This window comes from Saccopteryx bilineata, chromosome 6 (assembly GCF_036850765.1).
Source record: "Saccopteryx bilineata isolate mSacBil1 chromosome 6, mSacBil1_pri_phased_curated, whole genome shotgun sequence".
NCBI lineage: Eukaryota > Metazoa > Chordata > Mammalia > Chiroptera > Emballonuridae > Saccopteryx > Saccopteryx bilineata.
Window position 1 is genome coordinate 167,277,977 of NC_089495.1, and position 288,358 is coordinate 167,566,334.

The 288,358-nt window shown below is 41.5% G+C and overlaps 1 protein-coding gene, 1 long non-coding RNA gene and 3 pseudogenes across 3 annotated transcripts; 2 read left to right on the forward strand and 3 right to left on the reverse strand.

Annotated features, from left to right (window-relative positions):
• Positions 1-28,785: 28,785 nt before the first annotated feature.
• Positions 28,786-153,744, reverse strand: KIZ (kizuna centrosomal protein). 2 transcript variants are annotated; one of them, XM_066237974.1, is made up of 14 exons: positions 153,596-153,744; positions 146,372-146,434; positions 140,722-140,884; positions 127,553-127,645; positions 116,410-117,055; positions 114,191-114,506; positions 82,636-82,749; positions 74,911-75,058; positions 65,387-65,552; positions 64,458-64,523; positions 45,170-45,271; positions 42,189-42,285; positions 31,322-31,365; positions 28,786-28,928 (listed from the first exon to the last, which is right to left on the reverse strand). In XM_066237974.1, the coding sequence occupies exons 1-14, from the start codon at positions 153,682-153,684 to the stop codon at positions 28,825-28,827; spliced, it is 2,211 nt and encodes a 736-aa protein (XP_066094071.1). In that variant the 5' UTR covers positions 153,685-153,744; the 3' UTR covers positions 28,786-28,824. The 2 variants fall into 2 exon arrangements, with proteins under 2 accessions (XP_066094071.1, XP_066094072.1); XM_066237975.1 differs by lacking the exon at positions 146,372-146,434 and having other exon boundaries at positions 153,596-153,726.
• Positions 86,464-86,934, forward strand: LOC136309587 (large ribosomal subunit protein uL23 pseudogene; annotated as a pseudogene).
• On the reverse strand, positions 122,062-125,374 carry LOC136308386 (L-lactate dehydrogenase A chain pseudogene; annotated as a pseudogene).
• Positions 153,745-172,799: 19,055 nt separating the features above from the next.
• LOC136308736 (uncharacterized) lies at positions 172,800-186,241 on the forward strand. The gene is made up of 2 exons (XR_010726167.1): positions 172,800-172,851; positions 185,242-186,241. It is a non-coding gene; the product is annotated as an uncharacterized lncRNA (long non-coding RNA).
• Positions 186,242-274,322: 88,081 nt separating this feature from the next.
• Positions 274,323-274,883, reverse strand: LOC136309420 (translationally-controlled tumor protein-like; annotated as a pseudogene).
• Positions 274,884-288,358: the final 13,475 nt, after the last annotated feature.

Sequence of the window (288,358 nt, forward strand, 5' to 3'; positions counted from 1 at the left end):
ATATAGTTAATTTTATAAAAGCATGTTAACATGTTATGGGTTTCTTGTTATTTTTAAGTGAATTAATAAATTAGTATTTTAAATTTTTCTCAGGTTTGATTTCTAATGGTAAAATATTGATAATACAATATACTTGAACAAAAGCTCAATAAATTTTAAGAATATAATGGAGTCCTCGTGCGGAGGACCCGGGTTCGATTCCCGGCCAGGGCACACAGGAGAAGCGCCCATTTGCTTCTCCACCCCTCCGCTGCGCTTTCCTCTCTGTCTCTCTCTTCCCCTCCCGCAGCCGAGGCTCCATTGGAGCAAAGATGGCCCGGGCGCTGGGGATGGCTCTGTGGCCTCTGCCTCAGGCGCTAGAGTGGCTCTGGTCGCAACATGGCGATGCCCAGGATGGGCAGAGCACCGCCCCCTGGTGGGCAGAGCATCGCCCCTGGTGGGCGTGCCGGGTGGATCCCGGTCGGGCGCATGCGGGAGTCTGTCTGACTGTCTCTCCCTGTTTCCAGCTTCAGAAAAAATGAAAAAAAAAAAAAAAAAAAAAAAAGAATATAATGGAGTCCTGAGACCAAAAATTTTGAGATCTCTGTCTTAGACCATAAAAATAGAAGTGGAATCCGTAAGTTCCTGCTCTAAGAACCCATCCAAAGATACTTTTTCAAATTTCTAGGATTGTGTCTCAAGTGTTCCTTGCCAACTACAACAATCTGCAATCACCAAGCACAATTCCCAGTTAATAATAGACATGACTTTGGACAGCAAATATACAAGACACTTGTTTCTATTCAGTTCTGGATTCAGGAACTTAAGAACACAGTTTAGAAATGTAGGTAGAGAAAAGTAATACAGAAATATAGGTAACTGAAAAAGGTGTTTTTAAGGCTTCAATATGTACACACAGCTAAATGTGTTCAGAAAGATTATTTAGCTGCAAACTTTCTCATTCTATGCTCACACCTTAAATTAAGTGAAGAATTAGCAATGAGTAGTATACCCCAAAGTGTGTGAGAAAGGAAATCTGTGATCAGATAATCTGGGTGCTCTGGGTCCAATTGAGCTAAGCAGAGTGCATTTCTGTGTCCATCTTCAAGCCCTTTTGTATGCTTCATTTTTATATTTCTCTAGCCCTGAAAACCAGGTATTTTTGGTTTGTTTGTTTTTACAAAGTATTACATGAGCCTTGTATTCCTCAGATACTTTTGAAAATGTTGCTGGCTATATGTAAGTATGGATAGGCTGCTACTGATGTTTTAGCAAGCATTGACTGTAATGTACTTAGGTTTCAAAGAACAGGATTTGACCAAAACCACAAATCTAAATCCATACTTGTTATTACGTGAATTTAGATGACAAATCCCATGCTCTAAAACATAACCCCAGACAGTCATGTCAAGTCCACTAGAACATGATTTGCTTGTAAAGCAGGTAAAAAAGTCCTAGATTCAGTGCCATGAAAGGCTACTGCATTTCATTTCCCAATATGACATATGAGAAAATTCTGCAGATTTCTGTTTAAGGCCATGGGTTGTATTGTCTTCTGTCTGTTGACAGAAGGTACGTGTTTCAGAGTTGAAGGGTAGTAATACCATCTGGGGATGTAAATGGAGGAAGCTGGATGGAAAAGACCTTATTTAAAGGATAATAAAAGAAATGTTGAAGGTAAGACCTCAACCCTACAAGCTGATAAGCATGTCCAGACATTTATTTATAGTGACATGAGTGACATTTATCTGCTTTTCATTAGAACATCTAATCCACTTGTCAAGGTGTGTCTTATGCAGAGAACCTGGTTTATGGTCAGAGTTGGCAGGCTTCAAATTCAAACATGACTGCCCTGGCTGAAATTCCTGATTGAAAAAAAAACAATGAGATGTGGAATCATTGGGTAAAATTTCAGTTTGCCTCATTAAGGGCATTCTCTAAAGAAGGTCCTAGCTTTGTGATAGAAATTACAGTTTGTCTGTAATTTAGTGGAGTAGTAGAGAAGATGAATTATCGAAGGGTTCACAAAGTTCAATATCTACCTACTCGGTCTCTAAGTACAATCATAATAGAATTATAGGTGTCTCTTTTTGTACCCCAAATTATCAACACAACCAAGTTTTAGGAACTAAAGATTAGGATAAATCAGGAACATCTACAAAAACTGCATGGCAGCTGTAGTTAAGGAACCGTGGGGGATCAGAGTACAGTTCTCTCTCAAGGAACTTGTAGAGATGAGATAAGGCATAACCACATTTAAAATAGAGATAACAATTTGAAAAGCAGTTCAAGAAAAAAAGGCCATGGTTATTTCCAAACATATTGGAAAGAACTTACACTAAGAATTCAGAGGTGGTGAAGAGGGAAGGGTTGTGGTGGGTAGAGAGCCAAGCAAGAATTTGTTGAAGAAGTGAAATTGGAAACAGATCTTGATCAATGAGTGACATACATAACATCTTCACCCAAATGATGGATTGCTAATTAACTACAGGCCACAGTGACCCCTTCTCCCCACCCCAGGCATGGGTGTGCATGTGCACATACTCCTATTCCTTGTCCATATGCTTCTCTGCCCTCTTAACTCACAATGCCACACATTGTTCTTTAGTGTACGATCGTTATGCCACATGGTTGCCCCCATCATTAGACTATATGATAAGCACTTTAGGAAAGGCTCTCTTGTTTCTAGTTTTGTGCCCAAAATAGTTCAGAGGAACTGTTACAAGTTTACTACAAGTCAACTGTATTGAAGTATAAATTTACATACATTAAATGCACATAATGAACTGTTTTAGGTGTACAGTTCAATGAATTTCAACAAGTGTATACATTTGGGTAACCATCAAGATATAGAACAACCAATAATGATATAGAACAACTATAAATGTATACACTTGGGTAACCCCCAAAGAAATGGAACAATTTCCCTGCTTCAAAATGCTCCCTGTGCTCCTGCGCGCTACTAGCTCCCTCCTGACCCCTTGCCATAGGCAGCCCCAATCTGCTTTATGTCCCTATAGATTGGGTTAGTTTTTGTAAAGTTTTCTATACATACAATAACACCATTTATAGTCTTTTGTCTATCTTCTTTACTAAGTGTAATGCTTTGAAATTCATCCGTGTGTGAGTCAGACACCTGATCCCTCTGTGGTATCGTGTAGCTGTACCGCTGTTTGTTTACACAGGCACTTGCTGATGCACATTTAGGTTGTCAGTCTTTTAGAATAAAGCTTCTGTGAACATTCATGAAAAGCATTTTTGTGGAAATACACTTTCCTTTCTTTGGAGCAAGTACCAGGAATAAAGTTTGCACAGTAGGTAGGTATATGTTTACTTTGTTTTCAAAGTAGTTGTACCATTTTACCTAAATATATACTTGATGATATAGGAATAGCCTCCATTAGCATTGTTGTCATTGTCAAAAACCTTGGAAGGTCTCTCTGATTTCTGTGAAATGAAATTCACACTCCTTAGTCTAACAGCCTTGGCCCCTACCATTGGCCCTTATTCCCTTTTTCAGACTTCGCCTTCCACTGCCCTAGGATGTGCTCACTTCACTCATTCGCATACCTTTGAACAACTTGCTCATGCATAACTGGGCCGCACATCAGCAGTGGTGCTTCTAGCACTGTCCAGGTCCTCTTTTGCCTCGTAGTCCATGTGACCAATGGCACACACTGACCAGCCAAATCGTCAGGGTTAGGCACTAACTTTGAGATATGATTCACCACACTTGTCAAGCAAATTTTAAGACTTTATTAAAATTAAACTTGAAATTTTGTCTTTAAACTTGCCAAACATGATTCCAGGATTTCAGGAATCCTATTTTTGAAGGGAGGGGAATACAGAGGGCATTCTCTCTTCGTGGGGGACACAGATCTGAACGAGAGTCACTGCAGCCTTCTAAGAAAGGGGGACTAGCAGGTGGTTCTTAGAGAATCAGAAGTGACTACATGGGCTGATGCGATTTTAACTGAACCACAAACTGGAAAATTGGAATGTATGGTTCGTAACAATTACAAAGAGGAAGAAAAAAATGTGGCCCACCTTGCCTCATTATTCATTCAGTGCTAAAGCAAGTAAACTTAAAAGATCTATTTGGTGATGCTGAATTTGAATGTAGTCTGTTTTTATTAGAAGTGTCACAGGCAAGATTTGGTCCCATAATGTCTCCTGGGCTCCACCTCTGGTTTCTTCAAGGTAATGCTAATCATGAAGAAGAAAACAAGTATGGAAGGGAGAATTGTGCCTTGAAAAAATCGCCAATGTCCCATTTTGCTTGTAAGACAATGGTGTCAATTTGCCAGAGAAATATATTGATTTAGTGTAGAAAATGTGCAAGCACCATTTTTCATTTCTTCTGTTTTCTAAACCTGATTCAGCCTGTTCTGTGTATCCTCAGATCCTTTTCTGAAATGAATCGTCCACCTGGATTACCATGGTTCTTTGTTCTAACACATGTTATCTAAATAGAATCACTCAAGAAGCTTGAATAAGAATTAAAACATAGAATTGGACACTTATGTTATGCAAAAATTCGTCATTATTTGGTTTATGGCTGCACAATGTGGAAGCTGCTCTTACTCCAGAATTTAGCACAGCACAATAGGAGAAAGCCTTTAATTAGTGCTCTCAGAACTGTAACAAAGGGAAGGATACAACAGCTTTTCTACTAGTGAATGGCAGTAACATGTTTCTATCTTTCAATCATGGAATCACTTGCTGAACTTGGAGAACCAGCTGAGAAATCTCTACCTTTTACAGAGGGCACTTTAACCAATGGTTGGGGGGGAAAAAAGAGAATTTTATGACACCAGAGACCAGGAATATCTTTCATGCAGCTGATCCAATTACCAAGATAAATAAAATGACCTAAAGCTCCAAAGAAATTGCATTTCCCTTCCATCTAGTACACACAGATCCCACAACATGTGAACTTCACTTTTATTGTCCGGCTCATAGTGAGTCAGTTCATAAAATCACATTCATTTTTGCCCAGCCAGGAGCAGGCTTGAAATGCTCCCTTCCTAAAAGATACTGTACTGTCTCTGGAGGAATAAGACAGCTGGAGCTTTAACTTTACCTATTGATTCAAGTTAAAAGGCCTTGCTCCTAAGCCTCCTGCTACATGACCTTGAAGGAGGAGCCTCTTGCTTCCATTGGATCCTACCCCTCTCACCTTGTAAAACGAGTTGCTAAACTAAGTCACCTTTGGGGATTCTTCTGGCTTTAATGGTTTGAACAGCCCAGTACTAGACACTCCCTCCTGTGTCTGGATCCCTGAGACATTTGCGATCTGCTTTGAATACATTCGTATAGATGGCCTTACTACAACTTGTGTTCAGCTGTGTGAGTCTTCCCTTCCAGGAGTCACTGAATGCATTCAGTAACACTTGACAAGTCTTGACTGGGAAGCTGCTGTATGCCAGACTCTTGTAGGTGCTGGGTGGTCAGGATAAAAGTGCCTGTTTTCCTAGATTCACAGTCTTGTTTGGGTTGGGGAGTAGGGTGGGAGAGAGACACCAAATACGTGAAAAAAAAAGAAATGAATACTGCGTTGAGTTGTGATAAGGGCTATTAAAAAAAAAAACAGGGCAAAGGGATAGGAAGTGACAGTGGGGTGGGGCCTCTATTTTAGGGTCAAGGAAGGTTATTTCTTCATTTTTTAAAATTTGGGTATAATTGATATATATGATTTTGATACCAGTTCCGACATGTGAGCTTTCCCCCCACACCACCAAACAATTCTCCACATCAGCTAGGAGTCCTACAACTCAGCACAATTCTAACACTATCTACTGGGAGGTAGGTAAGGGCTCAGCCCTACAAAACCCCCTACTACAGAGACCATTGCAAGCTCAGGTCGTCTCCATGTGCTTCTGACCCACAGGGTAGAGATTGGAGGTTTCCACTACCTGCTCTTCGGGTTTAGTTGATTTGCTAGGGTGGCTCACAGAACTCAAGAGACAATTTTACTTACTAGATCACCAGTTTCTTTATTATAAAAGGACACAATTCAGGAACAGCCAGATGGGATGTTCAGGGCACAGCATGGGCAGAGGATGAGGAGCTTCTGTTTCCTGAGCCACCCCTTGCCTCAAATCTCCACATGGTCACTACTAATCCAGAAGCTCTCTGAACCCTGTACTTTTGGTTTTTAAGGAGACTTCATCTAGTAGAAATGATCAATCTTTAACTCCATTTCCAGCCCCTTCTCTTCTCCCTGGAAATTAAAGCTAGGCCTCAAAGTTCTGACCCTCTAATCCAGGGGTAGTCAACCTTTTTATACGTACTGCCCACTTTTGTATCTCTGTTAGTAGTAAAATTTTCTAACTGCCCACTGGTTCCACAGTAATGGTGATTTATAAAGTAGAGAGGTAACTTTACTTTATAAAATTTATAAAGCAGAGTTACAGCAAGTTAAAGCATATAATAATAATTACTTGCCAAGTACTTTATGTTGGATTTTTGCTAAGTTCAGCAGAATAAATCTTTATAAAACAACTTACTACAGTTAAGTCTATCTTTTTATTTATACTTTGGTTGCTCCTTTACCGCCCACCATGAAAGCTGGAATGCCCACTAGTGGGTGGTAGGGACCAGGTTGACTACCACTGCTCTAATCAGTTGGTTCCCCATCCTTATTGGCATAACAAAAGACACCTGCATTGCTCTAATCACATAAGAAATTGCAAAGTTTTTAGGAGTTGTGTGCAGGAAACAGATAAAGATCAAATATATCTTTATCATAAATTATATCACAATATACCATAAGATGAAGAGTTCTTAAATGTTCATTTGGGTTTGGCAATTGTACAGACCTGTAGTAGTGTTAAAACATTTCTGAAAATTTTGTCCCTTCCTTTGAATTAGGACTGGCCTTTGTAACTTGATTCCAATGCACAGAATATGGCAGAGGGACATGATATGACATCTGAGGCTAGGATAGAAAAGGCAATACAGCTTCTATCTCTCTCTCCCTTCAGCATGCTGTGAGTAAGCCCAGGACACTGAGAGGCCATGTGTAGGTGTTCTGGGCTACAGCCCCAGGTGAGGTCCCAGTCAACATCAATATGAACCACCATGAGTGATGAGTCTTTGGATAATTTCAGCCCCTAGCCTTCAACCATTCTAGCTGAGGTCCCAATCATCACAGAAAATACTGTTCCCACTGTGTCCTGTCCAACTACCTGTTCCACAGAAACTCTGAGAGATAATAAATAGTTGTTTACTCAACTAAGTTTGGGAGCAGTTTGTTAGGCTGCAATACATAACAGAGACAATACCCATAAACCTGCAATCACCATCCAAAACAAAATATAGAGTATTTTCTTTTGTTGTTGTTGTGTTTGTTTTCATTGAAGGATTTTGCTTCTAATCAGTCGGAGAACAATGCAAGATGGAGTGGGGATAACAAGTCACACACATTGGAGAATGTGAAGGTTCCTGGATCACGGCTCTCTGAGGGCTTCCCTTTCATTTCTAAGGCAGGACCTCAGACCTCTTTTCCAGGCCAAGGAGGCCCCTTCCATTGGGAAGACTGTTCCTCCCAGCCCAGTTGGGGTGCAGCAAATGGAAACAAGCTGGGAACTGCAGTGTGCCCTAAGCAGTCCATACACAATTTGGGGGATCTTCAGACAGTGATGCCAATCTCACAGGCACTTCCTCAAAGGCGAGGGAGAGTCACCCTGATGAAATCAACCTGTACTAAACCTATCCTATTTCTCTTTCACCCCAAGAAGATAAAGCCAAGACCAGATCATCTGACTTTCCAAGCCAAGAAATAGTCTTGGAAAGGGGCAAGTATTTTTATTCAGAGTTCCTTCTCAGGACTTCTGGAGATCCTGGCTTCAGAGGCAACAGGAAACCATTCTGCAAAGTGGGGTGAAGGGCCTGAGGTCAAGGAGGCAGCAAAAGAGCCTAAAGATCTTCCTACATTACATTGGGGTCTTTCACTTTCTCCCTTGCTCTCCTTCAGCTGAATCTCTCCCACCCCATGTGTGTTTTTTGGTGGTGGACGAGATTTGAGCTCCGGGAGAAGTGTTTCCCACGCAGAGTGCACCAGCAGGGCTTCTGCCCTCTGTGAGCCCTCTGGTGTGCTCCAAAGCTGGAGATACAGATACAGTGCTGCACCCTGATGCTGGAGCTGTTGCTGAAGCTCTTCCTACTTTCCTAGCAGATGTAGAGCAGGCTGGGGTGGGTCCGGTGATGCATGCTGACCAAATGATTTGAGTACAACTTACAGACATCATGCTCTTCTATCCCTTTATACCTGAGTGCACTTTCTAAGAACAAAGAAATTTATTTACACAGTGATCAAAACCAAGAAAACTATTAATGCATTATTACTCTTTAACATTCCCTGTTCAAATTTTGCACTGTCCTAATTATGTCCTTCATGACAGATTTTCCCACATGATCATGAGTCACATGTTTGCACTTGGTTATCATGACACTTTATCCTCCTTCAATCCTTACTTCTTCTTTGTCTTTCTTGACCTTAACATTTTTTAAAAGTATAGGGCAGTTCTGTGTGATGTCCCTGAATGTAGGCTTGTCTGATAGGTCCTCATGAGTCAGTTTATGCCTTTGGGGAGGGATAGCACAGAAGTGACACTGCTTTCTTCTCAGTGACTCCTAGGTCAGTACGTCCAATTGTTGAATATTAACATTGATGTCAGGCTTCTCCCCCATAAAGTTAGTTTTTATTTTTGGTAATTCATGAGTAATTTGAGAGTGAATATTTTGAAAATACAGCTATCTTGTTTCTAATCAAATGTTCAAGAATTAGTTTGAGCATCCGGTGATGATTCTTGCCAGACAGTTAATATTATAGTGGTTGCAAAGAGGTAGTATTGCTAGCTGCATCCTTTCTTCTATGTTTATGAGTTTGTATTCTACAGAGATATAAGGAAGGAAAAGCTCTTTTTTATAGTAGACTGTCTACTAATAATGTATACTACTATATATATGCACACACATACATACATATATAGAGTATACTAATAATGTATATGTATGTATAATATACAGAAAAAATTTACATTAATTGACATTCTGATATTTAAATTATATGTCTGTATGTATAGGTATATACATATATATATGTATACACAGTGTATGTGTAATAACTGTGAACTGATAGATCCTTGTCTTATTTATGGGTCATAATCTATTACTGTCATTATGTATTTTTTGTGTGTGTGACAGAGACAGAAGAGAGACAGAGAGGGACAGATAGGGACAGACAGACTGGAAGAGAGAGATGAGAAGCATCAATTCTTCATTGTGGCACCTTAGTTGTTCATTGATTGCTTTCTCATATGTGCCTTGACTGGGGGGCTACAGCAGACCGAGTGACCCCTTGCTCAAGCCAGTGACCTTGGGCTCAAGCCAGTGACCTTGGGCTTCAAGCCAGCAACCATGGGGTCATGTCAATGATACCACACTCAAGCCAGCAACCCCGCGTACAAGCCGGAGAGCCTGCGCTCAAGCCAGCAACCTTGGGGTTTTGAACCTGAGTCCTCTGTGTCCCAGTCTAATGATCTATTCACTGTGCCACCACCTGATCAGACTATCATTAACATATTTTGATGCTCAAACTGTCTCAAATCTGGCCAGTGGAAGCCCCTTCAGATTAGCTTCCACATCTTTTTGATATATTTCCATCATTTTAAGGTATGTCCTTTCTTTCTGGTACAGTAAGATGTTTCCGGATTGTCTTAAACTTTCCATGCCCTAGCACTGAAATTAGCCATTTTGTCTAGGTCCCCTAGAAGCCTATATGTTCATAAATAAAATTTGGTCTAATAAAAAAATTTGTCAAAAGCTCTTGAAATTTCCCCAAATGCTCCATTGGGATGTTACAATAAAATCTTTCCTTCAGCACTAGCATTACATATAAAGTTAAATTTTATCTTATTTATTTTTATTTTGTGTCTTAATCATTTGTATTAGTATAACACATTGTAATTATTAAAAAGAGAGACTTTTGATGTATTCTATATGTTTAAATGTCTTATGAAATTTAGAATAGCATATAACATTTTTTTAAGAGAAACAGACAGCCAGGAAGGGAGAAAGGTGGGGAAGGAGATGAGAAGCATCAACTCATAGTTGCTTCACTTCAGTTGCTCATTGATTGTTTCTCATATGTGCCTTTACTGGGGGGGCCCAAGCTGAGCCAGAGACCCCTTGCTCAAGCCAGCAACCTTGGGATCATGTTGATGATCCCATGCTTGAGCCAGTGACCCCATGCTCAAGCTGGCAAGCTCACACTTAAGCCAGCAATCTTGGGGTTTCAAACCAGGGACCTCAGTGTCCCAGGTTGTAGTTCTGTCCACTGTGCCACCACTGATCAGGCTAACATATAACATGGTTCTATACTTTTTGCTTTTGTGTAAAACGAGAACTTTCAGCCACATAATGACTAAACTTTTATAGGTTCATCTGGACACCATCTAGCCATTATGCACAATAATATTTATATGGGGAAATGCTTTCTAATGGTAAAACAAGCAATTTAAATGGACTTTGGGACAGAAAGACACTTTGCTTGGGATGGAGGGTGCATGATGCAGTATGCAGGTAGTGTTCTATTGAGTTGTATGCTTGAAACCTGTGTGGTTTTGCGAACCAATGTCATCCCAATAAATCTAATTTTAAAATATAACAAAAATAAATTGACTTTGAAAGATAGGTTTTCACAGGATGAGTTGAAAAGGCAGTTAACTGGTCAATGAAGTTTAAATTGTTACTCCTGAAGTAATTTTGCTTCTATTCTTCTGTAATTACCTTTAATTAGAAACCTGCTCAAAGTTCTAGTCTTGTGGTTGGTGGAAAGTGTCATTTTAAGCATACAACTCAACCCTTGTATTCCTTACCATGTTCCAATTGAGGTTAGTTCAGAAAATGCTTGTCAAATGAACTTCAGGGAGAAAAAGGGATTTGCTACACGTTTTGGAGACATGGGTTGGCCAAATATGGGGATGTGCAGAGAAAACAAGGAGAGAGTAATCAGTTTATGCTACAGAGATGTAAGGCAGCGATTCTCAAGGTATGGTCTTTGGACCAGCAGTAACAGAAAACTCCCTGGAACTTCTAAGAAAGGTGTGTTCTCAGAACCCACCCCAGACTTCTGGATCTTTGGCGGTGGGGCCCAGGATTCTTGGTTTTACATGTCCTCCAAGGGATTCTGATGCCCAAGTTTGGGAACCACTCACTGTCCTAAGAGGGTTGGGAGATCAGATCTGCATTGCCTAACAAGCCTGGCTACTCCGGGGACAGGGCTCCAAGCTCAGGTCTGGCTCACACGGCTGCAGGTTTGTCCGCAGCCAGGTGTCCAGGTGAACCAGAACCTACAGGAGAGCTCCCAGTTGGAGCCCTCTGTGTTCACAGAAAATCCACAGTGAGGCACATAAAAATTTAAGTTTACTTAGCAAAAGTTGATTTGAATGAGGCTGCTCTAAATGGAACGTCAGGCCTGACCTGTGGTGGCGCAGTGGATAAAGCCTTGACCTGAAATGCTGAGGTCGCAGGTTCAAAACCCTGCACTTGTTCGGTCAAGGCACATTTGGGAGGTGATGCTTCCTTCTCCTCCCTCCTCCCCCCCCCCCATTCCTCTCTAAAATGAATAAATAAAATACAGTTTAAAAAATAACTCTTAAAAACATAACTCTTTAAAAAATAAAATAAAATAAATGGAGCGTCAGAAGCACTGCCGCAACGGGAGCTGGGGAGAGACTTACTCAGAGAAGAGGCGGGAGCAGAGCAATGAGGTGACTTGATTGGCTGGCTCTGGAGCGCGGCTCCAGCGGAAAAGCCTGGATGGCTGTTGGTGATTGGTTGTCCCTAGGTTTTTGATTTCTTAAACTTGAAGGACTTACTTGTTAGGTTTAAGTTTGCTCACAGAGGCTACCAAGGCATTAAAGCCACTTCAATCAGATGGCCTCCTTGTTTTATTAATGTAACTCCATTGAGAGCGTAGAGATGTTTGTTTGCTGTCTCCAGGATTCCCCAGTTTACACCTGATTGTTTTCAGAGCGTCTTCTTGGGGTGTGGTGAGAATATGGGAAAACCAAGGCAAATAGGTATGGAAGTCCTGGCAGAACAGTCTTATGGGAAAAAGGTCGGAGGCCAGGGGCTGAGCACTGGTGGGTGGGAACAAAGGTGGAGGAGCTTCTCCCTGACTTCGTGGTCCACCTGTCACAGGCCAGGGAGCAGCTCCCTGCTCACCCTCCACAATGGGAATGGGACCACCTCAGAGTCTCTGTTTATGACACAAACGATGGGGGAAGATGACTGTGATCCCAGATGGCAGTTATAATAGTTGACATCTGGCCCTGGCCGGTTGGCTCAGTGGTAGAGCGTCGGCCTGGTGTGCAGGAGTCCTGAGTTTGATTCCCGGCCAGGGCACACAGGAGAAGTGCCCATCTGCTTCTCCACCCCTCCCCTTCTCCTTCCTCTCTGTCTCTCTCCTCCCCTCCCACAGCCAAGGCTCCATTGGAGCAAAGTTGGCCCTGGCGCTGAGGATGGCTCCATGGCCTCTGCCTCAGGCGCTAGAATGGCTCTGGTTGCAACAGAGCAACACCCCAGATGGGCAGAGCATCGCCCCCTGGTGGGCATGCCAGGTGGATCCCGGCCGAGTGCATGCGGGAGTGTGTCTGTCTCCCTGTTTCCAGCTTCAGAAAAATACAAAAATAAATAAATAAATAAAATAAAATAATAAAAAATATAATAGTTGACATCTATCTAAAATCTCAGAATGAAGCTGGTTGTGTTCAGCAAATGAATGCAGTAGGTCATGAATGGCCAAGGACAAGCCTTGTGAGCTATGAAATGAGGACTCCCTGTGATCTTCTGGACTCATGTGGGCCAGTGTCACCTCCCAATTTCTTAGCAGAGAGGCTAAAGTAACTTTATACTTAGGCTTCTTCTGGAAATTATAAGGCTAGGGGCTGTGGTGAATGTCTTCGAGACCAGGCAGCATGGGCTGCAGAGAGACCCAAACACTCTGTATTTAAGGATCAGCTCAGGACAAATCTCTCCCTGCTCATTCCAGAGCAGGCCGTGAGAGTCGTACTGGACTGAAGGGCTCTTCAAAAGTCTCAAGTTTGCCTAGCAGGACAGTATTGACCTTCTGATTTTATTTATTTATTTTTATTTTTTTGTATTTTTCTGAAGTTGGAAACGGGGAGGCAGTCAGACAGACTCCCACATGCGCCCGACCAGGATCCACCCAGCACGCCTACCAGGGGGCGATGCTCTCCCCATCTGGGGCATTGCTCTGCTGCAATCAGAGCCAGTCCAGCACCTGAGGCAGAGGCCACAGAGCCATCCTCAGCGCCCGGGCCAACTTTGCTCCAATGGAGTCTCGGCTGCGGGAGGGGAAGAGAGAGATAGAGAGGAAGGAGAGGAAGAGGGGTGGAGAAGCAGATGGGCACTTCTCCTGTGTGCCCTGGCCAGGAATCGAACCTGGGACTCCTGCACGCCAGGCTGACGCTTTACCACTGAGCCAACTGGCCAGGGCCTGACCTTTTGATTTTAATCAGTGGTTCTTCCCCTAAGAGCACACAGAAGATTGAGACTACAATCTGTCCTTTCTTCTTCTCTTCTCTGTCTAAATCCTGTCCCAGTTCTCCCAGAGCATTTTCTTTGGGAAGAAATAGGTAAACATTTACCTGTGATTTCCAAGGTCCTGGTGACAGCTGGTGAGCTTCCTGCACCACTTTGTTTCTGAATTCATAAATAACCTTTGAAAATTCTTGTAAACATTTTTGCGTTTATGTACTAGAATAGTGACTTTCCACATGATGCTTGCCAGGAACCTTTAAGAACCTATGCAGTATCCTTAAGAAGCTTGTGGATGTATTTGGCTTTGGGCCAGATAATGTGAAAAGCAAGAATTATAACTGTGTCAGTATGCCTGGTTCTTCATGCAAAAAAAAGTTAACTCCCTAACTGGGTTTGAGAGACTCCTGTATCCTGGACTTCTATTTCTGGAGATGTGTTACCACCCCTTCTACTAACAGGAGGGAAGGCCCTGAGCTATCTTACCTTCACTTTCTTGATGCCTCACTGCAAAACTGTGTTCCATACTCCTCTCGCCCCACCCCTCCAGATCTCACTCTTTCTAAACAGCCCCTTCCACAGTGACTCATCTCTACTCAAAGAAGGTGCACTGAGGTGAACATTAAAGAGCTAGAAGTTTCCCAAGGGAAATACAGAGAGAAATAAATAATTCAAGAAATAGAACAAGAACATAGATAAGGCCTATGAAGAAGTCAATATACCAGATAACAAGGACAATAGGTGTTTATGTATAAGCATATAAAAATATATATGTGAAAGTGCGTTAGACCTGAGAAAGGACTAGTTTAGAACACTGCTCACTACAAATAAATGATGGTTATTGTTGAAACTTACAGTCTGTAAAGTAGGCAGAACATCTGTTCTTCTCCATTCTGAGAGCAGCAAAGAGATGCTCAGGTAATAACCACACTGTGACGTCTAGTTCTGATCTGTTTTTCAGTGGGATGCCTTTTAAGAATTCCTCAAGTGTATAAAAACCAAATGCAATAAAGAAGCTTTAAGTGGCTCCTAGAGTTAAAAAAAATGCTATGGAGAAAAATTTTGTTGGTAGAAATAGTGAAATTTGAATATGAACTATATATTGGCTGACATTATTAAATGAAAATTAATTGTCTTAAATACGATAACAGATTAGGTAAAAGATGGTTTATTCTTCAGAGATGCAGGTTGGAGGATTTAGGCCATCGGAAAGGAAGAGGAGACCATAGAGGAAAGGAGAGTGAAGGTATCAGAAGATCTAATAGATGGTCTGCTCAAGATCTCACTCAGCTAGATGGAAAAGCATACTTTTGATGATTTGAACATCTACTGCTGAATAATAAACTAGCCCCAGGCTCTGGCCGGTTGGCTCAGTGGTAGAGCATCGGCCTGGCGTGCAGGAGTCCCGGGTTCAATTCCCGGCCAGGGCACACAGGAGAAGTGCCCATCTGCTTCTCCCCCCCTCCCCTCCCTCTTTCCTCTCTGTCTCTCTCTTCCCCTCCTCCAGCCAAGGCTCCATTGGAGCAAAGTTGGCCCGGGCGCTGAGAATGGCTCTGTGGCCTCTGCCTCAGGCGCTAGAATGGCTCTGGATGCAACAGAGCAACGCCCCCGATGGGCAGAGCATCGCCCCCTGGTGGGTGTGCGGGGTGGATCCCAGTCGGGCGCATGCGGGAGTCTGTCTGACTGCCTCCCCGTTTCCAACTTCAGAAAAATACAAAATAAATAAATAAATAAATGAACTAGCCCCAAACATAAAGACTTAAAACAACAATTGCCTATTCGCTCCCAATCTGCAGGTTAGGTTGCTGCTCAAAAGGTTGAGGGCTGAAAGGTAGGACTTGCTGTTGTCTGGGTTCCTTGGTTCTCCTCCACATGTCCTCTCATGTGGTTAGCTTGGGCTTCCTCACAGCATGGTAGTCTCAGAGCAGTCAGATATCTCACACAGCAGCTGGCTTCCCTCACAGTGTAAACATGGGAGGTACCAAACCTTTATAAAGCTTAGGCCTAGAACTAGCTCCGTGTCAATTCTGCTGCAGGTGACAGGGCCAGGCCAGAATTAAAAGACAGAATACCAGAAGGACAGGCTTATTGGAGAGCCACTAAATGAACAGCTTGCCACAGGTGGGGATCAGGAGCTGTGGCCAGTGGAAATTTCCTGTAGGCCAGAAGCCATAAGACAAAGAAAATGAGAAGTGACTGTTTTAAAAATCTTTGGCTCATTGATCACAGTTACATGAAAAAAAAAAAAAGTGGATAAATAGGTTTCCTTACTGCAGCACCTCCTTGAAAATGTCAGGAGCCCATATGTACTAGGAGTATAATATATTGCAGTGGTTTTCAACCTTTTTACACTTGGAGACTGGTGAAAATAGGAGAATTATTTTAGGGACTGCTAAGGCAGAACTCATCTCAAGCACAAACAAATTAGACTAAGATCATTGGGTCTATAATCTTCATACAACATCAGGGTGGTTAACTCTTTCGAGAAACCGCATGAAATTTCTGATGGACCAGTTCACGAACTGGCAGTTGAAGGACACTGATGATATAAAGTGTTTTTAAACTTATCTGATCATGGTACATATATTTTAAAAGACTGTTATTTGGGACATTAGGACTGTAAAGACTTCAATTTGGATGAAATATTTTTAATTTAACACTTTTTAAAAAAATTGTGGTACACAGATAACATCAAATTTATTATCTTAACTATTTTTTTGAAAGTTTATCTTATTGATTTTAGAGAGAGGAAGGAAGAGAGCAGGAGAGAGATCAGGACATCTGTTTTTGTAGGTGCCCTGACCGGGGATCAAACCAGCAACCTCTGTGCTACAGGACGATGCTCCAACCAACCGAGCTATCTGGCCAGGGCTATCTTAACTATTTTAAGTGAACAATTTTGTGGTATTAAGTGCATTCACACTGTTGTACGACCATCACCTCTGTTGATCTCCAGAACGTTTTCGTATTGCAGAACTAAAACTTTATATTCACTAACAATAATTCCCCTTTCCTCCCACTTCTCAACCCCCTCAGCAACCACCCTTCTACTTTCTGTCTCTGTAAATTTGACCACTTTACTCTATTACCTCATATAAGCAGAATCAAATAGTACATATTTGTCTTGTGACTGGCTTATTTTGGGCTACCCCTGCTCTCTTTTGGTCTCTATTTACATGGAATATCTGCTTTAATCATTTCACTTTCAGTCTATTTCTGTCTCTAGATCTAAAGTGAGTCTCCTGTACACAGCTTATAGTTGGGGCATGTTTTTAATCTATTCTGTTAATATCTGTCTATTAATTGGAGAATTTAGTCCACGTACATTTAATTACTGATAAAAAGGAACTCTTGTGTCATTTTGATATCTTTTTCTACATGCCTTAAAGTTTTTTGTACCTCATTTCCTGCATTGCTGTCTTCTTTTGTGTTTAGTTGATTTTTTTGCAGTGAAATGTTTTAATTTTCTTCTCATCTCTTTTTGTGTATATTCTATAGCAATTTTCTTTGTGGTTACCATGGGCATTACATTTAACATCCTAACTTATAACACTGTAATTGGAAATTATAATAGTTTAATGTCAGTAACCTGCAAAAACTCTTCTTCAATACAATTCCGTCCCTATCCCTTTCAGTTACTTAATGGCACAAAATTACATCTTTATATAGGTATCTAAAACAAACAAATAATTATTTTTATGCATAATATCTTAAATTATGTAGAAAACAAAATGTGGAATTACAAACCTGAGTTATAATAATACTAATTTTTAAGCTAATTTTTTAATGTTTATTTTATTGATTTTTAGAGAGAGAGAGATAGGAACATTGATTTGTTCCCGTATGTGCCCTAACCAGGGATGAAACTGACAACCTCTGTTCTTCTGGATGATGCTCTAACCAACCAAGCTATCCAGCCAAGGAACTAATCATTTTTTTTAGTGAGAGGAGGGGATATAGAGAGATAGACTCCAGCATGTGCCTTGACAAGGATTCAACTGGCGACCTCATCTGGGGCCAATGATCAAGTCAACTGAGCTATTTTTAGTGCCTGAAGCTGATGCGCTCGGACCAACCACACTATCCTCAGTGCTCAGGGCTGATGCTGGAACCAACTAAGCCACTGGCTGCAAGCAAGGAAGAGGGAGAAATGGGGAGAGGGAGGAGGAAAGAAGCAGATGGTCACTTTTCTTGTGTGCCCTGACTGGGAATTAAACCCAGAATGTCCATATGCCAGGCCCATGTTCAATCCACTGAGCCAACCAGCCAGGGCACTAATTGTTTTTCTAAATGTATTAATCTCTTAAATAGTCTTATAGAATAAAAATATTGGACTTATAAATCAAAATTTAAATGATAATGTTTTTTGTTCACATATTTATTTTTACTGAGATTTTTATTTTTTTATATATCAATAGTTTCAATTTACTGTCTAGTGTCCTTTCATTTCAACTTTCAGGATTTTCTGTGTTCTTTCAAGGCAGATCTAGTGGTAAACAGCTTCTTCAGCTTTTGTTTTTCTGGGAATATCTTAATTTCTTCTTTACTTTTGAGAGACAGTTATGCCAGGTATAGGATTCTTGATTGACAGTTTTTTTTTTCTTTCAGCACTTTTAATATAACAGCTCACTGCTTTCTGGCCTCCAAAATTTCTGATGCAAAATCTGCTTATAATTTTATTAATGCTTCCTGGTCTGTGATATATTAATTCTCTTGCTGCTTTTAAGATTCTCTCTTTGTCTCTGTTTCAACAGCTTGATTATAATGTGTCTTAGAATGAGTTTTTTTTAGTTCATCTTTCTTGGCATTTGTTTAGCTCTGTTCACTTTTCCTTTTCTTTCTTTCATTTTTTTCTTTTTGTATTTTTCCAAAGTGAGAAGTGGGGAGGCAGTCAGACAAGACTCCTGTATGTGCCTGACTGAGATCCACCCAACATGCCCACCAGGGAGCAATGCTTTGCCCATCTGGGGCATTGTTCCATTATAACCAGAGCCATTTTAGCACCTGAGGCAGAGGCCACGGAGCCATCCTCAGCACCCGGGCCAACTTTGCTCTAATGGAGCCTTGGCTGCTGGAGAGGAAGAGAGAGACAGAGAGAAAGGAGAGGGGGAAGGGTGGAGTAGCAGATGGGCACTTCTTCTGTATGCCCTGGTCAGAAATCAAACCTGGGACTTCCATATGCTGGGTCAATGCTCTACCAGTGAGCCAACCGGTCAGGGCCTAGTTCTTTTCACTTTTCTTCAATCTTTCTTCTTCCTGTTCCTGAGACTCAATAATTTCAATTGTCCTATCTTCAAGTTCACTGGCTTTTTTTCTTCTGGCTGCTCAAATATGCCTTTAAATCCCTCTAGTAAATTTTTCATTTCAGTTATTTTACTTTTCAGGTCCAGAATTTATTATTAATTTCTTTTTAGGTTTTCTGTATCTTTATTGATATTTTCATTTTGCTCATACATTGCTTTTGTAAAATTCCTCCATGTCTTTTTTTAGCTCTTTCTTTCTTTATTTATTTATATATTTTTTTGAAGCTGGAAACAGGGATAGACAGTCAGACAGACTCCCGCATGCACCTGACCGGGATCCACCCAGCACGCCCACCAGGGGGCGACACTCTGCCCACCAGGGGGTGATGCTCTGTCCCTCCGGGGCGTCATTCTGTCGCGACCAGAGCCACTCTAGTGCCTGGGGCAGAGGCCAAGGAGCCATCCCCAGCACCCAGGCCATCTTTGCTTCAATGGAGCCTCGGCTGCGGGAGGGGAAGAGAAAGACAGAGAGGAAGGAGAGGGGGAGGGGTGGAGAAGCAGATGGGCGCTTCTCCTGTGTGCCCTGGCCAGGAATTGAACCCAGGACTTCTGCACGCCAGGCCAACGCTCTACCACTGAGCCAAACGGCCAGGGCCTTTTTTAGTTCTTTAATACAGTATTTCAAAGTCTTCATCTAGCAAGTCTGCTATCCAGTCTTTCTCAGCAAAAGTTTCTGATGGCTTCTGTTTTTCCTTTAAATGGACTATACTTTCTTGTATGCCTTGTGAATTTTTGTTGAAAACTGGATATTTGAACTTAATAATGTAGTAACTCTAGAAATCAGATTTTCCCCATTGATCAGGATTTGCTGATTTTGTTTTTGCTTTTGATTGTTGTAGGCTGTATCTGTTATGGAGATCAGCCAAAGATATAAACTCGAGGCCTTTTTAGGTTTTTTTAAAGCCTGTGCCTTTTCCCTGAGCACGTACCTTTTCCTGGGCAGGCATGGTAACTTTTAAGCACCCTTATATATGTAGTTCTTTTTGACAGTCCTAGACTTTAAATGTCTGACTCACAAATGGGGGAAGAAAAGAAAAATGAAAAAAGAGGAAAAGAGAGAGAAAAGGATGCTTGCTTTTTAATTCCTTGGAGGTTCCAATTTAGGTGGTGGGTAAAGGGCTTGCAACACTGAGAGGAGGGTTGAAACAATGGATGCTTGCCTATGATTTTGCATCTCTAAGACCAGAAGCAGCAATCAGCAATTAGAACACAGATCTCCAATTTTTGGAGAACAGGGTCCTTATTGCCCACCCTGGCTCCATAAAGTTGTCTGAAGCTGCCTGCCATGCAGCTGAGAAATGGAGGAATAGAGATATGGTACCATCCTGGAAGCTGAAATTGACTGAAATCAATCAGTTTACTGTCCATGCCTTCCCTTGGAAGTTGCAAGTGTTAGAACAGATTATGGAGTTACAAAACAGATACATCAACCATATTCTGCCAGTGCAGTTGTTGTCTAGGTAAGGAGATAGATTTCTGGTGCTTCCCACTCTTTCATCTTCCCAGAATCTTCTCTCTGCCAGTTTGGATGCTCGTCTTCCAGACATAGAGAATGAGTTTCTCATTGGACCATAGTCCTGGCTTTTCTGCTGCCTGTCCTTAGTGCCAACATGGCACCTGTCCCGATTCTTGATACATATTGATAGTCTCTGTTCTCCCACATCTTCCCAAGGGGGTTTGCTGAGTGTCAATGTCATCATAGAGTCAGGTTGTAAGACTCAGGAACCTAATATGATCTCCATTGGTATGTGAAAATTTTAATTGCTCACAGGTAAAAAATGATCACCTGTTCATGTACTTTCCTTGGTACATGCATGCTCAGAATGACTGAACCCCAGTTGCCCACTTGCTGATCTTCTATTGGTCATTTGAGATTCAGACCAAAGGTTTTTTCCTTATCTAATCCTGATGGGATCCACTCACAGGCAGTCTATCTAATCCTTTTCCATGAAAAGGCATTTCCATGAGATGGCAAATAGTAATACTGTTAGTTAATATTTACTGGGTACTTACTATTTGTATGATATTGTGCTGAGTCCTGGCTTGTCTAACTCCTGAGCCTGAGTGCTTAGCCATTGTATGGTTTGGTCTGTACAATGTGCAATATTTAGCACATTGCATTGTGTAGCAATAACTGTCAGTTTTCTACCAAAATATATGTTTCTTTTTTTTCCTGGAAACATGGTTGCCTAGTTGGAGACTGTTTCCCAACATACTCTAAGGCTAGGTATGGCCACATAACTAAGTATTCACCAATGATGTGAGAAATTCCCACGTCACTTCTTAAAAGGAAATCCCTTTCCTACGACTTGTGCTCTCTCCCTCCTCCAGTGCCTACCACCTAGCTTGGCCATGCAGCACTGGGGATGAAGGAGGAATGAATGAGAGGGACATGGATGTGTTAAGAGCAAAGCCACCTGCCAAACCTGGGGCTGTTAGTGAGAGAGAAATAAACTTTCATATATTAAAAGCCACTGTATTGGGGAGCATATTTATCACAGCAGCTAAAACATTACCTAAACAATTTACATTTAGATTATCTGTTTCCTCCCTATTACTCTGAGAGCAGGGATATACACCAAATGCATCTCTTCATATAGTTGGCCCAGCATAGTATCTGGGGCATACCAAGTACTCCAGAATAAATGCTTTTGTTAAATGAGTGACTGAATAAATAATACTTCTGATACACTGCTCACAAAAATTAGGGGATCAGGGAAGGTGCAGATACTCCAGTACTTTCAGCCTTTAGCATAGTGCATTTTCACCAATGAAATAGATGTTCGTTTTGCATCTCATTTGCATAATCAAACACCTTTCTTTGACCTATTGTTTGCCCTTCTGATGTTCTTGTTTAATAAAAAACAAATCAAATATTTCTTTTTTTGTCGCTTCATATTCATTTTGAACTTTCCCCTAATTTTTGTGAGCAGTGTGTTATGCAAAAATGCCTGTGAGAAATGTTTGAGCATTGAGACCAACCAATGAAGGCATACCTAGAAAAGGAGAAAGATCTAGTCCTTGCCAAGAACTGGAACCAGGATACAGGACTGATAGCATCTTTATGGCACTTGAGGGTAGGATACGGTTTGATTTTGGTTGACTCATACAGTTGCCACAAGTGTGCTTCCAAGTGCCGGGAAGGCCTGGCCAAGGGGACCTGACAAATTCCGTTAGTAAACTCCTGTGGTGATTAAACCATAGGATGCTGCAAAGTGCCATCTAGCTCTTTTTACTAGCACATCCCCTTGGTCAAGAAGCATCTGGCATTAAATTTGGGAATGTGGAGATGGCAGTTGTATTGCTCATCAGTGTCATCTGTCGCCATCTTTGTGCTGCCAGCATGACAGCTGGGGAACAGCAGGATCAAGTTGACTGGCAGAACGTTTTACAGCTAATGAGTTTGTGCACAATACTAGTATGATAATAAGACTCTAGAGGAATTGGTTATCGCTTGCATTCCTAAAGTGAGGTGTGGCCTTACCAGAAGCACACAGAGCCATCTGTCATCAATTATTAGTCTTTGTCTCCACAGTTCAACAGGCCTGAGGAAATGAAAAACAGCAGAGGGAGGTAAGGGACTACCATGTTGTTCAAAAAGATTTTAAAGGAGCTTCCTTAAGAAGCCAGAGATTTCCAGATGATTTTGAGATAAATATATTTTATCTCACTACCAAAAGCAGTTAGGCTTGAAAATTTGGCTGCTGAATGCTAATCAGTCTTTTCATTGCATGAGTTCAGGTTCTGCCACTGGGGTAAGTTCTTGAGTAATATAATTCTTACCTGCTTGGATCTGGGGCTAGAATTTTTGCCATCTTCTTTAATGTGTGTTTGTCAGTTTGAGACATCAAAATCTGGTTGTCACCACAGCATTCTGCTGATGACACACTGCTAGTGACAGGAATACCAAAAGTGGGTGAACATTTGAGAAGTGGATGGAAGCTGTTGGACTTGTAGTTGTTTGGTTCTCTCCTTTGTTGAGGAAAAAGAGGAGGAAACTCACAGGCTGTCACAAATAGAGAACTGAACCTAAGAAATACTTTATCTGTCAATAACACAACTAACTGCTGAGAGTATCAAACCATATGGTAATGGGGAAATCTGGGAAGACACAGTGTCATGAAGACCATTGAAGTGCAATTAGAAAAGCAATTCAACAAGATGAAAAGTTCAAGGATAGCCTAGTGCCAGTGGCAACAAATGCAGGAATTTTATGGGTCTTATCTGTGTAAGGTTTTCAGCCGAGACTAGTCCTGATGGTGTTTACACCTGGCAATGTCATTTCCCACTGGTGATGGAAGACCCTGCGTAGGCCTTTTTGGTAGTTACAGGGATTATTAAGTGAGGTCAGCTTTGGTGTTTCAAATTCAAAATTCATCTCTAGATACGGTTTCCTGTTTAGAATAATCTTTCCCTGATGTATTCCAGGACCAGTACTGGTAGATGTTTACAATGAATGTGGTAGAACGGTACTCAACGCGTGCTCCAGCTGCTTGTAGTGTGCCTTGCTATGGTCTTGCCAGAAGCTCATGGAGCCATCTGTCATCAGAGCCTGAAAAGCTAAAAACTCCATTTCCTAGACTCCCTTGAAGTTTTGTTGGGACTTCGGACGCTCCTACAAGTCAGATGTACTTGTGTGAGATTTGGAGAGTGGTTTTAGTAGAGTGGCTGGAAATGGGGAGTCACTGTTTATTGTGGACAGACTTTTGGTTGTACAAGATGAAAAGAGATCTGAAGATGGATGGTGGTGAGAGTTACATAACAGTGTGAATGTATTTAGTGCCACTGAACTGTACACTTAAAATGGTTAAGGTAGCATATTTTATGTGTATTTTACCATAATTTTAGAAACTTTAAAGAAAAATCATTCCACTCCTGTGCACATATAAAAAGGAAAATATATGCCAACTAAATAAGTTAATGCTTTTTAAAAAACTCCTTCATACATAGAATCTACGTCTTCTAAATCACTTTTGGATTCAGTCACTGATAGCATTTTCCCATTATGATTCTCTGCACTATGCAGAGTGCTGGTGCTGTGGCATTTAAGAGAGCTCCACTCCTGTTCCCAGGATGTTCATACCAGCGCTGACGCCCATTTGGCACTGTGTGATGTATCAACACAGGCAACAACACCTATGTGCTGTTGACTGTCTAACAGGATGCATCCCAGTTCCAGGGTTTTTAAATGTAGGGGAAATTGTGTGCAAGAAGGCAGTGAAATATTTTTCTTGACTTTTATTAGTTGGTGGGCTGAATGAGCCTAAAATGAGATAGCCATATGCTCTCTCTAAATGGAAATCGCTTCCCCTCTGTAACGCCCTTCAGTGGTTTCCAGACACTGACCTAGGGAAGAAAGGCCAAATCCCTTAGCGCGGGGAACAAAACTCTTCATGACATGTTTCTTTTAAAATTATGAACTACAAGTATTTTAAACATACAAAAATGCAGAGAACAACATAACACAAGTAATATGAAGTCACCAGATTTGACAAATAGTTGAAAAAATGTGGACATATTGCCATGTTTGCCTGGAGAATTTGTTTTTTAACAGAAGAAACAAGCTCTTACTGATTCATTGAAGTCTCTGTACACATGGGCTGCCATGTTCTCTTTTCTTCCCCAGAGCCAATCTCTTCTGTGAAGATCTCACAAATCTCTTCTCTCCAGGGCTCACACTTTCATGATATATGAACTCTTTTCTCTTTCTCTCTAAACAACACAATGTATTATGTTATGGTTTACTTTTACATATATTTAGTTAACTGTATTAATCCTCCGGCAATGTTTTTTATTGTTTTCCTGCTGGTGGGTGCTAATGTTTCCAAATTTTTACTAATTTAAGCAATACTGCAATTAAAATTTTGAGCATGTTTCATTGTGTACATTTCTCTATAGCAGCTTTGTCCAATAGAAATATGACAAAACCACAAATAAAAGCCATATACGTACTTTAAATTTTTTAGTAGCCACATTAAAAATGTAAAAAGAAACAAAATTGCCCTGGCCGGTTGGCTCAGCGGTAGAGTGTCGGCCTGGCGTGCGGGGGACCCGGGTTCGATTCCCGGACAGGGCACATAGGAGAAGCGCCCATTTGCTTCTCCACCCCACCCCTTCCTTCCTCTCTGTCTCTCTCTTCCCCTCCCGCAGCCAAGGCTCCATTGGAGCAGAAATGGCCCGGGCGTTGGGGATGGCTCCTTGGCCTCTGCCCCAGGCGCTAGAGTGGCTCTGGTCGCAGCAGAGCGACGGCCCGGAGGGGCAGAGCATCGCCCCCTGGTGGGCAGAGCCTCGCCCCTGGTGGGCGTGCCGGGTGGATCCCGGTCGGGCGCATGCGGGAGTCTGTCTGACTGTCTCTCCCCGTTTCCAGCTTCAGAAAAATACAAAAAAAAAAAAAAAAAAAAAAAAAAAGAAACAAAATTAATAATAAGACACTTCAACCCAACATATCCATTTCATCACATAACTAATATAAAAATTAATGAAACATCTTATACTCTTTCTTTCATACAAAGTCTTTAAGTGTAATATGAATTTCTCAGTTTGGACTAGCCACATTTCAAGTGCTCAAGAGTCACATGTGGCTTCTGGCTACTGGATAATGTGGCTCTAGAGAACAGATTTGGAGATGGAATAATAGGGTCATAGGGTATGCCGGCTGCAACCTTACTTGATATTGTAAATGTGCTCCTTCAAAGTGTATGAATGTCTCTCTTTTCTGATGTCACTGGATCATATGGTAGTTCTACTTATAGTTTTCTGAGGAACCTTCATATTGTTTTCCATAGTGGTATACCAGTTTACATTCCTACCGATACTGTACAAGGATTCCCTTTTCTCTCTATTCTTGCTAACACTTATGTCTTACCTTTTAATAATAGCAATTCTGACAGCTGTGAGATAATATCTCATTATAGTTTTTTTTTTTGTATTTTTCTGAAGCTGGAAACGGGGAGAGACAGTCAGACAGATTCCCGCATGCGCCCAACCGGGATCCACCCGGCACACCCACCAGGGGCGTAGCTCTGCCGCGACCAGAGCCACTCTAGCGCCTGGGCCAGAGGCCAAGGAGCCATCCCCAGCACCCGGGCCATTTTTGCTCCAATGGAGCCTTGCTGCAGGAAGGGAAGAGAGAGACAGAGAGGAAGGGGGAGGGTGGAGAAGCAAATGGGCGCTTCTCCAATGTGCCCTGGCCGGTAATTGAACCCGGGTCCCCCCCCTGCACGCCAGGCTGACGCTCTACCAGGGCCTCATTATAGTTTTGTTGTGCATTTCCCTGTTTAGTGATGTTGAGCATCTTTTCATGTACCTGTTGTTTTCAGGTGTACAATTCTATAATATATCACCTGTATATTGTATTGTGTGTCCACCATCCAAATTGAAATTTTCCATCACCATTTAAACCTTTTTATCCTTTTCTAAATCTCCCCACTCCTTTACCTCTGGTAATCACCATATAGTTGTTTGTGTTTATGGGTTTGTTTTTTGCTTAACACATCATTGACCAGCAATTTTACGCACAAGTTATCTCATGTCACCGGCTATTTTTTCATAATTATGAAAATGAAACAATATAAACTTCATTATACTTTATTTATACATAATGAATTTAAATAAAACTTTGTACATATCTGCTACATATTATATTTTGTACATTTTATATATTTTAGTTCTTTTTGGTGTGGTATATACTGTATAGCAATCACCTACGTGTAATAGTATGCAACATGTTTTGCAAATATATCTGGTTTCGCTGTGCTTTCCTTTTGAAACACACACTTCACATGTTCTAGTTGGATTGAACACGACGAAGAAAGATTTTACAATATCCTTGATATACATGTTCAAAGTGTGAGCGGTTAGAAGCTAGTCCAAGTTTAGATGGCTGGACACTGTGATTGTTTTTGTTTACCATACCTTCGATTTTGCAGCCTCACACCTGGAGGAGTGGGAAGAAAAGGAGTCCGCATGAGAATATAAAATGGTGTTTTTTTCGAACTTCAACCCTCAAGGCAAAAAGTCACAAATACAATAATCCTGTATTACTCTGAGTTTCAAAAATTGAAATAGCTAATGTAAGCACCAACACAAGTTAACTTGTGATGGTCAACAATGTTATTCTCTTCACCTTTTCACCCAGTCCCCAAACCCTCTCCCTCTGATAGCTGTCAGTCTGTTCTCTTTATCTATGAGTCTGTTTCTATTTTCTTCATTAATTTATTGTTCATTAGATTCCATATATAAGTGAAATCATATGGTACTTGTCTTTCTCTGACTGACGTATGTCACTTAGTGTAATATTCTCCAGGTCCATCCATGCTGCCACAAAAGGTAAGATTTTGTTCTTTTTTATGGCCAAGTAGTATTCCATTGTGTAAATGTACCACTTTTTTTTTTAATCAACTCATCTATTGATGGGCACTTGGGCTGCTTCCAAATCTTGGCTATTGTACATAATGCTGCAGTGAAAATGGGGGTGCATACTGGTATATTCTTTTCAATGTGTTTCAGGTTTCTTTGAATAAATTCCCAGAAGTGAAATCACTGGGTCATAAGGCAGTTCCATTTTTAATTTTTGAGAAACCTCCATACTGTTTTCTACAGTAGCTGTGCCAATCTGCATTCTCACCAACAGTGTACAGGGGTTCCCTTCTCCACATCCTTGCTCACACTTGTTTGTTGATGTATTGATGATAGCCATTCTGACAAGTGTGTAGTTTTAATTTTCATTTCTCTGATGGTTATTGATGTTGAACATCTTTTCATATGTCTATTGGCTATCTGTATATCCTCTTTGGAGAAGTGTCTATTCAGGTATTTTGACCTTTTATAATGGGATTATTTTTTGGTTTTGAGTTCTTTATAATTTTGGATATTAATTCCTTATCAGATGTACTGGCAAATATATTCTCCCATTCAGTGGGTTGTCTTTTCATTTTATTGATAGTTTTCTTCACTGTGCAAAAGCTCTTTACAGTAGTTTGATGTAGTCCCATTTGTTTATTTTATTTCCCTTGCCAGAGGAGATATCCATATTAATTTTTGTTTACAGTATGAGGTAGGGATCCAACTTCATTCTCTTGCATAAAACTATCCATTTGTCCCAGCACCATCTGTTAAAGACACCAAACTTTCCCCATTGAATGGTCTTGACACACGTGCTGAAAATTAATTGACCATAAATGTGAGGGTTTATCTTTGGCTGATCAATTCTAGATTATATATAAATCAATATTTCATTGATCTATCTGTCTGTGTCAGCACCACACTGCAGGTTTTTAGAAAGTTTAAAAATTGGGAAATATGAGTACTTTAACTTTTCTTTTTCAAAATTGTTTTGGCCTGACCAGGCAGTGGTGCAGTGGATAGAGCATTGGACTGGGATGCAGAGGACCCAGGTTTGAGACCCCAAGTCGCCAGCTTGAGCATGGGCTCATCTGATTTGAGCAGAAGCTCACCAGCTTGGACTCAAGGTCACTGGCTTGAGCAAGGGGTTGCTCAGTCTGCTGTAGCCCCACAATCAAGGCACATATGAGAAAACAATCAATGAATAACTAAAGTGTCACAACAAAAAATAATGATGGATGCTTCTCATCTCTCTCCATTCTTGTCTGTCTGTCCCTATCTATCCCTCTCTCTGACCCTCTCTCTGTCTCTGTTAAAAAAAACTGTTTTGATAATTCTGGGTTCCTTGAATTTCCGTATAAATTTTAGGATCAGCTTGTCAATTTCTAACGAGAAAACAATTTGAATAATGGTGGGCATGGCATTCATTACTTTGCTTTTTGATAATACTGAAAAATGAAGATGCTAGTTCATAATTATGTCATAAAATTTCACTGGAATAGCAATGTGGTCCCAAGATTTCGTATTAAACAATTAGAAAACTTAAAAAGACATGTCTATTTTGGAAATCACATGTGAAGACAGTGCTTGATTTGTTTAAAGACTTTATTTCAACAGCTGTTACAGCTTATTAGTCATAAAAATCATCAAAATCACCAGCAGATGTGTTATGGTTTCTAGGACGTAAAGCAGCTTCAATTTCTGAGTCACTGTCATCAGACTCACCCCAGAAGGCTGGAAGAGAAATCAGACAGTTGTTTAGCATCTCTGCACTCTGATCAGTCCAGTTTAATCAGCTGGACTGGGTAACTGAAATATTGGTCTGCAAAAGGCCTATGCAAATACCATGTGACGGTCTGACCAGACACACCCAGAATGCATGTCAATACTGCACAAATTTACCTATTTCACAGTATGCTCTATGTATTGTTGTGGAAAACACTTTGAAGAATATTTTCTTTTCCCTTCTGTTGTGTCCAACTCTACTGTAGGATTAGGCAGTAGAATTGGGTTAACACAGAATCAGGGTTACCTGGGTGTCTTATCAGGTCTGATATACCTCCTCACTCAGTTGCCTCTCTCCCTGCTTCTCCCTCTGTTCTTCACAAAAACAGAGAGGAGAAGGGGAGACATGGGGGAGGAATAGTAGTGAGGTTTACACTGACACAGAGGTTTGGATACACATGGTTTCTTTGGAGGTAATCCTGGGAATGATGGGCTTGGGAGACTAGGAGACTGGGAGACTGGGAGAGTGACATGGACGAGAGGAAGACATGCAGGGCATTCATGAGCAGGCCTGGCAGGGTGACAGCAGGGGCTCAGTCCTGCACGGGCTCTCCGAAAGACTGCAGAACTTTTCTCAAATGGTCCCAAAGAAACATAAGGAAGTGAGACTTTTTATCCACCTGTAGGAATATGCTGTGAAGAATTAGAGATAGAGAGGCACCCTAGGGCTAAAGTCCTGAGTGGAGGAGAGTCCAGGGTCCTCTCTGATCCATCCTGGAAACAGTGCATGCTGGAAACAGCAAAACAGCAGGATAAGATTCAATAACAGAAACTGTTCAGGCTCTCAGAACAGATTAGAAGTCAGCATGCTCCTTGTCCTTTACTTCACCCCCTGAAAACTTCTGCTGTCTGCTTCCTTGAGTTACCTGTACTGGCTAATAAATATCTGAGTAAGGCTAGGGATGAGGCTTCAGTCCTTTGGTTGTTGCCTCTCCTCAGCCCCTTGGAGCATGTCATCTGGTCTCCAAGTAGCTCACTGTTGTCACCACGCGACATCCACCAACTCCCATGTCTCATTGGTTGAGGGTTGTTCTTAACCAGGGCATCAACTCCCTGGCATTTGGGCTTTCTCACAGGAGCTTTCTCTACTCGGGGGCCAGACACAACCCTCAGGTGGAGACACACAGCTGCCTGATACAGAAGGCCAAGGGCATGTCAGTGAACTGTTGTGGTGACCTCCAAAGAGACTAGACAGGATATGGTGGTGCATACTGTCTGCTACACTGACAATTGCCATAACTACCAATATCTACCTGGCACGACCCGTCAGCTCTGTGATGACTTCAAATATATAACCCCATTTAATCCTTCCACCAACCCAGTAAGTATTAATGTTTTTGTTTTACTGATCACATTGAGGCTGTAGGAGGTTGTCACTGGCCAAATCAGTGTTAGTGGGTGGTCAAGCCAGGAGTCCCACCCAGGCGGTCTGACTCAAACCCATGCTGTCAATTACAGCCCACTGGAATGGGTTTAAGGAGACAGGAGTAGGGAGAGCCCAGAACCAGCAGGAAATATGCCAGTGTTAGAGTGAAGGCAGGGTTAGATTCCCCTTGTAAGCTGGGTGTTGAAGGATGAATAGGAGCCCACTAGGCTGAGAGAGAGAAAAAAAGGAACATTTTACAGAAGGAATAACTTGAGCAAAGGCACAGAGGTACAAGTGTGGCGTATCTGAAAAAAAGCTGGTTCTGATTGGACCCAGAGAGGACAAGACTTTGGGAAGAACGGGGCTGAAAAGTAGGGATGGGGCCAGACTACCAAGGGAGAAAGTTACAGACTTCGTCCAGGGGGTAGAGAAGGCATTGGCAGTTCTTCATCTGGAAGGTAGGAAGGTTAAATGAGGTTTTAGATGCTGGTGGGCAGGTGGAGGACAGTCAGGAGTTGGGGAAGAGTTGGATATGAAAAAGCCAGTGTGAGTCTTCTGCAAGAGGCCTGTCATGTCTTGAGCAGTGGGTATTGTCAGGCATTAATAGTGAGGATGGGGACAGAGGCTAGAAACACTTCACAGCTAGAATATACCGGCATTGGTAATCACTTCCATGTGGAGGTCAGGACGCCCTGCATGTTCATACTTGCAAATTAAAATACTATGTGGCTGTGACTTGTGGCACCCGTGTGTTCTCAGGTCATGCCTGTCACCGAAGTCCTCCAATCTCCTCAGCGACATCACCCCAGGAGAGCTGCAAGGCTGCCCTGTGAGCACAGGTGTGCTACACAGCCCTTACACACACACACACACACACACACACACACACGTCACAAACAATTCTTTTTTTTTTTTTTACAAACAATTCTTTTGGTCAAAACAAAATGAAAGTCTGGTGTCCTGTTACTTCTCTTACCTTTAGATGTTAAGTTGGTAGGTAGTTTCTTTTTGTCTTCATTCCTGTTAAAGAAATAACCCAAGTTTCTAAAAAGAAGATAACCAGACTAATATTTTTATAATGAGCACTTGAGGGAAGAAGCACAAGTGATTCACTGAACGGCCAGAAATTTTACCTTTACCCTCCAACTTTTATTTTATTTTTATCCCTCTCCAACTTTTAAAAGCAAAAGGAAAATGTCAGGACCACTGTGGCCAGAGGTGCTGCTGATGCTTTGGTGGAGGGTCCTAATGCCACAGCATCGCTGTGTCCGCCCCCTCCCCCTCCGGTCCCGGTGAGGGTGCGGCTCCGCAGGCAGGGCTGAGGCGCGCCCCACACTGCGGACTGCTGCTGGAGGGGGAGGGGAACGGGCCGGGAGGAGAGGCGACGCGCGGCAGTCTCCAGGAGACGGGGACTGCAGAGCTTCAGCACCTGCAGACAAACTGAAGAGAAGCACCTCGAGTAGGGAGTTCAAGGTGTCAGGGTGCTAGGAGAAGTGGGCAGAAGTTAAAATACTTATCTTCTCAAGCCAGTGAAATCAGCACTTAACAGTTTAACAGAGGAGTTCAAAATGAACTGTTTCCTGCCCTGGCCGGTTGGCTCAGCGGTAGAGCGTCGGCCTAGCGTGCGGAGGACCCGGGTTCGATTCCCGGCCAGGGCACACAGGAGAAGCGCCCATTTGCTTCTCCACCCCTCCGCCGCGCTTTCCTCTCTGTCTCTCTCTTCCCCTCCCGCAGCCAAGGCTCCATTGGAGCAAAGATGGCCCGGGCGCTGGGGATGGCTCTGTGGCCTCTGCCTCAGGCGTTAGAGTGGCTCTGGTCGCAATATGGCGACGCCCAGGATGGGCAGAGCATCGCCTCCTGGTGGGCAGAGCGTCGCCCCTGGTGGGCGTGCCGGGTGGATCCCGGTCGGGCGCATGCGGGAGTCTGTCTGACTGTCTCTCCCTGTTTCCAGCTTCAGAAAAATGGAAAAAAAAAAAAAAAAGAACTGTTTCCTGAAACACATTAACATGTGGTTGAGAAAAATGCACGTCTCCTGGAAACCGAGTTTAGGTCTCTGTGCACACAGGTGTAAAAATGCCAGCGTCTGGCATTGAGTACCTAGCAGTGTGCTTCCCAAAAGCCAACAAAACTGGAAACTGGCTCGGGGGACGTGCCATCCTCAGTGCTCCTTTTCAAGAGCTTTTGCAACTTTAATGAATTTAAAAGTCCCCTTTGGGAGCATCATTCAATTTTTAAATTATACTTAAATTCTTCAAGGCTAATACTGTTAAAAAGAACAAAACTTCAACCGAGTACATCTGAAGCTCTAATTGGCTTTCCTGAACAAGGAAGGGATTGAGCAGCATCCCCTCAAGCAAGCAGAGGGGAACCCAGAAAGCCGCGCCGGGTGGAAGGCTATTACATACAGGCAGAACCTGGCTGGACGAGAAAGTTACCAGCAAAAGAAAAGAAAGGATTGCTTCAGGCAGTGTCATCTCCCTTCGGGGCAGGCAGGGTCTGCTCAGGCAAACTGCTTCCGATTCCTTTGGTTCATGGAGAGGACCCTGTGACAGACTACCTCACTGATACTAACCAGAAAATTCCAGACTGACTCATTAATATTACACTTCTGGAGAAGACTGAAACCGCAAGGAGTCAAGGTTTGATATAATGGGCTTTAGCACAAGCAATTCTATTAGGGACCTGTTTTCTCTTTAAAAATACTGAATGGTCAAAGGAGATATTAAACAAGAAACTGTTCTCATTTATAGCTTGCCATTTTGATTTATTTTCTCGTGTTTTTGCCAAAGTCCTCGCACACACTTGGACAGACAGGCTCTTTCACTGAGACCCAGCCCATCCTCTTGGATGGGAAGAGCACTAAGACAGACTCTTGCGTGCACTGCCACCGCTCTGCCCGCAGCCAGGACCCAGGCTCCTGAGCACAACACCTGTGAACTCATCTTCTTCCCTTTGGGTCAAGTTCTGGTTAACCGAAGGCTTGAAAATCCACCTTTTGCCATAGCTGTCATGATTTAGATTTTTGTTTCTTCAGCAAAACAAGTTCCACTAAGGTATCGTCTTCTAGGCTCAGTATATGCTACTGCTCCTTTTATACTTGGTGCCTGTTTATTTGCTATGACCAATGAATGGCCTGTGGCCTTTCCTCCATGAGGAGTGGATGGCTCCATGACCCTCTGAAAGGGTCCTGTGCTTACAACCACGGAGACTGCCAGTAAGGAGGGCACTGATATGGCACACTAAAAAACCCACCTTACATAAAGTGTGCGTGTGTGCGCACGCACACACACACATCAAATACAACTGCGAGTCGTATCTACTATTTCCCTACCTCCCATTTCGTGAAGTCACTGGACTAGGAGCTGGAGAGTTGATGGCTCATAAAGCACAAGTAGGGTGGAAAGAAGGGCTAGCTTGTCTGCGGTGGCCCAGTAGTGAGAGCCGTGTGGGAGAGAGCAAGAGTGCTGCGGGCTGCGAGAACTGAGTCACAGGCTGGTGACGGGCAGCTGCCAATCCTCAAGGAACCTAGGAGCCTCTGGACTCTGCCATGAAAGATGGACAGGGCTTCACAGGCTGGGACCGAGAAGCAGAAGGCCGTGGGACGTGGCAGCCAGGATCTGTTGACATATGTGCTGGACATATGTCCGATGCTTAGTTGCTAGCTCAAAGGCCCTCACAGTGAACACACCCATCCATGGCCAAATTCACGAACCTCCGAGAGAGTCCCTGCACCAACTCCTTCTCCTGTCTCAGCCAATGGCACCCCAGCCCCTGGTCCGGTCTGAGCTGGCCCCGCTCCTCTGTGCTCCCACGCCCACTCAGCCCTTGGTCCTGCCAACCCACCCCTACTCTCCCCAAAGTCCACACTCTCCCTGTGTGTGCCACCCACTGGTCAACGAAATCAGTGTCTCTTGCCTGGACCTTATTTTTTAACCTTTGTGTCCCCTGCCTGGTGACACCATATCTCCCTTTTCCATTTAGTAGCAGGAGTGAGCTTTTTGAAACACAAATCTGTTCACTCCTCATCCTTGCTTAAACTCTTCAATGGCTCCCCACTGCTTTTAGCAGAACTAACTGAACAGCGCCTCTGAGGCTGATGCCCCAAACTCACTGGGCCCTGTGCCTGCCCCATCCCATCACCAACCCCACCCTCTAACCTGCGAGCTCATCAAAGTTGCCGTCTCACTCCCAGTTGTTAACTCACCAACAGGTGATATCGGGCCTGTCAGCTCCACGCTGGCAGCCACATGCCTGTGTCAGCTCAGCTGGGTAGCCGGCTGTTGTGCCCTCAGTAGGGGCTCAGTGAGTATGTGTGGGATGATACAGGAACCTCACTAAGGATGGGGCCCTGCTTAAAGGCACTCAGTCATTATTTAATGATACATTACTCATTTGCATATTTCTACTTATTGTGTGAGTTCAGAATCATTATTCCCTACAAGAAACATGCTTCAGAATGAAGTACATGTAGTCTGCCTACTGAGAAAGGTGGAGGGTGCTGTCAGAAGTGTCCTGTGCCATCCTCACAACGATGGGGGAATGCTGTCTCCCTCTGAGAAGCCATTTCTGCTAGGCAGTGTGACACTGCCATTCACAGCTAATGTGTATTGTACACAATTCTTAGAGGCAACATTTCTTTCTCTAGGTCACAGCTAATGTGTAAAGCTAAGACAAGTCCAAAGGGGATGGTGTGAGAGCTCTCTGTGGAGTGCTGTTCAGAGACAATTATTTAGCTCCTATCATAAATGAGAGAAGAACAAAAACAAAATCACTTCTGAAAGCATAAGCAATGCGAGTTAGGGTGCAGGCCATGGGACTTGGTCCGCACACTCCTCAGCTGTGCCGACACTCCTCTGTCCTGTGCTTTGCGGCAGGGCTTGGCAAGGGTTGCTGTGAAGAGCCGAGGGTAAATGGTTCAGGTGGTGTGTGCCATTGGGTCTTGGTGACAATATTCAGCTCTGTGGCTGCAGCATGAAATGGCCGTGGACAGGGTGTGAATGAATGGACATGGTTATTTTCAATGAAACTCATTTACAGACATTGAAACTTGAATTTCCTATCATTGTCAAGTGTCTGCAGCATTTTTCTTTAGACTTTCCCCAATCATTTAAAATGTAAAAACTACTGTAAGCCTGCAGGTGCACAGAACCAGGCAGTGGCCGGGACCTGGCCCAGACTGCAGTCTGCCCAGCCTGCCAGCGGGCCAACATGCTGGCCAGAGGCAAACCAGGTGGCCACTTTCCTGGTACTGTCTCTCATGGGTAACTCCTGGAGTCAAAGGTAGCAGACTCGGCATTTCCCCCTAGAAGGTGACAGTTAGACCGGAGGTCCCAATGAAAAATAAATCATTTTCCGGTAAGACACCGCAGACAGTCACATCTTTTCTCATCCTTGCTAAACTTAACTAAGGTTGGCCAGGGTCTTATAGAACAGGTTTTATTCTAAGCTCAGCACCTGGTGCAGAATGAATTCCTGTGTATGTAATCAGGACAGAGGATAGTAATGAAAACAGTGAAAATTATGAGTGTCAACTGCCCATTTCATTTGAACAAACGGCTAATATTACTAGAAATAGTTGACATAAATACAAAATTAGATGGCAGGACATCTGCAAGTATTGTTTTGTTTGGTGGAGCCAGCAAGTAGAGGCAAAAATGAGATTGGTAAAATCTACAGGTCTCTAAGAAGGCCACTATTACATTAGAGCAGAATATTTCTGGATTAGGAACCCAGTGCCTTCATTGTATGAGCAGGGAGCCCAGAGAGGTAGACGGATATGTTCTAAGACACACAGACGGCTTGGTGGTGAGCAGAAGTAGATCAAAATATTTTCCCCAGCACACAAAATGCACAGGTTGCAAACATCTGTCTCCACGGGGATTTGCGAGAAGGGGTAAAACAGTAGTGTTAGGGAAACTTGGGTAGATGGAAACAAATGGTCCCTGTCCCAGTGTGTGACTTGTGGGAGTTGCTTTCAGAAGCTGGACCAGGGTCAGCTCTAGGGCCAGACAGTCTCTACTCCCATTGCCCAGCTCTGCCCACCACATGGCTCTGGGCAAGTTTCCTACCTTTCTAAGCATCCATGTTCTTGTTTGTAAAACGAGGGGTAGCGTCTCGTTGCAGCGTTCTAATGCGCACAGACCGGAGCCTGGCCAGAGTCTGTGCACAGCAAGCTTCGGAAAGCAGCACTGTGGCACTGTTAAGACCTTTGGCTGAACAAAGGCATGCATTTGCTGTAGCTTCGTGGGTTCCAAGTAGACGTGACAAACACTCAGGCACAGGGGGCCAAGCCAGTGTAAGGTTTGGGGACAGACTGAGAGGAGGAAACAGACCCACGATGTACGTGTCCTCCTGGAAGAGTCCGGCGGAGGAGCAGTGAGGGTGGGGCGGACAGAGAAATGCTTCCAGCAGGTGGTCCAGAAGCAGTGGTTTGTCTCTTCCTTACTCATGCGAGGATCACTGATGACACTGTGCATCGGGCTCCGGGCGGGGGCCGCAGCAGTGAGGACCACCGATGACACTGTGCATCGGGCTCCGGGCTGGGGCAGCAGCAGTGAGGACCACCGATGACACTGTGCATTGGGCTCCGGGCTGGGGCCGCAGCAGTGAGGACCACCGATGACACTGAGCATCGGGCTCCGGGCTGGGGCCGCAGCAGCGAGGACCACCGATGACACTGTGTATCGGGCTGGGGCCGCAGCAGTGAGGACCACCGATGACACTGTGCATCGGGCTGGGGCCGCAGCAGCGAGGACCACGGATGACACTGTGCATCGGGCTCCGGGCTAGGGCCGCAGCAGTGAGGACCACAGATGACACTGTGTATCGGGCTCCGGGCTGGGGCTGCAGCAGTGAGGACCACCAATGAATGATACTGTGCATCGGGCTCTGGGTTGGGGCCGCAGCAGTGAGGACCACCAATGACACTGTGCATTGAGGCCCGGGCGAGGCCACTGCAGCAGCAGCCAGGGCACACTTGACCTCTGCCGCGGGGCTCTCGTGCCTCCGCAGAGAAGGACACCAAGATAACTGTGACACAGGCCAGAAAGGACAGTTGTGGGTAGGCTGAGACTTGGGGCAGTGGGGTTGGGGGGTAACATTCCAGATCGCAACATGTACCAAGAGCCCACAAGCTCTCATTGAGTTCAGGGCCAGGAGCCAGACACCCTGCAACTGGCACCAGGAGGCAGTCAGGTAAGAAACCCAGTACGGCAGACGCTCTGTGCGCTCACCCAGGCCCTGCTTCCTGCAGACTGTGCATGCAGAGTGCATGTGCAGAGATGGAGGCATCAAAGATGACTGCAAGAGTCTCTTTTGAAAGCGTGTATATAAACCTCCCCCTCTCCCACACACGCATGCAGATAAGTCTATGAAGTGCGTGATTCTGCAGCTGTGGTATGTAAGGCAGGACAGAGGTGAGGGCAGTTGTGCAACTGGTTTTATAAAGAAGTGACCTCTGAGTGAATGGTGGAGCTACATACTGATGATCACTCACTCAGGAACTCCAATGGTTATTGAGCACTGGTGATGGAGAAAAGCCCCCAAACCTCAGTGAGGAGTTCAGGGAATAAAAGAAAGAGCCACCGGGCCAGAACCTCTGCTTAGGAAACTCTGTGAAGGTTGAAAGTGAAGCCTGGATAATCTAGCAGGCGCCTGTCAGGTGAGAGCAGGCAGCAGCATCCCAGCGAGGGGGTAGGCATACGGGTCAGCACACAGGACATACATGCTGTGTGAGGAAGTGACTCACGTCCCACCTGTGAGCACAGGGACCTGGGGGAGGCTGGGAGGGCGCTGCAGAGTGTCTGCCACTTGGTGCTTGAGGGGGTGTAGGCCACGGAACTCCTGACTGGCAGCAGCATAGGTACCCCTGGCTGGGGTGTCGGACACTCATTCTTGGCTTATAGGGAGGAGGAATTTGGAAGGAGGAGGAATTTGGAACACAGCAGACCTGGGGGATGTCCTAATGTTAGTAACACGCTGACTCTTAACCTCATGGTATATATATACATATATATCTATTTTTTAAAAGAAAAATATATTCATAGCCCATTAACAAACTACCCAAGTTATTGTAACTTTGAGGCCACGTCAGTTGAGTTTGGCAATATGACTCTGAATGCCCTGCCAAGAACGTGCTCTATGGTATTGGGGACAAGGAGGAAAGGCTCCAGCGGGACATGTCCTTTCGGTTCTAGGGTCTTGCTGCAAGCCCGAGAATAACTAATTTATGAGAATTTGTGATATCTAGACTCTGAATTCTATAATTTTCAGTGATTTTGAATGCTAGTTAAAAATCAGTAATGAAATGTCTCACACAGCATCTTCAGCTACAATTTTCCTCAAACTGGACATGTTTCTGAAAAATGGAAGGCAGAAATATTCCAAAAAGAAAAATCCTAGTGAGTATGCCAACAAACTCTGTAAATACTAATTTTAAGTTTTAGAGTCAGACCAAAGTCCGAGAGTCAAATTCAACAAAGTCTGAGCGCCCCCTGATGGTTAACCAGGGGCCCTGCAGAAGATGCAATTTTTTAGCTGCCTGGGGCCAACTTGAGTAACTAACTCCTTCCCTTCAGCTAATCAAGCCATTGTTCTTTCGTGGTCTGTGTAGAAAAAAGTAAAGTACATTAATTTATGATGAAAAGCACGGGGATTGTTTTAGAAGCTACTAATTCAGTAGAATTTAAGGAGAATGCAGATTTATTAAGCCAAAGATAGAGATGGGGGCTTTTACATGAGAACCTAAAGGACGTCAGGAAAACCTCATTTTTATTTCTTTGTGATCCTCCTACCACCCCAGGAGGAAATGGCACAGTGGCCAGGCAAGGAGATACCACAGCCCCACCAGAACATCAGCTGCAGTGTGGCGCCCTCCACTGGCCGCTCCCGTGGCTGCAGGGCTGGCACAGAATGCCACCCACGGAGGCCCTGCCAGGGTGCCTGCTGATGGTTGGGTGACCTCTGTTACCTTTCCCCCAGGCAATTATGTTGTAAGCACACATTTTTTTTTCTTTTGGTAAAATGTTATCTTGATCCAACCAGTACACTGAAGTTACACGACAGGCTGTTAAAATATCCTCTCCATTGAATGAATTGGACCGGGAGAGTGAAAACCGCTTCCTGGGGAAGGTAAAGCAAGACAATGTCTGCAGAGAGGAAGCTCTGGCATGCACCCCTGAACAAAAGGGAACAAGTGGTCTTTACTTGGAGAACGGCTTCCTATTAGGACTCACTCCTTCGTACATTATGCCTTTCATCCCCACTCAACCACAAAATGATTTTGCTGAAGCAAATACAATGGTAGAAAAAGATTTACCCTGAAAGAATCTTTAATAATAAACTGTTGCCGATCTGCCTGCTTGCCTGTGATTTATAATACAATAAACATCGGATTCTATTACGGCTCGTGCACTGAAGCTGCTGCTCTGGAAAACGGAATATGAAAGCCCCGGACCCCACCACCATCACAAGGAAATGAGCATGTATAAATGTGCTAAGAGTATCTCTTTGCATCTTTTATAGCTTGTGTGTATTAATCTGTAACGCTTATTAAGAAAGCCATTGCTATGCAAAGCAGCACCCAATCCCTTTCTCTGGCTTTTCAACAGAGTGCACTGTTTAGCCAATAGGACGGACCCTCTGGCCCTCATTCTGCATTCATAGCAGGCAACATTTGCACAATGTATCTCTCAAAGGCGGCTGAAAAGAAGGCCTTAATACTCATGTAAACAACTGCAAACCAATTACTTAATGAATCAGACTCACACATAATGAGGTGCAGACAAAGAGCTATAAATGTATTTTTGCGCCCAAGCTGCTGCTTTAAAGTAAAATCCCTCAGCTGTGGTTTGGGCTTAACTGGCACATCATAATTATTGTCTCTAGGACATCAGAGGAAGCCTTTTTTTTTTTTTTAGGTCCAGCAGGATTTTTTTTTTTTTTTTTTTGAGGTTGCTCATCAGCTCACTGACAAAATAGAGCAAAGAAGAATTTTTAAAAGTGCTACAGCAGCACTGCACTGTTATGTTTATTCTCAAGTACTGGTTTCGAGACCACTTGTAAAAGCAATAAAGCACGAGGAGTGACTGCAGTAAGTGGGATCTTTAAATGTAAGCCTCTAAGAAATTTCAGTGAGTCCAGGCACAAACAGCAAAATGGGGCTCTCCAAGGCCCGGTGGCACAGGAACAACACCCAAGCCAGCACAAGAACAAAACCAGAAAGATCCAACCCAGTACTCGGCACCCAGACCTTTCCCTCACTGGGTCACAACCACGGCTTCCTTGAAGACTTTGTTTTTAATTAAAGGGGTGATATGATTAACTGTAATTTATTTAGAAAATTAATTTCACGCAGAAACAACAGGAATAACAAAAGGCCCCTGCCTCAAACTGAAGAAAAAAAATGTTTGGTTTTATAATGAAATAAAGGTATACGACATGAAATGATCAGGCTGAGAAAATGTCCTCCAATTGCTTTCTGAATGTATTTAAAAATTGCCTGAATACAGATAAAGTTTAAAAAGAGTCAAATTTTTAATGCTTCTAAAATATAAATAAAAATATACCTGAAACCTGTATAATTATGTAAACTAGTGATACCCAAATAAATTCAACTCAAAATAAATAAAATATAATAAAAACAAACAGTTCTAACCATCTTTAAAAACTAAATGCATGTATTATTATGCCACATGGTAACATTAAGCCCTAAAAACTACCTGTAAAATTTGCCTTTTAGAATTGAATTTATAGTATAATCATAAAAATATAATACTTTAATACTCTTCCTCTCTCACTGCCTTCAGAAACATGGATGAAAACCCAGATATTAAAGATAATAATTTCTGATAATTAAATAATTCCCTAAAATTGAACTCTTTAGGTTTCTAAAAGCAAGACTTCAATTTCAGAAAATCAATCTTATTTTAGTATATTCTAGGTGTTAAAAATATTGTAATATTTTTCAAAATATAAATAAAAAAAGGATTTTTTTTTCATTTAAAAATACTGTTTTTGGATCTAATTATTTTATCTTATGGGACACTAGAAATGTAAAGTTTCTGTTTTAAAATTTCACTGAGGTAAACAGTTTATTCAAATGTAATACAATCATCGGAAGAACTTTTTAAAAGACATGTTACTACAAAAGGAAACTTCTGTTTTAAATATTTATCCCCAAGCCAAAAAGGATGGTATTTCATCAGATGATTGTTTCTGTTCGCACCTATAAATTGCTCCTAAGTGACTCAGTGCCACTGCGTGACCAGTATTTCACGTTGCTGACAAATCCAGCACAGTTCACTTTTCATTGCTAGAAAACCATACAAGTGCTACAGTTCAACACGTGAAAAAATAACTTTTGTTTTTTTATGGAAAATAAGAAAGTATTAGAAAAGGAAAGTATAATGTAGCCCCATAGTGAGTTAAAAAAGAAAAGTACAAAAACAAATACCCAGCAACTGCTAGTCTCTATATCAGCTGTCTCAGAAAGAAGAAACAGGCCACTTATTCCTTTAAGGCCCCTGTTTCTCTCTGCCCTTTCCCATTGTGTGGTCTCTAAGCAGCCCTACTTCGAGCAGCTGTAGATGCTAATTTGTGGTTCACTGAGGTGTCAATTGAACCTTAAACCAAGGAAACAACAGCTGCAAAACAATACTTGGCTCTGGTGCAAATATTTTCAAAGGTAGACTAAACTTTCACTGTTATTTTATATAAACAAAAACCCAAACTATAACCTTCCATCAAGTCACATGACAAAATAATATGAAGCTTAGGTTTGATTCATTGCATAGTGACATTTCTCATCTTGTTGCCACTATTCAGAAAGGCTTTCATGACTTTACCTTGACAAAGGACTTCCTTTGCAAGATGAAAAACTACCTTCCAAAGTGATTTTGTTCATTGTCTTTGTCTTCAGTGCACCACTGCCAATGTTCAAACCTGTGACAGGCACAAACAGGAGAGGAGCGTCAGCCTCCATGCTGCAGCGGACTGCTGAAGAAAGAGGGACCTAACAATCACTTTGGGAAAACAAACAGCAACAGAGGAAGATGCTGTCCAAGCTGCGGAAAACAAGGGTGCCTCCGAGACAAGGGATAACATGTTGGTAGAATACTGAAAGGAAGTGGGGAGGGAGTGCCAGTGATACACAAGAACCCACAAAAAGTAAAAAATAAAATTCAAAGAACAACATCTTAAATTACCAAGATGCACATGTAAGCACATGGGTCTCAGCTATGGCATCAAGCTCTCGATGATTCCCATTGTTATAACACAGGCACCAAGATAATGGGTGCTAGGAACCAAGTCTCAGAAATAAATGACACTCCTTGATGGCAGGTGGCCACACCACCCACCTTTAAGTCCCTCTGCCAATTCCTCTATTGATCCATCTTGTAGAGGTGAGACTGACTCTCCACTAAGCACCAGCTCTAACCAGCCTAGAAAAGTTGATGGGGAAGATGAGCAATCCACCTCTTTCCCTGGAGCTGGGAAAAACCCTGAGGCCCCAGCTTGCAGGGCCATTCCTCACCTGTGCCTCTCAGCCTTGGATGTGTCTGTTACAAGTCTGATTTTTGTTTCTATTTTGAGAGGGGGTGAGGGAGAGAGAGGGAGAAGCATCAACTCGTTGCTCCACTTCGTTGTGCACTGACTGCTCTTTGCATGTGCCTTGACTGGGGATGGGACAGGCAACCCCGGGCTTAAGCCGGAGACCTCAGGTGTCAAACTGGCAACTTCAGTGTTCCGGGTTGACAGTTTATCCACTGCGCCACCACTGGTCAGGCGTAAGTCTGAGTCTTACCTGGCAGTTGCCCAAGATCACACATAGAGTGCACAGGCACCTCAGAGGGAATTTGCTGTTCCTAAACTGTAATCTGCTTGCCTGCATATAGCCTCTGCAGCAGAATGATTCTCTTGATAAAACGTGTCCATGTTCAGCTTTAACAGGGTCTGTACGTGCTTAACAGGACCAGGTCATTTCAGGTGTGAAAACAAAGGCACAAGGTTTATATGGTTTTCTTTAGAGACAGGTCCAGAGACGAAGACCTAAGATATCTGATGCAGAGAGTAACTGAAACATGCACTGCTTCAATAGTTAGATCTGGGGGTGGCCGTGAGTTCTGAGCGCACATCCCAACATGGCCTGAAGCAGCTCTGTGAAGTTTAACGGGCACTTGGCTCCCATTTCCCTCTGCCTTCCCAGCCTACTTCCTGCTTCTTTCTGGGGCTCAGAGAAGTCCCTAGGGTCAGAGTGAGAATTAGAATGAAAAATAAATGCATGATCAAATGTAAAATAAATACCAGAGGCAGTATGTAGCTGCAATGACAGCCAACACTATTAGAACCACTTCTAAGATCCCAATGGTGAAAATTTTGGAGTCTTGCAAAGTGCATGGTTTAAGTTTGAGTGAGGAGTGAGAAGACTAAATCTAGGGGTGCTTGACTACAAAACCTGTAAAGTATCGCTTCATTTATAAATTAAGAAAAATATGTTAATTACTAATATATTAATAGTACTATAATTTTGGTTCATATCCAATGGGCTATAATTTATATCAGATTTACTCATCCTTTGAACCTGTCCAATTCTCCATCTAAAGCATACTTACCAAAAACAAATTTGTGGAGTCATCTTCCAAACTATGTTATATCTACTAACCAGCCATAATGATCAGGAAGGGATATCACCCTCCTGGGGCCTCATTTGTAAAATGAGGGGGCTGGATAAATACTTTCTAAGATCCCCCTGGGTTCGAATTCAGTGACACAAATGTGAAGGTGATTAAAAGCAAACATTTAAGGGCTCATAAGTGTTATATCTCTCCAAAGTGATGAAGACCTCCATTAGGAGCAGAGGCCTTGCTTTATATCTCGACAAACTACAATGTCTCATGCTTGCAGAATTCAAATACCCAGCACCATCCACACCACCAGCCCTCCGTGGTGTTATTTAACAGGCACAGTGCTGGGTGCAGAACCTGCAGTGGCTCCCTGACTCCTCAAAACAACCAAAATAACTTTGTAGCAACTGATTCTAACATTAATATCTAGGAAATAGCTCTTCAAAGACAAGTCCGATGAACCATAACTGTGTCCCTCAAAACTCTGTCTGTCTGGTGAACACATCTTTGAGACAATTGGGAAATCAGAATACGGACAGGGAGTTATGTGATGCTAAGATATTGTTCATTCTGAAAGGTGAAATTATAGCACAGTGCTTTATGTCAAAGTGCACTGGCTTCTGGATTAGTCTATTTACTTTCACAAAGGGAACTGAGGTGACTTATCCTAAAAAAGGGTGTAATAAAATAAAAACACCAAAAAATAATAAAAATACAATAATAAAATAGTATAAGAAAACAGAAAAAATTACACTTAAAAGAAATATCCTCGATTGAAGAAACTACATTTAAGCTTAAAACTAGTTTTTTACTGGGGTTTAGTCTTTTCAAATAAGAAACCTCAAATATCCCAAAATTCTGGTGAGGGAGGGTGCCCTAGGATGATGCTCCTGCCATTGATGATTAAGAAGTTGGAAGATGTGGAAAGAAGAAAAATGTAGAGTGTCTCCTGAGGTACTTAGTAATGAGTTACTATTAGAACACACACAAGTAGGATCCAAGGGTCTGCAAAGCACTACCACCTTGATGAGGGGCCAGCACATATCCAGGAAGGGAGACTTTTCCAAACTCTAATTCATTAATGATTGAAAAAGTACTGGCTCATTCTGACCAGGTGACAGTTTGTTACAAACTCCACAAACCATCAAAAGAATGATCACCCTTTCCTGAACATTTCAAGTGCTGAATCTGCCCTTCCTTACCTGACAGGTGTGACACAGAAGCATCCTTCTGGAATCTGTCTTCAGTTTGATTTGCATTATCCTGAAGGGTGGACTGCTTCAGCAACTGGTAGACTTTTGTTTCTATAAAGATTACAAAAAAGGTACAGATAACTGTATATCTACATGAGAAAGAAAGAAGTTAGACCCTTACTTTACACCATTCAGAAACATCAACTCAAAAATGATTACAGAATTAAATGTAAGATGTAAAACTATTACATTCTTAGAAGAAAACAGGATAAAAGCTTCAGGACAGTGGATTTGGCAATGATTTCTTAGGTACCAAAAGCACAGTCAACAAATTAAAAAAACAAAAAAATAAGACTAAATCAAACTTAAATTGCTTGTCAAAGGAAACAATAAACAGAGTGAAAGATAACCTACACAGTGGGGGAAAATAATTGAAATAATATATTAGATAAGGGTTAATAATCAGAACATATAAGGAACTTATATAGCTTGATAATAACAAAAGATAAATAACCTTGATTAAAAGATAGGCAAAGGACTCGAATAGACATTTCTCTAAAGATATATAAATGGCGAATAAGCACATGAAGATATTCAAAATCATTAACATTAGGGAAATGTAAATGAAAACCACAATGAGTTATCACCTAATACCCATCAGGATGGCCACTATGTATATATTTAAAAACCCAGAAAGTAACAAGTGTGGTTGAGAATGTGAATAAGTTGGAACCCTTGTGTACTGTTAGTTGGAACGATAAATGGTACAGACACTATGGAAAATAGAACAGAGCTTTCTCAACAAATTAAAAACAGAATTTCCGGCCCTGGCTGGTTGTCTCAGCGGATCAAGTGTTGGCCTGGCGTATGGGCTTCCCAGGTCTGATTCCCGGTCAGGGCACACAAGAAAAGTGACCATCTTCTTCTCCCCCCCCTCTCCCTTTTCCCCTCCCACAGCCAGTGGCTCAATTGGTTTGAGTGTGGTCCCGGGCACTGAGGATAGCTCGGTTGGTCCGAGTGTGTCAGCTTCAGGAGCTAAAAATAGCTCAGATGATTCGAGCATCGGCCCCAGATGGGCACTGCCAGGTGTATCCTGGTCAGGGCGCATGTGGGAGTCTGTCTCACTATCTCCCTTCCTCTCACTTAAAAAAAAATAGAATTACCATATGATCCAGCAATCCCAATTCTGGTTACATATCCACAAAAATGAAAACAGGATCTCAAAGAGTAACTGGCACACCTGTGTTCATCACAGTATTATTCACAATAGCAAAGAGGTAGAAGCAACCCACATGTCCATCAATGGTTGAATGGATAAAGAAAATTTGGCGCGCGCGTACACACACACACACACACACACACACACACACTAGAATATTATGCCTCAGGAATAAACCCTGAGGACATTATGCTAAGTGAAATAAGCCAAATATTGTATGATTTCACTCATATAAAGTACCAAAAGTGGCCAAAATCATAGAGACAGAAAGTGGAAAGTGATTGCCAATGGCTAGGTGAAAAGGAGGTATTAGTGTTTAGTGGGTCAAGTACTTCATTATTGCAAGACGAAAATTTCTAGAGATCTACTGCACAAAAATATGAATATACTTAACACTACTGACTATATATTTAAAAATAGTTAAGACAGTGAATTTAGTGTTAGGTATTTTTTACATAATTAAAAAAAAAGCAGTGACCAGATATCTCAATTCATCTATGACAATTCAGGTGTAGGTTTGTTGTCTCAGTAAAATTATTAATAGGATTCCTTTTTGTTATCAAAGTTTCCTAGTCTAGATAATAAATTATATGGTCACTGTACTTAAGAGACATATAAACCAAATACAAAGCAAAGGCATAATTGGGCAACTGATTAAAAAAAACAAACAGACAAACAAAACAATGGTTAAAAAAATATTTGATCACTGATTGTTTATTTGATGATACTGGTAAATTATTGTTTTACATGTGAAAAAAATACACAGAGATACTAAATTTTCTACTATGTAGAAATAAGTTTCTTAAATTCTTCCTATGATGTTACTACTTTTCAAATGCATGCAAAGTATTTTTTGAACTGCCCCTTTTTAGGTACTGTAAAAACAAGAAACAATTTAGTTGAACCTAGTTTTTAAGAATCAAAGACAAATTGTATGAGTTTGTCTGAGGCAGCCAAATTCTATTCATTATTCTGAATGGGCTAGGATAGGTTCAACTCTTGGTAAAATGGCTTCTCTCTGCCCCGGGGCCTTGCAGAAGCCACTGCAGAATGAACCAGAAAAAATGGCACTGGATTTGATGTCTCCGGAGCAGTCCCTGCCCTGCTTCTCAGGCTCTCCCACTTGAGTGCGGGTTTCTAGGCTGCGTGAATGGCAGGAGCATTGGGAAGAACAGTAGCAGCAGCAGGATGAGCTCAGAGACCCAGAGCTGAGAAAAATCTAACCGATGCTTGTCACAGGGACAGACAGAGCACATGCAGGGAGCAAAGACAGGTGTGCCAAAGGATCAGTAAATTCCGGACCAGGACATATGAAGCAATAAAATATCCCCTAATTTTTGTGAGCAGTATAGTATCTACTGCAAGTTAACACTGGGAAGACTGTTGGGAAGAACGATGCATAAAGATCACATATGGAAAGGACCCAAGTGGCACAACCTTGCCCATTCCCTCAAGTCTCAGGGCTACTTGGATGAAATGGAGGGTAGAGAATTAGAGTTTTAGCACAGATGTAAAAACAGCATCCATGTTCACATCTTCGATGTGGCCGTGGATAAAAGGATTCCGGCTCTATGTTAGCAACCTGAGGCTGGCAATGAGACACCTTCCTACTTTTGCTGACCCAATTCAAGAACTTAACTACAAGCCCTTATTACTGGATTAAAACTATCACCACACTAAAGAATAAAAATATAACTTTTCTTGCCTTACTGAGAATCAGTCAGGATAGAAATAAGTATTTAAAATGAGCATATGTTGGTATATTAAATGCTATATAATTAAAATATGTACAAACAGGGACTCTTAATTCTGAAAATAATAAATTCTAAGGTAATACTTTTTACATTGCTAGATTGTGAAGTCAGTTTGGCACATTGGAACTAGTGTTTAGAAAAATGTGATAAACAAACTACCAGATGCAGTGCATGCAGAGGGGCGTCGCTCTGCCGCGACCAGAGCCACTCTAGTGCCTGGGGCAGAGGTCAAGGAGCCATCCCCAGCGCCCGGGCCATCTTTGCTCCAATGGAGCCTTGGCTGTGGGAGGGGAAGAGAGAGACAGAGAGGAAGGAGGGCGGGGGGGGGGGGGGTGGAGAAGCAAATGGGCGCTTCTCCTATGTGCCCTGGCCGGGAATCGAACCCAGGTCCCCCGCATGCCAGGCTGACGCTCTACCACTGAGCCAATCGGCCAGGGCCTTGGGGGGTTATTAAAATCAAAGACAGAGTGTCTGATTTCTAAAAGACACTGAATCACTGTAAAAGAGGTAAAAGTGCTCTGCTTTGCTTTTATTTTTATAAAGGTCAACTAAGAAGTTTTTCAGCTTTTAGAATGTAAGTCCTGAGCTTACTGACCATATACTATTTCTGCATTCAATTAAATTTATTTACGCAAGGAAAAGTAGCAAAGAGGATTTTTTGTATGTGTGTGTGACAGAGACAGAGAGAGAGACAGAGAAAGGTACAGACAGGGACAGACAGACAGGGAGAGAGATGAGAAGCATCAATTATATGTTGTGGCACCTTAGTTGTTCATTGATTGCTTTCTCATATGTGCCTTGACCGGGGGGCTACAGCAGACCGAGCAACCCCTTACTCAAGCCAGAAACCTTGGGCTCAAGGTGGTGAGCCTTGCTCAAACCCGATGAGCCCGCGCTCAAGCTGGAGACCTTGGGGTTTTGAACCCAGGTCCTCTGTGTCCCAGTCTGATGCTCCATCCACTGCACCACTGCTTGGTTAGGCAGAAATTTTTTTGAAAAGAAAAAAAAAAGAGTTGTTTATTGATAAAGGTTTCTGATGGCTGGAGTTAGGGTACCTCTGTCTCCTGTGTGAAGGTAAGTCATTTGACACTATTGAGCTGGTTCTCATGCTTCTCACAACCAGGAAAATGTGCTAGTTGTTTTCAGGAGAGGATTTTTGTGAGAAATATCAAGCTAGTGGTTGTGACAATTTTAGATTTGGGAGGATTAGATATTTTGTCCACATACAAGACAGACTGATATTACTGGTCTGAGTCTAGCAAGGAAGGAATGTGAAGTCATTCTTAGCAGCAAGGGGCCACTTCACTCCTCTGGAAAAGACAGGCCATTTTCATGCTCCACAGATGCTCCATCCTGGTTTCTCCTCCGGGACTGAAGGACAGGGCCATCTCCCTGGGCTGTGCGCTTTCCCGGCAGGGCTGCCTGAGTGTGCTTCCCACTGTGCTACAGTTTTGGAGGGAGACAGCTCATCTCTTCTACCTCATTTGAACAGAGCCTCACACCTTTCCAACCATGGTTTCTCACTGGTGTTTGATCCTTAAACCTGTGGCCCTACTCCAATTAGTTACTGAGCCTGACCTGTGGTGGTGCAGTAGGTAGAGTTTGACCAGGAATGCTGAGGTTGCCGGTTTGAAACCCTCGGCTTGCCTGGACAAGGCACATATGGGAGTTGATGCTTCCTATTCCTCCCCCCTCCTCTCTCTCTAAAAATGAATAAAATCTAGAGAGAGAGAGAGAGAGAGTCACTGAAACCCACCTGGATATTTTTATTTGGATGTGGCTGCCCTGACCCAAGTAATAAAGGTTTGGCAAAATTAAAGCTGGGGACTGCTGGGCATATTGCCTGCTCTCACCCCCAAGGGCAAAGTGAAGTTTAAAAGGTAAAAAGATTAAGTGCGTTCACTTGGAGGAATAAACAGTAATTGAGGCAGAAAAAGTTGGGGCAGATACTCAGAAATGAGAGTCGTTCTCCATGGCGTGTATCATACCCTTAGTCACCCTTAGTCAGTAGAACTGCACAAAACAACATACAAAGGTCTGGAAGACAAGCCAAAAAGAAAAAACAAAATTAAAGATTGGTTGAAAAAATGATCAGCAGAGGTTACAGCGACAAAGTCTGTGTAGAAGAAAGGGAAGAAGGGTTCAAGAACACAGATATTGCAAATAGACTGGACAGGGCAGGATTGTTAATGCAGACACTTTTGGGGACCAAGCAGGAACCACACATAGAAGAAAACATAGGTACTAAACTCATAGACCTTAGCCGTAAAGAATAATTTATGAATTTGACCCCAAAAGCAAGGGAAGCAAAGGCAAAAATAAATGAATGGGACTATAACAAACTAAGGAGCTTCTGCAAAACAAAAGAAACTGACTACAAAACAAATAGGCAGCCTACTAAATGGGAGATGATATTTACAAACAACAGCTCTGATAAGGGTTAATATCCAAAATATATAAAGAACTCACAAAATGCAGTAACAAACAAGCAAACGATCCAATTAAAAATTGGGGAGAGGACATGAACAGATACTTCTCCCAGGAAGAAATACAAATGGCCAACAGATATATGAAAAAATGCTCATCTTCACTAGGTATTCAAGAAATGCAAACCAAAACTACAATGAGATACCACCTCATACCTGTTAGATTGGTTATTATCAACAAGACAGGTAATAACAGGTTTTGGAGAGGCTGTGGAGAAAAAGGAACCCTCATTCACTGTTGGTGGGAATGTAAAGTAGTACAACCATTATGGAAGAAAGTATGGTGGTTCCTCAAAAAATTAAGAATAGAACTACCATATGACCCAGCAATCCCTCTACTGGGTATATACCCCCAATACTAAAAAATATTGGTATGTGAAGACACATGCACCCCGTGTTCATCACAGCATTATTTGCAGTGGCCAAGACATGGAAACAACCGAAGTGCCCTTCAATAGAGGATTGGATAAAGAAGATGTGGTACATATTATACTATGAAATACTACTCAGCCATAAGAAATGATGACATAATATCAATTACGACAACATGGATGGACCTTGGTAACATTATACTGAGTGAAATAAGTAAATCAGAAAAAGCTAAGAACTGTATGATTCCACACATATGTGGGACGCAAAATTGAGACTCATGGACATAGATAAGAGGGCAGTGGTTACCAGGGGGAGGGGAATGTAGGGGATGGGGAGGGAGGAGTGGGTTGGGGGGAGGGTATAAAGAGGGACAAATATAAGGTGACAGAGGATGATTAGACTTTGGGTGATAGGTATATAACATAATCAACTGTCCAAATGATGTGGAGATGTTTACCCAAAATCTATGTACTCTTGTTGATCAATGTCACCCTGTTAAATTTAATTTAAAGAAAAAAATCACAGACTCTGGTTGGGTGGGGGCCGTGGAGGCGGAGTCTGGTAGCAGGCTGGAGAGCACTGTCTTTTGGGGTGAGCTATTATCTGGCTACAGCCAACTGCTGCCAGGTGGGAAAAGTGGACCTAGTCTTGCCAGATTTCTGCCTTTTTAAATAAAAAAATAAAAACTGCACAGGCCAAAGAGAGCGTACTCACACACTGAAACTAGATAGTGGTGAGCAATTTTTTTCTGTGTTGCAAGAAAACTTCGTGGAAAACTTCAGCCACAAGATACAAGCTTGCTGTTAGAAAAGCTCACTCAGTTGAGTGTCCAGAGACTCCAAAACATATTATCAAGGGATGCTGCAACAGTTGTATAGAGATTTTTAAGTGACCAGAATTTCAGATTTTTTGGAACCAATGTATACTTTTTGCTAGGAGTGTTCAAACAATTCAGACTTCTCCAGGAGCAGTCTAGAAGACTTGGCTTGGAGGCCAACTTCATGAAACAAAAAGGTAAAGCTAATAAGGTTTGTGGCAACACAGACCGGGATTTTTCATAGTGAAGAATCGGGTTGCAAAGCTGCACTGAGTTGCCCTGCAAATACATAGTTATGGAATGAATAAACAAACATGGGAGAAAAAGTAACAAATCTAGAGGTTCAAGTAAACCTGCTATAAACGAGGTAGGGAAAAAGTTCATACACCACGGAGAAAAGACTTTTTATCTTCTCAACAAGCAAGTAAACTCTAAGTCTGCAAATTTGAGAATTGGGTGGCTCCTTAGAATTCCAGTGAAATACTTCCTCTCATTAGTAATGTCAACTCTCAGAAAACTACTGAGTAGTGAAAATTACTAGATAAAACAATTATTTCTAACGCCTCCAGTTAGAACGCTCAGGTACACAGAGCAAACAGGCACTGTGCACAAGTCGGCGTTCTGAACTCTCAGTCAAGTGTCTATTACATATTCAAATCTGTGTCAAGATTTAGTTTAAAAAGTAAAAAAGGTTGCAGTTTAAAACAAAAAATAAGGCAAGGGTTCAGGGGGCTAAAATCTATCCTTAGTTATTAATTCAAGACTAATAACACAATGAGATAAATATATTTTCCTACTTCCTTACGTAAACTGGCAGAACCCAATCAGCGATCTTCCTACAAAGTGGTGATAGATCCCTGAAATTGTTTTTTTCTTCCTTTTGACATCATTTTGTGTCCAGAAAATGGAAACAGCTAGAGAAACAAAGTGAAATATGCTGAATAAAGGGAGGTAGGGGAGAGATGATGTTGAGCAGAAAGAAAAAACCTCAACTTCTTATCGTTTATTCTCTTTTATATGCAAATGTACACCTGCTAAAATACTTCTAAATTTATAAAGAAAAAGAAAAAGAAAATATCTGATGAACAAGTGCTTTTAACAGCCTATTCCAAGAGCAAGATAAATATGTGGTTCACCAGCGTCTATGAGTGTCTCCCAGGCAGAGAATCTGTCCTGGCTTTCAAAGAAATCCCAAATGCAAAGAGGAGTTGGGTCTGGAAAAGAAATAATAAAGGGAAATGCAAACGATACTATCACTACAGCAAGAAAAAATGACCTTGAACTGACAAAAAACTGAGTATCTCAGAGTAAGAAAGGATAATTGCATTTACTATATAAAGTGTGTGGAATTTTTCAAAATGAACTAACAAGCAAAATAGAGGCAGACTCACACAGAGAGAAGGCTGACAGCTGTAGGGGGTGGGGGTGGGTGAGGGGGTGAAGGGATTCAATAAAAAAGGACAAAAAAGAAAAACTGATGGACATGGATAACAGTGGGTGATTGAGGGGCAGTGGAGGAGGGTATAAGGGGGACGCATGGTGATGGATGAAGACGTGAATGGTGGGGGGAACACACAATATGGTGTACAGAGATGTGTTGTAGAGCTGGGTGCCTGGAACCTGTGAAATTATGTTAACCAGTGTCACGCCAATAAATTTAATAAAAAATAATTCAATTAAAAGAATATTTTTTTATCCACTGAATTTCCCAATGCTGTTACATTTCATGTATGTCTACATTCATGCAGTTTTTTTCACAATACACTAGGTGCTGCTGATGCAGCAAACCCAGTTGTTTTTCCAAAATAAAACAAAAATTGTAGGATATATTTCTAAAATTAATTCTAAAGATATTACTTAAAGTCTAGAAACTACTTGTCTAGTAATCTGCTCAAATGAAAATGAGAAAATACTGGGTACTTTCACAATTCTGAAAATGCTGAAAACTCATCTATATTTAGGAACTTATTTTTAAAGGCCAGAAGTCTATGTAAATGTGAGAAACACAGGTTGGGTCCACTTTTCATGTGCAGTCTATCCACTCCACTCCACCAGTGGTCCTGGGCCTGTAAACCCACTGCCCAGGTCTCTCTGTCCTCTTACAGAGATGGCTGATGCACAGAGAAACTCCTAAACCACCTGGCTGAGAGGCCTGCAGCTGCTTCAGAAAATCGGTATTTGCATCACACTCTTAATCTCTATGGAGCAATTCAACAGTTACACCCGAGAATAAATGCCAGGTTTACAACGGAACTTTACGCTGAGCTGAAACAGTTTGGCTGCCATTGCTTCATTTGTAAATTTATAACCACAGTGCTTGCCACTTAACACTGCTCAATCATGGGAGGTGAATTTTCAACTCTAAAGTCATGGAATCTCTGATTGAGTAATCTTGATCATGAAGTTATATTTCATTGGTGTAATTAAATAGTTTTTAAAGACAATATTTTTAGCAATTTGCACTCAATAATTTACATAGTAAGAAACAGAAATAAGGACATTAATATTATCAATGTCATCACTGATAGCAGGGACAGGAATAATTACTAAGATGAACCAAATGTTAGGAATGTAAAACATGAAGAAATCCCTCCTTAACCCCTGTTGTGAATTGAGTATTATTTCTCCCAAAATTCATGTCAACCCAAAGATACATGCCAAAAAATGAAACTAGACTACCTTCTTACACCATATACAAGAATAAACTCACAATGGATTAAAGACTTAAATGTAAGACCTGAAACCATAAAACTCTAGAAGAAAACAGGTAGTGAATTCTCTGACAGTGGTCTTAGTAATTTTTTTTCCTGTTCTATCTCCTCAGGCAAGGAAAACAAACAAACAAAAAAACCCACAAATGAGACTATATCAAACTAAAAAGTTTTTGCAGAGCAGAAGAAACCATCAACAAAATGAAAAGACAGCCCACTGAGTGGAAGAAGATATTGACCAATGACGCAGCCCCTAAAAGGTTAATATCCAAAATATATAAAGAACTTATAAAGCTTAACACCAAAAAAACCCCCAAACCAATTAAAAAATGGGCAGAATACTTGAATAGACATTTCTCCAAGAGGACATATAGATAACCAATAGATACATGAAAAGATGCTCAACATCACTAATCATCAGAGAAATGCAAATTAAAATGACAATGTGATTCTTATCTGTTAGAACAGAATGACTATCATAAATCAATCAACAAACAATAACTGTTATAGAGAAAAGAGAACTCTCATTCAGAGTTGGTGGGATTAACTGGTGTAGCCACCATGGAAAACAGTATGGAGTACCTAAAAAAATTAAAACTAGGACTGCCTTATGACCCAACAATACAACTTTTGGGTATTTATTCAAAGAAATCCAAGATACTAATTCTGTGTGTGTGTGTGTGTGTGTGTGTGTGTATGTGTGACAGAGACAGAGACAGAGAGAGGGACAGATAGGGACAGACAGGCAGGGAGGGAGAGAGATGAGAAACATCAATTCTTTGTTGAGGCACCTTAGTTGTTCATTGATTGCTTTTTCATATGTGCCTTGACCAGGGGGCTATAGCAGACTGAGAGACTCCTTGCTCAAGCCAGAAACCTTGGGCTCAAGTGGTGAGCCTTGCTCAAACCAGATGTGTCCATGATCAAGCTGGCGACCTTGGGATTTTGAACCCGGGTCCTCCGCATCCCGTCTGATGCTCCATCCACTGTGCCACCACCTGGTCAGGCCAAAATACTAATTCTAAAAGATATATATGCATCCCTATGTTCATTGCAGTATTGTTTACAATAGCTAAGATATGGAAGCAACCTAAGTACCCATCAGTTGACAACTGGATAAATGTGGTACAATGTGGTACATATACACAATGGAATATTTATTACTCAGCTATAAAAGAGAATGAAACCTTACCATTTGCGACAACACAGATGGACTTGGGGGGTATTACACTAAGTAAAATAAGTCAGATGGAAGAAGACAAATACCATATGATTTCACTCATATATGGAATCTAAATAAAATAAACATTAAAACAGAAACAGACTCATAGATACGAGAACAAAATGAGAGTTGCCAGATGGGAAGGGGGTTGGGAGCTGGGTGAAAAAGGTGAAGAGATTAAGAAGTACAAATTGGTTGTCACAAAATAGTGATGAGTATGTATGTAAAATACAGCATAGGGAATGTAGTCAGTAATATTGTAACAACTATGTATGGCGCCACATGATACTAGACTTATTGCGGGATCACTCTGTAAGTTACCTAAATGTTTAACCACTATGGTGTACACCTGAAACTAATATGAAATGTCAACTATAATTGGAAAAAAAAATTCATGTCCACCCAGAACCTCAGAATGTAATCTTTGCAGATATAACTAATTAGGAATCTCAAGATGAATAGTCCTGGATTTACGGTGGCCTAACCCCAGGAGCTGGTGTCCCGAGAGAGGAAGGAGAGTGGACACGGCAGACACGGAAAGAAGGTCATGTAAAGATGGAATTGGAGATTGAGGTTATGTGGCCACAATCCAGGTCCCACCAGGAGCTAAAACAGGTAAGGAAAAAGCCTCCCCTGGAGCCTTCAGAGGGAGCACAGCCCTGCTGACACCTGGACTTTAGACGTCTAGCACCCAGAACTGTGAGAATTCATTTCTGTTTTCAGTTTGTGGTACTGTGTTATAGCAGCCCTAGGAAAATACATTAAACCCTCTATGTTGGTGGATTTTGCACCTGTGGAGTAAATCATCGGCAGATGAAAAAGATTTCTTAAAAATCCTAGAAACTTCCAAAAAGCAAAACTTGAATTTGCTATTACACTAAATCTGAGTACTGTACTACACTTACTCCATGTGAATGAAGTGACATGGAGGCACACCTTGCTGTCACCAATATGAAAACTTAATGCATTTTTATATAAGGGACTTGAATATCTGTGGATTTTGGTATCCACAGTGGGGAGAGGGGTTGTGGTATTAATGGAATGAGTCCTGGAACTAGTCTCCCAAAAAGACACCAAGGGGTGACTGACACTCCCTGGTTTTATTAAAATATCTAAAGCAAACTTGAGTCTCTTGTGTCAAGTGAGGGTATTTCACAACATGACCTCCAAGGGCTCTTTCAACTTGAGATCCCCTGCTTCATGGTTCTCAAACCTGGGGAGTCACCTGGCTTCTGCCCCTAGAGGTTCTGATATAACCGGTCAAGGAGGAGCTGCGGCATGGCTATGGTCTAACACTCCACACAGGCTCCTGCTGTGCAACCACTGTGAGGAATCTCAAGCACTAGTCAGAAAACTGCCTTTCATAAAACACCACCACCTTGCAACATCCCGAGTGAGGAATGCTTCACCATGGCAAGCAGCAGGCAGTAGACCGGGTAGGTCAGCAGTTCTCAACCTGTGGGTCGCGACCCCGGCGGGGGTCGAACGACCAAAACACAGGGGTCGCCTAAAGCCGTCGGAAAATACATATACAATACATTTTTAAATAAAATATATATTTCCGACGGCTTTAGGCGACCCCTGTGTTTTGGACGTTCGACCCCCGCCGGGGTCGCGACCCACAGGTTGAGAACCGCTGGGGTAGGTGAAGTCCCAGCAGCCTGCCCCCTGCGTAGAGACAGGCCCAGGTGACCTACAATGGATAATCCAGAAACATATGGTGGTTCCTTGGTTTTGCACGACTTGGGGGTCCCTGGCCCGGGCGCAGCAGGTAATACATCTTTACTGATTCTTACACATTCTGGGAAGGCACAAATGAACATTCTTAGTAAAGTCTTAGCAGTGGAGATAACATGCCAATGTACTTTGGTGATGTGGTTATCACCACGGTCTTTTCTCCCAGGATAAATATAGTCACTGATGACAACTTGGCCATTGTATGTTTCCAGCTCTTTTCCAATTTGGTGTGAAACTCAAGCAATAATGTTTCGGCAAGCACTGCCCAGAAACCCGTGAGGCATCCTTCAAATTTAAGCTTCTAAGTGAACGTACCTTAGTCTGACCTTGAATATTTCAGCTTGCCTAAGAATATCAGTGAGAAATGGCACAGTCAGGCAACCACTTTCAACACAGCTTGACCAAGAGAATTGGTGTCAAAAGAATGAGAGGCTGAATGGACATTCTTAGAGGCTTAATCCTCTTGAGATAAAAGCTGAGAGCCCCTTTCACATGGAGCTTAAGGAGAGGAGTTTTGCCAGGATGGGCACGTGGGGTGGGAAAAGTACTGGCGGAAGGAGCGACTGAAAGAGATAGTATTTTGGCCTGGATCAACAAGTATTTAAGGAAACTCCTTTAATACTCTCATTTTTATTCATTGTTTGTAAAAATGAATGCCCACTGTGTGCCAGACACTGTGTGAGGTCATGGGTTTTTATGACATTTAGTATAAGCTGCAACACTTGCTAAGACTAAAATTTATATGTATGTAACTCTCAAAGGTAAACTTAATTGAATAAAAATAAAGTGATCAGTGTGGGAAATTTTACTTGGGGGTGTAAATATCAATAGTTCAGAGGGAGACTTTCCTTCATAATCCAGATAAGCAAAGCTTTACTCCTGACCCGTGTTTCCGGAAAACCCTGACTGAATATCCTACTACCAGCATGTGGCCTCAGGCCCACAGGCACTCAGATTCGTCTCTCTTTATAAAGGGCATACCTCCTGGTACAATCCATATGCAGAAACCCTTGCATGCTTCCCACCTCTGCAGTCCTAACACAAGAGAAAAAAAAAGGTATGGCTGTGTTCATCACTGCTTTCAAATATATCGTTGCGGAGTTCATCTTTATTATGATACATGTTGGCATTTCATTGATCCAGACATCCCGATGTTGATCTTCCATAAAACGAAAGAGGCAGGGTGGTAGGGCAGAAGCCCAGCGCTTAATTCTGAAGTTTGAGTTCTGTTCAAGATCTAACACACCAGCTATCTGGCCTTGAGCAGGACTCAACTTTCCAAAATGTCCTTTGGACTGTCTGCAGAATGCTACTAATACATATTTACCCCTTAGGGCTGATGTGAGGATTAGAGATGTGAGGGCAAGGACACAGTCATTTGCTGTCCCTAAAATTTCCAACGAAAGGTGTAATAATAGTACATGCAAGTGATATATTATTTATTATATCTAGAAAACTACACATTCACAGATATCAACATTAATTTTTTATTTCTACCTGAATTCTTTAGTGTGAATAACTAGACTAATAAAAGGGGTAGATTGTGTTAACAATAGGTCAGAGGCTGTGAAAATACTGTGGTTGTGGGTATGGGTATTGATTGGTATGAGAGGGTTTCTATGTACACTTTAGCACAGATTACAGGAGCCAGAGTTATAAAACTCATACTATTCACAATGATGGCTAACAAAGCAGATGATTTCAGAGCAATAGATACTCTAAAGATAATTCTTTCTTCCCAAAAGACCCATGTTTGGGGTGATAAGAAAATATGGAAGGGAAACAGAAATGAGAATGTTGGCACATTTGATTTCTTTAATGTGGACAGAGAATCATAGTCTCTTAGCATTAGAAAGCAGGTCAGGTTCCCAGAAGTGAAAATTCTTTCCAAGGTGCCCCTCTAGAACAGGCTTCTGCCATGGTTCAAGTGCCTGCATGCAATCTCACACCCAAAAGGCATTCAACTTGGTGCTGCTGATAGGAAGAACCAGAAAGTTTTTCTGTTATCCAGCTGTGAATTCCTTCCCTGCAACACTCACAAACAGGGCCCCTGAGTTACACTCCATAATTATGTCCCATTAATAGTCTACCTCGTACATAACAGTTCTGCAAACACTTAAAAGACAACTTTTGTGCCCTTCTCAGGTTCAAATCCCCCAGGATCTACCTTGTTATAAAAATGGTGTCACTTCAGAGCTTCCAGCCATTCTGCTTAGCGTCCAGGTGGCCTGCTCTGGGTTTTACTTTGGCCTCCTCCTTTACTACACTCCTGAGATGGCTGCAGAGCATATGAAGTCACATAGAAGGCCCCACACTGAGGGAGAGTGCTCTGGCTCATTGAAAGTAACTGCTGAAACCTGCTGGTCAATTCCAAGAGCAGTTTTAAAAAGTAACTTTTGATCATAGCATCATCTGGGTCTAGTTACACTAAAGTAGCCCAAAGAATCATTATTAAGTAATCTTGTCCACAAAGGAGGCTCCCTCAAAAAGGAGCCACAGGAAAAATGATGGTAATTTTAGTGTATTGAGAACACTGGTGCCCTCATTAGACTTAAGGATTTAAAAAATGTTCCACATGTAGGTGTGTATATTTTCCAAAATGCATTCCATAGAACATTAATTCTGTGGCTGTTTATAGGAAGGATTACATTTTCTTTTTCTTTTCTTTTAAAATTTTATCTATTTATTTTAGAGAGAGAGAGAAATAGGGAGGAGGGAGAAGCAGGAAGCATCAACTCATAGTAATTGCTTCTCCTTTGTGCCTTGACTGGGCAAGGCTAGGGTTTTGAACCAGTGACCTCCGCGTTCCAGGTTGACTGTGCCACAACAGGTCAGGTCGAATTCCATTTTCAAAGGGCAACAGATGCTTTATTTGGTTCTAGGTTCATACTTTTAAGTGATTCATTTACTGAAAGTCTTCACCAGGGTCCTGCGTGTTGTGCACGCTGCAGAGGGAGAGCCCAGACAGGGTGTCTGTAGCTGGAGACTCACGCTCCTTGCAGCATCTCCTGGCAGGAGCCCCACACAGAGCACACTGGAGGAATGCGCGTCCAACCATCTACCTGGTAAGGCGGCACACCAGGAGGACTGTCACCTGGTGACCAGGAAGCTGTGGCTCCCTCGCCTGTGTGCACAGAGGGTAGAAACAGCTGGGCCTTGACCAGAGAGACCCCAGGCGCCACTTCATCCACTTGCTGTGATTCTCCTCTAAGGGTTTCTTCATGGGACTACTTAGAAGCTCTAAAAGTAGCATGAAACTCTCTTCAAGCTTCTTTTTTTTTGATAAGTAAACATACTTCTGAATTCAACTCATCAGTTGAGTTCTCAAGTGGGAATTTCTTGCAGAAACTAATTTCGTGGTACCACCAGGAAGCATGGGCGGTGAGGACGAGGACCCTCAGCAGTGCGCCTGAGGAAAGAGGGCGCTGTCAGGACAGGAAGCGAGCAGGTGCCCAGGGGGGTGGTCCTCCCCACCACCACCTGGCTGCTTCCCATTCTGAGTCTGCTTTGTGAGGCTCTTTCAAACTAGATGTTGCTGGTTTTAAATGCTCAACCCAGTGCATAAGACCAATACTACTATGCACATTCCCACCAATATTATTAGAAGTCCCAGCTAACATGTCTGAGTGTCTAGAACATACCTGGCACGTTCACACATATGAGCTCATTTTAACGTTAAGCCACACCTGCCAGGGACTATGTATGTCTGCTTCCCAATGCCAAGGCTCAGAGCAGGGAAGAAACAAGCACAGACTAAACAGCAGACACCGATGGCTCCACTGCCACGTCTCCTCAACAGTCAGAGGATGCCTCTGGAATAGTCCCTTTCTCTGAAATATTCTAGAAGGAATGCAGCCTATATAAATAGGAAAGCCTCAATAGATATGTTACAAGTGGGGAGGCAGAATCTATCATAAATCAAACTACATACTTGACTTACTTTACCAAAGGCCAAATCTCCAAATAATATGACAAAAGACACAAAAGTTTAATAAAGAGATGATGGTCAAGAACTCAGAGATCAAAGTAGTTTCAATGACAGACACAAAAATGGTATTAAGCAGAGCCAAGATGCACAAGGTCCTAAACATTAACTCCAGGAACTTCAGGGGTGGGCCAGTGTGTGGAGAGCGAAAAATGAAGAGAGTGCGGTGGCCAGGGCAGAACCGCAGTGCTCCAACAAAGTCAATGGTTTTGAGAAGTTTTTCTTTTCATATATACCAGGTCATACAATAGGCATATAGTAGGCACAAAGCAGTTTTCTTTTTTTAAATGTCAACTATTGATAGAGTGACAGAAGGTTGCTGGAATTACAATTTCTTTAAAACTCTTAACGGCAAGTAGCCCTCATTACTTCTGGGCCCATCACACCTTTTTTTGCATGAAGAGAAGGAAGATTTGAAACCCTCACACTTAACTGTCTCTTCTCTTTAGAGTAACTCTATGAGACAGATACAGAGAACAGACTGGTGGTTGCTAGAAGTGGGGGATGGGAGCTGGGTGAAAGGGGGAAAAGGGTCAAAAGGTACCGATTTTCTGCAAATAAAACCATGGTGAGATATCACCACAGACCTGTCAGAATGGCTACCACCAATAAGTTAACAGATATCAAGTGTTGTCGAGAGTGTGGAAAAAGGGAACCCCTGTGCACTGCTCATGGGAATACAGATTGGTGCAGCCACAGTGGGAAACAGCACAGAGATTCTTTAAAAAATTAAAAACAGAACTACCATATGACCCAACAATTCTTCTTCTGGGTATTTATCTGAAGAAATCCAAAACACCAATTTGAAAAGACATATGCACACCTATTTCATTGCAGCATTATTTACAACAGCCAAGATATAGAAGCAACCTAACTGTACATTGGTAGATGAATGGATAAAGACGTGATACATATTTACAACAGAATACTACTCAGCCATAAAAAAGAATGAAATCTTACCATTTGGGACAATATGCATGGACCTAGAGGGTATAATGCTAAGTAAAATAACTCAGACAGAGGAAGAAAAATATATGATTTTACTTTATAAGGAAATCTAAAAACAAAATAAATGAACAAACAAAACAAATTCATGGACACAGAGAACAAACTGATGATTGCCAGCTTGGGGGTAAGGTGGGGAAACGAGTGAAAGGTGAAAGGGATGAAAGTCACATTGACAGTTATAAAAATAGTCACAGGGATGTAAAGTACAACATAGAGAATACAGTCAATAATATTATAATAACTATGTCTGTGTCAGACAGGTATCAGACTTATCAGGGTGATCACTTTGCAAGTTATATAAATGTCTGACCCCTATGTTGTCACCTAAAATTAATATAGTATTATATGTCAACTGTAATTAAAAAAAATGAATTTTAAAAAGGCCTCAAAAGATATAAATTTCTAGTTATAAAATAAATTAAGTCATGGGGAGGTAACAAACAGCATGGTTACTCAGGTTAATAATATTGTATTGCATATTTGATCATTGGTAGGAGAGTAAATGTTAAAAGTTCTCATAACAAGAAAAAGAATTTGTAACTGTGTGTGGTGATAGATGTTAGCTAGACCTATTGTAGTGATCATTTTGCAATGAGTCATTACACTATATACCTGAAACTAACATAGTACTATACATATGTCAATTATACCTCAATAAAAAATTTTATGAGAAAATAACATTTGCAATAATTTGGGGGAGAGTCACCTTCTAGTATCAAGAGATGATTGGAAGGAATACTTAAAAGACAAATAAGAATGGGCAACAAGGCCACTTCCTGGTTTCTCCCCAATAAGCCTTTATACTTTTAACCGAAATAAATGCCGAGATTATTAGATACACATTCAAAGGTAAATGCAAAAGAAAAGCATCCAAGTGACTTCTTGGTTATCTGCAGTTTGGGACCATCTACACTGCCATTAAAAAAAATAGGGAACTCTACCAGAGTTTCTCAAAATGGAGACTAAAAATGCAATAAACATATCACTGGGAAATGTTTAAAAGAAAAGAAAACATCTGTATTTTTTTGTTGTTGAAAACCTCTGCATTTTGAAGTGAAATATTGTCTGATGCAAAATATATACAATAATTGTTCTACTATAAACTCCTTTTTCAAAACAGAGTTCATCACAAAAACATGAGTTTACAAAATTAATCATCAGGCCATGAATTGTATTGCCATAAAAGAAAGCCATTCTTTTCTGCATATAAACAACAAAATACCACATATGCAGATGCATGCCCCAGCACCTCAGTGCAATGGCGTATTTACTTGTATAAATATTTAAAGTCAGACCTTTGAATTTATAATGAAGTAGCACACCACTTTACAAAATAAGGTACTACTAAATTTAGATGTACAACAAATAGAACTCTGTTCAGAATACTAATTGCTGTTGTTGATATTCTAAAACCAAAAAATGATATTCAGATTTCATCTTAATAAGCCTAATACATGTGCATAAATCTTAACAGGTCTTGATGAAACCTTATTGCTAAAATTTTTAAATAACCAGACAGGCTTTGTAACTGAGGCACAAACAAGCTCATGCCTAACACCCTCGTCCCCCCCCCCCCCCCCCCCGCTCTTATTTTAATGATACACATTCAATTATCACAGGAAAGAAAAGAGTAAAATCAGAAACATCCGTAGTTTACCAAGTAAGGACTGGGAGCTCCCAGGGCAACTGACCTTTTCACACAGACGCAGGTGCGGAAAGACTATGCGATGGAGGATGCTTGCATGTGTAAATGTATAACATGATTATGAAGAATTCAATAGACATGGTTCTTTTCCACTTAGTTTGTGTTAATGTTATGCTTGCAAGTTATGATTATGTGTTCTTATAATTACTCTCCTGCTCCAGCCTGTAGTAGTTGAACATACCTGCTCTTAACGGAGCCCACAAACCACTAAACTAGAATGTTCTAATTATATAACAAGGTTGAATTCTGTGTTTGAAACTCTTAGGCAACCATAACTTTACCTGTGATTAGATTCTTTGCCACCATGCTTTCTTCTTTGCTCTCGTCTCTACAGCCACTTGAAACTTCTAAAAACCAAACACATGATAATAAAAGTGTATGTCAGGGCTTATATTTATGGACTAGGATTGGCTTGTTTTTTAAACTAGCAGTCCTCTTATTTTTAGTCTCCCCCTCCCCCACTTTTTTTGGTTTATTTCTTGCCTGAAACAGCACTGTTCCTAAAAGGAAACCTATACTAAAACTAAGGTGTCTAAGTTGTTTTCATGCAAAATAATTTAGCCTGACATCAAATTTGCATAGGGCTTAAAACACGTGAGCCTTAAATCCTGTGCATGTAGATCAAATACATTCTGATAGCTGCCTTGAAAATACCACTACAGCAGTTTACTGACACATGTTAATTGTAATGCTAAGATAAGCACAATTTCTGGGTACTAAAATTGGTTTTAAATTTTGGGGTGCCTAAATTCCTTGACTTTTATTCATCTGTTTTGACTTTTATAATGTTGTGTAACAAAGACAATCTTAAAAATGTTTATAAATTACTAGTAAATTCTATTTAGTGATTATTGAAAACTTCACAGTACTTTATGGAATCATTTTAATGTAATCATCTTCATCTTTGTAGGATGATCAAAATTATCTACTGCCCAGGGATGAGTTTTGATAAGATTTCACAAGTTATAAAACCTTAATTTATTGGAAATTCAGCATAACTGCAGACCTACAATTAGATTTCCTATTCCTGTTAGACTAAACAAAACCATACATTTATTGAAAGGTGTTATAGAACAAATAACCTATTATGCATATTAAAACAGAGGTATTCTCCAGTCCCCTTTATTTTATAGGCACACCTTAAGAAAGAGGGTGTCGTGTTGACTCTGAATGCATTTTTGCTGTGGACCCACCCTTTAACAATCGTTACCTTGTTCCCTTGTAAGAACTCTGTTGACCCATGGAGCGGGTTTTGCTTTCTTCATTTCGCTATTGTCATTCAGAATAGATGGCAGGCTGCAAGATGATTCATTACTGTGAATAGCCAAGCCGTCTTCACACTCTTCTGTAGGGGCGCTTTTCAATAATGCCTTGGCCTACAGTGTTTAAAAGAAAGCACAAGGAAATCAAAACAACTGTAGATACATTCCCCTTCGTCTCAAAGACTCAGCTTTCAAATACAATTTAGGTTAAGCTTTACTTAGGATTTAATTTGCTTTCTGACATTTAACTGAAATTAAAATGTCTTCAAGATAAAATATCATCTGATTATTAACCAACAGAATTTAATTCTTTATAACAACTTACACTGAAAATAATACATTTTTTTGAGAACTGAATCTTATACAGAAGTGTTCCTCTGCTTGTGAAGTATGTATATGAGATATGACCATTTGGTTAATCTGGGCTTAGTTTATCCAAAATTTTCTCTTTCACTGCATAAATCCTTTGGTTTGGATTGAGAAAAAGCTACGGAAATATGTGGTATCTCTATCCTTCTACAAATGGTCCCGAACTTCCTCCAAACGGGAAGATTGCAGAAAGACTTGGTGGCCGCAGAGGAGACACTAGGCAAAAAGAGAACTGTGTTAAATGGCAAGCATCAATCAAGAATGAAGCTGCTCTGCTGCTAAGTCTGCTGGGAGCTGGGGAAGCGCAACCACCAAGCTGCCGCCACCTGGGTTTCACCTCCTGTGTCCTGGGCAGGGAGGTGGGCACAGATTCTACCACAGCCAACATGAGAGGCAGCCAAAGAGTGGCGATTAACAGGAGAGGGTAATACACAGCTTTCTCTCTAGCTCTTTATTTTAATTTTTAAAATTTATTGATTGATTTTAGAGAGAGAGGAAGAAAGGGAGAAAGAGAAGGAGAGGGGCTGAGGGAGAGGGGGAGAGGGGGAGAGGGAGAATGAGAGGTGGGGGGGCAGAGGGAGAGAGAGAGAGATCATCACCTTGTTCTACTTACTTGTGCATTCATTGGTTTATTCCTGTATGTGCCCTGATTGGGGATTGACCCTGAAACCTTGGTGTATCAATATGATGCTCTAACCAACTAAGCTACCTGGCCAGGGTTCTTAATTTCCAGGTCAGCACTCTTAAAAATATGCTGGTAAAGAGTAAAAGGACCAACGATGACATCGTCCTGCTGCCAGAGTATGTGTTTCTTTCTCATTTCCTACTCAAAAGTAATTTGCCCAGGCAGCTGGGCGAGGAAACCTTGGTGTGGTTTCATTGGTATCTGACAACAGTAGTAAATATGTACAGGGCAGTGTCCAAGACAATCTATGGGGAACAAAGAGGAGACTCCGCACATTAATATGATGGAGCTGGACAAAGCCTCACAGGCCATTGTTAGTCCAAGAGCCAAGCAGTAAAAATATAATCATATAGTGAACAAGAGGGAAGATAATCTTTTCTTGTAATTAACATGAGAGAAGGCAAGGATGCCCTAACAGGAAGAATCACTGAGGCAGGACATGGAAGATCTGGACTTGTAAGTTTGGTTTTGAAAATAGAAGGCCTTGAAAGCTCTGCAAGGTGCCTGCCCTCTGCCCTCTGCCTTTCTCAGACTAGCTGGCTTCCTGAGCCCACAGCCTATCCTAGAGGCTGGAACAGATGATCTCAGGGGATTTAAGGAGCTCTAGTCTCTTTGGCCAAAGGACTTACTGCCGAGTGAGCACAGGGAGCTTTTCCTCTGTTTGTATACAGTAGTCCTGCATTCATTCCGCTGTGATGCCTCTCTGTTGGGATGATCTGCACAGGGCCCCCGTGTCTGCAGACTGGGATCAGGTGGGAGTATTGCCCTTGAAGCTTAGGCCAGGGCTGGCTCCCATCACTGACTGCCATAGAGCCCCAATCTCAGCTGCTTACATAGACCACTGCTCTGAATCTGCTTCCAGAATCTTCCAAGAGAGGGGTGAAGAGTAGCATCAGCTCCCTGACTGTCACCTCTCCACCCTCCGTGGCTTTCTGTCCCACCCTGGTGTACCTCGTTTTTAGGGCTCTGCCCATCCTAATCTAGGCTCTCCACACAGGAGCTGAGCTCTATGCTGTGTCTCCAGTAATCCTGGATATGAAAAGCAGTTTAAAATATGAACAAAAAGAACTGGCCCAAACTTTCTGAGAGCACTCCAAATATGGGTTTCTTCTCCATTTTACCTTATACAACAATAATAATTTCTTGGCAAGAATTCATAATAGCCATTTAACACACATTTTAAAAGTAAAATTGTTAAAGGACTAATGAAGCCTTCCACATTTTTACTATAGAGTTTGTAGACAATGAAAACTGTTTTGGATTGTCAATGACTCAGATAACTTCTCACTAGTCTCTCCATAATGATACACAATTTCTCTCACTGTTTTGTATAACCTTTTCATATGAGATTCCCCTCTGCTGTAGCTGGGTTCCAATTGGGCTTCAAAAGTACACAGAATAAAATGCTATAATAATACTGCAAACATCCTTCTGATGAGTCCTTGCATGCTTGGTAGGAATACCACCACATCCAACAGTTCTCTACTGAGCCCTCTTTTTTAACCGTGGTGAGATAAATCAAGTGGTGAGCATACTGCAGATTTTCATTTATCTTGTATATTTTATCCTGTTTATCTTCATTACTCATTACACATATATATTTCTAGGATTGCTTTTTTTTTATAGATTAAGTTTATAAAAAGGCTCACCTTATAAGATAATTGTATGGATAATTTCTCAAAGATGGGTGTTTTATATCTATAATAATTTTGATGAACTATCAAATTACAACATGAGACAGTAGGCTTGAGTCTACTGGACCATGGTGCCAACAAAGAGCAGCATCTCTGCCCAGTGGGCCATCACCCATCACAAAGGAACCCGCAGTATCAGTCCCGAACAAGGAGGGAGTGACAACAAGCAAGGCCAGAAACAAAAATCAACACAAATGCTCAGAAGGTTTCTAGTCCAAAACAACTTCTGCAGAGTCAGGGAAAACCTTTGTATTTTTTGTAGCTCTTTTAGAAAGGTGTATTTCTAAGGAAGCCCCCAGTCTGAATGAGCTTACAATCTGAGACTGAAACACTAACCCACAACAGTGACAGAGCAAAAGCCCAGAGCAGAGTGGGCAAGCTGCCCTACACATCCCACAGGGGTTTGCAGCACTCTGCAACCTGAAAAATGCCACCACACAACAGTTTTACCATGGGCCTTCTGATAATGCTTATGAATGGACCATGCATTGGTTTTAACTTATCTGTTAACTCATGAAGGCTCTTTGAGTTTATACATTTGGAGGCCAGAAGCAAAGGCTGGAGACTGTCTCACTGTTCATAGCAGTATGAAGCCCAAGTCAATAACAACAAACTGGTCCTTTACTTTCCTGCTTTCCCAGGAGCCAGCACAAAAAGCTCAGAAACTCAGTGCTAAGGCACATATTTGCAAAATCACTGATGGTGATAACTCCATATTTCAGATTTTACAAAAGGTAAGTGCCTTATTAATTACACTTAGCAGGATACCTTGGATTATTGGCTCAGTTTTACTAGAATTTTTCTTTTTTTTTTTCTTTTCCATTTTTCTGAAGCTGGAAACAGGGAGAGACAGTCAGACAGACTCCCGCATGCGCCCGACCGGGATCCACCCAGCACGCCCACCATGGGGCGATGCTCTGCCCACCAGGGGGCGATGCTCTGCCCATCCTGGGCGTCGCCATGTTGCGACCAGAGCCACTCTAGCGCCTGGGGCAGAGGCCAAGGAGCCATCCCCAGCGCCCGGGCCATCTTTGCTCCAATGGAGCCTTGGCTGCGGGAGGGGAAGAGAGAGACAGAGAGGAAGGTGCGGTGGAGGGGTGGAGAAGCAAATGGGCGCTTCTCCTGTGTGCCCTGGCCGGGAATCGAACCCGGGTCCTCCGCACGCTAGGCCGAAGAATTTTTCTTAAAAGTTCAGTTTAAATATGGATCCCACTAGGTCTAGAACCCCAAGAGTTATCTAGGACAGTGTTTTTCAACTGCTGCTCTGCAGACTGGTTCGCCAGAAATTCCGTGCTGGTCCATGAAAGAGTTAACCACTCTAATGCTGTATGAAGATTATAGACCCAGTGATCTTAGGTGTATTTGCTTATGCTCTCGGTGATTTCTGCCTTAGCAGTCCCTAAAATGATTCTATTTTCACCAGTCTCCAAGTGTAAAAAGGTTGAAAACCATTGATCTAGGCTGACTCTTAATTTATACCCAGAAACTTATCAATTGTGATACTCAAATACATAAATAGATGAATGAAGATATTAATGAGAAATACTTTGTGTCCAAAATACCACTAAAAAAAATGAAAGGGAAAAATCAAACTGCTGAAAATATTGCAACAAATTGTAAAAATTTATATAAAAAGAATTCTTACAAGTTAATAAAAAATATTACTAACATAATAGAAAAATGAGCAAAGAACATAAATTGACAAATTATAAAAGAATACAAATGGCTAACAAATAGGCAGGGGAAAAATTTGACCTCAATTGTAAAGATCAAATGAACAAAAGAATTGGATGTCATTTGCACTTTTCAATGTGATGCTCAAAAAAAAAAAAAAAAAAAAAGGTGACAGTACCCAGTTTCATAAAGAGCTTGGAGAAACATTTTCATACATCCCAGGTGACTCTGATGCCCTTACAGAGTGAGCAGTGCATAGCAACTCCTGAGGGATTCGTAAAACCTTTGACCTAAAAACTTTACATGGAGGAATGCATTCTAAGTAGCATGGCTATTTGTAAAAAATTGAATCACTCAAATGTTCTCTGAAACCATTTTTGTAGAGGAAAATTAAAAATAACTAAGTCTCATTATCAGGAGCCTGGTTAAAGAGACTGGGATAGCTGTACAGGGGTCTCTGCACAGCCATGTGAAATTATGTGGAACACGTGAGAGTATGAAAGGAAGTTCAAACTGTGACAAATAGGACAAAAAGCAGCTCTGTATACAAACAGGGTAACACATGTCAATACATTAAATAGCAAAACTATACACAACAATATCAAAAGCTTAAACATGGAGAGCCATAGAACAGGCAATTTTCTTCTTTTTAGTTACTTTAACATTCCAAGTTTGTGTGTTTTTTCCTTGCTAGTTTTTTAAAGAAAACATATGGCAGATAGAAAAAAATCTGTTTTTTTGTGGCAGGTGGTACAAATACTGTGGACGGAATGGGGGGGGGGGCAATACTAAACCAGACAAGCTCAGGGGAGACCTGCGCAGCAGCCTTACAAACTCAGTACCACATAGGATCGTCTGAAATTAAACTTTCTAACTAAAAGCAGTTCATGGCAAGTAGTCATGGCCTACGTATTTTGCCTCAGTTTCCCCTGGCAAAGTCAGTCTTTACCTTAACTGAGCCTGCCTGTTGTCTCTTTGCATCTATGACAACACACCTCTGGAATGTCAAAGTAATTTCTTTCTCCCTCCCCACCCCTAAGAGTAGGACCACGCACTAAAGCAGAGACCACAAAACCCCTCACTGTTATTTTTATCATGTAATTTCTAACTGCTAACTAGCCTACATCCACAAATGTGAAAGAAGTACATTTGTTTTACTTTTTCTGCAATTCTACAGCTTTGCTTTCTCCCATCCCCTTAATCTATCACCAGTGAATTTTATATAATTCCCTAAGTCTTCCTCTTTGATGCTGATGCATACAATAAGTGGTAAAACTGCCATTTTTGATGCATTTTCTCAAACTGTTGAGATTTTGCTTCCCGGAAATTGTCATCAGTTTGACTCAAATAAACTTATAAAAATTATCTACAGGTTTGGATGTTTCTTTTTTTTAACGTTTATTTACTGATTTCAGCGGAGGAAGAAGGAATATATAGAGAGAGACAGAAACATCCATCTGCTCCTGCATGTGCCCTAACCGGGGATCAAACTGGAAACGTTGCACTTCAGGATGATGCTCCAACCAACTGAGCCATCCGGACAGGGTGGTCTGAATGTTTCTTACCTTGACAATACAAACAGGAAGTATGTGAAAGCATTTGATAAAACTGAATCCTTTCTATATGTAAAGCAGCGCTATTAAGGCAGATACAGAAAGGCAAGAGAATTAAAAACCACAGATGTAGAGTGCCGATGACATTTCCCCTTATTACAGATTTAACTGACCCTTTCTCAAACCCTCCTCTTGCACACTGGAGGTCAATTTTTCAGTATTTATAGAGAAATGCAAGCATCATCACTTAAGTTATTTTAAGTTCTAGAAAAGGAAGGGGAGTTTATGTAGTGATTAAAAGAGAGGGAAAGTAGTCTCCTGAGTCAGGACACAAAGATTCCGAGAGATGAACAAGAAACCAGTCCATCATTAGGGAGAAGTGAAGGGGTTTCTGTGACCAGTCCTATCTGTGTGATGTGTGCATGTGATAGGACAGGATGTGTGGGGACAGGACTGACCTCCTCTACCAGTGACACCAGCAGACCACTCTGCTTTGCCTGGATTTCTCCCAGGTAGAAACAAGCAAGCATCACTTAAAAGAGAAGGAGTATCAAGGTGCTTTGTATTCTAATGAAGCATGAACTCCCTTTTTGTTCAGATAAAGTAATCACAAATGTTTCTAATTTAAAGCATGCAGCTCGATGATGTAATTGTCTAGCAGGTTGTGCGGGTGCTGTGGATCTCATCTAGTCTCAAGGGGACATAATCCGAGATTCAGGGCTTTAATGATGTATTTACTCAAGAGATGGATTGACTCTCGCTGACAGCAAGGGGACCCACAGGTAAACATCATTTACATGTGGCTGTTTAATTAGCCATTTACTCAAGAGATCAAAGTAAATATTTCTGAGCTTCATTAGACTTTCACTTAACCAAGGAATTGCTAGTAGAGCTTTCTTAAATTTTGAAAATCTCGCTTTTAAGGATTTTATCTGTAGAGAAATATTTAACCCATATTATTTACTAAATGTATACATTGTTTCAACACAGGAAAACAACTCAAAGATACTTGATTTTGCTAATCATAAAAGGATGATGTATAAACCAAAACAGTTCTAGAACCAATAAAAGAATTTTGCCCTAAAAAGCCCCCAAGGCTTTCCTTGCCCATATTATTTCGGTAACATGGTTCTTTGGGGCTCTGCATTTCTTCAGATAGGACATAATTGTGAAACTGCTTGCTTACTTCCATCTTTAAAGATAGAGGCTGTCATTAATTTATTGGTATTTTTTATGATTCCAAGATGAGATCAAGTTGAGTTAAAGGAACAACACAGAATATCCTTTAATTTCTAAGTTATTAATGGGCAGTTCCTCTAATTAATAATTGAGTTATTATTTAAAAATTATAAGTGGATTGATTGTTTGGAACTTGGAATATGTTTTCTAATATAAACAACATCCTTTAAAAAAAGATAAGATCGCAAAGGGCATTCAACCAGTATTTACTTCAACTTTGACACAGCTGAGAGGTGACGTGCTTGCTGTAAACAGTGTTATTACAAATTAGTACTAAATAAAATGGACAATAAAATAGGAAGAAGAAATCCTTCTTGAGATCTACATTTATTAACAAATGTGAAATGGTTCTACAAGACACAGGTTCTGTTATTCCTAAGGAACACTGTTTTTTCTTAGAGAATATTCATACAAAGAGTTTCATACCTCAACCAAAAGAAAACTGTGTTAATTACTGAGTCACACATGTGCAGTAAAATGAAAATGTGTGCAAGTAGGATATACACAAAGTAATATTTGAAAAGGAACATGAGATCCTAAAGAGGCACATGGGGACTGTAACTATAGCTAAAATAATTTATTACAGAAGAAAGAAAGGGGAGAGGAAGGAGGCTAGAGGATGAAGAGATGGAGAAGGAAGGGAGAGAGGAGAGAAAGTACAGGAAAAGGGAGAGAAAGGAGTGGAAAGGGGAGAGAGCGAAGATAAGAGAAGAGGGGGAAAGGAAAAGGAGAGAAAGGAAGATAGAAGAGAGAAGGCAGATGAGGAGGAGGAGGGTTGAAACGATACAGTATGATGGAAATAATGTCTGTGAATTTGGGCTGGTGGGCATGGGATTGGTGGGTACACTGCATCACTTTATGTATATATGTTTGATATACTTTTAAAAAATCCTACTCTCTTTGAGTTTAAGAGGCAAGGAAAGGGCAGGGACTTGAGAACTGGAAAGGCTCTGAAAGGCGTGAGGGGAGTGGCAGACTCTGGACCACACAGCAACACAGGTGTATGACTTTGCGACAGAGTTGGCAAGGCAAGGAAGGCTCCAGGAGGGGCACATGTAGAATCTTTGAACTATGTGCATGATAAAAATAAAAAGTTAAAAAGAAAACCCTATATTATGTATATGGGTGAAAAAAATCATACTGAAATAAGAAAAATTCATGACATCAAACTTTGGAGAAGAAAGACCATCTCCCCGACCACGGCTTTTCTAGGGAATGGCAGACTACGATGGGAATGCTCCAAATCTGGGCTCTGGTTCTGCCCCCTATACTCCCCTCGGGAATCTGCTCCCCAGCTTCCAGTTCCTGTTCAGGGGTGTAACACTCTCCATCTGCATCAGCTCCTAAATTCAACCCCTGCACGGCCCCTCCTCTGTGGTCTCAGTCCTAACCCAAGCAGGTGAAGTTCCCTAAGGCAGTGCAGTATTTATAACAGCCCTGCTCAAAAACGCTCCCGTTGCTTACTAAAACCTTGCAAACTGAAACATAAGCTCCCTAGCCTGGGCTGGACCCTGCACAGCTGGGACCGCACTACCTCGGACTGTCTCGCTCACCATCCCCAGCCCAGAGCCCACATTTCAGCCATAGTGGATGACTGGCTCCATTTCCTGAATATTGGTTGGCTTTCCTGGTCTGTTCTTTGGCTCATAACAGCCCTTCCTCTCGCCCTGCCCCACCCTGCACTCATAGCCTGTCTTTTAACGATCATCTCCCATGTCCTCCATTTTCTCCACTGTAAAGTCTGCCCTCACTGCTGCTCTAGACGGTTTAGCTCCCTTTTCTGAAGGCTCATACCTTATACTCTCTGCCATTTTCTCATTACATGTGTCCCACTATGCCATTCCCTGGAGTGAGGCCACATTTTATATTTTCCCCTCCAATGGATCTGGACTGGGGCCTGTGTACAGAAATGGATTGATACATATTTGCTGAATTGACATAAATGACCACCATATAGTGTTTCTAAAGTACAGGGTGGAGAAATAAAACCAGAATGCTACAAGATGCTTCTAATAAGCTCCTTGGAAAATGTTGTGGTAGATGTGTTTAATTAGATGATCTCTAGGATCTGTATTAACTTTATGTAAAGGGGTAAAATTTCTACACCAAACAAGATGCAAAAGATCTGAGATCAGAAAGTTAAAAAAACCCACAGAACCTCACTTATTATTTTTTTCAAATACTATGTTAAGAACATAACTGTTGCCTTAAAACATTACCTTGTACATCTTGAAACTGTTTTTTAAAAAATGACTAACCTTTGTGCTCTGGTCCATATTTTTGACTGGGAAGACTTCAGACAGCTCAGCTCCCTCTCCTTTGATAAAATCATCATCTTGTTTCAAGATGGCAACACCCTGACCCAGGTGTGCCCTTAAGATGCTTGAGGCTGGTGCTTGTTCACATCTATAAAACAGAAATTGGAGAAACAGCAGAGATTTCTAAGATTGAGTTTTCTGAGATTTCCACATTTTTAAAGACCCCGTAATATAGTAGAAGATAGGTTATACAGAAAAGTCCTACATACTCTGGATGAAGGAAATTTTTGGAGTCTAGGTATACATTCGTTTTATTTTGGTTCTGATTTCACTGGTAGACGAGCATTCTCCACTTTGGCTGCATCTCAGAGCCACGTGGGAAGCTCTATAAAATCTAGGGGTCTGGTGCCACCCCTACAGAGTCCTGGAGAATTGGTCTAGGGTGAGGCCCAGAAATAACTATTTCTTTTTTTTTTAAATTATTTTTATTTATTCATTTTAGAGGAGAGAGGAGGGGGGGGGGAGAGAAAGGGGAGGAGCAGGAAGCATCAACTCCCATATGTGCCTTGACCAGGCAATCCCAGGGTTTTGAACTGGCGACCTCAGCATTCCAGGTCGACGCTTTATCCCCTGCGCCACCACAGGTCAGGCTAGAAATAACAATTTAAGGCTTAAAGAGTGTTCTAATGCGTAGCCATGGTTTCAAATCACTGCATATATGGTCAGGCTCCTCTTAAATGTAGTTAAGAGAAATAGATCACATTTCCATCCTTACAATAGTTTATCCTTGTTATACTCTTCCTGTGGTCTACTTATAATTAAAAAAAAAATTAAGATAGTATTAGGAAAGACTCACAAAGTAAGTCTATCTTGCAGTCTAGACTATGATATTTAGATGCTAAGAGGAACCAGGGCACTTTAGAAAAATTCCCTATTCCAGGTCTGAGGCAAGAAATGTACAAGACAGCCTGGTGCACCTTATCATACCAGAAAGTAAGTCATGTCAGGAGCTATCTTGGAGGGGCTCCCGCTGGCCAAAAACAGGACAATGGACTGACACAGCTAGTATATAAAAAGCCATGACTTCTTTTAAAAAGTAAATAAAAATAAGGCCTGACCTGTGGTGGCGCAGGGGATAAAGTGTCAACCTGGAACGCTGATGTCGCCAGTTCAAAACCCTGGGCTTGCCCATCAAGGCACATATGGGATGTGATGCTTCCTGCTCCTCTCCCTTCTCCTCCCCTCACCCCCCACTCTAAAATAAATAAATAAAGTCTTTTAAAAATAGTAAATAAAAATAAATTTAAAAAGTAAAAACTGGCCCTGGCCTATTGGCTCAGCAGCTCAGTTGTAGAGCGTTGGCCCAGCATGTGCATGTCCTGAGTTCGATTCCTGGTAAGGGTACAGAGAAGAAGAGCCCATCTGCTTCTCCACCCCTCCTCTTGCTTCTCTCTCTCTCTCTCTCTCTCTCTCTTTCTCTCTCTCTCCCCTCCTGCAGCCATGGCTGAACTGGAGTGAGTTGGCCCTGGGTGCTGAGGATGGCTCCGTGATCTCTGCCTCAGGAGCTAAGAAGAGCTTGGTTGCAACCAATGCCTCTGATGGGCAGAGTATCGCCGCCCCTAGTGGCTTTCTGGGTATATTCTGATTAGGGCACATGTAGGATCTTGAAACTGTTATTTAAAAATGATTAACCTTTGTGCTCTGGAGGCAGTCTGTCTCTGCCTCCACTCCTCTCACTGAATAAAAAATAAAAATAAAAAAATAAATAAAATAAAAAACTTGGATTTAGCATTAAAAAGGAAATAAATCTTGTCACATGCTAAACATAGATAAATCTTAGGGACATTATGCTAAGTGAAATAAGCTGGCCACAAGAAGCCAAATACTGTGTGATTCCTCTCACATAAGGTAGTCAAAGTCATAGCAAGAGAAAAGAGAACGGTGCTTGCCAGGGGCTGGAGGAAAAAGAAATGGAGAATTGTTTAACAGTATGGAATGGTTGTTGTTTCTTTTTAATTAATTTTTAGAGAAAGAGGGGAAGGAGGAGGGAGAGAGACAAATAGGGAGAAAGAGAGAGAAGCATCAATTTGTCATTCCACTTATTTATGCACTCATTGGTTGATTCTTGTATGTGCTCTGACTTGGGATCAAACCCACAACCTTGGTGTATGGGGACAATGCTCTAACCAACTGAGCTACCTGGCCAGGAAAGAGTTTCAGTTTGTAAGATGAAAATGTTCTGGAGATTTATTGCACAATAATGTGAATGTACTTAACACTATTTATTGAACTGTACACTTAAAAACAGTTAAGATAGTAAATTTTATGTTATGTGTATTTTACCACATTTAAAAATATAAACAAAAAAAAACCCTTTGGAGGCTGCTGGGGCAACAATCCATTATTCTGAAAATTGGTAAGTAAAGGGATAGAATCACACACATATTCATCCTGTCTTTGTGGTCATAAAATGCATTTCAGGATTACCAAGTAGTTAATGAGAGAAGTTCTTCCAACTAATAAATGCAGAAGAAATGAATGAATTAGAAGTCACCGTTTTGAAAGTGAAAATTCATGCATGTAGGAAATTATACTAATTTTCTGATTGCCTAACAGTAGACTCTATATTAGAGACATCAGTCTGCCAATGCTCGAACCCAGGGATTTGTCTTAGCACCACTAACGAGAGATGACCAGATGTCACGTGCTGCCTGAGGAAGTATAATAAAAAGTATAAGCACCATCGATGATGTCAGCTAACCAAAAATAGCTGGTATGGACTATCACCATGTATCTGGATCAAACCACCAATTTACAGATAATATCTTTTGGTTTCTGATTCAAACAAAATTTAAAAAGAGTTTTTTGAGGTAATCAAAAACAACGACAAGTACTAGGTATTAAATAAAGAAAAAGAATTTTGTTAAATAGTAATATATTAAATCCTTATATGTTAGAGATGTATTTGTGAGTATTTGTAAGTGAAATGTGTTTGTTTTAAACCACTGAAGAAAAAAACTGGGAGAGGGAAAGATATAGAACAAGATTAGCAAAATGTTGATAATTGGGTATTTGGGTCATGGGTACATGGATACTTCATTATACTGTTAAATCTACTTTTGTGACTATTTTAAAATCCTCAAAGTAAAATTTTTAAAAATAGTGTACTAATATCTGCAATTTACTTGGAAATACATAAAAATGAGATATGGAGATGGACAGATGGATGAATGAAAAGACTAAATAAACAGATAAATAAAATGTCAAAGATAGAAACTGGATGGCGGGTACCTGGATGTTCACTGAAATACATTCCCTTTTACTTTTCTGTATGTTTAAAAATTTTCATAAGTGGGAAAAAAAGTAAATCTAGGTACAATTCAGAACCTTCATTAATAAATCTTACCGTATTTTTCACTCCATAAGATGCACCTGACCATAAGACACACCAAGGGTTTTAAGGAGGAAAATAAGAAAAAAAAATTCTGAACCAAATGGTGTGTTAAAATATTTTTTAATATTTTAACCTGGAACTCTGCGACTGTGGCATGGTAAAGAGAACCTTGGGATACACTAAGCTGGGTGGCAAAGGTAGATTCATAATAGAAGTTGGCAAAAAGGGGAAAGAGAGCTCTAAATTAGGAGTAGGTCCCAGCCTGAAATATGAGTGGGGCATTGAGGTAGGAGGGATATAAAGGAAACACTATATATTAAGCAGAAAATAGGACTATCAACACCCACAACAGAGATCTTTGAGGGAAGAATAAAAAACCTGACTATTCAGGCAAAACATAGTTAAGTGGCCCTTGTGCAAATGAGATCAGTTTACCTGCTTCTTGGAAGAAATACCCTAGGCTCGTCCACAGTGTCGTAGATGGGGCGACGGCCCTGGGCACCTTCAGCCTTCAGTGGCAAACCCCAGCTTTCTGGGCAAGGTTAGGTCATAGGTGGCTGGAGCAGGGCTAGAAGAGACTGAACCCTCCCTTAGAGGAGCGAGGGGGAAGCCTACCTTCCAGTGTCCCTGTTTCCTCACAGCAGAGGCATGTAAGCCTGGCAGGCTTTTTAGCTCAATGACCTTCCTTTCCACTACTGAAGCAGGACCCAGATGGCATCCTATGAGACCCCTTTGGGGCGCTGGAACCTTTAAGGGTGTATCCTAAAAGCTGGTAGTTCCCCTGATCTCTATTGGGCTTTTTCTGCCTCTAGGTATCTTAAAAGCCATGCTCAGAAGATCTCGCTGAGGGGTTTGAGGATCCCCATCTGCCTATATAAATCTTTTCCATATATCTGGAGCTATTTGGAAAAAGACAAAACAGTGTTATTAGCTGGATCTAATAAAGAAGGTAGTAGTTTGCAGGCGAAAAAGATTTGGTGTCTCCTGTTCATCAGCATTCAAAAGAAATGTAATTTTTTTTTTTTTTTAAAGTAAGAAGCATGATATGGTAGACCCGTAGGAGTTCCAGGATAAGACTACCCCCTTTAAATTTTTTTTTAATTGACCTTAAAATGTTTGCTGAGTACACTTTAATAATACCTTAACTTTAAAGATTGTAAGCATGACAAAATACAGTAAATGCTTTTGCTCCATATGCAGGAGCATTTTCAGTTTAGCCAGTTTAGGAAATCCAATAATAGAACAATGCATACAGACAATGAGCATCACCAGAACGCTGTAGCCCAGTGTAAACAGTTTCAACTTTCTCAGGAAGCAGCACGGCAGATTGGGAAATCCTGTCCAAGGGGTCCTATACTGCCCCTTCATTTGGAGTTAACCCTCAAGGACCCCTACCAGGACAACTTTGGCAAATGGATGTTACTCATATACCTTCATTTGGCAAACAGTCATATGTCCACATTACAGTGGATACATATTCTGGATCTATAGTAACCTCTGTCAGAACAGGAGAGGCTGCTAAGCAGCCTCATTGTCTGTATGCATTCCTGACTTTTTTACCTGGCTTTAAAAAATGACTGTGGTATAGAAACCATCCTGAAGTCTCCAGATATTAATTTTAAAATTTGTTTTGGTCATAAACAAAGATCATTTCTTATAGAAAGCTGATTTACAAACTGACTGTAGATCAATAGTCATATATAGTGCAACCTTTCATAATGGAAATCAATGCTCAAATATATATGTTGAGGAACTATAACAAACGTCAGTCTAGTAGATGTAGGTATCATATCTTATCACCCACAATCAGTTTGGCAGCCTCGGTTAAGAGAGTCACACAACGAATCGTTTACTCTAACAAGTCAGTTTGCACACAGAATTATAAAGGCAAAGACACTTTCTATGCCACATATCGCAACTGTGGTTTTTGCAAAATAGTACATCAACAGATATAAAAAGCAGTGAGAAAGAAACAGGGGCCTGGTTAGAGAGCCTTACAACACACAATCACTAACTAAACATCCTCAGCAGACTGCAGAGACGCCTTCCCAGCCAGCTTATTCCAGCACCTTGTAAGGAGTACTTTTAGTTTGCATGATAAAAAACATGCAAGGATTTTCTTGCATTGCCCTTTGCCGCTTTAGGTTGGAAAGCTACTGAACAGGAAGATAATTTCCGATATTTTCATAGTTTGCAGATTGCTAGTGCAGATGCAGAAGGTACTGTAAACACATTCCGGGCTTGCAAACCCCGTCTTGTGGTCTGTGAAATGGAGCCATATGATTGGCCAAGATTTTCGTGGCAGGGTCCTTTCCGAGACTGTTATCTGACTTCCCCATATACTCTTTGCTGGCGTCCAACACACACTAGATTTCTGTTGAATTCTTCTCTAAATGAAATCATGTCGTCCTCCCTATTTATATTGTTAACAAGAAGCAGCCTCCGTGGCACATGAAAGGGACAGAAAATGACATTGGATGTGAGATGACTAGACCTAACGTCCCTCTCTCTTGCTCAGCCAAGAGGTCCTTTCAGGTGGGCTTTTCCAGATACTCATATGCCAACCACACTTGAATAACAATTTGTTCTTTACTAGTAAATGGTAAGAATATATATATTTTAATAAGAAGAAATGCAGTCTCCAAAATAAAAATCAGAGTCAAGACACTGGTAACATTTGTGCACTATGAATTCGGCACTTGCCAGGTGCCAGCACTGAACAAACCAATACACGTATTGCACATGTATGTGAACTAAACAGTCCAGATGCCACAAAGATTCTGAGGCCATGGGAGGAAACCCAGACAGTCTAACAGGGGGGTAGCGGGTTTGGAATAGATTCCTGATTGACTTAGGAAGGATGTACAAGAAGCATGACTCACATGTGTCAACTACCCTGTAAACAAACTTCTCTCTCATCCCAGCTTTATGGCCATTTACAACACATCCTCTGAGTGGTAGCTCTCAAACTTGAGTGGTTTGAGTTCCCTTAAAGACTCATTAAAACCCATATGGCTGGGCCCACCCCCAGATTCCTCATTCAGTGGCCCTGGGTAGAGCCTGAGAAGGTGAGTTTCTGTTCCCAGGTTTTACTGATGCTGCTGATGTAGGTACCATACTTGTAGACTGTAGACCTGTATCTTCTAGACTGGGAGCCTGTATCACTAGCATGACCTTGGAAATTCAGGAATCCAGCTGGGGTTTGGACCTGCCAAGGACATCCCTCTAGGCCAGGCATGGCCAACATACAGCCTGCGTAATGAGTTTATGTGGCCCGCGATTAAATTCTTAATATTCTCCGCCACTTTAAAATTTCAGCTACTCATAAGTGGAAGCGTCTTTGATTATTGGAAATAGAGATATTTAAGAAGATAGTGATACGTGGAAAAGAATTCCGCATGTGACTAATCTAGGGTTAACTTCTAATAATTGGTCGAATGGATTAAAGATACTTATTTTTTAAGAAAATTCCATTATAAAGATTTACAACTTTTGTACTCGTCTGTACTCGATATGAACTGTTTGACATTTAGCGGCAATGTGAAACCCAAGTTCTTTTAGGCAGAGTTTGCCAGTGCGCACCCAAGGTCAAACAGTTCGTTATTTTTGTGGTCAAGTGTGCTAAATCGAGTGGCATTGTAGCATAGACAATAGCTGCAGTTGATAACTGAAAACGTGTCCAGGCTGTTTGTAAAACGAAATAATTGTTTTATTTGTGATATAACCCCTTGAAGCTCATTCTATTAATTAAAAATGTTGTTTTGATTGATTGTGATACAGTTTGGATATTTATATGTATGTAATTAATTTTTATTAAAATAATATTGTATATTAAATTTTTTTAAACTCACATTTATTCATAAACAAATTACATAATAAAATTTTGTTTACTTAAAAGAATCGCTTTTGTATTTAACATTTTTTAATTTTAATATTTCATCCGGCCTGTGAAAAAAGTTTTCTTTCTAATCTGGCCCAGGGGCAAAAACTGTTGGCCATGCCTGCTCTAGGCCGTGGCTATAGCGGTTATATGTTGGGTTACTCTCCCAGGTATGCTAATGTGACATATCCAAAGGCTGTCCGACCATGTGAGCCCTTAAAACGTTGAGATAAGCACACACTGAATGAATATATCCAGTTAACAATTAGAATTACCTTTACAAAGAAGTAGATGGTGAAGCTGGTAAAAAATTTACACCGATGACTACACGTGTCCACCCCAGTGCTGACCATATGGACTAGTGTTTTGCAACTCTGTGACCCTTTTCTTAAAAGCACCTGGGAGCGTGACAGGCTGCCCCATCACAGCAGGGGTTTCAGGACAGTAGTACCTGACTTGCTGGGCACTGCTGCCTCTCCCAGGGGAGAGACTCCGAGGCTGGTAAAGGACAGCTGCTCCACGGCCTTCAAGGTCTTCTTTCAGAACGTCACTGTGATCCCAGAGTCTATAAAATAACACAGGTACTGCCCTGGCCGGTTGGCTCAGCGGTAGAGCGTCGGCCTAGCGTGCGGAGGACCCGGGTTCGATTCCCGGCCAGGGCACACAGGAGAAGCGCCCATTTGCTTCTCCACCCCTCCGCCGCGCTTTCCTCTCTGTCTCTCTCTTCCCCTCCCGCAGCCAAGGCTCCATTGGAGCAAAGATGGCCCGGGCGCTGGGGATGGCTCTGTGGCCTCTGCCTCAGGAGCTAGAGTGGCTCTGGTCGCAACATGGCGACGCCCAGGATGGGCAGAGCATCGCCCCCTGGTGGGCAGAGCGTCGCCCCTGGTGGGCGTGCCGGGTGGATCCCGGTCGGGCGCATGCGGGAGTCTGTCTGACTGTCTCTCCCTGTTTCCAGCTTCATAAAAATGAAAAAAAAAAAAAATAAATAACACAGGTACTGCATGAGATGTTTATCTAAGCACAGCCAGCCAGCTTCTAGAATAGATGGTGGTTCTTTGTGGTTTATTGAAATATATCTGTAACATAATTTAGACATAAAAATGCAGCAACTAGACCGTCTAGTGACAAAGATGTAAAACAAGCAGTTTGTGTGTATGTGCAGTTTTACAGCCATCAGAGGAAGTAACTTTTAACCCTCTGAAGACTTTAATGATGACCAAACCCATAGCTGTGCAATCTCATTCCTCATTCCACATTCCACTTGACTGATAGCAAGGCTAGATAATCTTAACAGCAGAAAAGGCTAATTTTATATTGTCAATCATAGCAAAGTTAGATCTCCACAACTCACGAAATTTACTTAAATTGTCGCTGCTAAGAAATTGAAAACTGCTGGCTGAAGTATAGGTTACGTCCTCTATTTCTGAATGCAGAAAAATGACTATTATTTCTCCATTTAGGTTCCTCTGCAATAAAATTTTCTTTATTCTTAGTGAGCACAGGAAGTCATGGAAAGAGAGACTTAGCCGTCATTACTGACTTCCAGTCTACTGAGGGACTTGTAGAGTCTAATAATTTGGACGCTCTTTTAGGTTAGGTTTGTCATGGTATAATTATGGTAGCCTCCAAACAGACTGGTTACAACTTCCTTTTTTTTAAAAAAAAAAAGTCTATTTTGGGAAAAGAATGATTCTAAAAAGCTAGGATCCCTGGCTGGTTGGCTCAGTGGTAGAGCGTCGGCCCAGCCTGTGGAAGTCCCGGGTTCGATTCCCGGCCAGGGCACACAGGAGAAGCGCCCATTTGCTTCCACCCCTCCCCCTCTCCTACCTCTCTGTCTCTCTCTTCCCCTCCCAGCCGAGGCTCCATTGGAGCAAAGTTGGCCTGGGCGCTGAGGATGGCTCTGTGGCCTCTGCCTCAGGTGCTAGAATGGCTCTGGTTGCAACAGAGCGACGTCCCGGATGGGCAGAGCATCGCCCCCTGGTGGGCATGCCGGGTGGATCCCGGTCGGGCGCATGCGGGAGTCTGTCTGACTGCCTCCCCGTTTCCAGTTTCAGAAAAATACAGAGAAAAAAATTAAATAAATAAATAAAATAAAAAGCTAAAAATGAAGATATTAAAGGCAAAAACAGTATTTTGTTGTTTTAAGAAGCCAGTCACTTATGTAGTTTAGTTGGGAATATTCAACACATACCTTCTAAAGAAAAGGAAACAACTTATAAACAATATGACCACATGACACCACAAGGATGAAAAGAGACGTGCTCTGCCCGTCTACTGGAGGGTGAGTGATAAGTGCAGGCCCCGGCCCACTCCTGCTCGGAAGCAGGCTTCTTCCCGGGGCAGGAAATACAAATGACAGGAGTACAGGCCCTGCTCTGGACTCTGGTCCCCATCAGTGCTCCAGCTCCTTGCTAAGTCTGAAGCTTTTATTTAAACTTTAAGTCTGGGTTGTCGGTCCCTGTAGGCCAGACCTTGTGTTGGGTCCTTTGTCCACTCTGAGCTCTGCTGCCCCAAACCTTCCAGACTCCTGGCCTATGTGACTTATAGTACCTCTGAATACCCTCTCCCTTTTTTTGTGATAGAGACAAAGAGAGAGAGGCAGAGAGAGGGCCAGACTGGGACAGAGAGACAGGAAGGGAGAGAAATGAAGAGCATCAATTCTTCATTGTGCTACTTAGTCTCCTTAGTTGTTCATTGATTGTTTTCTCATATGTGCCTTGACCAGGGGGCTATGGCAGAGTGAGTGACCCCTGGCTCACGCCAGTGACCTTGGGCTCAAGCCAGCAACTCTTGGGCTCAAGCCAGAGACCATGGGGTCATGTCTATGATCCCATGCTCAAGCCAGCACCCCGAGCTCAAGCCAGCGACCCTGTGCTCAAGCTGGGTGAGCCTGCGCTCAAGCCAGCAATCTTGGGGTTTCGAACCTGGGTCCTCTGCATCCCAGTCTGATGCTCTATCCACTACGCCACTGTCTTGTAAAGCTGAATACCTTTTTTATTAGGCAAATCTGGAGTCTAATTCTTTCTGGAAGGCTTTATCTTGTCTCCCCACAATTCACAGAATAACAGCTTGCCCTTAAGAAGAGAAAGATAAGCCCACTAGAGGTGAGCCAATTTCAGAGCAGTAAAGGAGAGTCTGTAATCTATGGAAAGACAACAAGAAACTTGGAGGGGGTAGAGAGAGCTCCCTGAAGTCACTGGGCTAGATTAAGGATGAAGAATTTGGGCAGGCAGGATTTAGATAGAACAGAAGATAGTAATTCAAGCTAAGGAGCAATACAGGTAAAGGTGACAGGAAGTGCCAGGGGAGGAATGGTGTGGGGACCAGCAAGGAAAGAAGTCTGGCCAGATGGGGGATGCTCTTGTTGGTGGTAAGACAGTAATGGGAAATACAATATAAAATTCTGACAGGAAAACAGGGATAAACCTTGTGGATCTGAGCCATGGCTGGTTTCCAGGAAGCCATGGTTTTGAGAGGGCCAGCCCGAAGCGGGGCGTGGAGGGCATGGTGAGAGGAAAGACCGAGGCTCCGGCCCATACCAACCAGGAAACTAACCTGGTGCTCTACAGGGTGGGGAAGGACACGCAAGTGTGAGAGCAGTGGTGGGTGGCAGGGGAGGAGAAACAGGTGGTCCAGGGAGGACTCAGGTGCCTACAGCTGGTGGGGTAGAGTGGCAGTAAGCAGAGTGCAGGCCCCTGCTGCATGCATCTCGTGAGGCTAGATCTTCCTAGTTTTCAAGAGAAGCTGGAAATTCATAATGACAAGTTTTATTTTGATATCACATCATCCAAATTTTAAAATGTGACAATCTTGGGGTTCGAAACCCCAAGATTGCTGGCTTGAGCACAGGCTTTTCCAGCTTGAGCGCAGACTCACCCAGCTTGAGCACAGGGTCGCTGGCTTGAGTTCGGGGTGCTGGCTTGAGCATAGGATCATAAAAAAGGTTCGATGCCGTGCTTGACAAGCACTGCCCATTTGTGGACTTGGGCCTCCAGCTTACACTGTTTTTAGTCTCACTTCCTGACTAGGTGGTATCCCCTGAGCAAGGCTACGGCTTGATGATTCTGTACCTCCTCTACGATGCTAGGACAGCAGTGGAACTTAAGAGACGCTCACTAATGCTGGGGTACTGAGGGAGTGGGGAGGCGTGCCGCCCAGGAGCAGCCTCCCCGCAGGGAGGCCAGTTTCTCTCTGCCATTCTTAGGAATGACGGTAAGAGAAAACAGACTGAGTTTTAGTGGTTTGCTTTCGTTTATAAATCTCTACACTTTTTCTTTCCATGAAGATGGCTCCAAAAGCAAAGAAAGAAGCCCCTGACTCTTCCAAAGCCAAAGCCAAAGCCACAGCAAAGGCCTTGAAGGCAAAGAAAGCAGTGCTGAAAGGCGTCCATAGCCACACACACAAAGAGAGCTGAACGTTACCTATGTTCCAATGGCCCAAGACAGTGTGGCTTGGCCGGCAGCCTGTATGACCTCGGAAGCGCACCCCAAGGAGAGACAAACTCGACCACTATGCTATTATCAAGTTCCCCCAAACACCGAGGCAGCCATGAAGAAGACAGAAGACAATAATATGCCTCTGTTTATTGTGGGTGTCAAGGCCAAAAAGCACCAGATCACACAGTCTGTGAAGAAGCTCCACGATATTGATGTGACCAAGGTCAACACCCTGATCAGGGCAGGAGGCATATATTCGACTGGCTCCCAACTATGACGCTTTGAATGTTGCCAACAAAATTGGGACCCTCTAAACTGAGTTCAGCTGGCTAATTCTAAACAAAGCAATTTTACACACTAAAAAAAAAACTACAATATACCCCTTGTTGCTTGCACCCACATCCTCCCACCCCCAATACCACCCCACCCCCCAATATAGCCTCCCCAGCCCCCAATATGCCAGTGCTAACACCTGATAGACCAGTCAGGAGAAATGCCAGATGACTGTTCTTTTCCAACCTGGTTAGTCCAAACGTGAGGCTTACTTAGACTAGCTCATCTCACAGTTGTCTAGGAGCTTCTCCAACTACCTCATTAACAGGCTCTTTCCTCTCCCGGAATACCTTTAGCACAGACAATGTCCTACACTGTGCTGCTCTCTAATTGTCAGGTCTTCCTAGTCTTCTCAGCAAAACTAAAAGCTAGTTTAGAACAGCAACTGGACTTCAGAATTCTTAGTGTACTTTAAGTTTCACATAGCACTTGGCACAATACTGAAGACACACTTAATAACACTATATGTTGAATGACAGGTCAATTTTCATGACATATCTATTTTTACAATCTGTTTTTACATGTTGGTATTATTTATTAATACCAAACTCATTAGTCAACAGAGCCAAATATCAACAGTACGATTGAAATTTCTTTGGAGAGCTAAAATTTTTTAACTTAAACTATATAGGTAGGTACATTCCTTATCGAGGTAGCACCTGCACATGGTATTTTGTGGAAGAGCCACACTCAAGGGGCCAAAGAGCTGCATGTGGCTCATGAGCCAGTCTGCCGACCAGGGTCTAGGGTGAGGCTTCCAGGGGTGGCAACAAGAGATCAATAAGGTAGCCACAGCATTGTCTGCACCAAGCTATGGTCTACTCTAGATCCACTTGGAACCTTGTCTGGCTAAAAGACGAGTTGGTCTGACTCTATGCTGAGGATCTCTAATAGTTATCTCCCCGTGTGACAGTGGGCAGTTAGTTATTAAAAGGAGGGTAGCACACAAACCCAGCCTCATTTAAAGGAAGAGGCAGTTTTATATAGTCAACCTGGGGAATCCATGCAATTAATGGGGAGTGGGGGGAAGATTACGGTGCAGGGAGAAGTCCCTTACTAGCCATGTGCAATAAAAAGCCAAGTGACAAAGGAGAACTGTGAGGCATGCACAGCAGGAGTCAAAATGGCGACCATAAAGTGGGAGGAAACTACCCTGGGACAATCTGGGGAAAAGACCAGACAGGGTGAGGGCATGAAATCCCAGAAAATTCATAAAGGGATTAGATGGAGAGAGGGTGCTAGCACAGGCCCAGTAAAAGCCAAGAAAGAGGTAGGATGGTTTGAAAGAAAGCCTGCCCCTTCCAGAACCCAAGGAAATATAAAGCGTAACGAAAGCCCATCTCTGTGGGGCAGCCGTGGCCCGGGCATCACTGAGCCTTGGCAGCAGATGTGCAGGTAAGGAAATAAGGCACAGAAAAGTTAAGTAACTTGCCCAAGGTTGCACAGCTAAGAATTTTTTTTTTTTTTTTTTTTTTTTTTTACAGAGACAGAGAGAGAGTCAGAGAGAGGGATAGACAGGGACAGACAGACAGGAACAGTGAGATGAGAAAAATCCATCCATCATTAGTCTTTTGTTGTGCATTGCAACACCTTAGTTGTTCACTGACTGCCCTCTCATATGTGCCTTGACCACGGGCCTTCAGCAGACCGAGTAACCCCCTGCTCGAGCCAGCGACCTTGGGTCCAAGCTGGTGAGCATTTGCTCAAACCAGATGAGCCCACGCTCAAGCTGGGGACCTCAGAGTCTCGAACCTGGGTCCTCGGCATCCCAGTCCAACGCTCTATCCACTGCACAACCGCCTGGTCAGGCCACAGCTAAGAATTTTAATGCTAGCTGGGAGCAGAGGCTGAGGTAGACTGCTGGAGACTTGGGTGCCAGAGGTGATGGCACTGTAGCTCTGAGTTCTGACTCTCCTGGCCTGGTGGGCACAAATGCAGGCCTGTGGTCTCAGAAGCTGAACTTCTTTCTCAGTGATGAGGCATCGAGCATGATGTACCTGCAGCTTCTGCTGCTGGATCTGCAAGGGAAGCGCCTCGTCCAGTGTGGCAGCCTTCGCAAGGGCACTGTGCCCAGCAGCCCTTCCTTCTTTCAGGCTGTACTTTTGCTTTCTTTTCTCCAAACTCTAAGGGTCTCCATGACAATTGCAACCAGGGGAGCAGCGGGCTTTCAGGACTCTCCTTTTGCCTCTGTGACTTCCTTTCCTGAGTGCAGGCAGCCCATTGTAGGCTCACTCCCGTTGCTGTGATCCGGCTGCTTCTATCCTAAGCCCTTCCTTTGTTTTCACTCTAGTAAATCTTAACCTCGATCACAGGAATCTTCCTCTGCGAGTGTCCCTGAAATTCCTTTCTGGGACACCGTAGGAAACTATTTCTTCTAGTAACAAGACCAAGCTTTCATTTGCAAACTACCCATCAATCCTTGGCTGAAAATAACTCCCTTAAAGAATTCACACACTGGATAGGGCTAAAGATGAAAGACTACGTATTATGAAAACACGATTTTAGAATTCAAGCCCCCAGTGCTCTCCAGTCTTCCTTTGGATTCCTATGGTCTTGGAACCAACAGGCTGAGCCCCACCTCAGTTCCTTCTCTGAGAAGTCCAGCAAGCCAGAAACCCTGCTAGTGACAAGTAATCACTAGAAATACAAATGACCCTTTAAAGAGGTATATTTTATTTTACCAGGAACAGTTAAAGTGTACAATAAATACATTTTTAGGGGCTAAATTTAACTTAAAGAACTTCTCCCTATTGCAGGCTAATGTGAGCACTCAAAAGGTACATTTTTAAAATGAGTTATTAAAAAAAGTTGCTCTGCTTTTTTCTCACTATCACAAGCTTAGAATTATTTCTTGGCAAAAATAACCTGGTATGAGGGCTACAGAAACTAAACTTTTTCTTAACTCCACCAGATAACGTTCACACATTCCCATGGGTATGATTTTTGGGAGACTTAGAATTTATGTATTTTGAAATGTAGGAACACCATACCCCAACTATAGAACAAATTTTGCAAGATTTGCAGATGAGTAAATGAAAATAGTTGTATAAAGCCATAATGTTAGTCTGTAAAGGTCATAAATGTTCCCTGATGTCTCGGGATCCTGGACAAGCCCTCAGGATGCTGCCTTAACAACCTCTGAAAAAGGCCAAGAGAATCGAGCACATTCTTTTGCTTTCTGTAAAATGCTTTACTGAGCACTTTCTCCCTAGATTGTTCTAACAATAACCAAAAGCCTGTTTCACTTCTGTAAACCTGCTTTGGCTAGGGGCTTGCCCACTCCCCTTGCTTCTTTTTGCTTTTAAAAGCAAACCCCTGAGTTCGTTTGGGGCCTTGAGTTCTTTAGGATGCAAATCCACTCGTGGTTGTCGGCCTTAGAATAAAGACTCCTTAATTTGACTACTTGATTGTGTGGCAAAATGTTTGTTTCCTCGTTGTCCAGATATAAGTTTCTTCTTTTGTTATTTTTCTGAAGCCAGAAATGGGGAGGCAGTCAGACAGACTCCCGCATGTGCCCGACCGGGATCCACCCGGCATGCCCACCAGGGGGCGATGCTCTGCCCATCCAGGGCGTCGCTCTGTCGCAACCAGAGCCATTCTAACGCCTGAGGCAGGGGCCACAGAGCCATCCTCAGCGCCCGGGTCAACTTTGCTCCAATGGAGCCTTGGCTGCAGGAGGGGAAGAGAGAGACAGAGAGGAAGGAGAAGGGGAGGGGGGAGAAGCAGATGGGCGCCTCTCCTGTGTGCCCTGGCCAGAAATCGAACCCGGGACTCCTGCACGCCAGGCCGACGTTCTACCACTGAGCCAACCGGTCAGGGCCATAACAGTTTCAATTGTAGCACTCCAGGCTGGACTTTCAGGTTTTATTTTCTCTAGGGGACGGCAGTCTCAAAATGGTGTGGTAATTACTGACTATAAATAGTAATGTGTTTGCTTATATAATTTACATAATATGATGTTACTTTAAACAGTTTTATAAAATGTTTACTATATTTTTAATGAGCTGATGAATCATAAACACTATAGTTGGTCATATCAGAACAATGTTTTAGGAAAATAATTGTATTTTAAATGAACAACAACAAAGAGGTCTCATTTGTAGAGGTGGTCCATAAACTATGAGCGTTTTACTTAGTTTGAATCCACACCCAAAAAGGTGGGAAAGAGGTAAAGCAACCTTTGTTTCCAATTTCAACTTAAAACACCAGCCCGAAACTCCTCTTCTTCTTCCTCCTGGTTTGACCCTACCTTCTTTCCAAAGCACAAGAAGGCTTTGATCTTTAAACTAACAACACGTGGTCTGGATAGAAAAGTTTACTTTTAAAACTATCACTTTATCAAGTGCTAGTTCTGGTGTTTATACATTTAACAAGGTTTAAAATCCTCCTAAGACTGTACTTCTTAAGCTTAAGTAGAAGTAACAGAATGCATTCATGCACAAAATACCCAAAAGACCACAACTGCTACAAAATATAACTAAGAAACTAGAGGGTACTGTTGTCCATCAAAACTGAGCCTAGCCTGACCTGTGGTGGCGCAGTGGATAAAGCGTCGACCTGGAAATGCTGAGGTCGCCTGTTCGAAACCCTGGGCTTGCCTGGTCAAGGCACATATGGGAGTTGATGCTTCCAGCTCCTCCCCCTTCTCTCTCACTGTCTCTCTCTCCTCTCTCTCTCTCTTTCTCCTCTCTAAAAATGAATAAATAAATAAAAAAAAAATTTAAAAAAAAACAAAAAAAACCCCAAACAAACAAACAAAAAAATTGAGCCTAATTCAATCTGTGTAGCTTACTGGTCATCCTGAAGCAATTTAGCACCTTCACCAATACGAGAAAACCTTCAGTGACCTCCCACCCACAGGTACACAAATACAACTAAGAAGCTCTACCTCTATAAAGATGCAAATTAAGGTTTAAACAGTATAACAATTGGATGGAGCTAATCCTTTTATCGAGGTGTAAATGGCTATTGAGAACTGAATTCCAGGCTGCTAGCTTTTGTTAAGGAGCCTTACAGACGAATTTCACCCAAGAGCAATGCCATGCCACCAACTACAGGACTGTTAATAGTTTCATAAAGCCAGTGCAATTTGTTTGCTTTGATATCAAATTTCTTGACCATAAATCCAAACGTGTAAATACAAACTGCATCAGGAATTAGTGCCCTGGGAAAATAAACTGGAAGCGACCATCTCCAACCTGACCCCCTGGCTGGTGTGGCTGTATGTGCGGCCACAGTGCAGTCTGCGTGTGGGGTTTTGTTTGCCACACAAAACAGCTGTAGAAAGGACAAACACATACATAGTTAAACAGTATTTTTCTTTTAATGGGCAGCCTCACAAAACCTATGTTTTAGTGGCTACCTCTGTTCCCATTGTGCAGCCCCTTGGGTGGTCCCTTACGGTGGGGGGGCACTCGAGGAGAGCACAATGTCAAAAAGGGAAGAAGAGGACCTCGACACAAAGGCCAACAAAGCAGGGCGGTCTGCAGCAGGCTGCAGACCAGGGGTCAGCAAAAACGCTCCTTCTCTGTACCCAGGAAACCAGGGCTCCTTCCCTTCACCTGGAAACAGTGTGGCTAAGCTGATAGCTTGAATTATGAGCTACCCTCTATAGGCACTGTCCATCTGTGTTAAGGTCCTTTTCATTGTAGCAAAGGCTGCACAAGCAAAACCCTTGCCTTTTCCTCACTTTGGCCTCAAAACAGACCTCATCACTCTGTTTCATTTTAATTCTCAGAACTCCTCCCTCACCCATACCACTGTTTCCCCCCTTAAGGAGGCACTGCAAGGCCTGAGAGAATTTACAAGAGGTGTTTCCCTCCACCCTCACGCAGAGATAACCAGTCTGAACCCATAATGAGTTTTAGTAGCCAAGAATGATTTGTGATAGCTGCAGACGAGCTTTATGAAATGGGTGTATGGGTGTGTTCCCAGTCCATTTTCTCTTTGATAACTGTGGATCCCAAACCTAACATCTGGGTTGATAAAAACCCTCCTTGGTGGGAAAGTGAAGACTAGAAAGATTTACTCTGGCTCCCTGGGTGTCCTTTAACTCTGCACTCACACGCCACCAGAGGGGTGTCGTCATTAGGGTGCTGGCTGTGCTCTCTAATCTGAGGTGCACACAACAGATTTATGGAGCCAGTCACCTCAAGTGACCTGGCTTTAAATACCTGCTGCAAAAAAGAATGAGGAGGCTAAATGTCTTATTGTCATACAACCTTTATACCTTTGAAAGATTCAATCAGGCCCTATATTTTGGAAAAGTTTAAAAAACACTAGGAAAATAATGTCTTTTTATTCGATATTATTATAATAAATTCTAAAATTAAGCTCTAAGAAGGTACTTCTGGCAAAGGGACATCTGATAGAGTTAGGACAGATTATCTTTGCTAGGACTTAATGACAATGGAGGATCATAAAACATCGGACTTTTGCTGTGCTGTCACATGTCTGTGTGTCTGCGTATGTATGTGTGCATGTGTCGGGGCTCAGACGGGGCTGTACAGGGTTACATAGGTGAGGGGTTCAGGGATAGAAGAGACCAGTGGGTGCAATGAGATGGTGGGTGGGCTTATTGGGGGCTCAAGCAATGTTCAGACCCCAAAATAAATGAGTATGTCACTTCTCCAGGAAAAGTGAGTCTCCTTAAAGCCAGTTAACTCTAATGAATGGGAATGGGGTCCAGTGCAGTCATCCTCCCCTGAAGGGGAACTCAGACCAAGAGGCAGATGTCTTTCTACGTATTCTGACTCCATGTGGGGCAGCTGTGTTAGGCTTGCTCGCTGGTTTATAGGCTATAAGTACTTTGCCTGATTAATATGTGAGTGTGTGGCTGCCACGTGTGTACGGCCTATGTAAGGCAATGCGTGCTTGTGCTCAAGAGAGATGGGGGATTGCGGATTGCCTGCCCGCCACTGTGGGGGCCATTTTGCTGTTCATATGCCTGAGAGGCGGTTTTCCCTGCCTGTCTGCTCATCTGCTATTGTGACACTCTATTAAATGGGACTGGCCCAATGCTTTCCAGCTCTGTAGTTTCTCTACCATCTGTCCGAATCCAATGTGGACCTGCCTGGCCTTGGCCACTGGCATCACAGTCCATCTCCATGATGACAATGAAATGGGAGTGACAGCACCCAGGAAGGGCACCCCCAGGAAAGGGACTGACCACGTAGCATCAGTGCTGGCCCTCCCGTAGCAGTGGTCGGCAAACTCATTAGTCAACAGAGCCAAATATCAACAGTACAACGATTGAAATTTCTTTTGAGAGACAATTTTTTTAAACTTAAACTATATAGGTAGGTACATTCCTTATCGAGGTAGCGCCCACATGTGGTATTTTGTGGAAGAGCCACACTCAAGGGGCCAAAGAGCCGCGTAGGCTCACGAGCCGCAGTTTGCCGACCAGGGCTATGAGCATGGTATGAACCGATGGTGCGGGTTTGCTGCTGGGCCTCTCAGAGGATCAATACTGTGTTAGCCAATACACTATCACTGGTTAATTATTTAATCAAATACTCATTCACCTAACCAAGTGCTAAAAGAATGCCAAAGACAAAAAGAAGAAATAAGAAGGTACATGACAAATCATCATTATGAACAAATAGATTATCTGTAGAGGAAAGGCAGAGAGAGAGTCAGAGCAAACTGGCCTCCTGGGTAGACCCAGGGACCAAATGAAAAGGCTTCTCTTGTTAGTGTCAGAGTTCAAGGGATGTCAGAAAAGATACTCCTAACCCTGGGCGAGTACCCTGTTCCTGCAGCAGCACAAGGCGGCTGCTCACGTGCTGGGATGAGGAGATGAGGGAAAGGCCTTTGCAATCTCTAGATGTGTCCCTTGGCCTTCAAGGGTGCTATGCTCTGTTGCCACGTGAGCCACTCCTTTGGTTGGAAGAACCAACAGTTCCCTAGACACAAACTATGGTGGCTTGTCTCCAAGGCCTCTGCTCATACTGCAGCCCTCCCCTGAAATCTGCAATGGTTATCCTGGTAATAATCTACTGCTGTGTAACAAGCTAACCCAAATTTAGTGGTGCAAAACAGCCAATACTTCTTGTTATGTTCATGGCTTCTGTGAGCAGGAATGTGGACAGGGCACAATGCAGGTGGTTATCTCTGCTCCACGATGTCTGGGCCTCAGACTGAGCAACCAGGGCTGAGCTGGAATGCAGGGAACTGGAATTGTTTGAAAGCTTCCACACTCACATCTCCCAGGGGTAAGGCTGGGATGACTTCCGGCTCAGCTGGAATTACTGACTGCAACACCAACACATGGCTTCTGCCTAAGGTCTCTCCCATAACAACCTTGTTTTCTTGAAAACCTGACCATATTCTAGCTTTTCCTATTTTATTTTTATCTTAAATAACCAGATCCTGACTCCTAGACTCCTCTCCAACCTGTGAATCCAAGGGTAAACTTGTTTCACACAGAAAAAGCTACTTTTCAATCTCAGATGCATTAAAAGGAGGCCTAGTTTGTCGACATTCTAGCAGCATCTGGCCTGCTGGCGCCCTCCCGGCATTCTCTCTCTAGCCTCCCCAATTTTTCCTCCCTTTCCCTCCTTCCCTTTTTCCTTCTCTCCTCCTCCCTTGGCTCCCCTACATCTCTTGCTGGGCTCCCAAGGTGCTGCAGCAGGGCACCTTAGCACTCCATTGGACATGTTAGAATCTACTTAAATATCAAATGTTAAAAATTCTAGGTAAACAGTGATAACATTGTCTTTCATTTTCGTTTCTTAATCTTCCAAATTCCCTTATTCAGAGTAAGAGAGCAGGAAGAGCAAACCAACAACTCATGTTTAATATGTTACAAAATTAAGGGACAAAATACAATTGGGTCAAATTATTGACAGCAACAGAACCCCTGTCATAACTGCAATTGTGCAGAGGAAGTGGGAGGGACAGCAAATGGACCTGAGATGTTCCTGAGAAGGCAAGAATCCCCACCTCAGCTAGTGAGCAGCAGTAGTCCATTGGAAGGGGGGCTGCAGGTCCATTGCAGGGGTGAGGGCAAAGGAACCGTGGTAGAGCAGAGGAGCAATCTGGCCCTACAGCTCTACCACCTCACCAGGGCCTTTCAGCAGAACAGTCCACACTGAGGAGAGACTTCTGGGAGTGAACTCAACTGAACTGAGATAACAAAGGGAGGAGTAAGATTTCTTCTGTTTAAAGTGTAGAATAGGACAAGAGCCAAGAGATCCAAGACAATAACAGACCACTTACAAACATTCTGGAAGAACCACAGAAGAGGGAGCTCCAGAGACACAAAACTAGGAAAGCAGCCCGGCCCACCTGCCCCCCTAAGCATAGGAAAGTGCCCGTCAGTGAGCACAGCCTGAGCAGAGAGATTCCAGGCCCCTTCTCAGTGAGCGCAGGTAACGACCCCTCCTCTGCACAGGGTAGCTGTAGCAAATGACACAATGTGTATAAAGCAGCTGGCACAGCTTCTGGTACATAGTAAGCACTTAAAGATGATAGAAATTATTACCATTATTATAAACATTAGCATAACATGTTTATATAATAACCTTAAGTCTAACTGTAGGGCAGCTGTAGGCTTGCTGGTTTACCGGTTTGCCGGCTGCAAGCACTTTCCCTGACTAGTACATGAGCACGTGGCAGCACTATGTGTGTATGGCCTATGTAAGGCTATGGGTGCTTGGCTCAGGGGACTGCAGATGGCAGATTACCTGCCCACCACTATGAGGGGCCATTCTTGCTGTTTCTTTGCTGAGAAGTGGTTTTCTCTTGCCTGTGTGCTCATCTGCCATTGGGAGACTTGATTAAGCTGAATGGCCTAACTGGCTCTGCAGTTTCCCTGTCATCTGCCCGAACCCAGTGTGGACCTGCCTGGCCTTGGCCACTGGCATTACACTAACCCTAACAAAATATTAAAGATTTCGAGTAGGTTAAGGTGAGATGTGGTAAAACACTATTGTCCCATTCCAGAGAACATCTTCCAAGTTGTCCATTCCTAAAAATAGTGCCTTCTCCCCTGAAAAGTACTGGATATATAACTATCCAACTCTACCTCTGGCTTTCCCTTTCCTGGGCTGCAGGCTGACCTTCTTCCAGATGCTACATCCACAGCTGATTAGCCTATGATTTTCCATTATGATAAATTTTGAGCCCTGATTATCTGGAAGGTATCCCATTTTTTAGGAAAACTTCTGATCGCACCTATTGGGATGGAGATTTCCTGGTTACCTGTCAGAGTTCTAGGGCCTTACTGATGACCTCACACACTAGTGCTAACTGTGCATAGGCTAGACTTACAACATGTCATGCCTAACACCTCTCAACGAAAGGGGCTAGTAAAACAAAAATGGCCATTTTGTCATGATTCTGATTCTCTGATGGTAGAAATTAAATTTATTAAATTTCTAAGAGCCAAAAGTAGGAAAGAGAGAAACCAAGTTCATTTCTAAATTAAAAAAAAAATAGACAATAGTTGGCTATTCCTGGTTTACCTCATATGCATCTTTTTATTTTTAATTTTATTTTAGAGACAGAGGAAGGGAGACACAGAGAGAGAAACATCACTTTTTTCTTTCACTTTATTTATGCATTCAGTTGATTCTTGTATGTGCCCCAACATACAAGAACCTATAACCATGGCATATCAGGGCAACGCTCTAACCAGCTGAGCTACCCAGCCAGGCTATTCCTGAATATTAACTTCCATAACCATTACATCCAATTATCATTAAGTAATTAATTACCAGATGTCAATATGCCAACCACCTGAGCTGGAAAACGAAATCTGATGAAGAAGGTAAATAAAAACTGAGAAGTCAAGTTCAATTAATCAATTGTAAGATTGGTCAAAAGGAGATTCAAGATCACAGTTGCTTTGCCATTCTTCCTTTGGTTTCATGACATATCCAGAACAGGGAGAAAGCAAAAGAACATTCCAAACCAAAACAGAAAGTTCCTGATTTCTCATGACCACCTCTAGTTAAAGAAAGGGATTAGGGGCATGGCTAGCCTGACATGAGAAATAAAAGAAAATAGGTTAATATTCTGTTAATTTTTCATAAATGTGTATAAACAACATTCTGAAATAGCATATTCTACATGTCAGCAGGTGGTCATGAGTTTGGAAAGCTTTCTAAAAAGCACACATAGGAAAACAAGAGAGTCTTGTAACAAGAGAGTCTTGTAACCTATCTAAAGAAACAAATTGTTAAAAGACTTGAGAGGGCTTAAGAGGGCTCATCATGGGGACGAAAGATAAAACAGAATGGGAGAAAACCATCCTAGTAATAGATTTGAAAGGTAAAGGGCAAACCAAATTAGAAATTACTTGGTCAAAGCTATGAATTTCATAATTAAAACTGAAAGGAGCCAAATGATAGCTAGTTTCCTAGGTCTTCAGAAAGGAAGAAGCCAAGTGGAAGTGATTATGAGGGAGGAGGTCGGGAGCCACTGGGCACAATTCAGGACGTTGATAATTCTTGACTGGGGAGGGATTATAAAGTGTGCTCACTGTGCTAATTAACTGAGTAGTATACACTCAAGATTTGTTCCCTTTTCTATATGTATGCTATATTTCAATAACATTTATTTTATTATTATATAAGGATAAGGACCTCAGCTGCTTGTAATGGCATCCTAGCTAATGCAGCCCAATCCTTAATATCTCTTTGATAGCATATAAAGATAAGGTAACAAAGAATTTCAGAATCAAAATCTAAAAAAAAAAAGAGAGAAAATTCTGAGCAATGAGCCCAACATTTGGGGCAACTTTTCTTTGAAGAGTATATGCCAATTCCAGAAAAGGCAGTTGAGACTCTGAGAAACTCAGTGAAACTTTCAACCACCTCAGAGCTGAAAAATAGAAACTGAAGTCCAGCTCCACCAAAAGAGGGAAAATCAATAAATACCCACACTTTAAACTGGAAACTCAAAGGGCTACTTCCTCTAGATAAGAGTGAAACATAAGTATTCTGGTTATTAAAGGGACTAAATCCTGACTTCAAACCACCTCTGTCCTCAGACTTGGATAAAAATGACCCAAAGTGGTAGAGCGTCGGCCTGGCGTGCAGGAGTCCTGGATTCGATTCCCGGCCAGGGCACACAGGAGAAGCGCCCCATCTGCTTCTCCACCCCTCCCCCCCCCCTTCCTCTCTGTCTCTCTCTTCCCCTCCCGCAGCCAAGGCTCCATGGGAGCAAAGCTGGCCCGGGCACTGAGGATGGCTCTATGGCCTCTGCCATAATTAAACAAAAATTAGTAAATATACAGATAAGTAGAACTATGTAATTAATAAACTCCAGCTAATGAAAACATATAGAACTCTGCACCCAACAAACAGTCAATAATACATTCATTTAAAGCATTCATGGGCATTTATATAAATTGGTCATTACTATGGATAATCAACAAAAACTAAAGAACAGATGTTATTCAGAGCACATTGTCAAAAACACAATAAAATCAGAAATCTATAATGAATAGTCCTCTTCCCCTCCAATATTTAAAAAAATGAATCACTTCTAAATAATGCCTGTCAAAGAAATAAGTGTAATAATTGTAAAAATTTAGATAATTAAATTAAAATACTTAAAACTGAATGGCTGTGAAGCAGTAGGTACAGGTGAAAGCAGTGCTAAATGGAAGTTCACAGCTTCAAGGCACATGCTCAAAAATGAGAGAGACTGAAAATCAGGCATTCAATTACACCTGGAAAAAGACCCACATGGCAAAACCAAGAAAAGGAAAATAGAATAAAGATAGTAACAGAAAAAAAAAATGAGATTTTAAAAAAGCAATAGATGGCATCAAATCTGATTATTTGAAGAAATTGATAAAATAAGAAAATCTCATGCAGGATTGATAAAAGTAGAGCAGACATAAAATTATGAGTGAAAAAAGGAATATAATTATTGACACAGTAGACATTCTAAAATATAAAATATGCTCACAAAGTTGAAAACTTAGTAGATGAATCTCTAGTACATTATCCATTTTCAAAGCTGGCTCAAGATAAATGAAAATCTGAATATACACATGAGCATTTAAGGACTAATCAAACAAAAATTGAGGGCATTTGCACCAGTAGATGTCTTGCAAGAAAAGTTAAAGAAAATTCTTCATGCTGTCACCTTTACAAGTGCAGTATCCCCAGGCTGCCTTTGCTTCAAGTCACCCACCTCCTCTGGCTGAGGCCAGCAGTCTATGGTGAGATGGTTGCAAAGGCTGGGAACCAAGTTCCAGCTGATCAATGGAGTCTTCTTTTAACAGCTGTACAGAAACCTAGTGATAATGACTGTGATTACTGCCTACTTTGCCAAGGATCAAGTCTCAGGACTACTGCCCTCTTCGAAGCTTTTGGACTTTTGAAATTTAAATCAAAATAAAGATCAGGATAGTCTCAGATTTTTTTTTTTCAGATCAAAATAGTTAACAGGAGAGAAACAGGCAAGACTGGGGAGTGAAGTGCCAGGTACATGAAGGGACTCACTGATGGCCCCACCTGCTGGCACAGGGCTTTTTTCCGAAGGTGTAATGCAGAACCTTACTTTGGGAACAAAAACCAGAATGGGGTGGCAAAAAAAGTTCAGGCGGCTACCTGTGTTGGGGGCAGAGAACATGTCCAGGAAAAAGAAGTGATAGTAGTGAAGAGTAAAGGCAACTGAGAACAGATATCTGAAGGCACAGTCACTTCTGAAGGGTCATGGAATCTAAAATATGCCTCCAGTTGCACTTAAAGTGAATTTAGGGTAAATTCTAAAAGAACAAAGTTGTAAACTATTATTCCAGGCAATATAATTTTCAGCAGCAAATCTTTCTCGGATGCAACTGCTTCCTATATTTATTGAATAACTTTGAAGAGGGGCTAAATTAAAATTAAAAATCACTGGATGAGATCAGACTTTTATGACCTTGAGAAAACAAGGCTTTCATTTGACTTAGCTTAAAAGGCAGCTCTCTGTTTTGCTTTCAGGAAAGAAAGCATTCCAAGGGTAGAAAGAACAAAGCAACTTTGCAAGTACTTTGCTCAAACTTGAGAAAAGGCACACAGCACTTCATCAGCTTACTAGCGGCTGGAAGGCACAAAACTCAATATGAACACAGCAAAGGGTCAAATTGCCACTGCTTAATTTTATTTTCCAATTCTAATTAAATAATCTAACTTGCTTCTTGAGCTTCCTTATTCAACCTTCTAAAATTTATCCTTGATGATACTCTAGTTACTTAGGCAGTAGAGTAATTGGGATATAGCTCAGGGTACCAGTTCAGAATACAGATTTTGAACCCAGATGGCCGAGTTCAAAGTACACTAAGCCACTTTGTGACGGAACATAACCACTCTGTGTCTCAGTCTCATTCTCTATAAAATGGCGATAATAGGAATAAATGGATTATTATAAATAAAGCTCTTACAACAGTACGTGGCACAGAGTTAGTGCTATTGAAGGGTCTATCACCATTATGATTGTGATATATGTGGTAAAGCACAGAGATTTAGAGCAAGAATTCTGGCATCTGTCAGTTTGGGCGCTAGCTGCTCCTCCAACCAGCCCTGTTACTCAATCTTTCTAAACCCCACTTGAAACGCTCTACTTGGCATCAGCAGCACAGGTCCTCAGTTCTCCTTATTCTTTCTCAGACTCCTTTTCTGGCTCCTTCTGATCTTCCTGATCTTGAATGTGGAGTCAGATCTTGGTCTACTTTCCTATTTATGCTCACACCCTAATGTTTTTCTCAGGGAAATAACGTTAAAATGTACTTTTATGATTAAGTAAAATTACAAGATACAGTCAACACACACAAATCAGTTGTGTGTTCTATATGATAAAAAATCCAAAAAGAAAACTAAGAAAATAATCTTATTTACAGTAGCATCGAAAAGAATAAAATGCTTAGAAATAAACTCAACCAAGGAGGCATAAGACTTAAATACTGAAAAGTACAAAACACTATTGAAAGAATTTAAAGAAGACACAAATAAATGAAAATATATCTTATGTCCATGGGCAAAGTCCTAGTGGCATTTTTTAAAGAAATAGGAAAAAAAATCATGTGGAACCACAAACAACTCTTAATAGCCAAAATAATATTGAGAATAATTGAACAAAGCAGGGGGATTCACACTAACTGATTTCAAAACGTACTGCAAAGCTACAGTAATCAAAACAGTATGGTGCCGGCAGAAGCACAGATATACAGAACAAAATAATCCATGCACACAGTCAACTAGTCTTCGACAACAGTCTCAAAAGTACACAGTGAGGAAAAGAGTCTCCCTCTTCAACAAATGATGTTAAAAAACAGGATAGCCACATGCAAAGAAATAAAGGTGGCCTCTTATACCATACAAACAAAAAACTCAAAACAGATTAGACTTAAATGTAAGACATGAAACTATAAAACTCTTAGAAGAAAATACCTGGCATTGATCTTAGCAACAATTAGTTGCATATATCACTGATAGCACAGGCCACAAAACCAAAAATAAACAAGTAGGATTATATCACACTAAAAACTTCTGTACAGTAAAGGACACTATTAACAAAATAAAAAGGCAACCTACAGAAGAGAAAATATTTACAAGTCATACATCCAATAAGAAACTAATATTCAAAATATATATAAAGAACTCGTACAAGTCAGTAGGAAAAAAAAATCCAATTAAAAAATGTGCAGAGCCTGACCAGGCAGTGGCGCAGTGGATAGAGTGTCGTACTGTGACACAGAAGATTAGGTTCAAAACCCCAAGATTTCCACCTTGAGCGCGGGCTCATCTGGTTTGAACAAGGCTCACCAGCTTGAGCCTAAGGTCGCTGGCTTGAACAAGGGGTCACTTGGTCTGCTGTAGCCCCCAGTCAAGGCACATATGAGAAAGAAATCAATGAAGAACTAAGGTGCCGCAACGAAGAATTGATACTTCTCATCTCTCTCCCTTCCTGTCTGTCTGTCCCTCTCCCTGTCTCTGTCTTTACCACCAAAAAAAAAAAAAAAAAAAAGTGCAGAGGATCTGAACAAACATTTTTTCAAAGAAGACATACAGATAGCCAGTAAGTACATGAAAAGGTGCTCAACGTTATTAATCATCATGGAAATGCAAACCAAAGCCACACCTGTCAGAACTGCTATTATCAAAAAGACAACAAATAGTGTCAGCAAAAATGTGGAAAAGAGGGTATCCTCATGCACTGTTTGTGAGAATGTAAATTGGTACAGCAGCTGTGAAAAACATTATTATGGTTCCTCAAAAAATTAAAAATAGAACCATATTAATAACCATATTATCCAGCAATTCCACTTTTGGGTATTTATTCAAAAGGAATAAAACACTAACTTGAAAAGATATATTCATCCCCATATTAACTGCAGCATTATTTACAATAGCCAAGACATGGAAGTAACCTGTGTCCATTGATGGACGAATTAATAAAGAATACATATACACAATGAGATATTTATTATTTATGGTGGACTCTGAAACATGGGGGGACTCTGAGGGCATTATGTTAAGTGAAGTGAGTCAAACAGAGAAAGCCAGATACCATATGATCTCATCGACATGTGAAATCTAAAACAAAACGAAACTAAAACCCCAATGAGTAAGTACTTAGAACAGACTGGCGGTTGTCAAAAGTGGGTGAGGGTAGGGGGGCCAGATGGCTGAAGGCAGTCAACAGGTACAAACTCAGTTATAAAATAAATAAGTCCTGAGGATAGAATGTAGAGCATAGCAACGATAGTTAATAATACTGTATTGTATATCTAAAAGCTGCTAAGTGTATAGATCTTAAAAATTCTCATAAGAAAAAAATTTGTAACAATTTGTGGTGAGGCATGTTAACTAGCCATATTGTAATAATCATCTCACAATATATACAAATATCAAATCATTATGTTGTACATCTGAAACTAAAGTAAGATTACATGTCAGCTATAGCTCAATTAAAAAAGTACTTTCAAATAAAGGATAACCAGCCAAAAAACTATGTTACATATTCACCTACGTGCTGGAACAACTGGACATCTAGATGCAAAAAAAAGAATCTAAACACAGACCTTACATCTTCACAAATCTTCACTCAAAATGGATCACAGACCTAAATGTAAAACACAAAACAATAAAATTTTTAGAAGATAAGGGAGAAAACCTAGATGGCCTTGGGTACAGTTATGACTTTTTAGACACAACACTGAAGTCATGATCCATGAAAAACATAATTGATAAGCTGGACTTTGTTAAAATTAAACACGTACTCTACAGAGATGTCAAGAGAATGAGTAAACAAGCAACAGATTGCAAAAAAATATTTGCAAAAGACACATCTGATAACGGGCTCATCCAAAATACACACAGAACTCATAAAACTCAGTAATAAAAAATGAACTACCCTATTAAAAAATAAGCCAAAGATTTAAACAGACACCTCACTAAAGAAGATACATAGATGGTAATATAGATAAGCATATGAAAAGATGCTCCTCATGTGTCATGAGGGAAATGCAATTAAAACAACGAGATACCACTATACACCTATGAGAATGGCCAAAATCTAGAACACTAACACCAAATGCTGGTGAGGATGCAGAACAACAAGAACTCTCATTCAAGGCTGGTGGGAATGGAAAATATAGCGCCACTTTGAAGGAGAGTTTGGACATTTCTTACAAAACTTACAAAAGGAATACTAGTGGAACAAAAAGAGAAAGGAGCAAAAGGAACATTTGAATAATGGCTAAGAACTTCCAAAGTTAATGGCAGATACAAAATCATAGTTACAGGATTCTCAGAGAATAGCAAGAAGGATAAATATCAGAAAAATTACACCTAGGAATGTCACAGAAATCCTTACTGTGTATGCATCTAACAACAGAGCATCGGAATACGTAGGCAAAAACTGACGGAACTGCAAGGAGCAACAGATAAATCCACTACTATAGTTGAACATTTCATCACCTCTATCAGTAATTGACAAGCAGGAAGAATATAGTTTAAATGAATAGCACCATATATCAACTGGATCTAATTGACATTAATAGGACAGTTCATTCAACAGCAAAAATATACATTCTTCTCAAGCTCACATGGAACATTTTCCACATTCTGGGCCATACAACAAACCTCAATAAAATTAAAAGAACAGAATTGATAGAAAGTATGCTCTTAGACCACAATGAAATTAAACTAAAAGATCAATAACAAAAGATTAGTTAGAAAATCTCAAAATATTTGGAGACTGAACAGCACACTACTAAATAACATGGGTCAAAGAAGAATTCTAAATATAAATGTAAAACTATTTTGAGCTGAATGAAAATAAAAATACAATTTCTCAAAAACTGTGAGATACAGTGAAAAGCAATGCTTACAGGGAAATTTAAAGCATTGAATGCATATATGAGAAAAGAAGAAAGATCCAGAATCAAGAATCTTAAGTTTTCATCTTAGGAAACTAGGAAAAAGGAGAACAAATTAAATATAAAGAGAGCGAAAGGAAAAAATAGTAAAATTTAGAGCAAAAAGCCAATAAAATTGAAAACAAAAATCAACAAAACAATAAGCTAGTTCTTTGAAAAATAAAAAAAAGCCCAACAAAATGGATAATTCGCTAGCCAGGTATTTTAGTCTGCTTGGAATAACAAAATGCCACAAACTGGATGACTTAAACAACAGAAATTTATTTTTCACAATTTTGGAGGCAGGGAAATCTAAGATCAAGGTGCTAGCTGATTTAGTTCTTATTAAGACACTTCTTACTATGTTCTCACATGGCAAAGAAAGAGAGCTCTGGCATCTCTTCCTCTACTTATAAGTACACTAGCCCTATAGGATTAGGGCCACACACTTAATGACTTATTTAACCTATACCACCTCCTCACAGACTCTATTTACAACACATTCAGTGTTGGTATTTCAATATAGGAACTTTAGAGGACCACAAACATTCAGTCCATAACAACAGGCTAACCAGAAAAAGAGAGAGAGAGAGAGAAGAGACAAATACCAGAAATGAATGAGAGACCATCAGTATTGATGCCATGAACATTAAAAGGATAAGAGAATAATATAAAACAACACTATGCTCACAAGTTTGTTAACTTAGATGAAACTGGCCAATTTCTTTTTTTTTTTTCTTTTTTTTTTTTTCTTTTCATTTTTCTGAAGCTGGAAACAGGGAGAGACAGTCAGACAGACTCCCGCATGCACCCGACCGGGATCCACCCGGCACGCCCACCAGGGGCGATGCTCTGCACATCCTGGGCGTTGCCATGTTGCGACCAGAGCCACTCTAGCGCCTGAGGCAGAGGCCACAGAGCCGTCCCCAGCGCCCGGGCCATCTTTGCTCCAATGGAGCCTTGGCTGCAGGAGGGGAAGAGAGAGACAGAGAGGAAAGTGCGGCAGAGGGGTGGAGAAGCAAATGGGCGCTTCTCCTGTGTGCCCTGGCCGGGAATCGAACCCGGGTCCTCCGCACGCTAGGCCGACGCTCTACCGCTGAGCCAACCGCTGGCCAATTTCTTGAAGGACACAATCTATCAAATCTGACCCAGAGAAATAGATAATATTAATTAAACCATATATGTTAAAAATTGAAAAAATAATTAATTTTCCAAAACAGAAAGCACCAGGACCAAATGAATTTACCAGTGAATTTTACTAAATATTTAAAGAAGAAATTATACCTATTCTCTACAATCTCTTTCAGAGGATAGAGGCAGAGGAATTACTCCCTAACTCATTCTAAAGGCTAGCACTAGCCTTACCCCAAAACCAAATAAAGACATTACAAGAAAGGAAAACTACAGACCAGTACCTCTCATGAATACAGATGAAAATATCCTTAACAAAATATTAGCAAACTGCATCTAACAATGTATAAAAAAATTACACACCAAGTAGATTTTATCCCAGGTATAGAAAGAAGACCAAGTCAACATTTGAAAATCAATGAATGTAATCTGTCAATCCACTAGCTAAAGAAGAAAAGACAGTTGATCATGTCATTAGGTGCAGAAAAAACATGAGACAACAGTCAACACCCATTCATGATAAAAACCCTTAGTAAATTAGGAATAGAGGGGAACTTCCTCAACTTGATAAAGAACATTTAGAAAAACCCTACAGCTAGCCTTATATTAAAAGGGGAAGAACTAGATGCTATCTTTGTAAGATCAGGAACGCGGAAAAGATGTTTCCTCTCACCATTACTTTAACACTGTACTAGAAGCTAATGCATCAAGACAAGAAAAGAAAATTAAGGCATGCAGATTAAAAACAAATAAAACTGTCTTTATTCACAGATAACATGCTTGTCTGTGTTGAAAATCCCAAAGAATTGACCCCCCAAAAAAAAACCACCCAAAAAACTCCTGGAGCTAATAAGTAACAATAGCAATGTCGCAGGACATAAGGTTAATATATTACAAAAGTCAACCACTTTCTTATAGAGTAGCAATGAACAATTGGAAGTTGAATTAAAAATCCAATATCAACTATATTTAGCATCAAGAAGTACTTAAAATTAAGTCTAACAATATATATACAAAAACTACATAAAGAAAACCATAAAACTGATGCAAGAAATTAAAAATCTAAATAAATGAAGAGCTATTCCAAGTTCATGCATAGGAAGACTCCACAGTTCTAAGATGTCAGTTCTCCCCACCTTAACTATGGATTGAATACAATCTCAATCAAAATCCCAGAAAGTTATTTTTTTGGATATTAAAAAACTGATTCTAAAGTTTATATGAAAAGGCAAAAGACCAAGAGGAGTCAACACAGTATTATAGAAAAACGAAGTCTGAAGACTAACACTACCTAACTTCAAGATTTACTATAGAGCTACCATAACCCAGACGAAGTGATATTGCTGAAAAACAAATAAACAAACAAATAAATAAATGGATTAGAATACAGAATCCAAAAATAGACTCACACAAATACAGTCAACTGTTCTTTTATGAAGGAACACAGACAATTCAATGAAAATAGTTTTTTTTAATAGATGGTACCAGAAGAAATAGACATCTACCTTTAAAAAAAAAAAGAAAAAAGAATCCAGACACTGACTTTATTCGTTTCACAAAAATTAACTCAAAACGGATCATAGATCTAAATGTAAATATCCAACTATATTACTTCTAGAAGATAACAGGAGGAAATCTAGGTGACCTTCGATTGGTTGATAAGTATTTATATACAACTAGAAAGCCCGGCGGTCATACGAAATGACCGTTGTTCTAGATATTATAAATTGTAATTAAAATGATTTGTGCAAAGGTGTCTGCTAATTCAAACTGAATTACCCAGGGCAGGCAGCGAGGACGCCCCTTTGCTTAGTGCCCCACGGGGTTTCCCCCTTCTACTTGCTTAATTGCTTAAAGTAGAGTGCAATGAAGGAAACCACTGGCGGTACATTTCTTTAAGAGCCACCGCTAGCTCAATAAATAAAGGTGATTTAAATAATAAAATGTTAATTCACATGTCAAAGATCTCTTTGTACACAACATTTCTTGTGTAGATCTTTCCATCATTTTTAAGCTCGCTTTACAGAGGACCATCAATTATTTTTCATTTTACGTCCGTTCTGAGGCAAGCCTTGTTTCTCTATGATCATCAGTCTCATTTTGCCGAGAAAGACACATTTGCTCTGCGACTGAAGCAAGCCTTGTCTTTCTCTGCTCAGTGGTTTCTTTCTGTCGAGAAAGCCATTTTTGTGCAGTTTTAGCTCCTTTTCTCTCCTCTTCAGTGCTGTATTTTCTAGGAGGCATTCTTAAAAGAAATTACGTTAAGACGTAGTTTTTATGTAAAACAGATGATTGCCAATGCAAACAAATGTTCACCTTCCCCCTGACACGCTCAATTTGCATTCAGCCGTGGCAACTTCACCCCATTGGCTAGTACAGTTACGCAAGCAACCAATAAGCTATCAGCAACAAACAGACACTTAAGCCTCATATAATAAAGATACCAAAAGTACAATGAAAAAAACAAAATGATAAGTTGGACATTATTAAAATAAAAATACTTCTAGGACCCTCAAAGTGGTGGTGGGCACACCAAGTGGCTCACCCTGGCAATAATTGTTTGTTTGTTTTTTTTTTTCTTTCATTTTTCTGAAGCTGGAAACAGGGAGAGACAGTCAGACAGACTCCCGCATGCGCCCGACTGGGATCCACCCGGCACGCCCACCAGGGCCGATGCTCTGCCCATCCTGGGCGTCGCCATGTTGCGACCAGAGCCACTCTAGCGCCTGAGGCAGAGGCCACAGAGCCATCCCCAGCGCCCGGGCCATCTTTGCTCCAATGGAGCCTTGGCTGCGGGAGGGGAAGAGAGAGACAGAGAGGAAAGCGCGGCGGAGGGGTGGAGAAGCAAATGGGCACTTCTCCTGTGTGCCCTGGCCGGGAATCGAACCCAGGTCCTCCGCACGCTAGGCCGACGCTCTACCGCTGAGCCAACCGGCCAGGGCCCCTGGCAATAATTGTAAGCACTTGCTGCAGGTGTTGGCCACCACAGGATTGTCTAAAAAACAAACGAATAAAAAATAAAAATAAAACTGTCTTCTCTGCAATACTCTGTTAAGAGAATAAAAAGACAAGACCCAGAATTGAGGGGATGATAGGATGGGATCAGAGAAGGGAAAGAGATTGGTGAAATTATATATACATAACACAGCATAATAGAGAGCAGGAAAGCAAATCCTGGAGAGAAGGGGAAAGGGCATGGGGGGGAGGGAGGCAAGGGGGATGTTGAAGGGAATATGGGGTGGGGGGAATGTATTTGGTGGGACACTTGAATTTATGTAAACACAATAAATTAAAATCAATTAAAAAAAGACACAGAATCGGAGAAAATATTAGCAAAACACATTACCCCCCTGACAAAAGACTTGTATCTACAATATACAAAAAGCTTTTAAAACTCAACTATAAGAAAATGAACAACCCATTAAAAAACAGGCAACAGATCTAAACAGGTACAACCAAAGAAGATATACAAATGGTAAATAAGTATTTCAAGAGATGTTCAACATCATATTATTAGGAAATTGCAAATTAAAACATCGCCTACTTTCCCTCTTTCCTCCTCCTTCCTATCTAAAGCCTCTACAGCTCTCAAGATGCTGCATCCACACCTGTACAAAACCTTTCCTGACTCACATGGAGTTTATCTTTACAGTATTTAAATTTGTCCTCAAGTACTATGAATTGCAAAAAACATGACCATAAAATTTTCATCCCTGTGTACGCCTTTCTGCAATATGATATCGCCACTCACTTCATCAAAAGAGGCTGTATTTCTCTACCTCTTGACTCTGGGCTGGGTCTTGTGACTTTTTTAGCCAATGGGACATGAATAGACGATGCAAGCAGACACACAGAAGGTATCTGTGCACTGGGGCGTGCCCTCTTGCTGTCTTTGGAACCCTGCTACCACCACCTGGTGACTGAGCCTGGATTACTTTTCTGGATGATGAGGGACAAGTGGCAAGTTACATCTGTGGCCCCAAATGACACTGGGCTAACCACCTGCCACATGAAAAATAATAAAGGCCTAGTGTTTTAAGTCATGGGGCTCTGTACCAAACTACTTACAGTAAATAGCAGCAAACTATTTTCTCTTTAAGAATAAAAAGATTCGCCTGACCAGGCAATGGCGCAGTGTAAAGAGTGTTGGACTGGGATGCGGAGAACCCAGGTTTGAGACCCCGAGGTTGCCAGCTTGACTGCAGGCTCATCTGGTTTGAGCAAAAGCTCACCAGCTTGGACTCAAGGTCGCTGGCTCAAGCAAGGGGTTACTCGGTCTGCTGAAGGCCCATGGTCAAGGCACATATGAGAAAGCAATCAATGAACAGCTAAGGTGTCGCAACACGCAACGAAAAACTAATGATTGATGCTTCTCAGCTTTCCGGTACATGTCTGTTGTCCCTGTCTATCCCTCTCTCTGACTCTCTCTCTGTCTCTGTTAAAAAAAAAAAAAAAAAAAAAAAGAATAAAAAGATTCAAGGTCCTCCTTTTTTAACATTTCTTTTTACTCACTTTCATTCTAGTATGCTTTCTTGTGATAAGAGTTAATATCGCTTATAATTATAGTTTATAACAAAGGATTAATTGATGTGTATAAAAACAGTCTGATTTTCAATATCTGGAAGTATGCAAGGGAGTGGATCATGGAGCTTCTCAAAAACACTTGATTTTTAAAGGGGGATGCAATCCAAGTGTACATCGACAGAGGAGTGGATAAACAAAATGTGGTATATTCATATACAGGAGTATGATCACAGGGAATAAAGTTCTGACATATGTTACAATGGATGAATCTGGAAAATGTTATGGTAATTGAATCAAGCCAGACACAAAAGGACCAATATTGTATATTGCCACTAGAATAGACAATTCATAGAGTCAGGAAGATTAGTCAAGTTACCAGGGATTGAGGGGAGGGCAGAGTGGAGAGTTATCACTTAATGGTTATGGAGTATAGTATACTGGGATGATGAAAAACTCTGAGAAATAATGGTGATAGTTGCACAATATTGTGAATGTAATCAATGTCACTAAATTGTACACAAAATGGCAAATTTTATGTTAATATATTTTAGCACAATTTTTAAAAGTTAATAATGTATTATACCAAAATCCTTCGAATTACACATTTTAAATGGGTGGACTGTATGGTATCAGAATTATTTCTTAATAAAGCTGTTAAAAAATTTTTAAAACAAAAACTTACAGCAAACATAACCCCTGGCTTTACTCTTCTCGCCACATGGAAACTATCAAGTATACTGCACTGCTCTTTTGACCTTCACTGCCAGGAAGCTTAAGTTTTATGTTCAGATGGGACACAGATGTGCTAAAACAAAATACCCATCGTCGTCATTCTCATCAAATTGGAGGTTCCAGTTTTCTGTTCATATGAGTCTTCCTTTGTCCCACCTCTTTACCATTGTTAACTAAAATTCAGTCTAGTAACTTTCCTTTGAGGCCCAAACAGATCCCAAAGTAAACTGAGATAGTGGTCATTTGAGGTCATAGTGTTACTCTCTAAATATGATGCTATTAGCATTGGATTAATAATTAACCTTCTGAGCAAAGAAGAAGCTCATGCTAAAGAGAAAATAAAACCTCAAAAAAAAAAACCCCAAAACAAAAAAAAAAACCAACCCAGCAACAATATGAGCAGGTTAACCAGCAGCATTTAAAACCACCTTCAACCTATTCTTGGTGGGAGGTCTTTCACCACAGAAAATCAAAGACTCAAATTTGATAACAGACACAGAAAACAATCATTACTGACTGACCTTTCATTCTGGATGCATTCTATTAAGATAAATACTCAAAAATTCTTGATATGTCATATTTGGGAAAACTGTATCTCATAATTCCAAGAAGCTTGGTTTAAGGTCATAGGAAAAAGTCATTCATATAGGAGAATGGAAGGTAAAACATTCTTAATTTCACACAAGACACAACTTTTTTCATCTCAGAAAAAGACTGAGTCCTGGGTAAATACTCTAATACCCCAGTTAATCTACTAAAATATTAACTTGTCCAATGCATTGCTATAAAAAAATCCTACAAATACAAAACCCAAAATATATATAGTCTACCCTAGCAATAAAGATTCTAATGATGTTATTATGTTGATGTACCTCTTTGATGAGAGAGAAGTATTATTAGTAGGAAATTCCATTTGGCTTGCCTCTGCAATAAACCAAATTTCCCAAGAACAGGCACCATGTTGGTTTCTCCTTCCACAGGACAATGTGGATGTGCTTTTAATAAATATTTCTTGAACATCAGTTTGGAGACAACCAGACTAGAAATTAAACTTTCATCAAAAGTAGATAATGAGTGGTAAGAAGGAATATATTAAAAGATACAATGGTGCTTTAAAAGAGAACTTATACTCTCATATACAAGGATGCCCATTTTGCTTTACTCTCGCCAGGCTATTGGAAAGAAAGAATGATAGCATCTGAGTGTAACAAAGTTCTGGTGGGTAATGTGGGGGTCAGGGAGGCTGTATAAGAGAGTGGGCTCTAAAACCTATGTGTCACTTCTATGTCCCTGGCCTTGGTTTCTTTGTTTTTAAAAGGTGATACCTTAGTTTGTTAACTTGGGCTCCTTTTCCTAAAACAGATTTGATACTATCAGTGTTTTGTTTTGTTTTCTTTTTAAAGGGGAGTTGCTTTCCTCCCTCCCTCCCTTTCTTCCTTCCTTCCCTCCTTCCTTCCTCTCTCTCTCTCTTTTTTTAAGATCTTACTTATTGATATTACAGAGAAAGGAGAGGGAAGGGAGCAAGAAGTTTCAACTCATAGTTGGTTCACTTTAGGTATTCATTAATTATTTGTTGTATGTGCCTTGACTGGACAAGCCCAGGGATTCAAACTGGCAACCTCAGTGTTCCAGCACGACACTTTATCCATTGCACCTCCACAGGCCAAGTGCAGAATTGCCTCTCAACAGTTTCCATGTTGCCTACACATTTTCACCCAGTTATTGCCAATCAATAGTAAAAAATCATATATGAGCTTTTATGAGTTGAATATTATAAGTGCTAAAGTATGTAACACTGCTGTTATTCCAGTTTAAGAACAAAGATTCCAATGTCCTCTCTTCTGGCCACATGGCTCAGTTGGTAGAGCGTTGTTCTAATATGCTAAAGTTGTGGGTTCGATCCCTGGCCAGGACACATACAAAAATCAACTGGTGATTGCATAGATGGGTGGAACAGCAGGTTGATGGTTCTCTCTCTCTCTCTCTCCCACTTCCTCTTTCACTATCTATGATCAATAAATTTAAAAAAATTTTAATCTTTAAAGATTCCAGTGTCCCCATATTTATATTCAGAAAAGGAAAGATGGCTTAGAAATACCTTTAGAAGAATTTGTTAACTCATATCTAATCAAATGAGAAAAATGATACATCAAGGGATGTAAGAATTAAGCAAATTAATTATATACAAGTTCTTAGTCTCTAAAGCTGAATTCCTAGTAATTTTAACTGTCACCTTGTGTGTCACCAGAACTTTAAAATAACTTATTTTCTAAAAGGATGGAGGGTATGAGGTAGGGGGATAATTTATGAGTTAACCAGGGATTGTCTGGATATTCCAGTCACCAATTTCAATGATATTCAGATTTTTAAAGCTATTTCATAAAAAAGGGGGAGAAAAAAGAAAATTAAACCTTATCTAAAAGACTAGAATGGCCTCTAAAAATGTCTATAATTAAAAGCAGAATAAAAAAAATTAAATGGCTTACTCTCTTGTTGGTGAGTTAGTAGAGGATTCCTTTCTTGAATCTGGAGAGCTTAGGGTGTGCAAAATATAATTAGGTTTCTCAGTGGATGGGGCATCTCTTTCTTGCGCAGAGTGGATTAATTTTAAAGCCTCCATTCCATCTTCTCCTTCCATCTTTGCACTGGGATTTGGTCGTAGTTCTGGACTCCTTAAAATCAGATCATCTTCACTTACAGAAACAGTGAGGTCGCTGCTGCTGCTCAGGCTCTCCTCCTCTTGCTCTTCCTGTCTTATTCTGAAGGGCGTCTGTGACTCTAGGTCCCCATGAGGAAGATAAACTGTAGGAGGGGATATAACTGAATTACTAAAACATTCTACCTCACAGATGGAATTATTTCATCAGTTAAAAACATATAGTAACAAACCAAAACTCATTATAGTATTTAAAAATTCACTAAAAAAAAAATTTTTTTTTTTGTATTTTTCTGAAGCTGGAAACGAGGAGAGACAGTCAGACAGACTCTTGCATGCGCCCAACCGGGATCCACCTGGCATGCCCACCAGGGGGCGACGCTCTGCCCACCAGGGGGCGATGCTCTGCCCCTCTGGGGCGTCGCTCTGTTGCAACCAGAGCCACTCTGGCGCCTGGGGCAGAGGCCAAGGAGCCATCCCCAGCGCCCGGGCCATCTTTGCTCCAATGGAGCCTTGGCTGCGGGAGGGGAAGAGAGAGACAGAGAGGAAGGAGGGGGGGGTGGAGAAGCAGATGGGCGCTTCTCCTGTGTGTCCTGGACGGGATTCGAACCCAGGACCTCTGCACGCCAGGCCGACGCTCTACCACTAAGCCAACCAGCCAGGGCCTCACTGAAATATTTTTTAAAATATCAAAGTCGGCCCTGGCCAGCTGGCTCAATGTTAGAGCATTAGCACAATATGTGGGTGTTCCAGGTTCAATTCCTGGTCAGGGCACACAGGAGAAGTGACCATCTGCTTCTCAACCCCTCCCCATCTCCCTTCTCTCTGTCTTTCTCCTCCTCTCCCACTGTTTGTCACCTTGTGTGTCACCAGAAGTTTAAAATAATTTATTTTCTAAAAGGATGGAGGGTATGAGGTAGGGGGATAATTTATGAGTTAACCAGAGATTGTCTAGGGCTTGGATAGAGCAAGTTGGCCCCAGGCACTGAGAATGGCTCCAAGGCCATGCCTCAGGAGCAAAAAATAGCTCAGTTGCCAAACAACACAGCAACAGCCCCAAATGGGCAGGGCTTCACCCAATAGGGGGCTTGCTGTGTGGATCCTGGTCGAGGCGCATGTGGGAGTCTGTCTATGCCTCCCTGCTTCTCACTTAAGAAAAATAATATATATAAAAGGTCTACCGGAAAGTTGTGTCCGTTTTTGGAATAAAACAAAATGCAAATTCTTCTGACCTAATTCATGTGGCACCCATCTTGAATATTTCCACACCAATCCTATCTTCCGAATATGGTCCGAAATGGTTTGCTGAGCTGAATAAAGCCTTTCTGTGATCTCCGATGTTGTCAGAAAAGGATCTTGCTCCAACATGGTCTTAACAACATTGTCATCGATCAAAGATGGTTGCCCAGAACGTGGCTTATCAGAAAGGTCGAAATCACCTGTTCCGAATTTTTCAAACCATCTCCTGCATGTCCTATCAGAAACTGTACCTTCACCAAACACTTTCAATAAATTTCTACATGTTTCTGTGGCATTTCTTCCTTGTTGAAATTCGTAAAAATACAGTGGCGTAAATGAACTTTATCAGTAGCCACGGGTACACTATGGCTTCACACATAAGACTAACGTGAATCAACTTTGTTTCAGTTAATTTGCTACATCAGTAGGTTTACATTAAGTGATTAAAAATAGAGAGTCACACATGCGCCAAATAAACATGTGCTTATGTGTCGAAACTTGTTGTGATAGAAACAGACAGAACTTTCCGGTAGACCTTATATATATCAAAGTGGATTTAAAAGTAAGAGAATTTGCAAAAATCTTTCCATATATATATATACATATATATATATATGTATATATATACACATACATATATATATATATATATTTAAGAACTCATTAGAATGAAATGTGTTGCCAAAGACCCTTTGTTTTTTGATAAGGAGATTAAAATTCAGGTATATTTTTTCTTACATAAGACCACTATCAACCAGAAAAACTAAATACCAATATAAATCAGCAAAGAATTTCAGCCTATCACCCCACCTGAGACATCTTGCCCAGTAGAACGCTTCTCTTGAGAATCTTTATTTTCAGATGTACAGTATTCTGAGGCTGCTATCGGAGAGATGGGCTGTCTGGCTCTTTCTTCCTTGACTTCAATATGTTCTAGTGTCAGTATTTCTCCCTCTGATCCCTCTGATCTACTGGAACTGTCACACTTTAAATCAGTGGTTCTGTTCTCTGGACCTAATCTCTCCCATAACAGGGAGTGGAGTTCAGCAGACTTTTTGCCTTCAGATAAATTACTCTTGCTGTGACGTGTGGTGCCTGCTATCTCCAAGCAATGAGTTTGTTCCTCTTCAGACAATGGACTGGCTGTGACTAGCGTTTTCTCAGCAATCTGAAGAGATGTCTTTCCATCTATTTTGTCAGACTTCTTTAAGCACTGTGTGTCACTATTAGTCTGTACTACACAGCTGTCTGTCACATTACTGCTCTGGGCTATCTGTTGGTGTGACTGTGGGTCAGGAATTGAAAAGCTCTTTGTGGATTGGGGAGATTTCTGCACCGCATGGAAATCTCCAATGCTCGAGATGGCTGTCATCTGGCGGCCCATAAAGATTGTTGCTGGTTGATACAATCCTCCTGACAGGGCTGTTGCTGAGTGAATTCCTGCCTGCACTGCAACCTGCAGCACCAAAGGAGATGTGAGTTACACATACTGTGTGTGCACAATGAGGCCGTTCAAGTTGTTTTCAGAAATAAAATGAGGTAAAAGCAAGACCAATGAAATCAACACCTACCACAGTTTATGAATCTCATGGCTTCCTTCAAAATGAATAAGCAAAACCCAGTGTGTCCCACACTACTTAATTTTAATGAAGATATTGGTTCACAAAACAAAATCTGCTCAGGAACTATGGAATCTATATTTTTCCAAAAGAGATGTAATATATTGCATAACAATGTCAATGTACTTAATTCCACTGAATTGTACACTGAAACATAGTTAAAATAGTAAATTTATGTTATGTATATTTAACCACTACTTTGTTTTAAAAAGCCATGCATTCTGACCACTTTCCACAGAGAAGTTAGAAATTGATGGAGCTAGGGAAGTAACTGACCAAAAAGAGAGAGAGAGAAACAGAGAGAAGAATATAAAGAACTGCTGTAGGTTTCAAAACTCAATTTCTGGCCCTGGCAAGTTGGCTCAGTGGATAGAGAGTCAGAGTCAGCCCAGTGTGTGGACACCCCAGGCTCTATTCCCAGTCAGGGCACAGAAGAGAAGTGATCATCTGCTTCTCTATCCCTCTGCCTTCCCCTTCCCTTCCCTTCCCTTCTCGAAGCCAGTGGCTTGACTGGTCCAAGCATCAGCCCCAGGCACTGAGGATAGCGTGGATGATTCGAGCATCAGCCCCAAATGAGGTTGCCTGGTGGATTCCAGTCAGGGCGCAAGAGGGAGTCTGTCTCTCTATCTCCCCTCCTCTCACTTAAAAAAAACAACAACAAAAACTCTATTTCTAGTATTATGTACAATATAAAAAAATCTTCTAATAATCATATTCAGAATTGCATTGAACTATACTGCATAGGTGTAAAATAATCATAATTTCCAGTCAAAGGGAAAATAATAAGTTTTTCCTGAACATCTTGAAGTAATTTTTAAAATATTTAAAGCAATTTAAATTTAATGACATGTCTACGGGGAGAAGAGCATTTTCTCTTCCTTAAAAACACAAGGGAGAGAAACACTAGCAACTGGCTCAGTGGCTTAATCAAGGAAACCCAGTAGGAAGCAGAACTGGAAGTAATAGTTATGAAGCAGCTTTTCTTCCAAAGGGACCAAAGTATCTCCACACACATAATAGCATTTAGTTCACAGGGTCCTGCAGAGTGGACGGAAAAGAGGGAAACTCCACACACCTAATAGCATTTAGTTCACAGGGTCCTACAGAGTGGACGGAAAAGAGGGAAAATGTCATACACAGAGCTGAAACACAATCCAGGTTTTCCTCCTCTTCAAATATACAGCCTTTTCTATTCCCAGAAATGAATGAAACAATTTTGAAGTTAAAAACAAATGGACAGGGATGTTAGAGAAACTGTGGAATAAGGACATCTCAAAATTCTCTGTTCAATAAAAGAAGTAACAACACTAGGAAACATCTTTAGAATAACTTTTAGAACTCTGGAAATTAACCAGAGGCTTGAAGCTATCTGGGGAGAATTTATGGTGTTTTTAACTTGCCTTATTTCTATTCCCCCTCCTAAAATTTGCAGTAACCTTCAAAATCAATAGCCTGTAATCACAGCTTGTAAAGCAGCAGCTTAACACATATTGAATGGAGTAGAGAAGAGATGGAACTCCTTCAAAGTCCCATTCCCGAAAAACTATCATTATTGGAACTGTCTAGTGGTTCTCTGGAAGACAGCACCTACCAGACTACCTTTATTTGACCTGACTGGGAGCAAATACACTGTCAACTGCCTTTTTCCCAGGGGAATTTGTTGATAATAATCAGAGGCAAATTTTTAACATTGAGGATTACTAAAGCATTGGATAACAGTTGGAGAAGCAATAGGCTAACTAAATAATCTTAAAAGAAAAAGTTAGTGAATGAGATGTCCATAGGGGGCTTTCAAAAGCTCCAACATATTCCTGGAAATCTAGATGACCAGTCACATGTTAGGACTGTGAGCATACTTAGGAAAAGCCCTGAGATGAACTTAAGCTCTCACCTCAGGTTTACCTGAGGCTTTGTGCAGCACAAAGCAAAGGCGAAGGCCTGGAAGAGTGTTGAAGGTGTGCCCCAACATATACCCATAGCTCCTTGCCAAAGACTGTGAGACTTACTGGTTTTTGGCATTTAAAGAAAGTTCTGTCTAATCATTAGCTAGTCACCAAGCTAACTGAACAGAAACTTCAGTGACAATACATGACAAAGAATACAGACTTTACATAATAAGCTTAGAAAGTCATTAAACAAACAAACAACAATAATAAATTCTGGGTGAGCAAATGCATAGCTGTAAAAGCCTATTTTAAAAAAAGAGAAAGAACTCAAATCAATAACCTAACCTTCCATGCTAAAAAATTAGAAAAATAAGAGCAATTTGATGTCAAAGCAAGAAGAAAGCAGAAACAGTCCTTGCTCAGTATCTGGATGATTGGTTCCAGGACTCACTGAGGATACCAAAATCTGAGGTTACTTAAGTCCCTTATATAAAATGGAATAGAACAATGCATATAGTTGGCCCTCCACATCCACGGATTCCCAACTGTAGATTGAAAATACTGTTTTCAATCTACAGTTATTTGAATCTTTGGATATAAAGCCTGTAAATATGTAGGGCTGACTGTAATAAAGATTCGAGCAGAAATAAATGAATTAGAGAACATAAAAGCAATAGAGACAATCAACAAAACCAAAAGTTGGTTGTTTGAAAAGATCAACAGATTGGCATACCTTTAGGTAGACTGACTAAAAAAAAGAGAAAAGATTCAAGTTACTAAAATCAAAAGTGAAAGTTGCATTTTGTTACCAATCTTACAGTTATAAAAAGATTATAAGGGAATACTCTGAAAACTGTGTGCCAAGAAGTTAGATAACCGAGATGAATTTGACAAATTCTTTCAAAGACACACTCAAGAAGAAAGAGAAAATAAGAATAGACCTGTAACATGGTAAGCAATTGAATTAGTAATCAAAAAACTTCCCATAAAGAAGAGTCTAGTATCAAAAGGCTTAACTGGTGCATTCTACCAGATGCTTAAAGATTAACACCTTCCTTCATAAACCCTTTTAAAAACAGGCAAGGAAGGAATACTTCTCAACTCATTCTATGAGGCCTGTCCCTGCCACTACAATTGGACAAAGACATCACAAAGAAAAACAACAACAACAACAAAACAACAAAACTACAGACCAATATTTCTTATGGAGATAGAAGTAAAGAAAATATCTTTTTTTGTATCCTTGGGTGGACACAAACCAACGTAAAAATTATTAGTGTAATACTAGCAAACCAAATTCAGCAACATAGAAAAGGGAAAATACACCAAGACCAAGTAGTATTTAGCCCAGGAATGCAAAGTTGGTTCAATATATAGAAATCAAGTAATGTAATATACTATATCAATAAAGGCAAAACTCCAAATGATTATCTCCATGGACATAAAAAAAATCACTAGACATAGTCCAATATGTGTTCATGATAAAAAAAAAAAAAAGACAACACTCAACTAGAAATAGAAGGGAACTCCTTCAACCTGATAAAGTACATCTATGGAAAAACCCCTAGCTAACATCATAGTCAATGGTGAAAGACTAAAAGCTTCCTTCATGACATCAGGATTAACATGAGAATGTCCACTCTTACCACTTTTATTTAACACTGTACTGTATAGGTTCTAGCCCCAGCAGGGCAATAAGAAAAAAAAAAAAGGCATCTAAGTTACAAAGGAAGAAGATAATATTTGCAGATGATATAATCTTGTATAAAGAAAAACCTAAGAATTACACAAGAAACAATTAGAATTAATACACATGTAGCAAGATTGCGGAATCTAGGATCAGTATACCAATACAAATAATGTATTTCTTCTACACATTAGCAGTAACAGTCTGAAACTGAAATTAGAAAAACAATTTCATTTTTTATTATAGCATCAAAAGAAACAAAATACATAACAATAAATTCAACAAAGAGGTTTAACACTTGTATGCTGAGAACAACAAAACATTTACAAAGACCTAAGTAAATGGAAAGACATTCTGTACTCAAGAAACATCAGACTTATATTTAGATAACAATACTCCCAAATTGACCTACATAATCAATGCAATCTCTATCAAGATCCCAGCTGGCATTTTTGCCGAAAACAGCAAGCTAAAATTTTTATGGAAATACAAAAACCCAGAATAGCCAAAACAATTTTCCAAAAAAGAACAAAGTTGGAGGACTCACACTTTCCAATATCAAAACTTACTGTAAAATTAGGGTAATTCTAGACTATACTGGCATAAGGATAAACATAAATCAATGAAATAGAACTGACAGTTGAGAAATAAGTCCATATATCTACAGTCAGTTGACATTTTTGGAGACATTATTTTTAGAGCAGTTTTAGGTTCAAGGCCAGAAGGAATTGGTTATTTCCCTTCCTCCTCATTTGAATGCTATTATTCAGCCATAAAAAAAGAATGAAATCTTGCCATTTGTGACATGAACAAACCTTGAGGGCATTATGCTAAATTTAATAAGTCAGACATGATCTCTCTTATATGTGGAATCTAAACAAACAAACAAACCCCAAAACTCAAGGTCATAGATACAAAGACTTGATTGGTGGTGGTAAGTGGTGGGGGTGGAGGGATGAAAGAAATGAATATACTATTAATTTTTTTTAGTTTAAATAAATTGAAGAAAAGTACTGGGAATTGGGAAAAGTGATAATAAGGCAAATGAATATAACTGAAAATAACTTATTAGTGAATAGACAGTAACTTTTAAAATCAGAAGTTCACTTTTGCTGAGGGAAAGGGGAGGGGATATACTTAAGGATACTTAAGGAGAGATTAGTAAATTTAGAATTAATGTATTAAAGTCTTAGTTAATAATTACTACCAGTTTTAAAGCAGGGAATCTTGATCATTTTCATATTTTAAAAATATATATTTATGTTACATCTCAAGTTTTATAAAATCCTGCAGACAGGATGTGTATGTAGCCTCTCAGGCTGATCACCTCATAAGCACTGTCAATCACCTGTCTGTGAACTTCTTCCCACTGTGCCTTATCTGCATCACTGCCTGATCAGGGTGCAGGTTCTTTAGGGAGACACCAGCGATGCTCTCTCCACTCCACACAGGTACACTAGAGTCTCCACGCTGCCCAAGGATCCACCCATGACGGCTGGGGTGAACTCCCAGCTTCTGCGCCATTACATAACAGAACTGAGCTGAATCCAGATTGCAACCACTTCTAATAACACGGTTTTTGGGAAAGCCGTTTATCTTCCAAGTCACACAGGTCAAGATGCCCACTGGACTGAAAACACTATGCAACTCACAGTTGGGGGGTGCATTTTACAACACTGGGACTGATAAATTTAAAGATGTTCATGTTACGCTGGACCAAACGAAGGTGACTTTCTCCCTCTTGTTGACATGCTCCAGCTGTGACAGTAACCAGCTTAGAGCCTGCAGTCACATCATAGTCCACTAGAGACAATGTTTGGTGTTCTAAGAAAAAGGCTGCCATGATAGAGATCCATCACCTCTCCCTTCAATTGTCTTACATGATGTCAACAAGAGCAAGTTCATCCGCCAAGACCTTTGTTAAGATACTGATAGCACAGCCATGCAAACAGCACCAATCCCTACAACTATAATCTTACCTGGAGGCTTTGCTCTTCCTCAAGAAGATTCACAATCGGCTGATCTTTGAAGTTGAAATATGGGACTTAGAACCAAAAGGAATAAGGAGTGCATGGCGAGTGGGCATAAGTGGTGTGTGGCATTGGATCAGAATTGGTGACCGCTGCTCTGGTACCCTAGAGAGACCATTTCACCATCTTCAAGTTTAGGTAAAAATGCAGCATCTAAATGAATAACAAATATTTCATAAAATGTGCCTAGGCTGTTTTTATATGACCAGAATTTCTCCAGACTTTTGAAGAGCATTTCACCCATATTGCCTTAGAAGGCAGTGTAGCATGATGGCTATTAACATGGATGCTGAAGCCACATGGTCTAGGTTTGAATTTTGAGTGCCTCACTATGTAGTCTTGGGCAAGTTAACTAACCTCTGAGCCTTCTTGTAAAATGAGGATAACGACAATATCTACTTCCAGGGTTGCTGAGAGTATTAAACGTATTGATGACTATAAACAACTTAATGAGGCACCTGACATAGAACAAGTTTGCAATGATCATTAACTATTATTACTATTCTTTAAAAAAAATTTTATTTATTCATTTCAGAGAGAAGAGGAAGAGAGAGAGAGAGAGAGAGAAAAGGGGCAAGGAGCAGGAAGCATCAACTTCCTCATGTGTCTTGACCAGGCAAGCCCAGGGTTTCACACTGGCGACCTCAGTACTCCAAGTCGAAGCTTCATCCACTGCGCCACCATAGGTCAGGCTATTGTTACTATTCTTATTAGAAGTGGGAGTAACAACCTGCACAACCACTCTCCACATGACCCTTGCAGAAAGTTGACAACAGTGGGACTAGAACTCCCCACCTAGCCTGTCACCTGTGGGGGAAGTCCCAGGCACTCCAGCCCTGCAGAGTACACTCTTCCAGGGAAGAAGGAAGATCACTTCTGCTTTTAGTAGACCCTATTTCACAACGTTGCAGTTCAAAGAAACTTCACAACCATATCCCAAACTTTATACTCTCATTGACAAATGCTATCTCCACCTCTCTTGGGTACATACATTTTGATGTGTTTTTATGTAGTCACTGACTATACAAAAAACTGAACAACTAGAAAAACATGCCTAGAGATCTACAGAATTAGACCTTACCTCAAAACAAAAAAATGACAATGTACAATAGAGGAGAAAGATTACTGAATTATAGTAAAAATTTTTGAGTCAAATGAGGACTTGAACATTATCTTTTGCTATCTATTAACAAAAATATTTTGTTAAGAAACTAATACTGAAAACAAGCTTAGAGAATGAACAGACCAATTCTTAGTTCACTTCAGAGAATACGTGACTCTGAAGAGTAGACATTGGGTCCACGAAAACACTGGATGCTGTATTAAAAAAACAGAGCTAAGGCCCTGGTCAGGAAGCTCAGTTGGTTAGAGAGCACTGTCCTGAAATACCATGGTTGCAGTTCGATCCTCGGTTAGGGTAACTATAACAAGCGACTAATGAATACACAACTAAGTGGAACAAATATTTCCCTCTTCCTCTCTCCCTTCCTCTCTGATCCCTCTAAAATCAATAAAAAACAAACAAACAAAACTGAGCTAAACCTTTACATTAAAAAACTACACAACTCCTACTTTATGACTTTTCTTACTTAGTAGAGCATCCAAGTTACTGCTTATGGTTGAAAGCTGCACAACTACTTTTTTTCTTTTTGTACTTTTCTGAAGCTGGAAATGGGGAGAGACAGTAAGACAGACTCCCGCATGCGCCCGACCGGGATCCACCCGGCACGCCCACCAGGGGCGACGCTCTGCCCACCAGGGGGCGATGCTCTGCCCCTCCGGGGCGTCGCTGTGCCGCGACCAGAGCCACTCTAGCGCCTGGGGCAGAGGCCAAGGAGCCATCCCCAGCGCCCGGGCCATCTTTGCTCCAATGGAGCCTTGGCTGCGGGAGGGGAAGAGAGAGACAGAGAGGAAGGAGGGGGAGGGGGTGGAGAAGCAAATGGGCGCTTCTCCTATGTGCCCTGGCCGGGAATTGAACCCAGGTCCCCCGCACGCCAGACCGACGCTCTACCGCTGAGCCAACCGGCCAGGGCCCACAACTACTTTTAAAAAGTATCTTTTTATAATTTTAAATAATCATTAAACTAATAGATCCTTTTCCCTTCATTAGTGCTTTCTACGTCAATGGCCACTCTCACTTCAAGCCCTTGGTTAACTCTTCCTATCGGCACTGACCCAGACCTCCGCAGTTCATCCTGCACAGCACCGCCAGCCTCATCCTCCAACCGCTGAGACTAGCTGCTTTGTTTTTCCTTCACCTGCACCCCAACCCCTAGCGTGCACATGCACGTGTGCACGTGTGCACACACATGCACATACACGCACATACACGCACATACAGGATTACAGGAGAAAAATCTCAATTCTCGAGCCTGGTACTAAGTTCCATGATGTACCTTTTCAAGCTCCTGTCTACCACTTACCTGCAAGGATGCTAGACTTTAGCCAGACTAGAAAACTACCCATTGGTCTTTCCTACTTCTACTCCTCACTCACATCTAACCCTGGAATGTCTATCACATCCCCATGACTGACATCCTGCCCATTCTTCATGCCAGCAACTCAAACATCACCTACTCTACCAAGCCGTGGCTTCCTCACCGCAGAGGAGTCACATGATCTCCTTGTGGCTCCTGTCTGCCCCATGTAACTGGCACACACCACCCACTATCCCATGTCTTAGAAAGAATGGCACTTTATGGGAAGCAGCTCAAGGGCAAGTGTTGTGGCAGTGTTAGAAGAGCCTACTGTGGCCTCTCAAACAGAACATTTGCTCAACAACTAATTATTGACTTTATCCAGTGAAGCTGTGCTGTGCTTTAGGCTGGACCTCAGAGACCAACAACTCTGGGCACAGACTAATTCATATGACTACCTAAACAAGAGGAGCAAAGGTTTCCACCGAAAAATAAAATATAACATATCATAAGGAATTGTCCTGGAATTAGTATTAGTTACTAAGGATGAACTAATTTGTGATTTTGTTCAAATGTACTTACTTTTTAATTGATGGCACATCAATGGGAAAAGGAAAAAGGCAAGATATAAATTTCTCAAAATGTTACCTAACTGATTCTTACATATAGTCAACAAAGCTTTTAAGAAGACACTTTTCAGTATAATGAAAAAACTTCTAATTATTATTATATGTAATGTTTTAAGGAGTTGTTAGCAGTGCATCTCTGCCCTAAATTTAAATATGATGTAAAAGAAGACTGCATAACTATATATAATACAGGAAGCAGTAGTGCAAAAAGGAAAAAAAAGTTTCCCGCTGTACTTAAGTACCACTGACACTGCTGACCAAGAATGTGTCTACCAGGAATAGCACAGAAAGAACAAACCAATTTATAGATGAAAACACATCAATTATTTCGTGACCAAATGTTAAACACAGAACCTGCCTGAATGGTTTGTATGGCTATCACATCGCACCACATTCGGCACACTTCTACTGGCACAGAAATCAGTTATCATTAGAGGCCTTTTAAAATAGGTCAAGGTTGCTGAGGCTTGATGTTTTATATCCTACAGTTTAAAGAATGCTCTAAATTCTAGGTTTTTTAACTTTTTAATCTTTGGGAAGGAAAACTAAAACTTCCTATAAACTTAGATTAATGCCTGCTAATGCACGGAAATAAAAAGAGAAACTAAAACCTTCCTCCTACTATAAAAACAAAATAGTGTGGCCTCTGTTTCTTTTCTGATAAGAGTCTTAAATACCAAACAGTTAACTGCATAATAACATTCATTGGCAGCCAGGCAGCCTGCTTAGCAGATATATAAAGCAGGTAAAAGGAGAAAAAGTTAATTTCTTGGCTGAATGATTCCATCGGTAGCTATAGGGCAAACCTGAAAGTCTTTTAGTAAAGTAGCAGTTGATTCTTCTATCAATCTGTAGCACACATACTCTTCCAAGGAAAGCATTAAATATGAAAATCATATCCCGTTATCATCTGTTTCCAGCTTTCAGCCCAGTAAGCTTTCCTTAATGAATGCTGCAGCCTAAGGAACAAGCACGCTGTTGGCTTTTCTGAATAATGGAGTGATGCTACCATTTTTGCTTATTACAATATCGACTGGCTGAGGGGGTTTCACACATAGTCACAAGTGACTACTCTTGCCAGCATGCTCCAAGTTATTACAAGATGTTTTTAGACATTTCATCTAAAAGAGCTTTACTGCTTTTAGTGAAGAAAACATCTATGGTCTTGAACAGAATCATTTATATGGAGATAGGCGGGAGGATTAGAAGCCTGCATTATGGCAGATACATAGCAGAATTTATTTAAGTATTCCTTTCCAGTCTTTTTGTCTGTTGCTTAGATATGCAATCCTTTCTTTCCACTTTATCTGTGAAAAGGTTAAAATGTACAAAATTATATATACAATAAAAGAAGCAAAATGCTACATTTTGTTTACTTTTCATTTAAAATGTTTCTGGAACTATGAAAAAGCAGCTACAAGGCTATTTAGAAAACACAATTTCACCTACTAACAACACTGAGTTTTTCTTCGGAAAATATCTCTTTTGTACCCACAGTGACTGCCTTTCAGCAAATGTAATTGAATTAGACATTAAGGCAATACTCTATAACCAGACGTTTTTAGGTAATTATTTAAGGTTTAGTAAAAAATATCTGTCATAAGATGATTTTAAAAAACAATATCTTAAAAGGTGAACACTCCAAAAATCCTGTTAACAGAAAGTTTATCCTTTTAATTTATTACCTTTTCTCTGTCTTCATTTTTCAGTTCACCATTCACTCCCAGGCTATCTTTTAAGAGTAGCTGCATCTTCTTAATTTGAGTCTCATATTCAATCTAAATATAAACAAAGTTTGATTTTCTGGTGAACATTATTACAATTAGCATCTCTACATTTTTCACTCATTACAGAATAAAAGAAACAGTGAAGTAGAAAGTAAAGCTGATATTGCTGAGAAATTCAACTTATCTCAAAAAACAGTTTCAGAAGTAGCATATACAAAAAAGGTACATTCTATAGTGTTATACATTGTTAAATTAAATAATATTTGATGGGCTTTTACTTAGTCTTTCATCAATTTAGAAAATGAAATCTTGATATACTATCATAAAAATCCAGTTACTTAATTATGAAAGTAATATATCAGATAGTGTTTTCTCTGAAAAGTTTTGTCCTAAACAAAGGAACTCAACCTTATTGACTTCTTATCTGTATGGTATCTACATAATATCATAGTCCTACTAGTAACAGCAACAAAGTAAATGATCTGTCTGATCATCAACTTAACACAAATTCTATGCTCTATGAATAAAAGTACACAGTAGACATCGGTGACCAGCACCACAGGACTCAAGTTTGCTCTGGTTCAATAACTGCATAAAGATGTCTGCATTGTTGTTGTCACACTATAATTGATGAAGGTGATTCCATCACAAAATGACTTTTTCTTAAAAAGAAGACATAAAAAGCACTTTAATTCAACATTTAGTAATTAAAGTCTAAAAATGTCACTGAATGTCGTCCACCGCAGGTAAGTATCAGAGCATTTTCTAAATTAATCAGTGATGCACTGCAATTAGAAACAAACTACTGAAATAATCAAATTAGAAAACTGCTTCCTTAGTTCTCAGCCTGAACATAAAATAGGCCTGAGTTTTGTTTCAACACACAAAAAATAAACAGATAATAATAAACAAATTGACTTATTTCCTTCAAAATATTTTAAAAGGTACTTTATGGTGCCCTACTTTTAATAATAAACAGGAATTTTTGTTTTCTCTACCAGAATGTTATTAACATGATATATAGCAGTAATGCAGTAATGATTTAAATAGATACTAGATTAAATAAAAGTTCTATTAGGCCAGAACAAACAATAAAATGAATCAAAAAATAAAGAAATGGGCATTTTATATCTCCCTCATCTATATCTACTCCTTTGAACTCAGAGATTTTTAATTTTTAACCCCAAGAACTTTCAACAGGCACACTTTCCAGATTCCAAGGCAAAGTATCTTTAAAAAGGGATGAGGGATGGATTACAAAATAAATAGAGGTTAAATAATCAGAGGTTAAGCAAAAATTTTTTGTTCCTGTGACTTCAAATGTTTTCTTTTGCTCTTTGAAATCAATTGCAAGCATGCAATGGGAACGGCACCTGATTTCCTCATTATGGGAGCACTTCAGAGTCACACTTCCAAAGACAGAACACATTCTCTTGGAAACACCGAGTATCATTCAATTCATTTTGCTGAAGTAAAAAATTATAACCACATTAGGGCTTCTTCAGGATCAGTAAGGAAAGAGTCTTTGAGTCCAATTTAAATGTTTTCAATGCACCTGCAGAATTTACTGAACCATAGGTACTCTCCTAAATTAATGATTCAAATAAAAATTGTACAATATACTTGAAATAAAAAAAGTTACTACGACAAATTAGTAACTGATATAAACTGTAACCTTTTATCACCTACAATTATGGACTTCCACCTAAAACTATTCTGTTCTCTTTCTTTGCCTTTTTTTTTTGATACATGGTTATTATCCATCAAATCTATACACTAAACACTAAAGAGCAGGTGTTTTAAACCATGCTCTGAAGAGGCCATAAGGCCCCCTAGTTTCACTTTCTCTTTTATCTGCATTTAAACAAAAAGTTCTACTATGTTTAAAAGTTCTTTTAAGTTTGGAAAACACTGTATAGATGAATCTTTCCAAGATTTTCCCAACTAAAAACAGAGAAAAGGGAATTCTTGTGCACTGCTGGTGGGAATGCAGACTGATGCACCCACTGTCAAAACAGTTATAGAGTTTCCTCAAAAAAATAAAAAATGGAACTACCTTTTGACCTAGCAATTCCACTTCTGGGAATAAATCCTAAGAAACCCAAAACATTAATTTGAAAAAATATATGCATGCCTATATTCACTGTAGCATTATTTACAATAGCCACCATCTGGAAGCAGCCCAAGTGCCCATCAGTAGGTGACTGGATAAAAAGCTGTGGTACATTACACAATGGAATATTACTCAGCCATAAAAAAGGAAATCGTACCTTTTGAGACAGCATGGATGTGCTTAGTGAAATAAACCAGTCAAAGAAAGACAAATACTGTACCATATAATCTTACTTATATGTGGAATCTAATGAACAAATAAAATGACCAAATAAAAACAGAAGCATAGCTACACGGAAGAGATTGGCCACTGTCAGAGGGGAAGGATTTTGGGGGACTGGATGAAATAAGGTGAAGGCATTAACCAAAGAACAACATAACACATAGACACAGGCAACAGTGTGGTGATAGCCAGAGGGAAGGGGGGCGGGGATAGATGGAGTGGGCAAAGGGGGATAAATGGGGATGGAAAGAGACTTGGCTTGGGGCGATGGGGGTATATGCAGTGCGCAGATGATGTTTTGCTGAGTTGTACACTTGAAACCTGTATGCTCTTATGATCCAATGTCACCCCAATAAATTCAATTTAAAAATATACATATATATATATCAAAAATAGCATTAAAAAACCCCCACCAGAGCATGTGCCTTAAATGCATCTATTTTTCCAACCATCAATCTTTCATTATTTTATTACCTATTTCCTCTCTGATCAGGTCTCATGTTTCTACTATTTCCACAATACAGCTGGGCTACTGCATCCTTTCTCTCTGGTGCAGACTCTGCTCCCTGTTCTTTCCCTGCCATGTGGCCTAGGTCCCTCACAGTCAGATCTGCTGCTCCACGGGTCAAACTCCCTGGACCCCAGAGTATCTGCTGGTCCAGAGCTTCACTAAGGCTGATCCCCATACCCCCTAACTTCCCTAGGGGGAATCTGTTTTAATAAACCCAAGATCATTGAATTTACCCTTCAGCTAACTTGTTCTGATACTATATTGCTTCACAGCCCTGGGCTTGATGCTGCTAAATTTAGGAGGATCTTTCTATTCACTTCTTTACTCTGTACAAACAATTTACTTGTGTTCAACTAATGAAATCTGTTGACAATGATCAGCAGTCATGGGAAGGGAAGATGAAGGTTCTGGCAGATTGTTCAGGTCCCTGGGATATCTTTCCATTCTTATAACATCTCCCATTTTCTTTTATGTTTCTTTCTTTTCTTCTATATTCTCACTCACATGCTTTCAATTTCCCTTTGTCATAGTACTACTTCATAGAGTGCCACCATTACCTTTTGTCTCAAAGTCTTCCTTTTTTTTTTTCATTGGTCTTTGGGATTATACAGTTACAAAACTGTATATATATTTAAGATCAGCGGGGCCTGACCTCCTCATATCAGAGTTGAAGAACAGGTACAGAGAGTTAAATAAATTGTCTGACTGGACTTTCAGGTGAATATGAAAGATGGGACTAAGATTAACTATCTTTTGCTTTTTTTTCTCCTAATTTTCCTAGGCCTTCTCTTAGATGCTGAGCCAAAAGATATGAAGGTACATTTATTTATTCAACTAGATAATATTAATATGCAAGACACTTTGGTTGATAAAAAACGGGATCTCCTATACTCTATCCTCCAGGAAGCTGAAGTTCATCTTCTGCCCACAGTGGCTGTCACAGTGCTTAGCAGGAATTGAATGAGAAATCAAATTTTTTTCCTCAAATTGTATTCCCTATAGGCACAAATAACCTAAAGACTGAATTTTCAACAAGAATCACATCTTTAAATAATGATATTATACTATATCTTCAGAATGCCTTTGCTATTAAATACTAATGTCCCTGGAAGGTATAACACAGGGTACAATCAATACCACATTAATTCTTAGATAGCTGTTCATGGTCTGTAAAAGAATAAGACAAAAACATGGAAGAATTTTTAATCGGGGCAGAGGCAGATTTAAGGGTGGACGCATCGGGCACGTGCCCTGGGCCCCGACTTCTAAAAGGCCCCACAAAACCCCAACTTTACGTTTTTTTCTAATGGCACCAAGTTTGCTTTCATATGTGCAATTTTAAAATTAATAGTACATAATATTTTTAATTTACTTAAAAATATGGTTAACATATATTTTTATTTTCCCTGTCTCTCTCTTTTTTTTAAGGGGCCCAGTATTTTCTTCTGCACCCAGGGCCTCAAAGGACCTTAATCTGCCTCTGATGGGGGGCTATCTCGATGCTTATTATGTGCCACTTTCTGGGTCAGATACTCAGTAGTAAAATAATGATGAGGAGCTTGTAGGGAGGTGGAAAATAGACCTGTAATCAATTATACTACCATAAAGGTAGTGCTTACTGAGATCACTATGACACAGATCTAAGGGAGAATAGAGGGAAAGAGGCCTTCCAGTTGAAGAATATAAGAGATAATGTGATACTTTCAAGGAAATGCAAATTGCGCAACATGTTTAAAATTCTGTGGGTACGTGTGAGTGAGTGGATGAGTGCGTGTAAAAGAGAGCACACACATATGTGGGAGACAGAGATATAGAGAGTGGGAAGACACAGGGTGGAAGAGAAGGAAAGAGATGGAGATATGGAGGAGACAGAAATGGAAGGTCAGTGGAGGTGGGAAAAGATATAGACAGGAATAGAGGAGATGGCAGAGACAGGAAGAACTGGGGGTGGAGAGAGAAGGTTGAGGACAGCAATGCATATGTCTGCATTTGAGTGAGAGAGCATGCACGCGTGCTCGTGTGTGTTTGTGTGTGTGTGTGTTTCTTGGGAGGTTGAAGCTGGGTTGATATGCAGGCAGAGACCAGCCTCTGGGCTTGGTCTTGAAAAGGCTGAGCAATGAATGATCTTAGGCAAAGGAGAGAAATAACCAGGTGATGACGTCTTTCCTTGGGGACTCTCCCTGAGCACCCTGACATGTCAACCCCATGCCTGGCACTTGAATGTGGGAGGCTAAAGCAGATGCTGGCAATGCTCCATGCAGGCCCCAGGGACCCTTTTGAGCTGGCAATGCTCTAAAGTTCCAGAATCCCTGTCTCTGTGCCTAAGGTTCCTCAAAACCTGGGGAGGCTGCTCTGCCCACAGGAGCAGATAGTTAATTCTCCATAACCTGGTTCTCCTTCCCCATCAGTCCTCAATCAATGACACCTGGAAGCCAGAGTGTGCATATCCCAAAAGCCCTGAACCATTTGCCAGAGTTTCCCTGAGGTCTTAAGGTCTAGGAGCGAACTGTGGTAGTTGGCTTAATAATGTACCCTGTTCATTACCCGTGCTGCTCTGCCTCACTTCCCCACCTACCACTGATACTCTTTGCACTTCCCAAATTATCCACTTACACTTGAATGCCTGTCTCAGAGTAGACACTGGGGTGAACCCAATCTCAGACAAGGAAGGCCAAAGGGCACCAACGGAAAACTGTTCTAAGGACCAACTTGGGTCCTTCTATAAAAGTTGCTATTGCAGGGAGCAGGGGGACAGGAAAGGGGAGAAAGACAGAAAAACACCCCAAAACACTAATTTACAGCATTACTAATACTACTATTTACATTCTTGAACAGAATTTATTCAGCCTCTTTATCCATCTGACATGTGGCAATATAATCACAACATTTTACTTTCAAAACTACATAACAACGGAAATGGCGCCGTGAGCAGCGCGTCCGACAGCTCTCCCCTAAATCACAACAAATTTATCAACTAGAAACAGAAAAATTTATCCTCGGAGCATTCCGGAGTTCCACACAAACTGATAGCGAAAGGACTGTTATCACTTGAATCTGAGAGACGAGGGTGTGGAGGAATCTTCCGCAGGGACGTTCATTCAAGCCGCGAGGAAGTGCGCCTGTGGTGAGTCAGCCCAGACTCGGGAGCCGCGAGCCGCCGCGAGCTAACGTTCCCAGCGGCCCGCACACAGCGAGTGAGAGTCGCCAGCCACCGGTGTCCGGAGCGCCCCATTCGCGCGCGTGCCCTGGGCATTCCACACGCCCAGAGCGCCCTACTGGCCCGCACACCCAGGGTGCTCCATTATCCTGCGCCTGGTGCGATCCAGCCGCCAGCGGCAGGGCGAGCGGGAGAGGCTTGGGAGATTCTCTCCGTGGGCGGGGCACCTCACCCAGCCTTTCAAGCTAACAATCAAGCGTTGGGGGAGGGGCGCGCGCAGGCAGCCTAAAATACCTTCGGGAGCACAGCTGCGACCCAATCACTGAAATTAGCTTAACCCATGAAATCTGCGCACCCTCGGTTCTAATTGATAAGATCTCTCTCAGTTCAGCGATCCAAGACAAGAGGCGTGATATTTTTTAGTGCCTCTCGCTAAAGGGGCGGGGGCAACTTCTGATTGATAGAGCCTCCATATTCAGGGATAAATGCTAACATGAAGGACTTGGCAGATAATAAGATCTATACTACACTAGTCGCAAGCAGAGACTAGTGCCTCTTCTTCCCTGCAAAAACAGGCTACAAAGTGTGGAAAGCCTGGGTTGAGAGGTCCAACTAAATGATAGGCGCTGAACAGTCACCTTGACAACAATTGACTCCCACCCCCGCCTGATTAAACTGGAGGCCCTGACTGTCAGAGCCTTTCCCAAAGCCTTGCACTGAGTGGGGATAGAGTGGGGATTTCCCAGCTCTTTGAGCCTCTTACTCCCCAGGCAGAAGCAGTTGCAGCCTTATAGCTGGATCACCAGGCTGCTAATTCAGAAAGGGGGGACTAGGAGAGAGAATCCAGGAAAGCAAACTCTCTCATCGTTGGACCCTGCAAACGCCAACAAGCCTTGACTATCAGCAAGACTAAAGCCAATTATATGACACTGCCATAGAATCCCATCAACTGCAAATCCCTACCTAAGTGTGACACAGGGGCAGAGCCTGGGGTACAGTCACCGACCAGGAAGAGGGAGAGAAAAGAAAAAGGAAGAAGTTAACCTCTCAAAATCAAGAAAAATCCACAGACTTTACAACTTGATCCACTAATTTTTTTTGTTGTTGTTGTTTGTTTCTTCTATCTTATTGCCTTTATTTCCTCCACATCGGTCCTTCTATTCTCTGCCCATCTTATGCTTCCCCTTTCTTGAACTACACTACCCATGAGTGTTGCATTTTATTTCTCTTCTTCATCCTCACCCTCCTTTAAGGTTATACTCCAAAACACTTAACTCTCACTCTCTCCTCTTTTGTTTTTTTTTTTTTGTCTTGCTTTATTTTGTTTTTTTCTCTTCCTATTTTATTTCTTCCTTCGTTTTTCTCTTTTTCTTATTTTTTCCTTTCTATTCGTTTTTTCTTTTCTCATTTTACTTTCCTCCCATATAATCCTCAATCACGAACAAATTAGTTAATTTGGGACTCAAGGCTTCTTTTTGGCTTTATTTCTCTTTTTTGCTTTTGTTTTTATTTTTTTTCTTGTTTGTTTATTTTTGTGGCATTTTGGGTCCTCCCAACCCAAGGTCTCCATTGTATTTAATCTTCGCTCCACTTAATACAACAGATTTTTACTTATTATTTTTATTTTTTTCTTCTTTATTATTCTTTTTTGTTCCTTTTTTCTGGTTCCCTCTTATCCCTCTCATTATTTCTCTTAGTTGACCATCACTTACAAGCAAATCATCTTATGCTTGTCTAAGATTTTCTTCTTTTTTTTTTTTTTTTTTTTTTTTTTGCATTTAGTAGGTCCCTACTCCCTTTTTTTGCCCCTTGAACTCTTCACCCCAAATCAGGCCCTCCATTATAGGCACGATATTTCCCTGAGGAGGGAAGAGGAGGGAAAGAGAAGAAAGAAAAAAGGGGGAAATAATAAATTATTACTGTTTTTTTTGTGGGGTGTTTTACTTTTTTTTTCTTTTTTTTTTTATTTTTCTTTTTTTTACTTTTTACTCATTATTAATTCTAATTAGTGCTATCAACAAGACCACCCTCAGATGCCGATAAGAAAGAGGAAATCGAATATTATGGATACAAAAGAAAGAGAGGTAACACAAATAGATGTGGAAAAATCTATGGAGAAAAGACTTAACATATTGGAAGCCTTGGAGCTAAATGACAGAGAATTTAAAATAGAAATCTTAAAAATACTCAGAGATATACAAGAAAACACAGAAAGGCAATATAGGGAGATCAGAAAACAACTCAATGAACACAAAGAATATATTACCAAGGAAATTGAAACTATAAAAACAAATCAAACAGAAATGAAAAACTCAATTCACGAGCTGAAAAACGAGGTAACAAGCTTAGCTAACAGAACAGCCCAGATTGAAGATAGGATTAGTGAAATAGAAGACAAACAACTTGAGGCACAACAGAGAGAAGAAGAAAGAGACTCAAAAATAATAAAAAACGAGAAAGCCCTACAGGAATTGTCTGACTCCATCAGAAAGAATAACATAAGAATAATAGGTATATCAGAGGGAGAAGAGAAAGAAAATGGAATGGAGAATATACTCAAACAAATAATAGACGAGAACTTCCCAAGCCTGTGGAAAGAACTAAAGCCTCAAATTCAAGAAGCAAACAGAACACCGAGTTTTCTTAACCCCAACAAACTCACTCCAAGGCACATCATAATAAAGATGACACAAACCAATGACAAAGAAAAAATTCTCAAGGCAGCCAGGGAAAAGAAGAGTACAACATATAAAGGAAGGCCTATTAGATTATCATCAGATTTCTCAGCAGAAACTCTACAAGCTAGAAGAGAGTGGACCCCAATATTTAAAGCCCTGAAAGAGAGGAACTTTCAGCCAAGAATACTATACCCATCAAAGCTATCCTTCAAGTATGAAAGAGATATAAAAACATTCACAAATACAGAAAAGATGAGAGAATTTATCAACAGAAAGCCCCCACTCCAGGAAATATTAAACGGGGTTTTCCAACCAGATTCAAAGAACAAAAGAAAACAACACCACAAGTAACAGCTCCAATAAAACCAAACTTAAACACAATAAAAACCAAGAACACAATAAAACCAAACTTAAACTGTGACAACAAAGGAAAAAAAGGGGGGAGAGGATGGAGATTAACAGTAGCAAAGGACGATGAACTGCAGAAATACTTATAAGATAGGGTACTACAATGAATATGGTAGGTACCCTTTTCATTACTTAATGGTAACCACCCTTGAAAAAACCACCACAAAAACACTTGACTTAAAAAAGGTAGCAACAGAGGAAAGAAGTATGGAACACAAACAAACAAAAACAAATGATAGAAAAACAAAAGAGAAGAATCAAACTAGATACAAAACTAACAGAAAGCAATTTATAAAATGGCAGTAGGGAACCCACAAGTGTCAATAATTACACTAAATGTAAATGGATTAAACTTACCAATAAAAAAAAAACTACATAACAGATTGATATCCTTAAAAAGCTCCAGTTTCCCCTCCTTAGGCAACTGGAGAAATTCTATCTATGTTCATGATAGTGTGGGTGCTCTGTGTGTGAACATATTGTGAATTCATGCCATAACTGCTAACTTAGTTCTTGACTTAATTTGCACCATCCTTTAGACTACATTGTACAGCTCAATCTGAACTTCATCCTGGCAAAAACAAAGTTGCAGGCACAACAGTTAAAGTATCAGGATACAAATAAATATCCAAAAATCAGCTGCATTTTATACACCAATAATGAACTATCATAAAGAGAAACTCAGAAAACAATCCCATTTTCAATTGTTTCCAAAAGAATAAAATACCTAGTAATAAATTTAACCAAGACCAGTAATTGGAAAATTATAAGACACTGAAGGAAGATACAAATAAGTTGAAATGCGTACCATGTTCATGGATAGGAATAATTAACATCATTAAAATGTCCACACTACTCAAAGCAATCTGTAGATTCAACACAACTCCTATCAAGATACCAATAATGTATTTTATAGAAGTAGAACAAATACTCAAAAACTTATATGGAACCACAAGAGACCCTGAAGAGCCAGAGCAATCTTGAAAAAAACAGAACAAATTTGGAGAAATCATGCTACTAGATATCAAACTACATATATTACAAGTTCACAGTAATCAACACAGCATGGTAATGGCATAAAAACAGACATACTGAGCAATGGAACAGAACAGAGAGCCAGAAATAAAAACATGCCTTTACAGTCAATAATATCTGACAAAGGAGGCAAAAACATACAATGAGGTAAAAATAGCCTATTCAATAAGTGGTGTTAGGAAAATTGAAGATACATGTAAATAAATAAAACTAGACCACTTTCTTACACCATACACAAGATAAACTCAAAAAGGATTAAAGACTTAAATGTTAGACTAAAAGTCATAAAATCCTAAAAGAAGTCATAGGCAATAAATCTCAGACATTACTCATAGCAATATTTTTTTCAGATATATCACCTCAGGCAAGGGAAACAAAGGAAAAAAAACAAATGGGACTACATCAAACCATGTTTTTTCACAGCAAAGGAAATCATCAACAAAATGAAAAGACAACCCATCGAATGAGAGCACATATTCATTGATACTGTATATCTGATAAGGCTTTAATATACAAAATTCATAAGGAACTTATAAAACTCAACACCAAAAAAAACCCAATTAAAAAATAGGAAAAAGATATACAGAGGGCCAACAGACATATGAAAAGATGTTCAATGTTACTAAACAGCAGAGAAATGCAAATTAAAACCACAATGACCTATCATCTCGTACCTTTCAGAATGGCTATCATCAATAAGTTCACAGACAACAAGTGCAGAAAGGGAACTCTCCTGCATTGTTGGTGGGAATGCAGCTACTGTGGAAAGCAGTATGGAGTTACCTCAAAAAATTAAAAACAGAACTGCTTTATGACCCAGTGATTCCTCTTCTGTAGATATATAAAAAACACCCAAAACACTAATTTAAAAGAATATATGCACCCCCATGTTCACTGCAGCATTATTTACAAAGGCCAAGACCTGGAAGCAGCCCAGATCTTCAGTGGATGAGTAAATAAAAAAGCTGTGGTACATATACACAGTGGAATACTACTCGGCCACTAAAAGGAAATCTTACTTTTGCAACAGCATGAATGGACCTGGAGAGTACTGTGCTAAGTGAAATAAACCAGTCAGAGAAATACAAGTACCATATGATTTCACTTATATATATGTGGAATCAAATGAACGAAATAAACTAACAAACAAAATAGAAACAGACTCAGATACAGAGAACAGACTGGCGTCTATCAGAAGGGGAAAAGGTTGGTGGCTGGGTAAATAAAGTGAAGGAATTAAGCAAAGAAAAGGAAGTTCATAGACACAGACAGCAGTGTGGAGGAGGTAAAAGGTGCTAAGGGAGATAAACGGCAATGGAAGGAGACCTGACTTGGGTGATGAATGCATAGTGCAGTGGACAGACGATGTGCTGTGGAATGGCGCACCAGAAATCTATGTAATTTTATTAACAGTGTCACCCCAATAAGTTCAGTTTTAAAAAGTAAGATGCGCTAGCCAGAGAGGTTGTTTGTTTGGAACATCTTCCTGATATGCAAAAGTTGCTGGTTTGATTCTTGGTCAGGGCACATTCAGAAAGTGATTGATGTTTCTCTCTCTGTCTCTTCCTCTTTCTCTAAAACCAATAAATTTTTTTTAAAGAAAGAAAGAAAAAAGACACTGAAACAGACACAATAACCATAGTTGGTTCCTGGTCTGGAACTGGAGAAATTTATATGATATATTGGTTGGACATTACATGATATTGTAGAACCATTTTTCCTTTTCTGCGGTGTGAGAATGAATGGTATTATGATTATATAGGAAACTGTTCTCTAGGGGAGAACTATCATTGTGTCTGCAGTATAGTTTTAAAAACATACACATACACACATACACTCAAAGCAAATGTGAAAAAATATTTATAACTACTGCCTTCAGGTAGAGAGTATAGGAGTTATTTTAGTCCATTCGGGCTGCTATAACAAAACAGCACTGATTGGTGGATTATAAACAACAGAAATGTACTGCTCACAGTTCTGGAGCCTGGGAAATCTAAGATCAAGGCACCAGCATAGTCACCTTCTGGTGAGGTCCCTCTCCCTGTTCGCCCCCACCTGCTCACCATGTCCTCACATGGTAAAGGGGCTGGGAGCTCTCTGGAGCCGCTTTTATAAGGCACTAATCCAACTTATGAGAGTTCCACTCTTATGATTTAATCACTTCTCAATGGCCCCACCTACTAATAGCATTACTTTTTCAAGTGATGGGCATCAGGATTTCAACAAATGAATCTGGGGGAAACACATTCAGGCCACAGCATAGATGTTAGAATAATTTATTTTTTCTGTGTACTTGAAATCTTCCTAATAAAAGTTTGGGGAGAAAACTGCTAGAGAAAATAAAAAGGGAAGGGAAGTACTGAGACCACTGTCCTGTAACCAGCATTCAGTTGGGATAACTTGGCCAACAACTCCTGACAAATACAATGGTGGGAAAAAAGGCCTAGCCCTCAACACTTTGCATAATTTGGAGAGCGGATGGTTTCTGAGCTCCTTAAGGGAATGGGACTCCAGAACTAGAGAGGGCTAAGAGCAGCTGCTCTGGGGTACGATGAGGAGCATGAAGGCGAACTCCTCAGGGCCGGGCCTGCCCCCCCCCACCCGCCCCCGTCTTCTCCCAACACACCTCCAGACCAGAACAGAGGGGTCCAGACCATAGAAAAGGAAGCATTTAAAGGAGGAAGAAGTCTCTAGAGGGGACTCTAATGCAGCTCAAATTCAACCATGAGGCCAACGACTACCAAGCGTCTTACAATGGCTGGTGATGCATGTGCCCATTTTACGTTAATATTTTGTATAGTACAACAAAGTATAGAAATTCCATAAATTCCTTAACTAAAGGAGGAATCTGAGAAAATTCAATTTCAAGTTCTCTGATCAACATTTGGCCACGTGACAATTCATAAAGAAAACTGACAGATGAATAACTGAAACTTAATCTTCATTATTTCTAATTTCAGCAAAAAGGGTTTAAAAAATCCATAGGACAAAACAAGATATCACCTTCAGTTCTTGAAGCTTCTCTGTATTTGTGGTAAAGTGTTCAACATGAGCTTGGACATGTTCAAACTGCTTTAAATATTCTTGGTTTCGAGTATGCGCCTTCTTTTCTGATTCACATATTTGCTTCTGGTATTTCTTTAGTTTTACATACTTCAGCTTAGCTCTAGAAAAATAAAAGCAGATTTTTAAACAACAAACTCAGATTTTGACAATCGAGGAAGAATTTTCTTTTTTTAAAAACTGAATTTGAAGATGTTTATTGCATTCTATTTTTGGTGGAAAAAACATAATATACATTTATTTAGCACAACCTTGTAGAATATACAAAGTGAAACTGGGGAAGAAACATTTTTCTTCTCCTAGTCCATTCTGAGGACTAAATCATGAACTGCTCCACCACATTTAAGTATCTCTTGCAATAATTGGGCACCAAGTTTAACATTTACTAATTTAGAAGGAGAATTTTCTTTAACAAAATTGTTAGTGAAACTATGTATTCTAAGATATTTTACCCAAACACTGAAACTTTAAGGACAAAATGTGTATGCATTTTTAGAGATAGGAAATTAATGCAACATCACTAAGGTATCACATCTAGATATAATTGCCCTGAGAAATATATACAGACCACATTGTAACATTCACACAGAGAAGATTTACATAGATTTTCTTCTCAAAATTACATGTGATTCTGAGTGGTGTCTATGTGGCCATATTCAGAGAAAAAACCCATTAGCATTCTTTTAAATGATAATCTCAGAACTACCTGCTCTATGAAAATCAAACTATAAACCTCAATCCATAAACAGTATGAAAATTTAAAGTAAAAAAGCTCTCATTTAGATATAATTTTAAAATTTTGTTAGAAACTATAATATACCATATTATTAAAGTATATTATAATAATAACATATAGACTATAATGCTACTCAAATTATGAAAAATCCTTTCAGGACTCATCCAAAGTATAGTATGGCCTGACTAGGCAGTGGTGCAATGGACAGAATGCTGGCCTGGGACACTGAGGGCCCAGGTTCGTAACCCAAGGTCATAAACATAACCCCATGGTTGCTGCCTTGAGCCCAAGGTTGCTGGCTTCATTGAGCAAGGGGTCAATGGCTCAGCTGGAGCCCCCAGTCAAAGCACATATGAGAAGGCAATCAATGAACAACTATGGTGCCACAAATAAAAGTTGAGGATTCTCATTCTCTCCCTTCCTGACTGTCTGTCCTTGTCTGTCCCCTTCCTCTCTCTTGCAAAGAAAAAAACAACAAAGTGCAGTATGAAAAGGCTCAAGATGTATAGCCCACTCTTCTCACAGAACCAGCACTGCTAATTCTAGCTCTTTTTCACAAGTACATAAGTCATAAAAGTACCAGTTGCACTTCTATTGTTGGTTCAATAAATTGTTCACTACTCTTTTAGCAAGATAAAGTTGAAAACCACAAAAATGTTCACTCTAAAAAACAGATTTGCAAAGATGCTAAAAATATTAAAAATTAATCTCCGCTTGACTAGGCGGTGGCGCAGTGGATAGAGCGTCGGACTGGGATGCAGAGGACCCAGGTTCAAAACTCTGAGGTCGCCAGCTTGAGCGCAGGCTCATCTGGTTTGAGTAAGACTCACCAGCTTTAGCCCAAGGTCGCTGGCTCGAGCAAGGGGTCATGCGGTCTGCTGTAGCCCCTGGTCAACGCACATATGAGAAAGCAACCAATGAACAACTAAGGTGCCCCAATAAAGAATTGATGCTTCTCATCTCTCTCTCTCTTCCAGTCTGTCTGTCCCTATCTGTCTCTCTCTGGCTCTGTCACCAAAAAAAAAAAAAAAATGACTGAGGATCACAAAAATTAATCTCCAACATATCTTAAATCTCTATTCCTAAATCTTGATCTTTAAGAATTTCTTTATTGTGCTTTGATCTCAGTTGGCTGTCCATATTTTTCCTTGTGAACAAAAATCTTGTTTTTGTTGTTGTTGTTGTTTTAGAGACAGAGAGAGAGCCAGAGAGAGGGACAGACAGGAGAGAGATGAGAAGCATCAATCATCAGTTTTTCGTTGCGACACCTTAGTTGTTCATTGATTGCTTTCTCATATGTGCCTTGCCCGCGGGCCTTCAGCAAGCTGAGTAACCCTTGCTTGAGCCAGCGACCTTGGGTCCAAGCTGGTGAGCTTTGCTCAAACCAGATGAGCCTGTGCTCAAGCTGGCAACCTCGGGGTCTCGAACCTGGGTCTGTCCGTATCCCAGTCCGAAGCTCTATCCACTGCACCACCGCCTGGTCAGGCTGAACAAAAATCTTAAGACCGGTTTTACTACTACCCATAACTGCCATTTTCAACATAGCAACAGTAATGAGGTAGAACCTATTGTTATCAGTTTTCACATGCAGGTACTTGGTGAATCTGCTAGTGGTGGTCAGTATCCACTTGGACTAGGTACAACAGTAACCATGCCTTCTCCATCAAAAGTCTAGTTTCATTTCCGTCCCTACACTAACCTTCAAAGCTGACCACATAAGTAAGTCATTCATTCATCCATCCATGCAATTATTCATGTATTCAGTGCTCTGAATATGAAAGCCACTAAGCCAGGGTCAACAGGTAAAAAAAAAAGAAGTAAGTAAAGTACAGTGTAAATAAGTGCTATGTGGGCAACTCCAAGGGACTCTGACAAGACTGGGTGACCTGACCTAGTTGAAGGGCTCAGGGAGACCTTCCCAGTAGAAATTATTTTTTAGCTGAAACATGAGGCTGGGTAAGAGTTAAATCAAAATTGGGGAAAGTAAGAGTGAAGAGTTGAGGAGTAAACATTCAGGCAGGGGAAGTAACATGTTGAAAAGCTCAAAGGCAATTAAAAATATAACAGATTTGGCTTTGGGTGGTATACACACAATGCAATACAAAGATTATGTATCACAGAATTGTACACTTGGAACCTATATGATCCTATTTACCAATGTCACCCCAATCAATTTGATAAAAGACTTCATCAGTAAATAACTAAATAAATAAAATAACAGTGATATTGAAAAAAATAATAAAAAATAATAAGTTATCAACTCTTACTCTGGGTTAGACACTACTTTAAGTCTCTACTAAGTTCTCATAACTATTGTTACCTTCACTGGACATATAAAAGAATGGAGATACAGAATGTTGAAGTAATTGTCCCAAGGTCACACAGCTAAGAGCTAGTGGGGCTCAGAATAAATCAACAAAACTGGAAATAGAACCTACCTGCTTACACTCTACTACAAAGAGATCTTATCATGGGCCCTGGCCGGTTGCTCAGTGGATAGAGCGTTGGCCCGGTGTGTGGATGTCCTAGGTTTGGTACCCAGTCAGGGCACAGAGGAGAAGCAACTGTGTCTCTCCCTCTCCCTCTCTCCTTTCTCCTCTCGCAGTCAGTGGTTCAAATGATTCACGTGTGAGCCCTGGGCACTGAAGATAGCTCGGCTGATTCAAGCATCAGCCCCAGCCGAGGGTTGCCAGGTAAATCCCAGTCAGGGCACATACAGGAGTCTGTCTCACTATCTTTCCTCCTCTCACTTAAAAAGAGAGAGAGAGAGAGAGAGAGAGAGAGAGAGAGAGAGAGAGAGAGATCCTACCATGCTTCAGAAACTGAAGTTTAGTCCATGTAAATTTTTAGCAAAAGGCTAGCAAAAGATGGTGATGATGAAAATTAAACAGGGCAGATAATGGTCGGTCTGGTGAGCCCTTGTGCCCAGATAATTCTCACACCCTGCTCATCTCCTCCTGACCCAGTTTTTCTTCTGCCTGTCACAGCTGCAGCAACCTGGTAGCACCTGCCTCTGTGATGCCTGGTATTTTCCTTTCCCAGGGCTGCTTTTCTGCATTTGCAGCACAGCAAACCTGGATATGAGAAGAGTTAACACCTCTTGTGAGGGCCCTAACCAGTGGAGTCAGAAACCAGGCGGTGAACTGCACCCTCTTCCTTCCCCTAGTGGACACTTGTAAGGAACAGAGAGGCAGTCTAGACTGTTCCTTGGAATGTCCAGACAGATCGAGCCCAAGTGCCCTTAGCAGTGACCAGCTCCTACTTCATTCTTCCCAGCCCTGCTCCCAGTTTTAGGTGACTACTTCATAAAATAAACAACTACCTACAAAAAAAAAATACCACCTACATATAAACCCTGTCTCAGACTCTGCCTTTGGGGATAGCCAGGTTGAGGCATGTTAGACCATTTGAATTTTATCCAGCAGGCAGTCAAAGAAAGCATATTTTTAGCAAATCATACCCTCTCTCTAACAGGAAACAACAAGAGGCCGAGAGTGGGGAACAAACTCATAGAACTGACTGCTTGGTAAAGGTCTCCATTATTTTCTTATCACCATTATGTCAGGAAGTTGTCCAAGAACAGGCCACAGAAAAAGTCCATACTCTGTCCTCTGCCCCTGCAGCTGTGGACTAGAAGAATGGCAACTGCATGCATCTTCTAAGACAGGGGTCGGGAACCTTTTTGGCTGAGAGAGCCATAAACGCCATATATTCTAAAATGTAATTTCATGAGAGCCATACAATGACCTGAGTACGTTACATATCATACAATAAAAATTTGGTGTTGTCCTGGAGGACAGCTGTGATTGGCTCCAGCCACCCGCAACCATGAACATGAGTGGTAGGAAATGAATGGACTGTAATACATGAGAATGTTTTATATTTTTAACGTTTTTTTTTTATTATTAAAGATTTGTCTGCAAGCCAGATGCAGCCATCAAACGAGCTACATCTGGCTCGCGAGCCATAGGTTCCCGACCCCTGCTCTAAGACCTGGGCCCACCTCTGAGGCCACGGCATCCACAATACTGCTGTTTCTTCCATCCTCCTATCAGTTTCTCTGTCTCTTCTAGAGCCCAGAGAGTCAGGGCTATTCTCCCTGACTGGTACCATTGGAAGTACACTAAATCTTAAAACCAAAGAATTTTGAAGATCAGGAAATAAATGGGCCTGCTGGGTTATTTGGTTTTAAAGTTGTCTTGGCTTCTCTCTCTTCCGGATGCTTTCAATTTTTGCTCATATTATAATATGGATAAATCACAAACTTATCATAGCCAGAATATTTTCACATAAAGAATACTGGAGGTAACACCATACATTTGGCTTAAGGATCAAGTTTAGTTTTCATAAAATAGAATTTAAAATATTATTTACTCTTACTATTAGAGTAAGTAACCTAAAAAGGATAACATGCTTATTACCTACTGTCCATAATGATTTTAACCTTCATTGCCATCTCATGAACATGAGACACTGTGTAACCCTGCTGAAAACAGTTTGTTGAAATCTCAGCTACAGTGATTATGCTTTAATCACTACACAGACTTAATGGGTTTCAATTGTGATAAAAAAGATAGCAGACCTTAATGTGTCTGATTCTTAAGCTATTTAAGCAATATACATTCATGAAATAACACAAATATCATGAATGAAAAAATATATACTAATTTTAATCAAATTTATTCTATTTAATAGTCTAATTAAATTGCAGTGTTTACTTCAAACTATTACATATTAAAAATAAGAGAATGGTAAAAGTACTGCAACTATGGTATTTACAACATATCTAGGGTTAAATTTTTATTGACTAACATGCAAAGTGGCTTAAAAACTATTACCACTGTCATATCTTACCTGTATATATCAGACTGACTGTATTCATAAAGTTTCTTTTCCAGATCCAATCTCTTCTTTTCACTATGGTACAGAAAGAAAATACTTTATGAATAATTATACTGATAATAGGCTGTCAAATTTAGAATATGATCTCCTTTGAAATCACACTTTTGTGAGAATATCTCTCTGGTCTAAGAAGCAGAAAATGCCAGCTGTGTTTAAAACTCAAGACATGAAAATACTTATTAGTCACCAGGGATGCCTAAAAGCAAAGGGGACACCAATACAAACTGAAAGAGAAAGATAATCAAAGTAAGTGGGAAATGCCCAAAGAAAAGGCTGGGAACCAGGTTCATTCATTCAGAAAGGTATTTCTTGAGTGCCTTAATGAGCCAAGCACTGTTCTAGGCCTAGAGATCGATATGGTGAATGGCAACCAAGAACCTTATCATTAGGCAGCTCTGACACTCTAGGGGGAAGGATAGACAATAAACAGATTAATATGTAAAATAAAACATGGCCAAACTTCTCAGAGATGCTGGCACTTGAGCAATGGGGTTCTATCAGGACTGGATATGATGCTTCCACAAATCCACCTTGGACTAATGACTGGTGGCTTGCTCTGCTACAAACCAGTCAAGCTTGGGCAGAGCCAAGTGGCTGAGTTAGGGATAAGTCTCTAAAAAGTAAACCTGGCCTCACTGACATTTAATGAAGACCAAGTCACTTAACACTATCACTTCAAATTTGGGAGAATTTTTTTTTATAACTTTGAAACATCACCACAATCTGTCACTAACTGCTATTCCCTGGAGCTACTACCAGTAAAGACTTAGCCATGATGTACAGACAGGTGAGTGCTGCCAGTAAGCTAGGAGACAGCTTACCCTGCACCCCCATCCTGAGCAAGAGGCAGGGGAAACTAGGCAGCAGAGGAGGGGGCAACAGCCAAATTCAAAGGGCGGAGGGATAACTGGGGAATGGGGCTCTGTCCCAGTCCCGAGAGGAGCCATTGGTAGGTTAACCACAGAGGGCTCCACCTGACCACCACCAAAGTACCAGCCTCAAGCTCATGTAATCGAAGTCACATTGCTAATCCAAATTACCATGAACTAAAGGCCGAAAGAGAAATCACATAATGTCTGAGAGAAAAATGCTAAAAAAAAATACTGTGAATCAAAGACAAGGAGTCCAAAAGAAAGTGAGCTCAGGTTGGTCTCCCAAGGGAAAGAGGCTGAGCCCACATTACATTTGTGAGCTCTTAGTTTGTTCTTTAAAAAAAAAAAAAAAGTCCTAAATGTACTCTGTTAGCTACATTATAGATAAAGTAAATTTGTTTAGCATAATTTAACCAAAATTCTTTTAATGGGAAAATGGGGTACCAAATCCAAATATTGAATCTTTGCTTGGGGAACACATCTATTCCTTAGCTGTAATATGCCTGTGTATAAAAAGGATAAAAGATCAAAAGGAAAAAAATATAGAAACACAATTTTTAAAACTGATAGCTTCTCATAGATCTGAACTTAGAAGAGAAGAAAATATGGCATAATTGTTTCCATGTCAGCAAATTTTATTAGTCAGTTTTTTCTCTTCTAAGGTTCAGTGATCAACAGGATACTTAACTCATGAATAATGAATGACTGGACAATGTAAGCAATTTGTCATTAACTTACAAGGACAAAAAGACTCTTAAATGAATCTATGACCTTGTACCCTTGGTGTCATGCTTCCTTTCTGTGGTATTCCTGCTTAGAAAGTATGACCAACATCTGGTCATAAGGAAACATCAGGCGAACCCAGTTTGAGGATCACCCTCTGGAATGCAAACTGTACTCTATGAATCTGTCAGGAACACAAAAGATAAGGAAAGACAGAGAAACGGTTCCAGAGTGGGAAAGACTATAGAGGCATGGCAACCACATGCAACCTGGACTCACAGATGGGATCTGAAACCAAAAAAGAAAAAAGACAGTGTTAGGACAACTGCTGAAATGGGCAGTTGTTGAATTTGATTGGGCCTGTGGACTGGTATGTCAATGTTGATTTCCTGACTGCGAGGGCTATATGCTGATCATGCAAGAAAGTATCCTTGCTTTTCTGGAAATACACACCAAAGTTTTTAGGAGTAATGGGGCATCATATCTATAATTCTCAAGTGATTCAGAAAAAAACCTAATAACTTTATTTTTTAAATCCTTTTTGTCATTTATAGTTGACATACAATATTATATTAGTTTTGGTTGTACACCCCAGTGATTAGACATTATATAACCTTCTAAGTGATCATCCCAATAAATCTCATATCCATCTGACACCATACATAGTTATTAGAATATTATTGTTTATATTCCCTATGCTGTACTTTACACCTCCCATGAATAATAATTTTAGGGAGGAAGACAGAGATATAGAAAATGTAATAAAGAGTTGAGGAACCTGAGTTAGGGAAATATTAAAGGGTTTTTGTCCTATACTTGCAACACTTTTGTAAACTTGTATTTCAAAATAATTTTAAAAATTCACCTATGACTTCTAGTGAAAAAGGACTGCACTTGAGAAATCCAGTGGCTCCCAAGCAGCAAGTTCTTTTAAATAATGAACGTGAAACTTCTTTGTTCCTGCTCAACTTTCAGTACACAGTCAACCAATGGTCGTTGGTGCCAATTCAACATCATCAGACCCCCGATGTGGAGTGAAGAAGTAAAGTTTATACAGTGTGAAACAGCTCAACTGTGATACAGCATGGCTACAAAAACAGCCCAGCTGTGAGGCAGCTCTGGGACCAGACCCCCTCACTCACAAGACAGCTCTGCTCCTATGAGACACTGAGCCCTCACAGACAGAGGGGAAACTTGCATACGTGGACCAAGTCCATAGCCCTGATTGGTCTGTGCTCATGCAAATGAGGGCTCCATATCTTCACAGTTTGATTGGTCCAAAAGGTACTGTTCTGATTGGTCAGGATAGAGCCACTCTGGTTGGCTGGTGCTATGCAGCTCTGATTGGATGAGGAAAGCCTCAACCCTATTGGTTGAAATAGGATTCCAGGATCTCCTTTATAAGGTCTGGTTCCTATGACAGAAACACAGTGCAGGTAGGCAGTTCAACACAGGGCTCTCCCTGAAGTACATGTGTAGAAACACATGCAAGGCTGTTTTTGTTTGTTTTTGTTTTGAGCCCAGTTAGCCACCAGTATGCCTTCTTAGTAGGTGTCTTCCTTCTCATGATTTACAATATAGACAGCTGTTGGTCATTCTTGTTCTCTATTGTGATGCTTCACACACTGAAAAACCACAATCAAATACCTCTTGGTCTTCTACTCCATGCAAAATGATTCTAATCTCATTAACTCTCAACCTAGGCCTATTTTTTTAACTTCCTCATCCATGCTGTATCAACTCTAAATGCTATCTTTCATATGTGGTGTTTTATTTTTTTGTTTTGTTTTGTTTGTTTTTTTTGAGCAAGCAAGCAAGGGCACCCATGTGCGAGAGATGGAGGGACAGACAAGGATAGACAGGAAGGGAGAGAGATGAGAAGCATCAACACATAGTTGTGGCACCTTAGTTGCTTATTGCTTTCTCATATATACCTTGACCCCGGATCTCCAGTTGAGCCAGTAACCCCTTGCTCAAGCCAGCAACATTGGACTTCAAGTCAGCGACCATGTCTATGATCCCATGCTCAAGCCGGTGAGCCCATACTCTAGTCGGTGACCTTGCAGTTTTGAACCTGGGTCCTCAGCTTCCCAGGAGTCCCAGGCAACATTCTAACCACTGCACCACCACCTGGTCAGGCTCTTTCATATGTTTTAAATTTAAGAGTTAAAACCATATATTTACTCCAGTAAAAATCCAGAGAAAGGCTTATTGACAGGATCCCCTTGCAATTTCCACATATTATTTAATAAATCTTTGAAACACTTAGCCTTGGGATGGATGTGTACCATAGTCTATGCTTTCAGTTACCTGCACCCCCTTCCTTCAATCCCCACCCCAATCATCTTAAGTTTCATACAGCTGAGCAGTCCTTAAAACATAGCCATGTGGTTTAGTTTTGTCCTTTTAAGCCACTTGACTATTCCAGTTTTGTCTCAATAGCATCTTCAGCTTTACTCAACTAATATCTCAGTGTCAATTTCGGAACTATTATGATATCTCAGCCTAAGTCAATACTGGCATTGAAAAAAACTATCTGGTTAATGGGCCTTTTAAAGGGATGCTTTTATGTAATTGTAAGAGTCAATTCCACTTATGTTTCCACCATGCTTGTTTGTAGCACTATAAACACTGTAACAAGTCACTTCACTAGGCGCTTTTGGAATCAATGATTGACTTTTACCACAACTCAGAGAAAATACTATATACAAAAAGGAAAAAAATGTCAGAATATAAAATTACATCTATGTGTGACTACAACTAAGACAACCTGAACTAGAAATATACCAGTTACAAGGGGGAAAGCCTAGTTATTAGACCAGCTATCATAGCAATGATCTACCTTAAAGAGGGCCAAGAAAGGGCACTAATTTTTTACCTCCCACTCCCAGGACATTTCTGATAAAGCAGCTGTTACTTCCTAGGGTTTCAGCCTATAAAATTATTCTTGAGTTTTAAGAGACAATGGTCCTCTGGTCACTGGAAAAAGGGGGCAGGGATAGTACAGCTAAACACTCAAACAGGAAGCAATGATATTCAGTTTACTCTACAAAACTACACCTTTCAATTTTTTTTACTCTGAGGATCATTACGCTAGTAGAGAAAAAATGTCTGTGGCCTGACTTTACATATTAATCACGGCCCCTCATTTCTGGTGAAGATGTCAAGTTCAAAGAAGCTGAATGATCTACTCAAAGTCACACAACTGTTCGTGGACTAGAACCCAGGTTTCCACATTTCTATTGCAATTTTCTCTGAATCCAAAGTTATTTACTTCTGTTTTTATTAACTATATGTTACAACTAGTCATAGACTTCTAAAATCAAAAATTGAACACATACAGCAGCGGTTCTCAACCTGTGGGTTGCGACCCCGGCGGGGTCGCCTAAAGCCATCGGAAAATACATAATGCATATCAGGTATTTACATTCCGAATCATAACTGTAGCAAAATTACAGTTATGAAGTAGCCACCAAAATTATTTTTTGGTTTGGGGTCACCACAACATGAGGAACTGTATTGCGGGGTCACTTCATTAGAAAGGTTGAGAACCACCGACATACAGCAACAAATTTGTACTGACTTAAAACAAATCTCCAAATACAGAACCATGAATATGTTATACAATATGACTCAAATTTTTCAATTTCAACAGTCTTGCTTAATAGCTAAAGCATTAAGTGTTAAACATAAAGTGAGCAATAATAATTACATAGTTCTACTATAGGGATGCAGCCAGGTGTTCTAGCACAGGAAGCAAAAATGATAACTCTCAATTCATTTAGTTCAAAAAGAATACCATTTGAACCAGTAACATTTTGGAATTTGAACTTGGACTAAGAGATTCAAATAACTAAAGGACTAGAGTAACTTAGCTACTCTTTAACAGAACAGAGTCAAAAAGCACTTAAGTATACTAATGCACAGAGCAATGCCTTGTCTCTTGATTACCGGGTATGTGTAGACACTTAATACCATCTTTGATATAACACACTGTCCACTTTTCCTCGTTGACTGGAAAATGGTCATTATTTAGTGGCAATATGTGGCTACTCCAGTTCTATACAAGACATTCATAACTCCTGGACACTCTCTGGTAGACTTTGGGATTCCTTCCATTCATTCAACAAACATTTATCAGGCCCTTCCTCCATGTCAGATACTCTATCACTAGCTAACAATCCAGCTAGACATGATTCCTCTCCTGGAATTCTCAGTATAGGCAGGGAGCAAGTCCTAAGCCATTTTCTAGCATGCTGTAAGAATCCAAGGTCACATAAGTTAGGGAATCTGTTGTCAATACTTGGTGGAGAGGATGAAATTCAGGAAGTGATTTTTCAAAAATGGAAGTCGGAGGTCACTGGAGTGGGTGAGTAGTGGCATGTCAGAATGAAAATAGGGTGTAGAGAAAGATTAAGAGATAAAATATGATTAGAGCAATTAAGAGGGCCTATTGTAGATGCTCTATAAATACTTGACAAGAATTAAGGCTAAGCCTGACCTGTGGTGGCGCAGTGGATAGACCTTCGACCTGGAACAACGAGGTCGCTGGTTCAAAACCCTGGGCTTGCTGGGTCAAGGCACATAGTACAAACAATCAATGAACAACTAAAGTGAAGCAACTATGAACTGATACTTCTGGTTCTCCCCCCTCATCTCTCTGTAAAATCAATAAATAAAAAATCTTAAAAAAAGAGAGAGATAATGAAAAGAATTAAGGCTAACATGAGACGAATATACTTTGTTTCAAAAACCACTCCTGCCTTTACATGTAATTTTAGAATTGTCACACACACAGCTCTCCTCTTCACTAAAATGATTTTGTAACTTTTAACATTAAACTTTTTATCAATAGATCAAAAATCTATTTTCCTGTCAACTGAGATTTCTAATTTCAATTAATTTAACAGCTAAATAATAGTTCCAACGACTTAGCTTTTATGTTATTTATAGTAAATTATAATTTTCTCTTTATGTGCTCTTAGATCTGTTTTCAGTGGTTCTTTCATGTTTTAATCAGGATATTAATCAAGGTATCATAAACCCTCTGGAAGCTGGACTTTTCTTGCTGAAAGTTCATCCTTGCGCTGGAAATCTGGCTCCCAAAGTCTTCTGTATTTAAACAGGGCATGCATCTCTCTTTCTCTCTCTCTCTCTCCCCCCCCCTCCCCGTCTCCCTCCCCCCCTCTCTCTCTCTCTTTCTCTCTCTCTCTCTCTCTCACACACACACACATACACACACACGCGCGGTCCTGGACCTGTCATCACGCCTGCAGTGCAGCTGTCAGGGTGGGATGACAGTCTGAAGAGGTCCTAGGGCGGAGGCGTGTAGATGGGGACTAGAAAAATTCACAAGGCTTGATGGAGAATGACAGGCAGGAGAACTCCCACCCTCCTTCGGGCAGGAGTGCCGCGGCGCAACCTGCAGTGGTAGACCCCCAGTGAGTGAGGTGTCTCCGGTAAACTTTGTCCTCCAGGCCCCACCCGGAGCCCAGGGGAACACTGGCGGGATTGAGAGGGGGTGGGCACCAGCTGACCCTCGGAGCAGGCCGGTTCCTGCCCCCGCTCCGATAGGCCGTACCTGTCCCGCAGCCCGCGCTGGAGGCGGCCCAGCCGCTCGTAGTAATCGGAGCTCGCCATAGGCGAGGACCCCGAAGAGGCCCGGCGCATGCCGCCCGCCGCGGCTCCCGCGCGGCACCGCCTCCGGGCCGCGGGAACTGGGTTGTCCTAGGCGACGGCCCCACCATGCACCGCGGGTAGACGCCGCGCCCCAAAGTCGTTCGAGGGGGCGGGGCTCCGCGGAGGGCGGGGCGCCGGCGGTGGCGTGGGCGGGGCGCCGGCGGTCTCCGAGGAGTGAGCGGAGGTTGCACGCCGGTTTGAGGCTGTAGGCTGCGTGGGCTGATTCCAGAGGCATGTTCCCCCAGAGACGGGCGTCGTCCTTCCTTCTAATTCTTCGCAATTTTCCTAGGAGAGACTTAAACCCTTCTCGGAAACCATTCTCTTAGAGCCAAGTCAGAAGTCTACCTCTGATCTCGGCCCTCAAGAGGATGTGGGCTGAGCTGGAGCAATTCACGTGATCAATTTTGTCTTTGGCATCAGATTGCATTAATTTTACAAGATGAATTCTCTTCCGTCTGGCCACCTCTTCCTTCCTTCTTCCCAGAATTTGCGGAGGGCTAAGCCCTGTGCTAAGCTTGTTTTCCTTCCAGCACTTAGAAGTAAAATGAAACACCACCAAATATATGACAAAACAAAAACCAAGCTATTGTGTGTGCTCAGATGGTAGAACAACCCCTTGCATGAAAATCTGTGCTGTCCCTAGGCTGTGTTCAATTCTGTAGGTCACATTACCGGTTGGTCAAGAGGGAAATGTCGCTGACAAGTTGCTTGCGAAGCTGACGTCTATGCAGACATCTTTGGTGGACAAATGCCCCATAGACTCCTTCAGCCGTGATTCTGAATCCAGGCTGCCTGGGCTCAGGTCCTTTCTCCTACTGCCCGTGGCTGTGTGACTACCCACGTGCAAGTCAGCCTCCTGAAGCACGAGGCTCCTCATATGTAAACCAGTGAGGATGTTACTGCAGGACCCAACTATGCCACTGTCAAAATGATTCGATTCAGAAATGTATGTGTTTGAAAGAGGGCCCATCAATTTTTATCCTCCTCATCAACTTCCGGGAAAAGCTTCCAGAAGAAAGACCACCATATTCCAAAACCACAGAGCAGAAAAGAAACTATAGAGTCTGTTATTCTTCATTTCTTTTGGTTTCTTTTCTCAATTGCTAAATTCACTTACTTATATTATATATAAGGTGTGACTTAAACTAGTAAGTCAATCATTAGAGAGCGAGATGGACCACTCATCATAGGTCAACAATTCAAAATTATATTAGTCTTTCCTTCACATTTACCAGGTCCAGGGCAAGAGAATGAATAAAGTATGAATGATCCTCATACCACCTGTCAAAATATTAAAAAAATATATAAATCAAGATGACAAATGATAAATAAAATGTCTCTCCTATCTTGACCATTGTACCTTCATAAGAACTTGGAGAGTGGCAGGGGAATTGAGTCCTCTGACTCTTTGCTCAGCCCATCCCCTACTTACCACCCCAGGCTCAGTTCTGCATCACAAGGGGCCACACCACAGTCAGGGATGCATGTGTCTCTCCACTTACCCCACCCCTGCCCCTACCCCAGTCCTCAAATCCCAGCTCTGTCCTCATTTCCACCTCAGCCTCCTCTTGGCAACTCCTCAGGCCTAAGGGTGTGCACATCAGTGACAGACACCCTTGCAGGAGGGACCCAGGAAAGAGTTGTTTAAAGAAGCTTGGCCCCTTCAAGCAGGAAACATCAGGATGGTGGGGGGACCTGGCATGTGTTCTAGAAAGAGGGGTGAGGGTGAGCTCAGAGCAGGCATACTCCCTGGCCCTGGGGCCTCCTTGCCTTCAGGGCCAGAACAGGCCCTGTAATATATGGAAGCCAGGCCATGGACCCTCTTGCCCAGAATATGCTTTTATTTTACTTTTATTTAGTTATTATATCAAATCATTGTGCCAAATTGATGCCATTGTAGTGCAAGGTTTACCTTATTGATTTTAGTGCAAATGATGTTTTACTACAACCCTGGCAAAAAAAAAAAAAAAAGTGTTTTAAGGATTTTTTTTAAGGTTCAATCTCACCCAGAGTAGTTTTTGGAGGAAAATAAAAATCCTCCAAACAATTAACATAACTCATTATTTTCAGCAAAAGCAGAGTAAGAGGATGAGGCAATCATTTAGCATCCCAAATTTTCATTAGGCCATTTTAGGAGCATCTAAAATTAAATACAATAAAAACAGTAAATAGATAATTCCAATTAATTATAATTTGAATTCTATGGTTGATTTATTAATGACATATGACAAATCTAGAGGCAGGACCTCTTTTATGAACAATAGCACATAGCAAACTAAATAAAGATTTCTAGAATATTTATGCTAAAATTATGCATTCTAAATGGTGGCAGACTTAATAAATTCAGAATTCTTCACTTGGAATATTTAATTTGCTGGAGCACTCTTTTTTAATATTGTTCTCAAATCCCTTTATATTAGCAGAGCTGATTTCTATAAGCAGCTCTGCTTTGAGCTTACCTGGACTGTAGGCCATCAAGTCTACCTAGATCGTCAAGAGTTCCTATAAACCACAGAATATCTCAGCTGAAAGTTAGAAAGAATCTGGCCTCATTTTCTTTTCTAGAGAGAAAAATGGTTCAGGGCAGGTAAATGACTTGACCAAGATGACACAGCTGATAACGTATGTAATATTAATAAGTCTAATTCAAAAGATGGGCTCCTCATAGCACCATTAAAGAAACAGCAAGGAAAGGTCTATAGTCACAAGAATCTTTTGTGGGTGTGGGTGTGTGTGTGTGTGTGTGTGTATGTGTGTGTGTGTGTAACAGAGACAGAGAGAGGGACAGACAGGCAGGAAGGGAGCAAGATGAGAAGCATCAACTCTTCGTTTGGCTCCATAGTCTCCTTAGTTGTTCATTGATTGCTTTCTCATATGTGCCTTGACCAGGGGGGCTACAGCAGAGCGATTGACCCCTTGCTCAAGCCAGCAACCTTGGGCTCAAGCCAGTGACCATGGTGTTGTCTCTATGATCCCACGTCAAGCTACTGGCCCTGCACTCAAGCTGGTGAGTCCCCGTTCAAACCAGATGAGCCTGAGCTCAAGCCTGCAACCTCGAGGCTTGGAATCTGGGTCCTCCATGTCCCAATTCGATGCTCTATCCACTGTGCCACTGCCTGGTCAGACACAAGGATCTTTAGTAGACCATATGAAAATGCTGTTTCTATAGCTCAAAAACAGTTGAATCAATGAATGGAAAATTGGTTTTGAAAATATGTTGAAATTGTAAATTTACATTTTAAAATATAAATCCCATGCAATTTTAAAATGAACTCTGTATAGTTGTTTCCAAGTTACAAACATCTAACTTATGTACAACTCATACTTACAGATGAAGCACCATAAGGGCTATTGGTAATCAATTGCACTTGGATATCAGTAAAAGTGATATCATAGAATTACTCAACTCCCCTGGCAATAAACTAACCAGTGAAGACCTTATGAAACTAGAGCAGCAGATGATACCATTTGGGGAAGAAAACAGGGACCTAGAAACTCTAGAACTGAAAAAGTTTTCTACAAAAGTGTTAGCTGATGCTTTTCATCTCATTGAAGCAAGAATGGCAAAGTTAGAGGAGCAAGATCCTGATACAGAGAAGTTCACCAGAGTTTACTGTACAGTTACGGAAGGTCTGAGATGCTCCAGGGCCATTTATGATGAGAAAAAGGAAAGTTCCATACAAACCTCTCTGATGCCTATTTCCAGAAACTGACTCCAGCAGCAGAATCAAACCCTGTCTCTAACACCAGTCCCATCCTCTCCAGCAAGTCCATTATCTTCTGCATCATCCAAGATTGGTTAAGGTTGTATTTGAAAATGTTTAAGTATTTATTTGCACAGAAAAGTAAAATTACTATGTTAAGACAAACATCTTTCTAAGTTGTACTTAATAGGTAAATGTACCTGTTCCAACTTATATATAAATTCAGCTTAAGAACAAACCTACAGAACCTATCTCATTTGTAACCCAGGGACCACCTGTATTTGAGTCAATAACTCCTTGAATATTATATTAGTTTGCTAGGGTTGACATAATAAGATACCACAAACTGGATGCTTAAACAACAAAATTTTAGAGTGTCATAGTTCTGAGGGCCGGAAGTCTTGAGATCAAGGTGTTGGCAGGCTTGGCTCCTTCTGAGGGTTGTAAGGAAGAATCTATTCCATTCCTCTCCCCTACTTCCTGGTGGTTTGCCAGCAGTCTTTGGTATTCCTTGGTCTCTGTCTGCATCTTCATAGGCATAGTCCCTGTGTACCTGTGGTCTCCGAACTTCTTTGTTTATAAGGACACCTCCCATACTGTATCAGGACCTCACCATCCTTCAGTATACCCTCATCTTAACTAATTACATCTGCAATGACCTTATTTCCAAATAAGGTCACATTCAGAGGTACTGGGAGTTGGAACTTCCACATATGAATTGAGAACACAATTCAACCCATAACAGACATGAACATAAGAAAGTATTTTATTTTGCAATCACTATGCAGAAATGTTAGACAACGCAGCCTGTGCTGTTTAGAATATTTGATTTGTAAGTAGAGATGACTCAAAGTAGAAGGTGGGTGAAAGGGTGCAATGCCACATGTATGTGTGTGTGTAACCACTCCTGCCACTGAGCATTCACACTAGTGTAAGCATTTATTGTCTCGTTTAAACCCCATGACAGCTTTTTTAGGGCACACAAGTCTAAGCAACTGCCTAAGATCATGCTGCCAGGAGTACTGCTAGAATTGGCGAACAGACCAACCTGTTTCAATTCCCAAATTTATCCTTTCTTACCTTCCATCTATATGGCCTTGAAACTCTTCATTTGACATCCTTTCTAGCAGTTACATGGGTCTACATGACCTGGTCTAGCCAATAAAATGAGAGAAGAAGTGATATAGCCACTTGCAGGCCTGGCACCAAAACATGCTGCATGCGCTTCTCCACTTTTCATTAGCTAGTCAGCCAGATGCAGAAGATCCAGTAGAGAACTTCAAGGTACTGGAAGAGGAGCGGATAACGAAAAGGCATAGGAATGTGTCTTGGGCAAGAAATAAACCTTGTGTTGAGTTACTGATATTTTTGGGTTGTTTGTTTCAGCAACTGACATTTTTCCTGACTAATATACAAGTCTCCTCTGCAACAGTTACACAAATGTAATAAAATATCTATCCATAACATTTTCATTGAGGACTTATGTGACTACCCAGTTGGTCAAAGAGACTGCAAACGTAGGACTCTGAGATTAAGAGTCAATATATGAAGAAAGAGGCCTCAAGAGTGAAGGTATTGTGTCTTCATGACACAATGAAAAAACTTCTAAAACCACTCTTTCCAGTGGGACTTAAGCAATGATGGAAATGTTCTATTCTGTGCTGTGGTGGCCACTACCCACATGTGGCTATTGAGCAGTCAAATGTGGCTAAATGCAAGTAAGGGACTGAATTTTTAATTTAATTTTATTTTAATTAATGGCAATTTAAATTTTAGAGGACACGGACCTAGTGCTACAGTGTTGGACAGTGCAGATCTAGAGATAGAGATAAAGATGGCTAATTAAGGTCGGGGCTAAAGAGAGGTCATAAGTCACAAGAAGTGGAAAGGTAGGAGACAGAAGATAAGATGCCATTCTTTGAAAGTGTGATGGTTAATTTTATCTATCAATTTGGCTAGGCCATAGTGCCCAATTATTTGGTCAGACACTAGTCAAGATGTTGTTGTAAAGCTATTATTATTATTATTTTACAATTTATTAACATTTCAATCAGTAGACTTTGAGTAAAGGAAAGTGCCCTCCATATTGTAGCTGAGCCTCATTCAATCAGTTGAAGGTCTTAAGAGAAAAGACTGAGGTCTCCAGAGGAAGGAATTTTGTTTACAGACTACATTTGGGCTCAGAACTGCAGCATCAACTCCTGCAGAAATGTTCAGTCTATGGTATTTACCCACTGAATTTAGACTTTAAAGCTCCCACAACAAGCTAATTTCTTAAGATCAATGTCCTTCTTTCTCTCTGTCTCTCTCCAGATAATCAGATACAAAATTTTATATATACAGGTTTTGTTCTCTGGTGGACCCTGACTAATACAGGAGGGCAAGAGTTACTAAGAACCTTTTTCTTAAGAATTGGATGAAAATTCCAATAAATAAAACCTAAAATTTCCCATTTGATTTTATATCATGTAAACTGACAAGTAATGAGTGGCTCTTATGAGTTACATGAACACCAAGTAATAGTCAAAAATGGAATGACAGAAGAGTTGAATGGCTTTAGCTAGAGACTCACTTCTTGAATAAAATGAGCACACTGTCTCACCACTCTTGCATGCCTATGGTTTTTAATGAAGTCCTCCAATGTGTACCTTCATAAGATCGCCAGAATTATCCCTTTGTTGACAGAAAGGAAGACTCAGAGGTGATAGACTTGTGGCACCAAGTCCTTGTACTCTTCTCCTTGCAGGTCTGGCTGGTGGCTTGGTTCTGCCTGGGAGGGACTGCTCCCCAGCCCTCGCTCCCTGGTGTGAAAGCAGCATCCCTGCATCCCTATAGGTCCTGATGTCACATATGAACAATCTTTGAATGCTGAGATTCTCCTCAAAAATCATTTGGTGAATTTCATAATTGTTTGCCACTTGGATATACTTCTCCACAGGGTTCAACAAGTACTCCTAACAACAAGGATGGGAAACAAAGGGATGCACTAGGCCTCTTCCTACAATTCACAGGCAGATTGAAACCAGAGGGTTTTGTATAATAAATACCATTTAAATTGATGGCTATGAGTCTGTGTTTACAAGGTGACAGATCACTTGGTATAGAACATTCTACTTCTTATCATCTGCAATTATCCATGGTATCTTTCTTTGTAGAAATGTTGACTTCATTTATTCTTGGGGCACCTGGACGGTGACTGCCCTCCCTGCTCCAACAAATACTTGCCATTGTGTCCTAGAAAAATGTAGAACACAGTGGTTGAGAATTTTGGCTCAGGTTCCCCTTGGTGTGGTATACTACCACCTCCTCTTATTAGCCGTGTGACCTTGAACATGTTACTTAACCTTGCTGTGCCTCACATTTCTCATCTGTAAAGTGGTGATAATAACAGTGCCTTCCTCTCAGGCTTGTTGAGAAGATTAAATGTGATGCACTTCAAATCGTGCCTGGTAGAGTTAGACCTCAATGAACATATCTGTCATCACTTCTTCAGAAGCCCAGAAGAGTCTCCCTCTGAAAAGACAGAGTCATCAGAGGTAAGAGCCCATGTTCTGCTTCTTACTATTTATTTCTGTCTCTCAAGGCACTTCCTAAGCTTTCTTTTGCTCCTTCTTTATCAATGCTGCTGGCCCTGCATTCACATGCCCACACAGAGGGGTCAGGTCCCATGATGTCATCGCTGATGAGTCAGTAGGTGCCATTCAGTTGGGAACCTCAATTGAGATTCAGTTTCATCCTTTTTGTGACAGCCCTGGCAGGTGAAAGAATCCCACCATATCACCCCTCAAGCATAGAAGTCCAGTAACTTACCTTTCTAAAGAGCCTATTTCCAAGTATAGTCACATTCTGAGGTCCTAGGGGTTAGGAATTGAACTATAAATTTGAGAGACAAAATTGAGATCAGAGCAGTCCCCCAGTGTTTCTTTCCCTTAAGAATTCATGACCTGTTGAATCCCCTCCCCCACTAAATCAGGGCTAACTTGTGTGACATCCAAAAATGGCTCCTTTTGTGGTAAATGAACACCATATTGTGAAGAAACCTGAGCAGTCTTGAGGCAGGGGCCATTTGAAGAGTAACTGAGGCTTCCTCCTAACAGCCAGTACCAACTTATCAGCCACAGGAGTGAGTGGGACTGGCTCCCTCAGCCCTGTCCAGCCTGCTGATGACTGCACTTCTAGCCAACATCTGCCTGCAACCTCATGAGAGAGAGACCACAAGCGAGAACTGGCCAGATGAGCTGCTCTGGAATTCTGGTTCAAAGAAACTATGAGATAATACAGTAAATGACTAACAAGTTTAAGCCATTAAATTTTGGAATGATTTATTACACAGGCTTAGATAACTGATACAGCTGAGGTGAAATGGTAGAAACTGAAAAAGTCAATGATTATTATAAACCCACTACCTTTTAGCCATAGAATCATCTGTGGGAATCATTGCCAAGCTTCACAAGCTCACTGTAAAGTGTGTTCTGTTGTCACTGTTTCATTGAGGCCCTAGAGGTTAAGGAACTAGCAGAGGATTTAAATCCATGTGTTTTCTGCTCTATCACTGGATCTCTATTTTGGGATATCCTCACCCAGGGCTGGGCTGTGTACACAGTTAACTATTTGCTATCACTTAGCAGCAATAAAAGTGACCCAAAATGTCTCATATTTACTTTGGAATTCTCCTTTGGAAAAGTCACCTTTGTGCATTCAACATTCTTTTTAATTTTTTCCCCTCTCATATATTTCTTTCCTTTCTTTTAAATTTTATTTTCAATTACAGTTGACTTCAATATTATTTTATAATAGTTTCAGATGCACAGCACAGTGGTTAGACACATTTAATTTGTGAATAGATCCCTTGATGATTCTAGTAACTACCTGGCACCATACACAGTTATTACAATAGTATTAACTATATTCCCGATGCTGTACTTTACATCCACATGACTATTTTGTAATGACCAATTGGTACTCCTTAATCCCTTCACCTTTTTCAGCCAGCCTCCTAACCTTCTCTCATTTGACAATTGGCTTGTTCTCTGTACCTGAATCTGTTTCTGTTTTGTTTGTTTGTTTATTTTATTCTTTAGATTCCATATATAAGTGAAATCATGTTACTTGTTTTTCTTGGTCTGACCCACTTCACTTCTTGGCTATTGTGAATAACATTGCAATGAACACAGGGGTGCATATATGCTTTTGAATTAGTATTTTGGATTTCTTCAGATAAATACCCAGAAGTGAAATCATTGGGTCATAAAGCAGTTCTGTTTTTAATTTTTTGAGGAAACATCATACTGCTTTCCATAGTGGCTACACCAAACTGCATTCCTACCAACAGTATCCAAGGGTTCCTTTTTCTCCACATCCTCACAAACAGCTGTTATTTGTTGATTTATTAATGATAACCATTCTGACAAGAGCAAGGTGATATCTCATTGGGATTTTAATTTGCATTTCTCTGAGAATTAGTGATAGTGAGCGTTTTTCATATGTCAGTTGGCCATTTGTATGTCCTCTTTGGAGAAGTGTCTATTTAGGTCCTCTGCTCATTTTTTTTTTTTAATTTTTCTGAAATGAGAAGCAGGGAGGCAGAGAGACAGACTCCTGCATGTGCCTGACTAGGATCCACCGGCATGCCCACTAGGGATCGATGCTCTGCCCATCTGTGGCATTGCTTCATTGCAACCGGAGCCATTCTAGCACCTGAGGCAGAGGCCACGGAGCCATCCTCAGTGCCCAGACCAACTTTGATCCAATGGAGCATTGGCTGCGGGAGGGGAAGAGAGAGGTAAAGAGAAAGTAGAGGTGGAAAGGTAGAGAAGCAGTTAGGTGCTTCTCCTGTGTGCCCTGGCTGGGAATCGAACCCAGGACATTCACATGCCCCGCAAATGCTCTACCACTGAGCCAACAGGCCAGGGCTTGCTTTGTTTCTTTTTGAATTGCATTGCTTGTTTTCTTGGTGTTGAGCTGTATGTGTTCTTTACAAATTTTGAATACTGACCCCTTATTGGATATACCATTGGTGAATATGTCCTCCCATTTAGTAGGTTGTCTTTTTGTTTTGTCAATGATTTCCTTTGTTGTGCAAACACATTTTAATGCCCCATTTGTTGATTTTTTCTTTTGTTTCCCTTACCTTAGGAGATAAATAGAAAAATATATTACTAAGAGAAATGTCAAAGAGTTTACTGTTGAGTTTTCTTCTAGGATTTTTATGGGTTCAAGTTTTACATTTTAGTCTTTAATCCATTTTGAGTTTATTTTCATATATGCCATAAGAAGGTGATCTACCCAGCTGGGTAGCTCAGTTGGTTGGTGCATTGTCCAGATATGCCAAGGTTGCAGGTTGAGTCCCCAGTGGGGGAATGTATAAGAATCAGTCAATGAATGCATAAATAAGTAAAACAACAAATTGATGTTTCTCTCTATCTTTTTCTCTCCCCACCCCTTCTCTTTTTCTAAAATCAAGAAATAAAAACAATTATAAAAAAGTTAATCTAGTTTCATTTTTCTTTTGGCATAAATCTGTCCAATTTTCCAAACACTATGTTTTGAATAGACTGGTCCTGATCCTATCATATGTTCTTGCCATCTTTGTCATATGTTAATTGACCATGTAGGTGTGAGTTTATTTCTGGGCTCTCTATTCTGTGCCATTGATTTATATATCTGTTTTTATAGCAGTACCATGCTGTTTTGCTTACTATGGCCTTGTAGTATAGTTTGATTTCAGGTAGCATCATACCTCCAAATTTGTTCTTCTTTCTCAAGATTGTTGTGGCTATTCGGGGTCTTTTGTGGTTCCATATCAATTTTTTAGCTCTGAAAAATGCCATTGGTATCCTGATAGGAATTGCATTGGATCTATAGATTACTTTGGACAGTATGAACATTTTAATGATGTTAATTCTTCTTGTGCATGAGCACAATATATCCTTCCATTTATTTGTATCCTCCAATTTTTTTCTTTAATGTCTTATAACTTTCTTAATACAGTTCTTTTATCTCTTTGGTTAAATTTATTCTAGGTATTTTTCTTGATGCAATTTTAAATGAGATTTATTTCTTAATTTTTCTTTCTGATAGTTCTATTTATTTTCTGTGTGTGTGTGTGTGTGTGTGTTTTAGTGTTTTCAAACAAAGATGACTTGTATTGCTTATGAATCTTGGTTTGGCTGGTTGGGACGACCTGGGTTACATATTAGCTGCATTCAACCGGGAGATTAGTTGAGGCTGGAATATCCATGATGGCTTCACTGTTATATCTGGACCTTGATATAGCAATTAGCTGAACCTTTCTTTCCACATGGTCCTGTATCATTCAATGGTTTGGGTTTTTTAAAAAGTGGCTGGCTTCTAGGAGAACTCTCATAAATTTCATTATTTACTTTTAAAGCAATACATCATGCAAAATTCAATTGAAAATATATACAATGAAGATATCCCTGCCACAAGCTCTCAGTTTCTTTTTTCAGAGGCAACCTGCTACCACTTTTTAAATTAGTCTTCTTGAATTATTCTGAGCACAGATCTACATCTATGTCTTATATGTATATGTGTATGTATGTGTATATTTCTAATTTCTATAGATATACCTATTACATCATTTAAAGTACAAATAATAGTATTCTTTATACATTCTGCATCTTAAGTTTTTGCTTAATATATCTTGCAGATCTTTCTATATCAGTATGTAGAGACTTATAGATCTACCCTATTCTTTCTTAACAGCTATATAGTGTTTCATTTTGTGGATATTAAATGAAACTTTTTTATCAGTCCTCTTTTGATGGACCTGTTTTTATTTTATATACCATGAGATCGACAGTGGTGCCATTTAATGTAGTAACATCTATTTTTTTAATTGACTTAATAATGTCACAGGGATAGGCACCTTTCTGGTATACCACAGTGTCACCTTAATACTAGTGGGCCATTTATCAAATGTGTACATGTGCCATGCTTACAAAATCACATGGTCCAGGAAATGCTGTTGACTGATACCTCTGTGCTTTGTAAAACTTAAATCATTAAGTCATATTTAAAGATGTGTTCCACTGCTTTAAGTCTCCTCTTACCAATTTCCATTAGATTTTTAAATACACCATACCACTACTATAACATAATCCTAGAGAAATGATCCTTTTTTGTCTTTGGGGACCAGCACCTGAGCTCTTCTTTTAATCAGCTGTGTATGTGATGGTTGAAATTTTGTACAGTCAGATTTTTTTTTTTTTTTGTATTTTTCTGAAGTTGGAAACAGGGAGGCAGTCAGACAGACTCCTGCATAAATCCTGACTGGGATCCACCCGGCATGCCCATCAGGGGGTGATGCTCTGCCCATCTGGGGCATTGCTCTGTTGCAACCAGAGCCATTCTAGCACCTGAGGCAGAGGTCATGGAGCCATCCTCAGCACCCGGGCCAACTTTGCTCCAATGGAGCCTTGGCTGTGGGAGGGGAAGAGAGAGACAGAAAGGAAGGAAAGGGGGAGGGGTGGAGAAGCAGATGGGCGCTTCTCCTGTGTGCCCTGGCCAGGAATCAAACCCGGGACTCCTGCACACCAGGCTGATGCTCTACCACTGAGCCAACCGGCCAGGGCCTTGATTTGTATTTTGTAATACCAGCCTTGGCAGACAAACACGGCAGAGTCAGTACTGCACTGTTAGAGTCCAAGTACGTGATGCTTGACATTATGTTATCAATTGTTTCAAGTGTATTGTTCCATATCCAGTAAGACTGAAGGTCATAATCTAGAACCAGAACCCCTGGCTTCTTACCATGGCTCTGCTAGTAATTAGCTTTATCATTAGTCAAATGACCTGCCTTGATTTGATTCTCAAAAGCAGATTTCAAGCCCCAGTTTTTGGGCACAATTTTTTTTTCTTTTTTCTGAAGCTGGAAACAGGGAGAGACAGTCTGACAGACTCCCGCATGCACCCGACCGGGATCCACCTGGCACGCCCACCAGGGGCGATGCTCTGCCCACCAGGGGGCGATGCTCTGCCCCTCCGGGGCGTCGCTCTGCAGCGACCAGAGCCACTCTAGCGCCTGGGGCAGAGGCCAAGGAGCCATTCCCAGCGCCCGGGCCATTTTTGCTCCAATGGAGCCTTGGCTGCGGAAGGGGAAGAGAGAGACAGAGAAGAAGGAGGGGAGAGTGGAGAAGCAAATGGGCGCCTCTCCTATGTGCCCTGGCCGGGAATCGAACCAGGGTCCCCCGCATGCCAGGCCGACGCTCTACCTCTGAGCCAACCGGCCAGGGCCATGGGCACAACTAATTTATTTAAGAGATGATCCCATGCCTGACCAGGCAGTGATGCAGTGGATAGAGCATCAGACTGGGATGCAGAGGGCCCAAGTTTGAAACCCCAAGGTTGCTGGCTTCAGCATGAGATAATAGATGTGACCCCATGGTCGCTGACTTGAGCCCAAAGGTCGCTGGCTTGAAGCCCAAGATTGCTGGCTTGAGTGAGGGGTCATTCACTCTGCTATAGCCCCTTGGTCAAGGCACATATGAGAAAGCAGTCAATGAACAACTAAGGAGCTTCAACAAAGACTTGATGCTTCTCATCTCTCTCCCTTCCTGTCTGTCTGTCCCTATCTGTCCCTCTCTCTGTCTCTCTCTCTCTCTCTTTGTCTTTGTCCCAGGAAGTGATTGAGAAAGATGTGAGTAAGAGAAGGGAAGAAAGTAGATATAAGTTGCCTTAATGAACAGGTTGCCACTGTGAACAATGGTGGCTCAATTCAATGGAAACCACTAAGAACTATGTAAAATGGAACAAAATCATCCTGATCAAAGGATAAAAAAGTAGGGTTTTTAAAAATTATCTACCCACTCTTATCACTCATTGGTGGAGAGATGTTTCTGGAGGGGTCTTAACTTCCTAGTGTTTCAAGGCTTCCCTGCACTCTCCTAAGCAGTTCCAGGACTAGAGAGTACCCTGAGGTAGAAAGATGCCAGATGCCCTTGGCTGAACAGAAATTATGAAGGTAATTTTTAGGATGGACCAAGTGGAAATGGTCTCTGATAGAATTTGCTATGCTTAAAAACAATGTTATGTTAGCTAAAAGTAAAGCCTTTGACTACTTAATGGAGTACTTCATCATACGTCAACAAGTAAAGACTTGTTGAGTGCTTACTCTAGATCTAAAGGATGCTTAACACTAGGGAGCACAAAATAAGTTGCCGTAAAGACTTAGAACATGAGGCATGTGCTGTGTGCTTGTCCTGGATGGGTCTTTAATTTACATAATTTCATCAATCCAAATATAGTGTGGCAAGGTGAGCATTATTATCCTGATGCTCAGAGAGGTTTATTGTCTTGTTCAAGGTCCCACAGTAGACAGAGAAACAGAGGTCAGCCCACAGCCTTCTACATAATAAATGCCCACTCAGCTGGTTAAAAGACAGCAGGGAGCCCTGGCTGGTTGGCTCAGTGGTAGAGTGTTGGCCTGGCATGCAGGAGTCCCAGGTTCGACTCCCGGCCAGGGCACACAGGAGTAGCGCCCATCTGCTTCTCCACCCCTCCCCCTCTCCTTCTTCTCTGTCTCTCTCTTCCCCTCCTGCAGCCAAGGCTCCATTGGAGCAAAGTTGGCCCAGGTGCTGGGGATGGCTCTATGGCTTCTGCCTCAGGTGCTAGATGGCTCTGTTTGCAACAGAGTGATGCCCCAGGTGGGCAGAGCATCGCCCCCTGGTGGGCATGCTGGGTGGATCCCGGTCGGGCACATGCGGGAGTCTGTTGACTGCCTCCCCATTTCCAACTTCAGAAAAATACAAAAAAAAAAAAAAAATTAAAAGAGAGCAGGGAGACCAGGCTGTGTCTGTCGTCTGGTTTCTACTGGCTTGCTGAGAACTAATAAGTGAGTTTATCAAGGTTGTAGGATAAAAGATCAATTTACAAAAATTCATTATATTTCTATATACTGGCAGCAAACAATAGAAAATTGAAATAAAAAACCATTTGTAACAACATCAAAAAATGATATACTTAGGGATAAATCTGACAAAAGATGGAAAAGTTTATGCATTGAAAATTGTGAATATTGCTGGGAGAAAGTAAAGAAGATCTAAGTAAATAAAGAGAAATATTCTCCCCAAATTGAACTAAAGATTTAATAAAATTCTAATCCGAATTTCAGGAGGCTTTTTTTTTTTTTTTTGGTAGACATTGACAAACTGACTCTAAAATTCATGAAATGCAAAAGACCTAGAATAGCCAAACAACTTTAAAACAGAAAGAAGTTAACGAAGTAAGACTTATTTCGAGCCTTATTACAGTGCTATAGTAATCTACTGCTTGCTCACAAGGAAACTGTTCAACTGCCCCCGCATGACTTGTTCTGGAGAAGTTGGTGGATACACTCTGAAACCGAAGGGAGATGGAACTAGGGATAAACAAGTCTCACCCTGAATCTGTCTTGGACCAGTTGGTGGCCTTGTGACATTAGCATCTCCAAAACAGTCAAGAAAATGACTTTTTAACTTGTTGATTATATACTTAGTGATATTTTGGCTTTTGTTGTAAAATTGGTAACAACCCTCTTTCTAACTCTCTGTATCACTGAACAGAAACTGTAAATCTATGGAATAAATGTAAGCAAAAAAGTAGAGAAGATGAAATGATTTAGTGGTCTAGAAGGCACAATATGAAATACAGAGAGATCTTCAGGTCAATTGAATATTGAAAGATGTGTAGAGAAACGAAGACTACCAGGAAACCCTAGAGCATGAAGTCAATATTCCCTATGTCACTTCCCTTTTTCTACACCCCACAAGAGTCCTTCAACACTCTAAATTGCATATCCTTCTTTAGCTTCCTTGACTATTTCAAAGCAGAATTTCTCTTTAGGAATAAATTTCTAATAAACACATCAGAAATTGTAATGTTATCATCTTTGGGTAATAAAATAACAAAGAAGGAAAGAATGATCTCTTGTTGGGGTAGAAGGGAAATACAAAAATTTCCCATGACTCCTCAAATCTCAGAGAATGCACCTGGGCATTCCAAGAATAGGAAAATAATTGGACCTCATGTTATTTCCATTAAGACATTCAACTACATCTCCAGAATATTTTGGCTATATCAAATATTATATTGAATAAAATGATTTCTTCTTGTAGAAAATCTGCAGACAAGGTCATTATGCTTTATAAAAGCATCAGATAAAAGCTCCCTTATAATAAAACCTCAGAAATAGTTTAAGGTTTATTTAAGCAACTTTATTGAGAAAACAGAATAAGGCCTCTTTCACCTGAACCTATTAACTTTAACTCTATAACCTCATCAGGTCCTATAATTTTTATAATTTAGTAATTGGTCCATATCATGTTTCATTTTTTCATTAATTATTTTATATTTTGCATGTCTTAGTATTAATAAAATATGTATTATCAATTTAACTATCATCTTATTGATGAGTGTCAGGAATTTGAGAACAAGAAAGTTTGAAAAGACCTAAAGAAAAGGTAAATCTAGAAGGTATTCACTGTAGAGATGAAGAAACTGAGGTCCAGGGCAGCAGAATACAGTAGAGAATGTCAATTACTATTTCAATTAAATATTATTGCACGATAAATGAGTTGTTATTGCCTTTCGTGGTTCTGTGGGTTGCCTGGGTTCAGCTGAATGGTTCTTGCTTGGGGTCTGTGTCAATCAGTATTCTTCAAGGAAACAGAACCAATTATATCCATATATGTATGTATGTATTTTTTCTCTCTATTTTTTTTTTCTTAAGGAATTGGCTGGAAACTCTGGTAGGATTCAGCAGTCTTGAATTTCTTTTCTCCAGAAAACCTCCATTTTTGCTCTTGAGGCTTTCATGATAAGATGAGATCCACCCAACATTATTCATAATGATCTCCTTAATTAAAGTGAACTGACTTTAAATGTTAACTCTATCTACAAAATACCCTCACAGCAACATCTAGATTACTATTCAATTAAATAACCAACCACTGTGGCCTAGTCAAGCTGACACATAGAATTACTCATAATCTCATATCATTATAGTCAGATGTCTTCCGGAGGCTCTATTGGACTGGATGTCCAAGATGACTCACTCCCATGGCTGGTGATTACTGCTGGTCATCAGCTGGAAGCTCAGCTAAGGCTGTTGACCAGTGTGCCAGTCTCATTCCTTTCCATTGGTCTGGAATTCTCTCAGCATAGTGGCTGGGTTCTGAAAGGGAGTAGCTTGAGAACCAGCATTCCACAAGGCAGGAAATGGAGCCTGCTGAACCACGAAGTCCTGTTCCTGGAGCTACACATCATTTTCTCATTTCCATTATATTCTATTGGTCAAAACAATCACGGGACTCAGATTCAAGAGGGTGAAGAATTCAACTCTTGACGGAAATAAAGCAAGGTCCTGCTACAGAATATATGAACTGAGAAATTTAGTTGTAGACATTTTTGGAAAATATAATAGCACTCACCATTTTTTTTAATGGAATTTATTTGGGTGACTGTTAATAAAGACCAGACAGGTTTCAAGTGTATAACTTTATAACACATGTAGTCTTTATCCTTATTCTATACTTCAGAAGACAATTTCCCAGTCCACCAATTCAGATTGTCTGAATAATTCAGGTTACACTGAAGTCTCCAGTTTGAAAACAAGGTCTTCAGATACGATATTTAGCAGGCAGTGGCCAATGGCCCACTCTTGCTCTAAAGAGCTCCTGGGACAGAAAGCTATATCTCAGTCCAGACAGCAAATGTTCCTATCATTGCAGAAAATACATAGGCACGAACTGCCTGGATAAAATAGTCAAGATACTTTTTTCTCCATTGGTCATTTTTAAAAAAATAATTCACACCATATTATGGCTTCCTCCCACTAGCTTAAGGTTTATGAATTTTACCTAGCAGCAGTATGTGTGTAACCATTTCTCTGTGTTGATTTTTTGATAGAAAAATACTAACATACTATTTTTGTGTTGGTATATTAAAAAAAAAAACACTGACACCAGATTAATAAAAGAGATAATATCTCAAGAATGGTCTTGAACACACTTATTAATATTGATCATATTTGTTATAAACCATAACCATAGAAGATTTAGTTGATTGCTTACTAAATTAATCACACTTTCCGGTCAAAAGGGTAAAACACAATTTAGCTGCTAAAGATTTTGAACATACTTTTGGTTAACATTTGTCTTTATGTTAGATTTTTAAAAGGAAATGATTTGATTTGATCTACAATTTGTTTAGAAAACTCTGCTGGCCAACTTCACTAAATCAGTCATTTCCTATAGGAGCTAACCTCTTGCTATACACTATCCATAGCTTATGCTATGATGAGAGGAGACTTAATTTGGAAATACATTTCTTCAAAAACTAAATTCAAACTATATATATATATATATATATATATATATATATATATATATATATATATTTTTTTTTTTTTTTAAAGGCAGGTTGACATAATCATATCTACATCACCCACAGGGGTGGGGGTGGAAGGAGAATGCTCTTTCTTTCATTTATTGTTCTACTGGTGTGTTCGAGCCTGGATTCTGAGAACCAATTACCCTCCTTTGTGTCACCAAGACAACTTTTTATGAGCACTTACTGCTAGTGTATGGGATCAAATCATATAAAGTTTCATTTAATTGGTTTATTTATTTTAAGAATCCATAGAAACAGGAAAAAAAACTGGAAAGTAAAACCAGTTTCTAAAGACTTTATAGTGAAACACATGAGTTACTTTAAAAAGAAAAACCTCAAATTAAGGATTTAATTGAAAAAAATCCTTTATTTTCCTTTCTTCGCATCTATAGTACGCAAAAGGCAAGAAAGCCCCTTTGAATTGGGGGGAAGTTTTCCTTTGAAATGACTTCAGTGAGATTTCATCTGTATTTCAAACGCATTAATTTCACACCGTCCCCAGTAGGTAATGAAGATGCACAGATTCGGGTCAAATTCACCCTCTGAAAAACTGCACATTAAGATTCTGTTGATTGATACGCCGCAGGCTGTCTTAATCATCGTGATCAAAATCCAAACATTTAGGAAAGGGGCCCAGGAAGGATGCGATTGGGCTTTTGACAAACCCTCAGGCAAACTCAGAAGACCAGCCAACGCTTTTCCAAATCTTTTTCCAGGTAAAAGACCCCATCAGCCCGCGAGGGGTTCGCAGTGTTTCTCAAGAGTGGTTCGACACCCCCCTCACCCCCCGGACCCACACACCCCGACCCCGCGAACCGGTCTGGGCTGTCAGAACACGCGGCGGCGTGTTCAGTCCCAATAACTTTCATGGTGATTAATGAGCTCCTTGATAATTTAATATCGCGTGTGATTAAATTATAAGGCGCGGGGGGCGGGGAGCTCTGCGCTTCCTCGCCAGCCGGGGCCGACGCCGCCGAGCCGCCCGGTCCGGCAGCGCGCGAAGCCGCGCTCGTCCTCCGCGGTAACGCGCTGGGCTCCGCCGGCGGCCGGGCCGCGTCCTCCCAAGGTCAGTGGGTGCCGGGCCGGTTTTCCGGGGCGAGGGCGGTGGGAGAGGGGGTCGGGGGGATAGGCGGTTCGCAGAGCGGCGGCGGTCACTGGAGGCTCCGAGCAGCTTCAGTCCGGCCGCAGAGCTGGGGGGCGGCCTGTCTGTCCCTGTCTGTCCCTGTCTGTCCCCAGCCCGGGCGCGGAGGGGCCGGGAAATGGCCCTAAACAGGGGACGGTCCCTTTGTTACGTCCCTGGTCTCCCAGCCACAGGGGCTCCAGAAGCCCTTGGGACCCCAGGACCTCTGGGGAGAGGGGCGGGGGGCCTGTGGGCTCTGAGTCCCCCCCACCCCCACCACCCCCCGCCCCAGACTCGGAAGGTTCCCCTGCGGGAGAGGCAGCGGCGGCCAGGTTGAGCCGCCCAAAGCACCTGCTCCTCCCCGCCCGCGGACCCCCAGCCCGCCCTGTGCCCGCCGAGGTCCGCGCCGGCCCGGGTGTCAGGCACGTCGCGGGGAAGAGGAGTAGAAAGCCGAGCGAGAGCCCGAAACCTCGGGAAGGCAGAGAGGTGCTCACAGAATTCGGTGCAGAGCCTTCGGGGTTCCCAGACTGATTTATTGGGGAGGAGGCGGGCTTTGAGGTTACTCCGTAAGGGGTCGCGGCCAGGCTCCCGGAGGGGGGTGAAGGCAGGTGTGAGAGCAGTTGTCCCGCGCTGGGCGGCGCGGGCTAAGGGGCGGGCTGCCCTCGTCCTGTCCTCGCGGTCGTGGCGCAGCTCAGTCTCGGGAGAGGTAGGTGGCTGTTCGCTGCCGTGCAGAGTCGGGAGGTGGGGACCCGCACAGGTCCCTCGCGGGCTAAGGGATCGTCACCTCTTCGTACCGCATCGAAAGGCTTAACACGCATCAGGGGGAGGGGAGGGCCCCGAGAGGCGGGAGTGTCCCTAGAAAACCGTAGGAAACTGCGCTTAGACTGGTTAGACGCCGAACCCAAGGGAAAGAATGAAAGCCCCGAAGCCGGGTGTCTAGGCAGTGCCCAGGGGTTGGGGGGAGGATCCTACCTCCGCTGGCTGGGGTCTCAGCTGGACAGTGACATCCCAGAAGGGACGCCGCGGGTTGAGCCCAGGCTCCCCGCTTTCCTTCAGCCAGGGAAGCCCGAGGGACCTCCGGGGACGGCGCGCTTCGTGTCTGGTGCGCGTTAGGCTGCAGGTGCGGTGGCCGAACCATCCTCTAAGCACGGGATAGACCTTCCTAGGACCAGGCTCCTCGGTATATAGGAATTATCATTTGTTCATTCTCTAGATATTTGGAAGTAGCGCCAAGGAAGGGGGGAAATCATGAACAACCAAATGGACTTGTAAACAGAGGTCACAGTATGGAAATATATATCCCAAAACATCCAAAGAGAATACAGAAATAAACCTTCCTAGCTAGAGCAGTAACACGCATAAATTTGTTCTAAGATGCTTGGCCTGACATGCTCCGAGTTTGAGTGTGAGGGTGCCTACAAATCTAGGATATTCGGAATATGAAAAATCTCCCTTAGGAAAAAAGTGTGTGGATGGGGCGGTGGGGTTCAGAGAACGCTCAGAGGCCTTCACTGGTCCTTGGTCCAGGTGTGGCCCTGAGGCGCCCCCGCCCCCCTCCGCGCCTTTGCCGCCTCCTCTAAACAGGCCCGCAGGCTGGTCTAAGGAGGAGGTCGTTTAAGGTTCCTGAGTAAGAAGTTTAAAAGGGTTTATCGGCAAAGCGGCTGCCTGCAAGCGCCTCAGCAACCGGGAATAATTCTGCAGAGAGGTTGCCTCCAGGTCTCACTCTGGAGCTTGACCCCGGGGTACTGAAGCGCCCCAAGGGCAGGCTCGCAGGTAGCAGAGTGCCGCCTTTGTCCTTGTTTTTTTTTTTTTTTTTTTTTTTTTTTAAATCATTCCTTGAATTTGCTCCTCTTGTCCGTGTTTCTCCCAGATACAAGCTAAACCTCTATATGGTTTTCTCCCCAAAACGGTAGCTGGGCTCACGGAAGATCATTTAAAAGCTGAGGGCCAACTTTTCCAACTTGAGAAGGTGCCACGTGCCGTGTAAATATCAGGCGCCTCGTGGACACAGAAATTCTTCCCAGAAATGGAATCACCAGAGCCGGACTGAGAATATTCTAATAGACAGAAGTGTGTCCTTGGAAGAACTCCGCGTTCACGAGAATAACTTAGAGGAGGGGAGAAGAGGGGCGCCAAGGGAGGTTTTATTTCTCAGATTATCGTCATTCTGATTAAACGACGCCAGGATACAGCGAGAGTGATGGCGAATTCTAACGATTCCCAAAGTTGCGAAAGGAGGAAGAGTTCATTTTATTCTCTCATCCACAAGATCACTTCTATCTAATGATCTCGGACACCTGCAAAATTACGTCGAAACCGGTGGCGCATCGGCTCGCATTGTTCTTTCAACGTGCGCGACGCGAGCGGGGCTGCCTTTCTTCTGACTCCGGAGCGCGAGTTCGCACATTGATTTCACTCCTCGCTCTCAGCCCCGCCGTCGAACACCATTTAGGCCAAGATCGCGTATAATGGGAAACACCATCAGCAGCCAATTACCCTTTCAGGGGATTCACTTCTCCTCACAGACACTGTTATTTGAGAAATAGGATCATTTGATTTCATATTGCATTAAATAACACCCAGCCGGTTCAAATTGCCAGCTTCTTAAAAACCGCCCATTGGAATAAATTGCAGGGGCCTCTTGCTTTTCAGGGCAATATGCTGGGCATCGGGCAGAACTTGTAAAAATAACTACACAGCCAGCCCTGAGCCGTTGCTATTAGGAGGAAGAGCTCCGCCACCCCGCCAGCAAAGGCATTCAGCCACCGGTTTCAGGCCGCCTCCCCCTCTGCCCGCCAATTTTGAGATGGTTTAATCTCTTTTTCTTTGAAATGACGCGGCAGTCCCTGGATTAGGAACAGATAGGTTCTGTAGGTTTGAAAATGTTTAAGTATCTGTATGTACAGAAAGGTAAAAATAACTATGTTAAGACAAACATGTAAGTTTCATTTACTAAGTAAATGTACCTGTTCCAACTTACATACAAATTCAATTTAATAACAAACCTACAGAATCTATCTCATTCCTAACCCGGCGGGGACTGTCTGTAAAATGTAAAGCTTTAGCCCCGGGGAGAAAGCGCTTAGGGCTACACAGTGCAGAGGAAGAGGCGTGGGTGGGCCCAGCACGGATTTACGTTGGTTCCGCCCCCGCGCTCTCTGCAGGGCTCACAGCCCGCAGCGAGACTGCCCTGGATCTGAGGCTCCGAGGCCCCGGTGTGCGTCCTCCGGGTTGGAAGGTCTCGGGTGCATAGCTACAGCGTTGCCACTGCTGCCTCACCCTGTTTCCGGTGAGCCCTTCAGGCTTGCCCACCCCTCTCTGACCTCTCGGCACCGGTGCCAAACCCGGAGCCGTGGCTAGCCGGGTCCCACGGAGGACAGAAAGTGGAAGGAGCCTCACTGTGGCTTCAGCGTGAAGTAAAGGGAAAGAGAGAGAGGGCTCAGGGAAAAAAGAAGGAGGAGGAGAGCTGGAGTTCGGGGCACACCCGCCGCCAGAGGCGTTTCATAAAGAACTAAGCTTTTTAAAGTCTGCCACGCACGAGCTGAGGATTGTTAATTGACACTGTTCAACTGGGTGACAACTGTTCAGCTCTATGGGGGCAATCCATTACCCCCACTTTTATTTAAAACAAGGTCTCACTCCTTGGTACTTGGTTCATTTGTGCCAAGAGGCAGGGTGAATTTGAGACTGCCATGCCCCTAGTGAATGTCTTTTTAAGTATTTATTACATTTGTGTTCATGTACTTCATGATGGCCGAATTAGAGTCTCTCGCAGGTAATTCAGAGGCCACTTTCCAGAGACTCCTCTGTGCGCCCCGATTCGGGGTGTGGGCTGGCAGGATCCTTTTAGTGGGTTCTGAGTTCCAGAAGGCCTTCTGGTACAGTGTGGGAGCCTTTCCGTCCCCTGACACTGGGAGGAGCCAGGGAGGCCGGGGGTAGTGGGCACGAGTCCAGAGGTAAGGTTACAAACGTGCTGAAGGCAGGACTCTAAGTTCCCCTCGCTGGGGTTGGCTCAGTCTTCAGTCCGGGGGGGGGCTGCGGGAAAGGCGTGGGCGTTCACTCCAGCTGGGATGGTGTGGGCCTGAGGTGGAGGCACCCTCCACTTGGCCTGGTTCTGCGGAACCTGAGCTGCACTGCCCCTTGTTTCTTCACGTCATTCTTTCCCCGAGCAAATAAAAGCGCGATCCAGACCAAACCTTGGGCCAGGTTGGGCCGCGGGCCTTCGGAGCGGCCCTCTGGGCCTGGGAGGAGGATGCGGTGCACAGCTTCCCACGCTGTCACTTCTGGGCCTGAGCTGTCACTATCCGGCTCCAAGGCAGGCCTGGGGCTGTCCGCCCAAGCTTGTGGAGAGCCCCAGGGACTGCTCCACCCGGGTCCCTACCCTAAGCCCCTTGCGCCCTCATCCCGTGCTCCCCTGGGGGCCTTTATCCCCTCTCCCCCTCCTCGCGCACACAGAGCGCTCCCTTCCAACTCCCCACCTCCTCCCCTTGGGGGCACAGCCAGAGAATTCTTTCCTTGTCCAACGCTAAGACAGGAATAGGGTGAAGAAGTTCGGAGGAGTAGGAAAACACGTCCTGCCCGGCTCTAGTCTTCTCTGCTCGCGCGAATGGAATTGCAGAACTACTACTGGTGGAATGACCGTGCGGTTGGCGTTGCGAGGGTGACCGGGGCCAAAGTCCTAGAGCCGGCAGAGGCTGCAGCTGCCGCGGGCTGCTTCCCTAGGGTCCCCACCAGGGTATACAGAGGCTGCGTGGGTGGACCGTGCCCTTCACACGCACCTCTCCCTCTGCAGCCCACCAGAGCGCAGTGTAACCTCCACACTGGGTGTCTTGTGTACACCCTGTGCCTCCCTGGGAGCCTTGGGTGAGGATGGTGAGAACCGGTGGTCGCTGCTCCGGGGCGCTCAGGCCTCGGGCTGCGGCAGGGACGAGCAGGTCATTTATTTCCCTGGCTCACTACTGGCGCCCCCGCCGGGATCGCGTCTCGGCCAAGCGGGGCCGACGCCGCTCTCCCCTGCCCGCCTTCCCTCTACGTCGCCGCGTTTACCAGCGCGTTTTGTTTCCCTGTTGGATTCCAGACCTCGGGGTTGTCACCGTGCTCTCCTCCTACGGACGCTAATCAAGTAATTTCCCCATCCCAACCCCATCAAATTGCTCTTTAGCTGTTGAACTGCGGAGTTTTGCTCGCCTTTTCACATGCTAATCACGCCCATTCAGCAGCTCTTGGTGGGGCTGTTTGTCGCAGGATAAATCTCCTTGTTTGCCGACTGCATGATTAATTGATATTGTTGTCTGGCTTTTGTGGGGACCGCAAAAAGCTGAAAGGAGGAGCTTCGAGACTGCGCCGGGGGCCGCTAGCGACATCATCCGGCTGCCGAGGTCCCGGCGAGGTCGAGCCGGGGGGCTGATGACATTATGCGCCCGATTTGGTTTTCCTTATTAAAAAGATGATGAAAGACTCCGAGACCCCAGTTTTACAACCCACCACAGGGGCTCAGAAACAGCACGGAGTTTAAGCCACCGGCGCAGACAAAGCCCTGGAGTTTGCTCAATTCAAAGGAAAGGGTGGGTGTCACTTTTTCACGCAGGAGACAATTAAATCGCATTTCGGCCCACCCGGGATATCAGTAACAGTTGAACACGGGCAGCGTTGTGGTTTGGTTTTTCACACAAAGAATAAAATCTCTCTCTCTCCCCGCTTTTTCCTCCTTGTCCCTCTCCCCTACCCCATTCTCTTTAGTTAACATCCCTAAAAGATAAGTAAGTGAAAGGAAGCCGGAGCTTGAGGGGGACCCTGCAGGCGGCTGACCCGGGCGTGAGCGAGCGCACGGTTCTTAGACGGAATCGCGGGCCCAGGGGCGCTGACGGTGAACTCACAGGATCACTAAGTTCCACCTCCCGGCACTGACCGATATTTTTATTTGCCTTCGCCAGTCTCTGCTCATTGCTCATTTTCCTCAGCGGCAGGTGTGCAGTCAAACCCACACAAATTCCTCCGCCCTCCTCTCCTGCCCTCTCCCCTGCGTCCTGGAGTTTTATTCTCTACGGACATCCCTGAAAACTTGGAGATTCAATTAAATAATTCCAGTTACGCGGTGCTCCTACCGCCAGCTTATTGCAAATATTTTCTTTTTCGAGTTCTTAAAAAAAAAAAAAAAAAAAAAAAAGCAAAGAGAAGAAAAGAAACTGTCGCCTTCGCTTTCACTGTGCGCGGGGGTAATTGATAGGCGCCATTGGAGGTCAGAATTTGCATAAGAATTAAGAGCAGTAAATTAATTTAATATTCCATGCACATCTCCAATTATTCCTGGAGACCTTTGTCTACGCGGCTGCCAGAGAGGGGATTCAGCTGCTCTTCAGCCAAACAACATCTGTGCGGTTAATAATTTGATAAACAGCTCATACAAATAGTTTCTGAATTATCTGGCAGCCCAATGACTGTTCAGTTTGGAAATGTTTTGGCAGGGTCTCCGGCGTACTCCCAAGGCCTCAGGCGTCTGCTAGACAACTGTCTTCTTATCTTTTTAAACATCAGCAGATGACAATGTGTAAAATAAGTCATTATCATTAAGTAATAACCTTGCCCCTTTAAAAAGAAATAAAAACCGGCAAGGTCATCACAGTGGTCAGCAGGTCATCTATTAAGGACCCTGAGATGAATAGACCTAGTGGGAGGAGGACTGAGGGAAGCATTACCAGAACGGAGGAGAAGACGTGGGTGTCTGGTGGACTGGGTAGGGATGGGGGATGTTTTTTCTTGATATCATGGATTGAAATTAGGTGACTGGATTTGTGTATGGAAATATCTGCAAGGAAGGGTCCCCATAGTAGTTGTAAGTGAAAGGGGACACCAACTTTTCACTGTGTTGCTTCTTGTACCTTTTAATGTTCTATTCACATGCAGGTACTATTTATTCCAGAAATAAATACATAAAAACAAACCGAGTTACCAGAAAGTAGGGGTGAATTATTTTGGCTGTGTATAGTCCTTACCTGACTTCTCCCTATTCCTTCTCCTGATCGTACTTCCTCCCCCCTACCTTCAAACCCAGCCAGGTGTGTACGTCAGCCAAAACAGTTGGCCCGAATTTGGAAGGAAGCATTTGTAGAATGGTGCCATCCTGTTGTCAAAACAGACCTGAATTTGAGATGCTTTTCCTTTGCTCTCCTTGGCTCTAAAGATTTCATGGCTCTGATTTCATTCCTGTATCATTCTGCCACCAGAGCACAGCCCTGTTCCTGATATAAAGTCTAGAAAGGAACTACGTGATCTTGAGTGAGACTGACTGCTCTAATTTGTGCAGCCCGAGCATTGCAGCTCTATTTACTGCAAGTTTGTGTTTACCCTGGAATTGTTCTGCGCTGACTGTGCTATAACAGGATGCTCTACTACGATCCTTATCTCTGTCTATACATTCTTACATGTTTGATGTATACACCTCACTCATTCAGTATTCTTCTATTTCCTACACTGTTGACAATCTAAGTACTTGAAGTCACTGAAAATTACCCCCAAGTTCAGAGTAGTGTCGAAGCAGTAATATGATAGAGCTTTGTCCTTGTACTCTAATGAGCTTGGGTAGCACTGAGCTTTAACTTCAGGCAAACCCTTCATAGTATACTGTAGGTCTAAATATACAACTTGACAATGAATACAATGCACGCCTGAGCTCAATTGAAGAATTACTTTTCCAGAAAACAGGTCATTGTGTCACAAGAATATCACAATAGCATTTCTACAAGAACATTCATTATTATAGTTAACATTTTATTCTTGCATTTTATTAGATTTACCCCATCCCCATAGAACTACAAACACTACCAGGCCTTGAAGGCTCTTATAAGCATACAAATTGTTCCTGTTATTTATGATGGGGGTTGCTCTCTGCATTTTTTTAAAATTAATTTCTGACTTTGATTCAGACTTCTAGCTAGCAAAGTAATTTGAAAACATTTCTCTTCTTAAATGGGACATTATCAATTCTTTTGGGAACCATTCTAATTTTAAACACCAACACATTCAGTTTCTTAATCTGCAGCTCTGACGTTACTCATTTTTATGCACATAACCTATCCCCCTTTGGCAGGAGTTCGTTTATGCTTGATATTTATCTTCTTTACATTTGTTTGCCTATTTTTCACATCAGTATATGGGCAGAAAATGGCTATTAAACAAGAAGGCAGAGAACTCTGATTACATTTTTGACTATGTAAGTAAAGCCACAGAACATTGAAATTTTGAGATTTTAAAAAAACTAATGAGTCCTCTTCAGAAAAGCCGTCTGGATATCATTAAAGTTGATAAGTTTGAAATGATTATCCTGATAAATGCTTGGCTCCTTGGGGTGATTAGATACATATTTTCAACACAGTCTCCTAAATGAGTCTGAGGCCTGCATTTGAGGGAGATTTTCTGAGCATAACCGGAAGTTGTTGGGTGAAAAAATCTAGAGTAAAACTTTACCTTGTCGAGTTCAAAGCAGAGGTACCTGTTACTCATGTACACTTGTACTAAAAAAAATGGAAAATACAGAAATAGGTGACTGTCAATAACTTAAACATCACACACCCCGGTTATTTCCAACCTAATTGTAAAGAAAATACACCTTCTATCTTGGGAAAAGTTAAAGAATGGCCAATGGGCAGGATAGTGATTTAAAAACTAGGTGCTATATCTATTGAGGTGCTATATCTATTGAGGATAACAGAGGGGTGTGTGTGTGTGTGTGTGTGTGTGTGTGAGACAGACAGAGAGAGGGACAGACAGACAGGAAGGGAGAGAGATAAGAAGCACCATTTCTTCATTGTGGTACCTTAGTTGTTCATTGATTGCTTTTTCATATGTGCTTTGAAGGGGGGGGGCGGCACTACAGGAGACGGAGTGACCCTTTGCTCAAGCCAGTGAGTGACCTTGGGTTCAAGCTGGTGAGCTGTGCTCAAACCAGATGAGCCCGTGCTCAAGCCAGGGTTCTCCACATCCCAGTCTGCTCCTCTACCCACCGAGCAACCGCCTGGTCAGGTGAGAATAAAAGAGTTTTAAAATATAATCTGAGAGCTAAAAACAGTGCAGATTATTTTAAAAAAATTATTATTTTTACTTCATTTGCTTCCATTGTCCTGAAAAAAAAAAAAAGACAATTTCTCTATATACGACCAGCTTTTACCTAAATCTGGTTAAAAATTGAATTAAAAAAATATGGGTTAACATGTAAAAATTATGAACAGAATTTACTTAGAAAAACCCTTCTGCTCTCATTTTTCTCTATTTTAATGTTTAAATGAGTTGTGCTGGATGCTGATGCGGGTGAGCATCTCCATCTCTGATACTGGGTTCAGAATATAGAGCTTTAGCACTTATCAGCCTGTGGATAACTGCAAGCCACAGAAACAAGTCCAGATTCTTCGGAGATGACTGTAAAATGTCTCTGATCATCAGGGGAGTTTATCATCCCATGGTCTTTTCTTTACTCTCCCTGGCTAGGACTGTGATTATACTATACAGATTAGCCATCACCTAACTCCAGGGGCGCCCTTCACACTGTTGTCATTGTAGATTTGTATGTATTTTAAGACACTGTTCTGATGTATATAGCACTAAAGGTCCTTTAGAAAGAAGGCTATCATTAGTTTTTAAATAAAATTTGTATGAAGGGGAAACCTGGGCTTAGCAGTGAGACTGGCTGGCTCTGCTTGAAAGGGAGGGTCATGGGCAACAGAAACTATGACCCTCTTATGCCATTAGCTTTGGCAAGAAAGACCAATTCAGCAGCCATGAGACCTGACATAGTCTGGTTAGAACTAATGTGGGTGTAGAAGGTAAAAAATGGTGGGCAGAAGGCATATCCCTTTAGTTGTCCACCAACTGGCTGTAGTCACCTGGGCAATCACCTAAACTCCCTGTGTCAAAGACTCCCGTCTGCCACTTCTTAGTAATTTATTCTTTTTGTTGGGCATATGCATGCCCAGGGGACTACATTTCCCAGCCTTACTTGCAACTGCATGTGGCCCATGTAAATTCTCACCAATGAAATGTAATCAGAGGTGATGAATTCATACTTGCACCTTCCTATTCCTTCTTGCTGGCTGAGAATTTTGTTAATGAAAGGCACATAGTGAGGATGATGAGCTCCCTCAATGGCCTGGGTTCACAAGATTTCTTTTTTCTTTTCTTTTTTTAAATTTTATTTATTCATTATAGAGAGGATAGAGAGAGAGAGAAGGGGGGAGGAGCAGGAAGCATCAACTCCCATATGTGCCTTGATCAGGCAAGCCCAGGGTTTTGAACCGGCAACCTCAGCGTTTCCAGGTTGACGCTTTATCCACTGCGCCACCACAGGTCAGGCCTCACAAGATTTCTTAAAGTAGATTCTGCCCCCTGGAGAGATATTATCCAATATCCAAAATATTGGATAAAGTAGGTTACATGGAGATAAATTAATTTCTCCTTTAATAAACTGCATATTTTGGTTTACTTTGCTATAGCAGTCTCCCAAAATAACCCACATCCTGGCTTTGTTTTTCTTAACTATAAAATAAAAGCATGTTACTTTGGGTTTCCCCCAAAGCAAGCAGCTTAGTGGGAGGTGATCTCAGGAAATACTAGTAGGGGAATGGGGTTCAGTGACAGGGAGTGGAAGGCAGCCATTTAATTACATTATAAAACAACTTACCTTTGTGGTCCACTGGAATTTAATTCTACCACAGGAGCTCTGGGAAACAGTGTAGGACACCTGTCTTAGAGTGAGTCCACTGAGCTGGAAAAATTATATACCAGCTCCTATCAGTAATTAGATGAAGAGCTACTATTCTTCAAGGGCATTATTTCCTCAGCACTTTGGTCTGTTGCTGATGGGCTTCAGGGGCTAAAACAAACAAACATACAAACAAACAACCCCCTCCCCCAGGCAATGAAACACAAGTGCGGTGGCTGGTCATTGGGTTGGTACACACTGAAGTATAAAAGCAAGGATCTGCTTCAGGGGGCACTGGATGAATAGTTTCAAAGATTTCCTCTTCACATTAAAAGTTTTCTTGTCTCAGTTTGTTGACCTAGTTGTCTTCCTGCTCTAGCCAGATCAGCTTACTCAATTTAGGACTCCCCAAATACTTTGTGCACTCATCCTCATTTTGTTTATGGTATTCTTCCATGTGGCACAGCTCATCACTCAGGTGTGCCTCTTTATCTCCACTGTGTCAGTTATCTGCTGCTGTTAGACCAATCACCTTAAAACATAGTGACTTAAAACAACAATTTATTATTTTTACAATTCCATGAGTCAGGACTTCGTGGCACTTTTCCATGGATAACCAGCTAGACATCTTCATGTAGAATGACCAGATGTCTTCTCCTCTTCTGGGGGCTCTCTTCAAGTGACCTCTAACCATTCAGTAGCTCTGTTTGGACAACTGGGTTCCAAGAGGATGGAAGTAGAAGATGCTAGCCATTTTAAAGCCTATGTGATTGTAAGTATCAAAATGTCACTCCCACTGCATTCTTTTGACTAAGATAGGTCAGATTCAAGGGAATAGGAATAGGCTCCTCCTTTTGATAGGAGAAGCTACATGTGTGTAAAGAATGGGAAGAACTGATATTGCCATATTTGATTACTGTCTATCATGCCTACCTACCTCTTTCCATTAATTCAAATTCCCAAGACATCCTCCTATCCTACTTCATATAAGAAACCTTTCCCATCATGCTAGTCCTTTGGGGTCTTCTAGCCCTGTCTGACTTTATATAAGGGCACCTCTTATATAAACTTGTTATTTTTGTCCTTTGTACTTTACTGTCTTGTGACACCTTTTGTTGCTTTTTATTATTGGTTCTTCAAGGGCAGAAAATGCAGATTAGAGTTCCAAGAATACTTGGTACAGTTTGGAGCACACAATGTGGACTTTCACTGTGTATCTGTGCAAAGACAAAGGAAGGACACAGAAGGAAGGGTTGGTGGAGGGAGTGACCAGCAGGCATATGCTATTGGGCTGAGGTCTAGATAAGTAGAGCTCATTTGTAGTAGATTTATATACATGTTAACTGTTTATTCTGAAAATCAAATAATTCTGAAATCCTCCCAGCCTAAGTGAGACTTAGCTGACACATATTTACATGATGGAATGGCCATATTTGTAACTGGAATGAATCACCCTAAAGGTGCATGGAAGGCTTCCCCCTCTCACATACCACCCATCCCTCATAATGCACTATTTCCTTGAGTCAAACATTGTCCTCTTTTTAGAAGAGGCTGCAAGTACATCTTGTTGGAGAGGGAATGGGAAGTAGAAGGTGGGGTTGGAATTTGAATCTCTGATAAGAGCAGTGTTTCTTTTTCTCTCACAGAAGAAACTGAGACAGCATGAGTGTGCTGGAAGATCAGAGGCCACTGATGCTGAAGGAAGGAAAACCGAGGAGGGGACTCTCTGCAAACAACTCACCTGCCTTCATGTCAGTCTGGCAAATTATCCAGGAGCCATCCTGAATAATGTATTGTGCTGTGCATTAGAAAGTGTCTAGCATTAAAATGGACAACAGAGAAAAATAGAAAGGAGCCAAAGGAAGATTCCAGAATCTATGAGCATGTTACGTGAGTTTGCAGTCAGCAAATGGACATCCCTGCAGTCTCTGGAATCCAGTCTTCTATGTTGCGACTGGACCCTTAGTCACTAGGTTTCCAAAGGCAGAGTAAGCCTGTGTGAAAACTAGCCCATGCTATCCACAGAAAGGGAGTAGTAGTATTGTTGAGTTTTAGTAGAACCACTAAAGGAATGTCACAGACAGCTACATGAATGTAAGTGTTAAACAAACTTCCTCCATTGATTTTAGTGACTAGTGGGGGCACCTCTATAGCTCCCTGAACATGTAACCCACACCACACTTTTAAATTAAATGCCCTGAATTGCCCTTTGGATCAATCAGAGAAGGCTTGTTTCAGTCCACCTCATGGTTGAGGATATTAGGTGTGTAAGAGATGATGGTTTCCACACATTATCATGACCAGCAACCTTTTGTGCATTGATGATGGCTGGCATGCAGAAAATGCACTATATTGGAATCTTGAAAGTTTGTAATGGATGCATGGACTGGAGCATGAACCATGCTGTGGGGTCACACCTGGATTTATATTCTGCCTCTGTCATTAGCCTTGCGACCTTGAGCACATTTGAAAACTCTATTAGATATACAAAAGGTTTTCCTCATCTGGAAAGTAGGAATAGCAATACCTAAGTCACAGGGTTGTGATTAATAAATAAGTGAAATATGTTAAGTTTCTAGAAAGCTCCCTGGCACAAAGTTATATTTAATCAGTGACTTTTAAAATAAAGGATTGTTGTTGTTGTTACTTATCTTCTGATCATTTCACCACAGCTTTGTGCTTGCAGACTGTGTGTGTGCATTTTCCATTAACTACCAGAAAATAAACATAGGCATATGTGATTCTTTTTTTTTTTTGAGATATTTCTTAATTCTTTATTGTTGTATGCCCCCCCACACACACACGGCATATGTGATTCTTAAGGATGGGGAAGAAATCCAGAGGATTTAGGATTACTGACCATCCTGTTTAGTAGATTCATAGAGAAGATGAGGCATTAAAATAATAACAGAAAGAAGTTCTTTTGTATGGTAGAAATAATAGATGAGATGGTTATAAAAACTGGTGGGAGCCTTTGGGTGAAGCTTTCTTCTGCCTAGAACACTGAACCCCCAGTTACCCACTGACTGGGCACTCCCACCACTTCATTGTTACCATTTCTAAGTGTGTAAGGAAACCCCTTTCCTTTTGAACTATCCCTATTTGTTTGACCATGTTGAGACTTGTTCTTCAGATAGAAATTTGGTAAACTGTCCTGCTTCTTTCATCTTTATTCTTTCACCAAAATTCTCTACATGCAATCATGTCTCCAAGAGGAAATCAAGTAATCCTTCCCACATTCTTCTCTTCCAAAGACTGTTTGTCAGTTGACAACACTATAGAGTTTGCAGTGTCCTGAAACACTTGATGGAGCAAATATCTCTCCGTCGACTCTTTAACTGAGCAGAACATCTGGACCAGGGGTCTTTAGTCTTTTCTGTTAATCATTTGTAGGAAACCAGGGATTTCAGAAAGAACAAAAAATACTTGGTAACTTTACAAAACTCTCAAAAAATGGAAAAGAGGGGAAAAAATGCCCATAGAAAATTAATTTAAAGCTAAATAGCAGACACATCTGGGAAAATGCTGGAAATAAATGTACTTACAGACATCACCTTTCTGAAGGCAATCAGATCCTTGAATTTCATTTCACTCATTATAGCCTGTGCCCATGGCCAAGAATGTACTCTTCCAGGAAAAGTAAAGGCAAATTTCTTGGCATTGGCTTTGCACCATCTCTCACTAGAAAGCTCATTAAAGACCTATTCCTGAGGGCAACTGGAAATGTAAATGTGGTAACCCCTCTTAGTTTTTGGTTGAAATAGCCCAAATGCTTGGCAGTCATTAAAACTTTCCCAAGCAATATTCATAAAAATAAACCCAAGTTATCCATGCACAACATCATTAACGCAATGTCAGCATCACCATTGGAGGGAAATGGAAATCACGTATGTATCACAGAATGCAGTCATTTAGAAAGTGTAGCTTCATCTCTACTTTTTGGGGGGAGGGAGGAGGTTGTACAATCTCTTTACTGAGTTTTTAATCGAGTTGCTATTCCACTCTTTCTTTTATGGAGCCATAGAAGTGTCTGTAATGAAAGATTAAAATGGTTGTTTGCAGTGGCTCTGTCCGAATAAAATATGACAGCTCTCTCGTAGGGCCGATATGTAAGCGGAGGGAGCTCTGTAACAAGCTGCATTATGCTTTCTGCCATGCATACTGATCACACATTGAGTGGGTTATTCTTATAAAAATAAAAAAAAGATGTGTGTGTGTGTGTGTGTGTGTGTGTGAGAGAGAGAGAGAGAGAGAGAGAAAGCGAGAGAGAGAGAGAGAGAGAGAGAGAGAATTTCTTTCTCTTAACTGATTATGAACCTTATGCATAGCAAGTAATGGAGAGCGATGCTCAGATTTCCTATAGCAGAGGACACACACACACACACACACACACTCGCTCACACACTCACACACTGACAGGCTAATGGCTACTTTCCCAAAGAGTGGTTAGAAAGAAGTAGTAAATGGGACTGTGTTGATGCTGGGAGAAGACCCGGGCAAAGATCAAGATACCAGCAACATATCGGATAACAAGTAATTGGCAGGTCACCACCAAATGAGTGTAGTCATGCATCGCCGGGCAGGCCTTTGCTGGTGATAAAGACACTTGTAAACAATTCAGTCCCAGAACATGGCAATAATATGTTGATCCGGCGTGTAATGAGGTGTCCCTGGAATCAATAAGCAGTCCTGGAGAGCAGGGAGCAAGGGCAGTGGCTGTCTTTCTGATGACCTTTCCTCACCACCAAGGACCCCATCTCCCCTGAAGAGGACTTTTCTCATTCCGCAGCCAGCTCCGAGTGTCAGAACTTCCATTCGCAGCCAGCAAATGAACAGCTAGGCCCTGCATGCTAATGAAGTCCAGGCTATTTTGCACCTTTTCATCTGCACATTATGCTCTTGACTCTGGAGAAGGTGGGAATTAGGCCGGACCCCAGTGTCAGACTGCCTGATGGCTCGGCTTCGGGAAACTGGTAATTGAAGCTGATGACTGATGCGAGGGAGGCCTGAATTTGGAAATAAACAGTTTCAAGCACTGCATGTCATTTCTAGAGAGACTGCTGAGAGAATGGAAATGAGCTCCGTTTCTTGAATCTAATGCAGTTTCTCAGCAGGAAAAACACCGTCTTTTAGACAACAATGCCAGTCATTAAGATTTAAATGTTCTGGCGATAATAGAAGAACTGGCCTCCCGTTCACAAACAGCACTTATGTAAATGTCTTTCAACACCCAGATCTACATTTAATTCACGCCCAGGCAGATAACTGTGTTGGAAATCGGAACCAAATGCAATTCTTAGTCTATAAATATCATTCATAAGGGGAGAGAGGAAAACAGTAAAATTGTTTGCCAACATGTCACATAGCATTGCCTGTCAGTGCTAGCGACACAGTGACTCCCCGTTGAAACAATGAAAGGACATTTGGAAGTCTACAATAAAACACCTCCAAGTCACACTTTTACTGGTTATTTTTACAGGGTTGTATTTCATTCCAAATAATCTACCATCCTAGCCTTTTATGTTCAGATGACATGAATATTCCCTATTTATATGCAGAATTTATATTTGGATGGTGAATCTGTATGCTTACTGTTGCATTCAAAACCCAAATCTGAACCCATTTGTTTGTAGCCTTTTAAAGGAAGTTCCTTCATTAAGCATTTATTTCATTTTTTTTCCCCTGAACATAACTAGGTTTTCACAAAACCCCAGACCCAACATGACATGGTGTTTAGTCCCTTTCCCCAGTGTGCTGAGATTAATGGGACATATGTGCTGTATGCAAAAAAAAAAAAAAAGGCTTGGATCTCACATGCAGCCTTTTGCGTTTTAAGAGTCTTTTTACTAGATGTCCCTCCAGTCCAGTTTGTCCTCTGCAGCTGAAACACCTTCGGGAGAAATACATGAGCCTGGAGAAGAGGAGTGAGACCAATGGTGTTTTCCATGGCGGGCCGCAGTGACTCATTGGTAACCAGTGGCTCTCTCTCTTCTAGCTTTTCCTCCCTACCTGAAGGGAGATTTCAATATTTCAGGCCTTTTTCAATTTAATGGTGACATACAGGATCCTCATCGGCAGTCTTCAGTCTGTTAGCGACATCAAGGATATCAGTACAACTTGAGAAAAACCCAAGCTGGCTGGGATATTATTGTCACTTCAGTTTAAGGTAGCAAACCTATCTCGCAAAGGATCAACACTGAATTATTTCAACATTTCAAAATATAGATAAGCAATGCATTTCTAATAGAGTACTTGTGGATACTAGATAGATCAATGAATATTCAGCAATCCTTTGCATGAAATATATGAAACTCTACAAGAAAAAGGATAAATCTTAATCACACACACACACACATACACACACCTACTCCTCACTGTTACAATGTTGCTCCATTCTGACATTATTTCTGTGTCTTGTGGAGTCTCACAACATAATGGGCTAAAAAGAGGGAGAAAATTGGGGTCACAAAAATGTGCTAATGATAACCACACGGCTCTCCATGTGTGCTGTACTTGCATACTGGTGTATATATTTATAGTGATTCTATGTCCAGAGCAGCATTGATTTTTTAAATAGCTTTAGGTGTATTTCTTCACTGGACTCACGCCTTTAGCCTATGGCATAAAATTTTGTTTTGTTCACATATAAGGAAAGAATGTGATTTTTCTGAGGTTGCACAGCAACTATAATGGTGAAGCCAGAATTAAACTTTCTGTTTTAAACATTTGCTATGTTTTTCTTTCCTATAGATCCATGTTCTCCTGTGTAGACACGAGTAAGAAAGTTATGCGGCATTAGGCTATTTCTACTTTTATCCTTCATAAGCCCTGCCTCTTCCATTGCTGTTATGAGGTTGAAATTGTTCTGACTTGGAATCATGACATGTAACTCCAACTGTCCTGAGGAAGAATAGCTGAGAGCATTCCAGTCTCTAACATCCACTGGTGGGCACTACTGTAGTAATAGCATCCCTTTGTGTTGAGGTACCCAATGAGTCACCTATGTGCTGTGCACATTTCTCCCTGTTCTCATTGTGTCACAGCAGCCTTTTTTAAGTTTGCTCAGTGTCACCTTCTCAAAGAGGTCAACCTGGGCAATGCTATTTAAAATTGTAGTTGCTCTCCATTCCCCTGTACTCCTTATCTCTCTTACCTTGTTCTGTTTTTTTTTATGGTATACCATATATTTATTTTCTTATTATGTATATTGTTTACTATCTGTCTTCTAGCACTAGAATGTAAACTCCATGAGGACAGGAATTCTTGTGTGTTTAGTTCACTGATGTATGCCAAACTTCGGGGATAGTTCAGACACATGGCATGGTGTTTGCTTAGTCCATATTTGCTTAGTGAGTGAACTTCTGTAAATCTCAATTTCTTAAAACTGTCTCAAAGGAATACACTTAGAGTCAAGACTACCTGTCATCTAACTTGTACCCCTGCAGTGAGCAGTCTACTGGATGTAGATCCCCCCTGCCCCAGGAAGGGGTGAAAACATGGTGCAGGCAGTTTCTTCAGCTCAGGGTTGTTTCTGGGAAGGGACTCAACAATGAGTCCTAAGTAAGCAACCTGCTGTGCAACCATGCAGTGATTGCCTCAGTCGTGAAGGGAGACTCTGGGTGGTCTTACAGCATCTACTGTAGAACACCCTTAGTGCCTCTCAGGTGCACCTGCTGAACATCTATCTACCTGTGCAGGATTCTCCTTGCTTTTACCTTGGAAAACATTACTACAAGAGGAAGGTTAGTGGGATGAACCTGACTTGGCAGTGGTCTTGGGACTTCAGCTGATGTCTCTTTCTCCTGCTGTTCATTCTCAATTCTCCTCAGTCTCAGCCAGGACCCTTCCTGGCCTAGGTGGCTTACCTTTTGGGGTGACTCAGGAGGAATCATCCTGAAGAGTCTGACCTTTGCAGACTATGGCTGCTGTGCCTGTCTATTTACCATCAAAATGGTCAGAGGAAGACCATGAGGTACCCAATGAGTCACCTATGTGCTATGCACATTTCTTCCTGTTCCCATTGTGTCACAGCAGCCATACTTCTTTCTGGTGATCAAGGTCAATTACCCTGCCAGCATGGTGACTTCTCTCCTGGCTTGCTGGCGTCTTGTATGAGGAGTCCAAAGTCAGTGTTCATGACTTAAAGTTTAATGGGATACTTGCATCCCCTGTTGGAAGTGTTCCCCTCCTTAGCAGCTGGAATGTCTAGAGCCACAGTAAACAGAATTGCAGAGATGGGAAGCACAGATTCTCTAAATCAGCGGTTCTCAACCTGTGGGTCGCGACCCCGGCGGGGTTGCCTAAAGCCATCGGAAAATACATAATGCATATCAGGTATTTACATTCTGAATCATAACTGTAGCAAAATTACAGTTATGAAGTAGCCACCAAAATTATTTTTTGGTTTGGGGTCACCGCAACATGAGGAACTGTATTGCGGGGTCACGGCATTAGAAAGGTTGAGAACCACTGTTCTAAATAAATCGTTGAAAGTGCTGGTGTGTGGAGCCACTTCTGTTAACCCCTTGGTCCCCAGGCCTATTTATTTCCTCTACTAAGAACCCAACGCCATGCGATGGTCATTGATTTAGGGTCATTGATGTGTGCCACATACTGGAGAGTGGAGGCCCATCCTTGCAGGTTGTTATCTCTCAGTTGGCACATTGGTTGTGCCTCGAACAGGTCACTTAACTGCTCTTTCAGGTGGGCAGTTTGTTTGTAGTTCTGAATGCAATAAAAGAAGTAGATCCCTTGAGCATGAGACCACTGCTGGATCACCTTTGTTGTAAAATGGGCCCTTAGGCTCAATGTGACATAATATGGAATGTTGTGTTGGTGGGTCAAATACTCTATAAGCCCTTTGAGCATGATGCTGGCTGACACTGTGAGGGCAGGACAGGCAAAGTCATATGTGGAATATATGTTGAATCTAGTCAAGATGAATGGCCACTCCTTCCAGGGTAAAAGGAGTCCAGTGTATTTAACTTGCTATCAAGTGACTGGCTGGTCTCTTTGAGGGTTGGTTATAATAGGACCATTGGCTCCTGTGGTTGACACTGGACATTCAGTGGTAGCATAAACGTCGGTGAGTGAAAGCCTATGTTTTATGTAGGACACCATACCTGCCATCATGTCTATTCAGTTCACACCCTAATACGCCAACATTAGGACAGCTGATTGATGATAGAGGATGGCTGAGCCATTTTGTCTGCCTGAGTCTTAGTGTCTTTTCTGTGGTGGACAGTAACAGATAGGAAAATCCTTGTATTTCCTACTCATTTTCATATGCCCATTCACACACCTCTGTCTCAGAGTTCTTTGTTCCTCATCTTCTTATGTTGCTTCTTCCAGGCCCCTGACCAACCAGCTGTCATTTGCCACTGCCAATGAGTTTTATATAGTCTTCCTTTGAGCTACTCTCTTTCCAAACAAAATGGGTGATCGTGTGTACTGCCAAAGAACTCGGCTCATGGGGAGGAGTACCCCACACCACTGACTTTTAGGGGTCCCCTCAGTGGGGCAGTAGTACAACTGTGTCTGTTTTCTGCTTCCACACATCTACTGAGTCCCTCTATATGTTAAACATGCCTCATGTTGCTCCTTCTCTGTCAGCTGGTCATAAGGGACCATGTGGTTCAGGTATTAGGTTAGGGAGAAAAACTGGTGGTGTATTGCATGGAAGTCTGGCCATTTGCTTATATAATTACTTGGTTTTCTGGACCTGCTCATGCTCCATCTTGGATCCACAATATCCATCTTACAAGGGATTACTGTGGGTTCCCCCTTCCTTAAGACATTGTGGGTCGAGTAGAACTTCATTTAAACTGAGCTATTCTGGCTGTAGAGTCACTTGCTACTTCATTGTCAGGACTTAGTCTTTGCTTGGGCCTAGAAGCCCTCCAAGAACAGTTTTCTCCTAATATTTATTTTATTGTGGTATAATACACAAAACATAAAATTTACCTCTTAAAGCATTTTCAAGTGGATTTTCAGTGTATTAACTACATTCATACTGTTGCGCAACTATCGCCATCACCATCTCCAGGACTCTTTTTCTCTGGGAAAATTGAAACTCTGTACCTTTAAACAATATCCTATTCTCCTCTCCCCACTGTCCCTGAAGACCACCATTCTACTTTCCATCTCTGTGAATTTGATTACTCTAAGTACCTCATGGAAGTGGAATCATATAGTATTTATTCTTTCCTATCTGGCTTATTTTACTAGCACAATGTCCCCAAGGTTCATTCTGTTCCAGCATATGACAGAATTTTTGTCCTTTTTAAGGCTGAATAATATTGCATTGCACACATATACCACATTTTGAGTGATGTGTGTGTGTGTGTGTGTATATATTATATATATTTTTTAATAGTATAAAATTTTGTACTGCTGATGGCATGGACTTTCTCTAAAACTATAGTCTATGTTGTGGTTCCTTTACTGAAATTCACATAAACTCCACTATGCATCTTCTCCCACCACATATGCCTCTAATACCTCAAAGTCTGTCAAATTGTATGACCCAAAAGACTGGCCTGACCTGCTGCGGGTCCCTTTCCTGCTCTGATACCCTTCAAAGCTGCAGCATTTTGTGTCAGTTAGTGGGTATGTTGAGGAAGCATTCCCAAGTGTAGAATATTTTGTCGCAGAACCTGAATAGGTTTACCTGGCTGTGTGTGAATTACAATAATTTTTTCTGTCCTTTGGAGGTAATGTTACATCATGCTTCAAACCACTAAAAACTTTATCGATGGGTGAGTTTTTGACTCTTCATAGGGATTATCTTCCATTCTTTGTTTTATCACTTCTTGTTCATTTGTTTCTATGATATAATGTCATCAATGTGTTGTTCTGCAGGATGTCCAACTAGTCAAGTTCTCTATGGACCATAGAGTACTTAGTTCATAGGTCTAAGGTAGAAAGAGTTTATGTAACCCTGGGGCAAGAGTGCAATTGTGTACTGTTGCCCATCTTGGGTAGATACAAATTGCTTCTAGTCCTCATTCAGATAAGTATGACAAACATCCTCCAAATCAATGTCTACATGCCACTTATATGAAACATGTTAATCTGCTGTACAAATACTACATTTAGCACAGCTAGAGTTGGTTCCATTTGCACTTAATCCACTGTCATCCTCCAGTGTCTGCCTTGGTTTGGTAGGGCCAGATTGGTAAATGAAATAAGAATGTAACAGTGACAACCTCTCCTTCTTTATATCTTTAATAGTGGCAAAAATTTCTGCCATTCCTCCAGAATATGATATTTTTTCTGATGTAACCTCTTGACTAAGAACAAAAGGGGCTATTTCACTTGGCTTTTTATACTATGATAGCTCTCATACCATAGACAGAGGAACTAATGTGAGGATTGTGCCAACTATCAAATGTGTCCATTCTATACCATTAAATAGTCCATGGATTGAATGGACCCACTGAAAGCCTGGCCAGGACTCTATATATACCTGCTTCAATCTAATACAAATTTCATGTTGATGCTTCGGTTCATTGGTTATCAAAATCACATCAGACCCTGTGTCCAAGGACCCTACAATGTTTAGAAGGCAATCTTTTTATCCTGGAAGGACACCCTGCAGGGGATCAGATGTGGACACATTAACCCTTTTCAAGAAAGTATAAATTCATGTTATGGCTGAGTTGAGAAAAAATTGTTGGGGAAATATTTTTTCTCTGTCTATTGTCCATCGTGTGAGAGGTAATTTTTTTTTTCACTTACATGAGGGGATTTTCTTTTACTGGTTTAACTTTTTTAACTCTTGTGTCACTTTTTGGAGATGCTAGTTTATGTGAAGTGCTTTTGACTCCCCAGTACCTTGAAGTACGAGATCCAATCAGCTCCACAAGCGGCACATCTGAAGGGAAACCCCAGGGGCTACCAGACCCTGCTGAGGCAAATTCCTTCGTGTGGTCAGCACCTTCATAGCAGCTCATAGCAGCTCATACACTGTGGTCAAGGTTGGCCTCATAGTCGGCCAGCCTGAGGGTAGACTCCATGCACACACAGAACAAGTCTCTGCGGAGTTTTTAAAAATTGAAATTATACTAAGTATATTTTCTGACTAAAATGATATAAAATTATATATCAATAGCAGAAGGAAAACTGGAAAATTCACAAATGTGTAGCTATTAAACAACATACTCCTGAACAACCAATAGATTAAAAAGATCTTTAAAAGTCTTGTTTTCCAGTCCATGCCCCCAAAACTCCATTAATATGGCTTCCCATGTGGCACTTTGGTTGTTCATTGATTGCTTTCTCATATGTGCCTTGATCGGGGGAACTCCAACCAAGCCAGTGACTTTTGGGCTCAAGCCAGCAACCATGGGGTCATGCCCATGACCCCATACTCAAGTAGGTGACCTTGTGCTCAAGCTGGTGAACCCACTCAAGCCGGCAACCTTGGGGTTTTGAACCTGGGTCCTCAGCATCTCAGGTCATAGCTCTATCCACTGTGCTACCACCTGGTCAGGTTAGCTTTTGGTTTTTTAAAACTCTTTTCACGTATTCTTCTGAACGTTTGTTATGTTACATGGAGATTAGGTTCATGTATACCATTTCTTTATCTTTCCTTTATAAGTTTGATGGTAAATCTCTTGTATTTGTTAGTTAGCTTTACCAGCCACTCATTCCATTAAGGTTTTTTATTTAAGCCTGCTGCCACGTATTGCTGCTATTACACACACAGAAAAATAAAGTTTGCTTTAGGCACATGAGACCAGACACTTATATGTCACTTTCTTGGTTATAAATATTTTTCACTTTGATTTTTCATCTTTGATTCAATCTGTATCATTTCAATTAAAGAACAGAAAAATAAAACTTACATGGGAATCCTTATGTATGTTAAATAGAAGCCTCGTCAACTATTAAACCACATACACGCACACACAAAACCAAACTCAACACCTGATTCTTCCTTTTATCTGAGTAACAAGGGTGAAAGACTCTTTGAAATCCTCCCTGGGATCCATGTAAATGACCAAGACAGGTAGCAAATGATTTTCAAAGTGGGCATTCTTCCAACAAATATATGCATTGATTTCATTATTTCTGAAGCCTGCTTGGTGCCAGAAAGTACAAAGAGCTAAAGCAAAAGTCATCTTTTACTGTCCCCCCGCACCAAAACCCCCCCATCCTGTATTTTATGGTGAGGATATGATATTGCATGAACTTTGAGGTCATTTAGGGAATTTTAAATTTTAAAGCTCAGGGCTAAGAGGAGCTGGTGGGTGGGGTAAGGACAGTCTACATCATGGGGTCAGGTGTCTGAAGTTCTGTCTGCTGTTTGTTAGGTGTTCTTTATGACATGTGTGCATTAAGCTGCTTAAGAAAGGGTTGAAGAAAACAAACCAGATATTCTGACCTAATATCAATTATTTTGCCTGAATTTCAAACTTTGAATTCTTTGACTTTTAATGATGTAAAATGCACTGTGACTTTTCTATTTGCAGATGAAGAATTTAGAGTGGGTTTTCAGCATTTGTTAAATAATGAAGAAATATCAGGTGTGTGTTTTTTTTTATATATATATATATTTATATATATATTTTTTGCATTTTTCTGAAGCTGGAAACAGGGAGAGACAGTCAGACAGACTCCCGCATGCGCCCGACCGGGATCCACCCGGCACGCCCACCAAGGGGCGACGCTCTGCCCACCAGGGGGCGATGCTCTGCCCATCCTGGGCGTCGCCATGTTGCGACCCTCCTGGGTGTCGCCATGTTGCGACCAGAGCCACTCTAGCGCCTGGGGCAGAGGCCACAGAGCCATCCCCAGCGCCTGGGCCATCTTTGCTCCAATGGAGCCTTGGCTGCGGGAGGGGAAGAGAGAGATAGAGAGGAAGGAGGGCGGGGGGGGGGGTGGTGGAGAAGCAAATGGGCGCTTCTCCTGTGTGCCCTGGCCGGGAATCGAACCCGGGTCCTCCGCATGCTAGGCCGACGCTCTACCGCTGAGCCAACCGGCCAGGGCAATATCAGGTGTTTTATATATGAATTTCCTAGTAACTATGGCAGGAGGACAGAAAAACTAATGAGAAGGACGAGAGGACTAATAAAGTCAGAGTGTTGAGGGGGAAAAGCTAGGGCTACCAGGATAGGAGGGTTAATTTATAAAGAAGAATCTTTTTGTTTTATTTATCCATTTTTTAGAGAAAGAGAGAGAGGAAGAAGGGTAGGAGGAGCAGGAAGCATCAATTCCCATATGTGCCTTGACCAGGCAAACCCAGGGTTTTAAACTGGTGACTTCAGCATTCCAGGTCAACACTTTATCCACTGTGCCACCACAGATCAGGCTCAGACATGTAATTTTAAACTTTCTTGTAACCACATTATAAAAAGCAAAACAAAACATATAATATTAATTTTAATAAAATATTTTATTTAACCTAATATACTAAAATATTTTCATTTCAATACATAATTTTAAAAATTATTAATGAGAAATTTCACATTTTTATATTAAGTTTCAAATTTCAATGTGTATTTTACATTTATAGAACCTCTCTATTGTGACATTAAATTTTCACTAGTGAAGTGAAATGCATTCCCACAAAAACAATAAAACTGTGTTTTACAGAAAACATACAACATCTCTTTAGTTTTAAAACTTAAATTAATTAAAATTAAATATATAAAAAATTCATCTCCTTAGTCATAGTAGCTGCAATAGGGCTGAATAATCAGTCAATGTGGCTGCAGGCTGCCGTCTTGCTCAGCAGAGCTCTCACTGAAGGATGCTCTTAAGATTTTCATGAGGTTGAATCTTGCTGCCAATTTTCAGCAAAAATTTCTTGGGTTATCTAGGTTTGTACACATGCTGGATGTTATGAACTGAATTTGTGTCCTTCCCAAATCATATGTTGAGGCCCTAACCCCTAGTATCTCAGAATGTGAACCTTCTTAGAGATAGAGACTTCAAAGAAGTAAGCAAGGTAAAATGAGGTAATATGGGTGAGCTCCAATCCAACATGACTAGAGTCCTTATGAGGGGAGGAGATTAGGCTATACCAGGGGGTCCCCAAACTACGGCCCGCGGGCCACATGCGGCCTCCTGAGGCCATTTATCTGGCCCCTGCCACACTTCTGGAAGGGGCACCTCTTTCATTGGTGGTCAGTGAGAGGAGCATAGTTCCCATTTAAATACTGGTCAGTTTGTTGATTTAAATTTACTTGTTCTTTATTTTAAATATTGTATTTGTTCCCATTTTGTTTTTTTTACTTTAAAATAAGATATATGCAGTGTACATAGGGATTTGTTCATAGTTTTTTTTATAGTCTGGCCCTCCAATGGTCTGAGGGACAGTGAACTGGCCCCCTGTGTAAAAAGTTTGGGGACCCCTAGGCTATACGGAGGAGAGGCAAGTGACATGCATAAACATAGAGGAAAGCTATGTGAGGGAATGGCGAGAAGGTGGCCCTCTGCAAGCCAAGGAGAGAAGCCTTGGAAGAAATCAAATCTGCTGACACCTTGATCTTGAACTTTCAGCCTCCAAAATGAGAGAAAATAAATTTCTGTTGTTTAAGCCACTCAGTCTGTGGTATTTTGTTACGGCAGCCTGAGCAGACTAATTCACTGGTCCAGCACATACATATTAAATTTTATATATATATATAAATATATATATATATAAATATATATATATATATATTTATATCATAAAAAATCAGATAAACTCTTCGCCATTTCATATGTGTTTCTCCTATTTTGTCATCAGCTTCATATATGACTATGCCACATATCCTTAGAGCTTGACTTTCTGAAAACCAATTTAAGAAAAATAAATGCCCACAGGATGTGTTTTTAAAAAAATCAGCTTTGTTTGCAAGTCATTTAGTGGTTGGTTGGACAGGATGTTGTTTGTTTTCCATTTGGAAGGTGGAGAGTGAATGAGTCACATCAACAAACCATAAAAACACAGCTTTAAGGTTGCAAATGAAGTGTGCATACCCATCAAGCTGAGCCTCTTGCCTTTGTCCATCACACGTATCGAGCCTCTTCATGATCACCAAAGTTCGTTAATAGCATTTGTGTCTATGCTAATACAATCAGAAAATTATGCAGACCATCTATCTCTTCCCAGAGAGAACAGGGTGATCAGCCATTAGTGATTTACACTGATGAGCCTCACTAATTGTGCAGAATGTAATTAGTGATTATATAATATTTGAGCTCTTGCAACTGTCATTAATGTCCGCGATTATCAGAGATGGGCCCTACTGAATGGGGTGTGATTGCCACATGCTAAATCTAGTTAATCCAAGGTATGTTAATCAGCATAGGATGCACTCTAGGCAGTGGTTAAAAGCTCTTGTGACCTCAGAAAAAAACCCCCACCATCCACCGAAGTCTGAATTGCTTACAATAGGAATTCCTTTCAAAAGAGACATTTAATAATTAAATGGCCTGCGAAACTTGAGGGCAGAGTTATTAGATAGTATTAACACATTTAGATTTTTCTATAACAAATATGATGACCAAAATGTAGTATTGGTGCGGGCATTAGTTTATGATACATTTGACTATAGACTCAGGGTGTGTTGCATGCTAATATTATTATCATTTTATCATACGACTAAGGAGAACTTGATTAAAAAATAGTTCTTTTTAAAACCTTCTTAAAGCACAATATTGAAGATCATTTAATAGAACCATGTTTTAGAGGTAATAACATTGTAGTGATATTTTATCTCCTGTAATAAATAAAAGTTGAGTTCTAAAACAGATTTACATGATAACACATGTGCCCTGAGTCACTATAGTTTTTCAAGACTCTTATTTTTAGCAGATGCTGTGGATGCCCTACCCCATGTTCACTCATTCACTGACTTCACCTACAGCTGCAGAGGACAGTCTCCAGACAGGGGTGGGCAAAAGTAGGTTTATAGTTATCTGTATGGAAAATAATACAATACTAAATAATACAAGAATAAACTGTTTCATGTACTCAGAACTGTAAACTACTTTTGCCAGCCCCCTTTATCTGCTGTAGACTTTCCATCCCAACCTACTTTATCTCTCTGCTTTTCTTCCAAAATTGTTAGCACTCCATGCATTTGGTCAACCCATTTGCGGGGCAAACTGTAAAGTGTCAAAGATTCAACAATTCTGGGGTAAGTCTCAACCAAAGAGGACTGGCAGTTGGTTGAGAAATGTCCCAGTTTCCTATCCTTTGGTTGGGTAATTCTGAAGGTCTGTTCTACATGGTTTTTCACAGTGTCCCCAATGCCACTGAGCACCATTTGCCCATAGTGGCAACCTACTCATTGATGCTGCCTTTATTACCTTTTCTTCCTTCCTTGTTTTACTTTCTGATTCTGTTACTTTTGTTTCCTGGAATCTTCTATAATGCTTAATTTTATGTGTCAATTTCATAGGAATGGGGTGCCTAGATTAAACATTATTTTGGGATTTGTCTTTGAGGATATTTTCTGATGAGGTTAACATTTAAATTGGTGGACTCGGTAAAGTAGATTGCCTTTCTCATTCTGGGTGGGCATCATCCAATCAGGTGAGGGCTGGAATAGAACAAAAGGTGACAGAAGAAGGAACTTCTGCTGTGGCTGTTAAGCTGGGTCATCTCATCTCGTTTTCTCCTTTCCTCAGACTCAGGCTGAACTACACTACTGGCTTTCCTGTCTCCAGTTTGCAGACAACAGATCACGGGACTTAACCTCCATAACCATGTAATGAGCAAATTCCTCAGTATATGCATCTCTTCTCTGGAGAACCTTGACTGATACGCCTCCCAGATAAACTATCTGCACCCAACCCATTGTCCTAGGGTCAGTTTTTAGAGAAACCCAATTGGACAAACCTTCCTCTCTTTCCCGCCCTGCAATCTCAATACTTCATCACCCTGAGAGAATGTAAGCGCTGTGGTAACCTCCAGCAGCAGCCCCTTTCTATGTGTGGCGAGTCCTGAGCAGTTCTCTTCTGGAATGTAGTTTTTTAACAAGAGAATTTATGTGAATTAAAATCTTTTATCTCAACCATAATTTGTGCTTCAAGTGACAGAATATATAAATGATTGTTTTCAATGTGGAATTTGTACAGGTTTACAAATTTCCAAGGCCTGAGTAGCTTCATTGGTTCAGTTTTTCATAAAATAATATGGCTGTTGTAGACTCCAAGGAAAATAGCAACTTATGATTTATGTGATTTCTTCCCATGTATGTATTTTATATAAGTAATAAATACACTGGTATCTTGGCTTTGTAAGGTGCTTTCCAGAGGTTGTTTAACCAGTGCTAAGTCTTTCAGGTATTGTTTGAGAAAAGTTCTGTTGACTAGTAATGAGGATAAGCGCTAGTATCACCACCCACTCTGTGCCAGGCACTGGGCTAAGCTTTCTGCCATAAGAACTATCATCACCCCCAAGTTGTAGCTGAAGAAAATGTGGCTTAAAAAGGTTAAGCGCCTGACCTTTGGTGGCGCAGTAGATAAAGCGTTGATCTGGAACGCTGAGGTTGCCGGTTCAAAACCCTGGGCCTACCTGGTCAAGGCACATACGGGAGTTGATGCTTCCTGCTCCTCCCCCCCTTCCCTCTCTCTCTCTCTCTCTCTGCCTTGGTAAAATAAATAAAATAAAATAAAATAAATTTACCAAGTTAATATGTATAAAGTTTAAAAAAAAAAGAAGGTTAAACAATGTCTTGCCTATAAATGGTGAAGACCAGTCAGCCTAGACACTCCTTGCTTTAAAGCCCATCATTTGTTTGGAGGCTGAAAATCAAAGAGACTAGGAAGCTTTTTCCATACATCTCCTCCTAATTCTGTTATTGGCCTGCACTGAGTCAGGGGCCAGACACTGTAGCAGACAATGTCATGTCTGCTCAGGCATGCACACGCTCACCAGTTCTCCAAAGCCATCACCTGTGTCTCTTTGTTCATAGGCTGCTCTTAGGGCTCTTGTACTCTGATGACCAGTGGAAGTGCTAGAATCCATGTCTTCTTAGGGGCAACTCACAGCAGTGTTAGAGGGGAGGAGTGTGCATGCCCTGGTCAGCGTAAGCTAAGGAGTGACCTGCACTGTCCCAGAACTCCCCTTTGAACTAAATAAGAGGTGATTTGCTTGTTCCTGTACCTGTTGTGGCCTTCTTCCTTGTTCTTCTTCCTTACTCTCCTGCCAGTTGCTTTTGGGCTCAGGACCTAGGAAGCCATGTTCACAAGAAATGCTCATTTCAGGGACTGCTTCTGCAGATCCCATTTTAAGATAGAACCCATGAATGAGTCTATCAGTTCTAAGAGCTGAAGTGACTCAGAAAGGTAACCCTGTAAGACACACTTGAATTGGGAAGTATGAACAAGGTTTTTCATTATTTGAAATATAATATGATTGAAATACATTTGGAAACAATGTGAATGTCAATGGAAAATGGATGAATTATATAAATTACAGCATATTCACACAATGGAATAATGTGCGGCTATAAAAATGAAGAGACTTCATTTTAAATCAGCAGGAGTAAATTTAATCTATTGGATAAAAAGAAAATATAAAACAAAGAAGAAAACATAAAATAAGGTAGACTAACTTCTAACATATTAATATTGTAATAAATGTTTATGGCTTAAAAACAGACTCTCAGAACTGATTTAAAAATCTAATGATAAGGTGAAGGGATTAGTGAATTTATATATACATAACACATAGATACAGATAACAGGACAGCAAATCCCAGAGGGAAGTGGGGAGGGGGTTAGGGGGAGAGGAACAAAGGAGGGGTAAATAGGGACATGGGGATGGGGGGTGAGGGTGTTATATTGAGTGGGACACTTAAATCCATGTTAACACAATAAATTAAAATTAATAAAAATTTAAAAAATCTAATGATATATACAAGAGATACTCTTAAAATGGAAACATTTGAAAATAATAGAATAAAAAAGCTATACCAGAAAAATATGAATTAAAAGAAACTTGGTGTAGCAATCTTAATTTTTTTCTTCTAAATTGAATTTATTGAGGTTACATTGGTTAATAAAACGATGTAGGTTCCAGGTTGTACAATTGTATAATGAATCATCTATATATTGTATTGTATATTCACCACCCCAAGTCATGTCTCTTTTCATCACCATTTATCTCCCTTTTACCTTCTTCTACCTCCCCTCACCCTCGTTTTCTTCTGGTAATCTCCATACTGTTGTCTGTCTATGAAGTAAGTATTTTTTTAATTTAATTTATTAGGGTGACACTAGTTAACATGATTATACAGGTTTTAGATGCCCAACTTTACAACTCATCTCTGTACACCGTATTGTGTGGTCACCCCCCACCCCTGTCAAGTCTTCATCCATCACCATTTATGCCCTCCTCCACCTCCTCCTTCCCAGCAATAGCCACACTGTTGTCCATGTTCATGAGTTTTTTGTCCTTTTTTGTTCTACCTCTTCACCTCCCTCACCCAACCTGCCTGTCTCCTAATAGCTGTCAGCTTGCTCTCTATGTGTGTCTGTCTCTATTTTTCTTATTAGTTCATTTTGTTCATTAGATTCCATATATGAGTGAAATCATATGGTACTTGCCTTCCTCTGACTGACTTATTTCACCTAGCATAATTCTCTCCAGGTCTATCCACGGAGTCACAAAAAGTACGATATTTTTCTTTTTTTGGTTGTATGATATTCCATCGTGCTTATGTACCACAGCTATTTTATCCAGGCATCTACTGATGGGCATTTGGGCTGTTTCCAGATCTTGGCTATTGTAAATAATGCTGCAATGAACACAGAGGTGTGTATATTCTTTTCAATTAGTGTTTCAGGCTTCTTAGGATATATTCCCAGAAGTGGAATTGATGGGTCAAAAGGCAGTTCCATTTTTAATTTTTTGAGGAAACTTGATACTGTTTTCCACAGTGGCTGCACCAGTCTGCATTCCCACCAGCAGTGCACAAGGGCTCCCTTTTCGCCACACCCTAGCCAACACTTGTTTGTTAATTTATTGATCATAGTCATTCTGACAGGTATGAGGTGATATCTCATTGTGGTTTTAATTTGTATTTCTCTGATGATTAGTGATGTTGAGCATCTTTTTGTATGTCTTTTAACTATCTGTATGTCTTCTTTAGAAAAGTGTGTATTCAGGACCTTTGCCCATTTTTTAATTGCATTGATTTTTTTCTTCTTTTATTTTTGGTTTTGTTTTTGTTTTTGGTGTTGAGCTTTTTAAATTCTTTATATATTTGGACATTAACCTCTTGTCAGATGTATTGGCAAATATCTTCTCCCATTTAGTAGGTTGTCTTTTTATTTTGTTGATGATTTCCTTTACTGTGAAAAACCTTTTAGTTTGATATAATCCCATTTGTTGATTTTTTTTCTCTTTTCACTTGCCCAAGGAGATATATCAGAAAAAATATTGCAATAAGAAATGTCTGAGATTTTACTGCCTATGTTTTCTTTTAGAATTTTTATAGTTTTGTGTCTAATATTTAAGTCTTAAATCCATTTTGAGTTTATTCTGTGATGTAAAAATGTGGTCTAGTTTTATTATTTTCCCATGTGTCTGTCCAATTTTCCCAACACCATTTATTATCTTTACCTCATTGTATGTTTTTGCCTCCTTTGTGAAATATTAATTGATGATATAGGCATAGGTTGATTTCTGGGCTCTGTATTTGTTCCATTGATCTATATGTCTGTTTTTATGCCAGCACCATGTTGTTTTGGTAACTATGGCATTTAGTATAGTTTGATATGAGGTTGTATGATTCCTCCTATTTTGTTCTCTTTTTCAAGATTGTTGTGGTTATTTAGAATCTTTTGTGGTTCTATATAAATTTTTGAAATATTTGTTCCAGTTCTATGTAAAACATCATTGGTATATTAATAGGATTTGCATCGAAGCTATGAATTGCTTTGAATAATATAGATATTTTAATGATGTTAATTCTTCCTAACTATGAACATGATAATATATCAATACTTCCACTTGTTTGTATCTTCTTCAATTTCTTTCTTCAGTGTCTTATAATTTTCTGAGTATAGGTCTTTTACATCCTTGGTTAAATTTATTCCTAGTTATTTTATTCTTTATGACACACCTGCGAATGGAATTGTTTTCTTAGTTTCCCTTTCTGATAGATTATTATTGGTGTATAAAAATGCAACCAATTTCTGGGTGTTTATTTTTTATCCTGCTACTTTGATGAATTCATTGATAAGTTCTAGTAGTTTTTTTGTTTGTTTTGTGTGTGTGTGGAAACTATAGGGTTCCTTACATACAGTATTATGTCATTGCCAATAATCCAGTTTTATTTCCTTTCCAATTTGGATGCCTTTTATTTCTTTTTCTTGTCTGATTATTGTGACTAGGACTTCTAGTACTATATTGAATAAAAATGGTAATAGTGAACATCCTTCTCTTGTTCCTGATCTTAAGGGAAACTCTTGTAGTTTTTGCCTATTGGATATGATGGTGGCTGTGGGTTTGTCATGTACGGCCTTTATTACAATGAGGCATGTCTCCCTAATTTCTACTTTGCTGAGAGTTTTTAACACGGGTGATAAATTTTATCAAATGCTTTTTTTGCATCTATTGATATGTTCACGTAATTTTTATCCTTCATTTTGTTTATGTGGTCTATCTCATTTATTGATTTGCAAATATTGTATCAACCTTGCATCCCCAGAAGAAATCCCACTTAATCATGGTATATGACCTTTGTAATGTATTGCTAGATCCTGTTTGCTAATACACTGCTCACAAAAATTAGGGGATATTTCAAAATGGATATGAAGTGATAAAAAAGAAGCATTTGATTTTTTTATTAAACAAAAACATCAGAAAAGCAAATGACAAGTCAAAGAAAGTTGTCCAATTATGCAAATTATTCAAATAAAATGAATAATTTCATTGGTGAAAATGCACTGTACAAAAGGCTGAAAGTACTGGAGTATCTGTATGTTCCCATATCTTGAAAGTGCACATCCTGCAATTTTCCAGCCCTTGCAATGCACCTGCAACACGATTTGTCCAAATGTGAAGCCTGGAGAGCCACAGGACATCTTGAAGCTGGTCAAACACAAATGGCAGTGACAACAGCACTTGGAACATCCCAGAGCGATATTAGCAGACTGTGGAATCACATTCAAGAGACTAGCACAGTACGAAGAAGATGAGGGCAGAGTTGCCCATCTGCCACAACAGCAAGAGATGACCACTACTTGACTTTATTGACAAGAAGGAACAGGCACAATAATGCAACAGAGTTGCAAGGACAGTTTCCTACTGCCAACACATGACAGTCCATTGTGTTGGACTGCATGCCCAGTGAACAATGGTATTATATTCCATTATCTGCTGAACACTGTAGAACCTGTAGAAGGTGGGCTGATGAGCATCATCATTGGACCCATGATGAGTGGTCAACTGTCTTCTTCTCTGATGAGTCACAGTTCAGTCTGCAGCCTGACAATTATTGTGTCCTAATCTGGCGTGAACGAGGAACACGGGAGAATCCATGTTTCATGAGAGAAAGAAACTCCTTTAAGGGTGGTGGCATCATGGTGTGGACTGGCATCAGCATTGGTGGTCATACCAATCTCCACATCATCAGAAATGGATCACTGACTATTGTCACATATCGAGATGAGGTCCTGCACCCTAAAGTGGTACCCTATGCTAGAGCAGTTGGAAACAACTTTCTTTTTTTGGACAATAATGCAAGGCTCTACTGTGTACATATCGTCAACAACATGCTTCAGGAGGCAGGAACCAAATCCATGGACTGGCCTTCATGTCCTCCAGACCTGAATCCCATTGAACATGCTTGGGATGTACTGGGAAGATACACTGCAAACCATCCAGTGGCTCCCTCAACACTTCATGAACTGGAAGTTGCCCAGAGCAAGAGTGGCAGAAGATCCCACAAGAACTGCAGGACCATCTGATCCTGTCCATGCCTCATTGCTGTCAGTCTGTTTCAGCAGTCTTGGGTGATCATACACCTTTCTGAACAGTCAGTGTGTAGCACTCTCATCCAGTTTGACATGCTTCTGTTCACGTTCACCAATATGTCATTTGCTACTCAGTCATGATAACTGAGTTTGCATCTCATTTGCACAATCAAATAACTTTCTTTGACTTGTCGTTTGCTTTTCTGATGTTCTTGTTTAATAAAAAAAAATCAAATGCTTCTTTTCTTTATCACTTCATATTCATTTTGAAATATTCACTAATTTTTGTGAGCAGTGTATTTTGTTGAGGATTTTAGCATTTATGTTCACAGTGATATTGGCCTTTAATTCTCTTTCTTTGTAGAGTCTTTATTTGGTTTTGGAATTAGGATAATGCTGGCCTTGTAAAATTAGCTTGAGAATCTTCCCTCTACTTAAATATTTTGAAATAGTTTGAGAAGAAGAGGTGTTAATTTTTTTTGGAATGTTTAGTAAAATTTACTGTTGAAGACTTCTGGTTCAGAACTTTAGTGTGTTGGGAGTCTTTTGATAATTTCATTGGCTCTAATTTGTTTAATCAGATTCTCTGCTTCTTCCTGATTCAATTTTAGAGGATTGTATTGTTTCTAGGAATTTATCCACTTCTTTTAGTTTGTCCAATTTGTTGGCATATATTTGTTTGTAATATTTTCTTACAATCTTTTGCATTTTTGTGGTGTCAGTTGTTACTCCACTTCTTTCCTTTCTGATTTTATTTATTTGAATCCTCTCTTTTTTTGTGATAAGTCTGGTTAAAAGTTTATCAATATTGTTTGTATTTTCAAAGAACCAGCTCTTGGTTTCATTGATTTTTTTGTTATATTGTTATTTTTAGACTCTATTTTGCATATTTCTGCTCTGACCTTTACTATTTATTTCCTTTTAGTCACTTTAGGCTTTGTTTGTTGTTCTTTTTGTGGTTACTTCAAGTGTAATGTTAGATTGTTTATTTGAGTTTTTTATTTTTTTTTAATTAGACTGGTAATGTTATGTAAAAGGCGAAAGATTTATACGATCCGAAGAGAAACCAGAGCATTGGTAATGTTATGAATCTCCCTCTTAGAATTCCTTTCACTGTGTCCCAAAATTTTAGGTTGTTGTGTTCTTATCTTTATTGTCTCAAGGTATCTTTTGATTTCTTTTTTGATCTCATTGTTAACCCATTCATTGTTTATTAACATGTTATTTAGCCTCTATATGTTTGTGTTGTACAGTTTTTTCTTGTAACTGATATCTAGTTTCATATCATTTGGTCAAAGAGGATGCTTGATATAATTTCAACCTTCTTAAATTCCTTGAGACTTTTTTTGTGTCTTAATATGTGGTTTATCTTAGAAAATGTTCTATGTGAACTTGAAAAGAATGTATATTCTGCTGCTTTAAGGTAAAATGCTCAGAGATATCAATTACATCTAGATGATCTATTGTGTTACTCAAGGCTGCTGTTACTGTGTTGGTTTTTCTGTCTGGAAGATCTATCCATTGATTACATGAGGTGTTAAAATCTCTTACGAAGACTGTGTTACTGTTGATCTCCCCCTTAATGTTCATCAAAATTTGCTTTATATATTTAGTTGCTCCTATGTTAGATGCATAAATGTTTACAAGGGTTATATCCTCCTGTTGGATTGACCCCTTTATCATTATGTAGTGTCTTTCTTTGTCTCTCATTATAACCTTAATTTTAAAGTCTATTTTGTCTGATATAAATATTGCTACCTCAGCTTATCTTTTTTTTTCAGATTCAAATCATGCACCCTCAGCTTATCTTTTATTTCCATCTGCATGAAATAGTTTTCATCTTTTTACTTTTAGTCTATGTGGGTCTTCATTCTGAGGTGGGTGTGTTGTGGGATCCAGTGGCACAGTCTCCCTGATCACCTGAGCCAGGTGCTCCTGGAATGTCTCTTGTGTGGGTTATGTGAGCCCTCCTGTTGGCCCAGCTGTGCATGGAGTCTACCCTCAGGCTGGCTGATCATGAGGATCAACCTCAACTACCATGTATGAGGGTGCTGACCACACAAAGAGAAATTTACTTCAACAACATCTGGTACCTGCTGAGATTTCCCTTTGGATGTGCCACTTATAAAGCTAATTGGATCTTGCTCTGATGTTGTCTGAAGACTGCCAGTGGCTGTTTTGGTTCTGGGGCCTGTTGGAAAGTTCTTCAGTGCATGTCAATGTCAGATGCTATCTGTGACTGGCCCTAAGCAATGTGCTTGGAGCTACAAAGTGACCCACAGTTTGTGGCTGCCTCAGCTGGGTGTGGGTGTTTATTGAAAGGGCCAAGCTGTGTACCAGAAACTGCTTCCACCAGCACTAATCCCAGGGGCTGTCAGCAAAAGGCCCAAGGCATCATGAGGTCCTCCTCCACAGACCTCTGGCTGCCAGCAGTCTGTTAGCATTTGTCACTGAAAGAGCCTTTGGCAGCACACAAGCTGCACAAGGCACATTTTCAGTGAGTCACCAAATAGGGGTGAATGGTGTTCACCAGATTGATACAGATTCAACTTCAGGTTCTGTGCTGCATCTGAGGTCATTCTGCACAATCCCAGAGTATACCAAGGCAAGCTGCCACCCTCTATGGTGCCTGCAGATCTTTGTGGTGGGACGGGGTATTAGGGAGTTATTAGGGGAGGACAGCAGAGCTCATCAGACCCAAGCAGACCAAAATTTGACTGTGTGAAGGGAGGGCTCTGCACTGGCCAGTTGTGCGAGGGAAATGTGGTCCCAGTTTTAGGGCCTCACAATTAGCTAGAGCCTTTCGAGAGGACCAGGATAGTAGATTGGTTTATGTTGACCATGTGCTGAAAGAGCTTGTGCTCTCTATCTCTGCAGCTTGGATTGGCTGAGGGCACTCATTTCACCTTCGGAAATCTTCTGCTTGAACCTACTCCTGAAAGACTGAGGTAGGGACAGAGGGATTTGGACTCCCTGACCACATTCTGGCACGGCATCCAGTGCTGGTCATATTGAAGTCCTTCAAACTTTTTTTCCAGGAAATGTAGAGGACTGAAGAACATGACCAACTACACCATGTTGATGGACTCAGCAAAATTCAGGCTGTGTGGTGCAATATGAGCCAATCAATCTGCTTTCTTCAACAAATAAATTGCGAGCAGAGAAAAGGTGAGAGTGGAGGACCTATGGAATAAAATGGACCTAAAAGACATAATAAAATCCAATGTGTGGGCATTTTTTTGTTTCTTTATTTAAAGAAACAAACTAAAATAGTTTATGAAACTATGAAACATTTAAAACATTTATGAAACAATTAGAAACTTATACACCAAATGGTTATTTGATAATATTAAAAAATAACTGATTTTTTTTTTGCCTGACCTGTGGTGGCGCAGTGGGTAAAAGTATTGACCTGGAACACTGAGGTCACCAGTTTGAAACCCCAAGCTTCCCTGGTCAAGGCACATATGGGAGTTGATGCTTTCTGCTCCTCCCTCTCTTCTCTCTCTGTCTCTGTCTCTCTCTCTCTCTCTCTCTCTGTGTCCTCTCTCTAAAATGAATAAATAAAATCTAAAAAAAATAAAAATAAAAAAATAACTGATTTTTGTGTGTGATGTGATAAATTTGAAGGTCCTGAGGAAGCATTTAATTTATTTCAATCTTGCCTTTAATGTCTCAAAAAAGATATCTCACAAAATTTTGTATATCCAAATGGAAGAAGTACATTAATGGGCTAGACTAAGTCACTAACATATTTTCTTTTTTTTTTTTTAATAATTTTATTTTTTTAATGGGGTGACATCAATAAATCAGGATACATATATTCAAAGATAACAAGTCCAGGGTATCTTGTCGTTCAATCATGTTGCATACCCATCACCCAAAGTCAGATTGTCCTCCGTCACCCTCTATCTTGTTCTCTCTGTGCCCCTCCCCCTCCCCCTTTCCCTCTCCCATTCCCCCCTCCCCCCCGTAACCACCACACCCTTATCAATGTCTCTCAGTTTCACTTTTATGTCCCACCTACGTATGGAATAATGCAGTTCCTGGTTTTTTCTGATTTACTTATTTCGCTTCGTATCATGTTATCAAGATCCCACCATTTTGCTGTAAATGTTCTGATGTCATCATTTCTTATGGCTGAGTAGTATTCCATAGTGTATATGTGTCACATCTTCTTTATTCAGTCATCTATTGACGGGCTTTTTAGTTGTTTCCATGTCCTGGCCACTGTGAACAATGCTGCAATAAACATGGGGCAGCATGTGTCTTTACGTATCAATGTTTCTGAGTTTTGGGGATATATACCCAGTAGAGGGATTGCTGGGTCATAAGGTAGTTCTATTTTCAGTTTTTTGAGGAACCACCATACTTTCTTCCATAATGGTTGTACTACTTTACATTCCCACCAACAGTGGATGAGGGTTCCTTTTTCTCCACAGCCTCTCCAACATTTGCTATTACCTGTCTTGCTAATAATAGCTAATCGAACAGATGTGAGGTGGTATCTCATTGCCGTTTTGATTTGCATTTCTCTAATAGCTAAAGAAGATGAGCATCTTTTCATATATCTGTTGGCCATTTGTATTTCTTCCTGGGAGAAGTGTCTGTTCATATCCTCTTCCCATTTTTTTATGGGATTGTTTGTTTGTTTGTTGCTGAGTTTTATGAGTTCTTTGTATATTTTGGATATTAGGCCCTTATCTGAGCTGTTGTTTGAAAATATCATTTCCCATTTAGTTGGCTTTCTGTTTATTTTGTTATCAGTTTCTCTTGCTGAGCAAAAACTTCTTAGTCTGATGTAGTCCCATTCATTAATTTTTGCCTTCACTTCTCTTGCCATTGGAGTCAAATTCATAAAATGCTCTTTAAAACCCAGGTCCATGATTTTAGTACCTATGTCTTCTTCTATGTACTTAATTGTTTCAGGTCTTATGTTTAGATCTTTGATCCATTTTGAGTTACTTTTTGTACAGGGGGAGAGACTGTAGTCCAGTTTCATTCTTTTGCATGTGGCTTTCCAGTTTTCCCAGCACCATTTATTGAAGAGGCTTTCTTTTCTCCATTGTGTGTTCTTGGCCCCTTTATCAAAAATTATTTGACTATATATATGTGGTTTTATTTCTGGGCTTTCTATTCTGTTCCATTGGTCTGAGTGTCTATTTTTCTGCCAATACCATGCTGTTTTGATTGTCGTGGCCCTATAATAGAGTTTGAAGTCAGGTATTGTAATGCCCCCAGCTTCATTCTTTTTCTTTAGGATTGCTTTGGCTATTCGGGGTTTTTTATAGTTCCATATAAATCTGATGATTTTTTGCTCTATTTCTTTAAAAAACGTCATTGGAAGTTTGATGGGAATTGCATTAAATTTGTATATTGCTTTGGGTAATATAGCCATCTTGATTATATTTATTCTTCCTAGCCAAGAACAAGGTATATTCTTCCATCTCATTATATCTTTTTCGATTTCCCTTAACAATGGTTTATAGTTTTCATTATATAAGTCCTTTACATTCTTTGTTATGTTTATTCCTAAGTATTTTATTTTTTTTGTTGCAATTGTGAAGGGGATTATTCTTTTGAGTTCGTTCTGAATTGTTTCATTGTTGGCATATAGAAAGGTTATTGACTTCTGTATGTTAATTTTGTATCCTGCGACCTTACTGTATTGGCTTATTGTTTCTAGTAGTCTTTTTGTGGATTCTTTGGGGTTTTCGATGTATAGGATCATATCATCTGCAAAAAGTGATACCTTTACTTCTTCTTTTCCGATATGGATGCCTTTTATTTCTTTGTCTTGTCTGATTGCTGTGGCGAGAACCTCTAGTACCACATTAAATAAGAGTGGAGAGAGTGGACAACCCTGTCTTGTTCCTGATTTAAGGGGGAAAGCCTTCAGTTTAGTGCCATTTAATATGATGTTAGCTGATGGTTTATCATATATGGCCTTTATCATGTTGAGATATTTTCCTTCTATACCCATTTTGTTGAGAGTCTTAAACATAAAATTGGGTTGTATTTTATCGAAAGCCTTTTCTGTGTCTATTGATAAGATCATGTGGTTTTTGTTCTTTGTTTTGTTGATATGGTGTATTACGTTAACCGTTTTACGTATGTTGAACCATCCTTGAGATTCTGGGATGAATCCCACTTGATCATGATGTATTATTTTTTTAATATGTTGTTGTATTCGATTTGCTAGTATTTTGTTTAGTATTTTAGCATCTGTATTCATTAGAGATATTGGTCTGTAGTTTTCTTTTTTTGTGCCATCCTTGCCTGGTTTTGGTATGAGGGTTATGTTGGCCTCATAAAATGTGTTTGGAAGTATTGCTTCTTCTTCAATTTTTTGGAAGACTTTGAGTAGAATAGGAACCAAGTCTTCTTTGAATGTTTGATAAAATTCACTGGTATAGCCGTCTGAGCCTGGACTTTTATTTTTGGGGAGGTTTTTAATGGTTTTTTCTATTTCTTCTCTACTGATAGGTCTATTTAGGCTTTCTGCTTCTTCTTGACTCAGTCTAGGAAGGTTGTATTGTTTTAGGAATTTATCCATTTCTTCTAGGTTGTTGAATTTAGTGGCATAAAGTTTTTCATAGTATTCTACAATAATTCTTTGTATACCTACGGTGTCCGTGGTGATTTCACCTCTTTCATTTTGGATTTTGTTTATATGAGTTCTTTCTCTTTTTTCCTTGGTAAGTCTTGCCAAGGGTTTGTCAATTTTGTTGATCTTTTCAAAGAACCAGCTCCTTGTTCTATTAATTTTTTCTATAGTTTTTCTGTTCTCTAATTCATTTATTTCTGCTCTGATTTTTATTATCTCCTTTCTTCAGCTAGTTTTGGGTTGTCTTTGTTCTTCTTTTTCTAGTTCCTTAAGGTGGGAAGTTAAGTAGTTCACTTGGGCTCTCTCTTGTTTGTTCATATATGCCTGAAGTGATATGAACTTCCCTCTTATCACTGCTTTTGCTGCATCCCATAGATTCTGATATGTCGTATTGTCATTTTCATTAGTCTGTATATATCTTTTGATCTCTGCACTTATTTCTTCTTTGACCCATTCATTTTTTAAAAGTATGTTGTTTAGTTTCCACATTTTTGTGGGATTTTTTTCCTCTTTTTTTGCAGTTGAATTCTAGTTTCAAGGCTTTATGATCAGAAAATATGCTTGGTATAACTTCAATTTTTCTGAATTTGCTGATGTTGTTTTTGTGGCCCAACATATGGTCAATTCTTGAGAATGATCCATGTACACTGGAGAAAAATGTATACTCAGTCACTTTGGGATGAAATGTCCTGTAGATGTCTATCATATCCAGGTGCTCTAGTGTTTTGTTTAAGGCCACTATGTCTTTGTTGATTCTCTGTTTGGATGACCGATCTAGAGCCGTCAGCGGTGTATTGAGGTCTCCAAGTATGATTGTATTTTTGTCAGTTTTTGTTTTAAGATCAATAAGTAGCTGTCTTATATATTTTGGTGCTCCTTGGTTTGGTGCATATATATTAAGAATTGTTATGTCTTCTTGATTCAGTGTCCCCTTAGCCATTATGAAATGGCCATTTTTATCTCTGAGTACTTTTCCTGTCTTGTAGTCAGCATTATCCGATATGAGTATTGCTACACCTGCTTTTTTTTGGATGTTATTTGCTTGGAGTATTGTTTTCCAGCCTTTCACTTTGAATTTGTTTTTATCCTTGTTACTTAGATGAGTTTCCTGTAGGCAGCATACAGTTGGATTTTCTTTTTTAATCCATTCTGCTACTCTGTGCCTTTTTATTGGTGAGTTTAATCTGTTTACATTTAGTGTAATTATTGATACTTGTGAGTTCCCTATTGCCATTTTATATCTTGCTTTCAGTTAGTTTTGTGTCTTGTTTGATCCTTCTCTTTCACTTTTTTATCTTTTGTTTTTATTTGGTTGTATTCCATACATCTTTCCTCTGTTGCTATCTTTTTTATCTCATGTGCTTCTGTGGTGGTTTTTTCAATGGTGGTTACCTTTGAATAATGAAAAGCGTCCCTACCCTGTTCATTGTAGCGAACTATTTTGTGAGTACTTTTGTACTCCATCATCCTTTGCTACTGTTAATCTCCATCTTCTCCCCCTTTTTCTTTTTGTTGTTGTCACAGTTTAAATTTGGTTTTATTGTGTTCTTCTTGGAGCTTTTACTTGTGGCTCTGTTTTTTTTTGTTCTTTGTATCTGATTGGAGAACCCCCTTTAGTAATTCCTGGAGTGGGGGTTTTCTGATGATAAATTCCCTCATCTTTTCTGTATCTGTGAATGTTTTTATTTCTCCTTCATATTTGAAGGATAGCTTTGATGGGTATAGTATTCGTGGCTGAAAGTTCCTCTCTTTCAGGACTTTAAATATTGGGGTCCACTCTCTTCTAGCTTGTAGAGTTTCTGCTGAGAAATCTGATGATAATCTAATGGGCCTTCCTTTATATGTTGTATTCTTCTTTTTTCTGGCTGCCTTGAGAATTTTTTCTTTGCTGTTGGTTTGTGTCAATTTCATTATGATATGCCTTGGAGTAGGTTTGTTGGGGTTAAGAGAACTCGGTGTTCTGTTTGCTTCTTGAATTTGGGGCTTTAGTTCTTTCCACAGGCTTGGGAAGTTCTCATCTATTACTTGTTTGAGTATGTTCTCCATTCCATTTTCTCTCTCTTCTCCCTCTGATATACCTATTATTCTTATGTTATTCTTTTTGATGGAGTCAGATAATTCTTGTAGGGCTATCTCATTTTTTTAAATTTTTGAGTCTCTTTTTTCTTCTCTCTGTTGTGCCTCAAGTTGCTTGTCTTCTATTTCACTAATCCTCTCTTCTATCTGACCTGTTCTATTAGCTAAGCTTGTTACTTCGTTTTTCAGCTCGTGAATTGAGTTTTTCATCTCTGTTTGATTTGTTTTTATAGTTTCAATTTCTTTGGACATATATTCTTTGTGTTCTTTGAGTTGTATTCTGAGCTCCCTAAATTGCCTTTCTGTGTTTTCTTGTATATCTCGGAGGATTTTTAGGATTTCTATCTTGAATTCTCTGTCATTTAGCTCCAAGGTTTCCAATATATTAAATTTTTTCTCCATAGATTTTTCCTCATCTAGCTGTGTTACCTGTCTTTCTTTTGTATCCATGATATTCGATTTTCTCTTCCTTAATGGCATCTGAGGGTGGTTTTGTTGATAGTATTAATGAGATTTAATAAAGAATAAAAAGTTAAAAAAAATAAAACGTCAAAAAGAGTTGTTTTTTTAAAAAAAATTAATAATGAAATAAAAATAAAATAAAATAATAATTTTTTAAAAAAGGAAATTATTCCCCCCCTCCCACCTTTTTTCCTCTCCTCTCCCCTTTTTCTTGAGAAAATCTTGTGGTGAACTGTGAATTATAACAAACAATGCCTGTGATGGAAGGCCTGAATTGGGGAAAAGTAATAAAGGGGCAAAAAAAAAAGGAAAAAATTTGGGTCAAGAATAAAATGATTTACTTTTAGGTGTTGGTTGTCTAAGAGTTATGATGAGAGGAATAAGAGGAAAACAGAAAAATGGGGGGACAAATTAAAAAAATACTATTGTATTTAGTGGAACAAGAACTAGATAAAATGGTGAGCCAGGGATGGGAGCACTGCTAGTGAGTTAAAAAGGTGAAGTAAAAACCCCCCAAAATGCCACAAACATAAGTTTGAGTCCCAGATAAGATAATTTGTTTGTTATTGAGGTTTGAATGAGAGGAGATGTAAAGGAGAAAGGAAGAAACTAATATAGAGGGAGAAAAGAAAGAGAGAGAGAGAAAAAAAGAAGGAACCACTAAAAGAAGAAAAAAGAAAGGAGAGAGAGAGAGTTAAGGGTTTTGGAGTGCAACCCTCATAGAGAGAAAGGAAGAGGAGAGAAAAGATAATGGGAGATGTAACACTTATGGGTAGTGTAGTTCAAGGAGAGGAGAGAGTAAGACCAACAGAGAGTTAATCGACCAAATTGGAGGAGGAAAAAAAGTATCAAGAATGAAGATAAGAGAAACAAACGAACAAATATAATAAAATGGGATAGGTTATAAAGTCAGCAGATTATTCTTGATTTTGAGAGGTTATCTTCTTGCTTTTTCTTTTCTCTCCCTCTTCCTGGTCAGTGACTCTGTACCCCAGGTTCTGCCCCTTTGGCACGCTCAGGTAGAGGTTTGCAGTTGATAAGTCTCTATGGCAATGTCATGTATTGTGCTTTAGTCTCGTTGGGAGTTGAGGCTCATTAGCATTTATAGGCTCCAACAGTGAGAGAGTTCGTGTTCCTGGAGCCTTTCTCCTAGTCTTTCCTTCCTCAATTAGTAGCCTGATAATCCAGCTATGGGGTTGCTGCTGCTTCTGCCTAGATAGTAAGAGGTTCAAAGAGCTGGCAACTCCCCACTCTATTCCCACTCAGCACAGGGCTCTGGGTAAGGCTCAGTCAGTCAGAGCTGCTAGCATAATCAGGCGGGCTTTCCGCCCACTCAAAGACCTCTGGCTCTGCCACTCTGTCCGATAACATAGGCGGGCGCCCACTTCCGGGGCGCTTGGAGGAAACTCTCATTCACTATCTGCGCGCAGACCAGGATATCCGGCCAGCAGTCTCACGCTCTGAGTGAAACCCCCAACTGCATGGAAAAGTTGCAGCGTTGGAATTCGCTCTCGCTCCGTCCCCATGCGCGGCTTTTGCAAGGTGCTGGGGCGGCCTGAGATTCCACTTTTGCCCACACAAAGGCCCCTGACTCTGCCCCTCTGTGTTATAACACGGGCGCGCACTGCCGAGGCACTTGGAGGAATCGCTCACTTCCTATCTGCGCGCACACACCAGGATATGAGGCCGGCCGCGTTTTCCTCTGAGTGAAACCCTCACCAGCACGGAAAATTTCCACCGTTGGAATTAGTTCTTGTTCCCTCCCGTGCGCTGCTTTCCCAGGGCACTGGGGCTGCCCAGAGATTCTGCTTTCGGCCCACAGAAAGGCCTCTGACCCTGCCTCTCTGTGGGGTAACACGGACACCCACTTCCGGGGCTTAGGAAGAAATCTCTCGCCCACTAACTGCGCACCAACCAGGAGATCGGGTAAAATGGCTGCCCCGCTTGTCTTTCTTTGTTTGGGTTTGGCGCGAGTGTTAGCTTGTATTGCCCGGCTTGCCACAGGAACAGTTTTTCCTTGGCTAGGATCTTCGTGCCACAGCCTGGTTCGGCCCTTTGTGCCGCAGCCTGGATGTATTCACCCTCTTTGCCGGCCTCAGTTTCTATATTCACAGTTACCAGAGAAAACCGCCCTGTTTAGGTTAGTGAGGAAGGTGGAGCATTTCTTACTCCCTATTTCCTTTGGGGTTTGGTTATATATTTAGCCAATTTTTCACTCGATCATACCTTCGGGTGTATTGCAAAGCATCTGGAGGCTCCAAGTATAGGTTTTTCTGTTTCTGGTTGAAGATCTTGTTGAGTTTTGGGGGAGATTTATCAGTATCGCTTCCTACTCCGCCATTACTCTGACGTCATCTCACTAAACATATTTTCAATTGTATCCTTCAATTTTAAAAAATTTGATTGGAATTTGGCTGATAAACTTTTGTTTTCTTATATCAATCTTGCAAAATAATTAAAAAACTTATATCTTTATATTTTTAAAAATTTACTCAGAATGAAGACAATTTTGTGTTTAGAAGATTTTAAGATATTAAAAATTCTGTTTGTGAAGGTGTGACTATGCAAGTTTAGGCAATAACTTCTTTTTATGATGATGAAAACATTTCCAAATGTGCACTTTTCATAAAGCTTTATTGTTTTTAAAAGCAGTTACTCATTTTCTTTCTTTGTTAAATGAAGGGAACTCTCTTTGTTTTTTACCCTAAAGAAACAGGCTGTGTGTTTAACTGTTTATTTATTTAAAAAATATATGAGGTCACATCCTAGTGACAGCTACTTGTCATCACATAAATGTCCAGAAGTCAGGAAACTATTTCGTTTCCCTGTTCTTTAAGTACATTGTCACTGTGTTTTGAAGGATTTGTATGGTCATTTCCATGCTCATTACAAAATGTGGTCAACATTCAACCCTACTGTTGAAGTCTTGTATTTATAAATGTAACCTCATAAATGACATCCTGTTGTGCTGCTTTGTTTTATTTATTTTTTGCTTCAACATAATGCTGTACTAGCTTGCTAAGAATGATGCACTAAATACATTTTATGTCTTGTGGGTTTTTTTGTAAATTTTACCGTAATTCTTTTTAAAAAAATCAGTAATTCAGCCATTCCATTAATGATTATGTTTACAGATTTCTTCCCCAAATATTATTTTTAGTCACTTACTATAGAGCATATTTAGTGGCTTATAAAAAATGGCCCTTAGATTGACCAGTGGTGGTGCAGTGGATAGAGTATTGACCTGGGATTAGGAGGTCTCAGGTTTGAAACCCCATCATCACCAGCGTGAGTGTGGGCTCCTCTGGTTTGAGCACAGGCTCACCAGCTTGAGTATGGGATTATTGACATGATCCCATGGTCACTGGCTTGAACTCAAGGTTTGCTGGCTTGAAGCTCAAGATCGCTGGCTTGAGCTGAAGGTCCCTGGTTTGAACAAGAGGTCATTGGCTCAGCTTGAGCCCCTTCAAGTTGAGGCATGCATGAGAAGCAATCAATGAACAACTATAAGTGCCATCACTATAAGTTGATGCTTCTCATCTCTCTTCCTTCCTCTCTTTCTCATAAGAAAAACACAATGGCCCTTAGTGTATTTCATTATTAAAACTGAATCTAGCAAACACTATGAAGTGAAACATATAGGAAATATCTGCACTTTCATTCAACTCAAAGGCAAATCTTTTAAGGCATAATTTGCTCTAATGTGTATATCTTTAAATCTTCAGCATTGTTTGCTATGCATATCTGATAGTGTTGCTAATAAAAGAAGGCATTCTAACTTGCTGCCATATTGTTCTCTCTCTATAATTGAAGCCATTTTTTTACTGTGGCATAAGGAAAAGGGATTACCCAATGGTAAGTAGATTTCCTTTTTCAAATTGAGAGGTGGGAGGCAGAAACAGACTCCCATGTGCACCCCTGAATAGAATCCACTCTGCAAGCCCCATACCGGGGGATGTTCTGCCATTCTGGGGTCACTGCTCTGTTGCTGGGCAACTGAGCTATTTTAGCACCTGAGGCAAGGCCATGGAGCCATCCTCAGGACCCAGGGCCAACCTGCTCAAATCATTCAAATCATGGTTGTGAGAGGGGAAGAGAGAGAGAGAGAAGATAGTTGGATAGATAGATGATAGATAGATAGATAGCGAAGCGGGAAGGGTGGAGAAGCATATGGTTGCTTCTCCTGTGTGCCCTGGCCAGGAATACAACCTGGGACTTTTACACGCCAGGCTGATGCTCTACTGCTGAGCCAACAACCCAGAGCCCTATTTTTCTTTATTTAAAAACATCAATTTTTTTTTTTTATTAAGCTGAGTGAAACTTTGATAACATACTGGACTGAATATCTCACAATTTTAAACATTGCTTTAAAAATTGCAGACATTTACTTTGATATGCTGGATACTTATTACCATATTTCCCCATGTATAAGACTCTCCCATGTATAAAACGCACCTTAATTTTGGGGACCAAAATTTGAAAAAAATGTATTACATAAAGTTATTGAACTCAAGTTTTATTCATCATAAAATTCATACAACTCCTCATCACTGTCAAAACTCCATCAGCTTGTCCTCATCTGTGTCTGATGACGAATCACTGTCTTCAACGATGAGTGCAAAAACAAGCATGAAAAAGCGGGAAATGCAAGTAAAAAAATCTACAACCACTGTCTAAGACGCACCCAGTTTTTAGAACCCCAATTTTTTTTTTAAAAAAGTGCATCTTATACATGGGGAAATACAGTATATACATGTCTTTGCTTTCACCATGGTTTTAACTACCACCAGTTGACAGTTTCAAACCACAACATACACATAGAGTTAGGGTCATTGTCAATAATAATGATTGTATATTTTATTTCCCTTAGTTTTCTTTATAATTTTAATATTTTTGGCTGAATTCTTGTCATACCAATTAGATCATTATAATAACTACCTTGTACTGAGAAGAAAGGCAGCGAAAGGGTCAGCTCTGCCATTTTCTGGGTTCCCTTGTGTTTATGATAGTGGGATTAGCTTTAATCCATGATTCTTGCCTAGAAAATTTTGAACAACTTTCTTAAATTGGGAAAGTTAATTTAGTTAAAGTTAGATTTATATAACCTATATAATCATTTAATGATGTTCACAAAAGTGCCCTTTATTACAGAAGTTGGAAAGTCATCAAGTGAAAGCATTGCTCTCAGCTCTTGGGAGTAGTTAGAGTGCCACTTTACCTAAGGTACTTCAAAACCTGCCCTGGCCAGGTAGCTCAGTTGGTTAGAATATCATCCAAATAAGCCAAGGTCACTGGTTCAATACCTGCTGCTGACACATAGAAGAATCAATCAATGAATACATAAATAAGTGGAACAACAAATAAATGTTGTTTTTCTCTTTTTCTCTCTCTCTTCCTCTCTCTCTAAAATTAAATTTTTACAAAAGAGTGCAAAACTCTGACATACAGACCAAGGAAGGGCACTGACATCAATCTGTATATTTCAATAAAGCTTAATTATTTTGCTATTTTTATATAAAAAATTACAAATAGAAGTCTTAATATTATTTTTTTCTTCAGCCAATGGATTGTCATACATACCCCCTTTGGACACCCTAACTTAAGGCTATGTGTGTGTGTGCCAAGAGAAATCTATATTGATAGACTACTTTTAGTGCCAAGCACTGTGCTATGTGAATTAATTATATAACAGCATGTTAGATCGATTGAGTGTTTATCATGGGTATCACCAAGCTAAACTTTTTGTGCAACAATACCCTGCAACAATCCTATGAGTTAGATATCATTACTTGCCTGTTATATAGGTGAGAAAGGCTAGTTATTTCTTTGGTTCATCTGGAGACTTGCAATGGGTGAAGGGTTGGCTTTCAATACCTGGAAATACAGAAGATTGCTCACTCCTTCCGAACTGCGCATCGATATCTCTGCTTTTGAACCTTCTGATTTTTAACTATTAAAATTCTTTTCTTTTCTTTTTTTTTGTATTTTTCCGAAGTTAGAAGCAGGGAGGCAGACAGACTCTGTATGCGCCTGACCGGGATCCACCCAGCATGCCCACCAGGGGGTGATGTTCTGCCCATCTGGGGCATTGCTCCATTGCAGCCCGAGCCATTCTAGCGCCTGAGGTGGAGGCCATGGAACCGTCCTCAGTGCCCAGGCCAACTTTGCTCCAATGGAGCCTTGGCTGTAGGAGGAGAATAGAGAGATATAGAGGAAGGAGAGGGGGAAGGGTGGAGAAGCAGATGGGAGCTTCTGCTGTGTGCCCTGGCCGGCAATCTATTCCAGGACTTCCACATGCCGGGCCGATGCTCTACCGCTGAGTCAACCGGCCAGGGCCAATTCTTTTGGTTTTTAACTAATACTTTTTTAAAATAATGAGCATCCATGCATATATCAAACAGCTTACTTGTCACCTGTGTCCAAGATGGTAAGGTTAATGGGGCAGAAACCCAGCTGTCTTCAGCATAGTTATATCATTAGTGTCCAGCAGAGAATCTGGCAGAGAACTCATGCAAATCTTTATTCAGTGAATGCAAGAATGAATTGCAAATTTTTCTTTGTTGAATGAATGAATTATGAAGACAGTAACATAGAAGACAATCTAGAACATATACGTTTTGTCTTTACTATATTTCTTATAAGCATCCTTTAAAATTGTTTCTCAAAATAAAACTTTATATGAACCTGAGCATGACAGAATTATTCCTAATATTTGACTAATTTTACTAATGTTGTCTTGAGGAAGTATTTCCTTTATAACTTAGAAATTTCCAAGCAGGCGATAGATAACAGAACCAGCTGAAGCGCCCAACTCTGCATCCTGGGTATTAAATCTCAGCTTTAGGTTATGTATCAATTGCATATACACAAGGAAGCAGTTGTCTAATTATTGAGAATTCTGAATATTTTTTAAGGGTATTTTTGTATTTGAAATGGATTTTTGAATGTGTATTCTGAAAGCATAATATCCTCAATCTTTTTTTTTTTTTTTTTGTATTTTTCTGAAGCTGGAAACGGGGAGAGACAGTCAGACAGACTCCCGCATGCGCCCGACCGGGATCCACCCGGCATGCCCACCAGGGGCAACGCTCTGCCCACCAGGGGGCGATGCTCTGCCCCTCTGGGGCGTCGCTCTGCCACCACCAGAGCCACTCTAGCGCCTGGGGCAGAGGCCAAGGAGCCATCCCCAGTGCCCAGGCCATCTTTGCTCCAATGGAGCCTTGGCTGCGGGGGAGGGGGGGGAGAGACAGAGAGGAAGGGGGGGTGGAGAAGCAAATGGGCGCTTCTCCTATGTGCCCTGGCCGGGAATCGAACCCGGGTCCCCCGCACGCCAGGCCGATGCTCTACCACTGAGCCAACCGGCCAGGGCCGCCTCAAGCTTTTTTGACTGGCATTCAGTTGGTTTTCTTTCTTCACCCTAAAACTCAGTATCGTTGGCTTGTTCCTACAGTTTTTCTGCCTGTCAGCCTGAGAGACTGTTAATGTCAGCAGCATTGCTTGATTTTCTGCCCCACTGTGTTTGCTCAACTGATTGAAACTCACTCAAGAAGTTTTATAGATGGCAAAAGTTTTCAAAGCTTTCCTTTCAAAGTGACCCTGACCTCAGAGAATGACTTTATGATATACACACCTTCTTGTTCCCTAAGTTCTCTTTTCTAAAAGAGCTGCTGTGTGATGCCACCACCTGGAGTCACAGAAGTCCCACTGTGCCATCCTTCCAGCTGTGTCACTTATTTCTTTATAAATTAGCTGGAACCCTGAGAAGGTTTTCCCTTCAGCTGGCCTAGATTTATATGATATATACGCTATAGCTAAATCTAAAGCTGTAAATAAGCTGATAACAAGCAGAAAAGATCTTTTTGGTGTAGCATCTTAAAAGATGGAGGAACACCCAGGCAACTTGGCAATGAACATGTTAAAATCAAGCTGACTGGATGAAAGGGTCTTCTGGCCAGCAAGCCCTGCCAGCGAGACTCTTCCTTTTGTCTCAGCATGCCCCTAGCTGGCAGATGGGGCCCACGATTTGCTTTCAAATATCTTGGCCTGGCCCTAGAATTGGGTGATTAAAAGGAGAAAAAAGCACATGAAGATTTCTCCAGTCTGCAACACTCTGGACAAATAGTAATTTTTGCCAGGTGATCTTTGGCTGCTGCAACATGTGAGGTTAAAACTAGCCATTCTAATAAAGTTTATTCTCTTCTGAGAACAAGCAACTCATTCAAGCACAGTTCGTGTGCTTCGAGCTTTTGTCTTTTGCATTTTTGCATCAACATTTCCCCATTCTCTCTACCCTTCCCTCACCTCTGGGGTGAGAGAGAAGGAAACATAAACTATGGTCAGGGTCCCACATGCTGTTCTGCTATGATATAAGCGGTTTAGATAGTAGGCCAATATTGAGCAGGAGAAAATCTCAATCCTCATTTTCGAGGGTATAGCAGATGCAGGGGGTATCCTGCCCATACTCCCTTAGCCCACCCCCGAGGGGGCCTGCAGACAGTTCCCTCACACGCAGGCTTCCTTCCTCATGCATGAGGCAGACCACAGTGCTAGGGAGTTAACATCCCACGAGTGACCTTCAATGGGAGGTGAGAATTAGCGTGAAAACGTGCCCATATCTTGGCCTTTCAGAGGGACAGTTCTCCACAGACTCTGGGGGCCTGGGGACACGGAGCCTGGGTGCCCTGTGGTAGCATGCTCACTAATGTGCTTAGCTTTCCTCCTGTCTGACTTTTATCACTTCCATACAGGGTTTTCTCCCAAGCAAAGTACCTGAGCTCATTGGGGAGAAACCGAAACTAAGGCAGCCTTTATCATTGGCCAAAGATGCCAAGGCCGTGTCCAAGAAGCAGTGGGCGAGAAAGGCAGCCTTGTCTGTAGCTAAGGTGACCAACTTTTTTACAATAAAAAGGAGGACAAAAATAAATTGAACAAAACAATATCATAAATAAAAGAAACATTTTATTCATTCTAACAATAATACCCTATAATATGATAAATGCATAATAAAAACATTTATAGTATTTTATATTTTAATTATGCTTACATGCCTATTAATTTTTAATAATAATTGTAAGAAAAAAGTACTCATTTAGTAAAACTAAATATCAAACAAAACCACTAATCTGGAATGATATTCGGGTGTATTTATCATTTTCTAATTAAAAAACGTCTGTTTTATGCAACTATTTAATCAAAATGCGTTATTGATAGATATGGTTTGAGGTTAAATTTTCACTTCAAAATTCGAGTTTCAGGAAAGTATTTGTAAATAAAATTATATGTATTTAGAAATTATTAAATAAATAATGAATTAATAAAATGTGAATTGTGCTTACCTGTCTATGATTGAATATTCACCGAGAAAGAAATAATCGTGAGTCTACAATGTCGTATGTGCTGTGTCGTGTGTCAGTAAGATGTATATAAAGCCATTTGCGCGCTCGGTATATCATGCTCTCTCTCAAGGTCTCCTGTGCGTGCAGAGCGCATGCATCTCATAATCACGTCTTGCCACACTGTACTGATCCTTGCTGAATCGTCATGTCAAATACAAATATGTCACATCACATGCAATGGATCGACTTTGCATCAATCGAATAAAGACATTTACAGATTAGTCTTCCAATAGCAAAAAGGAAGACATGTAGGAGGACACTTTTTTTTTTTTTTTTTTTTGCATTTTTCTGAAGCTGGAAATAGGGAGAGACAGTCAGACAGACTCCCGCATGCGCCCGACCGGGATCCACCCGGCACGCCCACCAGGGGGCGACGCTCTGCCCACCAGGGGGCGATGCTCTGCCCATCCTGGGCGTCGCCATGTTGCAACCCTCCTGGGTGTCGCCATGTTGCGACCAGAGCCACTCTAGCGCCTGGGGCAGAGGCCACAGAGCCATCCCCAGCGCCCGGGCCATCTTTGCTCCAATGGAGCCTTGGCTGCGGGAGGGGAAGAGAGAGACAGAGAGGAAGGCGCGGCGGAGGGGTGGAGAAGCAAATGGGCGCTTCTCCTATGTGCCCTGGCCGGGAATCGAACCCGGGTCCTCCGCACGCTAGGCCGACGCTCTACCGCTGAGCCAACCAGCCAGGGCCTGGAGGACACTTTTTGAGGGAGGATGGACCTTACAAAAGAAGGACTGTCCTCCCTAAAGGAGTATGATTGGTCACCTTACTGTAGCATACATTTGAGGGCTTGGGATAGGTTACCACAACCCTTCACATTTTTATGTGTTTCTTGCCTCCACAACCACCACAGTTGGAGCAGTACAGTCTCTGGTAAGACTCCCCGGTGCAGCGAAGCACTGGATGCCATTCAGGAGAATGGCCTGTGGAGGCTGAGGGCCAGGCTTGCATGATTCTGTCCACCAATCCTGAGTCAAGGCATGGGGCTGGGGCACCAGAAGAAGGGTAGCTTTTGGCTAATTGGTGCATCCAGAAGGGGCACCAGTCATTTCCCTGTATGGGGTAATTTTTCTAATTTGCCCAAAGATTCTTTAATTCTAGCTGTCCTGGCCAATGGAGGATCACCAATTAGGTTGTCAGCTGTGGCTTCTTTTCTGGTTCCTATTTCCTGGGGGAAAATGCTTTGTGTTACCCAGGACAGGATCCTATGGCAACCTGAGGCATTTTGAATGGAAAACTTTCCTTTTCAGAGATCACTACCACCAAGCAACTCATTGACCAAAAAGTCATGAAAAAAACTTTGAGGAACTAAGGTTACCTTTCACCATTATAATATTAAAAGGCTTGCAATATTGTCTGTTCGTTTGATTTCAATTAAATTGATTTGTATAACTTCATTTATATGTTATTAAAAATAACTCACATAAACTACTGTGTAGTTTCTACTAAAATTAAACATATATACACCAGCAATTTTACTCCTAGACATAAACTCCAGAGCAAAGATTGACTATGTATACAAAAAACAAACAAACAAAACACACATTAAAACTAACACTTCTCCATTTCAAAACTTCCTACAAACAATAGTTATCAAGATAATGTGGTACTGGTAAGGATTGATCTATAGTTTGATGGAATAGATTTGAGGGTGCAGATATAAAGTCATACTTCTATGGCCAACTGATTATCAACAAGGGTGTCAATACTATCCAAAGGGAAAGTATAATCTACTCAAGAAATGGTCTAGGGGCAATTGGATAATCACTAAAAGATGGAAGTTAGACCTTTACTGCACACCATAAATTAACTCAACGTGGATCAAAGAGCTAATATAAGAACCAAAACTATAAAATTCTTAAAGGAAAACATAAGGGCATATTTCTATGACCTCAGAGTTTACTGTGGATTCTTAGATGTAACACCAAAGCATAAACATCAAAAGAAAAAATAGGTAAATTGGACTTCATCAAAATTAAAAACTTTTGTTCCTCATAGGACATTATCAAGAAAGTGAATCATTTCACAGCATGAAAGAAAATAATTACAAATCATGTATGTGATAAGGGGTTTGTATCTAGATATTAAAAACTTGTACACCTCAATAATAAAACTAAACAATTCAAACCCTGGCCAGTTGGTTTAGTGGTAGAGTGTTGGCCCCAGTGTGTGGATGTCCTGGGTTCAATTCCCGGTCAGGGCACACAAGAGAAGCGCCCATCTGTTTCTCCACCCCTCTCCCCTCTCTTCTCCTTCCCTCCTGCAGCTATGGCAAAATTAGAGTGAGTTGGCCCTGGGCACTAAGATGGCTCCATGAACTCTGCCTCAGGTACTAAAATGGCTCTGGTTGCAACTGAGCAAGGGCTACAGATGGACAGAGTATTGTTCCCTAGTGGTCTTTCCAGGTGGATCTTGGTCAGGGTGCATGTGAGAGTTTGTCTCTGCCTTCCTTCCTCTCACTAAAAATAAAAAGATAAAAATAAAAAACAAAAAACTAAACAATTAAAAAAATAAGAATGGTCAATGAGCACATGAAAAGATGTTTGACAATAAAACCACAGTAAGCTACCACTTTACACCTACTAGAACTAGAATAATAAAAAAACCCCAAATTAGCCTGGGATGCTGAGGACCCATGTTCAAAACCTCAAGGTTGCTGGCTTGAACACAGGCTCACCAGCTTGAATGTGGGGTCACTGGCTTGAGCTTGAAATCATAGATATGACCCCATGGTTGCTGGCTTGAGCCTAAGGTCTCTGGCTCGAGTCCAAGGTTGCTGGCTTGAGCAAAGGGTGACTGGCTCAGCTGTAGCCCCCCAGTCAAGGCACATATGAGAAAGCAATTAATGAACAAATAAAGTGCTGCAACTATGAGTTGATGCTTCTCATCTCTCTCCCTGTCTGTCTGCCCCTGTCTCTCTCTCTTGCTAAAAAATCAACAAAACCCCAAAAAACAAACAAAACCCCCCTAAAACATTCACAAAAATAAACTCAAAATGGATAAAAGACTTAAATGTAAGCTGTGAAACCATAAGCATCTTAGAAGAAAACATAGGCAGTAAGCTCTCCAACATCTCTTGTAGCAATATATTTGTTGATTTATTTCCACGGGCAAGTGAAATAAAAGACAGGATAAACAAATAGGACTATATCAAACTAAAAGCTTTTGCACAGCTAAAGACAATAAGAACAGAATAAAAAGACAAACTACACAATGGGAGAACATATTCGACAATACATCTGAGAAGGGGTTAATAACCAAAATTTATAAAGAACTTGTAAAACTCAACACCAGAAAGACAAACAATCCAATCAAAAAATGGGCAAAAGAAATGAGTAGACACTTCTCCAAAGAGGACATATAGATGGCCAATAGGCATATGAAAAAATGCTCAACATCACTAATCATTAGAGAAATGAAAATGAAAACCACAATGAGATATCACCTCACACCAGTCAGATTGGCGCTCATCAACAAAACAACGCAGAATAAGTACTGGTGAGGATGTGGAGAAAAGGGAAGCCTCCTGCACTGCTGGTGGGAATGCAGACTGGTGCAGCCTCTGTGGAAAACAGTATGGAGATTCCTCAAAAAATTGAAAATTGAACTGCCTTTTGACCCAGCTATCCCACTTTTAGGAATATACCCTAAAAACACCATAGCACTGTTCCAAAAGAAGAAATGCACCCCCATGTTTATGGCAGCATTGTTCACAATAGCGAAGATCTGGAAACAGCCCAAGTGTCTATCAGTGGACGAGTGGATTAAAAAGCTTTGGTACATATATATAATGGAATACTACTCAGCCATAAGAAATGATGACATCAGATCATTTACAATAACATGGATGGACCTTGATAACATTATACTGAGTGAAATAAGTAAATCAGAAAAAACTAAGAACTATATGATTCCATACATAGATAGGACATAAAAATGAGACTCAGAGACATGAACAAGACTGTGATGGTAACCGGGGTGGGGGAGGGAGGGAGGAGAGGGACAGGGTGGGAAAGGGGACTGGCACAAAGAAAACTAAATAGAAGGTGATGGAAGACAGTTTGACTTTGGGTGAGGGGTATGCAACATAATCAAATGTCAAAATAATCTGGAGATGTTTTCTCTGAACATATGTACCCTGATTTATCAATGTCACCCCATTAAAATTAATTTTTAAAAAGTATATATCCAAGAGAAATGAAAACATATGTCTAAACAAAGACTTATATATGAATGTTCACAGCAGCACTATTCTTAGTAGCCAGAAATGAAGCAATTCAAGTGTCCATAAACTGACGAATGGCTAAATAAAAAGTGTTATATCCGTATAATGGAATGTTAGTTGGTCAAAAAAGGAAGAAGTATTGATACATGCCACAACATGGAGGAACTTTGAAAACACTAGGCTAAGTGAAAGGAGTCAAGTACCAAAAAGCACATATATTATTCTACTGGTATGAAATGACCAGAATAGGCAAAACCATAAAGAATGTTACATTAGCAGGTATTTAAAGCTGAGAGTAAGACTGAGGGGAATAGGAAAGTGATAATTAAAGAACACAAGATTTTACTCTGCCCTCGGCAGTCTCTCCTGCTCTAGTCAGGGTGAAGGTTGTTCTGAGAGGCCAGGAAGAAGGGGGCGTGTCAGTGACTTAGTTTTCCGGTGCTGAGGCTGAAGCTACATCCCCACACTCTCCCAAGTCTATTGGGAGAGTGATTTCACCTCATAGGAGACTCTGTTGAAACTATGGGCTGGTAGACCACATCTCTGGGTCTCAAAGGCCACACCTACCAGACTCCTGGGGCTACAACTTACTGAGGTCTCTGAAAAAACTCTGGACAGACTAAAACCTGGGGCCAAGGGGTGGAGCCACAACCCATCACCATTGCTAATCCCTGAATTGCGGCAGGCTCTAGACTCTAGAGACCAACAGGCAGCCAGCAAACAGAGGCTGCAGAAGGAAGGACTTAGGGAACCTTGGCCTTTTAAGCAGACTTTCCCCCAGGGCCAGTGTGGGTAAAAGCCACCGTAGGTGTGCAGCTGGTATTTCCATGTGCACCCAGGTCCAGTAGAGGCAGCCACAAACTCTGGATTGCTTGTAGCTCCAAGAAGGTTGCTGAGGGCCAGTCACAGGTAGTGTCTCCCACTGGTCTGTGCCAGTTTTCTGCCAGGAAGGCACAGGGCTGGCACATCCAGTGGCCCGCTGCAGAGAGCATCAGTTCAGGACCTAAAAACCCTTGCTAGAGTGGTATCCTAATGAAGGGCTCCTCACACCTCGCCCAGCTGAGGTGAGTTCTGCTCTCTGTGATCAGCACCTGCACAACAGCTCATGTGCATTAGATAGGGTGGAGCTACACAGTCAGCTGTCCTGGGCGCTGGATATCCTATCCTGCTGGGATAGACTCCAAAGAGAGAGAGAGGCTTGGAGCATAGGCATTCAAAGTGTGGGTCCCTGTGAGCCTGTTGTTGGATCTGGTCAAGGAGTGTAGCCAGTTTCTGGCGGGGCACAGTCAGACCCAGTAGAGGACTCTCTCATTCTTCCTCCCTGAGACCAGGGTCTCATCAGGTATAAGAACTTCTGCAGAGGGGACTGTTGGTCCCACTCAATCTGAAACTGCTGTTCACCTGGGGAGAAATAAGATTTGAGTACCCAGCAGTCGCTGAGGGATTAGGCTCTGGAGTAGGGGCCACAATCCCTGCACTGAGCTCCTGACCAAGAGACCCCTAAAGTAGGGGGTCCCATTAACGTTGTATTCCCAATCTCAGCTGCCCTAACCTAACAAGCTTGCAACTTGTAGACGAATGAGTTGGGTGAAGCCAATCCAGACCCACACTACAGTCTTTCTACAGAAGACTCTGGGAAAAGCTGTAAGAGGAAGTGGAGCAGCTGAAAAATGGAGGCAAATCTTATGAAGATTGGAGCTTTTATGGAGCTGCTCTTGGCTCTAAGCAGGAGGAACCTGATCCTTATACACAGGTTGGCCCCTCCCACACTACCCAGGCACAGGAAACACGAACAGCAAACAGAGCAGTAGCTGCAGCAGGTTACAAACAAGAGCTGACGCCAACCTAAGAAGATGTAGAACCAACACAACTGCTAGCTGGTGGCAGACCACCTGAGAACTTGTGAACATACCCAGTCCAGCTTCTCTCTGCTTCTTTCATTCTCACAGGTACTGATACCAAGAAAGCTTCCTAAAAATCTTCCTGCATGCAAATCTCCATCTCGGCCTTTGCCTCCTGGGAAATTTGACCTAACAATGAAGTTTAAAATTAAACAAAAGTAATTAAAAATAATAGCATTCATAAGGTGACCTACTTTTCTACAATGAAAAGGAGGACAAAAATAAATCAAAGAAAACAATATCATAAATAAAAGAAATATTTTATTCATTGCAACAATAACATACTATAATATGATAAATGCATAATAAAAACATTTGTAGTATTTTATATTGTAATTATGTTTACACGCCTATTAATTTTTAGTAATAATTGTAAGAAAAAAGTACTCATTTAGATACAAATATATCACATCACACACAATGGATCGACTCTGCATCGGTCAAATACAGACATTCACAGATTAGTCTTCCAATATCAGAAAGAAGGACATTCTGGAGGACACTTTTCGAGGGAGGATGGAACTTACAAAAGATGGACTTGCCTCCCAGAGACAATGACCATCAACAGTTTGGTAAATATCCTTCCTGACCCTTCTCCATGTGGATTGCACACCCCTGCCCCCTCCTCAAAGTCCCTTGTCCACCTTTGAAGCCCAGTTCTCACCACAGTCACCAACTGTCCCAGTGAAACCCCAGCTTATGAACCTCTGGTGAGGTTGCTTCCCTTTTGTCAGGAGGCAATTTTTCAGAGGAGGAGGCAGCTGAGAGAGGAGCTAGGGAGGGGCACCACCAGCATGTATGTAATGTATAGAATTATACATACATAGAATATTACCTTACTGAGGTATGTGCTCATGTGTAGAATATTACTTCACTGAGAATTGTAGTACAATTCTCTTTATGATATATACAGATTGTCAGTTCCAACCCTCATCTTTGCTATATTCTCAGTGGGGCTACCCCTACATTTCCAAATACTCTAATGAAGATATATTAGAATAAGTTTCAATTAAGTGACAGCAAAATCACCACTTAAGTCATAATGCACCATTAGGCTCATCATAGTGACTAACAGTTCTTAATGAGCCACAGTCTTTGAAGATTTTAAATAGAGGAAAACAAAAGGCTACTTACCATTGGGTAAACACTTTTCTGTATGTCACAGTAAAAAATGACTGCAACAATATAGAAAGAATAATATGGCAACAAGTTAAAATGCCTTCCTTTATTAGCAGCACTACTGGAAATGCATAGCAAATAATGCTGAAGATTTATGTTCCTTGAGGCACGTTGGACTGGGTTCTGCTCACTTCCACCCTAGGGCACGCTGGTGGATGTCAATGTAGTTGCCACACAGGTCCTCTGGGAAGCACGCAGGGAGAGGTTCCTCTTACCTGATACCCCAGCTCTTTTGAGACTGCTGGGGAATAGCTTTACTCTGCTTTTTCACCTCTGGGTATTCCTGAGGTCTCTGCTGCTGTCTTCTGAGCAACATACCTCCCTGTCTTGATTTCTCTCCCACACATGCAACAGAGCTCATCTGCATCTTTATGAATGAGCTTGAGGTGGGACTTGTCACCAACGGTTTTCAGTTCTCCTAGTTGAGGAACAGCAGCCACTGAGAGAAACAAACGCAAGACCTCCTCTCTCATCCCATCTCTCTTAGCCTCTCTCAGACAGCTAGCTGTGCAAAGGGAGAGAGAGCTGTGCCAACCTACTGGGTTGTTGATGAGGCTTAATGCACTGATGCATGGCAGGTGCCCAGAATAGTGCCTAGTTTGTCCAAGGGTCTTAATAAATGTTTGCTGTTATTGGTGTGAGGTCACCCAGCTACTGTGGTCTCTTACCTCTCACCAAATTTTATTGTAAAGATGGATTTTATTTTTCATATGTTTATGCCTCTGTTGAATTGAAAGGGCTTGGTTTGTCTGGCCAGGTCGTGGCACAGTGGATAGAATGTCAACCTGGGCCACTGAGGGTCTAGGTCAGGCATGGCCAACGGGCTGTGGGCTGGATCCAGCCTGCGTAATGAGTTTATGCGGACCGTGATTAAATTTTTAATATTCTCCGCTACTTTAAAATCTCAGCTACTCAGAAGCAGAAGCATCTTTGATTATTGGAAATTGAGATATTTAAGAAGATAATGATGTGCAAAAAGAATTCCGCGTGTGACTAATCTAGGATTAACTTCCAATAATTGGTCGAATGGATTTGTGATACTTCTTTATTTTTTTAAGAAAATTCCATTATAAAAATTTACAACTTTTGTACTCGTCTGTACTTGATATGAATGAACTGTTTGACATTTAGTGGCGGTGTGAAACCCACGTTCTTTTAGGCGGAGTTTGCCGGTGTGCACCCAAGGTCAAACAATTCGTTATTTTTGTGGTCAAGTGTGCTGAATCAAGTGGCATTGTAGCATAGACAATAGCTGCAGTTGATAACTGAAAATGTGTCCAGGCTGTTTGTAAAACAAAATAATTGTTTTATTTGCTATATAACCCCTTCAAGCTCATTGTATTAATTAAATATTGTTTCGATTGATTGTGATACAGTTTGGATATTTATATGGTATGTAATTATACTTTTATTAAAATATATTTTTATTAAAATAATATTGCATATTAAAATTTTTTCACTCACATTTATTCATAAACAAATTACATAATAAAATTTTGTTTAATTAAATGAATCGTTTTTGTATTTAACATTTTTTAAATTTTAATATTTATATTTCGTCCAGCCCGTGAAAAAGTTTTCTTTCTAATCTGGCCCAGGGACAAAAACTATTGGCTACACCTGGTTTAGGTTTAAAACTAAGGTCGCTGGCTTGAGCAGGGACTCACCAGCTTGAGTGTTGGATTGCCAGCTTGTGCGTGGGATCATAAACATGACATCATGCTCGCTGGCTTGAGCAACGGGTCACTGGTTGGGCTGGCACATATGAGAAGCCATCCATGAACAGCTAAAGTGACCTGTGATTCTCATATCTCTCCTTTCCTCTCTCTCTCAAGAAATATAAACAAACAAATAACAATAACAAAAACAAAACAGCTGGGAAATAAGAGGCAGGTGCAACAGAGGTGAGCTTCAGGCAAGCAGTGTAAGTTTTAGGGCTGGGCTGGAATTCTGCCTACCTCCCTGGAACCTCAGCTTTCTCATCAATAAAATGGGAAAGCAATGCCTCTGTCACAGGGTTATTATGGCGATTAAGTAAGGAAGTAGAGCCTGCTGGTTGAGAGTCTAGTATATTCCAGGGCCAGACTTCTTGGCTGCTCTTCTGCCATTTATCAGTTGTAGAACTGTGAGGGGACTATTAGCCTCTTTGTGCCTCACTTCTTTCCATCTATGATCTACCATTCATGTTAAGCGTTTATCTATGGTAAGCACTTAAGCGTGAAGCTCTTTGTAGGTTTTATAAAACTACTATAGTGCTATTAGTATAAGTACTAAATAATTGTTAGCATAAAAATGAAGATAATGGCAAGTAGTGAGGACACATATATTTAGTTTTAGTATAATATAAAATATTTTTTGTCTTATTTGCCCCAAACTTGAAATAATGCAAGTCTCCGTGAAATTAAAAGTAATCTGGAATTGTGTGATTTCAAAGCTGACAAGTGAGGGAATTGTACACTAGTTTATACTGTTGCCACATGGCTGGTGATCAGAAACAGTCACCTCCTTCTTTGGGATTCATGTTGAGTTATGCAGGCTTTGTATTATTCAGTTTCTTCAGGAACAATGCCTTTTGTATAAAGTGGCGCTGCCTTGCATATTACACGGCCCTTGAAGGCTGTCTGTCGTGGAGGAGACACTTGATGAAGGGCAGTTACTACAAAGGTGTTGGCTTCAGTCAGGTGCCAAGTAAATCACTTGGGTTCCTGTGAACTTGGTTGTGCATGAGTCTTCCACCTGGCACTGGGGACACCCTAGGAATAGAAAGGTAGGAGACATCACGATCCACACAGTATTGCTCAGCATGGAGTTTCTTTTGCTGCAAGCCTCCCACCTGCCCGAGTCACTGTGCACTCTTCCTGTGCTTTTTCTGTGAGCATGGATTGCTTCTCTGACCCCATTCCATATGCTGGGACTTTGCCTCTTCTCCTGCACTTGTTGCATTTTCTAACAGCACTGGGCATAGAGTTAATATGCAGTACATTCTTATTGACTTAAATATGTTTCAGAATTTGAAGCAAGAAAGAAGAAAGGCTGTGTTTGACAAAATTGCCCATTCAGGACATGGGCATTACTTGTAAATTTGTGTGGATGTTCCCGTGTATGTCTTCTGGGTGCTTAATAAAAGGCCTGGGTGAGGACAGCCTGTTTCCCTTCCTGGTCTGGCCTCAGGCTGGCCTCAGCCCACTCAATTCCGGCAGCACCCTGATGCCCCATGTGATCTGAAGCACTAGTTAAAGGGCTGGAGTCTCAGCTGACACCGCCCTCCACTGCCCTTCAGCCTGGTTCCCTATTATCTCCATCCAGGCTCCCTCAGAGCGGATCCTGAGATGAGGATTGGTTGGCACTGTTTGGCTGTGGTGTCAGGGAGCACAGGGGACAGGTAGGCATGAGTAAGGCAGGAGGGAGAAGGCAGCTAGAAGATATGTTATCAAGTCTGCTATCACTGTGAGCACCTGGGGAGACGGGGTAGAACATGCATAGGAGTTTATCCATCTGAGGGGCAAAGTGTTGGGCTGTTTATCCAGAAACTCTCATTTTCCATTAATTAAGGGCTTCGCTGGAGGAAATAACTCCCTGGTACTTCTAGTCTGCCCCTCACTGGCCACATGGACTACAGCCAGGAAAGCCCCAGAAAGAGTGACAGTGGCTTTCAGTAAGAAGGGGGCAGCTGGAAACAATGAAAGTCTAGGGGATGTGGAGAGAGCACCAGGAGTGCCTCCACTGTCTGTTAAGGAAAAGAGTGTCTATAGAAACATTCTAGTCATACTCATGTTCTTAGGATACGCTGTTCTGGTTGTGTATTGCTCTGTAAGTTCACGCCCAAACTTCCTGGTTTAATCTTCAACTATCATTTTATTACTACTTATGCTTTATCACTACTCATAGGTGAGGTGTTCAGGAAGGCTTCACTGTTCACTTCTTTTTTTTTTTTTTTTTTGTATTTTTCTGAAGCTGGAAACAGGGAGGCAGTCAGACAGACTCCTGCATGCACCCGACCTGGATCCACCTGGCATGCACACCAGGAGGCAATGCTCTGCCCATCCGGGGCATCGCTCTGTCACGACCAGAGCCATTCTAGCGCCTGAGGCAGAGGCCACAGAGCCATCCCTAGAGCCCGGGCCAACTTTGCTCCAATGGAGCCTTGGCTGCGGGAGGGGAAGAGAGAGACAGAGAGGAAGGAGAGGGGAAGGGGTGGAGAAGCAGATGGGCGCCTCTCTTGTGTGCCCTGGCCGGAAATCGAACCCGGGACTTCTGCACACCAGGCCGACGCTCTACCACTGAGCCAATCGGCCAGGGCCCACTGTTCACTTCTTCTGGCAGTTGCCGTCAGTCAGCAGCTGAAGCTGGCAGGGCAGATGGACGGTGAAAGCAGCTTGAGGTGGCCAGGAACCTCTCTCTTCCTGTGGTCTGTCTGCATGGGCTTTTGGACTTCCTCACAGCATGATGACCTCTGGGCCATTTGGTTGCTAACCTGGCAATTGAAGTTTACCAGAACAGGTGTGGAAATTGCATTTCTTTTTTATGACCTCACCTTGGAAGTCACTTCTGCTGGACTTTTTTGGTTATAGGCACATCATAAGCCAGACCACATTTAAGGGCAAGTGACTTAGACTTCACTTCTTGATGGGGGAGTGGCAAGGATCTAGAAAAGCATGTAGACAGGTGCTAGTGAGGTTGCCCTTTGGAAAACACAACTCGCTATGTGTATGTGTGTATGTATTAGTAAATGCTGCCACCTTCTAATACCTATAAAATAATACCCACAGAATAGTAAATGAACAGGGGTCAGCATAAATGCATTGACTATGATAAAATATACAGAAACACCCAAGTCTGGTAACTGCCTGAGGTTTGTTTACGCACATCCACTGGCCTAAGCTGGCAATGGAGCTGTTATATTTCTTAGCCAGCTGGAGTGTGTGTGTGTGTGTGTGTGTGTGTGCGCGCGCGCGCGCACTCACACTCGCGCACTCATGCACGCGCACACAGACATATCTGCATTCTTAGATGAGACAGTATTGGCTAATGATTATCAGCAACTGCGGAAATGAAAGAAATCAGTGACACAATACAAACTCTAATTGCTTGGCAACCGTGTTTAGGCCTCATTAGGTAGATTTGTAACAGCTTCAAGAGAAATAAACTCCTGTGTCATTAGATAACAAGGCAAGAAATAGGTTATTTCCTTTTTGAAAGGTATGAAAGCTTCCAATTGCCTGATATATTTGCCTAGTAGATTATTTTCTGTCATCTCAGTTAATTGAATTTTATCCCTTGCTCTTAAAATGCTTTCCTTCAAATAAAGTTGCAAAGTTCATAGAAGTCATATTTTAAATCACAGCCATAGAAGACAGAACTCAACCTTATCTAGACAAAGTGCTCCAGGAGGAAATAAACTCGCAAACTTTTAGAAGTTCACCCTTTTCCTATATTCTTGGGTAACTTGGCATTCAAATAATACTTTGTGGAATACATATTTGCAATAGAACACCTAATTTAGATTTTAAAAGGAAACTAAAACTTATTGATGTTTCCATCCATATTCTTCCTACGAGAATCTGTCAAATCTAAGCTTTCATTGTTGAAATGTTTCTAGTGCAGTTAAAAAGGACAAAAATCAGAACTCAGGTTTGGTCCCAATAAAAATTTGGTTTGCAATATGTTTGGTAGAATTCTGCTTTCACTATGTCCATGACATATTTCAAGACCACCTCTCATTTTTGGTAAACTCTTGTGTCTCTCCAGATTATGTACCCCACCACACACACACCCTTCACACTATATGGTCAGGTATAATATGGTACATAAATGAACTCATCTTTTCTTTTCAAATGCTAAAAAGTAGACCAGATCAATGTGGTGAAAAATATTCACATCTCATGCCTGGATTTTCAGGGCTTACATGTTGTGGACCCTGAGAAAGTGGGTTCCCACTATGAAGGGCTCCTGGTGGCTGACTGGGCTTCACTTTTGCACATGTTGTTGCCTGAATCGGCTTTGCCTGCATGGCTCAGGTGAAGAACAGGCCTAAAGTGTGTAGAAATTAACACTGTAGGATGTGCCCTCAAGCACGAACAGACAGGAGGTAGTGCCTACAGAGCTCTGTGTGAGACAACTCTAATGCATGTTCACCATCGTCATCCAGATGTGCCCAGTGGAACTGAGTTCCAGCTGCCAACAGTGGTAACATACTGATGGGCGGATCCTGCATTGGCTTCCTTTCCTCCCTGTCTCAACTCCTCATTGCCCCAATATCCTTCCTGGAATCACCTCCCAAATAATCTACTTGTACCCAAATTCTTGTCCCAGGACCTATTTTGGGGGGAACCCAGCCTGATGCCATCTCTGATGACAGTGAAGTCTAGTACTAGATGCTTTTATTGAACAAAGATGGGGCCAGTTCACATGGCATCAATTAGGACTGGCTCTGCAATTTCTGGCCTCTGATTTCCCACTGTGCACTGGTTCCATCTGGGTCTCTGTTTGCTGAGTTTGTACTCTGAGTTAGAGCACCATGGGCCTATTTCCAGGTTCACTCACCTAGAGCTGGGTAACCCTGGGCGGGTTACTTATCCTTGCTAGTCCCAGTTTCCTCACCTGGGACTGGAGGTCTAACTAGTCCTTACACCAGGGGATTGTTATTAAAAAAGAATAAGGAAATGTTTGGGAAAAGCTTAGTATACTGCCCAGCACACAGAAAGTGCTTAATAAATGTTAAGTATCATTATTATTCTACTACTGCTGTTATTATTATGCCTAATTTACATCCTAGAATGTACATCTGCACATAATGTGGAACTTTGCCATCTATTATTTTAGCTCAGTCTTAAGGTAGATTAAAGTAGATATGCCATAAAGAATTCAAATTGCCAATAAGATTTTGGTTCAGAATATTTCTATGGCATAAGATATTTGAATTCTGGAACTTGACACCAGCAGATTCTAAATTGTATAGTGAAGGGACACTTACTATCACTTAAAATGAGAAAATTTCAACCAACAATTTCTCTAGATTTTCTGCAATTTTATCTTCTAGAAGGTTTCTAATTGTGTTTATAATTTGGTGGAAGCGTAATTTAAAAATATTACCTTAAAAATATTTTTTAAACTACAAGTTCTCTATTTTTTACCTCTAAATTATGCTCTAACACTTTTCCCTAGGGAAACTGCTGGAAGGTGACAAGGTGATGGTGTCTTTGGGTGGAGAATTTACTATGTTGATTTTACTGTTACTCAGAGAGGCAACCATATAAAAAATAAAAGCAGAATTATTTTGGGAGCCCTTCTGTGTTCTTCCCTAGCCTTACATTTCTAACCTCCTCTGTATATCCTCCTTAGAAACTTCTCTCTCAACCCTTTTCCTCCTTTCCTGCTCCACAAAATGAATAGCCTGGCCCCTCAACATAGGTTTTAATATGGAAGCTGCTCTAACAAGTGGTTTCTAGCCTCCCACGAGAATGGGGACTGGCGATCACATTCCACGACAAAGTGTGCAAGACTGAACGAGTGTCTCTGTTCCCTCTGTCGCATGAAGTGTATGGCCATGAGCTGATCAGAGGGCTAAGTCTCCACCTGAAGTCTTGGTTTGGGTGTGTCCTTCACTGCCGCCTCACTTTCGGGTGCTGAATCTCTTCCTTACTGTTTGTTCCATTTTAGCCCTGTCTCTGCACCAAAGTTCAGGAAGAATCTGCGGTAAGTAACTCAAACCTTACTGTTGTTAAGCAGCATTATGGGGTTGGAGTGTCATTAGGATGGCATAGAGGCCAGGAGAGCTGGAATTTCTGAATCTGACTTGGGATTATACAGCTAGTGCTCGATTTATGACCACGATTGGTTCCAACAGACCGGCTGTAACACGATTTGGTCGTAAGTTGAGTAGGCTATATGTACAGTACTGTGAAATGATGTTATAAAAATCTTTAAGTCATATTTTATCATAATTTTCTTTCATTATTGTTATATATCATAATTTTCTTTGTTCATTTTATGCCATTTGTATCATCTCTATATACCAGTTTGTTTCTTATTTTTACATTCATCAGGTTTAAGTAAAACACTGCATTACCAGTACAACTGGTTTAATATTTGCAAAGACAATTTCTTCTTGGTAGACATCTTGGGAGGGATTTGATGAAAAATATCCAAGACACAAAACACAAATTGCTGTACCGAGTCTGGGATAACAGTTGAAATGGCTGCACACGGAGATGGTAGTGCTGCCGGAAGCTGGTCTGCACTATCGTACACCCAGCTGGGCAACGCTTGCGCTGCCAGATGCGGAGCAGTCGTGGCTAGCGATTGTGGTCGTAAAGTTGAATGGTCGTAAGTTGCATAGGTCGTAAGTCGATCAATATTTGTAGTTGTTTTCCCTCAGTAATTCCATTAGAGCTAGAGACAAGGACAGCAGCCAAGGCACTTACTGCTGTCAGTCGTGGTTGGGCCACCAAGATGCAAAGCACAGAGCTCTGGTTTGCTGCTTTAGGGTGAGAAGAACAACGCAGTATGGTCAAGCCTCCTTGCAAATGTGAAAAGGACTTGGCCTTCTGTACAGTGTGGAAGAAGGAACTAGAGAGAGTGAGAGAGACAGAGAAAGATAAAAAGAGAGTGTGTGCGTGTCAGAGAGACACGGAGAGAGTCCTTAGCAAGATGGAGCAAGAGGACCAGGGCTCCTTGTGGGTAAGGTCTTGGGCCAGAATCTGCTATTGACCCCTCTGGCTGGAAGGACGAGAGCACCACACAAATAAACGTGCCCCACCAGTATCTTGGAAACGGACCGATTTTAGTGGGGTTCCTCCTTTGTAGGAGGGGGACATGTAGAGCCAGGAGGGAGTAGGGTGAGAAATCTCATCTCTAGAGTTCTAAATGAATGTAAGTCCATTGATTTCCTCTGCCAAGGTCACTTGTAACTTTAAGCCTCTATTGAAGGAATCTCAGGCAGTGTAGAGGAGGTGGAGAGGAGGAATTTGGACCCATTGATAGAGCCTCTCACTCTGCACCGGGGGTGTAACCCCAGCTTGAGTCAATAAAGGCCCATTTAGTGACATACAAAGCTGGGCTGAAGAGATGTGTCAGCCTGGAAGTGCCTGGGAGAGTAGACAGATTAGCTCCTCTTATCTCAGCAATGAGTTTAAGGTCAATACCTTGGATTCTCCTATAGTAAGCGGGTGTCTAGAGAGTATAGATTTTCTGCTATGTAAGCTTGACTCTCCCTTATTGTTGGTCCATATAAGGCCAATTTCAAACCCATCTCAACATATTATGCAGGAGAAGCCATCCTTTAACAAACCCTGCACACGGGTTTCTGGAATTTAGGGCTGACGTTGGGCAGCATCTCTCCCCACTCTCATCCCTCCTCCCCTTCCCCTTTGTTTATGGATGACTACAGACCCTGACTGACAGCAGCATAACAAAGGTGCCGTATTACATTTACACTTGCAGTTTTGTCCACGTCCATTGCTATAGCTGTTCTGGAAAGTGATGGATGGTGGGTGAGCTACCTCTGCCTTGGGGATTCATCAAATGAAAGCATGCCGATATGCATAAAACTGGTGTATGGTTAATTTATGTGTCAGCGTGACTGGGCCATGGGGTGCCCAAATATTTGGTAAAACATCTCTTCTGAGTGTTTCTGTGTAGGTGTGTTTAGATGAGATTGATATGTAAATCAGTTTGAGAAAAGCAGATTGCCCTCCCCAATGTGAGTGGGCCACATCCAATCTGCTGAAGGCTTGAAGAAAACAGAAAGGCTTATGTAAGAGAATTCTTTCTGCCTGTTGGACTTTGAACTAGGGACATTGGCCTTTTTCCTTCCTTCGGTCTGGAACTGAAACACTGGCTCTTCCTGAGTCTTAAGACTGCTAGCCTTTGGACTGGAACTAAACCATAAGCTCTCATTACGTGTCCAGCTTACTGACTCACTCTGTAGATCTTAGAACTTGCCAGCACTGTAATTGTGTAAGCTAATTCTTTATAATAAATCTTTTTGTATGTATACACAGTCCATTGGTTCTGTTTCTCTGGAGAACCTTGACAAATACAACCAGAAACTCAAAACAGGCATTGCATCCTCGCTTTTTCTGTGTTTTCCTTTGGTTGGCATGCATTCATACATTTATTCATTTTTCTTTCACTCAATTTCTATTCACTCAAGAAATTTAACAATTACTCCTCAAGAATTTGGCAGACACTGTGCTAAATGTTAGATGTACAATGGTGAACAAGACAGAATCTCCGCCTTGACAGAATTTAGATTTTTATCTATTTTAATTAGCAATTGTCACCTATGCAGCAACCATACATTTCAGGGGAATACAACTGTAAGCATTCATTTAACTCATCTGTTTGTGGGTCAGCTGGAGGTAGGCCAATTTTGGCTTGTCTCAGCTGGTCTGCATCACATATCTGGGGGTTGGTTGAGTTAGCCTGGCTTAGCTGGGCAGCTCTACTTCAGGATATGGATCAGGTTGGCATGGCTCCTCTCTGAGGACTGGGCTCGGGTCCGCTCTACACACGTCCACCTGCAGCTCAGGATGAAGGGAAAGCAGCTGTTCTTGGGGAGCACTTCTCGTGATTGCTGAGGCGCATGCCCAAATCATGCAAGAAATTTCAATCTTTCAGTGATGTCACCTCTGCTCACATTCCATTCACCAAGGCAAATCATATGGCTGAACCAACTGTGATGAGGTTGGAAAACATACTCTGCCTCTCTAGTGGGGGGAGCTGCCCTGTCACATAGTGAAGGGAGGGGTAAAGAGTCAGGGTCTGGAAACAATGTATCCCACACATGCTACTAGTTTTATCTCTCAAGAGCATCCCAAGATTCAAGCAAAAACTCCTACCAGAAAAATCTGAGCATTAGCAAGTGGCTGGCTTGGGTTGCTGAGGGTGCATGTGACATAGGAAATGGCTTCAGAACCATGGGCTGGCTGCTGAGAATGGCTCTGGGGAGTCAGGAGGGAGGCCTACAGGACAAAGGGGGTGCTGGACAGAAGACTGGGAGAGCCTCGAGTTGGGGGAAAGGCTGAATTCACCTCATGACATGGGAAATTTGGATTTTGTATGCATGTGTCTGTGCTTGAGGAAGATGTGTCCAGATGAGTGGGTGGATTGAGACAGACAGTTCATAATACCTGTAATGCCAGTGGCCAAGGCCAGGCAGGTTCACATTGGATTCGAGGAGACGGTAGAGGAATTGTGGAGCCGGAAAGCATTGGGCTATCCTGTTTAATAGGTTCTTGCAACAGCGGACAAGCAGTCAGGGGAAAACCACTTCTCATGGCAGCAGGTGAACAAACAGCAAAACAGCCCCTTGCAGTGGCGGGCAAGCGATTGGCGATCTGCCATCCACCCTGAAGGGCAAGCATTCATAGCCTTACATAAACTATATACACGTGGTGCTGCCATGTGCTCACTCATTAATCAGACAAAGTACAAGTGAGCAAGCCCAACACAGCTGTTTTCCCAACAATACCTATTTTGGAAAATAATTTATGAAGAAAAAAAAATGATGACAGATACATCAGTTTCTTTTCAGCCTGGCTGCTGTGCATCAGAATGATTTTTAAAATGCACCTAATCAGTCCTTAATTGTGCAGCTGTCAATGCAAATCACTCAAGGTGAAGAAAGTCCATTACAGATAACTAGTCATACAGCTCTTTGATAATGGACCTTCTTGTCTTTTCATAAGCACTCTGTCTATTGCCACAAACCCCATCCAAACCCCTCAGCAAGTTCACAGGGCTTGGCGGGGTCAAACACATTCAACGCCTGTGCTGCCTCGACTGTTCTCTTAGCTGCTGCTGCTGCTGCTGCTGCAAAGCAGCACCTGTTATCTTCCAAGGCCAATACCTGCTGCCCATTAGAAGGAGACCAGTGGATTACCAATTCCACACGGGGACTCCATCCTCCCCTCGCCCATCCCTGTTAGGTGGGTCCCTCAGCCTTCCCCCTATTCAAAATGGGACAACAGGTCTTGGGGATCCTCCTCTCCCTCAGGTGTCTCCATCATATAATCCTGCAACCATGCAGCCCAAATGCCAGCCATTTTCTTGGCAGCTGCCAGGGCCACCTGCTTTCCTTGCTTTTTCAGCAGGTAGAACCTCTGCTCTGGCTTAAGCTGCTGCCAAAGCTCCAATAGGACTTTATTATACCTGCGATCTCATTTCTCTACCTGTCCAGGCCACAATCAAATCTACCCACATCTGTGTTCAGGTTACCTTTACAGTCTTGATTCTCTTGTTAGTTGAGGGGGGCAGCCTGGGCAGCAACCCACATAGTCTCATGATTTTGTGTTGTCTCCACTCCACTCCCTAAATCTGCCACATGCATTGATGGGCTGCCCCATGTTAGGGGCTCAGGATAGCCACTAATGACCCAAAAAAGGGCTGATGGGGCACTACAGAGAATAAGATTCCTCATCCCTGCCATAAATACTTTCTCATCTGGCCCACAGGACGACAGGTTGAAAGGAGCATTCTTCATACCCAGTTCCCAGAGGACGTGCTACAGCTCAGTATACAACTGCCACTGACTCACTGCCCCTGGCAAGTCTCTAGCATTCTGCCAGACTATAAGAATGGCAGCCATCGCCCATTCTAATAGGGTATGGTTTCCTGGGTTGTCGTGGCAGTTCTGGAGATGCTGCATCAAGGAGTGAGTGGTAGTGGTGGCCAATTTCTCCATCACTGTTCAAGAGAGCATGATGCCACCCACCACTATGTCCCACAACCACAGCAACCAAGCTGCCAAGGACTCAGTGGGTTTCTGCCTGAATTTCACCCCTAACTCCATCAACTATGTCTGGTGTAGGGCCAGACCACAGAGTCCTCCCCTACTTGTGGAGGTGGTTGTGCCTGCCCCTGAGGCACTCTTGGCTGCTGGGTTTCTTTCTTCTGGGTGACCACTAGCTGGGCTCTTAGTCAGTCCATGTCAGTTTCAGCCTGAACTTTCTCCTCCTCAGAAGAGGAGGAGTTGGAAACAACTACAACTGCCAACTCAGGGCCACTCTGCTGGCATGAATGCAACTCTTTTTTAAGCACCTACTCAGCTCTTGCAGCTGCTGGCTCTTGGCCTGAAGCTGAAGCTGAAGCTCAAGCTCTTGAACCTGCAGTTGTTTCTCTAACAATTGCTGGTGCCAGTGGTCAGCTTCTAGGACAAGCTGCAGCTCTCAGGCCTACAATTCCTTCTCCCTCAATTGTTCCAGTTCCAGGTGCTGTTGGTGCTCAGCCTGCATTTCACACTGAAGCTCTGGAACTCGGTCAGTCTCCTTCTCCAGCAATTGTTGCAGGTTAAACTGCTGTCGGCACTCAGTTCGCAGCTCATCCTGAAGATTTTGACCCCATGCAGCCTCTCACACAGAGCTTTCAGTTTCTTCTCACAGGGCTGTAAAAAGCACTCAGCCTACAGCCTCCAAAAGGACAGCCACAGAGAACCATATGCTGGAGAATGATGGCCACTCCTCTATCTCACTTTTCAAGGGTGTTGGCAGCTCCATACTGATCTGATTTCGAATCCTGTGAACTATGCCAGATGTAATGCCAGTGATCAAGGCCAGGCTGGTTCACATTGGCTTTGTGCAGATCTTAGAGGAACTGCAGAGCCAGAAAGCAGTGGGCCATTCCCGTTTAATAAAGTCTCACAACCACAGATGAGTAAACAGGCAAGGGAAAAGCGCTTATCACTGCAGCAGGTGAATGAACAGCAAAACAGCCCCTCAAAGTCGCAGGCAGGCAATCTGCCCGGCGGGAAAGCACCTGCAGCCTTACATAGGCCCTGCACATGTGGCTCTGCCACGTGTTCACGCACTCATCAGGCAAAGTGCAAGCGAGCAAGCCTAACACAGCTCTTTTTCCAATAGTCCTGCAAGACAGTGGTTCTCCAACTTTGTGATCCAACTCCTTATTAATGCTTTTAAGAAAACAGCATATGTTGATTTAAAAACACAACAGAATGAGCAAAAGTTGAAGCACACCTGGCCTTGGCCCACAAGGTTAGAAACTACTCACTGGGGGTGCAGGGGGGTGAGGGTGAACGGCAGGGGCCAGGCAGCCCAGCCTCATGAAGACTTTGGACTCTGTTAAACCCAGCATGCACGTGCCTACTCCCCGCGCCCAAGAGGAAGGCCAGCTCTGCTCAGGGGCCCGTGAAGGAAGAGCCCAAGAAGAGTTCGGTTAGGTTGTCAGCTAAACCTTCTCCTGCAAATGTCAAAACAAAGCCAGAAACGGTGGCAGGAAAGGGTAAATCTGCTGACAAAAAGAGTGTAAACAAATGAGAAAACAGGCCGATGTGGCTAACAGGAACCCTAAAGGCGATTTATGGTGCAGAAACGGAGAAACTGAAAACGAGGGGAGCCCAGCCTCCGAGGAAGCAGGAGAGGAAGAAGCCAAGTCTGATGAATATCATTCACTCTGTCTTATCAGTGGTCCATCTCCCATCTTGTACAAGCCACAGAAGTACTTTTATCAACTACTTTGTAAATGCAAGCTTTTTAGTAGCTTTTAGAAACATTTTTTAAGAAGGAAGGCGTTCTACCTCATCCCATTTTTAAAAGTATAACTGCTTTCTTTAAAGAGAGAAAATCACTTGCTGATTGTTTATTTTTTATTTTTTGGTACAACCAGGAAATAATGGGATATGAATATGAGAAGCTTTGATATCTTGGGTGTCAACTTAGCTTTCCATAGATGGCGTAGTTTTTATGTCTTATAGTACAACACACACTGGATGGCAACTTGGAGCCCGTTGTGCATTTAGTATGTCTTGAACATTTAAAATTATTACTATTCCCATGTTTTTGGTAGAATTATTTCCTAGAGAAAACCACTCCTGAATTTGGTTCTCCTTGTCAGAATTAAGTGCACTCTGTAACATTGGTGCGGTAGCCCAGTCTTCTTAATAAGTTGTGAATGGTGCTGTGAAACATTAAACATTTGATTATGTCATTTATATAATATTAAATTATAAATGACTGGGACTTTGATGTAACAGCATATTAGCATTTGAAGATATTGGTACTTGATAGTCTAAAATTTGCCCCCAATTTTAAGCTGGAAAGTCACTGGAATAACTGTTGAGAAAGAATCACAACTACATGAAATTTTTGGTTTTGGTACTCACATCAATTGCATACAAATTAAAATGTGAGTGTACTTATCCTCAAAACAACCAATAAAATGTAAATTATAAAAGAAAGAACAGAAATCACTCAATGGGGGATACAAATATTAATTAAATGCAGATGTAATAATCTTTATAGACAACATTTCTCAAACATTGCGCACCAGGCCTGCTACTAATTGCTTGATTTGATCCTAACAGTACCCCACACGGAAGGTGTTATTTCTGTACCTGTTCACCGGCAAGGAAACAGGTGCAGAGACAAATGACTTCCTCCGGGCATCACAGTGAGATAGAGATTGCTACGTGGTCAAACACTCTGCTTTTGTTTCCTTGGAAGCATCTCATCAGAGTATATTTTTAAGTTGCCCTTGAATTTAGGGGTGACCATGTGACTGAGTTCTGGCCATTAAGTTGTGTGGAGAAATGGCCACAAAAACCTCCTGTGTGATCCTTTGCACAGCTGAGCACAGAGGACTCAATAGAAGACTGAGGCCCTGTGTGGTAGTGAAGCCATCACATAGAAAGACACTGAATTTTTGAATGATCATGAAAAGCACCTCCTGACCAGAAACATCTAGTCTGGATTTTGTGTGAGCAAGATCTTCCTGTGCTAAGATGCTGAGACGCGGGCTTTGTAGTAGCAGCTGGTATTACACACCCTCCTCACTCCTGCAGGCTGTAGGCGGTGGGGCCAGCATCCACCCCGGAAGTCTGAGCACTGACTGCTGCACCACACGGCCCACACTGTGTGAAAATACAGAGGAGAACGTGACTAGCACCTTTCTTCAATCTTCTTTTTACCCCACTCTTGTTACTTTTAAGAGGTCTACTTATCCTTTCCTTTTGACCTTTGGAAGAATGCTCGGCCGTGGACGTGAACAAGTGCAGGAATGGAAGGAGGTGGCACTAGGAATTTGGAAATGGAAACGGGGTACAGAGAGGGAACTGAGGTGGATCATGTGGTCAGGAAAGGTGCGACGTCCATGCATGTTGGGATATGTCACAGCTGAGCTGGATATCTGGTAAGCCACGGGACTGGGGTGGCTCCTTTTTTAATAGGTTCCCTCTCTCTCTTCCTTTCTCCATCTCTCTCCATTTCTTCTCTTGTGCAAGCCTTCCCTAAGGGTCAGGCAAGGCTGGGCGTGGACCAGCTGGGAGAGCGGGACCTGCACACCAGGCCAACACTCATCTCCAGGGGCTGGGCTCTGCAGCCTGGCTTCCAGAAGCAGAAGCCACCACTGAAGGGAAGGACAGCTTGGTTGGCTTTAGTGCACGAGGGATAATGTGAGGTGTGGTTAGAGATTTTGCTGAGGAAAAATGGGAAGAAGAAGCTTTGAAGGGCTTGGTGGAAAGGGGACTGTGAGGGAGAAGAGCGGAGGCCAGTGTGGCATCTAGAAAGGGGACAGGGAAATATAGAGAAGGAGCAAGGAGTATGACAGCAGGTTCTGGGGGTGCAGGGGGGTCTGACTGCCCTCCAGGGCCCTGGAAGATCAAGAGCAGCTGTCACTGCTCCCTATCATCTCCCACACAGGCCCTACTTCCTGCCCCACCAGGCAGCCTTCCAAAGAGGGCCTGGGAGGAGATGGCTGGACATCATGTGAGTGGGGATCTTCTTCAGGCCCCAGAGCAGCCATGACGTCCTTCAGGTTTGGAAGCACACCTAGGCACCCAGGTTTACACATCCGAGGTAGGTCAAGCATGTCATAGGCCAGGACATCCACAAAGGTGAGTTTGACCCTTGCAACCAAAGCCTCTTTTTCAGGAACTGAGAAGAGCATCATCTTTTCAGGGAGTGCTTCCAAGTACTTAGATCTCAGTCTCCCAGAGGTCAGGGCTGTAGCAAACCCTGGCAAGGTACATGTGGACAGCCACCACCGGTCATCTGCCTCGGTGTCCTACTACCCACACTCCAGCCACCCCAGCAGACCCGAACCAATCTTTGAATCTACACCCCAATCAGACCGCTGTGGTCTTCTTGGTCTCCAGTTTTTCCTAGGTGCTCTGGACAGTGTCTCCAGATAGAAAGCAGGGCAATCACCTCGCACGTGTCCTTTCCCTCTGGGACACAGTCTCATACTGCATGCCAATCTCTGAAAAGACTGTAGCTCCGGTTTTATAGTGGTTGACGACAGGGGGTAGTCTGGGATTTGGTTCTCCATCCTGACAAGAAGCAGAAGTTATCTTCCTGTTTGTCATTGTAATGCTTTTAGATTCGGATAGTATCAATTGCCTCTTCTAACCTCTTTGCACTCACTCTTGCGTGCTGATGCAAGTGGGCTGCTGGGCCCTCCAGTTGGGATTCTTGGGGGAGTAGCCATGCTGTGCTGATAGTGGGATCAGGACCGTGACAGGAGGTTGTGCTCTGCCAGCTGGGGGAGGTTGGCTCCGGTAGGGTTGGCTGCTCAAGTCCTTCCGTCCTTTCTCTTGCCAGATGCAGGATGTCTTTATTATTATTATTAGTTTTCAGTAGGAGAGCAGGATGGAGCTAGGAGAGCAGGAGGAGTTCTGGACAAGGAGATTTGAGGATTAGATTCAGTCCCATCACTTAGAAGCTGTAGGAAGTACAAACCATTTGGACTCTCTGAACATCCATCTCTTACCTGCAACACAGGGGAGACGGCCCCATTGCCACACAGTATCAGTGAGTGCATGAATGTGACTTCATCTCGTAAAACATGAAGGTCTTATGCACGTGCAGAGTCTTCCTCTTAAAGGGGTGAGGTGATGTATAGAGTGTGACTGGCCCAGGACCCCAGCATCCATTTGGAGAAATCCCCAATTGCTGAAAGAAGCAACTGAGAAAAAAAGTAAGGAAAAGACTCTTACCCTCACTCTCCCTCCAGGCCTAATTGGTCCATTTGGCCTTTAGGCAGTAAAATCCAGCCTGTGCTCTTGGGTGTCTGTGTGCTGGGGCTTCTTGATCCAGAAAATGAATAGGCAGCCCCGCAGCCTGGGGTAATCCTGGTGAGGTTTCCCAGGGCCTTCCTGGCCAGCCCGTATGCCGCAGGGCCACTGGTCACCCAGAACCTAGGCTGGCTGGCTTTGGGGCGTGGCAGAAGTGGCAAGCCTTTCCCCTTGTGAGGGTTTTGACTTCTCTCTCATCGGCCCACAGGCTGCCACACAAGGTCAGCTGTACAATGCCTGAGAGCCAGGGTGTGGTAATTTCCCTGGACCCTGAGGCTGAATAATGGGGACCACCAGGGAGAAGTGCCTCCTGGACTGACCCCCAAGGCTTTATCAGCAAGATCAGGCCATATGTCCTTGTTAATCCAGCATTTGGATCACAGGATGAAGTAGCATACAGATCCTGGCTAAGGCTACAGCTTAACTCTCTCCCAAATGATAATTCTGAGACTTGATGGCAAAGGGAATTTAATTATTAATACATGGTGGCAGGGAGGCAGAAGCCAAAGCAGACTGTGGAAAACAAACACATTTAAATTGCACATGGAGTTTTTGAGAGCATAATAAGTTAATGTTGACATCACCCCCACTCCCTCTCGCTATTCAAAGATTCAACCAGAAATAGTGGGGGTGGAGTGAGAGAGGACAGACTTCTTCATGGAACTTCTAACTATAATGTAGGATTTTGCAGCTTTCTCATTAACCTTTCTTGAACTCAAGTTATATGCATACCCGACTCCCAGTTGTCTTTCTTTGTTTTTGTTTTAAAGTATGGTTTAAGCCTCACTTTCACATAGCTAAGCACCCTTCCCAATGTTTACAACAAAGCCCTGGGCAGCCAGCACACTTAGCTGACTATAAAAAATAAGAAAAAAAATCTGTCTTTGTAAATTAAAAGGATAATCAGGACTTGAAAAGGACAAATAATTAAATCAGGGTTTTCAGATCTGGTCATTTTAGCTATGTAATTGCTCTCTCAATATCCATCCACCTGTTTTCAAGTTATTGTCCATTGGATGAAATTTCTAGGGTCCATAAAAAGCACTTTTCGTTGCTTCTTGACTTAACAGACAAAGGTGAACTGGCCAAAAGGCAGTTAGGGTCCCCCCCACCCCACCCCAGGCACCAGCTGTAAGAACGTTCTGTATCCTGTGCATGTAAACATCTGAGAGTAACACACTGCTTTCCGTGTGTGCCCTGAAATCATGAGAAGACGAGCTCTGAGCTACTTGCTGGGCATGTACTTCTATTTAAAACCAAAGATTTCTACTTCGTGATAACAAACACTATTCTGTTGTGAGAAAGAGCGGCTCCATCATTGGAGCAGAATTGCTTTTTGCAGAGCACGTGGTCTGTCAGCGAAGGTTCACACCCTGGCCACCCAGCACTCTCCAGTAATCCCAGATAGCTCTAGTGTGCGGGTCTTCTGCAGCCACTTTTGAGAAACAAACTACATTTTCTCCTTTGGTGAGTAACGATGCTCCACCAGGCACATTAGAATAAATTGCACAATAGGTATGACGTTATTATAAAGTTCCCAGCTACTATGAAATAGTTTCTACCTGAATCCTCCTCTCCTATACCTTTTGGGCAAAATGGTCCAGGAGAGTGATACGCCTCAGAAACGGGTGCAGCCTTCTGATCGGCGCCCTCCACATCCACATAAGTCTGTGCGGATGATTTCAGGGCTTTGTCTTTAAATGGCAAAAGGGGAAAAATATTCTAAGGCAGACAGAAACAACACCACACTGAATCCTTGAGAAGCAGATGAACAGGGGGAAAAGAGATCGTTGCCAATGCTAAAATTTGCCTGATTGAAGAGTAAGAAAGGATAGCAGTGGCACTTTTAAGAACATCATCTCTGAGACATGTTGCATGTTAGTTCTTCTGTGTCTGAAATGTCAGATTGCTAGCTTGGGATCTTTATTAAAAAATTCTGAGCCACAGAAAGGCTCATGAAATTGTGTGGAATATTGACAGAAAGTATCTTGAATGGAGCATCCTTTGGAGCTAGGCAAATCTGCCAAACATTTTATGAAACAAAAGAAGCTAACACAGGCTGAAGATTTAATTTGAAGAGAGACTTGGCCTCCCACCAAATTAAACTGTGGTGTAGAACACCCCTACCTCTGACACATAACTGCAATTGAAAAGGCCAGGGCAGTAAATACAGATTGTCTAAAATTCATATATTTAAAAGTTTGCTTTTCTGGAGGCTTACCATGTGGCATAAGGTACAATGAGATACAAGATTTTAAAAAGCTTCATTGTTGCTTTTTAAAGTAAGTAAAAAGCAACAATGAAGTTGTTCTTAAGTAAAGAGAGAAAATTAATCATCATCATACATAACAGTTATTGAGCATTCATATGTGGAGTGCTGTTTGAAGCACTTTATATATTTTAATTCAACTAATTCTCACCACAAGACTCTGAGGTAGTCATTGTTACTGTTTCCATTTCAGAGATGGGAAAAATGAGGCTGAGTGAGGTAACCAATGGTTCATTTAGCCAGTGGCAGAGCTTAGGTAGGTAGATACACAAATCACTAGGTAAGCTGTGACAGGGGCTCTTGGAGAGGTATAACTTGAATGTGATGACAGTTGAGAAGGGAGAAGTCACATTTTTTACGAACAAGGGCAGGCTGCAAGGAGGAAGTGGCAGTTAAAGGGGCTTGGATAGTTAAGAGGGATCTAACCAGGTGGAGATGGGGAGGTAAAGGAAGGACATTTACAATAGACACTTGCATGGATGAACACTCAGGCTGGGAGTTGTCCCTTGTTACCGACGATTATGCCCCCTGATTCAGCAATGGTGCTGGTTGTATCTGTATGTCCTTTTATTACCAAACAGTGATCACCTGATCCAAAAAGTAGGTTACTAAAGAAAAATGTTAATAAAGACAACATAAATTTGAAATCATGTATATACCCCTCTGTTCGTTGCAGCATTATTCACAATGGCCAAGACATGGAAAGACCCAAGTGTCCTTTGATGGATGGTTAGATAAAGAAGATGCAATACTTATATACAATGGACTACAACTCAGGTTCCAATATAAAAAGTGCAATATCGCCATTTTCAATAGCATGGATGGGTCCTGAGAGTATCGTGTGAAGTGAAATAAAATAAGTCAGGTGGAAAAAGACAAGAACTGTATTATTTCACTCATATGTAGCTACACAAACAAATGAACAAATTCATGAATACAGACAATAGAATGGTGGTTACCAGAGGGGAAGGGGATTGTGAGGAGTACCAAGAAGGTGAATGGAATCAAATACAATAGTGACAGAAGGAGATTAGACTTTGGGTGGTACACACACAATAGAGTATACAGATGTTATATTATAAAGTTGTACACGTGAAATTGATATAATGTTATAAACCGATATTTCCCTAATAAATTGAAGACTAAAAGACAACATCTACATGAAAGAAGAGGTAAGCAGAAGGTTCCCAAAATGGCAACATATATGTTGAGCATATATGTTTTGGGGAAGAGGAGCATAAGGTTCCCTGTGGGCGAATAGTTGGCAATAAAGTTGGAAAAGGCGATGAGAACCAGCATGTGTTGGGGCCTGTGAGGCAGACCACGTGGTGCCAAACATCTGTATACACCTTACCTCATTTTATTCTAAATCGTCCCTACAGGACAGATACTATTATTCCCATCTTACTGATGAGCACACTAAGTACTGAGAGATGAGGTGGCTTACTCAAGATCACACAGCACGTCAATGAAGATACAGAGCACTGGGTCTGGGCCTCCTTGATTCCAAAGCCTCAAGTCTTTCCACTACACCAAAGAAGGCAAACGCTACACATGGAGAATCCGAAGAGCCAGGCAATTATCATTTTTAAGTGGAGCTTCACGTGACAGATATCACAGAATGGATGGAGAGGGTGGGGAGAGTTGGGAGTCAGGCAAGACAGTTAGAAATAGAAGTCTAAACTAGAGAAGGCAGGAGAAAGAAAGGAAGTCTAATTCTAGATATAGTTTAGAATTAAAAATCAATTAGGTTGGGGTTCTGAAAGTGTGCTTCTGGGCTGGCAACATCAGCGTGTCCTGGGAACATGCTAGAAATAAAAATCTACCTACTGAATCCAAAATTTTAGTGACGGGGTCCAGAAATCTGTGTGGTAACAGATCCCCAGGGGAGTCCGATGCTCCCTCATGTTTGAAAGAGTGTAATAGACCATAATGATGAACTGGATTTGAGAGGTGGGAGTCACGGGTGCAGATTAGGGTAGACGTATAATCTCTAAGCATTTGTTTTTCTATGACATTCTGCCTTTCTTCCAGCCCCTCACAATCACCATTCTTTCTGTCTCTATGAATTTGACGACTCTAGGTACCTCATATTAGTGGAATCGTAGTACTTGTGCTTTTATACTGGCTCATTTCACTTAGCATAGTCTCCTTGAAGTTCAGCAAAGCTGTAATATGCCAGAATTTTTTTACTTTTAAGTGCTGAATACTATTCCATTGTATGTATACACCACATTTCATTTATTCATTCGTTTGTCAGTGGACACATGGGTTGCTTCCACTTTTGGGCTATTGTGAATAAACCTATTATGAACATGGGTGTACAAAGATAATTTTGAGACCCTGATTTCAATTATTTTTGGTATACTGTATACCCAGAAGTGAAATTGCTGTATTATATGGTAATTCTAGTTCAAATGTGTTAAAGAATTACCCTTCTGTTTTTTCCATACTGGTTACACCATTTTATTTATTTATTTATTTGTATTTTTCTGAAGTGAGAAGCTGAGGGAGGCAGACAGACAGACTCCCACATGCACCCGACTGGGATCCACCCAGCTTGCCCACTAGGGGGTGATGCTCTGTCCATCTGGGGCATTGCTCTGCTGCAACTGGAGCCATTCTAGCACCTGAGGCGGAGGCCATGGAGCCATCCTCGGCACCCGGGCCAACTTTGCTCCAGTGGAGCCTTGGCTGCAGGAAGGGAAGAGAGAGACAGAAAGAAAGAAGAGTGTAAAGGGTGGAGAAGCAAATGGGCGCTTCTCCTGTGTGCCCTGGCTGGGAATCAAACCTGGGACTTCTACACACTGGGCCGACCCTCTATCACTGAGCCAAATGGCCAGGGCCCTGGTTACACCATTTTAAATGCCCAGCAGTGCACAATTTCTTCACGTCCTCACCAACATTTGTTTTCTTTTATCTTTCTTTTTTTTTTAAATTATTTTCTTATATTTATTTATTGATTGATTGATTGGATAGAGTCTATCCTAATGGATATGAGGTGTTTTTTTTAATTGTGATTTGGTTTGCATTTCCCTAATTATTAGTCATGTTGATTGAGCATCTTTTCATGTGCTTGTTGGCTATTTGTATGTCTTCTTTGGAGAAATGTCTATTCACGTCCTTGGCCCATTTTAATTGAGTTATTTGGATAGTTCTAATTTTTAACCAAAGACTGTGATCAAAGAGGTCTGAAAAGGGACCTAGGTATCGGTAGGAACAGAAGCAATGTAGATATTTTTGAAGCCAGTCATGTTTGAGAGCCACTATGTTACATGGCAAGAGCTTTGCCTCTGCCAACTAAATTAAATATGCACATGTTCATATGAAGGATCCAAGAGAAATTTAGAACTTCCTCATGTCCAATTTCTCTCTACATTAGACAAAGTCACTATGGTTTGATTTTGGCTCATGAATGATCTAGCTTCCTTCCTTCATTCCTTTCTTAGACAAACTCAAGAAGGTTGATGTTGATCAGCAGTGACTGAGGAAAGTAAGAAAAGAAGAAGAAATTAAAGTCTAACAAAGCAAGAGTTTGGTTTGGGGGGGAAGCTGAAGTTCTTCTCCACGGTGCAATGAATTTTCTGTTTTTGTCTCGTCAGGATCACACTCCATGCACAGACAAAGAACAAATTTTAAGAACCCTACCAGGAAACACATACCCGAGATGTGACCGAGAAGGATTAGCCAGAGTATGGCTCTGGTAGGTGGGGTTAGCCCCTGAATTTCACACAGGACCATGGGTAATGGGAAGCAAGGAGCCCAGAGATATTGGTTAGCCAGAGATTTATCTGTTGGTTGCAGTTGAGGTCTCCGATAGTGGAGGAATGCTTCAGGGACACTCTGTGACACATTTTCTATTGGTCTTTCTTTGTTTCTCTAAATGTCAGACTGGAAGGAAACACGGCTGCCAAGAAGTTCCTGGTCTAATCACCTGTCTTTCCTCAGTTCCAATCTAAAAAAGTTCCAGGATGAGATTCCAATGATCTGATTGGGCTACTTGCTGGTTAATGGACCAATCAACTGTACATGGGGTAGGGGTGACCAGTGAAGGAATTAAACTGCTGTCCTGAGCCAAGTCTTTGGTGTGGACTTCAGAACGCCAAGTCCTGTGGGGGCAGAACATGACCCCTGCAAGCACTGATAAGATTGTTTAAAGGAAACAGCTGATCCCTATGGCTTTTTCCCTACATACCGGAAAGGTATTAGTTAATTACCCTTCTCTGCACCTGAACCCACGCTCTGCTGATTTTCTTGATGAGCAAAGAGACCAATAAATACGATGAGGCTTTGGAGTCCTAGAGGCTGGGAGTCCCCTGTACCCATCTTTTCTCTATGTTCTGTCTTGTGTGTGTTTTTTCTTAAGTCCTTCAGGGCCTTCCATTCGCCCACACCCATTGCTGAGCTGGTCTCAGCAGACTGAAACTGTCAATCCATGGAGTTTCATGTGCAGCAAGAGATTTTCAAGTCTCTGCTTGGTCACATTTATTGATGTTAACTGGCCACAGCAAGTCAATCAAAGCAATGGATAATCTCAGAGTCACTTCCTGAGGACTTTGCCAAAGGGAAATGTGGGTGTTATGAGAGATGAGTTTGTGGCCATTTGCTGTTTGTGTCCATCATATGAGTACTTGTACTTACATATTGTTTGGCAGAAAACTGACCAACTTTTCAGAGCAATAGAGAAAAGGGAAATGCCTTCATCTCCATATAAAATTATTTTCTTGAAGCCTTGAAATATATGTGGTATTTTAAATTGTAAATCCTTAAATAAGATGTCAAGATTTTGAAGCCTTAAATGAAGGTAAATATATGTGTGTGTGTGTTATATTGTTATATGTTATATATATGTTATATCAATGTTATATAAGCTATAATAATTAGACTAGAATACCTTTTTAAATATTCTTCTGTGTGTGCATGCGTGCACATTTGGTCAGAATAAATCTTTGATATTAGCAGGGTTTTCTAACCTTCCTGAACATAGGTGGTCATGGAAATAGCCAACTACTCTTTTAATGTTCAGTTTTCCCCACATCTTCATTTGACTTTTAATACATTTACAGGATTAACCAATTTGGGTATTATAATACACTTAAAAAAAAAATCAGAGTGACATTTGAATCCCGACTTGATAAGGACCTTTTCCTCACCTGGAATTCTCCACTGTGCTCACTCAGGAGGGCAGTCTGCCAGGCATTTCCCTTAGCTGGGGCTGTGTGAAGAGTTCATATTTTACATGCTTTGCCCATCACTTGTGAAAGGCCAATATGCTTCTTGTTCTATCAATGAACAAACCGGAGTCTAAAAAAGTTTTGATCAAAAAATAATCAACAGATTTCAACAAATGTGTGGCCAGTAACATTCAACAGAAAAGTTCCCTAACAAAGCTCTTTATGATGCCAAATGCAGGCTCTGAATAATAATTATCTTTATCTTTCTTCCAGATTAAGCACAAATATTTTTCTGTAAGTCTCTTCTTGAGGCATAGCAATGTTCTGGTACCTTCCTCATGCTGGGTACAACAGTTTCTGCCTATTTGCCCTTGTCCAAAACTGGGGTGTATACAGTGGTGGGATTCAGCTGGTTTGCACCTGTTTGGCATAACCAATACCTAATTTTTGTTGAGTTCAGTGAACCAGTTGTTAAAATGGCACTTGTAATCAGAGTTCTCTCTAAGGTGGGCGCCTGGGCAGCCGCTGAATGTAGAAATCACAAATTTACATTCCTTACTCTTTTTTAGCATCCATCTGCACAGGTGCGCATTCTAAGTGCCCGTAGTAATGGTCATTCCATTCATATAAAAAAATGTGATGGCACTATGATTGTAATATTTATTTATTAATTTCATAAAACTCATTATACCTTTGATGAAATACTATATTTTAATTCCCTTACATTTGTTACTTCAGTAAACAAACACATAATATAAAGAGAAAAAGTGCCAAGCAACCAGGGGGAGACAAACTGTCATTGGAAATATCTTAAATAACAGTTTTATTGTTTTTTGTCAGATATTATTTGATACTTTTTCATTACTATTTAAAAACTATTTCTTATCATCTAATTTTGTATACCTCTTTTATTGTTCTTATTTAAGTATTAAATGCATGAAATAAGCCTGACCTGGTGGTGGCACAGTGGATAGAGCGTCGGACTGGGATGTGGAAGGACCCAGGTTCGAGACCCCAAGGTCGCCAGCTTGAGTGCGGGCTCATCTGGTTTGAGTGAGGCTCACCAGCTTGGACCCAAGGTCGCTGGCTCCAGCAAGGGGTTGCTCAGCCTGCTGAAGGCCCGCGGTCAAGGCACATATGAGAAAGCAATCAATGAACAACTAAGGTGTTGCAACGCACAATGAAAAACTAATGACTGATGCTTCTCATCTCTCTCTGTTCCTGTCTGTCTGTCCCTGTCTATCCCTCTCTCTGACTCACTCTCTGTCTCTGTAAAAAATAAATAAATAAATAAAATTAAAAAAAATAAAAAATAAAAATAAATGCATGAAATAATAGACTACCTTTCAGTATATCTGGCTTTATACTTAAAATGGTCATTAGAGCAGAGAATTGGTTGTTAAATTATTTGAATCCCACCACTGATTGTATAGTTTTTAAATGAGTGACCCACTTCCTCCCTACACGCAACTCTCAGAATCTACATTTTCCAGTTCATTTCTTTATGTTGAACCAAGGCACCTGCCAGCAGTAAAAGTCTGTGACCAGGATGAAATGATACCCTGATGGGGTCCTCATCAAGCTCTGAGTGCAAAGTCTGTGTCAGAATCAGTTCTGGCTTCTCAGCCACAGCAGTTAGCATCCTAGTGCGGGTGGACCCAGCCACCTGCACAGAATGAAATAGCTATACCATAGTAAGCCAATTTAGGCTATGCCTCAAGCATGATTCCGCCTAGTTCTGGACAGATGGCACGTGACAAGAGCCCTGCCTACATTTAGGAACTCACTTGGGAAGTAGGGAAAAGCCTTAAGCTGTAACAGGCTGGGTAAATGTGAGCTGCAGAGCTTTCAACTGTCCTAGCAGAAGTGCTGGTGAGCTGAAGACTGCAGTAGCCTGTGACAGACAGCTCCTTATTTGTAAGTAGTTAATGTTTCTTAGCAAGCACTTCTAAAAGAAATTGGTATGTAATGACAGCACTCACTGGAAAACAGGCCGATTAGAAAATGCACTAACTTATCTGGTATTCATTTGAAAAGTAAATGGATGCACGGCAAGGTGAGAGTTCACTATCAATTCAAATATTTTTCCGTAACAGGCTCTAGCACTCCTGCTTTAATTCAAGCAGAAATACAAGTATGAATAATCAAAGTAGATGATGCTCATCAAGAACCTTTGTGCCTTGCACCATTGCAAATGGTCATTGAAGCTTAATGGCAAAAATTTACATTCTTCCTTTAATTTGTATTCTATTCCTTCCTTCTGAGTGATGTGATTGTGGCTTGCTGCTGCCCGCTATATTATTTTGATGCAAATGCTGTGTTGTGTGTGCCTGAGTCCAATTTCCTGGCTTCTGCTATGAAGGAGTGACTGCAAGAATAGTTCAAAATCAGGGTGATTTAAAGAGTTTATAATTACTGCTCCTAATGAGTAAAACAATACGATTGATGAGCCCCACTGTTTGGAGACATCCTGGTAGCCCTAGGTTAATGGGTGCTCACCAAGGAAAAATAAAATCAACAGGGAGATCACTGTGTATCTGGTTCCCTTTGTCCAGCCTCCAAGTTAGGCTTAATTCTGGTCACTGTTGACAAAAGAATTAAAAAATTTGTAATTCAAGCAAAACTTCCTTTCCTGTGCCATGCTCACTGGGGAGGAATGCTTTATTGAGATACAGGAGTTTGCTGGCCAAAGACTGTGAACATCGGGCCCCCAGGGCCATTCTGGAATGTAATGCATGCACAAACTAATTTATGATTCTGTGACTAATTTCCATTTCTTGTGCTTAGAGTTGCCTGGCTAATTACAGGGATGTTTTCTTAACTTTAGTAATTACACTCTATGCCTTCGCCAGGCAACAGAGCAAATGAGTGCGGGCGGATTGCGCAGCACTTGGAGACAGCGCGTCCAGGCGAGAGGGGACCGAGCGCCCGCGCTGCGGGGCCAGCATCCCTGATCAGAAGCCTCTCCAGCTTTGACCGGCGCTCACAGGCTGCATCGGAAGCATCTGGAGACATATTTGATGGTACGCCCCGTAATTAGAGGAACTGGCTTAATTAGGAGAAGTTTGTGGGCAGAGGGAAGCCAGCGGGTGTGCACTGGATCTGAAGGTTTGCAGCCTCCTCCTGGGAGGCCCCAGCACAAAGCTCTGCCCGCTGAGCGCGCTGCGGTACCGGCTGTAAAAGCGGCCCCTTGGGCTCTGAGAGTCCAGGGCGAGGTCCAGAGGCCTGCCCCCTGCAGCAGCTTTGCCAAAGCGACAGCAGCCACGCTCAGCTGGCTCCCACTTCTCCCCTCCCCCGATATAACGAGGCAAACCTGGAGGATAACTCAGATGGGGTAGCGCTGCTGAGGCTGGCTCTTAGAGGCATATTCTGAGATTGGAAGGAGGAGGGTGCAGGTGTGGGCCATGGCATTTTTCGCATTCCAGGGCCCCCCTCCCAGCACATAATTCAGTGTCCCAAGCAAACACTTAGCTTTTTACAAACCAAGGTCTTAACTGTTCAATCCCATCAGTCAGAGCTTTCAAGCAAACTTGGAAACTTCCGCACTGACTATATATATATATATATATATATATATATATATATATATATATATATATATATATAAAATTAGGCCACTTAGGGTGGCAGAGGTGGGGTTGGGGAGCGGTGGGCACAGAGCGCCTCTGGGAGACATCTACCCACAATTAGATGAGCCTTTCCATAATCAGGAGCCACAGGGGCCGGAAGGAGAAGTAACCGTCAACAATGCATCACCACTTCACCACGTTTATTTACTATGCTCAAATTTTAGACACCTCTCTTTCTCCCCACACCAGAAAGCAGGATAGATAAAGCAGCAAGTGTATGTGAGTGTGTTTTTTTTTCACTTATTTTTTTCTCAGCTCAGCAATTTTTGCTTTCTGGGACATTAAGGTATTTATTTTTGATATACTATCAGAAAAACACAAAAATATTCTGATAATGTGTTCCTACTTTACCAAATTAAAATGGTTTTCTCTGCTTTATAGAGAGGAGATGATTTGTACATCTGGCCATTCAAGATATAAAAAAAATGATCTGTCCTCTAAATATCTCATTAGATATAAACATTTGATGAAATGCACTTCAAGCCACTCATAATATCAATTTTAAACTAAGCCAACAAGGCAACCTGCATCAAAACATGCTATATTGAGGACAACGCTGTTGAATTTTTAATGTACTATTGAAAAACATTAACAGACTTTATTTTGAAATTCTAAAAATAGATTTCAAATGCATTTGAAAAGACTTCTTCACGAAATGATGAAACCTTCACCAGAGCTACTACCAAATTCCATTTTAAAGTTTGGCTTCCTGATAAAGAATGAACATTTCAAAGAAAAAAGAAAAATAAATAACGTTTCAGAGGACATCGCCTTCACTTAAAAAGAAGAAACGAGTGGGGAGAATGCACAGGAATGGTGGAAATATTGATGACGTCTCAGACGTCATAGGACATTTGTGGGGTAAACATCCCTGCTCCCCAATCCATTGACAAAGAAAAGGCACAAGCAAATCCCAGACATCGGTAGAATTAGCTCATGCCAAGCTGAGAACCCCAGTCAGCCAGGACAGAATAAGTGATCCCTTGCTATTGGGTGTGTTTCCTCTTAGAACAGCCTTCATGGAAAAAAAGTCTTTTCATTCAGCCACGCGAGGCTGATGTTCTTGCTCAGGTGATGTGGAAGAAAGAAAAGCAACAAGAAATGTAATTATTTTGACACATTCTTTTTAGAAAGGTTATTATTCCTACTTAATGCACAGTGGTTTACACTGCCATTATGAAAGGGAGCCCACTGTCCTTGGTCTTTCCACCGTGCAGGCTGCAGAGTCAATAACAGGCACGGATGGCAGTCCTGCGCCCTTCGATGACACTGCAGGGAGGGGTCGCATCAAAGCTGCAAGGAACGCGCACCTCTCCCCTTCCCTCCTTCCAGCATTCTCTGTGTACGTTGTACTCATTTTACAAAGAAAAGCTCATTTTTACCTTGTGAGAAGCATAAGCAATTTGGGGGGAGGGCTGTTCCTCATTCATCCATCCATCATTTTCTCCCCAAATCATATTAGTTTATTCTGAAACTTCCTAGCATGAGACCTCAATTGTATGAATCCTCCGAAACAAGTTCTTTGCATCATCAGACCACTGCCTTGCCTGTCGAGATAGCAGTTGTGGGTCCCTTTTCATTGCTGTGTGCTGGTTCGGGGAGAAGTGTTCCCATCTCTGTTCCCATTCCATTTTGTCTTGAAGACAGTCTGATACTAGGGAATGGACACCTCTGAAACCCCAAACTCTGTTTTCTGTCGACCCACCCTGTAGCTGCAGAGGGAGCCCAGCTGTTCCACCACAAAGTATCATTTTTCGAGTCAGAGATCAAAGGCCCTCCAATAACTCAGCAGCCTTATCATGCTCCTTGTGACATCCAGGGGAAGCAAAGGATCAAAGCCATAAACAGAGGCCATGTCACTGATGAATAATTTACATGCACAGTAGGCGGGAGTGAGTTAGTACATAGAGGTCCTTTTGAAGAGGAAAAAAATTGCTGCCTTTCCAGCAAACATGGACTTTGGGAGAAGCCTATGAGACAAAACCTTTCCTGGGGGTGGGTAATTCAGCTCTGCTCTGACCATGACCACGTGTGTGCACAAGGGCACATGTGTGCACAAGGGCAGGCCTAGCAGGGCTGCAGAGGGTTTTTAAACACTCATTTGTTCATTCACTGCATACATGGTGAAAGGGCTCCGACTTTATTGAAGCCAGGAACTCGAGCCAGAAACCTACATGGAAAGAGTTTAGTTTTTCTTATTGGGAGAACTGCTCTTCCCTGCTGTGTCCACTCTTGTCTTGAGGGGTGTGAGTAAAATTATTTGAAATTAAAGACAAGCTTAACACTCCACCAAATCAAGAGACTCACACCAGATTCTCCTGCAGAGTGGTAACTGTATTTGGAATAAAGTGCCTTTAGGTGTATGTGCATCTGGGTGAAGTGAGGCTCCTGGTTTCCCACTACAAATGGAAATGTCCTCTCTTTTCAGAACGTAGGCACAAGAATTGGCTTTTGAAAGCAGTCAAGCTCATGTTGTATAAAGAAAAAGAACAGAGAGACATAAAGATGCACTTAGCATTTTATTGAAGACCAGGCACATTGTTCTCCTAGTCTGTCTTAATTTTAGATGCCGACATCATTCACACATTTTAAATAATTAGACTGATAATCACTTCCTTAAAATAATTTCACCACTCAGCTACAATAAAATAGATTTCTTTCAAAGACCCCCCTTACTTAAATGTGCTCGGTGCTACTTTCTGTATCATGCAGGTCAATTTAATTCAGCTAGGCTCTCTCTGCCCAGCTAAACAATTGCTTTTCAGTCTCTGGAGAGCATGGTGAATGCAGCCAAGAATACTCACCTAGAGACGGCCTTGGACATTTCTGCTCATAAAAACTTGACATCTGAAGCCCCACTCTATTAATCTCTTGTCAGAGTTAGTCAAGATTTCTGAAAAAAAAAAAAAAAAAAGCCAATGTCATATAAATCATTGTTAATGATTCAATAATGAGTGAGATTAAAAATGGAAGAATGAAACATTTTAAGAATGGCTGTGCCACTCCTTCCGCGGAGCTCTTCTCGGCGGCTTCAGACTGGGGCGACTACCCTGGCACTTGATGGTTTAAGTGATACCACCTGAGTGGCCTCTGTCTCTGTATCTCTCTATCTAGGCCTCTGCCTGCACCTTGACTTCTTGCTTCTGTCTTACTAACATGGCCCCACTACTGCTTTTGTTGAAATATGTCTTAGTTTTCAGTCTTCAGAAGCAGACCCTCCAACAAAGTTTCGAGTACAAATAGTTTATTTGAGGGGTGACTCCAGAAAATACAGTTGGAGAAGAATATAAATGAAACCGACATGTTTGCATTAATAAGAAGGTTAGAAATGTGGACAACTGAGACTCAGTCTGGCTGGAGACCTCTTGAGAGGTGATGAGAAACACGCCACAGAGTTGTCCTACCCAATACCCAAGGGGCAAGGAAGCTGGAATATGTATCTACCAACTCCTGTTTGTCATTGGTTCAGGGGCCAAGTACATCCCTTTGGCCAGAGAAAGCCACATCTGAAGTTGCTGATTTGCATGGGGATGGTGAGTGCGAAGAGGAAATGGAAGGAACACTTGCTGTTTCTGCCAGAGGAGGCAGCTGAAATCACTCAGACAGTACTGAGATGCTCCTCTAAAGTCTTGGCTCCAAGCCTGATTTTGTAGCTAACAGGCTACACATAACCTCTGGAAGTCATACTCTCTCATTTGGCCTGTGTTATGTGTAACTGACCAAAGGGTGCCTTGGTGTGCGAGCTCCAATGGGAGCCCATGATAGTCTTCCCCCTGCCAATGTACTGCTCCAGGGACTTCTATCAGAGTTGCCCATCAGAATGATTGTCCCGCTGTTTCTGTGGGACAATGTCCTGGACCTTATACTCATCCCCTGTTCTAGAATACAGTTGGTTGGATCAGGGTGGCCACTTGATTCTGAGAAACCAATTAGAGAGCTGATTAGAAACATTTTGTGGCTTGACTTGAAAAGACAAATTGGGCTAATCAAAGTGCCTCTTTCAAGGATCTGAGCTAAGAAGCAGGGGAAATGTGCCCATAAATGATGGGAGCAGCAGCTGGAGGTCATGAGGTAGCACTTTGTAACAGCAAGAGAATCAAGGTCAATGAGGTAGAGATATTTATCTACTTGAGTCAATACTGTACCCTCTGGGCCAAGAACAGTGCCCAACACATAGTAGGTACTCAGTAAATATTTGTTGAATAAATGAATGAATCAACTGTGCAAGTTTAAGTAATGGGGAAGTAGAAACAGGGAATCACCAAAGGAAACCAGCTGGAGAGAAAATAGATGTGAAACTCATTCATACCAAGCTCTATAATCAAGATAAAAATAGTTAATGCATCATATAAATGACATTAGATTACAACCTCATGTAATTGGTAGTAGTGTTGCTCATTTTAACAGATACAGAAGAATGGAGAGTTGAAGTGACTTTCCAAAGATAGCCCAGTCAGTACCAGGTGGAGTCAGGGTTTGAACCCTGTGTGCTCAGGAAAGTGCTGTTAGCATGACATTTTACCTCTGTTAAGGGCCCCAGGCATCCTTGGTTTCAGCATAGGTCTCAAAGGCAACTGCTGTGAGGCCCAATACTATTTCCATCTCTGGCCTTAAATTTCTGTTTGACTGTATCCCCTCTGCTGCTCCATGCTTATTATTACAAAAACGTGTTCTCCTCACCGCTCTAACTGAAGACAATCTTAGTGGGTCCATTTATTGCAATCTAAGAGCAAAATTAAAATAGAAAAACAGAGGTAACACTGGACATGTGGTCCCTGAAACTATCTTCCAGGTGCTTGCCTGTGATCTGGCCTTGGCCCTTTAAGCATCATTTCCAAGTAGTCGGTCCTGCTGTCAGAGGGCATTTGCTGAATAATTCTGAGACAGTCACCAGAAACTAAGTCACTCATCTACCTTAGGTGAGCGGTTATCTTCTGCTGCATAACAAACCACTCCAAGTCTGAGTGGCTCAAGACAGTAACATTTATTTTGCTCATGAGTCTACAGGTTGAGCAGACTTGACAGGTGATATAGGCTTCACAGTATTCCCCAAATAAATTTATATTGATGTTGTAACCCAAGTACCTCAGAAAGTGACTTTATTTGGATGATAGGGTCTTTAAAGAAATGATCAAGTTAAAACAAGGTTATTAGGGTGGGCCCTGATCCAATAGGACTGGTGTCCTTATAAGAAGAGAACATTTAGATGCAGATATGGACAGAAGTGAGTGATGTGAAGGCATAAGAGAGCAAATATAGCCATCTTAATTTGAGAAAGGCCTGGAACAGATCCTTCTTTCTAGCCCTCAGAAAGAACCAACCCAAATAACACCTTGATCTTGAACCTCCAGTCTCCAGAACTGAGAAAGTAAATCTCTGTTGTTTAAGCTTCCCAGTCTGTGGTACTTTGTTATGACCACCTAGCAGAAGTTGCTCATCCATGCTCTATATGGTGTTAACTGGGTAACTTGAAGGCTGGGGGCTTGATTCACCCTGAGACTCCTTACTGATAAGTCTGATGGTTGGTGTTGACTGTTGGCCAGCACACCTCCATGTGGCCTCTCTGCATGCCCTCGAAACGTGTATGAGTTCTGAGAGTGGAATCAACTAAGTGGAAGCTGCACGTTTCATGTTCTAGCTCAGAAATTACTCAGAGACATTCTGCCACCTTTTATCCATCAGAAATGAATCAAAAAGGCCAGTAGGAAGAAGAAAATTAGACTTCTTATTTTTTGGTGGGGTAAGTAAAAAAATTTGCAAGTGGATTTAAAAATCACCATAGTAGACAAACCAATTAACACCCTATTTGAACAAGGGCCTTAGCCTACCAGGAGTCATTTCAGCTTGGGAGTTCTACCATAATTCTTCAAATAATAATAAGAAAATATTATTCAGATGAACACAGTTTGCAGAAATGACACACAAAATATGTGCATCAGAGGACTCACTGACGTGGGCAGCAGGATCCACTGAACTGGACATTGCCCAATATTCAAAGCTAATACAAACTACATGAGATATAAAAACTTCAGCATTTTCAATTCAATGAATAGTGGTTACCCCAACCTGTGCTGTTGTAAAGTGTGTCCTCATGTGATGTTTGAACAAAAGGGTCACAGGAAATTCAGACAATCATAAACTGGCAGTGCCCTGACCCCACCACATAAGATTGGTTGTTTATTTCTGCTGTTAGAACTTGATAACTAAATCAAAGATTAAAGTAGATGTAGCATTTCCTAGCCAGTATGAATAATGATTAATGATAGTTTACTAACGTTTTATGAATTGAGTGAAAGTTTGAGTAGGAGACATGTTAGGAGCAGAGAAGTGAAATCTTGTTTGTGCAAGGAGACAAACTTGGAAGCCTTGGGATATCTGCAACTTGCCACTGGAGAAACCTCATAGCAACAGGGAAGCTTCTGTCTGGGGAAGGAAAAAGGAGCTCTCTTCTTTCCACCTGGGGGCATCAGCTAACTACTGGTCCATCTTTTCCCTTAACCTTTCCCATATAAATTATCCACATTAGCCAATTGGAGAGTTGGAGATTATTCCAGAAAGGCAGTGGATATTTCCCTCCCCAATTCAACTTCTTCTTTTCTATGACAGGAAGACTGAAAGCAGCTATTCCCCAAGAGATGCCTCCTACTTATTCTTCCATTAGGGGCACGTGCCCATGCCTACAAATCACTGGGACACCCCATCACTCTCAGGAAGCATAAATATTAATGGGTGTGTGGCCCAGGCACTGAGGGCCACATCACACTTATTATAACAGAGAGGAGATGGCAGCATGGCTGTAGAAAAACATCATTAGTGAGGCACGTGGTGTATGCATTAAGCAGTATCTTCACCATAGAGATAGATAGGTGGGGAATGTAAACCGGAGGAGTGAGAGCATCATAGGCATTCAGCTGGCTTCACACCCACAATTCTCAATTGTGAACTACTCTGTCTACATCTGACCCTTCTGATTAACTTAGTAGTGGTGTAATAATGGTGGCACCTTTGTTCCACCCCTCATTTGAAATCCACCTAAATTAGCAAAAAGGACAAAAGATAGAGGGAACACAACCCATTGCCAATGAAGTAGGAACCTACAACAACATCACACCACAAACTGTGAAATATTTCTGGCTAATGCCAAGACAGCTCTGCTGAGATGAGGGAGCAAGTCCACAGCTGACATGCACTGCCAAAGTCTGATAAGAATAGGTATCTCCTCAAAAGTGTTTGTCAACACCAAGAAAGAAGAACATATTCAAGGATTCTTAGAGAGTTGCAATCCAGTTTTGTGGGCAGCACAGGAAAAAGGTAGGAAAGAAATATCTTTATCTCTATGAGCAGAGCAAGTATCCGCTGCTTATAGTGAGATTAGGGATGGAAGGGTAGCTAAAAAGATAGAAAATTGTTATGCTGGTAGTCTGTTCCTGCTGCCTGTGACCTGGCCTTCTGCTGAAGGAAAACTCCCAGAGAGGAAGCTAGGAGAGTGATGAGGGACAGACAGCTAGAACCAGATACAATCCCAAAGGCATGTGTGCTGAGACCAGCTCGGCAAAGGGTGTGCATGAAAGGAAGGTGCTGCAGGATTTAAGGAAAAAAAAAACCCACAAGACACAACATAAAGAAAAGATGGGTACAGGGGACTCCCAGCCTCTAGGTCTGAGAGCCCAGATCTCTGCAGCCTCATCGTATTCATTCGTATCTTTGCTCATCAAGCAAGTTAGCAGAGCCTGGGTCAAATTAGCCTAGAATAGATTCAGGTGCAGAGAAGGATGATTAACTGAACCTTTCAGGTAAATAGGGAGAAGGCTATTGGGAGCAGCTGCTTCCTTTAAATAATCTTATCAGTGCTTGCCGGGGCAGCGTTCTGCCCCCCCCCCCCCCCCCCGCAGGACTTGGCATTTCAGTCTGCACCAAAGACTTGTCTCAGGACAACAGTCTAATTTCTGGCCATTTTCCTACACATATGTCTTATAGAGCTCTCTGTGGACGATACTAACCAAGTAACATATGACCTGAGAAAACACGTACCCTTAGGTTAAAAATATTAAAGATACAGGGGAAAGTACTAGAAAATAAAAGCAAAAAGACAAAATGCAATAGAAAAGTAAACTATAAATAATAATTGCAAAGAAGTTGATATAAGGTACAAGAGACAAAGGAGACACAGCTACCCACAAGTACAGTTTCTGAGTTTCTCAAAACAAAATCAGGAAGATGGAGCAACAAACTCAAGGATAAATGGGAGAGCTTTACCAAAGTGAGAAAACATGGATGGAACAAAATGTCCCAGAGAAACTTCTGTGCAATGATCAACATGAAGCTATGTCCTGGACATGTTATCAAACTCCAGGGTCAAACAAGGAATCACAAAATATCTAAGTAGAAATTTTGAACATTCAGTATATGTTTTGAGAGTCTCCTATGGGCCAGACACTGTACTAGGCTTTGAGGATTCTGTAGTAAATAAGATAATCAAAGTTTCTCCCCTCATGGGCTTTTTTAGTGTAAGATTTGGGGGTGTGAGGGTTGAAAAAAATAAACAAACAAATAAGATATTTAATCTAATCTTTCCCCCTAATAGACTACCTGTCCATTTTATCTATGCTTTGAAATATTTGAGCTATGTACGTGCATGGAGAGATATCCAGGATGGGGTTCAACAAATGTTGAAAATTGTGATTTCTAGGCAGAAAGATTCTGCTCTTTTGTACTTTTTTTTTTGTATTTTTCTGAAGTTAAGAAGTGAGGAGGCAGTCAGACTCCAGCATGCACCCAACCAGGATCCACCAGGGGGTGATGTTCTGCCCATCTGGGGTGTTGCTCCTTTCAGGCTGGAGCCATTCTAGCGCCTGAGGCAGAGGCCATGGAGCTGTCCTCAGCACCAGAGCCAACTTTGCTCCAATGAAGCCTTGGCTGCGGGAGGGGAAGAGAGAGATAGAGAGAAAGGAGAGGGGGAAGGATGGAGAAGCAGGTGGGAGCTTCTCCTGTGTGCCTTGGCTGGGAATCAAACCCAGTACTTCCACATGCCGGGCCAATGCTCTACTGCTGAGCCAACCGGCCAGTGTGCTCTTTTGTACTTTTATGAATCATTTGATAATAAACATGTGCTTAAAAAGTGTAAATAAAAATATTATTCTAAAATTAATAAAGTAAAGCATAGTGTTGGGGCTAGCTGACCCAGACTGCTCTCACCTGATCTGCATTCCTCCGCCATTCCTCATGAACTGTTCCACAGACGGCTCAGTCTAGATGGTGGGGAATTCACACTGCAGGCCGTCTGGACGAGAGCTAGGAAATGAGACCCATCATCTAGTGCTGTGCTAAGCATCCTGGGAATAATATGCTCCCTTGCCTGCCATAAGACCTTTCAGGCTAAGCTCTCTGTGCCAAGGATGGGGCCAGAATTCAGGGATTAGGAACCACTAACCATTGATAACTCCGAGATGAGAAAACACATTCTGCCTACCTCATGCCAGCCTGCAAAGAGAGCTTGCAGAAGACTTTTTCGTATTTCCTTTAAAAAAGTCACTGGCCTAGCTTTGCTAGGAAAATAGTAAGTGTTTTGGCTGTGGAAACTTGGTTTAAGGAGCAAATGGCCTTTGTTGAGTGCTTACCATGGGACAGGCACATCATTTCATTTATTCCTCATCAGAACCCTATGACATGCACAAGCCATTTTATAGGTGAGGAAACTGAAGTTCAGAAAAAGGGTAAGTTATCTCAGGTTACATAGCTACCAAGTGCTAGAGTCAAGTACCAAAATCCAGTCTGTCTAGGAAATGAGGTTCTCTTCTAAATAGAGGCTTCCAGACACACCCACAAACAAAACAAAACAAAAACAAAAACAAAAAAACTCTACAGAAGAAAAAGTGTATAGGGAATTCAAATCTTTCTGTTTTCATGAGTCAAACCAACTTAGGAGCCACTGCAATGGGAAGAGCAAAGACTGTGGTTGGTGTGTCCGGCATTCCCCATAAATATCAGTCGACAAGTCTTGTGACCCAGGAGCCAGTGACTAACAGGTTCTATCGCGGCTTAGACAAGTTTGCTGGGAGCCAGAGGACCATGTAATAGAAAGCCTGGGTGGACTGGCCTTGCAAATCTCCATTCGTTTTTCTTCCAATGTCCAGATTCAAATGCTGAGGCAGTATTTGTAAAAATAAACTCTGAAAACAAGCCTGGTGCATCAGAGAAAATGGTTAAAAAACTTACAGGCCCTGGCCGGTTGGCTCAGCGGTAGAGTGTCAGCCTGGCGTGCGGGGGACCCAGGTTCGATTCCCGGCCAGGGCACATAGGAGAAGCGCCCATTTGCTTCTCCACCCCCCCTCCTTCCTCTCTGTCTCTCTCTTCCCCTCCCGCAACCAAGGCTCCATTGGATGGCTCCTTGGCCTCTGCCCCAGGCGCTAGAGTGGCTCTGGTTGAGGCAGAGCGACGCCCCGGAGGGGCAGAGCATCGCCCCCTGGTGGGCAGAGCATCACCCCTGGTGGGCGTGCCGGGTGGATCCTGGTCGGGTGCATGCGGGAGTCTGTCTGACTGTCTCTCCCCGTTTCCAACTTCGGAAAAATACCAAAAAAACCCCACCAAAAAACCCAAAAAAACTTACAGCCATATTTATGCAGTCATGGAAAAGAATAATAGCAAGCCCTACATGCTTATGTAGAATAATCTCCAGGACATATAGGTAAGTAAAAACAACAACAACAGCAACAAAATCCAAAAAACCCCAAGATTCAGACCAGTATACATTTATTTATTTATTTATTTATTTATTTATTTATTTATTTATTTATTTTTGGAGATAGAAACAGGAAGAGAGATGAGAAGCATCAACCTGTAGTTGAGCCACTTTAGCTGTTTACTTGTGCTTTCACTGGCAGGCTCAAACTGAGCCAATGACCCCTTGCTCAAGCCAGTGACCTTGGGCTCATGTCAGTGATTTTGCACTCAAGCTCGGCAACCTTGGGGTTTCGAACCTGGGACTTCAGTGTCCCAGGTCAACACTCTATCCACTGTACCACCACTGGCCAGGCCAGATCAGTATACTTTTTATGCTCTCATTTGTGTTAAAAAAGATAGATTAGATAAAATGATACGACAATCCTGCTTTTGTAGGTCAAAAATGTTTCAACAATGGCAATTTCATATGTGTCAATCTACCATTTATCTATCTAACACACACACACACACACACACACACACATTTGCTTATATAAGCTTGTAATACATAAGAAAACTGTGAAAAGTGGTGCATCCTGGGCAGGTGACTGGGAACTAGAAGTCTGGGTAAGGACAGGGAATTTACCTACCAAGAGCAAGTATTACGTTTGTAAAATAAAAACAATAGAGAGGGAAAGAAATGTACTTGACACCTTCAATCTGAAGTTATAGCTTCCCAGAGTTATGACACATTCTTGATCCAAATATTTAAAACTCGAGTCAGATTTTTTTCATTAAATTCTGATGTGAGAAAAAGAATACAGTGTATTTATTCTTTTATTTTGAGAACACTTTAAGCAAAAAGGACCGTCCCGCGGCACTGGTGAGCACATGGATGGATTGGAGAGGGCACAGGTGTTACAGAGGGAGGGGAGGCGACCCCACACAGCTCCCTCCACCATTCCTCCCCTGTGGTACAAACCTCTGAGTTTTTTAAAGCTTAAATGTATTTTATTTTTAGAAAACCTACATTACACAATTTTCTTAAAAACAATGCCTCTGATAAATCAACATCAAAATAAATGAAGATAATAACAAATAAATGAAGATAATAACCTCAGTCCCATTTGTCCCGTGAAAGGCAGCAGCCAGTTACGGTGACAAGTGATAGATCCAAACTGCCAAAACAAGTTTTGTTTTTTAACATTTTTCCATTTCTAAATCATCCTTAAAGAAAATCATGTCTGGGGTCACCCCATCCTCACAGCAGTCCAGCAGAGCAACCATGCCGTCTGGATTCCTGTTTTTCCCAGTACAGAACTGGTAGTTTTTGAATTGGCAAGGATGTGCTTGATTTGTTCTGTAGCCCTGTCATGAAAGGCTTTTACTCTTTCTGATGTCTGTTCTTTAAGTTCCCCTTTGATTGATTTCATTTCAGTTTTGATGGACTTCCTGTAGACTTCTTTTGTGAAGCTGATTTCTTGCAAATGACGTTCATGACAGTATCAACACCAGGTACGACTATGCTTTCAGCACCCTAATCCTCGGGCCTTGAGCGGAGGCATTTCTACCAATGAGCGAGTCATCGATGTTGGTCTCTGCTCTACTGCTTATCTTCCCCTCCACCTCCAGGCACAGCCCCTCTGTGATCTCCCGGGACTTGCAGATGTCGAAGAACAGCTCATCATGGCTGATGAGGTCCCGGCAGATGATCCTGGTGGCGCTGGAGAGGGCAGCGATGCTGGTAGCAAGAGCCCACATCACAGAGCGAGCGCCCTGCAGCCTGAGTCCCACTGGTGGGGGTGGGGGTGGGGGTGGAATGGGAAGCAGGTGAAAAAAAAAACACCTCTAATTTTTTTTCTTTTCAAGAGGAGATAAGATGCAAGATGACCAGCAGAAGTGGTGACATTAACCACAGTGGTCAAACAGAACTTTGGGTCTGAGTCAGAAAGGACATGGCTCAGATTTTGTTGGATCATAAAGATGGCCATCTGTTGGAGTCAAATGCCTATTGCCCAATCATGTCAGTTACACAACTTCAGCTGTTGAGAATATTTGTCTGGGAATCAAAAGAGGACTGTGATACTTTAACACAAACGAAGGTGATCTCAGAAGAACAGTTATCTTCACAGAGCATTCTAGTCCTAGAAAGAATTGTACCTAAGGTGGATTAATTATAAGAATGGTCCTAATTTGTTTGTGTCCCCTTATGATGACTTTGGGGGGCAATGAGACAGCAGCAAATGTGAGGTAAGCAGAAACATGAAGAGCACTCCAGCACCAGCCCTGCTCTCACTGCTCTGGAGAACCTGTTCAGCTGCCATGTTGCATAAACCCAGTGAAGGTTAGAGACCACACAGAGCTGAGATAAGCCACCCTCCACCAGTCAGACCCCAGCAGACCTGGCAACTGGCAGCAGACACATGAGCGTGCCCAGCCAACATCAACAGCATCAGGTCCAAATGGGCCAAATCGCCTGGCTGAGCCCACCGCAAACTGCTATTCCTTAGGATAGTGACTAAACACATGATGGTTGTTTTAAGCCATAATATTTTGGGCTAGTGTATTATGTAACAATATCTATTTGCTATAACATCTTTGAATTTTAATATTTGATATAAAAATACCAAGAATAACAGACTCCTTTTTAGCTTCTAAAAGTGACATTTTACTTAATTCAGTCAACTCTTGAATATCTGAATACATGCAAGACAGAGACATGATGGAAATCCAAAATGCACTAGCAACCCCGAATTCTGAAATCTGTTGAACAAGTTCTGGAGATGGATGGTGACCATGGTTGCACAACAATATGAATGTACTTAATACCACTGAACTGTACACTTAAAAATGGGTAATGTAGTAAAATTTATATTATATATATTTGACCACAATAAAGAAAACAAAAGCAATTATATTATCCGTTACTAGTTTCAACTTCATTCTGGCCTGAATCAAGTAAAAAATAAAAATAGAAAAGGACTCCTATTTATTGTAGGTCTGATGTTACCCCTTGCTCCTCCTTTGCCATGGCTGCTAATGAGCAGGGGAGAGGAGAAGGCAGCAGCTGTGGGGGTGGGAGAAGCAGGAGATCTGGGTAATCAGCTTCTGGTTAATGAGTCAGCTAGCGCCAGGGGTCTACCGTGGGTGAATACTTTTCTCCCCTGCGGCCTTTTGATCAGCCTGAATCATAATCAGCGAAGACACGCGGGGGGGGTGGGGTGCCTCAGTTATGCACATGCGATGCTGCTTCTATACACTCCACAGTAATATGTGAGCAGCTCTAATGAATAAATCTTATTTTTGAAAAGTAATACTTATTCTGCCTACTTCTAAAAATGAATTTGATGTGGAGGAAAGTCTTCTATGGTAGAAATAGGAAAGGGATGTTTGTGTGGGGAGCTGGTCGTGAAAGGCACCTAGTACGTGCCATATTCCCCTGGTCTACCATGGAGGCCTCCTGTGGGCAGTGCCTGGACATGCCAGTCATTCTGTGTCCTTCCAGGTGGGCAGCTAGAGGCGGTAGGAAATTAATGCCCCCAAGAGTGACTTCTAACTTATGAAGGACAGGAGGTTGTGGACAAAGACTCAAGTTCTCTGATCCTTAGTGGGGCAGCTAGACACAGTCACTTGGAGGTCTTGAGCTGCCCTTAGTGTTCCCCACCTGTTCAGTACCACGCTTCCTGTTAGTTCTTTCTCCTCCTTTCTTTCCCTTCCCTGTCCCTCACAGTGCTTCCTGGGATCACAAACACGCCTCTTAGACTCAAAGCATCTGCTTTTGGGAGGAGGAAACCCAAATACCACAGAGTTATCTCAGCAGATAGTCAACAGACTCTTAGCTTCTTCGCAAGTGAGGCTAAGGAAAACACAATCCCTTCTCTCCAACAGAACCAAGTTTGAACCATTATTAAAACAGCCTCCCTTTTCAATTAATCAACTTGGCATTATAGGAACTGCTCAGCCTTCCTCCAGGTCACTGCCTGGGATCCTATCCTTCTAACTGGTATGAGTCACCCCAGGGTCAGGGCCCATTTTGGGCTCTGGAGAAGTAGAGTAAGGGTTACTAAGGTTGGAGAGGTTAGGAAGGGTTCTGAGAGAAGACCCGCTTTCCTGATAAGAATGGTATGAGAAGTCTTGTGAGGAGTTCTTCCCAGTTCAGTTCACAGAGGGATAAACACAGACTGCGTTTCCCTAAAGTTGTCAGTGGAAAATAAACATACCAGTTAGGATATTTTTGGCAGTTTAAAAACAAATCCAAAGTTATTTGAAACTCCTCCCATTAAGAAGTGAAGTCTTTGTTGCCCACCCTTGTGAATATATGATGAATAGAATGTGAAGAATGGGAGACTGTGTGACTTCTGAGGCTAGGTTAGAAAAAGCCTTTTTTCCTGGTTTCTCTTGGAACATTCTCTGTGGGGCCTTAGGCTATTATGGAAGAGGTCTGAGGTCTGACCTCACTGCCCTGAGGCAATCAGATTGAGAGAGAGACAGAGAGTGAGAGATGGAGAGAGAGAGGGAGAGGGAGAAGGAGGGAGAGAGAGAGGGGTGGAGGGGGAGGGGGAGGTAGAGGGAGGGGGAGGGGAAGGGGGGAGGGGGAGAGGGAGAGGGAGGGGGAGAGGGAGAGGGAGGGGGAGAGGGAGGGGGAGTGGGCGAGGGGGAGAGGGAGGGGGAGAGGGAGGGGGAGGGGGGAGGGGGAGGGGGAGAGGGAGGGGGAGAGGGAGGGGGAGGGGGAGAGGGAGAGGGAGAGGGAGAGGGAGAGGGAGAGGGAGAGGGAGAGGGAGAGGGAGAGGGAGAGGGAGAATACTCTTATAACCCCCAGCTGTTGAGTCTTCTCAGCCCAGGTGCCAGGCATAGAAGTAAAAACACTTTCAAAATGATTCTATCCCCAGCCACCATCTGACTACAACTCCCCGGACCCCTCACCTCCCACCCCGAACTACCCAGCTAAGCCTTATCAACTACCAGATTGTCAGCCAAATCAATGCTTGTTTTTCTTTATAGTCACAATTTTAGGATGGTTTGCCATACAGCGGTGATTTTCAACTCGTACGCTGCAGGAATTTTTAAAACATGCAACACCTGACTATTTAGTCAGGGGCACTGATCTCTTTTCCCTTAGACTGTAAAATTTTTTAAAAAATGACAGCAACCAACACCATAATAGCTATTAAAATTATGCCTATTTGTTTTGTCAGATCAGCAAAAAAATATATACTGTTCACAAAAATTAATGAATATTTCCAAATCAATATGAAGCGATAAGATATCCCCTAATTTTTGTGAGCAGTGTGTTGTAGAATTTTAGCAATTAGTTTACATGTGCTGTGAGAGGAAAAGGTAGAAAATCGCTCTTTTACAGCAGTAGATTCATTTGGTGGCAGAAAACAGAATATCCAGCTAAAACGTGGAGCTTCGTGTTCTTACTGACGTGAAGCCTGGAGGTAGGGCTTCCTGGGGTTTGTTAATTCAGCTGTTCATTGAGGTCAGGATGCTAAGTCAGCTGCCCCATGAATATCGGGGAACATCTTGGCCTCCCCTCCTGATAGCAAGACAGCTTCTGCACAGCTAAACAGAATATTCTCACACAAGACCTAAAGATGGGAAAGAAGGGGCGTTTTCTCTCTGTGTCTTTCTTTTTATGAAATACTTTTCCAAAATCTCTTCTGCAGACCACCCGTAGGTCCCCATCAGCTGGGACCTAGTTACAAGGGAGAATGGGCGAGTGAACATCTCATCATGTTAGTCTGTAAAGTCGGGTGGGCTCTGCCACCACCGAGAAGGTGGTATGCGACGCTCATTGACTGGACAGCCGACAGAGTTCTCTAAAGGGGGCTTTTAGATAACTGAAGCTCTTTTTCCAGGCGGGAAACCCTCATTTTAATTTTTTTAGAAATTAAATTTCATTCTAAATTTGACATTGATCAATAAGAGTACATAGGTTTCAGGTGAACATCCCTATAGCATTTGAACTGTTGACTGTGTTGTGTGCCCATCACCAAAAGTCAAATCATTTCTGTCACTGTGTATTTGTCCCTCTTTACTCACTTTCCCCATCCCCTCCCCCTGGTGACCACTTTACTTTTATCTGTGTCCATGAGTTTCAGTTTTATATCCCATCTATGTGAGGTTGTCCCTCTTTACTCCCCTCCCCCGGGTAACCACTTCACTTTTATCTATGTCCATGAGTCTCAGTTTTATGTCCCACCTATGTGTGAAATCACACAGTTCTTAAGCTTTTTCTAATTTACTTATTTCACTCAGTATAATGTTCGCAAGGTCCATCCATGTTGTTATAAATGGTACTACGCCATCCTTTCTTATGACTGAGTAGTACTCCTTTGTATATATGTACCACATCTTCTTTATCCAGTCCTCTACTGAGGGACACTTTGGTTGCTTTCATATCTTGGCCACAGTGAATAATGAAAATCTTTCTAAAATACTTCAGTCTTATATTTTCTTCTGGTTCCTTTAACCACCGGGAGCCCACACTGTTCTCATTGGAGGCACTGTTTCTAAATTGGAAGCAGCTGTTCATTCAACAGCAAGGGAAATATCCCCCCGCCCCTCCAGGCTTTGTTCACAAGTTACTCTGCATTTTCACTCTGACCTGGTTCTCCATTCTCTGCTAGGTTTGGTGTTGGGATGTGTTTTGGTCCAGCATTTGGTACCACATGTAAGGGCACAGGACATGCTTTGAAAACATGCTTCATGCATCAGTTGTCTATGGCGGTGTAACAAATTGCTCCCAAACACAGTGATTTACAACAGCAAACATTATCTCACACAGTTTCTGAAGGCAAGGAATTCGGGAGAGGGTTGGCCAGAAGTTCTGGCTCAAGGTCTCAGTCGCGTTGTCGGCTGCAGCCCTCTAAAGCCTTGACAGGGCCTGGAGGACCTGCTCCCAAGAACTCACTCATGTGGCCGCTGATTGGAGACTCAGTTCCTTGCCTTTCCACAGGGCTGCCTGTGTTCTTCAAGATGGCTGTTGGCTTCCCCAGAGCAGCGGTTCTCAACCTGTGGGTCGTGACCCCGGTGGGGGTTGAATGACCAAAACACAGGGGTCGCCTAAAGCAATGAGAATACATTCTGAATCATAACTGTAGCAAAATTACAGTTATGAAGTAGCCACCAAAATTATTTTTTGGTTTGGGGTCACCGCAACATGAGGAATTGTATTGCAGGGTCACGGCATTAGAAAGGTTGAGAACCACTGCCCCAGAGCAAGTGGCTCAGGAGAGAACAGACACTCATACATCTTTTATAACCTAGCCTAGTGGAGGCAACATACTATTAATTCTGCCATATGCTATCGGTCACCAGGACCAACCGTGATTTAGTGTAGGAGGAGGCCGCACAAGCGCATGAAACCAGGAGGGGACGCTCTTTGGGAGCCATTTTGGAGATTGACAGTCACACTTTGTAAAAGGCCCCTGTGTTGTTTTGAGTTTTTGTTCTGATATTTTAAAATAGAACATTTCATTGTCCTTCTCCCCCTCCTACTTTCTCTCACTTTTTGATAACTTTGCTTCTACTTCCTCTGTGTCACATGTTTCTTAAAGGCATTCATGATGGAAGATACATTGTCTGTATCCCCTCAGATACCTTCTTACCTTTTTTGTTGTGGGCTCCCCTGGTTTTGGGGTGCTTTGAATCCTTGCTCCAGGCTGAGATAGCTCTGAGATGGGCCTGTGCTTCCGAGTTGCCTACAGGTCAGGCCCACCCATGTCCTGTGCAGGACTTGGCCGGAGACGGACAACTCTGCTTGGCTTCCTTTCATACCTTTCCACCTTCTCTGAACCCTTCAAGGTTTTCCCAGGAGATCTTCCTTGAGGAAACACTTGCTTAAGAATCCTCATCTCAGGGTCTGATTCTGGGGAACCCACCTTGAGAGCTGCCCTTGTTTATGAGCTATGCATGTATTTACAAACTCACTCTGAGGAGGAACAATAGAGAATTTCCTTTTAAGACTTCTCAAGATTTCAAAATCAACTACAGAACTCATTCAAAGTAGACACGCCTCCATTTGGTATGATAAAGTACTGAACAGTGTGCCCCAGTAACAGAAACTGGCAGCGCAGTTACCTTCCCGCTGATCTGCTCCTCACTCTGCGCTCGCTGTTGGAGCTCCCAGCGCCCTGAGAGCCCAAAGAGGGTCAGAGAGCAGGCATCCTCTGCTAACGGCACATCAGGAGGGTCATTAACTTGTGAAGGGCAGATGCTAAACCTACTCTGCAGTCAGGAGCTATTAAGCTCACTTCAAACCTTTCTCGCGGAGCCCTCTTGGCTGCTTCCCATGTCTCTGGAAATATGAAAAGAGAGATCAAAATCACCATCTCCAAAAATAGGCATGTGTTCGGTCGATGACTGAGAATCCTCGATCACCTGATGCATGTTCATTACTAAGATTTATTCTAGCTTCTCGCTGGAGACACAGGTAAGTCTCAAGAGACATCTTTATTAGTTTATAAACAGTAAAAGTGAGCCCTCTTCTTTGTTTCAGATACCTGCAATTTCTAGTGTTTCTATAATGTCCACGAATCATTTGTGAATTTTTTAGTCATGGAAACCACACAGACAGACACTCTAGTCTTGGGTCACCAGCCAGACCCACTGACTTGGCATGCTTGTTGATTTACAGCACTGCCCAGTCAGCTAAGACTTTCAACCCCCCTCCTGCAGTAACTGCTGTTGACGGCAGGTGCGTCTCTTAAACTTGTGGTATGTCCTAGCGGCTATATTTTTGGAGACTTCCTTTGGGACCCACTTACAACCCCAGACTGGGATACATCCCTAGCAACGAGACCTGTTCCCCTGGAATACCTGTCTGCACACGAGCAGCCTCCCAGCATCATTCCTTTTGGAAGTGAAGGTGTTTCCAAGAACACTGTTGACATAGTTTCCACCACAGCTGTTCTCTACAGAGGCCTCTGTGTGTTTAAGAAGGTTTGAAACAATAAACTCTTATTCAGACCTACTGTGGAAACCCCTTTATACACACCTATTGAGGAACCTCTTTCCTCTCTTAGAATTGACTCGGCACTACTCTCCCACCCTCTGAGACCGTATATTCCACCATTCATAGAAAGTGCCGAAATCTCTCGGTCTTCGCTGACACTTGTTTCTTCTGTCTGAGTGTCTGAGTGATACCGGGAGATTTCAGTGTCCATGCAGAGCATCCTTTTTGTGTGTTTGTTTCACTTGTTTTCCCCCTGAGATATATGTATACCTTTTCTTAGTGTCTTGTTCAAACCAAATCATTTTGTTTTTTCTTTTCCTTTTTCTTTTTATTGAATTAATTGGTTTTTAAAAAATTCACTCATTTATCCATCCATTCATTCATTTATTCAAACTGAATCTCTTTGAATTGGTGTTTTCTTTCCTTCAGGGGTCTCTTGGACCAAGACCAAGATTTTGGCTGAATCCATAGTTTATCCACTTAATAAAAGTTTACAATCAGTTCAGTCAAACCAACTTTTTCCCCACCCTTAATTTTCACTTTTCTCTCAGGCCAGATAAAATAATAAGACTGGGTTAGTGTTGTCTTAAGACTCTGAAGCATTCTCAATGGATTTTTTTAATTTAAATGTAAGGCTGGCTACCATTCTATGTGCTTGTGTATAAAGAGGTCATCAGTTGCCAGCAGTAAAGAACAGAATTAAGGAAAGCGAAGGAAGACAACTGTCTCCTGCATTGTGGAAACTTCCCCCCCACCCTGTGCTACAACAAAGCGTGTGCTTAGGCTTCAGGGTGCCTGGTGCTATGGGGCTTGGCTCTGATAGAAGTCCATCACCTGTACCCATTGACACCATGACACGTGTTGATTCACTAATGAACAGAACTTCACACACACACACACACACACACACACACAGCTATTCCAGGGAAGGCTGCTTTCAGAGAAGCACACCATCATTTATCTATTCAAATTCACATACTTGCCACACATCATTGTTTTGGGTTGCTTACAGCTCAACCAGTGAGGCTGGGAATAGTAACTTAAGAGAAGGAGGAGTCTTGGAACATTATGGAACTGTGATGAAGTTTCACATCTACGTGGCTTGGAGCTATCTTAGGAGGACCCCTTTTATGGAAAGGGAAGACATTCCCAAGGTGGAGAATAATCATTTACTACTCCGTGTAGGGAAAATATCCTCAAAGCTCTACCTTTATCCATTTGGACTTTGTCCTAATTCAAAATAAAGGGAAGCACAATTAATTCAACAAATATTTCTGAAGTCCTACTGTGTTCCAACACCTGGTGGGGATCATGGAAGAGTCAAAGATGAAACTGACTTGACCCCTAAATTCCAGGAGGGTACAGCCTTGCCAGGAGGAAAGTTCGTGTGTGTACACACACACACACACACACACACACACACACCAACCACTACAGTACACCTGGTTAGATACAGATTCTGAGAGATCTGAGAGCTCAGGCTCAGCGGTTCAGTGGTTCAGACAGTGAAGATCTGAATATCTCATCCAGGTTGGCTGGGGCTGCCTTCACTCAGGGACCCAAGCCGGTGGAGGTGCTGCTGTTTGTAGCTGCCTTGTTTGGATCCATGTGCCTTCTGAGGTTGCTGTGGTAGATAAAGAGAAAGACTGCAGAGCTGAGCCAAGCTTGTCCTCAAAGTGTCACGTACTACTTCTGTGCACACATTATTGGTCAGAACAAGTGACATTGCAAGGGAGGCTGGAAATTCAAAGGGACGACATGGGCAAATAGTAGAGTAATAACTGCTTTGCCACAGAAATAAAACTCATACGGCCCTGATGTGTATCTGATCTGGGTGCCCACCTCAGAGAGCAAAGGGCTTATGCAGGAAAAAAGCTTCTTGTCTATGCTTGAAGGAATAATAGGCTCTAAAATAGAAGAAATAAAAATAGAGAGAAGGAAATTCTATCACAAATACTGTGGGAAAAGAGGTAGAGAGAAAGAAAGGACAGAGGACGTTTGGAAAATGGGGAGGGATCAAGCTGTTCCAAATATTAGGCTTTTCAGCAGGCTGAAGCCGTGCTGTGCAGGCGTTGACTGCTATAGTCAAGTGTGAGTTTTGTTTTCCAGCAAGCTTGCTGATAGAACTTCGCTCGGAGAAATAGCATCATAATGGTCATTGTTCTAGGGACCACCTTTATCAAGTGCATCTAATACACTGGGCACCATTCTGAGAGCTCCATATGCATGATCTCATTTGATCCTCATCATAACCATGTGGGATAGTGCTTTTCTTATCCGTACTGTACCAGTGAGAAAACTGAAGTTCAGAGAGATTTTCCAAGATCACATTGCTTGCAGGTGATAGAGAAAACCCCATTTTCTTGGAAATAATTTAAAATTGGATGGACTTATTGCTACTATGGTTATTGATATTATTTAAAATTTTTTTTATAGTTTCATGTTTAAGAAAGACCAAGATCCTGCTACAAGTCTTGTGTAATAAGATTAAAATGTGTATGCAGTAGACTTTAACTATAAACCAGTGACCACTAACTTTAAAAAAAACAACACACTATGTCTGGACAGATAAGATGAAAAAACAGACTATCAGAAGAAATAAATGAAGGTAGAGAGTAAATCTAAAGACTATTTAATCGGCCAGGGGCATCTCCATTCTGTTCTGGAAACAAGCCAAGCAATTTACATTTTAGAGCCCTGTCCAATTGCACATCATTTTGTCTGTTGAATTATGGCTCGTTTCTGCACACCTTTTTTTCCACGTTAACAGGGAGCTTGGGAGCTGCCCTTCCTGAAGGATCAGAGGCTGTGGGTTCCGTGTGCTCTGTGTGTGGCTATCCCTCTGGGATGTGATTACCAAAGATAAAAATGCTTTGCTTCAGCTTTATTGTTCACAAAGGGAAACTCTATAAGTAGTAGTTCCAAAAGGGAGCCCTTCTCGGTCACATGGCTTGTATTCTGTAAACGCATCAGGAAACCCATGATTTGAAGCAAGGCAAGAAGCATTTGTAGGTAACTAGTTGGGAAGCAGTCCTGGGGCTCCTGATTCTTCACCCCTGATTCAGCACCTGCACACCACCTGAAGAGTGCCGCAACACGCGTGCTGTGGCTTCCAGCACCTTCTCTGTTCTCTCACCCAAGCACAAGAGATCCACGTGGACAAGATGCTACAAGTGCTGGAGATTCAGATGACCCAGCATGTCCCCCTTAGTTTTCAGTGACCACCTTTATCTCCCACCAATTTTTAGAAGCACCAGGGATGTGCCTTCTCAACAATAACCCTCCTTCCCAGATACTGTATAAGCAGGTGAGGGAGCCTGAAGTCCCGCTTCAAAGTGGCATTTCTGTCCTTAATTCCCCTCATGCCATAAAGGCAGAGAGATCCCACAGATAACTCATATAGTATAGTAAAAATGTTAAGTTAAATGTAATTTAAAACCTTTTAGCTTGACCAGGTGGTGGCGCAGTAGATAAGAGTGTGGGATGCGGAAGGATCCAGGTTCGAGACCCCAAGGTTGCCAGCTTGAGCGCGGGCTCATCTGGTTTGAGAAAAAAAAAAAGCTCACTGGCTTGGACCCAAGGTCGCTGGGCTCCAGCAGGGGGTTACTCTGTCTGCTGAAGGCCCACGGTCAAGGCACATGTGAGAAAGCAATCAATGAACAACTAAGAAGTCGCAATGCGCAACGAGAAACTAATGATTGATGCTTCTCATCTCTCTCCGTTCCTGTCTGTCTATCTCTGCCTCTGTAAAAAACAAACAAACAGAAACCAAAAAAAAACCCCTCTTTATTAAAGTATAATGTACATATAGATAAGTATACAATCAATGAATTTTTGGAGACCAAAAACACTAGCATAACCAGAACCTATATCAAGGATCAGAACACTACCTGCCCAGCATGCTCCCCTGTCTTCTTCCTGTCATTACCGTCACCCAGGCTAACCACATTCACAACTTCTCACACACAGAGCAGGTTTCCCTGCCTCTGAATGTTTATATGAATACTTTACACATGTACTCTTTCAGTTTTGCTTTGTTCACTTAGCATCCTATTTGTGACATTCACCGGTATAGTTGTAGCTCAATAGTATACTATGTAGCTGTATAGAATTCCATCTTGATGAATTTACTGTTTGGTGTTATCATGAAGGAAGCTGTTATAAAATGCCTCTCTGTCACCTATCTACCTAAGAGTGATGTTGCTGGGTTTATATGTATCTGGCTTTAGCAGAGGCTGCTGGTTTTCCAAAGTGGATTTAGAAATTGACACCAGTAGTGGATTAAGTGTTCTGGTTGCTCCAGGTCTCAACACCTGATATCTTTTGAGTTATATTCTGGCTCTGCAGCAGCATTACTCTCAAAGAACAAGAAAATAATAGACCTGGGGTGAGAGTAATTTGATTGGGTTAAGGTCCCAGAGAAATATTCCACAATCCATATACTGTGCCCCGCCCCTGGCCCAACAAGTGATGTTGATAGTTTGGCAGTAATTACGTGTAAGCTCCAGCCACCCCTGCCTCCTTGAATGGTACGGCCAGTCCTGGGAAATCCTTTTAGAAACAAATTTGTGCAGACAACGGCAAGAATAGCCAATGGCTATGCTTTTGCAAGAGTGATCTCACCTCTTCCCCTCCTCATCCTTTCCCCTGAGAGGCTGACAATGAAGCTGACTTTGACGCCCATTTCCCAATAACTCAGTGTCTCTGCTACCTGCCCGACTGCCACAACCTGCTCTCCTGGTGTGCATAGCACCCTGGCTTGCTTGCCAAGACAGAGAACAGCAAAGCTTCCACATAATAATTTCCAAACATTAAAATGGCCCCATTGTCATTACAGCAGGGAGATTGAATTCGCCTCATCAAAGCCGAGTGTGACAGGTGACTCAATAGGACAGTGCCAAGCGCAGAGGCAAGAAGATTAGCAGGGCACTGATATCATTATTTCCGCCTATCACAGATTCGGCAGGGAGGCAATTGTAATTTCTGGGCTTATTAGTCTACATTCGGAGGGAAAACCGAGTGATAAAGCTCACGGTGACAGCCAGGCATTTGTGCAGCAAGTGCTGTCATGGTGACACTTAGGAAATGCCAATGTGGTTATGTCCTCATAATCCTCACTAATAGAGGTCAAAGCTGGGCACAAAGGCACCCTTATCAGCCATCAGTCCACTAATAACATTTGCATTTTTAAGTCAAACATAGTAAGTAAAGGAGTAAGTAGTTCTTTGCTGTTGGGACAATTAATTTCACACTGGAATTAGAAAGTAAAGCCAAAAATTTCCTGCGGCTCATATCTCTTCGATCGCCTGCAAGAATCCTCCAAGGAAAGAGATGAGTGAATGGTGCTAAGAACAATGTTCCCGGCAGTGTCTATTGCCTGTGAAACTGTCGATAGGAGAACATCACTAAACTCCTGAAATTAGATTTCTGCCCCCCTCCAGTCAACAGACAATGCAGCTCAAGGACTTAAAACCAACAAATGCAGCGGAAAATATCTTCACAAGCTTAACATATTCCCGTCTTGGCGCTCTTGATTTTGCCATCCGGAGGTATATTAAATCACATAAGAAGGCTCCAAAGAGCTGGGGAGGGTAAGACAGTGTGACTATTGGTGACGGAGATGGAGTGTCGCCTATTCTGAGGCCACTTCCCAGAAAAGCCTTTGTAGCCCAGCTAATTTACATAAATCTCCTGTAATTAATATGTTTCTATATCAGCATTTTTCAGGGCACCGGCAATGAAAAAGAAAATTAAGAGATATTTTTTGGAGATAATACCAGAACTGCAGTTTCATGGCTAATATATATTCATGGCTAGATGATTGAAAAAAAAAATCATCTAGCTTGAGGAAAATATTAGAATTCTAATCTTATTTTGTTGGAAAAATATTACAGGTGGCAAGCCGTTCCTTTTTCACATTTAAATAAATAAGAGACCAATTAAGAAGACTATGTAATTCAATTCTTGAGTGAGTGCCACTGAATTCAATTTGTTTCAGGTCAATGAATATAATGCAAAGTTATTAACAAAAAGGTCAGGGGCTGTGTATAAAGCATACACACACGATACAGCAGAGGTAATTAGCACACATTTGCAGTGTGCGCTGTGCTGGCATATGGTGGGGAAAGTCTTTCCAGGATTAGGTGTTAATAAATTTTCACGTCTATTTTTCCTCCCCTATCCCCTTATTAAAAAATCTTAAATTGACTGATCTCTCTCCATCTCTCCCCACCCCCTTCCTTTCATTCCTTCATCCTGCTCTGAAGATAAACACATA

What these genes read in the sequence shown, in the direction of transcription:
- KIZ (XM_066237974.1), bottom strand. Translation starts at nt 153,684, where the DNA reads ATGCGCCGGGCCTCTTCGGGGTCCTCGCCTATGGCGAGCTCCGATTAC. An exon ending in AGTTCTTACAAGGGAACAAG is followed by an intron (nt 64,524 to 65,386) that starts GTAACGATTGTT and finishes TTTGGTTTTTAG; the next exon opens with AAGTTTCAAGTGGCTGTAGA. An exon ending in TTCTGTGTCACACCTGTCAG is followed by an intron (nt 42,286 to 45,169) that starts GTAAGGAAGGGC and finishes TGCCTGTCACAG; the next exon opens with GTTTGAACATTGGCAGTGGT.